The following is a 288,358-nucleotide window of genomic DNA, read 5'->3' as shown; positions in this document are numbered from 1 at the left end:
CAGGGGGCACTTAACCACTGAACCACATCTCTAGCCCTTTTTATTTTTTATTTTGAGTCAGGGTCTCTCTAAGTTATTTAGAACCTGGCTAAATGACTGAGGCTGGCTTTGAACTCATGATTCTCCTACCTCAGCCTCCTGACTGGCCATCCAGCCCAGTTCATTTGCTCCTGTTGAGGCTCAGAAAACAAAATACTAAAGTATGAGCTTTGATGTGCTGAGCTGGAAAAACAGGCTCAAAACTGAGGTCTTTCTGACCCTCCTCCTCCAATCTCTCCTCCATCTTTGATTCTCTTTCTCCCCTGCAATGCTGTCAGAGGTTTTCACTGAAGTTTTATTATCTGACTAAGGAAAGTTCCCTTCCAAAGACCAGAAGAAATGAAATTGTTAACAAATCTTCTTAATCAGGAAGAATTAATCACCTAGAGCCTGCAGGAAATTTGTTCCAGACCATTGTCTTTTCTTTGGGCCAGTTCGTCAACCCTAAAAATCATTTACAACCCCTAAAACTGCCTAAAGCCCCCTATTTCCCTCTCCCCTCTTAAGAGGATATTTAGGCCTCAACCATTTGGCCCTTCCTGAGGTTTATATTTACATGGGTCCATGCCCATGTGTGCGTTAAAAAACATGTATGACTTTTTCCGCCATTAATCTATTGTCAGTTTATTTCAGCAGATCTGAACCTTCAGGAAAGGAAGGGAAATTTCCTTCACCTCTGTATGCCTCAAAGGAAGGGACAGTGTACTCGACATTTCCTCCTCCCTCCTTTCCCAGCACCTACCACAGCAACTGGAACACACACTTCATTCAAAAACTGCTTTAGTAGACAAATGAGTGTATAAATGAATATGTCAGGGAGCAAAAACTGTACCCACATAATGCTCTGTATTTGGGACTTGCAAGTTAAATTGACAAAAGATTAGCAAGAGGAAACAAATAATTTAACTACATATATATGTATATATGTGTTCACAAAGATATGTGAATCAAGGGGACAGAATTTGAAACTACACTATCTTAGTAAGTGATAAGGCAAGGCTAAGAGGCACTTCTGGGAGAACAGGTGACTTCTAGGAAAAAAATCATTGATCCCTTAAAAGAATAGATAGAAGACAGGATAATTATCTTAATCCATTTAGGCTGCTATAACAAAAATATGACAAATAGTAGAAATTCCTTTCTCATAATTCTGGAAGCTAGGAAGTTCAAGATCTAGACATTGGCAAATTCATGTCTGGTGAGGGCCCATTTCTGGGTTCATACATGGTCATCCTTTCATATGATGGCAGTGGTGAGGGATCTTTCTAGGACCTCTTTTATAAGGATGCTAATCCCATTTATGAGGGCCCTGCCCTCTTGACCTAATCACCTGCCAAAAGTCCCATCTCCAAATACCCTCACATTGGGGATTGGGTTTGAGTGACACAAACGTTCAGACTACAGCAATAGTTTTATGACAGTGTCTGTGTGTCCGGGTGATTTCTCATCCAGATGCTGACTCATGCAGATTCTCTCTTCAGAAATAAGAGTCTAACTACCCTGGTCATGAAACTTCCAGGGAGGGAATTTTTGACAGTGAGCTTCTTTGAGGAGGCCCTGCTTTCAGGAAAATAATGGAAGCCCAGAAAAAGCCTCTTCCTGCAGCTGTGGATTCCCAGATATCTTCAGTTCCAAATAACCCTGAGGCCACTGTAACATATTCTGCACACCTTCAAGAGAATAGATGAGTGAGTGAATGAATGAATGAATGAATGAAATCACCAGCGAAGCTTCAGCCCACCCCATCATTAGAAGGCAGGACAAGCAGTGTAGATGTGACAGCGTTCATGGTCTCTCTCCCCACCATGCAGAATTGTTATGTCCTTCTGCAGGAATCCAGAGCCTCCATCCCCAAGAGCAAAGAGATGGGAAAAAGAGTCTGAGCCCAGAGCCTGAAGCAGTGGGGAGAAAAAGGGAGAGAAGGACTGCAGAGGCGACATCTCCCAGAAGCTAGCAAAGACCACCAGAAAGGTTGAAGGCCTGAAGCCCAGAAAGGCTTGAAATATGCCTGTCTACCTGTGTGGGCTACAGATGCTTGTTTTGGGTCTAATGACTTGAGAGGGGAATCAGTATGTGATTTGGGCACTGGCAAAGCAGCAGCACTCAAGAGAGAGGGAGAGTCTCCAAGGAGGTTCACTGGAAAAATTAAGTTATTCTTATTGTGTAGGAGAGGGCAACTGTCTTTTCCTCACACATCCTAGGGTCACCACTGACACCTCTGCAAGAACAGACAGATTACAAGAGAAAAGCAGTTTGTACAAGAAAAAACAGTTTGTTAACTGTTTAATATGAGTTTTACATGACATGGGAACTATAGGAAGTGAAGACCCAAAGAAACAGCCAGAGTGTTTTGTTTGCAGTGCTGGTGATAGACCCCAGAACTTCTCACCCTGCCCAGCCTTATGTTGTTTTTATATATGTGGATGTCATTGCCTGTGCAGGGTCAGGACCCCCAAATGTCTTTTTTTTGTACCAGGAATTGAACTCAGAGGCACTTGACCATTGAGCCCCATTTTGCATTTTACTTAGAGACAGGGTCTCATTGAGTTGCTTAGCAAGCCTCAATTTTGCTGAGGCTGGCTTTGAACTTGCAGTCCTCCTGCCTCAGCCTCCTGAGCCTCTGGGATTACAGGTGTGCAGCGATGACCCCCCAAATGTCTTAATTCACTCTACAATCACAAGTATTGATAGATACAGAGTTTGCATCTCTGGGTATCTAAATAAAGAGTCATGCAGAAGAGTACATGATATGTCACCATAAAGAAAAAGACTTTGGTGACAGCCTGTGAAAGCTGTCTCCTTATTTCCTAATGCACTTTGGTTATTTATGAACACACATGTGATTAAAGGTTTAAGCTGAGTCCTTGTGTAATTAACTCTGTGTGCATGTGTGTCCGTGTAAACGTTTGTAGCATGTGTACACAAGACGTGGGTAAGTAAAGGATCCCAAATGGGAACTCAATCTCAAAAATTTTGGCTCAGAAGTGAGACAGATTGAAACAATCTATAAAAAGGATAAGAGACAGAAAGGAAATGGAGTCAGCAGAGGATAAAGGCCAACATCTTACTGAAGAGGCACAAGTAAATTGAAAATAGATGTGTACCAACCATTCTAACAGTTTGCTATGATGCCATGAGACTGAAAAATTACCATCTCTGTAATATGGTTTAAAACTGTGTTTACCAGCCTTGAATGGGTGTAGATAGAACCCATACACATGTGAATGAAGTGTAGCTCAGATTGAAAAAGAAACTCACAGAAGAACATAGTTTCTAGTTTGCGAGTTTTAATAAACCTAGACTATTATAAAATAGCACCTCACATTATAGAAAAAAGCAAAATTTCAGGGAAATGATTATTAATTTATCATTTCTTATTAATAGGAAGAAGTTAATTCTACTTTCTGGGGAAAATTACAAGAAACTTTTCAGTTTGATTGACTTTGCTAATATAAAAATGAAGATGTAAGGTGTAACGTGTTGAATCTCAGAGACAGGTTTAGAATGCAAGGTTACCAGGAAATGGAAGCGATAGAAGATCTTAGCTGATTTCCCCCTGGGACCTGTTTACTTGAAGGTTTAGGTATTTTGTAAATCTCCTGCATTCCTATAATGACTCACCCTTTTTCAAAGGGCTTTTGCATTTCTGATCCTTGTTGATCCCCATAACAACTTTGCACATTGTCAGAGCATTAAGTGTGAGGAAATGTGAGCTACAGAGAAGGTGTGTGGTTTATTTGAGGTGTCACGGTCAGTGACAGCCCCACAACAAATAATTCCTATTCTGCTTCCTGCAGTCATTAATGCCTCCCAAGAACAATGGAGCTGCCCAACATACTGTGTTATAATGAAGGCACACATGGAACTTTCCTGCTGGAGGATGCCAGACTGCCATCTTGGTTGTGTGTGTTCATTCCAATGAGTTTGTACCCAAGCCAGGATAAATATTTGAATGTGATCTGTGTTTACATATGTAAAGGCCTCCGGTCAGGACCTTTGAGTCCTTGCCCTTGTGTTTGCTATTAAGAATGATACAGCCAGGCTGGGGCAAAACTCAGTGGCAGAGCGCTGGCCTAGCATGCATGAGGGACTGGGTTCCATCCTCAGCACCACATAAAAATAAACAAATAAAATAAAGTGCCCATCTACAACTACAAAAAAAAAGAAAGAAAGAAAGAAGAAGAATACAGCCATTGCTGTAGCATTGGGTGCTTACTACAAATAAGGCATCTCCCTGAGCATGCTATCTGGAACATCTCCCTAAATCCTCATAGCTACTCTAAGGCAGTAAATACTCTTGGCTTCTGCTGTTCTGATAAGGAAACTTAGTCCCAGAGAAATAAAATTAATTGCCATTAATTGCCCAAGACATTGTTATGGTTTGGATATGAGGTGTCCCCCAAAAGCTCCTCTGTTTATGCTGGAGGGAAATGATGAGATTATGGTGATCTATCAGCCCATCTTGATTTGAATGGACTGGCTAGGCAGGTGGGGCATGGAGGGGTGGAGGAGGTGGGTCACTGGGGGTGTCCCTGGAAGGTCTCATCTTCCCTGTGACCCCTTACCCGCTTCTCTCTCTGCTTCCTGACTCCACCATGAGCTGAGCAGCTGTCCTCCACCAGGTTCTTGAGCCATGATGGCCCACCTCGCCTCAGCCTCAAAGCAATGAACCAGCCAAGTTGGACTAAACATCTGAAATTATGACCCAAAATAAACTTTTTCTTCTCTAAATTGTTCCTGTCCAGTATTCTGGTTACCATAATGAAAAGCTAACACAAAAATGCAGCTAATAGAATGAGAAGCCAGGATGTGAACTTGGTGGTCAGACTCCAGAACTCCTACTTCTGATCACTGTGAAAACCTGACTAGGGCAATCTTAGTTTCTCTGGGTTCAGTCTCCTTAATTATTTAGGAAAAAGGGTCTTACTAAGCCTCTTCCATTTCCACATATGTAGAATATAGGAATTGAAGAAGAAATAGAGACAAAGTCCAACTATCATTTGTTGATCAGCATGCAAATGGTGCTCTGAGCCCAACAGACAAAATTGAGGGCCTTCTGATGCCCACTAGCCATCTGTTTTCTCCATTTTAAACTTTTTGAATCCTGTTAGTTTATTTTACTTTACACCTAAGATATATTCTTAGTATGTTACTCACAGATTTTTAAAATCTAAATGTTATGTTAAATCTCCTGGATGAATAATCCTTTAAAAATCATTATCATGGATTGTTTATAAAAATGAAGAATTATCCCCAGCTGGGGAAAGTGGTGGGCACCTTAGGAATCTGAGGCAGGAGGATCACTTGAGTCCAGGAGTCAGAGATATATATAGTTGTTGTTGTTTGTTTGTTTGTTTTGTTTTGTTTTTTCAGGACAGGGGTTGTGGCTCAGTGGTGGAGTGCTTGCCTAGCATGTGTGAGTGTGAGGCACTGGGTTCGATCCTCAGCACCACATAAAAATAAGTAAATAAAATAAAGGTATTGTGTCTATCTACAATTAAAAAAATATTTTTAAAAAAATCACTTAATTGCTTTTTTTGTGGAGGGTGGGATGTTGCTAGGAATTGAAACGAGAGTACTTTACTATTAAACTACATCCCCAGACCTTTTTTTTTTTTTTTTTTTTTAAATTTTGAGACAGGGTCTCACTAAGTTGCTGAGGCTGGCCTTGAACTTGTGATCTTCCTGCCTCAGCTCCTGAGTTGCTAGGATCTTAATTGCTTTTATAAAACTGAGATTTTCATTACGAAGTGCTTGATGAGAAGCACTCCTATACGTCAACTGCTCATTTATACGGCTTTGTGCTTTTTGTTTCATGATCCTAAAAAATACTTCAAAGAGGTAGTGCAATCTGATAATACAACAATGCCTTCTTTCTTCTCAAATTCTTCTTTTGCCTAATTCTGTTGCAGGGTGGAGTGGAGGGGTTCTGGTCTATCTGATGGTTTTTATGAACACATCAACAATTATTTTACTTCAGTGACATATTTTGAGGTGATAGTTCATCAATAGATTAAGGAAACACTGCAGTCTAACACATTGCAGTAAGTAATCAGGACAAGATTAATGGTTACACTTAATGAAAGCCATCTGTTTTTTAAAGCGGCTTGCTTGCTTCATTTCATTTTGGATTCCAATAAGTTGTGAGTGCTTTGAAGCATACATGAGTCAGCTGAGTCAATGGAATTCTTTGAGTGTAATATTCACCTCTTTTAGAATACTGACCAATAGCCACATGGTTTGTAGTTGGAAGAAGGAAAGCAGTCAACTGACAGGCTGTTTGGTGGACTTGATGGCTACCCACAAGTCTGTCTTTTTATTTCCCCCTGGTTTAATGAATTGACGTGTGTTTTCTTGGTGTGCAGCCTCCATCACAGAATGATGGAAGCCAGACTGCTAAATTTGCTGGTCTTATAGTCGTCATATTTTACCCTCTTTCCCCAAAGATTACAAGTCAACAACCATAAAAATTATGTAATTGCCTAAAATTAAGTAGACAGTTTCTCCCATGGTGGCTTTTAACCTAATAATTGGATTAAGATACATGCCAGAAGGAGGGGGGAAAGCATGCATTTCATCCTCAAAGCAAGTGTGTCTCCCTAAAATGTCCAGAACAGCTGGGCACAGTGGCACACGCCTCTAATCCCAGCAAGTCGGGAGTTATGGCAGGAGGATCACAAGTTCAAGATCAGCAAGTTAGTGAGACCCTGTCCAAAAATAAACAATAAAAAGGGTTGAAGGTATAGCTGAGTGGTAAAGCACCCCTGGATTCAATCCCCAGTACAAAAACAAAAAAAGTGCCGTATAACACATTTAAAAACATTAATAGTAACTATCTCTGGACATGAGATTGAGTGATTATTTTCTTTTTAAAATGGTTTATTACCTGCGTTTTTCACTGTGTGTGCTTGTGCATTTGTGCACCCGAGTGTGTGTATGTGTGTGTGTGTGTGTGTTGCTGGAGATTGAACCCAGGGCCTTAAGCATGCCGGGAAAGTGCTCTACCACTGAGTTACATCCACAGCTCCAATATTCCAATACCCGCATTTTCAAGATGTTCTTTATAGTCTCATATAATAATTTCAATAATATATACATAATCTCGATATAGATAGATAGATAGATATACACACACACACATATGTATACATAATAACCTTTTTGTTTTACTTCTTACAGGTGTAATTATATCATTTTCTGACTAATATTTTGATGGCAGGTATAATAGTAAATTAGTTCTAATTTCAGATCATTTATACTTGATGATTTATAACTTTATTCCTCTTCTACAAGAGCATACAAGCTGTATCAAAGAAAGCCATTTTTCTGTACAGTTATACTGGTGCTGAAATTGCATTCATCTCCATCATCAAATGGAAAGATCTCAAAAATTTTGGTTTTCAAATAGAAACTTCTTGGCCATACAGTGGCACATGCCTGCAATCCCAGCTACTCCAGAGGCTGAGACAGGAAGATCCCAAGTCTGAGGCCAGCCTGGGCAATTTAAAGAGATCGCATCTCAAAATTAAAAACAAAAAAGGGCTGGGGTGTGGCTCAGTGGTAGAGCCCTTGCCTAGCAGGTGCCAAGCCCTGGGTTCCATCCCCGGGATTCAAAAGGGGAAAAAAAAAAGGCATTATGGCTGGAGGGTAGCTCAGTGGTAAAGAGTGTACTTAGCATGCAGGAGGCTCTGGGTTCAATCCCCAGCACACACCCATAAAAAGAACCTTCTTAGACAAAGAACAATATACCTGGAGATTCTCACTTTCTAACAATTTTAGCTAACCAGAATATAGCCCAGTATCTCCACCATTAAAAAAGGCCCCTAAAAAACCAACAAAATATCTTGCCCGGAGTAGAATCACTTTTCTTTCAAATACATGGAAGAGAGTCTCAGTGTACAGAGAGACCCTGGGCATGTTTGTTAATTCACCAGTGTCTGAGAAGACATTTTAGGGTGACTATTTTCATCCTCCAGGTTCCTAAGGGCCATTTGAGATCTATTAGCAGCCCTCAGAGTTAAGAACCCCACCTCTCCAGGGGAGCAAGAACCACCATCAGTTCTGCAGGTATTGTTCAGGCGGGTGGTCAGGTGTGAATTGGATGACAGCAAAACACTCAGACCTCCCTCCTAATATAAAGAGCCAGCACCTTTGGGATCTTGGCGTGTAACCAAAGAACAAGGAAAACACAACCTTTCTCACTTATTCTGCATGAAACAAAGATAATTCCAGCCAGCCCGTGATGCACCATAAATGCTACGGAAGTTGACAGGAGTATTTTCCTAACTTCCTGTTGCAATAATCCAAACCCATTGAGTTCATACAACAAGCCATTTATTTGCTCACAGTTCTGCAGTTGAGCTGGAACCAACTGGGCAGTTTTTTCCTACTCTTGTCTCTGGTAACTCATGCAACTGCACTCAGTTGATGGGGCAGCTGGGAGCCAGCTGGCACTGGCTGCCCCAGGATGTCCTCACTCATGTGTCTAAAATAGCTAGAATGACAGGGACAGCTGTGCCTCTCTCTCCCCATGTGGTCTCTCCTCCTCAAAGGGGCTAGCCCAGGCTCATTCACAAGAGAGCAGAAGCAAAACAACAGGACCCCCTCAGGGTTCACACAATGTCAATTCTACTGCATTCTGTTAGTCAAAGCAAGTCAGAAATCAGCCCTCATCCAAGAGGTGGGTGCTAGCCTCTATCTTGATGGAGAGAGTAGCAAAGTGAATTTGCAAGGGAGTCACTGAGGCCTAACTCATTGGGGTCCCACAGTACCTTGGAATCCACTCCTTTGGCTAACAGAGACAGGGACAGCAATACCTCAGGAAAGGGTACACCCTTTGTACCCATTGGTAGTGCACCACATTGGCCATGCAGGGGCCAGAGTCCATGACCTTGCAAAGAAAGGAAGCTGAGCTGGGTGTGGGGGTGCACACTTGCAATCCCAGCTATTCAGAAGGTTGAGGCAGGAGGATCCCAAGTTTGAAGCCAGTCTGGGCAATTTAACAAGAACTTGTCTCAAAATAAAAAATGAAAAGGGCCAGGATACAGCTAAGTTGTAAGCACTACTTGCCTAGTGCCAAAACCTCTACCTTTTTTGCCCATAAGTGGAAATGTGAATGAGGTTGGGGTTCCTGTGATGATGCAGGTGAAAACTGAATCAAAGTATTAATGGGGCTAGGATGTAGCTCAGTGGTAGAGCACTTGCCTGGCATGTGCAAGGTCCTAGGTTCAATCCCCAGCACTGCAAACATAAATAAATAAATTGTTCTTGAATGTTCTCAATGCAAAGAAATGATACATGTGCATTGAAGCTAGAGATAGGTCATTACCATGATCTGATCATGACCTATTGAATATATGTATCAAAATGTCACACTGTACCCCACAGATACGTACAATTACTATGTGTCAAATTATTTTATTTTAAAAAGAAAAAATGGAAGCAAAAACAAACCTTATCCTTAGATTTTTTTCTATTTTCTTTTTACTCTTGCTGTTTTTGTTTTGTTTTGTAATCTTTTTTTCATTACCTTCTTTTGACCTTGGTTCATGGCCCAGGATGCACATATAATTCTAATAAGCTTGGTCTACTGGCTTGCTAACCCATTTAAAAGGAGCTAATCCAAAAGAAGCAAAAGAACTGCTGGTGTTGAATACTCTGACGAAAGCAAAAATGACCATAGAAAACCTAACAGAAAGGAAGAGTCAGAAAAGCCAAAAGGAACAAACAGGACGACTTAATAAGCCAGGTGAGGTGGCAGGAACATGAAACCCCAGCTACTTGAGATGCTGAGTCAGGAGGATTCCCTGAGCCCAAGAATTCAAGGCCAGCCTGGGCAGCATAGCAAGACCCCATCTCAAAATAATTAACAAAACCTAATCTGGGGACATGTAACTGCAGGAACAGAGACCATCCCGTATCAGATCCCAGCTATATTTGTCATGATAACCAAGACCCCCAGGCATTTTTAATCATTTTCAGCTTGAAAACCAGGAACAACTGACGAGAGCAATCTAAACAAAAAGCTCAGCATCATGTTAAAAAAAAAAAAAAAAACTTACCGTCTTTCCTTTTTTTTATTTTTTTTTAGTTGTAGATGGACACAATATATTTATTTATATTTATGTATTTGCTTCACACATGCTAGGCAAGCCCTCTCTACCACTGAGCTACAGCCCCAGGTTGGTTGGTTTGTTTTTTAAGATGGTAGGGGCAGGGCTGGGATTGTGGCTCAGCGGTAGAGCGCTCACCTAGCACATGTGAAGCCCTGAGTTCAATCCTCAGCACCACACACACAAAAAAATAAAATAAAATAAAGGTATTATGTCCAACTACAACTAAAAAAATAAATTTAAAAAAAAAAAAAAAAGATGGTAGGGGCAGACTTTATTCCAGAGGGGTTACTACAATGGAACCTTCTCAGAGTACCTTTTGTATGCTTTATATAAATACATTAAATTTTCCTCCTGTAAATGCCCAAGCTTAGATCATGGTAGGGGATGTCAAAAGCCTAGACTTAGAAATCAGACACACCAGAACTTCACATACCAAGTGTATGACTTTGGCCAAGTTACTTAACCTTTCCAACCCTCAGTTGTGGAGTGTGTATGTGTGTGTGTGTGTGTGTGTGTGTGTGTGAGTACACATGTGTTTCTCATGACTATAGATGGAACCCAAGGGCACTCTACCATTGAGCTACATCCCCAGTCCATTTTTTTTTAATCTCACTTATGTTGCCCAGACTGACAAGCATACAATCCTCCTGCCTCAGCCTTCAGAGTAGCTGGGGTCATAGGCATGCGCCACCATGCCTGCCTCCAGACTTTTTTTCTGTTAAATGGAAATGGTAACAATATAATGAGCATCTATCATTTTGGTCTTGGCAGGAACCATTCCTCTGGGGATTTATACCCTCCCTAAATTACGTGTCGGCTCAGTAAATGGTGGGTTTTTATTAATTATGATTATATTACTAGCTGTCTAGGACATACTTAAGTCCCTGCAACAGAAAGAAATCTACAATATCATGGTAAATACAATGACAGATGTTCCCACAAAAATGTTCTCTATTCTCTTTCACTTAGATCCCAACCTGGAAAAGCTATGAGGGGAGATATTCCTGGAACCAGCTTCAGGGAATGTCCCCGGCATTGTCACGTGGCACATCCAGAGAGCCTGCAGCAAACCGCACCTAATTTTCCTTTCTGGGCATCAAGGTGTACTTTTTGTCCTTTGCTTTCATCAGACATTTCAGTTACCATTTTGCAGCTCTCTCTAACTAGTAGCCCCTGTTGTGAGAGTGATCATATCACACATAATGGTACGTCTGGCTTGGCAGATTATGGGGATAATGTGGGTGATGGTCACAGTTTAGCCAAAGTCTATATAAATTTCAATTACTACCTGCAGCTCTCTGCTGCACATACCTCGGTCCAGAGCTAGACTCCACTGCTTTCCTATGCTAGAAACTCTTCAGGCAGAACCTATAATCTTCCTCTATCGTCCTCATTCCTTGTTTTTATTTTCATTCTTCTCTTTCTACAATTGCAATATTCACAATTCAAATGCTGGCGAGTGAACCCCCATGACATTAACCATCTGGGAGGACGGCTCTTATCTCCTATCACCATGATTGGCTCTTCATCTTCCTGCTCATGCAAAAAATCTCAGAGTTGACAACACACGCACAAAGTGCACACCTGAGTCATTTTTAAGCCATGGACACCTGTGGTTCGGGTATATTTAAAAAGCAGTGATGATTCTACCTCTTTTCAAAAGAGCATTCGCCACTTTTCTGTGTAGGGAAAGCTTTGTTAACTATGAGCCCCCACAAGTACAGTGGACAGAAAATGTCAGGAGGGCATAAATAAGCTCATCAAATAGGTTGCTACTACTTTCCCACAGAGTGTACTTTCTGATAGTCTTGTTCACTGGTGCCTTATTCTATAGTAACTAATTTCTGTAATGGTTCTATTGCCACGGGGAAAAATGTAAAATAAAATATTATTAAAATTGAAATTGGCTAAGGCCTGGATACACCCAGACATAAATTCCTTAAATAACAAAAGTGTTTAAGTTGATTTTTAGGAAAAGCATCCAGAACCCGGTTAAGGACCAATTGAAACAAGGTTTTCAAAAAAGCCAGCTTCACTGGTCAATGGCATTTTGACATGACAAGCTCAAAATCCCCCCACAGTACATGTTAACTCCCCCAAAAAAGAAACCTGTGGCCTATAAAGAAGCATAAAAACTATCTACATCTGTGCACACACACACACACACACACACACACACAATCTCCCCCTTCCTGTCATCCAATCAACAAGCAATACCACCCCCTCCCCAACTCCCTTCCTATAAATCTCCCTGCTACCAATCAGGGAGAGATTTGAGATTTTTGCTCCCATTCCCCATTCCAATCTACCACAAAATAAAATTCTTTTAGCAAAGAAAACGATTATCAGTCTATTGGCTTCTATGCGCCATAGGCAGCAAGCCCTCGCTCCCTATCAAAATGTCTGTAGAAGCTGGGCGCCATGTCCCAAACCTGTTAATCCCAGCGGCTTGGGAAGCTGAGGCAAGAGGATGGAGGTTTCAAAGCCAGCCTCAGCAATTTAGCAAGGCCCTAAGCAACTTAGCAAGGTTCTGTGTCTAAATAAAATTTTTAAAAGGCTGGGAATGTGGCTCAGTGGTTGAGTGCCCCTGGGTTCAATCCCAGTAGCAAAAAAAAAAAAAAGAAAGAAAGTCTGTAGAGAAACCCTTTGTTTAGATGAGCCAGCTGATGTGCCTTGAAGAATTTAGGTGAAACAAAATTCTACAGCTCTACCAACTACAAACTCTCCCGCTCTCCCAGGACTGTACAGGGCAACTGCATGGCTGAGTCTACTTGGCACTTACCAGTGGGTAAGAAAAAATATATTTTCCACCAAGGAGAAATAAAATCAGAACTGCTAGCGGTGAATTTGAACAGTTATCCTACAAAGTCCAAAAAGTGAGTGTGCAAGAATTGAACTACAGTTACTTTTATACTTTTTTTTTTTCAGTACTAGGGATTGAACCCAGGGGCGCTCAACCACTGAGCCACATCCCTAGCTCGATTTTTTATTTTTTTTTTTTAGAGACAGGGTCTCACTGAGTTGCTTAGAGCCTCACCATTGCTTAGTCTGGTTTTGAACTCACGATCCTCCTGCCTCAGCCTCCCAAGCCACTGGGATTACAGGCAATGTGCCCTGGGTTCAACCCCCAGCATAGTGGGGGAGGAGAGGCAGGGATGAAGAAGAATGAAGACAGTTCTGTATTATTAACTGTATTTTTTAAATTAAGTAATCTAATACCCAATCCAAAATCAAATATCCTGATTTTCTTCCCCCAAAAAATGACATTTTCTCGAACCAGGATCCAAACAAGGCCTACACATTCTGTGAAATTGACCTGGGGTATAGCAAGATGATAGAGCTTGTGTCTAGCACGTAAGGCTCTGAGTTCCATTCCCAACACCAAAAACAAAAAAGGGTATAACAACACATGTCAGAAACATAACATTAAGTCTTATTTCATGTGTATGTGAGAAAGAGGAAGAGACAGAGAGAGACCGACTACATCCCCAGCCTTTTTACTATTTTTTATTTTGACTAAGTTACTCAGGCTGGCCTCCAACTTGTGTCTCAGCCTTCTGAGTAGCTGGGATTACAGGCATGCACCACTGTGCCTGGCTTAAGTCTTCTTAATTAATTAATAGTATAGCATAACTACAAGACCTTAATTCTCCTTAAAGACTGATTGTAAAATTTTACGACAGTTTTTATTCTTTTTTTTTTTTTATTAAGCCTTGAGAATAAATTCTTAACTGAATTTATGCTCCTCAAGGAGAGAGGAAAAAGGGAAGGGAGGGCCAGAGGAAGGAGAGTTTTTACTTCTGTTCTCTCCTGCTGTTTTCTGCTTGTAGATTTATATTCTCCAATAGCTTTTATTCATTCCCCCCCATCCCCCCTGGAAACTTGATTTTCCTCCCATGTGTTAGAAGAGATCAAGCAGCACAAACCCAGATTCTCATGGAGAAAATTAAAGAGACTATAACCCATTTAACTAAAACATTAGGAATCATTTGAATAGCCCACATTTCTTTTACTTCCTGAGGAGTTTGTCTCAACACTGCTCTCTCTCCTGTCTGCCCAAACTGCTACCTTAAATCGTGGAGAAGGTCAGAAAAGACAGAAAACAAGTCCTGACCTTTGGGTAAAGATGGCAGATTGAGAGATTGCATTTGCTTCTATTGTCTCCTAAAATATGCTAAAATAACAGCAAAGGGATTTTTAATCCAATAAAAATAGTATTTTATTGGTATAAATTGGCAAAATATAAACACTAGCCTTGAAAATCTATTTCAAAATTAAATTATAAAACTGGGCACAGCGGTGCACACCTGTAATTCCTGTGATTCAGGAAGCTAAAGTGGGAGGATCACAAGTTTGAGGCCAACCTCAACAACTCAGTGAGACCATCAGCAACTTGGTGACACCCTGTCTCCAAACAGAAAATAAAAAATAAAAAGGACTGGGGATGTAGCTCAGTGGTAAGGAGTCCCTGGGTTCCATCCCCAGTGCCAAAAAAAAAAAAAATTAAATTAGGGCTGGGCATGTGGCTCAAGCAGTAGCGCGCTCACCTGGCATGCGAGCGGCCCGGGTTCGATCCTCAGCACCACATACAAACAAAAATGTTGTGTCCGCCGCAAACTGAAAAATAAATATTGAAATTCTCTCTCTCTCTCTTAAAAAAAAATAAATTGTAGGCAAACAGATACAGAAACTCAAAACATCTTTATGGAGCCTGATTTGAAAACCTTTGGCTGAGCTTTATAATGGGCCTTCCCTACAGTCTCAAGGAAGCAAGTGGACACAGTAGCAAAAGCTGGTAGCCTAGGAATCGCCAGATCTGGGCTTCAGTCCCAGCCCCGTCCCTAGCTAGCTACATGACATTAAGCTAATCTCTTCTCCTCTCTAGGCCTCAATTTCACATAGATGTTCTCACATGTCCCTGCCAGTTTTGAGAGTGGTTCTGGCTCCGGTACCAAAAATCTCAGGCAAAATCAAGTGAAATCCTAAACCTGGACCTTACTAAGCTGTAAGGGTTTAGATGAATAAAAATAAATCCATAAGGACAGGACAACTGGAGATGAAACAAAGCACCAACATTCAGAGAGCAGATAGGTGAGTGATGGCTGATTCAGCATCCTGAGAAAATTGAATCCTAATCCAACAGTGAGGAAAGTCAAGAACTGACTGGGTTCAGAGCAGCAGATCTCCAAGAGTCAGGAACTGGTGCATCAGACAGCTCTGGAAGTAGAGATGAAACCGAGCAGGAAGGATATAGGAAAGAAGAAAAAAGAATTGTCTGGAGGTCTGAGGAGTGATGGGGGTCCTCATCCCTTTCCTAATAACCAAGCTACTGCCTCATCCCTGCAAAAGATTTAATTTCTGGGTGGGTTGGGGTTGTGTCTCAGTGGTAGAGCACTCGCCTAGCACATGTAAGGCACTGGGTTAAATCCTCAGCACCACATGAAAATAAATAAATAAAGGTATTATGTCCATCTATGACTAAAAAAATTTTTTTAAAGATTTAATTTCTGAAGGGGAATTAGCGAAGGTCTTGGGACTAGGGGCACCAAAGAATTATTTAAAGCAAAGGAAAACACAGAAACAGAGACTGTTGACCTTCTCCCTCCTCAGCTTGCAGAATGTTAACAACCAGGCCACTTCTTTTAAGCAAGATTTTACAGTCTTTTTTTTTTACAGGATTTGACCAGCCCAAGAACAAAGACCTACTTGGAGGTACAGTGAAGACCCAGTACAGTGAAATGTACCCAACAAGTACAGCTTTGTAGTCACTGATGTTTACCTGGGAGCTGATACCCAGAGATCAATAGATATCCAAGATCAATAGATATCCAAGGAAAGACTCCAATATAAAGGGTAGACACCACAAAGCCAGGCATGGTGGTGCATGCATGTAATTCCAGCTAGTTGGGAGGCTGAGGCAGGAGGATCACAAGTTCAAAGCCAGCCTCAGCAAAAGTGAGATGCTAAGCAACTCAGTGAGACTCTGTCTCTAAATAAAATACAAAATAGGGCTGGGGGTGTGGCTCAGTGGTGGAGTGCCCCTGAGTTCAATCCCTAGTACCCCCAAAAAAATTATTAAGGAAAGAATCACACAGGGCAGAATCTAGGAGAGTTCCAAACCTGGAGTTTGCAGTTGCCATCTCCACTTGGTGTCATGGACCCCATTACTCCTCCCAGCATTGAGGTGTGGCAATTGCCAACCAGAGAAACTCTCCAAACATCAGTATCCAGGGCTTTTATTGTGACTCCACCACGTAAGCATGGCTGACTGCCTACTCGGCTGATTTCAGTCATCAGTCCCTCAAGAGGTCAAACTAACTCTGCATGACCCAAAGCCCCCATTCTAAATCACATTTTTGGTGTGACTCAAAGACCCCAGGCAAACAAAAATACTCTATCAAACATGATATTCCAGGGGCTTAGAGATTACTCCCAGAATCCTAAAGAAAAAAAAAAAAAAAACAGATCTCTTTATGGGCAAGGTTAAATTCTGTACTATACAGGTCACCCCTTGGTTTGGGGCCAAAGTTTTCTTACAACAAAATGATGTATATTTCTTAGTTTCCCCCCAGTTGCATGTTCCTATACAAACCATTTCCATTTTATTACGTTGCCTTCCCTACTAATCTTCTCTAACATCACCCAAAACATTGTGAGTACTTCAGATTTTAATGTTATTTTACATCTTATAGTCATAGGGGCAGTTTCAATTAATGTCCAATAGTAATCTCTCAAATGGGAATTTTCTGGTCCAAAAATCTTAGTGGTTGCTTCCAGTGGTGCTCAGTCTTTTACCATAAGCCCCAGTCTGAAGTCTACATAGGGATATGGTGCAGGGAATCTGTCAATACCAGCCCTCCAGCTTGTAAGAGGACATTAATTAAAGTAATAATGTCTTCTTATCCACCATTTGTAAATTCTACCTCCTGTAACTATGGCAGTACAATTAATTGCAATGTTGTTTCAAATTAACAACCTATATGTGCTTGGGCAAACTTATTGGTTCCCATTTAACATACCAAATCAGTATGAGTGAAGGACGGATTTACCCAATGAGCAGGGCGAGAGGATGGGTAGCCATTTTAAGATTCTTCTTTTGTTTTGCTTCACTTTTGTTTTAAGTTGCCTGTCCCTGGAGATGTGTAAGATGGAAGAAAAACCGCTCACATCTGAGGAACAGATAGGGAGAAAGGATGGATGGACATTTCAGGAGGATAGAAAGGCTATAATGATTTTTTGTTGTTCCAATTTTGTTTCACTCTGTTTCAGTTTTGTTTGACGTTATCTTCTTGGGTTGTATTATAGTTATAGTAGAAATATTCAAGTAAAAGAGAAGGTCTCTCGAGCTAGTCAGACAGAGAAAGAAAGTGTAGAGCAGAAAAAGCCATCAGGGGTAAAGTTACAACAGGAGACTGCTACTAACACCTTTCTATCACCAGAGGACGTAAGTGTCCAACTAACAAGGCCACCTCCATATGCTGGGAGGCCCCCAACCCCTGCAGTTGATAGTTGGGATCCTGAGACAGGATCTCAAATATTAACATGCCCTGTATTTGAGGCAGGAGGGCAGCGAATTCACAATGCTTTAAATTTCAAAACAGTGAAGCAGCTAAAAGAGGCTGTAACAACCTATGGTCCTCAAGCACCCTTCACTGTAAGCATGGTCAAATCCATTAACAACTTGAACATGACACCAGCAGATTGGGCTAATATGTGTAAAGCTGTGCTAAATGGAGGACAATACCTGTTATGGAAGGTTGCCAATGAGGAATTTTGCAAGGAGACGGCTAGGCGAAATGCAGCAGCTGGTTATCCTCAGAGAAATCTAGATATGTTGTTAGGAAAGGGACCTTATGAGGATCAGTAGCAACAAATTGCATATGATCCTGGCGTATACGCACAAATTGCTGCAGATGCGATTAGGGCATGGAAGACTTTACAAGGACATGGAGGTTTACAAGGTCAATTATCTAAGGTAATACAAGGAGCTAATGAATCTTACGCTGAATTAATTAATCCCAGCTACTTGAGAGACTAAGGCAGGAAGAATGCAAATTTGAATCCAACCTCAGCAATTTAACAAGACCATGCCCCAAAATTTAAAAATAAATAAATAAAATAAAGGTCTTAGACTGTAACTGAGTGGTAGAGCACCCCTGGATTCAATCCCTAGTCCTGTAAAATAATAATCATAATGGTCACATAGAACTCTACTATAAGGATGTGCTATAATTTATTTAATGAATCAGTAGAGACTCTGTGTGTGTGTGTGTGTGTGTGTGTTTATTACTAGGAATTGAATCAAAGGCCTCCTACATGCTGGGCAAGGGCTCTACCACTGAGCAACATGCCCAGTCATTTATTTTATTTTATTTCATTTCATTTTGTAACATGCTCTCAGTAAATTACCCAGGTTGACTTAGACTTTCAATTTCTGCCTCAACCTTCAGAGTAGTTAGGATTATAGGTGTGTGCCATCATGTCAGCTTCAGTAGAGACTATTTGAAGTTAGTTGATGAGGGCAATACCATATGGAATCAGATACAAAGTACAAGACTTTGGTTCTATTCTTGGTTTTGCCACTTGCTGAGTGAACTTAAGTTAAAATCTGTGTGAAGTTAAAAAAAAAAAAAAAAAAAAAGTTCTCTGCTTGGTAAACACCTGTAATCCCAGTTGCTCAGGAGGCTAAGGCAGGAAGATTGCAAGTTCAAAGCCAGCCTCAGAAACTTAGTGAGGTCCTTTCTCAAAGTAAAAAATAAAAAGGGTTGGGGATGTGGCTCAGTAGTTAAGAGCCTTTGGGTTCAAACCCTGGTATCCAAAAAAAAAAAAAAAAATCCTCCACTAGGGCACTATCAATAAAATTATAATTTTTCATCAATAATTTAAAAAACCAAGATCTGTTGACTGATTAAATATGAGAGTTAAAGAAAAATATTTTAAGTATGTAAATTTATGGTAGACAAAGATTTTTTTTTTTGAGAAAAGCACAGGATAGGAATTAACATAACATAGTTGCAAAAGTAGAGAGGACCAATATATCCAGATTCCCTTTCCTTCTCGAAAGCCTAACAATACTTCTTTGAGCTCTAGCTGAGTTCTCACCTGATGTATAAAGCCTGCTGTGATTTTTACCTTCTGATTTCCTGTAATACTTACAGTGTCTAACACATGGTTTAGCCCTTAATCATAGAGTCTTTTATCCTTCCCCAATTATTGGTCTTGGCTTCCCAACCAGGCTGTAAATTCCTTGAGTATAGAGACGGACTCCTCAAACATCCCCTCCAATACTTACTTTTGGGGACAATAGTACCAATGTAGTAGTGCAGGATTCATGGTAAGTGTCTATTAAGAACATTTGTTGATCTTCAATTTTGCAATTCAGTAATCTTACCAGTAGACCACTGTAGTTACTGATGCATATTTTGTGTCCCCAAAGACAAATCTCTAGGAATACTTAAACTTACAAATATGTCAAAGATAGCCACTTCAATTTAGACAGTCTCTAAATAATCTAGCATTTGAGGTTTCTTTCCCTTCCATCAGCTAGAAACCTAAGCTCCCCAAAGCCCCTTTTTTCCTATTTTTCACCAAATGACAGCTGCAATGACTTCCAGAGTTCAAGCCAGTACACAAATCATACTACCATGAAAATCTGCAGTTCTGTGTATTTGGCCAGCTCATTACACAATAAAACCTGAGGTCCGAGATTAAATTCTAATTCACAGCAAACAAAAAATTGATTTGACAATATACAACCAACAGTCTGTTTAATACAATGTTTACAAATGGCAAACTTTGCTTCTGCCATAAATATTCTCTTTTTTTTAACATTTCATTATAAAAGCAACAAAAATAATTTTATTTTTCTTCCCTAAAGTGAAAACAGAGAAGCAGTGAATGGCTTTTCTTTTTAGTTGATATTAACTAACTTAGAACTCCTAAATATACCTTACCTGGCTAATGTTTTTAATATAGGCAATTTTCCCAATATAATTCTTTCTTTTGCCCCAGTGCTGGGGATAGAACTCAGGGCCTCACACATGTTAGACAAGCACTCTACCACTGAACAATATCTCCAGGCCCCAACATTATTCTTTATAGGAGGAAAAAGGAAAACAATTTGTCTTTAATTCCATCCTTTCTTCCTTCCTTTTTTTTTCTTCCTTCCTTCTTTCTTTCTTTAAATATTTAGTGCCTACTATGTGCCCTCACTGTACCAGGTATTGCACGAACAATAATGAACATAATGTAGTCTAGAGATAAGACAGATATAAACCAGAGATTGTAAACTGACAGCTTTCAGGTCTACTGTGGCCACACAGATGTTGGGAATTTGTAATGGTTTGAGGGTTTGTTTGCTTTTTAACCCAAGCCAGGGCCTTGCTCATGTTAGGCAAGTGCTGTACCCCAAGCTGCATCTCCAGCACCACGAGGAACTTGTTTAGCCCACACAATGTCTTTTGAATCATTCCCCAGGAGTTTAACATCAGGACATTTCACATAAAAAGTCGGAGTTCTGACTAATATGAAGACATGGAGAGTCCTGTAGCCCTGAGCCTCTTGCTCTCTCAAAAGAACAACTGGCAGATCCCACTGCACACCACCCTGGCCAGAGACATAGAGTCCTTCCCAGTCCTCATGCAACCTCCCTCCCTGAGCGCTGAGTTAGCAACTGCCGTGTTAACAGTCACAGGAATAAGAACTGCACAGTTGCCGACAGCGTGAAGGCCACGAAAGGAAAGCGATTTATTAGAGAATATAAGAGGGAAACCTAATTTAGATTGAGGGTCAAGGATGATCTCTTTGAGGACAGGATATTTTTAACTTGGCTCAATATTGCCACTCACCTCTTTCAAGGTATTTATCCAAATAATAAGCACCATTTATTGAGAGTCTGTTGGTGCCAGGCACCTTATTTAATTCTCACAGAAACTTCTGCATAATCCCTATTTTGCTGATGAAACACCTGAGATGAAATACTTGAAGTTCAAAAAGGTCAGACGATTAACCCAAATATACAGAACCAAACGTGGAAAATCTGAGGTCAAGAAAGAATCCCTGATTGATTCCAAATTACATTGTTTAAAGCACTGAAGAGTGGCTGCAGCTAAGTCCCAGTCCAATTCCAAAGTCAGTTCTCAGCTCTCCCCAAAGTATGATGGCAAGAAGTTCAGTAGGGAGTTGGCTCCCTGGTGGGTCTTTTTTTATTTGGGGGTGGGTGTTTTTTGCAGTTTTGGGGGTTGAACACAGAACCTCATGCATGCTAGTGCTATGGAGCACTAGGCAAGGGCTCCATACTATAGCTATGTCCCTATTCCTCCCTGATTGTTTTTTAAAATGAGATTGGTCCTGTTCTCAGATTATACTTCCTTCCATACACCCACAGAGCAGAGCAGGGTCACTGTTGGAGACCAGATAATTCTCTCTCTCTCTTTTTTTTTTAATATTTTTTAGTAGTTGATGGAACTTTATTTTATTTATCTGTATGTGGTGCTGAGAATCGAACCCAGTGCGTTACACATGCTAGGCAAGTGCGCTACCACTGAGCTACAACCCCAGCCCATCTTTTTTTTTTTTTACAGGGAGCTGGGGTGGTACCCTGGATCGAACTCAGGGGCACTCAACCACTGAGCCATATCCCCAGCCCTATTTTGTATTTTATTTAGAGACAAGGTCTCACTGAGTTGCTCAGCACCTCAACATTGCAAAGGCTGGCTTTGAACTCACGACCCTCCTTCCTCAGCCTCCCAAGCGGCTGGGATTACAGGCATGCACCATTGTGCCCAGCTGGAGACCAGCCAATTCTGCCACTGGATCCCAGTGATTGGGACTAATGATACTTTCAAGGATTCCAACCTGAGCCAGGTTTATCAGGCTGAGTGCCTCATTTGTCAGTCCTTGCCACCTTGGTGGGGACTTCCTGCCCTCACCAATCACCCATTCTATCTGTGTCATTTAACCAGTGTGTAATCATCTCACAGAGCTCTGTCTCATCTGTTAGGTGTTCTCAAACTTCTGGGTCAGAATGGAAGAGTGTGTCCATAATCTGTTATTTCTTTTTTCTTTTGGAGTTGGGGATTGAACCCAGGACTGAGCATACTAAACACATGCTCTACCACTGAACTATAACTCCAGCCCCTATCGCTTTTTATTATGTGAGTTTATTGACTAATCAAATTCCTAATCATAGCAGCTGCTTGAAAATCTCCTCCAACTCGGGCTTGCATTCGCAAAGCCCTGGGTTCTACCCCCAGTTCCAAAAAAGACAAAAAAAAAAAAAAAAGAAAAGAAATCCACCAAAAATAAGATTAATAAATAAATAAAATCTCCTCCAACTCATTCAGGATCCCAATTAAACAGTATCAGGGGGCTGGGGATATAGCTCAGTTGGCAGAGTGCTTACTGCACAAGTACAAGGCCCTGAGTTCAATCCCCAGCACCACAAAAAAAAAAAAAAAATATCAGAATAGTTTTCCAAGATTAATTTTTGTAATAATAAATATTAAAGGATGGCATATTGAGCTGGGTTGTAGGTCAGTGGTACAATGCTTGCCTCACATGCGTGAGGCCCTGAGTTCAATCCTCAGCACCACATAAAATAAATAAATAAATTGTGTTTATCTACAACTAAAAAATATTTTAAAAATAAAAAGGATGGCATATGAGTTGGGCACAGTAGCACAGTCCCAATGACTCAGGAGGCTGAGGTAAGAGGATTGCAAGCTCAAGGCCAGCCTCAGGAACTTAGTGAGACCCTGTTTTGTTTTGTTTTTTTTTAAGGGCTGAAAAAAAATCTTTTTTTTTTTTTTTAAGATAAAAAGGCTGGGGATGTAGCTCAGTGGTAAAGTATCTCTTTGGGTTTAATTCCCAGTACCAAAAAAAAAAAACAAAAAACAAAAGTATGACATGACATTTTATCAATGAAACCAATTTTAAAATGAGATAGATTTATACATGTGTATGTACACACACACATTCTTTTTTTCTGTCTAAGGCAAAAACCTAAGTATTTCAATATTTGAAGAAAGTAGAATCTTAGAATTCATGGCATGATGTATGGCTTAGCTTCCTAGCACTCCTTACCAGCAAGGACTTGTTTTCCTCACTAATAATGACGGAGCAGAAAGGAATGATACCTTCTCTCACCCATCATAATAGATGCATTCAACACTCCTATAACAAAAGATAGGTTAAGGAGAGAAAACCATAACAAATTCATGTAATTAAAGTTTTTATATGCACACAAGCCTTCAGAATGAAGACCCAGGAAAAACTGTTCATTTTTATGCTTAGTTTCAATGAAGGATGGGCAGCCAGGTAGAAATGTGATTGGTCAAAAGAGAATGATCAAGCTGGATGCACGCCTGTAATCCCAGCAATTTGGGAGGCTGAGGCAGGAGGATCACAAGTTCAACTGGGCAACTTAGGAGATCCTGTCTCAAAATAAAACATAAAAAGGGCTGGGGATGTAGCTCAATGGTAAACCAACTCTGGGTCCAATCCCCAGTACTGATTTTTTTTTTTTTAAGAATCCATGCTGAAGACAAGTTCAAGTACACAGAAAAAAAAAAATTAAGAATCTATACCATGAAATAACCACCAAGAGAAAAATTTGGCAATAGGATAAAGATGATAATTTGTACTCAGGAACTGGTTTTAGTGAAATAATTAAATGCAAATTCAAAATACCTATGTTTATAATGTTTGAAGAGATAACATAAAGAATTTATTTTTTAAACAAAAACAGGTTCAATCTGACTGAACTGATTTGATTTACTGATCACCAACATATGCCCAGCATTGTTCTAAACACTTGAGATACTCGAGTGAATGAAACAAAGATTCCTGCTCTTGTGCAGCATAGATTTTAATGGGAATCAGTACAAAATCAGAGCATGTGGCTATTTCACATTATGACCTGCTAACACTAACATTATCTAATGCTATGCATAGTGAGCATAAGTCTTGATTTATAGTCTCAGGCAATTAAGAATTACAACTTTATTTCTCATATCTCTATTTAATTTTTATTTTGAATCTTCATTCCATTAACCTCATAGGCAACATTAACTTTGGACTTTTCAGGACTTTCCAACCCCTCCCCTATCATGTCCAGATGCCAGGGAACTTTCTACTAAAGCATTAAAGAAGTGATTCATTCCTCAGATCACCTAATATTGTTCTTATGACATACCATTTACTTAATAAATACTTTTTAATATAATGTTTTAGGAAAAACACATAATTATTTAATAAGAATGTCTTTTTCTATAACCTGAAAAACTTCTTAAATAATTTGAATACAAAGGTATCTACAATAAGTTTTTAAAACATAAAAGAATGCAAAAGAATTGAGAGGAAACAAAGAAAAAATATTTCTAGGAACTGAGAATAGCATTTTGTTCTAAGCACCTATGTAGCCAAGGTAATAGAGAAAAATTAAGAGTCTATACATAACATTATCAGAAAGAAAAAATACACCATTCTTGCCGGGCACGATGGTGCATGCCTGTAATCCCAGTGCCTCAGGAGGCTGAGGCAGGGGGATCGAGAGTTCAAAGGCAGCCTCAGCAATGGTGAGGTGCTAAGCAACTCAGTGAGACCCTGTCTCTAAATAAAATACAAAAATGGGCTGGGGATGTGGCTCAGTCGTCAAGTACCCCTGAGTTCAATCCCCAGTACCAAAAAAAAAAAAATACACCATTCTTTAATGGAAAAACTTCCTGTCTTTCCTTATCAGTTAAGTCTCTTAGGGACATCAATATTCAAATAATGAGAGAATCGCAGCTTAATAGTGAACAGAATAAAAGGGATACTGAAGTTAAAATGATGTCATGAAGCTGAGATTCACAAAAAATAAAATCTGATGTTTGATTTTTTAAAGCATTTTTGGAAAATGTAGGAAAATTTTGTATGTGGTAGTTTAGTCATTTTATTCCCATTTATAGCCTAATCAGAAATTGGAGCCTTCAAGACCAGATACATATTAAAGATGAATAATACTACACTCATTATGTTATTACTGCTAATAATCCAAGTCAATTGAATTGTTCCTTAAAAGTCTGAGCTAAGGTATGTCAAATCAGAAATAAAACTGAAGTAGTAATAAACCTAAAAAGTAAATTTTGTTAATAGATAAAATAAAATTGAACAAGCAATTTTTGGTCTGGAGATTAGACTCAGTGGTAGAGGGCTTGCCTAGCGTGCACCGAAGCCTGGGTTCTATCCCAAGACTACCAAGGGGGAAAAAAAGCAATGTCAAGGCTCAAAAGTCAGTTACTGAGCCAGCATAAACCTAGTTCAAGAAGCAAACAGCAGGGGCTAGGAGTGCAGCTCAGTGATAGAGTGCATGTTAACCCTGTGCTACAGCCCGAGGGTCAATACCCAGCAGAAGGAAGGGAGGGAGGGAGGGAAAGGAGGGAAGAAGGAAGGAAGGGAAGAAGGAGGGAAGGACAAGGTGAGCAAATAACTGAGGGAATAAATGTTTGAACCAAAATTACCACCATCTGGTCCTGCCTTGCTAACTCCTAAGACTCATTCAAAAAAAGAACAATCATTGGGCAAGGGGGCGCACACCTGTAATCCTAACAGCTCAGGAGGCTGAGGCCGAAGGATTGTGAGTTCAAAGCTGAAAAACTTCTCAAATGATTTGAATTCAAAGGTATCTACAATAAGTTTTTAAAACATAAAAGTGAGGCACTAAGACCCTGTCTCTAAATAAAATACAAAAAAGGTACAAAATAGGGCTGAGGATGTGGCTCAGTGGCCGAGTAACCCCGAGTTCAATTCCCATTACCAAAAAAAAAAAAAAATCAGGATTGTGCTAAAAAAAAAAAAAAAAACTGGTCTCTCATGATCACCTTGTAAGAAAATGCCGAAAATGCCTATGCCTTGAGTGAAATACATTCAAGAATACCTCCCACTTCAATGACAAGAAAAATAATTATTATTACATTGTGTGTGTGCAAATTCACAGAAAGGCCATACAAAAAGAACTGTGGTTAATCAGCCTTAATCATGTTCTAGGTTTCTCTTCAGAAGGCCCATCAATCGCTCAGGGCCACTGGATGGTGAGTGCAGTGCTATTATAAGGAATGGCAGCCTAATGACCTGAAAGAGTTAATATAATGACCCTCCCCCCCCCAAGTTTATTACTAGAGAAATCTTTGAGATATTATTTGGCTCTGGCAAGAAAACACTCATTTGTTCCCAAATATTTTTTTTACTCAAAAAGCCCAGCCAAGACACACTCTTTCTAGCTCCACTACTGCCTCCCCTAAAAACCATATTTTGTAAACCAAAATTTTAAACTATATGACTGGTTTTTCTCATGAGGCAAAGGAAAAGCCACTATGATTAATGCTTTAGCTAAAAGCATAGAATGTAGAATGGGGAGATTATTTATGGTTCTTCTCCTGAGGAGCTAATAGAGTCAGATGTTAGTCTAAAAGGTTGGAAATCCTACGGTGAGATTTTTTTTTTTCCAACTGATAAAAGTGACTTCTGAAAAGCAGCATAAATACTGTCTGCAGTAAGCCATAAGCACTAATAATTTTGCTATAAGTGCTCAGTCAAAGGGAGATGAACATGTTAAATGTTATTAAAAAATGGACAGCATATTATCTTGAAAGCCACAGTGAAATAGTGGCCTAAGTGACAAGCACTGCTTTCAGTGCCATGTTTTAAGATGGACAATGGTTGAGGGATTTACCAGGACCCGGCCATATAGTCAAATCACATACAGTAGCTCAAATATAAGATGGATTGAATTTTCAATTTCTACCTATATTTTCCCCAGGGCTGTTACATTTCTTTTCCCCTAAATTATTCATTCTTCTTAGGTTAATTCTGTTTGAAAGACCTGCTTTGCTAATTATTCAAGATAGGCAAGTGAGCATGAAACTTGATTTCATTATTTTTATAGTGTTAAATTTTAATTGGGCAGAGAAAGGTGTTTTGGTTTGTTTCTTTTGGTGGGAGGGAGGAGGAGTTGGTTTTAATAGAATATTTCCAGTGAAAAGCTTTTTATATTTTTGTTCTTTTTTAAAAAAAAAAAAAGCAGAATCCAGCTATTACAGAAGATGAGGTAGGAGAATCATAAGTTTGAGGCCAGCCTCGGCAACTTAAGGGGACACTGTCTCACAATAAAATTAAAAAGGCTGGGGGTGTAGCTCAGCTCTGAGGCCCTGGGTTCAATCTCTAGTATTGCAAAAAAAAAATAGAATAAAATAAAACAGAAACATCAAAATTTACCCTTAATGATGCTTTTAAATTTTTTAAAGAAATGGATTCGATGAATTATTGGAAACAAATAAATAACAATTTAAAAGTAAAAGATCTGCACTATAGCGCTTTAACAAATATATTGTATCTTTACAATAAAAGCTATTTCCAAAGACTAAAGATGTAGCTCAATGATAGAGCACTTGCCTAGCATGCAGGGTCCTGGGTTCAATACCAGCACCCCAAAACAAAACAAAAACAAAAATGAACAAAAATATATATATATCTATATATATACACACACATACACACACACACACACATATATCCAGGCACATTGGCGCACACCTGTAATCCCAGTGGCTCAGGAGGCTAAGACAGGAGGATAGCAAGTTCAAAGCCAGCCTCAGCAACTTAGGAGGCCCTCAGTGACTTAGTGAGACCCTGTCTCAGGAAAAAAAAGGGGGAGCTAGGGATGTGGCTCAGTGGGCGGTTAAGCCTCCCTGGGTTCAATCCCCAGGACCACAAGAAAAAAGAAAGGGTTTCATGAATCTACATGAATCTGTTTGTTTTTTGTGGTACAGTGACGCTCTACCACTAAGCTACATACCCAGCCCCTTTTGAGGCAGGGTCTCACAAAGGGGCTGATGGCCTCATTAATTTGCTCTCAAACTTGGAATCCTCCTGCCTCAGTCTCCTGAGTTGCTGCCATTATAGGTGTGTGCCACCACACCCAGCTAGCGTTCAATTTCTTAACAGAAAAAAAAAATTGAAGCAAATAAGACATAGATTGATAAATTAGCCCAGCATAGTAATCCCAGCCACTTGGGAGGCTGAGGCAGGAGGATTCCAAGTTGCCAAGTTTTGAGACCAGCATGGACAATTTAGTGAGACTGTCTTTTAAAAAAAAAATAGCCCTGAGACGGTCTTAAAAAAAAAAAAATGTGGGGCTGGGGATGTGGCTCAAGTGATAGCGCGCTTGCCTGGCATGCGTGCGGCCCGGGTTCGATCCTCAGCACCACGTACAAAGATGTTGTGTCCGCCCAAAACTTAAAAATAAATAAATAAATTGATACCTGTCTTTGATTTTTATTTAAAAAAAAGAAAAAAAAAAATGTGGATGGAGATATAGCTCAGAGGTAGAACACCCTTGGGTTCAATCCCCAGTACCACAAAAAAAAAAAAAAAAAAAAGATTGATAGTTGATAGATCAGTCTGCTTCTAACACATGACAGACTAGGTGAGTATTGTTAAATGGAAGAGTAATTTATAAAGGTGTTGTATTAGTTTAATAGGGTTCTAATATCAAAGTATCACAGGTTTGTTGGCTAATGGATAAAAATGAATTGTCTCATAGTTCTGAGGCTACACAACCAAAATCAAGGTGCTGGCACAGTTGGTTCCTTCTGAAGGAGGTGAGGGAAGGATCTGCGACTGGCCTCTCTCCCTGATTTATGGATGAATGTCTTCTTCTGGTGTCTTCACATGGTCTTCCCTCTATGTGTCATCTCTATACCCAAGTTTACACTTGTCGTAAGGACATCAGCCGTATTGGATTAGAGCCTACTCTAATGACCACAGTTTAGCCTCTGTATCCAAATAAGGTCACATTATGATATACTGGGGATTAGGACTTCAACATATGAATGGGGGAGCACTCAATTTAATCCATAAAATGTATAGGCACCACTTAAGGAAACCTAGAGTACAGTGAGTACCCTGGAGCTGATCCTAGCCAGAGGATAAAAGATGAATGGGTAGAACAATATGGAACTTAATCCAATGGAGAGAATGATACCAAAGTCTTGCATTTTGGGTGGTAGTCAAACCTTCACAGGATATATATGAGGAACTGGGGAATTAACTGCCTTGGGCATTCTAAATGGAACTTTAAACCCCAGCTGTCGGAGGCCTGACTACATTAGCAATCAACAGTCTTTGCTTTAAGGTTGTATGCAGAATGTGTGTGAAAATCTTTCATAGAGACTCCCCCAGAACCCTTTCCCATGCCATTCCAGAACACTTAGCCTGCTTGGATGAGAAGTGAACAGAGCTGAGATCTTTTTTTTTTTTTTTTTTTTTTTGGCGTCACCATTGTAAGATTTTCTGTATGACTTCTGCAATGTCGTAGTAGGGTCTCCGTTTTTATATTGCCTAACAGATGTAAAGTTTTAACTTCAATATAAAGGTTACAGCATAAATTCCATATGTCTTTGTAAGTTCTATGACATGGTAAATAAAGTAAAAAACCAGCATCTACACATATGGTATAAAAGTCTCATATCAATTTTCATCAGCAGATGAAGAGTAACATACCAAGCATGTGCAAACATGTAATATTAGAGCTTTCCAGCTTGAAAAAATACTAAGCTTTTTCTCAAACTAACAACGATTGTATTCCTCAGAGGGCTATGAATATGTAGAGTTTGAAGGTTTTATGTCCAACTATTCTTAAAGTTATTTGAGGGCAGAAAAAGGTCACCCGGATTTTTTTTTAAATCATTTTATAGGAAAACAGCTGAACTGATTTACTCTAATATCCACCAGCTACAAAATGGGAAAGAAATCTGCCCCTGTTTAAACCTGAACATCATGGCAATCCTTCAGAAAGAGAGCAAGAACATTTTTGTGTTGGAATGCTTTCTCAGATTTAATCAACTGTCATTTATCAAAGCTGCTGTCACTCTTAAGAATCCCACTTCTCATGACAAATAAAACTGATTAAAAAATAATTTCTTCTGAAGTTTGGATTATCTCAGATGAGAGGGAAAAAAATAGGAACACAAAATATCAAGATTAAGAACCAAAAAGACAATTTCCAATACCTAATTAAAGTTTGAACTATTCTCACACAAATTCATTCCTCACTAAAATATTTATCTTGGCTTTGAGCATTAACTCTCTTAAAGTGTACAAGTCTTTTGTGATTTGTTTTGTTCTGTTTGTGATGCTGGGGATAAACCCCTGGGTTTATTAGGCAAACTCTCTGCCTCTGAGCAACGTCCCCAACCCTTCAAGCCTCTGGTGAGGTTTGTTGTGATGGCATCTTCAAAAATGAGATGGCTCTGAAACATGGTGTATTTGTTCATTCTGTAATGACAATTCTGTAAGCCTCTTGGACAATGCACATTTTTCCACTGGTTATAGGGAAAATCTACAAATTGATATAGATATCCAATATTATGGGCTTCCAGAATAAAATTGAAATAACGTCTGGGGAAACAGTTTAAAATCATTAAAATGGGGCTGGAAGTGTTACTCAGTGATAAAGTATGTGCTGAGCATTCACAAGGCCCTGGGTTAGATCTCCAGCACCGGGAAGAAGGAGGAGGAGGAGGAGGAGAAAATAGGGTTCTTCCTGAGAAAAAGTAGTAAAGACCTCATAAAACAAGTCATCCTTTAACCAAATCTCCATTCAGTAGGTGAACTAGGAAGGAAAAGGAGTCGTCTAACAGTAAGAAGTTCAGAATGACTGCAGTGCTCAAAGATGGAAGGAAGGCAGGAATAGAGTGGGAGGAAAGAATGGGAATACCACGCAGCCCAGAGGGAAGATGGAATTCCGGATGTCTGATGGCCTCGTGCTAAATCACTTAGGCTTTATTCTGAAGGTGACAAAGGCAAGACATATTCATATATTCGAGCTGGGGAGAGGACTTGTACTTTGGAAAGATAGTTCTCACAGTGGGCTGGAGGGTGGATTGTAAAAGAAGAAACTTGAGCCTGGAAGACCCATTGCAAAGCTATAGCAATGATGAGCTCACTACTTTTATTTTCCATTTCCAGCTAAGAGCTTTGGGATTATGAATTTTCACCCTCTGATACAAAGCCCAGACGTCAAATTGTGGTAACTCCTGCTGCTGTTTGATCTTGACCAGAGACATTGGTTTCTTCTAAAACTCGTACAACCACCCCATCTTTACGTGAACAGAATATCCCTTTCACTTTCCTTCACAGTACACCAAAATTTACTCCCTTCGCTATGGTGGATGACTTTCCTACAGTGGAGAAATGGGATTTGTCTCTCTACACCATAGTATACAAATGGAGACAAAGAGGAGATGGGTTTGCATCTGAAGACACAGATCTGGAAAACATCCCTGTGGCATGCAGCCATAAAAGAATCCAATCACCAAGGGGAACATACAAAAAAGGAAGAAAGAGGCTGGAAAAGTGGACAGATTATGGAGCCAGCAAAAGAAATGAAAGATCATTCCAAGATATCCGTCAAGGACAGCCACAGATACAAAGAGTCCCAAAGTTATCCCAAATAGGTCAAAGAGGCAGGTCATTCATATGTAATCCAAAATTCAGCAACCCCACCTTTTTTTTTTTTTTTTTTGGTCACCTTGGGTGAAACCTTCCTTGAAGTTTGAAATTCGCCTGTGGAAATGCAAGTTAGTATAACCTAAAAAGAACATCATTTAAAAATATCTATTGATATTTTAAGCATACATATATTTGAGGTAGTAATTCTATTCATAGGAATTTCTCCAATAAACATGTTAGCACCTTTTCAAAATTATTTTTAAATGATTAATTAAGTACCAGGTTCAGTGGTCCACACGTATAATCCCAGCTACCTGGGAGGCTGAGTCAGGAGAATGACAAGTTTGAGGCCAGTCTCAGTAATCTAGCAAGAACCTATCTGAAAAATTAAAAAAAGAAAAATGATTAGGGATATAGCTTAATGGTAGAGCACTTGCCTGGCATGAATGAGGCCCCAGTCTCAATCCCCAGTGGCCCAAAATAGGGGGATAAATGATTTTGATTGCATAATATTTCATGGTTAGAAGTACCACCATTTACCACCATTTGACCCAGCTATCCCACTCCTCAGTCTATACCCAAAGGACTTAAAATCAGCATACTACAGGGACACAACCACATCAATGTTCATAGCAGCTCAATTCACAACAGCTAAACTGTGGAACCAAACTAGATGCCCTTCAGTAGATGAATGGATAAAGAAAATGTGGGGCTGGGGTTGTGGCTCAGTGGTAAAGCACTTACCTAGCATGTGTGAGGCACTGGGTTTAATTCTCAGCACCACATAAAAATAAATAAATAAAATAAAGTTATTTTTTTAAAAAGTAATATCTTAAAAAAAAGAAAATGTGGTATATATACACAATGGAATATTATTCAGCATTAAAAGAGAATAAGATGGGCTGGGGATGTGGCTCAAGCGGTAGCGCGCTTGCCTGGCATGCGTGCGGCCTGGGTTCGATCCTCAGCACCACATACAAACAAAGATGTTGTGTCCGCCAAAAACTAAAAAATAAATATTAAAAATTCTCTCTCTTTAAAAAAAAGGAGAATAAGATCATGGCATTTGCAGGTAAATGGATGGAGATAGAGAATATAATGCTAAGTGAAGTTAGCCAATACCAAAAAACCAAATGCCAAATGTTTTCTCTGATTTAAGGATGTGGTGGGTGGGAGGTATGGGAGGATTAGATGAACTCTAGATAGGGCAAAGTGGAAAGGGGAGGGAAGGGAAGGGAGGGGATATGGGGGTAGGAAAAACCATGAAATGAGATGGACATCATTACCTAAGTACATGTAAGAAAACAAAAATGGTGTGACTCTACTCTGTGTACAAACAGAGATATGAAAAATTGTATTCTATATGTGTACTATGGATTGTAATGTATTCTGCTGTCATATATAACAAATTAATTTTTTTAAAAAATGAAAAAATAAATAAATACCATCATTTGCTGAGTGTGGTAGTGCACACCTGTAATCCCAGCAGCTCAGGAGACTGAGACAAGAGGATCACAAGTTCAAGGCCAGCCTCAGCAATTTATCAAGCCCCTAAGTGACTCAGTGAGATGCTCTCTCAAAATAAAAAATAAAAAGGGCTGGGATGTAGTTCAGTGGAAAATCACCCCTGAACTAAAATCTCTAAATACAAAAAAAAAAAAAAAAGTACCAAGAAGTACATCATTTATTTAATGGGTACTGTGGATTGAACCCAGGGCCTCATGCATGCTAGGCAAACACTCACCTCTGAACTATATACCCAGCCTTTTTATTTTATTTCATTTTAATACAGGGTCTCTCTAAATTGCCCAAGCTGACCTCAAACTTGAGATCCTCCTGCCTAAGCCTTCCAAGTAACTGAGATTACTTACAGGCATGAGTCACCAAACCTGGCCCAAAATCCATTTAAAATGAAAAGTGAAGGGGCTGGGGTTGTGGCTCAGTGTTAAAGTTCCTGCCTGGCATGTGTGAGGCACTGAGTTCCATCCACAGGCTCACACCTGTAATCCCAGACAGGAGGCTAAGGCAGGAGGATCTCCAGTTTAAAACCAGCCTCAGCAATTCAGTTAGGCCCTAAGCAACTCAGAGAGAAACTGTCTCTAATAAAATACAAAAAGGGGCTGGAGATATGGCTCAGTGGTTAAATGCTCCTGAGTTCAATTCCTGGTAACATAAGAGAGAGAGAGAGAGAGAGAGAGAGAGAGAGAGAAAATGAACCGAATATGTAAACAATGGTAATAATAATAATAATAAAAAACAACTCACTATTAACAAAATTCTTGAAATATCTCTTACAGAAAACTCAAGAAATTGATAGCAATATGGATGTAAACAGTTAGAAACTAAGAGAGGATACTTATTTTTCATCACATGCTCTTTTGTTCTTTTTGAATTTTTTTCAAAGATTTATTTTTTAGATGTAGTTGAATATAATACCTTTATTTTACTTATTTATTTTTATGTGGTGCTGCGGATCTAACCCAGGGCCTTGCACATGCTAGGCAAGCGCTCTACCACTGAGCCATAACCCCAGCCCCCTCTTGAATTTCATACTATATGTTGTAAGATCTGTTCAAAAAAATGTTAGTTTAAAAATGAGCAATTATATAAGTTTTTGTTTGTTTGCCTGGTTTGTGTTTGTTCTTGGTGGTGGTGGTGGTGGTGGTGGTGGTGGGGATTGATTGAACCCAGGGCTTCAGACATGTTAAGCACACCCTCTACCACTGAGCTCCACCCCCAGTCAAGATTTTTTTTTAAGTGAGAAAATGTTTGTAAACAAGATGAAAAAATATTTTTATTTAAAGTGAGTTACTTCCCCATTCTATATACAGGGGAAATCTAGTGTCCCTCTCAATATTTCTAAGGATTCCGAAGGGAGAGAGGATACTATCATTTCTCCTAGCCTAAGAGTCCTCGGCTCTGAATTCCTAGGCTCAGCTCCAAGGTGTGCCCCCTACTCTGCTGCCCGTCACTGTGAACAGTAGCAAGGGCAGCAACAGCCACTGGCTCTAATTAATCCTATTTTCTCCTTTAAAGTCCTCCAGTCCCAGAGTTGGAGGGTTTTTGTTTGGTTGGCTTTTTGGTTTGTTTTGTTGTTGTTGTTTATTTCTTTGGTATTGTAGATTAAACCCAGGGGTGTTTTATCCCCAGTCTTTTTTACTCTTATTTTTAGTTTTGAGACAGAATCTAGACAAGATGCGAAGGCTGACCTCAAATTTGTGATTCTTTTGGCCTCAGCCTCCTAAATCACAGGGATTACAGTGATCGCTCCTGGCTTTTCTCAAAAATCTATTTACAGTCTTGGGTGGTGACACCCACCTGTAATTCCAGTGACTCCAGAAGCAAAGGCAGAAGAATAGCAAGTTCTAAGCCAGCCTCAGAAACTTAGCAAGACCCTGTCGAAGAAGAAGAATGGACATATAGCTCGGTGAATGGAGCCCTGAGCCCTGGGTTCAACACCCCAAACCACCATCCGGCCAAGACACACACACACACACACACACACACACAAACTCTGTTTACTAGTAACAAAAATATAGAAGTCTTATCTCCTTCCAGTTAGTGCACCATCAAAAAATTCAGTACGTGAGTCCAAGCTATCTATGACAACAATAGCGAATAGTCATCCAAGTGGCATGAGCTGCCAGCCACAGCCTCCCAGGCAGCTATGATTTCTGTAAGTAACCTTCTGTCATAGTCATTTGCTTCTCCTTCCCAGATATGTGCTGCTATTGTACCATCTCTGTGGTGGGGCCAAGTCACACATCAAAATCCTTAACCCTTGGACCAATGCAATACGACTGTTGCCAGCAAGCCTGGCTGGCGACCTATGCTGGGTTCACAAAGTCTGACTACGTCAATAACTGAGAAAGCAGCAAGCACACAGAAATGCCTTTTCAAAATCCGGGACAGCTCTCAACCTTAGGGGTCCATTGGGAAGAGCGAGAGAGCACACCTGAGACCCTTTTTATTGAGGAGAAAGACACTTAAGAAAGTTCCACCTAAATGAGGCGAAGGATTGGGTCTCAGGGCGGTGTAGCCCAATCTCATTGGATGATGCCCAGTCTCAAGGCTAAGGGTCACTCCTATGTGGCAGCTCCCGACACAGTACTAAGTTTCCAGAAGCAAATATTTCCTTCCAGAAGCTCTGCGGTTGTCCAGTTGCTTGCCCTATAGTAGAGACCAGCCTCTAGGAGAAGGGTAAGAACATCAGTCAAAACCCACCTACCAAGGAATTCTGTAGCCACAATTCCATGGCACCCTAGTTTCCAGGATCTTCTCTCATTTGTTACTTCTGCAGGGAATTTCTTGGTCTTGATCACTCTCAGAAACCCACACAAAACTTCATACTTTCTGCCTTAAACTTCCCTTCTTGAACTATAGTTTCAAGGACCATCTCAAATTATTTCAGTAAGTTCTCAGACTTTGGAAACTATTTTTTTCTTTTTTTTTTTATTGGTTGTTCAAAACATTATAAAGCTCTTGACATATCATATTTCATACATTAGATTCAAGTTGGTTATGAACTCCCAATTTTACCCCAAATACAGATTGCAGAATCACATAGGTTACACATCCACATTTTTACATAATGCCCTTTTAGTAACTGTTGTATTCTGCTACCTTTCCTATCCTCTACTATCCCCCCTCCCTCCCCTCCCATCTTCTCTCTCTACCCCATCCACTGTAATTCATTTCTCTCCTTGTTTATTTTCCCATTCCCCTCACAACCTCTTATATGTAATTTTGTATAACAATGAGGGTCTCCCTCCATTACCATGCAATTTCCCTTTTCTCTCCCTTTCCATCCCACCTCATGTATCTGTTTAATGTTAATCTTTTCTTCCTGCTCTTCCTCCCTGCTCTGTTCTTAGTTGCTCTCATTATATCAAAGAAGACATTTGGTATTTGTTTTTTAGGGATTGGCTAGCTTCACTAAGCATAATCTGCTCTAGTGCCATCCATTTCCCTGCAAATTCTATGATTTTGTCATTTTTTAGTGCTGCGTAATACTCCATGGTGTATAAATGCCACATTTTTTTTATCCATTCATCTATTGAAGGGCATCTGGGTTGGTTCCACAGTCTAGCAATTGTGAATTGTGCTGCTATGAACATCGATGTAGCAGTATCCCTGTAGTACGCTCTTTTAAGGTCTTCAGGGAATAGTCCAAGAAGGGCAATAGCTGGGTCAAATGGTGGTTCCATTCCCAGCTTTCCCAGGAATCTCCATACTGCTTTCCAGATTGGCCGCACCAGTTTGCAGTCCCACCAGCAATGTACAAGAGTACCCTTTTCCCCACATCCTCTCCAGCACTTGTTGTTGTTTGACTTCATAATGGCTGCCAATCTTACTGGAGTGAGATGGTATCTTAGGGTGGTTTTGATTTGCATTTCTCTGACTGCTAGAGATGGTGAGCATTTTTTCATGTACTTGTTGATTGATTGTATGTCCTCCTCTGAGAAGTGTCTGTTCAGGTCTTTGGCACATTTGTTGATTGGGTTATTTGTTTTCTTATTGTTTAATTTTTTGAGTTCTTTGTATACTCTGGATATTAGGGCTCTATCTGAAGTGTGAGGAGTAAAAATTTGTTCCCATGATGTAGGCTCCCTATTTACCTCTTTTATTTTTTAAAATTTTCTTTTGTAATTGTAGATGGACAGCATACCTTTGTTTTATTTGTTTATTTTTTTATGTGGTGCAAGCACTCTACCCAGTCCTTAAAAATCTCATTTTTAAAGCATCCTTCCTTGTTATTCCTATCCTTCAGACATACTAAATCTAGTTTCTCTGCCCTATTTTTTGGGGGCGGGGTGCAGTACTGGGGATTGAACGCAGGGGCACTCAACCACTGAACCACATCCCCAGCCCTATTTTGTATTTTATTTAGAGACAGGGTCTCACTGAGTTGCTTAGCACCTCACTTTTGCTGAGGCTAACTTTGAACTCTCTATTCTTTTACCCCAGCCTTCTGAGCCACTAGGATTACAGGCATGTGCCACGGCTCCCTGCTGCAACTAAATTTTAATAAATTACCACTTGTCGAGTTTTGAAATGGTATCACAGAATAATCCCAATGATTACCTAAAAAGGCTGCTAACACACTCCTCCATTTTCCAGCTACTTGTCTATAAGACTGGATTTCCTTTGACTACTTTAACCAAAACAACATACTGCAACAAATTGAATGCAAACGCAAATAAAACAATCTAATATTTTCCTTGAGATTAGCTATTAGAGAAATTTGAGAAAATATAAAATAACACTGCTCTTCTAATTCCATTTTTCTTGGGAAAATAGAGTAATTTTCATAAAATGTATGTTATGTGCATTAACATGCATATGTGTATTATTGTCGTTTTAAAATGAAAAATTAATGAGTATATTTTTATAAAGTCTTTTTGTTTGCTTTAAGTACAGATGAATAGAACTCCAAATTAAAAGCACAATAAGGGCTGGGGCTGTAGCTCAGCAGCAGTGTGCTTGCCTAGCACGCATGAGGCACGGGGTTCCATCCTCAGCACTACATAAAAATATACAAATAAAGTAAAGGCATTCTGTCCATCTACAACTACTAAAAATAAAAAATAATTTTTTAAAAAATAAAGCACAATAATTTTTAGCCAGGCATGGTAGTGCATGCCTGTAATTCCAGCAATAGGGGAGGCTAAAGCAGGAAGATCATAAATTGGAGGCCAACCTCATCAACTTAGTGAGGTCCTAAGCAACTTAGTGAGACCCTGTCTCAAACTAAAAAATAAAAAGGGTTGGGGATGTAGCTCAGTGTTCAAGCACCCCTAGGTTTAATCCTTAAAACATCATAAAAAAAAAAAAAAAACTTTTGGTCCTGGAGATCCAAAAGTTTGAGAACTGCTTGTTCTGCTGAACTGAGAAAATCACTTTAGAATGATCTGTTTGGGGTTGTTGTTCGTGTTTGTTTGTTTGTTTCTCTCTCTCTCTCTTTTTTTTTTTTTTTTTTTTTTTTTGAAAAATCAGTGAGTGGCCATTTTTAGTTACATAAATACATAAGGAGCAGGCACCTACTGCTTGGGCAAAAAGCTCAAGGACAAAGTCTGTCCTTCAAACTTAGTATACAGTGGGGAATCACTGGCGATTAATCCACAAGGGGAGCAGAAGGATCTTAGGAATGGAGTCCCCAACACTGGCCCTCCTCTTTGAGATCCAGTGTTCTTTCAACCACTCTGAAGGCTTGAGAATGGTGGGAACAAAGGAGATCAAAGTCTTCAAAGGCTTCAACTCACACTAGACAGAGAAAGAATGCCACTCAGGTGGCCCAGGATCTAGACCGCCACAGAAGAGGAGCAGCTTCTACGATGTGAAACCCCTGATGGCAAAGATCTCTCCACCTGCCTTTCCCAGTGGTCAGGTCCTGGGAAGAACGACTACACATGAAAGTGAACTGTTCTTTGGGAGTCCACACTGGGCCTCTGCAGAGCCCTGGACTAGCAGGGGCCTTCTTCCATGGTAAAGCCAGATCTGGGCTGACTCTTCGCTGGTGATGCCTCGGCGCCATGGTGTGAGGCCTACAGCCCTAAACCAGGGCCCAGAGGAACCGAATAATTCTCCAACTTTTTCTTTACCTAATGTTTGAAAACAGAACTTATCCCCCTTCTTTTTTTTCCTCCTGTGCCAGGGATTACACATTCTAGGTAAACACCAAGCACCATCACTGAGCCACATCCCTGGTCCAGAACTCCTTCCTTTGGACAGAATAAGTTTCTGTTATTCTTGGGAAACTCGGGGGAGGGAGGGGATGGAAAGCTACAAAAGAGAGATTCTGGACTTCATGCAAAATGTGAGGCGCCAATGGATGAACAGGAAGGATGAACTGGGGGTTGTAGCTCAGTGGAAGGCCACTTGCCTAGCACATGCAAGCCCTGGGTTTGATCCCCAGTGCGGAAGGAAGGAAGGAAGGAAGGAAGGAAGGAAGGGAGGGAGGGAGGGAGGGAGGGAGATGTGTCTTTATTTGTGTAGTAAACTGACAAACAGTGACAGTTGTGCAGAATACTGTGTTAGACAGCAGTAAACAAGATAGAATCCCTGGCCTCAAAAAACTTACAGCTGCCAGACAGAAATAAGCAAACAGGGGCTGGGGTGGTGGCTCAGTGGTAGAGCGCTTGCCTAGCATGTCTGAGGCACTGGGTTCTATTCTCAGTATCACATGTAAATAAAAATATAAAGGTCCATTGACAATTTTTTTAAAAAAAGAATGAAAGAAAGAAGCAAACAGACACTTATGGACTATAGTGGTGATTTTGTATCAGCAATAAGGACAGAGAAGTATCCAACCAAATCTACAGAAGATGTAGAAACAGACTCCCAACTACATTAACTAGGACATATACTGTAGCTAGTAAAACAATCCCTACATGTCAGTGATTTAACACAATAAATACTGATATTTTTGTTCAGCCCTAGCAGATTTCTAGGTTCTGTCCTCCAGAAGTGTCCAGGAGACCCAAGCTGCTTCTACCTTGCCTTCACCCCAGCTCATAGCTTCAAAGCAGCAGCATCCAACTGGTATATAGGGCCAGAGTGGGGACGTTGAGAAAGTCACATAGGATACTCAACAACTTGGGCCTGGAAGTAACATACATTATTTTGATTTATATTCTGTTCTCCAGGACTAGCAACATACACTACTTTGATTTATATTCTGTTCTCCAGGACTAGCAACTCCAGATCAGAAGAGATGGGTAATTTAAGTTTTTCTGTGTCCCACAATGAAAATGAAATGATTTGGTAGCCACATAGCATTTTTTTTCTGCCTCACAGAAAAACAATTTTTTTTTCTGTACTGGGGATTGAACCCAGAGATGCTTTACCACTGAGCTACAACCCCAGCCCTTTTATTTTTAATTTTGAGACTAAGTTGCTGAAGGTCTTGCTAAGTTGATGAGGCTGGCCTCAACTTGTGATCCTCCCACCTCCGCCTACAGAGATGCTGGGATGACAGGCATGCACCACCACACTGGGCTCTATAGAAGCAATTTCTAAGTTAAAGGATGAATGGAATTAATGGAAAAGATAGCAATAAAGCAGCAAAGTGTTTCATGTGGGATTTTTTGTTTGTTTGTTTGTTTTGGTACTAGGGATTGAACCCAAAGGAGCTTTACCACCGAGCCACACTCCCAGCCCTTTTTATTTTTATTTTTATGTTTTTTTTTTTTTTTGGTTTGGTTTTTGAGATTAGGTCTTGCTAAATTGCTGAGGACCTCACTAATTTGCTGAGGCTGGCCTCAAACTTGCAATCTTCCTGCTTCAGCCTCCTGAGTCACTGGGATTACAGGTGTGCACCATCGTACCTTGTGAGCATACTAAGCAAGCACTCTACTGCTGAGCTATGTCCCCAAATCAAGAGCATTTTGAATACAGAGCATTGCACACTGAAAGCCCCAGAGGTAAAAGATGTTGGTGGGAAAGGTTTGGAGTAGATGTCAGGGGAAGTGGTAATAAGGTATGAGACTGAAAAAGCCCTGTCATAAACAGTCTGTACATCATGGACTTCATCCTAATAGCAGTGGCGAGCTATTCCAGGATTTCAAACAATGAAATTACATGATCCTATTGCCTCTGAAAGACAATTCTAGCTATAGCGTAGAGAGCCGATTGGGTGGAGGTGAGAGATCAAGAGAAAATAATTTCAATACTCAGGAAGAGAAGCTTGGAACCAGGGATGTTGCAATGGGTATGAAGAAGAGCACAGGAGTTTCAAAAAAGAATTGGAGTCCTAACTGAGCATATTTGAGATTGTTTGAATGAGAAGTAGAGAGATGAGGGGTGAGAGAGAGGGCGGGGACAGTGCCAATCACGGAGACCGAGAATTTTAAAAAGAAAGAGCAATTTTAAGAAGAAATATGATATGCTTGTAGAACAGCCAAGCGAAACCAGAAGGTATTTGAAAAACTGGGCCTAAAGACAGATCTTAACTGGAGATGAAAGATGTGATAGTCATCAATATAGAGATGAAGCTTAAGATTATAACTGTGGATTATTCAGGGAGTGTGTGAAGAGCAAGAATAGAAGCATGATATGCTAAGTGTTTAGCATTCATCTCTCCAGCTACAGGAGGCCTGATTTGTAGCATTTGCCCGTGTCTGTGGTGGGAACACTCCCACCCATTTCAAGCTACCAATGTGTCATCACTGAGCACTGACTTGTGAAGAGATACACCCAGTTGGTCTTGTGAGATACTGAGAGCTGGCTCCAGCACCCAATGAATAGGAGGGAGTCCCACATATGATTATAACATGGTTATTTGAAGGATGGACAAGACAAAATAAATCCTAAAGAAGAAACCATTCTAGAAACCAGAGAAAGAAAGAATGTGAGGGAGGAAATGTCTGTTCACACCCTCCCCTGCCAAGATTAAATAAGATAAAAACCAAAAAGTGTTCATTGGATTTAGCACCCAAGAGGTTATTAGTATCCTTAATGAGATCAATTTCAATGGAGTGGCAAGGACACAAGGTAGATGACAGTGGGCCCAGAAATAAATGTGAAACCATATCTTTGAAACTATAGGTGTAGATCATTCTTGGACACAAGTATAGAAGACTGAATTCTATTTTCCAACAGAAAATCAAATCGGGGGCTGGGGATGTGGTTTAATGATAGAGTGCTTGACTAGCATTTGCAAGGCCCAGGAGTCATCCCTAGCACTTCAAGAAGGAAATGAAAAGAAAGAAAATCAAGCTGGACTGATATTCAGAACCATAATAGCATTATTTATTTTCAGAAGCATAACTGCCCTCCATTCCACTCCCCACATACACATAAATGCCTGGATTTCTGTATTTCTATAGCCTCTCACTACAGACCTCAAATAAAATGGTACCATTTTCCCAGGAGGCATGAGAAAATGTATGGGTGTGTGCTGGATGGTGCTATTCTTGGCTTGGTTAACTACAATTCCCAGAATCCCTTTCCCTGTATGTTCCAAGTTAAATTTGGCCAAGAGGAACTTGAGGAGAATCTGTGAGCCAGAAGTGAAGCAGCAGCCAATATCCTCAAGTGGTCCACTGTCAGCTATGGAGAACAGACTCGAGATACTTCATGAGTCTCAGCTGGTCATCATTCTCTTTCCCTCTACATCCACCCTGTCTTCCCAGACATCAGCCCTACGAGCAACAGGAGGCTGAGGCTAACCACTGGGTGTATGGGTACAGACCCACAGAGACAATAGCTTCCCAAAGACCCGTGACCTCTGCCTTTGGGGGTCCCACTGATGGACCTGAATGGTGCTTGGCCTCTCTGATTTTTCTGCAGCTCTAGATTGTCCACCTCACTCCAGTACCTCAGGAGAGAAGTAAGAGCACAATAAGGGGGCTGGAGTTGTGACTCAGCGATAGAGCACTCGCCTAGCATACTCGAGGCCCTGGGTTCAATCCTCAGCACCACATAAAAATAAATAAATAAAATAAAGGTATTGTGTCCAACTACAACTAAAAAATAAATATTGAAAAAAAATACACAGTTTGGGGACTAGGTAGAATTTGGAAAAACAAAATGGAAATGGTTAGTCAAAGCTAGAAAAGCAGATAACAAATCATTTGTAGAGGTTGGAAAGTGAAAAATTATCACGGGCTGGAAATGATGATTCATATTATACTGCAGTAAACAATTGGCAACACTGTCACCTGTGGTAATAGAGAAGATAGAAAACATACCTAATCAACTTGTGGACTTAGCTACAGTGATTTCCAAGCATAATATTGAAAGCCCCAGTTGGACTCCTAGCTGCACATAATAAAGTACTACCAAACTGTACTTTATCACTTGCTAACTGTAGTTAGAGGGAACTACAGTTAACTAAAAGGAATTAATTCAAGAAATACAACACAGATTCTATAGTTAATAACCATATATTACATGGTGTAATGCATATGTTAATTAGCTCAATTTAGCTATTCCACAATGTATACATATTTCAAAATAACATGTTATACATGATAAATATACAGTCTGGCATCCATATCCATGGTTTCTGCATCTTCATATTCAACCATGTTTGGATCAAAAATATTCAAAAAGCAGCAAGATGCTGTAGCTCCATGGTACAGCACTTGCCTAGCATGTGCTGGGCCTTGGGTTTAATCCACAGCATCACTATAAATAAATAAATAAATAGCAGGGTGTGGTGGTGTGGTGGCACACAACTGTAATCTCAGCTACACAGGAGGCTGAGGAAGGAGGATCACAAGTTTGAAGCTGGCCTAGACAACTTAGCTAGACACTGTCTCAAAATAAAATAAAATAATAAGGACTGGAATGTAGCTCAGTAGTAAAGCACCTCTGGGTTCAATCCCCAGTACAAAAGAAAAAAATTTTTTACGATTGAAAATCAAATGTACCTGTACTAAACATGTATAGACCTTTTTCTTGTCGTTATTCCCTAAACAATTTAGTATAGCAACTATTTACATAGCTTTTACATTATATTAGTAGTAATCTAGAGAAGATTTAAAGTATGTGGTCTAAGCTGGGCAGGGTGGTGTATGCCTGCAGTCCCAGCTGCTTGGGAAGCTGAAACAGAAGGATCAATTGAGCCCAGGGTTTCTGGGTCAGCCTTGGCAATATAGCAAAGCCCCATCTCATAATTTTTTTTAAGTGTATAGGACATACGTGTAGGTTATGCTCAAATACTATACCATTTTACATAAGAAACTTGAGTAGCCATAGATTTTGGTGTCCATGGAGGGACCTAGAACAAATCTTCCCATGAATACCAAGGGACAATTGTATACTTTTTTTTCTGTTTGAGGGATCAAAGAGCGAGCCTTGTACCCACTAAGCAAGCACTCTACTAACTATATCCCCAGTCCTGTATACAAATTTATTTGTAAATTTAAAGAATAATAATTTAGAGGAAATAAAATATAGGACTTGATTATGATGGAAAATTAAACTGTTTCATGTCCTGTTTCAGCCAGCAGAAGGTTCTCAGAGTAAGGAATGGCCTCAGGGTAAAAACCAAATCAAAGTTAGGCTCTAAGACCCTTTGACTAGGACTTCAGAAATATTAAAGGCAGAGCCTAGTATACCTCCTCAGTGAGAAAAAAGAACTTCTAGGAATCATAAGGAAATAGTTCCAAAGAAGATCAATCCCCAAATAACTGTGAATCAGTTTAAAGCATAGGTCTGTCTTGAAAGCAACAGTGAGTGTTGGGCTTGAGATGTTGCTCAGTGTTAGAACATTTGCATCGAATGCTTAAGGCCCTGAGTTCCATCCCCAGTACCACGACATAATAATTATGGGTCTGGGACTGTAGCTCAGTGGCAGAGCACTTGCCTAGCATGTGTGAGACACCAGGTTCCTTAGCACCACATAAAAATAAACAAATAAAATAAAGGCATTCTACAAAAAAAAATTAAGAAATAATAATAATTGTGGATGTGACTTTTGTCTAATGAAGTGGACCATAAATCTCATACATAGATATCTCACAGGTACTATAAGGAACCTATATCAGCTTAGCCTAACAAAGAACAATATTATCAAATTTCAAGTAGACCTCTAGACACCAAGTTTCTGTGGTAGAAAGCAAGCTGAGCAACCTACTCAACTATAAACACAAATGCTTTTTTTAAATTTTTTTATGGAAAAGAGGATAAAGTAGAGTCCAAATCCCTAAGAGTATAGCTAAGAGCCCCAAAGAACAATGTATACAGAACCACCCCAACAGAGCAGAACCAGGCTCTAATTAAAAAACACACCTACAAGGCACAGTGGCGCTGCCTATAATCCCCACAAAGGTATAGGGGGACTGAGGCAGGAGGATCGAAAGTTCAAGGACACCCTCTGCAACTTAACAAGGGCATAAGCAATTTAGCAAGACCCTGTCTCAAAATAAAAAGGACTGGGGATGTAGCTCAGTGGCAAAGTGCCCCTGAGTTTAACTCCTAGTACAGAAAGAAAGAAAGAGAGAAAGAGAGAGAGAGAGAGAGAGAGAGAGAGAGGGAGAGGAAGGAAGGAAGGAAGGAAGGAAGGAAGGAAGGAAGGAAGGAAGGAAGGAAGGAAGGAAGGAAGGAAGGAAGGAAGGGAAAAGAAAAGAATTACCATATGGCCCAGCAATTCCACTTCTGGACAAATACACAAAAGAATTAAAAGCAGGAATCCAAATAGGTATCTGTATACTTATGTTCATAGCAGCATTATTTACAGTAGTAAAAAAGTAGAAACAACCCAAGTGTTCACCAATCGGTAAATGGATAAACAAATGTGATATGAACATACAGTGGAATATTATTCAACAGTAAAAGGGAAAGAAATTTTGACATGATGAGCCTTGAAGACATCATTCTAAGTGAAATAAGCCAGTAACAAAAGGACAAGTACTATTTGATTCCACTCATATGAAGTAGTTATAACAGTCAAATGCAAGGGTAGGAGAATGGGGAGGTATTATCTAATGGGAACAGAATTTTAATTTTGCAAGATGAAAAGTGTTCTGATGATAGGTGGTGATGATGGTTGCACAGCAATGTGAATGTACTTACTGACACTGAATTAAACATTTGAAAATAGCCAAAATGGTAGTTTTTGTGTGATATGTGTTTTTCTACAATATAAAAAAAAAATAGTATAGGGATACACAAGAGCTTTGGCCAATTTATATCTGATGCATATCATAAGAGTCTCACACGAGTCAGAATTGCAATCACCAAGAATACAAATCATAGCCAGGCTCTGTGGCCATGACTGTAATCCCAGCGGCTTGGAAGGCTGAGGCTGGAAGATCGCTAGTTCAAAGCCAGCCTCAGCAATGATGAGGTGCTTAGCAACTCAGTGAGACCCTGTCTCTAAATAAAATACAAAATAGGGCTGGGGATATGACTCAGTAGTTGAGTGCCCCTGGGTTCAATCTCCAATACCAAAAAAAAAAAAAAAATACAAATCATGATAAATTCTGGAGAGGATGATGGGGGGAAATGTACACTCATGACATTGTTGGCAGGACTGCAAATTATTACATCCACTTTGGAAAGCAGTATGGAGATTCTTCAAAAGACTATAACTAGAAAAACCATATAACCTAGGTGTCCCGCTCCTCAGTATTTATCCAAAGGAACTAAAATCACACCATAGTTATCAGGCATATCAATGTTTATAGCAGTACAATTCACAATTGCCAAGTTATGGAACCAGTCCAGGTGCCCATTAACAGATTAACGAATTTTAGAATGTCGTATATATACACAATGAGTTTTACTTAGCCACAAAGAAGAATGAAAGTATGGCACTTGCTGGTAAATGGATGTAACTGGAGAACATTGTGCTCAATGAAATAAGGCAGACCCAGAAAGTCAAGGGTCCAATGTTTTCTCTCTTATGCGGAAGCTAGAGCAAAATAAGGGAGAAAAAGATGGGGAGTCGGATCTCATGAAAATAGAGAGAAGATCAGTAGAGTAGAGTAAGGAGATGTGAAGGAGGAGGAAGGAGAGACAGGAAAAGAGAGGACGTGCAAAATGAATTTGACAAAATTACACTATGTACATGGATAAATATATCACAGTCAATTTCATCTTAATGTAGATCTATAAGGCACCAATTTTAAAAACAGTAAATAAATAGAAGGAAGACAAGTAGAATAGAGAAAGGGGAATAGGAAGAGGGAGAAGAAGAGAGAAAGAGGAAGCACTGGGGACTAAAATGGAGACAATTAAATTCCATGCATGTATGATTACGTATAAATGAACCCCAAGTATAATGCATTAACAAAAGCATTAAAAAAAAAAAAAAGATGAGGAGCTGGGGGTATAGCTTAGTGGTAGAGCATTTGCCTACCGTGCAGCACAGCAGAAAAAAAGATAATGAATATCAAGTCTGATATGATAATTGTCATGAGAGTTTTGAGGGACTTAGAATGTGAATCAGCCTATTTCACATGTGGGAAAATATAATTTGTAGCCACAGTATAGACTGCAAGGTACTGCAAAAAAAAAAAAATGGTAACATATTCTTATTGCTCTATATATGTTCCTTTGCTATGTGATTTTGCAACTTCTTGTAACAGAGATTTAAGTCCTTTTTCTACTCTTTTAATCTGGCTTTGGCCAACAGAATACTTGCACAGGTGATTGGAAAATGAAAATGCATTGAGTCTTGCCTTCTCTTGCTGCTGGGAATGTTGAAATCACCATGTATAAAAACCCAGGATATTACTCAGGAAGCTGATGCAGGAGAATCCAGAGTTCAAAGCCAGCCTGGGCAACATCGCCCACTTCAAAGCTTAGCAAAAAAAAAAAAAAAAGTCATATATCTCATGATTCTCTTGCTATGTGGTTCTTCTGCTTTATTCTGTGGGGCTTACTCATGTAGCTACCTTCAGTTAGTGGTTATGTTGGGGACTGGGTCCTTTCTCCATGTGATCCTTCATCCCAAAACTTCTTTGGGACAGGGCATTCCAAGAGGACAAAATTGGAAGCTGCAAAGCTTCCAAAAGCCTAAATTCTGGAACCGTGCCTCACTTCCACTTTATCCCATTAGTCAAAGCAAGTCTCAAGACCAACCCACATTCCAGTGGGTAGAAAATAGATTCCACTTTTGAATGAAAGAAGCAACAAAGTCACATTGCAAAAGGGTTATGCATTCTGGAACAGCAAGATCTGGGGGACATCAAAACAATTGTAGGGCATTCTATTATTTTTATAGTTCAGACTGATGTTGTCATAATTGATGATACATTTGTTTGTTTATTTATTTTTTATTTATTCTGTCATAATAGGAATCAAGCCCAGGGCTCAAGCATACTAGGCAAGCACTCTACCACTGAGCTAAACCTCCAAACTGTAGTGATATAATTCAAAGCTATTCTCAAATTATAAGACTGTTATAAAAGTCTACAAGTGGGTGGGGGTTGTGGCTCAGAGATAGAGCTCTCGCCTAACATGTATGAGGCACTGGGTTCTATCCTCAGCACCACATAAAAAAAAAATAATAATAATAACAATAAAGGTATTGTGTCCACCTATAAACTGAAAACAAATAAATAAATATTAAAAAAAAAAAGTCTACAGGTGCTGACTTTCCAGGACACATACACACATCAAGAGTAATTTACCTCACCACTGGCCATTCAGTTTCTAGTTTGTTTAACTCAAAATCCTCCTGCCTCAGCCCCGGAGGTAGCTGGGATTACAGACTCAGAGAAATTTTCTTTCCCCCTTTCTAGTTAGCTGTGGCAGTGCTTTCTTCAGTAGTAGCTTGGCAGTTACCTAAGTTTCCTACTCATGTTGGCCACATGCCACCTAGAATATTAAGTCCCCTGAGACAAGCTGTCAAAGGCAACACTCTTGGAACTGCCTGTTGCATTTTTTCCACCCTTGTTGGGAAGAGCATGACTCCCACAGGGCAAAGCAATCTCCTTTGAAAGGAGTTCGGAAAGAAAACTGGGAAGAGCTTGACTCTGACAGTCAACTTCTGGTAAGGTCTGTGGAACTACTTTTAATAATCCAGGTGAGCATCAACTTTAAAGGAGCTTTTTAAAATTTATATTATATATATGTATCATACACACACACACACACACACACACACATACATTTGAGCCAGAACTAAAAGTAAATAAATAAATTTAATCTAAAGAAGATTCCTCAATTTGTTTTTTCAGTGAAAGAAATGCAAACTGCTTCCTTCCCTTGACCCCCATGGTACTAGGGTACCCAGGGCCTCCCATGTGCTAAGCAAACATTATACCTCTGAGCTACATCCCAAGGCCTTTTTTTTTTTTGGGGTACCAGGGATTGAACTCAGGGGCACTCAACCACTGAGCCATATCCCCAGCCATATTTTGTATTTTATGTAGAGACAGAGTCTCACTGAGTTGCTAGCACCTCACTTTTGCTGAGGATAGCTTTGAATTCATGATCCTCCTTGCCTCATCCTCCCAAGACGCTAAAATTACAGGCTTGTGCCACCACCACGCCCAGCTCCCAGTCCTTTTTTTTAACTTTTATTTTGAGACAGGGTCTTGCTAAATTGCTCAGGCTGGTCTTGAACTTACAATTACCCTGCCTCAGTCTCCTAGGCACCTGAGATTACAGGCATGTGCCAGTGCACCTGGCATTTTTTTTTTTACAAGTATTAAAAATACTGGTATCTGGGCTGGGGCTCAGTGGCAGAGTGCTTGCCTCTAATGTGTGAGGCACTGGGTTTGATCCTCAGTACCACATAAAAATAAATAAACAAAATTGTGTCCATGTATAACTAAAATTTTTTTTAAATACTGGTATCTGTCATTGTACACACACACAAAAAAAAGTCAATAAGATGAATCCAGAATAAGAAATGATTAAGAAAACAATTGAAGTAAGTTTTCTGGATTATCCATAACTTCTAAATTTGAATTACTATCCATGTCAAATGATTACCTCTGAGATTTTATGATTACTATATTTGGTACTATTAATTTAGATGATAACATTTCTCCAGAAAGAAATAAAACAAAACATATATTAGGAGAAATTGATGCCAAAATAGTAAGTTTACAAATTTTCTACTCAAAGAAAAACATAAACCAAGCCCACTATGCACACCTGTAATCTCTGCTACTGGGAAGGCTGAGGTAGGATGATCACAAGTTCAAGGCCAGACTGTATAACTTAGCAAGATCCTGTATCAAAAAAAAAAGTGGGGGGACTGGGGTTGTGGCTCAGCGGTAGAGCACTAGCCTAGCATATGCAAGGCCCTGAGTTCAATCCTCAGCACCACATAAAATAAATAAATAAATAAAGGTATTGTGTCCAACTACAACTAAAAAATAAATATTTTTTTAAAAAGCATAAAAAAGGACAGGAATATGGCTCATTGGTAGAGTGCCCCTGGTTTAATCCTCAGCCCTGAGAGGACAAAAAATAAATAAATAAATAACAGAAAACAAATTTCCAGAATAAATTGAGGAGAATTTTAAATTATTTTATTTTTCACTGAGTCAAATATTCTATTTTTGATTAGTGATTTTTAAATTGTTATAATATACAATTATTTCATGAAAGCTATTAAATATTTTCATAGAAGGAATATGCCAGAGTTTCCAATTAATTCATTCCATTTAATTGATAAAAAAATCAGTATATTTAGATGTACATGTGTATTATGTATAGATTATGTGTATTATGTATATAGATCTACATGTGTATTATGAAGCAAATTTATTTGAAACCCTCATACATTTAATAAATAATGAACTTTTGGATGATATGCATATTTTTCTCATTTCTCTTTGTATGTAGGGTATACTTGTTCATCTAAGGTAAAGCTGATTTTCTTTTTTTGTGGTTGTTGTTTAGATTTCTATTCATATAGTCAGACACTAATTTTTAAGCTTTTGGGTGGCATATTTGTCTGATACGTTATTTCTTTCGGGAGGTTCCCAAAAAAACTACTAATTTACAGCGAAGAGGAAGTATGCGCAAGTGAGTAAGAACAAAATACTCAGAAAAGAATCCTTGTGAAAGACGGCACACAAATGAATATTTCTTATTTTAAGTTATTCTTATGTTATCTCCAAAGAGTCACTGCTTAGGTTTTCACTGGCCTAGATGACCTTAATTAGACTTTACGAAGACTATAAAATTAGAAAACTTTCATTTAAAAAAATTAAAAACCCCTGGTTGGTTTCCCAAAGCACATCAAACATTACTTAAGACTTTATTGTTTCAGCTACTTGGATGTATCATATCTACAGCTCAGCCAGGTCTGGAAGAGTTCTGTGACTGACGCCTAATGGAACCAATTTTCACTCTGGCAGAACAAATTCAAGTTCTAATACTAACTTGAATTCGTTTCCTTTGGATGCTAGGAATCAGATCCTTTAAGAGGAAATTGCATCAGCGCCTCTGCCTATTAAGCAATATTCCATTTATTTCATCTAAATAGCTAGCAGGAACAATTGACTAGAGTCAAATCTAAAATAGAAAACAAACAATTTGTTAATTTTGGAATTTACCTTTTTCTTTTTTTAGTCTTCTTTCCTTTGTGGCCTTAATTTTGTATAAACTTTACCCATTTTGGACCAATGATCTTCCCTACACAGGAAGAATAATGCAGTGCATTTACCTACCCACACTAACAATCACAGTCCAGTCGAAGGCCATTACCTGTCGTTCACATTTTTATTACCCTGCATCAGATGAACACTGATGCACTTGGAAAGAAAAATAATAATTTAGGTAGAATTCTAAAAGTTAGTGTGTTTTGTCAATAGCTTCCTTGTTCCTTGTGTTCATTCATCATATCTTGCCTTCCATTGAACTCTTTCCTTCATTTCTGATATTATTAAAGTCAGTCATTATTAAAGTCATCTCAAAAAGAGATACCTTAGCCACTTCTAAGATACTGTCAACCAGGAATCATATTTTCAGCACTTGAAATTCTATTGTACTTTCAAGCTTCTGAAGCAAATACAATGTTCTTGTATATTTTCATGTAAACAGTAATGTGATAGGAAAGATGATGCTTATCTAATGATTTTGGCATTGACCCTTGATAACTGCGACATTCTGAGAAAACCAGTCTCAGAACAAATTAAAGCATGTGTTCTGGAGTCCTACATGTCTTGACATTTGAGAGAGAAAATAACCTCTGGAAAGAAAGGATTAATAGTTATATTCATATAGTTTTAGTAAATTCTCTTTTGGCAATACTTTTTTTTTAACAATCACATAATATGTTACAAGACCATTTAAGGATTCTTGTATTGTTTAGTTCTTTCCCCCAGACACATAAAAATCAGATTTAACTAAAAATCATGAAAAGTCAAAAAATACACCAATAATTGCACAGTTCCTAATTTTCCAACTGCTTCTTCATTAAGCATTACTTAAGTCATTTGAACCACATAGGTTCAGTTATCAGTGTTACAGTGAAGTGAGTGTGGCTCTCTATGTAATGCATGCACTGTTCAGTCATTTTCAATTAATATGAAATTACTTTGCCAAAACATGACTGCAAATGAGAAGGCATTATTTTGAACTATCGGAATAGATATGGCTCACTTTTATATATTTTAATATTTTGATTAAAAAGTGCTATTTAGACAGTTCAACAGATATTTTCCACTTAATCACAAAGAAATAAATTCAGAGCAAACATGGTCAATTTACCAAAGATCCTTCCTTGATAAAGCATACATATGGGGAAGAATAAAGTAGGCCCTCAACAGTTTCCTCAACTTCTGTGAAAACTTAAAACATGGTTCCAGATTGACAGATTGTACATTAAATGCAGATTTTTAAAAGTTAACCCACGATGTGTATGCTATATGTGTGTTCATATGTGAGAAACAAGCAGCCAAAGAGAAGGTGGATGAGGGGGAGCCACAATTGCCTGCTATCTCTCTTAGCAGCTTTATTAATGGGAAATGGAGAGAACTCAGGACTCCTCTCCAGGGACAATTATAATACTAGAAAAAAAAAATCAGCCATCATGTATAATTTACTATAAAACCTCCTCATAGAAACAGAACTATAAACCCTGTTGCATGCACATCTATACACAGATGTAGATTGCACATTCTCTCTTCTAAAATTTTTATCTCAAACCTGCTTTAAATCAAAATTACCTGAACTTCAAACAGGGGTTGAGTGAGAAAGAACCTTCTACAAACTTCATTCAACCCAGCAAATAAATGCTTTAAAAATGAACTAATGAGCAGCCTCTCTCAACTGCACAAACTTGCTCCAACACTGACTGTCTCTCTTTACATTTTGATTTTGAAAGTGCTCCAGCTTTCAAAGAACAAAGAAGTAGGGCCTTCCTTCCCTCCCTTCCCACAATTTGTCCAAGCAAGTTTTTCCTTTTAAAATAAAGTTCTTTTTTCCATCCTTCTTTTGCCTTCCTTACCTTTCCATCTCTATGATCAGAAGCTTGACAAAAATATTTTTCCCCCTACGTAGGAACCTTAATACATGAACATGGGAAAGTGAGTATCATCATTCCGGGATTCAGCCTACCTGTTCACAGAGTTCCCCACCTCTACCCATTACAGCTATCCTCGCTTCTTTGCAGGCTTCTCAGGGCATCCCTGGCAGGGGGCGCGGTAAATGGAGTTTGCCTGGGCGGTGCTGCATGCACCTAGCAACTTCAGTTTTCTCCCAAGAAAAACTGGGAGATTAGAAATGCGTCTGCAATAGTCTCTGCTGCTCTGCCTGAAGTTTTCCAAAACAGTTCCAAAACATGTGCCCCGAACTCAGAAGGAATCTGGATTTAAGAATAACTCAATACACTCGGAACCCCAACATCCCAACGCTCATATTTGCCCTTCAGCCCCAACAAGAAAGCGCGAGATAGGGCTTGAATAGAGCCTATGGCCTCGGCGGGACCCGCGGAGAGGAGGGAGGCCAGTGGAGAACGACACACCGAGAAGCTGGAGGAGCATGGTGTGAGGGATACAGTCTGAGTTGCTCCACGCACGGGGATCGCAGTCGCGCTTCCTGAGTGTCCAGATCCCCAGAGCAATAGTGAGCGCAGATCAGTTTTCCTCTTTACCAGAAAGTGATCTTTTTATTGAAAAGGTAAAGCCTAAAGAAAGTCTTCTTGCGCGTTTGTTTTGGTTTTTCGTCTATTTGCTTCCCAATTAAAAAGTGGCCGCCTGGGCGACAGGTCTGCGGTTTTCACTGTGTAAAACGGATTAGACGGAAAGCCCTCGCCCTTCTCGACTTTCGTTTGCGGTTTGCAACCCCCGGGGCAGATCTGACCCCACGGCACCTGCCCAGGCTAGCTTTCCCGCAGGAGCCTAACCCGCGGATTCAGCTTACCCCAAGCGGGAACCACCCGGTGGGTCGCTCAGACCCGGGCCCGTTGGGGCGGAGCCCAACCGCACACGCAGGGGAGGGGGTAGTTCCCACGGTGAAAGTATTGCGCGCCCAGGGCCAGCAGTCTGGCTCCCTTCCTTTCAGCCCTCGCACCCTTGCTCTCTGCGCCTCTGGATCTTGGGTGTGCGCGAGTCTCCGAGCAGCCTGGGGCCGCACTCTCCTGGATGCGAAGGAAGACCAAAGGAACGGAATTTAAAGCAGAGACAGCACCATAACCTGTATTAGCTTAATCCTTTCCTGCCCAGGTCTCATAGGTTTTCTCCAAGAATCTGAAGATACTTCCAAGAGACGATGAGTTCTCATGTACATACCATTCTGTTCAAGGAAAGCATAAAAGAAAAAAGAAAAACTGCTCTTCGATCTTCCCCACGTTCCCTGGTCTCCTCAAATAAACAAAGCATCCGGGCGAGAGCGCGCTGAAGCTGAGGCGCACTAGAGGCTCTTTCGCTGTTCTGCGGCTGGTCCCGGCCTCTAGAATCCACACTTGTCGGGAGTTTGCGGGGTGTGAGTGCTAGAGGAGATTCCAGAACCCTCCAGTTTCATCCTGAACACTTTTAATCCGAGAGACCCATGAACATATCAACCCTTGGCGACCCTTTCGGACTGACCTTCCGCTTTTAATAAACAAAAGTAAAAGTTTGTTTTTGTGTTTTATAAACGCCAGACGCGGGACTTACGTAACCTCTTATACCCGCAGGTAATTATTCCTGATTGTCCAGAAAGCAGAGCATCCTTCAGGTAGTGGGGCCATGGGATCAGGAATTAGCAAGGATCAGCAGACTCTCCAACCGTTCTGGAGTGTCGTCCCGCTTAGCAAAGGAGACAAGTATCAGGTAGTGCCAGCGCTGCCAGCTTCGGGGCCCCCAAAAACACAAGCGCGGGAAGGGAATGAGGCCGATTCCACCTTAAGAGTCGGGGCGGCGCGGCGGCTGCGGAGTCGCCCCGAACCTGCAGGGGGCGCTGCTGCCCCGCGGTTCCTCCCGCACAGCCCTACGCCGCTGGCCTCCCAGATCCCGGGCCGCAGTTCCCGGAGGGGGTGGGGACGCTGGGGGAGGAAGGGCGCGAGTGCAGCCGTTAGGTAAGGAACCCGAGCCCTCCCGGATTTAGAAGCGACCTCAGCGAGGCGTTTGCTGGAGAGAGCTTTCCACATTCGGCCGCGAGAGGAAATGTGGGGAGGCGCTCTCCCCTGCCCCCACCGCCTGCCTTCCCGCCTCCCTCCACCTCGGTTCCCCGACCCCGACCGTGCTTCCCAGACCCTTTGTTCTAGAGGTTGGGAGGTGCTGGGTGGGGGTTCCCCGGGGAAGAGATCCCCCTGCGCCACTCTTAGAGGAAGGAACTGTCGCCTCATTTCCAACCCCCAGCCCTCCCCAGCGGCGTCCCTTTCTCCCCACCGCCCCTTCTCTCGCGTCTCCTTGCTTCCTTTCTCACTCGGGCGGACACCCTCATCTCCTAAGCTCTCGCTTCTAAGCCTGCACCGCCGGCATTCCCGCCTCCCTGCCCACTTTGGCACATCCGAGGTCTCCGGGATGAGGGTGGGAAAGGGGGTGGAGAAACCACGTAGTCTTCCTGGCGCGGAGAATCCCCCGGGACCCCTTTAGGCCCCAACCCCTGGGACCCGCTGCAGAGGAAGGGCTTTCCCCGCGCCGCCTCGGGTCGGAGGGGCAGCCCCAGAGGGGAGGCCGCCTGGGCCGCGCCCCCACCAGCAACGAGGTGCGACGCGGCCTCTCACCACCCCCCTCCAGCTGGAAAGAAGGGGACACTAGCTCGCGCCCTGGGGAGGCTAATTGCAAACGAACGCGGTCTCCTTCCCCCAAACCCACCCTCATGGGCGCCACCCGCGTCGCCTCTCCGCCGCGCGCGACCCCGAGGGCTCCTGCGATTATATCTTCCTGAGTACAGTTACAATTGTGTTCAGCTTAATTTCTTACTGGGATGAAGGCGTCGCGGAGTGAAGCGAGGGCAAGGGGATTCGCGGGGAAGGGAAGAGCTGGGGCGGGAAAGCGAGCACCGAGGAGGGAGGACGTGGCCCGGGCGGCAACACCTTAAAGGGCCGCTTGGTGTCCCGGGCCCGAGTTCAGGAGGCAGGACTGCTGATCTAGGCCCACGCTCTGGGCACTGCAGCCGCAGACCCCAGCGGAGCCCTCCCTGCCCTCCGCTCCGTAGACGCGCTTCCGCAGAGTGTGATCCACGCACTCCTGCATGCTCACGACAGTGAAGGGGGCTCCGCACCAACGGGGTAACAAAGTCGGTGCCTCCCTCCCCAGGAGTAGGGGGCCGGTCCCGGGGCCATCACTTCCAGCTTCCTGGAGTCCCCTCCGGCCTCTGGCGTGACCCTGGTCCTCACTGACAGTCCAGAACCGCGCTAGCAGTTCTCTCGGCCGCGGGTTCCCGGGGACACACCCTGTCCCCACCCCCCGAGAGCTGGCGGCCAGCTCGGGATGCCAGGCGGCCAGACGGGCGCCTTGCCAAATTCCGCGTTCCTCTCCAGGAGACGGAGAATTGCGTCCCAGGCTCGGGAAAGCCCGTAGTCCGGGCTTGGGACTAGCTTGTAAAGCCCCCCAAGGCGCCAGGGACGCCTCTGCAGGTTGAATTCCTGCTCCGTATCACTTAAATTTTAATTAATCTTTTAAAACACCGCTGTCACGTCGCTTGCAGAAAATTAATCAAACTTGAATCCTTGTTGCTTAGCAAGAATTTCGATCCGAGTCCTTTAAAAAGGACTTGACTTTGCAAAGTCACGTCTTTTACAGTTCCCTCATTCCCCCTTTAGCAAGGGAAATATTGCAAAAGTCAAGACATGTTTGTTTGCTTCTTTCTGTCTTCAAAATGAAACTTTGGTTATTTCTGATCTTTATTTTTCTGTCTTTGAACCAAAAAAAAGAGAGAAAGATAAATTGCCTACCTCTATTAATTCAAAATATAATTACTTTGAGTGATCTTTGTTTAAGAGCCCAGATAAACTAAGATAATCTTAATTTTAATGTGACACGACCCCTATTTTTCCTTGTGAATAATGAGAATAAAGAAGTCATTAATTAATACCAAGATATCTCCATAGAAGATGGTATCTAGTCTCGCTGAGACGCTGAAACATCAGTTGTATTAGCAATTGATACTGTATAATTGAACATGAAGATAGTTGTCTATTTTTAACCTCAAAGTTCAGAGTTTATTTGGTGATTACTGAGCTCCTAATAATTAATTTTAGTTCCTCCTTGCTGAAAAATAATTCTTATGACTCCCAGTTCCCATGCAATACAGAGGCTTCTCATTAAAATCTACCACTAAATGATTGTGAAGCTATATTTGCAGCAACTCTATTCCATTATTTATGACATATTTGCTCTATTTTCGTATCTTCCTGTTACATTCACCATTGCAGTAATTTATCTACTTAAAAATGTGAGACTATAACTATAGTATCTTTACCACAGCTTTGTTTTTCTGTCATCTGTTGATTCCGTTTAATGCATAAAACTTAAGACTCAGTTTTTAAGTTTCTAAGAGTTGAGGTGAGTTCAGTTGGATCAAAAATTTTTGTGCAGTGAAGTTGCCATAGATTAGGCTCCCAACTAACACCCAGCCCATATTATCTCATAATGTCTCACAACTTTCTGTTGTTAAAACAGACTTAAGAAACAAATTTTCTTTTCCCAACAGAAATAGAAGATCATTCTCACAATTTCCTGTGTTAAATTTAAAGATAACACAACTTATATTGTAAGAAAAAAAATCCTCCTCAAGTAATAGGGAACTCTTTTCAATAATGAAACCTAGATTCTAGCTTTAAGGTATCTGATTTTCTTAGCATCAATTTGTTGATGACCCTCACTTTTTAACCAGTGGAAGGGGTTATGAAATTTATCTCATTCATTAAAAAAAGCCTCTCTACATTTTCTTCCAGTAAGATGTCTCCCCGAAATAAGTATGAGATGTTTTGTGCCACACAATTATTCTTAGTACCTACCCTACCGAATCCATGTATTTTACTTGACTGCTATTCCTAACGGGTTGAAAAGTACATCATCTTTCCTCTTATTTCCCCCATACTACAATTAAAACTTTAGGTCAATATATGATGGAGTAATTCTCTCTTGGATTTTATATTTTCCCACTATAATTTAGACTGAAATGGGATTAAAACTGGATCTAGAGTTCTAATCTTGGTTGATGTTTTGGTGTATTCACCGTAATGAGTCCAATTCCCTGGGGTCATGAAGCTCCCAAATGTCAATCAAGCAAACTGATTCAGAAATGCCATTGTTCGACTCCCACGTCACTCGCCTTCCTCTCATTTTATTTAACAATACCGGAGTTCTCTGATCAGTCATTCGGAATATGAGGCATTATCTGGAGAAAATTCACAAAGTGTCTTGATCTTTCTTTGGGAGATACTGTTAAGGGGCTTCCGCAAAGCAGAAAGTGCTTGTTTATATTTCTGTCTTTGGGCTGCACTATGGATCGAAAGAACCAATGAATACTGCCTGAAAGAAAATCATACCGTAAATCCGTCAAAAATTAATTCATCCAGTCGAATGTTACATTTCTATTTTCATGTTGGAAGTGCCCTAGTTTGTCACCAGAGAAGTATCGAGGGTTCTGTGTCCAGTTGGCATGCCCCCACTTTCAATTCCCTCTACTTCACACATTTAATAATACTAATGTGTTTAGTCTACACTAGTTAAGAATTTATTTGGAGACGAAGAAGAGAGAACCTTTGCCCCAGGAGCTTTACCCAAGCCATTCAGAAAAGTCCGGGAGCCTCCTCAACTCGCTTTTCCCAGTTGCAACCCAGGGTTATTCAAGCCTCGGTCCCAGCTCCTGGGACAACTCAAAAAGCAGAAGGCGTCGAACACTCGCTCTGAGCAGCCCAAATTAATAATCATCTCAACTCGTGAAGGCCTTGAGCCTTTATCCTCATTTCCCCGCAGGCTCCCAGGGTGGAGCCCGGCTCCTGCGAGGACTTCCTTGAAGGGAGGCAGGCACGGAAGGACAGATTTCATGGGAAAAGCTATCACTAGCGACTTTAACCTACAGGGCTGGGGGCAAAAAAGCACAAACCAATCCTCTAGGTCTGGGTTCTCACATCAGAACTCATCCAAAATCGCGACAGCAGCTCAGGCGCTGGATGCTCCCGTTTGCAGCACAGTCTCCAAACGCACCGTCCGCGAGTCGTGAGCGTCTTACACGCACACTTAGAGTGACAAGGGAAGGTGACGGCGGTTGGGACAGGGTGGAGCCGCTGTCCAATGGAACAAGCTCAATCACTTTAAAGTAAAGGGTTCAGAACTTCCAAGCTCCTCTTTGGAGGAGAGGCGCAGAGCTTCCCGCGGCCTGCTTCTCGCGGCTACCCGCGGGCTCCCAGCAGCCGCGCCACCTCTGGGGATGTCGGCCGCGGATTCCAGGCTCCACTTCCCCAGAACCTATTCTCCGCCTGGGAGCGGCCGGGCAAGGTTTACGCCGTGGTCAGGCGCAGTTTGGCTCCTGGGGGACGACCTGGCTCCCTCGACACGAACACACTCGCTGTCCGCACGGCCCCGGCCACGCGCTTTTCCCTTTCTCAGCAAGCGGGAAAGGCCTATTTGCCGAGCCGGCAGAGCGCGGGCGGCCCGGCAACGCGGGTCCTCGGCAGAAACCCGAGCTCCCTGCGACCTGCTCTGCCAGAAGGGGCGGGGGAGAGCCCAACAAGCTGCCCCGGAGGCGGGCTGTGTGAATTCCTGAGAAAAACCCCTTTGGAAAACGCCAAACCCTTCTGAACGACGTGGCTCTACCCCTCCCCCCGTCCTGCAGCCTTCCATTCAGTTCCCTCCGCATCACACAGCTCAGCCCTCACCTGTGACCTAGCCAAAGGCCTAGCCTCTCTCTCTGTCTTCCCCACCCCCGCTCTTTAAGCTCCATCCCCTCCCTGACCTTTCTGAGGCCTGAGCTAGGGTAGCCAGGGTGCTGCAGAGGAAATGAAATTGTTCTGGAGATTACAGTGGGGATTTTGGCCAGACGTTTTTCCCCTCCTCTTTTTCTCATGCTTCCATGTTAAGTGCAAACTTGTATCTCCCTTCTCAAGAATGGACAAAATTTCTCGCTTATTTGCAGTTTTGCAAAGTTCTACACACAGATCAGTGAACCTTAAGCGCCCTTGTTCAGACCCACATTGTGAAAGTTTGTCAGGGTCCCTGGGCAGTAAGCGTAATGACAGGTGAATCCAGAAGCTCCCGGGGGAGCCCGACCTAACCCCAAGACTTACAATAGGCCAGGAACCCAAAGGTTCCTCAGACAGCCTCGAGCAACAGGTACCCTACACCAGGGAAGGCCTTCAGGAGCCCAGAGGTTAGGCCCATGATCCTCCTTGACCTGAGGCCCAGAGGCTCCACCTACCTGTCTTCCCCCCAGGAGATTCCTTCTCTCCAGATTACCCCATCAGTCACACAAGAGCAAGAATCTCTGCAGTCTCCCACCTGCCCAGGCACCGCCAGTCCTTGTTTCAGCTTCAGCAGGCCCTCAACCATAGTACAGGTCCACTGGTACTTTCTACCTGCATTTTCTTTTGACTTGATTTAAAATGAAGAGCAGAAAGAAAGAAAAAGGTGATGGAGAAGGAAGAAGAGGAGGAGGAGGAAGATACCAAATAAAAAATGGCCACAGAGGATCAGAGTAAAATGGAACAATTCCTTTCTTACCCAAAGTCCCCTTAAGCCTTTCCCACACTGAAGGAGAGAGATAACTGGTCTCAATAACTATTTTCTCAAGGTAACTTTTTTGAGTGATTTTTTTACTCCTGCACCTGACTGGACCCATCCTGAAGAGAGGAAAGAGCCATGTAGCTTAAGGGAGATAAACAGCTTTATAGGGCATAATAGCCTCCCTGTAGCCACTCATCACTCCACAGAAAGCCTGGGAGATTCAAGCTGCAGGAACCTAAGTGCTCTGTTGCACAACCAATCTCAGCCTTAACCCAGCCATGGTCAGCCCGAATTAGATTTAAAAGAGATGGGGAGGCTTAGGGTTCCTTCTCCTGCCTGGCCCATTCCCTGGTAAAGAGATTCTCATACAGAAATATGGCTGATCCTTAGGACCATGCTGCAAGTGGGAACTAGCCATCATTATGATGGATAGAAGACTAGATGACTGATGGCAGAGAAGGGAGAATATATACATGGAGAGGAGACACAGAGAGAGAGAGAGCTCATGGGGGTATTTGCTTTTGCCCAGCACTACAATCCAACCTGAATCAAACCTTCTGAGTCCATCCTTACCAGGGTAAAATAGAAATCAGCCTCTGGGTTATCACAGAGAATAAGTAGTATGTGTGTGTTGGAGTGGGGGTGGGGGGTGGGGGGCAGCTAGCAAAGAAAGAAGCATATTAAGGTAAGAAAAGATCTCTTGGAAGGAGAAGCCTGAGCAGCAGCCATAGCCCATAAGTCAGTCCAAGGAACTCTTCCTCATTAAAGAAATCCTTTGTATGATGCTGCATTTCTTTCTCAGATTTGTAGCGGCCACACTGAAGGAGGAGGCAGCTGCAGTAGCTGCTGCTGCTGCATCCAGGCATCCAGCAGTGTGTCCCTAGCAGCAGACTTGGTGTCCCCAGTGTGAAGAGCCCAGGCTTTGCCCATTAGGCTGTGACTGAAAACAATTCCCCAGCTCCAAGCAGCCTCCACAGTGACTACCCCAAATCCCTAAGCAGATTCCTGGACTTCAGAAACACAGTTCATAGCTTGAATCTCTAAGAACTGGATTTGGTAGGGGAAAAAGAACAGAAATCCCACCCATTTCTTAAAATCACTAACAAAATCATGTGTGATAGCAGACATTTGTGTCTATTTATATGACAGTTTCATACTTTTGTCCCCAGAATGACACTTCAAAAATCTTTCTCCCCTACATTGCACCAAAGGCTGTTTTTATGTCCCACTACTGTGACTCAACCTTCTGTATACCATATTGTGCATTTTCTCCTGGTTTTTAATGAAAGAAGAATTGTGCAAAAGCCACTGCTTTGTCCCAGTGTTGAAACAAAGACTAATGCATAGGAAATGCATGGCCTCTCCAAAATGTCCTATTCTCTTTTGGGGGGAAAGCTTCTAGAGTCACCAGCTCACAATTGTGGTTGATATTTAATCCTCCTTGGTACAAAGCTCATCTTTCCACTCTGCAGAAGTACCATTGAGATATGACTAACCTTTCAGGTTATATCCCAAATTGGGAGTCCAGGGCTTACATTTGGATTGTCTGGGCCTCTTCTAACCTGAACAAAAAGGATTTGAAGAAAATCACATTTTTTCCCTCACAACAAAGCATTCCTAATCACTTCAGCTTGTTGGTGAATTTTTATTCCCGTGTCCACTTGGGGTATTGAAATCGATCGCTGCAATATTTAATATATTACACTCCTAGGGTCATTGCTCTCCTAAGACCGAATTCTCTCCCTCTTGCCCTCAACTCAGTCTGGCTTCTACCCTCCCACTCCCATCTGTCCAGGCCCTCCATTTATCTGTCCACATAACACCTTTAATTCCCAGCCCAGTCAAGCAACTTCACCTTTATTCTGTTTTCTTCTGGTATGGAAAATTCTGAAAGCTCTAGGCAGCAGTGCACTTAAAAGGGAAAATGAGAAGCTCAGTAGATTGGAGAAAATTAACCTGCCACAAACAACCTCATTAAAGAACTGCCTTCCAAGAGTTAAGAATTAATAGCAAAATGGATGGGGGGGGGGGTCGGGAACCTTGAGTGAAGAGAACTTAAACCCCTTTCCCTGAAAGGTGTATAATTTACAAGCCCAACCTAACATTCAGTTTTATTTCCCTTTCCTAGTGACCTGTCCCATAACCTTGTAATCCACTGTGGGGGCATTTTCTCTTTGGTCCCTTTCTTCTTTTTACATACACATAGGTCTGCAAGTCCAAATACTTTCTGATATTTTTGGTTCAAAAATACACTTAAATTGTTTGGAGCCTTTTAATTTAGAAAGACACTTTAAGAGACTCCTGGAATACCCTTTGGGAATTGTTAGATGATTTGAAGAGTGCCCTTAAAAGAATTGTGTTTGGATAGGAGGGGGTGGGGGAATCATGCAGAAAGAAGCATGAAAAACCAGAGTGAGGACATTTTGTAGATTTAGTGTTCTAATGGTGCTGTGGTTTATTTTGTACATGAAGTTCAAATTTAAGTAAAGCCCATGTATATGGCTTTAAGTTGCTTCTCTAATATTTTATTGGGCAGTGTATTCTACATTGGTGTTTTATATGCATAATCTCATTTCAATGCAGAGCTGCATACTAAATCCTGGAGCAAGCAGATGAGAATGCTGTATGGATATTACACTCAATTTCATTGGCTTCAGTGAGACTTTGCACATTGCGATTTCCATTGTAATGGCTTATCTTTGGCTAGAATTTTACACATTGACATGCTATTCCTTTGGCCAGGATCCTGAATGAGGAAACCGTGTCAATGGGAACAGCCATAATGATTCCATTCACATTATAGCAGGTAACTGGGATCAATGGTCCTAACAGTATTTATAAAAGATTTCCTGCTTTTCTTTTCTTTAATAATGACTTCTGCACTTAAAAAAAAAAGGAGATCACATTTAAAATCAACCTTGGAGTGTACACTAAAGTAATGGTTCAAACAGGAAAAGATAGGGAATTCACAATCAGGATGCTTCCAATTCATCTAGAAATCCTTCTGTTGTGTCAGGATATTATGTGCACCCCTCATGTATACGGGATCAGATCCTATTCAGATAAACCAGCTAGAGGACAAGATTTTTAGAAACCTTAGTAACCCAAGTCTTCAAAATAAATAATATTTCCTTCCAACTTAAGTTCTACAAAATAAGTTTATTTTTCTCCTATTTAATTATAATCTTACAAACACAGAGTAAAATATATATGGCAATAGGAAATGTTGATATTTTGGAGAAAATAGCTATTTCAGAAGTAATTTGTCTGAAGAATATGGCAGGAACATACAACAAATTTCCTAATTCACTTTGAAGTTTAAAGATGCGAAGGATAAAAACAATACAAGGATTAAAGTGTTTTAATTATTTTCTTAAAATGATATGCACTGGACAATTCAAATATTAACTAAGCTCTTCCACTTAAAAGTCTTTATAGGGAGCTAGGATTGTAGCTCAGTGGTACAGCAGTTGTCTCCTATGCTCCAGGTCCTGGGGTCCATCTCCAGCACCTGCAAAAAGCAAACAAAACAGAAACAACAAGAAAATTTCTTTTTTTAGGGAAAAAAAAAAGTACCACCTCCCTTTTTAAAATCAGATAAGAAACACTGGTGGTTGATGCTCACTCTTTTTAATTTTTCAATCATAAATGTTTAAGTCTTTATTGTTAACAGGAAAAAAAGTAAAAATGGGCTTTCTGAAGACCAATTTGCCACATGATGTATAACACTTGAAACAAAATTAAAAGCATCTCTGTACATTTGCATCTGGCAGTGCACTCCATGTTAAAACCATAGCCATGTGTTTATGGAGTGGAGCTCTCCTGGTCTTGAGATACACGTTGTTTTTTATAGTCTAACCAGAATAGCTCCACACATACAGGACAAGAGGCTGAGAAGCCCTGGCCCCTCACCCCAGCAAGGAAGCTCAGAATCACTGGAGGCTCCCAGACTGCCTCTCTCAGCATTAAGTTCCCACTCTTCCCCCCTTTCCAACTCTGGAAATATTGTTATTTCCCAATGTAACTTTCACCTGGGTGCAAAGTTAGGTAGAGGGAGAGAAAGGAGAGAAGATGAGAGAGTGAGAAAAGAGAAAAAAAAAAAAGGGAAGATAAGGGGAAAAGTAAAGAAAGGTAAATAAACATATTCATGGCAATTCCTACTATATCCTGCAGGTCTTAAATTGATGAATGAAATAATAAGACATCTCAAAGCTTACCCATCTATTGGTCTGCATATTTGGACCCAACATAGAGGAAGAAAACTGATTTTTTTTATATTTGCACCAATGACAATCAGGGTATTCATTTGAAGGGAGGAAAAAAGAGAGAAAGAAAGAGTGACTTGAGGGGAATGAAAGTAAAATCTGCCTTTATTCCTGAGACATTCAGGAATCTAGGCTCTTTCAGGTCATTTCAGAGATTCAAAGGCCTTCCTACTGACTAACTTTTAGCCAAAGGATCTCTTATAAATTTGTGTCATATCTAACTTTCATAGGAAAGGGGAAGGGCAGCTGCCTAAACTCCCACACAGGCTCTCTTCCAGAGTGGTTTTCCTTTCTACTGCTCATCACTTATCACAAGTATTGTGTTTTTCCTGGAGCTAACAAACTGATCTTAAAGAAGGCAATCACTAACAATGGAAATAGTATTCCAGCCTTCCGGTGCCCTACATGTGCTTTTCTAATAGCCCAGTCTTCAGGAGAATTCTGACTTTGTTTGTTTGTTGGTTGGTTGGTGGCTTGAGGAAAAGGGCAGGCCACTCATATGGTTTCCCTTCTGCTTCCTTCCCTTCCTTACATACAGCTGGGTTGGGGAGGGCCTTTGCAGACCTGTGAGCAGTTGCTCTTTGCTAGACTGGCAATATTTTAGGGTCTAAGTCGATTGACTACTAAGCCTTTTCCATCCCAAAAGCATCAAACACACACTGATTAGATGAATAACTGGATCTTACTGCAGAGCTTTGAGGCTGCCTGCCACTCTCTCTCTCCAGTGTTTTCTATCTTCTAGTTCTCTAACCTGAAGGAAGACCTAGGCAGCAGGAGCTAAAGAACAAGGTTACTCTAACATCCGAGATTCTTGAGGTGTTTCCTTTATAGATATTATTTTCAGACTCCACAAGCAGGCACATATTCACAGATATATCAGCTCGAATTAACTCCCCTCACCACCTCCTCTTTGGCCTTAAAAGTAGTCCCTTGCAACAAGAGGACAACCACTGCCCTTCCCCCCAGTTAGAACACCAGTCTACCCGCAGCTGAGGGCTGCAAAAGAATAGAGAGCTGGATGTGCTCCTACCCAAACAGTTCAGCTCTAAATGTCATTCTAGGAGACAAGTAGTGGTTACTCTCTCGCCAGTAAAATATTTAAATTGGGCAAACGTTTTCGGAGCACCACTATGGCACTTCTAGGTGCTACTGTTAGGTCCTAGGAAAATAAAGGGGGGTGGTGGCAGACAGCAATCGACGTGTGAAGAGACCCAGAGACCCACATGGAAGCCATTGACAAGGGTTTAACACCACACGTTTTGGGGTCGTGTTTTTCCAAGCAAATCGGAGTGATCTTTAGGGAAAGCCAAATACACTGGATGAAAACATCCTGTTTTGAGAGGCAGGAAGGATAGACACACAGCTATAGCCTGTGAATGCGTTAATCAGTCAGGAAAGGGGCGTGGGAGCTCAAGGCTCGAATTTGGCGAATCCGTGCAATTTGGAGCATTTCAACTTAGTATTGATCCCTAAACTCAATTTTGAAAACAGCCTCCACCGCAGATGTGTGGGCTGTGTTATCCCAGTATTTGCACGCATCGATTGGGCTAAAATAAAATGCATCATACTCTCCGCAAAGAAGGAAGAACCAGGGACAGTCACAAGAGGAATAGCAGAAAGTGCATAGTTAATATGGGTTGTACGCGAATCCGCGAAACAAGTGCTTTAAACCCAGGGGGATTTCACGTAATAGCTAATTTGGTGAGAGTGAGAGTGCTGCAAGCAGAAGGCTATCTTAAAAGGGAAGCTAGCCGAATACAGGTTTTTCTGATTGGTATTAACATTTCCTTGGATTTGCATTAGCTAATGTCCAAACGCTCACACACAGTCCACCTAACCCAGGTTTTCTTCCATCTGTGTAGGCTCAAGAAATTTCTTCTTTCTAGCTGCAGTGCCCGAGCTCGCAGGCTGCGGGAGAGGCGGCGGCTGCTTTTCCCCCAGCGACCAGCCGGGTCCTAAGTCCGGCAAAAGGCCGCGGGGGCCCATCCCCGGGAGGCACTCTCTGCAGGTCTGCAGGACTAAGCCAGTTCTTTTCCTCAAAGTTCATGCAAAGAACCCAGCGCCTGCCTGGTTTTGCCCGTTCCCTTCTGGGTCCCAGCTGGCTGGAAAGAGAACTGGAAGAGATAGGAAAGGAGGATAGGAATATTTTATCTTAGACTCAAGAAATTATTTTTCTTGTTAAACAAAACCAAAAACCTTTCCTCTTATTTCTCCTGTCTTCTGAGTCCCTTTCAGGTTTCTAACAGACTGTGTGTGTGTGTGTGTGTGTGTGTGTCCGTGCGTGAGAGAAGGAAAGAGAAAAAGAGGGAGGGAAGAAGAGAGCGCTTTAAACAAAAGATGTGGAGGCCCAGGCAGGGGCCTGGAGCTCTCCCCGCAGCCTGTTCTACCCGTTAGACCCTCCAGTTCCCTGGTCCGGAAGGCATTTTGGGGGGCAGGGGTCTGCGAACGTAGTGGAACGGGCCTGAGCCCGTGCTCCACGCGGTTGGAGAACCAGACAAAGCCCAAGATCCAATTCCACCGCAGCCCGGCTCAAGCCGGCGTCCGGTGCCCGCCGACTTGCGGTCGAGGCCTGACCCCCTGCGGGCTGTGACCCGGGAGGAGAGCCCGGCCCGCTCCGCCTCCCCGCAGCCTTAGCCGCCAGGGTCGCCACGGCCAGCCGGATTCCCCCCGCCGTACTCAGCCAGCTGCTCTTGGGGACCCGCGAGTTCAGAACACGCTTTCTCATTAATTAAAGCCTGGAAAGCCTTGCCACTTTCTTTCCAGGCTGAGGCAGCATCTCCAAAGGTCCCCGCGGCACTCTCGGCCGGCGCCAGCTTCCGCGCGAGGCTTTGGAGGCCGAGCGGCCCTTTACTGCCCTCTGATTGCGCTGAGGACCAGGTTAGCTCATAAAGCCTTTCACACTCAACAATGGGGATTTTCTCAACAATTAACAAGAAACAACATAATAAAGCCATTTACAAAGACCTTGCTATTTACTATAAATTAGGCACTCTTTAAGAGACCAGTGCGTAATTTCACACACTTTACAACTAGGGCCGCATTTTAAACACCCGGGAAAACAAGCTTGTTGCACTTTGCTGTGACCTATCTGCAGTGCACCTCTGTTTCCCCCTCTCCCAGTAGCAGCTTTGTTTGCCTTGCTGCACTCCAACCTCCCCAACTGAGGGTGGCTTTCCAGGTCACTGTCTCCCGTTTCCCGTTTCCAGGTCATCGTTTCACTTGCAGATAGATGCACAGAGAGAAGTTCCAAGGGACAAGAACCATGTCATCAAGGAAAGCAAGCGATACCCCATCACGTTTCTCTCACTTTAGGAGTTTCTCCCGGACCCAGCTAGTGCTTTAGCGCCCTCACCACACTCCAGGTCTCTGGTCTTGGGCCACTTCCCAGGAAATATTCGCAGCCAGGCTGGCCCATAGGAAGCCCTGTCCCTTTGCCACTCGGGTTCCACACGCTCAGTTTGGAGGCCTGGCTAGCCCTCTGCCCAAAGCAAAGAACTGGGCCTCATTTGCCTCGGAGGGAGAGATGAGGCTGGTTGAGAAGGTGAGAAAGAGCTGGGCGGCCTGTGCGTGTGCGGGGACGGGAGGTGACTTCAGGACACACAAAAGGAGTACAAAGTGAGGAGAGGCGTTCCAGTCCTAGAAGGTAGGCCGCGGGAGGAGGCTCAGGCCCTGCAGCTCTCAGCTCCAGGCCTTGCGGCCGCCTGACCAAAACACTAGGCTAGACAAGTTGGAGTGCAGGTTATTCTGTCCCAGGGAGGAAAATGGTCACATGTTCGGAGGAGAACAAGATCTGGGTGGGTGGGGGTGGGAGTCACAAAGAAATTTGTTAGCCACAGTGCAAAATGGCGGCACTTAAACTATCTTTCTTGTGTCGGTAGCACGGGCCAGAGAGCCCAGGGCTGTCTAGGTCACTGCGGCCCCCAGAACTCGGCTGCCAGGGGTTAGCGAGGGGCAATGGGACCCCGAAATCCCCCTCGAAGCTCTAAGCCCCAAGCCCCTTGCCCGCTCAGTTGTCCCCTGCCTTCCTTTTACAGGCCTCTAGGCCCAAAGCCCGCGCCTGCAGCCCCGACCACTGACCCCTGTTTACAAACACAGCCTGGGGGCGGGGTGGGGCTGGCCAGAGCTCAGGCTGGAGGGGTGGGGGAGGCCGCGCGCTCCAGAGGACGCCACCAGCAGAGAGGAACGAGGAGTTGGTGCGAGAGAGCCGGCCCGGCAGCTGGAAAGGACTGAACGCCTTGTTTTTGAAACTGTCAATTCCCTCAACCCCTATTGTGAGGGTTTCATGCAAAACATCTCAGGCCTTTTAAAGTAGGAGCTTGTGAGGCCGCCACAGTTTGAAAAGGAGCGAGAGAGTAGCGGGGGCCTAGGGCATGGGCAAAGAATGATAGCTGGGCCCCCCTCCTTTCTTTTTCTTTCTTTCTTTTCTTTTTTTCCTTTCTTTCTTTTCTTTTTTTTTAAAGTAAAAGAGGGCCTGCCAAACAGGTAAAATGCAGCCCTCCCCCACCTCCTCGATCTGCCCTAAATCCCCACCCCCCAGGCGAGTTTGCAAAGTGCCCTTTGGCCTAGGGAGCAAACCAAAGCCAAAGCTAGCATTAAAAATAGTTCTTCCTCACAGTGAAGGGGAAAATCCTGGGGATGACTGGGGTGACTGGGAAGACTCGCTAAGGTGGATACCCTGTTCCTCCTTGCCAATATCCTGAGGTTAGTTGATTGGGAGCCTTTAATTTTTTTTTTTTTTCCCTCCCTCCTTCTTCCTAGTTTGGCTCAGGGAAATCCCTCTTCTCCCATCTCTTTCAGCAGGAAATTATTTTCAAGGTGAAGCAAAACTCACCACATTTTCTTTCTTTTGTAGATGCTGATGCTTTATTTATTTTATTTACCATGGAGGATTTTTTTCTTTGAAAGGAAAAAAAAAAAAAAAGCTTTTGAGGAATTAGTTTCTTCTACATCTCTTCCTGCATGCAAACAAAACTATCATTCTTATATCAGCAGAAACTCCCAATCCAAGTCTTGTTGACAAGAACTTTGAGGAATTTGTAGACCATTGAAAGTCACCCAGACTGGAACAAGATAAAAATCCACACACTAGCCCATCATTTTGTGTTATTGCTGTTTAGTGGTGGCTCCTTGTCGTTGATTTTGAAATAAACAACCATTATTGAGATTACTCCACTGTAATCAAGTAAGCCAGTAGAAGGGAACACCCACTCTAAAAAGTAAATAGTTGGGGGGGGGGATCAAGCTGCATTTTCTGTAAAGGCAGATAACCTGACTATGGAAAAAGGTCCAACACATCTCTTAAAAAAATAATTAAATCTTCACTTTACAGTGTTACTGGGAAATTACTTTCATAGGAAACCAAACAAGTTTGTTTCCCCAAAAAGTCAGAGAAAGAGGCTTTTCCTGCATTTTCCTCAAGTCTATGAATGTTGAGCTAATTTAGACACAGGAATCAATGACCCTGGAGCCATATAACTTTTTTAAAAATCTATTCCCTGAAAATATTTAAATGTAAAAATGCAATCTATCAATGGAGGTAATTTTTGTTTTACTCTCAATAAGGCTTAACTTTTGAACAAATAGGACATTTATAGCATGTTAGAAAAATCTAGATATTTCCATTAATCATAAGACAACCCAAATAAAATAAACTGTACTGAGAATAATTCCCATAGCAGGATGGGAAAATAGCTAAGGGGCTAACAGCAATTGAAAGAATACCTTGTATTTGCCATATACTGCAATACTATTTAGTACACTTTCCTGACAGAAGCCCTAACTCAGGTTTTGCTGTGGTTGGCTGGCTTATAGTAATACTGTGGGGTGAAATTTGTGTTGACTATTTAATTTCTTTCCTTTTGATGGTATCACTCTGGAATGCCTCGGCCTCCATACTGCTCATTCTCCAGCTCTTATAAACTGAAACTATTGATTCTCTGAGGGTTAGAGACCAAGTGTCAAAGCTGGAGGCTGATATTTTATGTCAGAAATTCCATAGGGTATATTTGTTTTAATTTGTGCTTATTCCATCTTACAGTCCTCCCACACCCAAGATCTGTAGACTTCAAATATATTCTCAATTTATAATTTAGAGACAATGAGTCCATAGCCAACAAGGAAAGTATTAGTCTAAATGTAGTAGTCACTGTACTTTGAACTTTCTTGACTTAGCAGTAATTAGAGTAGAAATTACAGACTTCCAGTATGTGTGTCACACTTTTTACAGATTCATTTTTCAGGACAACTCACTACCTAAATTCTGTATTGCCTTTCAAAAAGGAAAGAACTCAGACTGAGAGGCCAATTTTTCAGCTTTCTGGGGCTTTAACTGTAACATGGACTGGTCTTTGGAATTATATACAAACGTGAATTTAAGGATAACAACCCTGAATTTTTGCTTTGACTATATCTACCATTCTAATAAAAAGCGATCCAGTGAACCTACATCTGGCAACATTCAAAAAGGAAAGGAAGGGAGACAGTTCAAAGCATCTGTTTACTCCATCCAAATGTATTTGGATGCAGGTATCCTCAGCTTCTGTCCTTTACAAGAGGAAAACCACAGAGCATATACAGCAATTAGGGCTGAGACCATCCAGATTTATCTGAAACATTTATAGACAAAAGGAAAATTTCAAAGGGATAGGAATTATAAGATAAAGGGGGGAAATAGATTAAATTTCCATGAGAAATTGTGACTTAAATTCACACAGTAAACATTTCGTTGGTGTTTTGTTTTGCTTTGTGATTTATGATCTATAGATGCAACTTCTTAGATTCAAGATAGCAAGGATATGAGATACATAATTTGTCATACTAAGTGAGATGGACCAAAAAATTATTAGATGCTACTTTTAAAACAACAACTGATCTCTGTTTTACTTTCTTAAATCTGAAACTTTTAGTACTTGATTTTTTAACAAGTTTGTAAAATTTTCTTGTTATTTAGGGAAAAAAAAAAAACAAAAAAACCCACCAGTGTTAGGCACAAAACCTGACCTGCCTCATCACAAACTATTACAACAAAACACTTCACCCAATAAATGCATTTCTTTTAGGCAAAAACATTACAAGTGAAAATGTCAACAAAACCATTCATTCCTGTTAACCATTCTTCAATCTGGAATAAGTAGAAATGTATGGAACCAGGAATTTTAAACAGTGTTTTTAATTGAAAATAAAGCTAAAGCATGCTTTTCAACAGTGCAAATTTCCATAATTTTGATTTACTGCTTCCATCATCACAACACAGTACACCAGCATGGCCCTTACCAAGGGCTAGACCCTAGCCATTTGCATGTTGAACTACTTTGATTTTAAGTGCAAATATAGATAGTCACCTCTGATTGTCACTTGCAGTAGAAACTCTCCTGCTGTATACACAAGATGGTCTGAAAACAGAAGTTTAGAGATGCAGAAAAAAAGTATAAGGTAATAAAATCCAAGTGCCTGAGTTCTAGTACCAAAAGCCCTGAAATAACTGTTCATTTTCATTTGGGGTATTATAACTCTGACCCCTCTTTCTTTTTCTTGGTTGTATTTACTACTTTGTCACTATGAAGAGTTAGACCATAAAATATCTTGCTATTAAGAGAAATATTTTAATCAGACTGAAAGTTTGAAGAGTCATGTTCAGACCACAAGATAAGCAGGACAAGAGTAAGTCATCTTATTTAAAACATTTGGATGAGAACACAAAAAGGACTTTTCCAATTGCAAGGAGGGGCTGTAAAATTAAAATCACATCTTTTACTCAAAAAAAAAAAATCCCATATTTTACTTATTCTATTTGAGGCAGCTTTTTATCAGTAATCAGGACTCACACCCCAATCTTTCCATTAAAAAAAAATTAAAAAGTTAAGTGCAACTATTCTTGGAGAGGGAATGAGGGGATTAAAAAGAAAAAGAGACCCCACAACCAAGAGCTCCAGAAAATTACATTTTGGGCTCACAGAAACTTCTTGCTACCTCACTGTGTAACCATGTAACCTAACAAACTTTCACTGAATTAACAGTTACACTTTCAGATCTGAAATCTAGTGCATAAACTTAATGGCTCATTGTAATATTTATTATTCAACCTTTTGACATTTATTTGTAGCAGTTGAATTGAGGTACCGGTGCATTATTAGTATTGAAACAGTAAAGTGTTCCAGCTCTACCATAATAACTGAGTTTTACTTGAGTCTTTAGCCTGAAGTAGTCTGTGGTATGTAAACCAACCCTTCTCCCACCCCACCCCCACCCTACTTAAAAAAAAAAAAAAAACCCGCAATGGAAAAAAAGTAATCCGATTTCTGTCTTCAAAATGCGATAAACCAGGACTCCAAAGGGGATGTAACACCATTAATGGACTTGTACAAACCATCCTGTGCAGTTTACAACAAAAGGAAGGTAATATGGTTCAAGAAAATATCTTCCAAAACATTTTTATGAATTAAATTTCCTGAATTTGTGACTAGGTGGAAGAGGTATTGCAGAACCGCCCAGCTGCCATTTCCATATAGGATGGGCCTTGTGAGGAGGTTGGGAATCCTTAGTGGTGTTTAAAGAATACGCTGGCCACAAATCCCCATCTTTCCCAATAATGAGTGATGGTGGACAAGGAAAATTTGCCATGAAATTAAACGGCCTTTTCACTGCTGATGCTACATTGCTGGCTACCTTTTTGCGTCTGTTTATAACTGTAAAGTCATCCAGTGTTCCTTCATGTGTCTCAGTTTTACCTGTAGGACGAGGGCTTCTAGCTGATTTCAAATTTGGTTTGACTGGAGGTGTCTGAAGGACAGGTCGTTTTCCCAGTACTAGTGTTCGGTAATTTTTTCTCACCCTGGCACCAAATTTATATTCCCCATCCTCAGGTTTTGGAGAACCTAAAGTGCATGAAAGGCCCTGACTCTGAGCCAGTGGATTTAAGGAAGGAGTTTCTTTCTCAGGGCATGCAAAACCTTCCTTGGCTGTGGTTAACAAGGCGTCCTCCTCTTTATTTTCAGTCACACTGTAAAACTCACCCTTTGTATCATTGCACTCGCACTTTAGCTTATTTGTAACAGGATCAGGTTCATATTCTTCATTAGCACTACTGTCTTCTACTTTGATTTTAATATTGTGCAGAAATGACAATGTCTTGTCGCCTGTGTCAGTGCACAGATTCTCCACTTTAGTTGCTGCTAGTGCTGCTGCATCCACTTCAGGATCAGTTTGTGAAGAGGGCAAATCCGTAGCAAATTCAGGACAATGAGGGATTTTGGAATCTTTTTCTGAATTTGCTGCTGCTCCTGAAGAATCATTATTTAAGAACCTAGCAGCTATTGTGTTGTTATCTGCACAGTGTGTAGTAGGAGTAGCTTGTAGGCATTTCCTAGCCTCTCCGAGTATTCTTTGTTGTGGAAATGCATTGTTTGTCTTTGGGCTAGGTGAAGAGGCCCCCTCTGCCAGGCAGTTAATTGTCAGGTCAGTTCTCTTTACAGTACTGGAAATTTCAGAGTGTGGGAATGTAATCTCAGATACCCTATCGTTCCTTATCTCTGGGAAACAACTCCCCAGGATGGCCGGGCAGTACACTGGAGACGCTTTGGGGGCCCAACTCTGCAGATTCCACTCCTCTGGCGACTCCGCTTTGACACTACTCTTGAGGTCGGGAAGTCTGCCGGCATCCTCGAAAGCAGCGGGTTTGGTTGCAGCGGCAGCGGAGGCCAGATGGTACAAGAAGTTGGCCTGCGCCTGCACGCTGGGAGGCTTGCAGAAACTGGTGCGCCTGAAACGGATGCTCTGCACTGACACTTGGCTGGAGCCGGAGCTGGAGTCTGACTCCGTGGACGAGTCCTCCTCCTCCGAGCTGACTTCACTGGAATCCGAGGCCCCACTGCCCCCCTCTTCCTCCTCCTCCTCCTCCTCCTCCTCCTCCTCCTCTCCTTCCTCCTCCTCTTCCTCCGAGGACACAGAGTTGCTGGAACTGGACAAACTGGAGCCAAAATCCGAGTCGTTGGCTGCATGGTCCGAATAGGAACTGGACTCGGAGTCGCTGCTACAGCTCTCGGGAAAGCTGCCTAGATGGGGCTGCGGCCGGTGGTGGTGAGGGGGGTGGTGATTCGGCTGCGGCTGCTGGGCCCGGTGGTGGTGGTGGTGGTGATGGTGGTGGTGGTGGTGGTGGTGGTGGTGGGGAGGCGGGCAGAAGCTGTTGACCAGATGAAACCTCTCCAGGCAAGTGGCACCGGCAGCCGCGGCAGCCGCCGCCGCGGCCGCCGCCGCCGCAGCCGCCGCCTTGGCTTTGTAGGATCTGGGCAGCAGCAGCAAGCGCCGAGCGCCAGCGTGGGGCGCGAGCAGGCAGTCCTTGGAGCCCCCGCGCTTGCGCTTGCACCGGTAGGTCAGGTTCACCGGGCCTCCGGCTCCCGCCGCCGCCTTGGGCTGGGGCCCAGCAGCCGACGCCTGGTAGTAGGCGGCGGCGGCGGCGGCGGCAGCGGCGGCGGCGGCGGCAGCAGCAGCAGCGGCCGGATGCTTGCTGCACAGAAGGCTCCGAAAATAAGCAGGGTCCGAGTGAAAGGCGACGTAGTTTCCCTGGAGCGGGGCAGTTTCATAGTTTAGAGGGGGTTTGCAAGGCGAGCGTACGATTTCCGGGTAGTGCGAGCCCGGGTATTTGCTAAAAATCTGAGGTAGATGGGCGGCGGGGCGCGCGGCGGCGGCGCCGGGGCGCTGGGACTGCGCGCTGATTGGCAGGGGCCGCGCGGCTCCGCTCAGGCCCCGCCAAAGTTGGTGCTTGTCCTTCCAAAACCCCGGGCGGGGGCTGGCGGCGGCGGCGCGCTCTGGCGGCGGCGCCTTTGTGACCAGGGCCCGGCCGGCCCTCCTGCGCTTGGTCTTGAGGACACGCTCGGTTTTGCAGGAGGTGTAGAGAGCTTCCACGTCTTCCCGGGAGATGAGCGTGCATTTGGCGGCATGGAAGGCGATGCTGTTGATTGCCTTGAGTTTCCTCAACTCTTCCAGATCGCAGTGGTGCTTTTTCACTTTTAGATGATCCATGCGCTTGTGCACGGTCGTCCTCGGGATGTTTTTCAGCAGATCTGTGAAGACTTGGGAGAGGGCAAACATTTGCTTTCCTTTAATGATGAGGTAGCCGAGCCTCACGCCATCCACCTCTTCAAAACCTGACTTCAGGTCTCCCATCTCGGGCACTAAATGATCCCCACCATTTGCAGTAAATATATACGTGACGCATACATACACATGTATGTATGTTAATCCTCTGCCAGATGCTGCGTGTGTCTCAAGGCATCCTGCTAATAAAATAACAAAGACTGTTATTCCCGGCGAAGGGAGTGCCAAACTGTAGGCAAAATTATTGGGGGTAAAAACCCCATGAAATTACACTGACTTGATTCTTGCTTTTTTTTTTTTTTCTTTTTCGTTTTTTTTTTTTAAAAAGAGGGAAAAAACCATCCGGTTCCTGATCTGCCAGTGTGTTGCTCTGAGTCCTCGATGCAGATCAGTACCTGGGCCCCTCTATTCCTTCTCCATTGGAGCACTATGATAATGGAATGTGAAGGGAGAAAGAGAAAAGAAATGCAGCTGCTATTCCCGCCGCTGCTTTAGCTACAAATAAAATGACAGAGTGAAGTGAGCTCGTCCGGAGACACCTTCATCAATTAATTCCCCTAAAGCCAACGCTGATTGGACACTCCTGACAGGTGATGCAATAAAAATTGATATTCCACCCCTTCCCCCCAAAATCTCCTACTAATTAGCATACCCTTATACTGCCACCTCCCCTCCCAAAGTAAATAATACAGTCGGTATATAAATCTTTCCATTAAACTATCGGAGCTCAGAAACAGCCTGACTCACAGACTTCATCAGAAGCAGTGTGTGTAGGCTTAAAAAAAAAAAGTATATTCCCCTTTAAAGAAATATTGCCTATTTTTGCTTTATTTGCATTTTGCCAATACAGCTATTATCGTTTCAAAGAAAAGCATTTTTTTAAACATTATCAAGTCCAAATAGATATACCCCACCCCCTTTTCCTTTGGAAAATGGAGCTTAAGCGAAAATGTGCAGAATAGCCTGGTATTTCCCTTATGGGAGTGGGAAAGGAGACAGGCTCCGAGCTCCAAAGTTAAACCGCGCGGTGAACCCCCCCCCCCCGCCCCCAGTACAGACTTACGTTTGGAATTTCTCTCGATTTTCCTTATTCCCCCCCCCCCCCAATGCCTTTTTACAACCAGAAACAAAGTTATTTGACCAAGGAAACAGTTCAAGGCTCCAGCTCCGAAACAGTGTAACAATTCAACTGGATTTCGGTTTTCTGCTGGGGGGTGGGGTGGGGAGGAGGTAGTTTCACGTCAGACCCATAACAAAGCATAGATAAGCCAGAAATGTGTACACTTTTCACAATTAACCAGACTGGATTGTAGGCGGGATGTCCAAGAGTCCCCAACACAGCCTTTGCCACGGTCCTGTTCACGACAGATCAGAATTCCAGGGAACAGATTACTTCCTTCTGCAGCAAAGAAAATGTAAAACGCCCAAGGTGCTTCCAGAGGTTTTACGTAACAACAATGAAAAGAAAGTGCTGATGTAAGTTGCAGGCTATTTCATTGGTCTGTGATGCTTTTGGTTGGTAGTTTAGGTGAATCTTCCACAACTCCCATTTTTTCCATGAAAGCCAAGCATCTGCTTCAACAAAATCACTTTGGATGAATATCAATATGGTTTAACCTCTTCTTAGTCAAATTAAGGCATAGTTTGCTGTCGTTTTCAAAGATGTCCAAAATATTGCCAAAAAGAGAGCAAGGTTCTTTCCACTTTTATTACCAGGATCCCAAGGCGGTTTGTTGGCTGCTTTGCAAAATTCGGTAAAATCTTCTTAACTGCTCGATGTTTGCAACTACAGCATAAATGCAACCCAGGCATTTATGTTTCCTTCTTCCTCCAAAAATAGACACATCCGTGTGGTTAAAGAATAAACGGATATTTCTGAGCCTGCAAGAAAAAAAAAATTGCACAATAATTTCTTTCTTCACATTCAAAAGTTCCAGGTTCCCTGCTCTGGTCTGGCTAACAGGAGTAGGTATGGCAAACAAACAAACAACCAAACAAACACAAAAACCAAATCAGGAATCAGACACAAAAAGGCAGTTTGCTTGACAAGATGAAATCTCAGCCATAGTTCCCCACCCCCACCCTTCATCTTCCTTGTAATTTCCTAGGAATTTTGAAGAGAATTGGGAATTTCAAGAAGTACATCCGGAAATTAAGGAAGTCTATTTAAGAGAGTCTGTAACTCAGGAGGCTGGGATTTGAAAAGTCAGCCCTGGACTACTGTTGCACTCAGCACAGATGTAATCGCCGCTCTTCAACTTAATCAATGTGTGTACAAACCGCGATGTCTAGTTCTTGCCTTTGAAATCTAAGGCTAGCATTTCCATCCAAGAAATCAGAGCTACAGCAAATTACATTTTTGTCCCTTGAATGAGGGAAGGATCATTGAATGGATCTCGTGATATTTCAGGCTTTAAACGTAACCGAGAGGCAGCAATGAACAATGCCTCGTCACAGCTAATACCATCCACCGAGTTGGCTTTCTTTTGCATCTGGATCTATCACACCGCGTTTTTCTCTTTCACTTTCACAGGAGGCAAAATGCACAAGGTTTAAACAGAAAGCGAAGTTTCCAGGAATATCATATGCTGGTGTTTGTTTTTTAAAATAGAATGACCAGAGTCTATTGCCAGGGACAATCATGTCGTTTTAAAATTCCTCCTGATGCACTTATATACTGCCAGCCCTCTCCCTCCCACCCACCCCCGCCCATTCTCCCCCTCCCCCAGCTTTAAGATTTAGACCAGAGTCAAACAGCTAAGAAATAGTAAACTCAAAAAGGCCTTTGAGAAGACATTACAAAAGGTTGGCTAGAGCGTCATTTTTTTAGGGGGAGGGCAGGTAGTTTTAGTTGTTCTTGATTCTTGTTTAGATTCACACACACACACACACACACACACACACTCACACACTCCTATTGCTCCTGCACATAGTAACGTGGTGATTTAGTAACCATTTCAAATTTACCTTCTTCTTTCCCTTCCTCTCTTTTCACCTTTAAATTACTGGCAATATATGTGGCTTTCAAAACTAGTAGAATATTAAATATTTTCTTAAACTGTAGGTATTAATTTGTTGTGGCAATTAGAGAAAAATAAAGACTAAGCAATTTGGGAAATGTGTCTATATATACTATTTATGCAGTGTCTCTGTATGTGCACTCAGACACTTTTACACTTATACATTTTTAATACTCCTATTACACATCTTTTTTTCTTGTCTAATACATTCTTTTGTTCCTTTAACTTCCCATCATTTGTGTGTGTTTGTGTGTGTGTGTGTGTGTGTGTGAAGGTTCTAGCACTGGTGCTCCTGCATGTGTGTACACACACACACACACACACACACAGGAGAATGTGACAGACAGCTTTCTTGTGGCCATCAGCACACGTTGCATATCCGGGGTCTTCTCCAGGCATATTGGGGGTCGATCCCGATAAAAAGATCTAGCAGAGGCCCCTGAGCGCTCACACATGAAAGGCAGGGGACTTTAAGATGGATTTGCATGCACACCGGGGATTTCGATCAATAGCTACCAACATTTATGGCTTAGATTATTAATGCGAAAGCTGGCCAAAAGAATGGGGATGAAAAATTAAAGGTGTCTGTTATCAATTATGCTTAAAGTTATGCAATAATTTACTTACTTTGCTTGGGTGTGCAGATCCAGATGTATAAAGTACTATTCTTCAAAAGCCAGGGGGTTTCTTTGATAAATTTGTTGACCATGTCAGCTCTACAATCAAAGATGAACCCAATTCAGATGATGGACTGTATTCAAATTCTTTTTAAAGAAAGAATATATCAACTTCTAAGTTTCTATAATGCATGTGTATATGTGGATGAATATGCTCAAATTAACATTTATGTGTGTGTGTGTGTGTGTGTGTATCTCCATCTCTGTAAGTCCAGGAAATTATTGTGAATTTAGGCATATATGTGATATGCCCAAATTAACATTTATGTATATATATCCATCTCTGTAAATCCAGGGAATTGTTGTGAATTTAGGCATGTATGTGATATGCATTGAGTTTGTTAATATGATCCTTTACTCAGTAAGGAATTCATAATCTACATGTTATTCTAAAAAGTATTTTAGTTTTAAAACAAAGCTGCTTACTCAAGGAAAACCCTCTGTAGCAAATACAGATTGAAATATATTCTTAATGTCCACTTACTTCTGCATTTATTGTAAAAAATCAGCACTTTCAGTTTTTAAAGTGATGGACTATGAAGATCTGAACATATTTGTCTTTACTTATCCCATATGAATGTGCTAAATTTACCTTCAGATGCTCTATTTTGATTTATTTTCACTGTATTTTATGTTTAAATACCATAGCAATTCAGTCTGACCTCTTTCCTCTGGAGCGAAGTAATGCACACGGCATTTACAGTCTTTTAAATGGTTAGCTGGGAAATGCAATAGCAATTTGCAGGAGTAGTTTACTAATGGGGAAAGTTCTTTTGAAAACCTGAAGGAAAACCTAAGAGTACTTTTGCATTTCTACACTACAACTGTCATATAATTAAAGTATTGAAGAGCATTAAAATAATCCTTTTCCTTCCAAGCTCTCTCACCCATACATACATAATTTAAATGAGGATCACCCCCCCACCCCCACCACCTAACTCTTCACCATATACATTTGTTTTAGTGATTGCTGGGCATATTTTGTTCACAGTGAATTCAGACAGAAAAGAATAAGGAACATCTCAAAGGCCTCAACAATGTAAATATACTGGTTAGAAGAATAAAAGAAATCTCTTATACTAGTAACTAAAAGTATGTATAATATTTACAATATGAAGTCTAAAATAATAATAAAGTCTCATATGGCTGAATTAGTGGAATATACAGGAGAATAAAATCTCAACAGTTTCTTGGTTAAACTTATCTAATATCACACCTATACTTTTGGAAGAGGAAAATGGGAATGGACAAAGATGAAATGGCTAAAATGAAGAATAACTTAAATTATAATTTGATATATTTTCCTTATTTTTTTTTTGTCTCATTCAAACATATCAGGGGCAAGTCTTCCAAAGGGGGCCATCCTTCTGTTCTTAGCCATTTAAAAATCCTGTTCTTAACAGAAGTTTGGGACACAGAGTATATGCCATGTTGTCTACTGACCCATAATCAAAATGCAGTGACCTTCTACCCTTTTTTTGCCCCCTGACCCATCTTGAATTCAATGCAGCCTTTATAAATTTGCAAATCCTTGGAGGTAAAGGGGTTTTGTGAGGCTTTGTTCTGAAAAAGCCCTAAGAGTATGCTTTCTAAATGAGACAAAGGTAAAGCAGGAAACCCTAGTGGATGAGATTTTACACAGGTAAGCAATAGGCAACTCTTCAGATAACACATATTGCAAGTTAAAAAGCAGTTATAAACAGGAGACAAGGAGGTTATGGATTGCATCAAATTAGAGTGTGGTACAAATTACTTTCATGATGTAAGAAATGGTTAGGCCACAATCTTCCTGCTCTTCTCATCTCAAGGGCTGTGGGGGACCCTAGTGACCAAGGAAGGAATGGGGGTAGGGGGAAGCTGTGGAGACACAGAAGAGGGAGGAAGGGAAGAAAGGAAAGAAAGAAAGGAGTGAGACCTGATATGATCTGCAGGCACATTCCCTTATCTTTCCTGCTATCAGCCAGTTTAAAGGACACCATAATTATGATGGTGATAAAACAATGCCTGCTTATGTGTGCTGAATAAATAAAGAATGTTTACAGCTCAAGAATCTTTTAATTCCAATTAAATACTATCAAAGAAAAACCACTTTTCTTACTGCAACCGCCTTTCCCCCCAATTATCTTGTTTGTTGCAATATTTTCCTATGAGACACAAGGACCTTTCACAATTGAACCTGAATGTAAGGGGAAAAATCAGAGAAAGTAGAGTTCGACCTTTATATATTAAATAATACACAAATCTCAAGAACAATAATTTATTTGGGTTGCCCCAGTTTGTGTTTATTTTACACGAAGGCCACATGTGTAGAGACTGAAGTGATGACACTAAGTGTTGAGGCCTACCTATGGGCTGCTGGAGCCATGCTGAGCTCCTGAGCACCCGGGAGGGGAGAAAAGAAAGACAAGACAGGAGCTGCCTGAGGTCCCTGGAAAGGGAATCCTCTGGTTCTGTTCCCCTGGCTTCAGCCCAAATCCTTCTAGGAGCCCTGGAGCCAATCACTGTCTTCCACTGCTGCAGCTACTGGGAACACACAAAAAGCGGGAGATCAAAAAATCACAAGTTCGAATTTATGGATATACAAGTATCATTTCATATTCATGACATCAGCAAATCACATCATAATCAGATTTAAACAAGGTTTGGGCTGCAGTGCCTGGCAGGCAGGACACTAAACACTACCTACTAACCAGAAAAATTTATTTTCTCTTTTGGAATTATACAGTGAAAATTAAGTCTTTTAATATTGAAAGATTACTTTTCACTTCAAAGACCAATTTTTACAATAATAAATTTCAAAAAAGTCTCTTTTTAAGTTATTTCACAACATTTAAATTCAAACTTCTATTTCCTTTCTTTCTCAGTTGTAGTAGTGTTTTGTTTTTTAAAGACATATGGTACAGCAAGCCTTATGGAAAAATATACTCATTCTGCTAAATGCCTATACAAACCTGCCTTTTACTCCATGTGTCTAATGTATAGCTAACTATAAACTGAAAAAACAAAAACAAAACAACTACAAAAACAACAACAAAAAACAAAAAAGCAACCCAACAACAAACTTTCCTCAAAGAAACATCTAATATTTCTTGGTAAATACTATTTGGTAATGTGGTGCAAATATCAATGGTAAAAAATTTCAGGGGATTTTAAAGTTTTCCGGAGAGTTGCAGGCCCCTTTCCTTTTGAAAGTTTAGAGCTCCAATACCCTCAATTCTACTGGCAGAATTAGGATGGACTTAGAGGGTCCTAAACGTGACCGATTCACTAAGGCGGGGGGCTACAGCTTGCAGCAACGTGCTCGGCAACTTAATCCTACGCTAAAAGAGGGCAGAGAGCGAAAAAGAATGGAATACAAACTGTCTCGACATTCGACATTCGTAGTTACTTTCAAGGTGGATTGTGTATTTTAAGGCTGATGGGAGCATCTGGTTTTTGGAGCAAAAAGAAGAGAAGGTAAGTGTTTGTCCTTGTATGCACCAGTTCTAGAGAAACAATGAAAGAACAAAGGGAACCACTTCCCCATCTGAACATTTTCTGTATCTCCCTCCCTTTCTTGCCAAAAAGCTTGTGAGGGGATTGCTTTACTCTACCTTAAGTCGTAGTTGTTGCTAGGCTTGTTGAACTAAGAATAAAAGTTCAGAGGCAGTGTAAATATAGATTAAATAATAATAATAATAATAAAGGCTTGCTATGGCGAATCTCCACAGGGCCAGGCTCAGCAACTTGCAGCAGAAGTTGCTAAATGCATGAAGGCAAAGCCCAAGAAATAACCTATGCACACTAGATTTCGAACTCAGCCACTTAAATAGCCTTTATTGCTGTTTAAAGGGGTTCCTGTGCACAAAATGTATAGGTATTAAGGAAGCTGTGTACAATTTAGGTCCAAAAATGGCTCTATTGGTCAGGAAGAGAATATTTTAAAGGGAAAGAGGATTCAACTGTTGACGCTACGGTTTTCTAATGGAAGAAATGGCAGCGGTGGCTGGGAAGAGAGGGATTCGTATTTGAATGTATTTGCTTTGGGGTACCCTGGCTATCGGCAAGCTTGCCTTTGTGGGTCTGTGTGGCTGAATAAGTGACCAAGTGACCTCGGCATTATATAAATGGATAGGCGTGTGTGGGGGTGGTGAGCCCCCAAAGCCGTAGAACACGTGAAACACGATTTTTTTTTACTGCCCCTCAAGCGGCGACCAAGCCCTCGTCCATCCACCCCACCTTAAAATCCGTATATTACCTGCCCTGTTACAGTGACACATGTTTATGTTTATAGTCCTGGTTTGTAGTAGTGTCAAGAGCCGCAGCAAGAGGAGGGGGAGGAGAAATGAGAGGGAGGAGTAAATGCAACCACCCCCACTTGTTGTTAAAGCAAATTTATTGCATTATTGCAAGCTCTGTACTGGGGGCTGGGATGAGAGTTGAGAGGAAGGGTAGAGTTGGGATGTGTGTTGGTGGTGGAGGGGGTGGGGAGGGGTTAGGAGATCCGCGATGGAGCTCTTCCCTCCAGCAGATCGGGAAAAGCAGCTTGGTCAAAAGGGGAGCATGCTGCCGCGGTCGAAAACAAAAAGGTTTCTCCTGCTTGCTGCGTTCACGTGGGGGGCTCTGCACGAGGGGCTCCAGGGCCCTGACCTCTGACCCTGGCTCCTCCGCGCTCTCCCGGTGCCGCGCGGCCACTTTTTACCCAGGATGCCTCGCGCGGGCCGCGCTCGTGCCGAGCTCGAGTCTTTCCTAATCCTCCATTCCCCGAGTTCCCTCCCCTCCCCCCAGTCGCCAGCCTCGCGGGAGGATTCTCCGGCAGGGAACCCCCGCCCCACCCCCACCCCCACCCCCTGGCCCGGCGGAGCCGACCGCAGCCAGGCCGGGAGGGGCGGGTAGTGCACAGCCGGGCCTCCCCGGCTGGGGCTGCGGGGGCGGAGGGGACTTCACGGAGGGAGAGGGGGCGGGCCGCCCTGCGCTCCGAGGCCTGGACCTGTTGACTGCTATTGGTCTGTCCAGACCCGCGCCCCTGCCGGCCGCAGCCCCAACCCTTCCACGGAGTCGTGGGGAGGAAATAGGGCTGGCTGTTCTCTCCGCCTCCCTCCAACTTTCTTTTTTTTCTTGGATGGGGGTGTGTGTGATGAGACAGCCTAGTAAAGTCCACCGCTGCCCCATCCTTTCTTGGAAAGTATCGTCATGCGCGGGCCCCCAGCCTCCCAGCCCCCGCTATTTAAAACCTCCTCCCTCTGTGGACCCGCTCCCCTGCCCGGAGCCGGCGGGCCCTGGGCGCCCCCGTGCGCCTCCCCCGCCTGGCCTGGCGACGTCCCCAGCGAATTGTGTTGCTTTTCTGCCCTGGAAGCTCCCTCGTTCACCTTCCACTTTTTTCCCCGTCCCAGGAGGCGTAAGATAAAACCTCTGATTGCTGCGTGCTGCCGGACACATCCTCTGCCCTCTCCTCAGAAGGCATGCGATGGAGAGTTTAACAGTATTTAAAGGAGGAAATAAAAGAGGAGGGAGTGCTTTTGCAGGTTTTAGACAACATAACATGGCGTTTAATTTTAACGCGAGAGATGTGTTTAAGGTTAAAGGTTTTCTTGGATTTGTTGTTATTTCCTTTTAGGTTTGGGATTTCCTGAGGAAAATTTTTTCCGGAGGGAAATAGCAAGTCAGCATTACTGGAAGTGAGACTTCTCAACCACTTTTGAAAATCAAGGGGGAAATTGTAAAAATACGTTAAAAAATAGCGGGAAAAAGGCCGCAGCGAGAAAAGGAGCTGCATAAGAAAGCGCCTTGAGGTCGCAGTCGGAAAAGGAGGGCCGGGCGAAGGGGAAGCGGCGAGGGGGCGGCTGAGAAGCGAGCACTAGGCCGGGCCACGGGCCCGGGACCGGCGGAGGAATGAAGGCGCCGCAGGCCGGGCGAGCGGGAAAACCCGGAAGGGAGGGTAAATGGGAGGGGGCAGGCGCGCGGCCGGTTCGGCGGAGGAAGCGGGACCGGCTCCCGTCTCCCCGGCCGCCCCCATTGTTCGGCCCTAGCGTGGCAGTTCGGCTAGCGCGTCTTTGCCGTGGGAGGGGTCATGCGGCCCAACCCGACCCCCACCCGCGCCTCCCAGAACTCCCAAAGACTCGGGCCCGGCGGGCGCTGCAAGTTTTACGATCCCACTCGGCCAGTGAGGGGTTCCCAACTCTAGACCTCGTAGAAACGCTTTACAACGTGCTGCTAAATTGAGGGAAGCTGGGCAAGCTGCAACTCACGTTAGAAGGGAAAGCAGCCTAGATATGTCTATAAATTGATCATTAGATAAGCGACGAATGTGAACGATTTTTTTTCAGCATTTGGGAAATTAGAGCTTATCATATAAATATTTGAAAGATCTTTAAATGTAAGGGTTGCAAAATGAGTGTCAGAGTTCAGAGGAGTTAGGAAAAGCACGTTTTGCTATCCCTATTTGTGATTACTCAGCTCTTTGTTGTATCCAATTTTAAAAACGAGGGCTTAATTTCTTACCGTGAAATACATTTTCAAAATAACATTGAATTTCAAAAGGAAAAAAGTCCAGTGTGCCTTTAAAATGCGTATGGAAACAAATAATTGCAACCGAATCTATGAAACTACTTGTTTTCCTTTGTCAGGCATGTGGGAAAAATATTTCTGGCAAACGTCACGGTTTTTAAAAATGAAGATTTCCAACAAGTGCTCTCGAGTCTTGTAGGCAAGACCAAAGTCATCGTGCGTGAAAGGTCCTGAAAAAATAATTTCAGTTCTCTGGCCCAAACCGTACTAGGACAAGAGAGTAATTTCGACTTAGATTTATAATAGACGTTCTGGAAATTCCTTCTAAAATACTCATTACAAGCTTGTATTATGCTACGGTGTTTCCCAGGGTGGATTTTAAAAAACCAATTAGAATTGATCTCTAATAGAATATTATATTTACATGTCATCATGAAAACATCATTTGACAAGTTTTGAATTACAAGAAAGAAGTCAATAGATGATGTTCATAAATAACATGTTTGAAAAGACCCCTTAAAAGTCAGTTAAAGGTAGTGATGGTTGTGATTTTACATTTGAAATGTTATAGAAGTTGTTTGAATTTTAACACTTTCATTTTGCAGATCTTTTTTCTAAACTTGCAGTTTTTCCTGGAAATCATTCAGTTATTTTGAGGTTCAGAGAGAAATTGTTATGTAAGAAGTCATTTGAAATTAGCTAAGGAAAGGTTCAAACAGTAAAAAAAAAAAAAGGGGGGGGGTTAAAAATTAAGTATTTTCTGTTCTTTCTGTTCTACACTCATCCATCCCCCGCCTAGTCCCCCCTTACCCTTTATATTCAATTTACATTTTTGTATAAGCCTTTGAATATTTAGAATAGCTATACAAGTTTACCCCACCCCCCCACATCCCCTCGTAGTTGATAGTAAAAGGTGAATCTTTTTTCATCTTTTTCTGTTTCGGGTATTTGTTCCATTTAAAGTAAAAAAAAAGTTACAAGTCAGGATGTACTTGTGAGAAAAACAACAAATGGGCAGAAAAAAGGGCATGATGGGGGGTGGGGACAGAGAGGGACATGTAGCATTCCTGGTCAGTCTTTGTGATACCTTCTTTAATATCCTGTCATATTTTACACTTTTGCTTACACCAAAGATTATTGCTTTTTTAATTGGGCTAAAGTGCTACCATATAGAAATTACCGACATTCTGGCTCTCAATCGCTACGGTAAAGTAAGACTGACAAAAAGTGATCAGAGGCTTGTGTGTTGATTTCGCCAGGAATGCTAAGCTTCATAAGATTCACCCTATGGGGTCATGTTGGTAGTTGGCACTAGTACTGTACAATTTCAAGAGATAAATATACATTGTAGATTTTTTAAATCTAAAATATATTGGACAAATAGTTTGTTAATTGAAGGAATAAAAAATGAATTTGTCAAACTCATTCTTTCTAGGACACAATGAACTTAATTAACATATTCTTGGACTTGTTTCTGGATTTGGTAAGCAGTGGCCCCTTTTGAAGAGGAAAACATTTAAATCTTAAAAAGTGACTTCCTTTGGTCCAAATAGTATTTAGCAATTCAGTTTAATTTCTTCTTCTTCCTTTCTCTTTTTTTTTTCTTTTCATTTTTGGAAATGTTTAATTTATTTTAAGGTTCTTTTCCATTTCAAAAACTGATTTTCCTCTTTCAAGTCCAGAATGGTAATCTTATTGTATTCTATAAACAGACACCTAAATATGTCATTTTAATTACACTTTAATTATAATAGGGATGCAAATCTTCAGTGTCAATAAAAAGTGGACCATGGACTTTATAGTCCTACTCTTACATTATATTGACAATATTCTAAAAAGTCAAAGTGTATCACATTTAAGTATTATTGCATCATAGAAAAAAACATTTCAAGTATTAAATGGCGTTTATGTAACACCTAGAAGAGCTAAAAGTATTTTCAAGATATTGTTTTTTATTGGTAATTATATGGTATTGTACCCCAAAAATGTAAGTATACCAATTAATATCAATTTTATACCAAAAGGAATAGCTAGTTCCCAAGCCAAACATAAAATTGACTAAGCCAGACCTTTTAAAGTAAATATTATACCTTGATTCCTAAAAATATTTTTAAATTTAGATTACATACAATTTAGGTTTGAAAATTAATTAAACTGCAAAAATTAAGTATATCTAACAATAATATTAAATATGATTGATTCTAAGAATCTTTTATAATACAATGGTGACTTTTATATAAAAAGGTGGTAGCATTTTAGGGCTAGTCAAATGTAGAGAATTCTAAAATATCTGGTAAATAAAAACTCTTCAGGCATATTAATTTCAATTATTGAAAATCTTTAAAGAAGCCAATTTAACTGAAAATTTCTGTTGGTTATTACTTAGAAATTTTAGTTCAATTATACATGTAAAATAAAGACTTGCTTTACTCTATTCCGAAGGATAAAGCCCAAGGCTGCAATTAGCTTTTAAACATCAATATTGTACATTAAACAAATGTTAATTGTGATCCTACTATGTACAAGATACTTGTTAAGCACTATCACAAGTTAAAAAAAAATCACCTAGTAAGACTAACATGCTTCATTAAATGGAATCTTGCAAAAACCATTAGTAGAATCTCAACTGAAAACATAATTGAAATGAATGCTCTTGAATGAAATCTCAAATGCATGATACTTATAGGGGCCACGTGTAGGTTTGTACGTATAAAGATACAAAACTCATGGTAAGGTAAATAACAGAATTAGTTTCAGAAATACTATAGTATTTTAATCAAACTAGCATAAATATATATGGCTTATGATAAAAGTTTTCACATAAAAGATAGGAACTCTTGGGTACCAAATGAGCAAAACAAAATTTTATTCAAATATATAAAATTTTATATTAAAGAGGATATATCTGAAAGTGTACAGATAATAAGAAATTGCCTTTTTGAGTTTTCCAACTAATTTATTTAGATACAAGATTATAGTTTCCAATAAAGTTTAGTAATACATGACTTCTATTTTTTTTTAATTTAGCATCAGAGCTAATATAGAATTTTAAACACTTTGTGAAAGTCAATAATCTAAGCTAAGAAAAGGGTATATAGTCTTAGCATTATAAAACTACATCTCAGGTTCTATACCTCATAGACATATATGAGTCTTTAATGTTGGGTCTAATAGACATAATATGCATAAATAAAAGGCAAATAAAACTTCAATTTGAAAAGGAGATAAATATGAGAAATGCTAACCTCTGAATAAATGTGGTTTTAAATATTTCTTTCACAGTTTCTACTTAGGTAAATGATTATGGAAAAGCAAATTCAAAAATTTGGTGCCTAGGGTACAGACTAAAGAAAATTATAAGAAGATATATTACCCACAGAGTGAAAATACATTTTCCCATTATAGTAGGGTTAGAGGTTACATCATAAAATACTTTGGTTGAGTTTTTTGTGGTTTGCCTCAGATGATTAGTTTAGAGAAATAGATGAGCCAGTACTCTTAGTGGCTGTTATGTGGAGAAGAATAATAGACACAATAGGCTTTTGTTTAATTCTACAGGTACTAGATATACTTGGATATTTTGGGAATTAGATTTAAAGGGTAATATTATTTTAAGACTGAAATTGTCCTTTTCTATGAAGTTTTTCTATAAATCCCATGGTAATTTATTACTTTTTCAGAAGTATGTATGTGTAAAAGTTTACTTGAACTTTAATAATTCTGACCATTTAATTGTAAATCTTATACATTCTGAGACATGAGAATTAGTATATTCAGCCAAGTGCCATATACATATATGAATATATTTTATGTATCTCATAAAGGAAAAATACAACTTTCTCATTGGTATATTTCCTGCATCTAAAACTGTCCCTGGCACACAGTAAATGTTCAATAAATATTTACTGAATGAATAAATAATTCTCTGTATATTTGAATGTTTTATTCTGTCTTCCTTTTCAGTTACTATTTTATAGAAATATATTAAGTATTGTTCTTCAGATATATAACATAAAAGTTCAATGTCTAGTATCTGAGTTAAAATGAAAATGACTTATTTATACTCATTATATTTTTATCATTTTCAAAACTCAACATGTTCAAATCAGTTTTATGTAATTTGAATTATATTTTGTTAACATTTATGCACATCTTTAGTCAGGTTACTATTTGAGATATTGATATTTATATACAGACCTGCTATAAAACATTATATTTCCCCTATTTTTAAAAATTTCAAAAAACTCTAATGAATGACAAATTTTGTTTTTTTTTGTTTTTGATTTGAAAGAGCAAGTGTTTAACCTACATTTCTTTTATTATGTATTACAGAAAAGGTGAGGTATTTATCCTTTACATACAAATTAATTCCATCCCAAGAATTAAGCTCCAATGCATTAAAAATAAAATGAATGTATTTTTAAATAATTTAGTGCAATAAGGCTTGATTGCAGTGTTGGAAAGGGAAATTTCACATTGATTTTAACTCAAAATTACTTTGCATTGGAGTTGGAGCAGGAATTGTATATTAAACTGGTATCCTTTGTATAGGGTAAAGATTAAATATATTGTAAAGATACATAAACCAGTACACTTTTTTTTGAAGAACATTTTAGAATCATAAATTGTAAATACTTTTTGAGAACATAATTATCACAGGCCCATGAATTCATTGTTTCCATATTCCTCCTAAAACCTTACATTTAATATATATATGTACACATATATGTAATCCCGTAGTCGCCTTTTCTAAATATATTAATAAGTTAAATATTTGTGTCTTTTTCTTTACCCCTATCCCTGTGTATCTCTTTAGTATATAATTTTCTCTCTATGGTAAGCTTTGGTAGATTTCTAGTACTATGGATATCTCACTTGTTTTTTAAACATTTGAATATACTTGCAAATACATGCTTGCATTAGATTGTATCTCTTATCTTTCTTAAAGAGATTCCCAGCAATTAATTTGAAGTAGAAAAAAATAGCTGTTTTCTTTTCTTTTCTTTCTTTTCTTTCTTTCTTTCTTTCTTTCTTTCCTTTCTTTCTCTTTCTTTCTTTCTTTTTTTAATGAGAATGTTTGTCATGCTTTTAAAGCTTAAACCATTATATTATTTTCTGGTGACTGACTAGGAGAACTTACTTCCTCCGTCCTTTAGCATTGTATAAGTGCATTTTCCAGATCATCACATTATATTGCTAATTCCTGAGAAACCATTTTGTACCTGCAAGTTATTAACCACGAATTTGCCTTGTAACTGTCATCTAAACAATCTGTCTGTAATTCCTATTTCATGCTAAACTTTTATAATAGACGTTTTTTTGCTTAAAATCAAAAGTGGGTTTACGCGGATCTCAAAGGAAAAAAAGGTGACAGGAAGATTTTACAGCATAAAAATTGCACAGAATCCAGCTAATTAATCTATGCAGATAGGCCTAATCCATTTTCTGTTTGTGAGAAGGGAGCTCCCATCTTTCTGCCACTTAAATTACCTCACATTTCCAAGAGTAAATTTGGAGAAGAGTCTGATCAATCAAAACTGGACTCTATCTTATGGTGTTAATTATCTTTTGGTGACAGACTAGGAGAACTTGGGTTCCTTCATCTAGTATTGTATAACTGTATTTTTCAGATGACAGTAATTCCTGATAACCATTTGTATTCCTATACAGCAAACTCAAGAGTGGTCTTGGTTCCCTCTAGGAATATAACCCAAACATATGTATTTGACCTGTGATGCTCTTTATCTGTCACTGGGGCCAATGTGGTGTGTAAATGAGGGGCATATCTGGTAACACTTCCACTGGGTGAACTTTGGGAAGAATCCAGGATGTGAATTTAATGGGTGGAGAGGCTGCGGCAGTACTAAGTTAGCGCGGCCAACTGCAGGAAGCCATGCTTCATTACACCCTTCACGGAAGCTGGCATATTCTCCCAACCATTGTTACCACCAGCCAGTTCTCCAGGAAAAGGCCGTCAGGTAGGTTCCCAGCGAAGGGAAATGCCCCCAGGAGTTCCCCCGAGGTACTCTAACAAAACCCCCTGCCGGCCCTCAGCATCCGCCTCCCGTCGGCGTCTCCTCCCTGCACAGCGTCTCTCCCCGACGCACACACGCAGCCCGCGAGACTGGTGCTGCAGAGGGCGGCCTCAACGTCCCCGCCCCCGCGTGCGCGTCCCCGCGCCCTCCCGTTGACTCGTTCCGGCCTCGGCGCGCCGCTTGCTCCTCGCGCCCCCACCCCAGGCACACCTCGGCTGCGGCGGCCAGAAGCGTGCGGGAGGGGTACAGGCCCGAGAGGGGCGGGTCCCGGCGGCCAGACGCGGCGGCGCGCACGCAGGCCTCGCCTCTCCCGGCCGCCTCCCTCACGCCGGCCGCGGGGCGGGCGCGCACGCCGAGTGACGCTTGGAGGAGGAAGCGCAGCCCTTTTCCCCTCCCTCGCTGCCCCAGGCCCAGCGGGAGCCCCCCCAGTGCGCCTGTGCGGAGGCCTACTTGATTATGTGTGCCCTCTTCGGGCGCCAGCGTTAGCGGCCGGGTGGAGGTGGGGAGGGAAGACGCCGAAGAGGAGGAGGCGGAGGAGGCGGAGGAGGCGGAGGAGGCGGTGGAGGGGAGGTGGGGGGAGTCAGCAAGGACATGGCTCCTGACTCCTGTGCGGAACGTGAGTGACTGAGCGGCAAAGCCCGAGTGAGCGAGCGGCCGAGCGGCCGGCGGGCGGGCGGGCGGGTGGGGGAGCCGGGGAGAACGTGGGGAGCGGAGGGCAGTGCGGGGGGAAGCACTCATTGGCTTGCTTGTGTTTTTTAATGGTCCCCCCCAACTCCCTCTTAGATGGTCTCTAGCGACCGGCCCGTGTCACTGGAGGACGAGGTCTCCCATAGTATGAAGGAGATGATTGGAGGCTGTTGCGTTTGCTCAGACGAGAGAGGCTGGGCCGAGAACCCTCTGGTTTATTGCGACGGGCACGGCTGCAGCGTCGCGGTGCATCAAGGTAAACACCCAACCGCCCGCCGGGTCGAACCGGCCTGCTCCCAACCGTCACCGCTTCCCCCACCTTGGCAGCAACTGCCAGACCTCCCGCCCCTCCCCCGCCCCGCCTCCGCTCCCGCCCCCGCCCCGTGCCGCAGCAGCGGCCGCCGGAGTGCCTAGCAGGGTCCGCGGCGAGGCGCAGGGGGTGTGGGCTGTGCATGTGGGAGAAAGTGCGTGTGGCCCAGACTGTCATGTGATTCTGCTCTCACTCTCAAGTGTCATTTGGTCGCTGCCTGAGCCCGGAGTCGGGGTTTGCAGACTCTCGGGCGGCGAGGGTGCAGAGGGTGCAGGGCTGCGATCCAAGCCCTGGGTGGGTTGGGCGGGAACTTGCACCCCTAGGTGGGGTGGCTTGGGGTGTGAGTTTGGGAGCTTGGAGACCCCTCCCCCCCTCACCGCCTGCTCCTGTCTGCCGCAGTGTGTCTAGAGACTTCCTGTGGCTTGCAGACCGACTCTGGAAGGCGGCTGGCTGCGCTGGGCAGGTGGGGGAAGGCAGGGGTGACCTTGCCTCTTTGGATCGGGGATCGAAGGTGGTCTCTGCTGTACCCCAAGCTTTCTGGCAGCTCACGCCTCCTGGTAGCTTCCTGCGGAGAAGACAGCGCAAGGCCAGTGATGTCGCTGCCAGGAGTGTCTGGGGCTGAGATGCATTTGGGCTAGTTTGGTGGGGAGGCTAGTTAGTGGCTGCATTTGGCCACTGCTTAACCTGCGTAAATGAAGAGGAGGTGGTGGTGCTGCCAAGTGGCTTGGGGAACGTCTTAGTTTATTTCTGGCTATTTACACTTGGATATATAAAAAAGCCAATAAGATTTTTCTGGTTTTCTGAAGTTTTTTGACCTTTTTCTGTTCCAAGTGGTAAGGAATTGAGGCTGAGATAATCTGACTTTTTGGTGGCTTACTGTTTATTTGCCATCTCACCCCCCCACCCCTTTTCCCATTTATGAAACTGGCTTTGAGTGCTGCAGATGTTGTCTAATAGCATATTGGTAAGGACATTACCAAAGGGGGGAGAGGAAAATCTTAAGGTGTCAAAGTGCATTATTTGAAGAATGGATTATCACAATTGGGAAGAGGGATGCAGTGGTAATGATTTTGAGATAGTAAATTAACCTGAGAATGTGGTTATTGCCAGTTTCTTTTAAAGAAGGGCAGCGTTGCATACCTTCCCCCCTCCTTTCTTAAAAGGAGTGAAAAAATTGTGGAAAGCTAGATAAGGTTTTAGGATTGATATATAATATTTCTATTACAGGGTTCACTGGCATTGTGGGGGAATTATAAATCAGATGAAAAATTATCAAATTAAGTATTTTAATATGAAAATATTAAAATGTTTTAATATAAAAAGTTAAAGATTAAAAAATTTTTCTTTCTAGAGCTACTTCCAAATAAAACTGTGTGTTTCAGACACTGATGCTGTGTTTCTTGGCCAATAGACTTTTTTTTTTTTTTTTTTTTAACATTCATATATATATTGAAAAAGGCTTAGAATTTTAGCCTTTGGAGTTTAAAAGTTTGCTGAAGTGGTGTGGGTAGTGTATTCCTGTAATCCCAACAGTTTGGGAAACTGAGGCAGGAAGATCACAAGTTCAAGGACAACATCAGCAATTTAGGAAACCTATCTAGAAAAAAAAAAAATAGCAGGCTCAATGCTGCACACCTGTAATCCCAGAGGCTGGGGAGGCTGAGGTAGAGGATTGCCAATTCAAGGCCAGCCTCAGCAACTTAGTCAGACCCTGAATCTAAGTTGAAAAATATGTATGAAGGCCTGGGGATGAGGCTCAGTTTTGAAGTGCCCCTGGGTTCAATCCCTGACACTCAAAATAATAAATGAATGAATGAATGGGCTGGGGGTGTAGTTCAGAGGTAGAGTGCCCTTGGGATCAGTCCCCAGTACCAAATAAAGGTGGTGCTGATTTTACATTCCTTTATTGCTTCCCAGTATTTAAAATATTTTCGAGTTTCTAGTGAGCAAACTCAAGAATGTCAATTGAATGTGTATTAGATTTCCAGAAAGTTTTCAGTTTTGAGCTAATTGATATTAAAAACTAACTTTCAACCAATGAGGCTGTGAATTAGATATATAATATGTACTTGGAATACTTGTTACAGTGTTCACAATATAAAATATTTAGAGATAAATATAGCAATTTTATTTTCTTGTAATAGCTTTACCAAGAGATAATTCACATGCCATACAATTTACCCATTCAGTGGTTTTTCACTATATTCACAGAGTTGTGCAGCCATTACTACTATCAGTTTTAGATCCTTTTCCTTGCCCTAACAAGAAACCTTGGACCTGTTAACAGTCACCATTTACCCCCAACTCCCAGAGCCCTAGGCTGTTTATGGATTTGCCTATTTGAGACATTGAATATAAATGGAAGCATTTTACTGCTATTCTCTCACTGTTGCTCTTTTTTTAGTTTTTATTTGGAGACAGGTTCTTGCCAAGTTGCTGAGGCTGGCTTTGAACTTGAAATCTTCCTGTCTCAGCTTCCGGAGTCACTGGGATTTAAAGGCATGCTCCACCCTGCCTGGTGGCATTTTACTGCTAACATTATATTTCATTTTTTTTTTCAATATCTGTTCATTTTGAAAGATTATTTGGAAATATTTTCACTAAATCTAAAACACTTTCTCCTTAAACTATAGGGCATAGGAATGAATTAATGTATTTCTGAGTTATTTTATGCAAAAAAATCTTACAGTGTATTAAATTTTACATAATTGCTTGTTATAGTATGATTTAAAAAAAATTATAGCTAGGCACAGTGGTGTACCTTTGTAATCCCTGCCACTTGGGAGGATGAGGCAGGAAGATCACAAGCTCAAAGCCAGCCTCAGCAAAAATGAGGTGCTAAGCAATTCAGTGAGACCTGTTTCTAAATAAAATACAAAATAGGGCTAGGGATGTGGCTCTGTGGTTGAGATCCCCTTAGTTCAATCCTCAGTACCCCAAAGGAAAAAAAAATTTTTTTGTGTGCCTGTGGGGAATGAAGCCTGGACCTTCAACATGCTAGGCAACTGCTTCATTGTTTCACTACCTTCCTGGCCCTTTATAAAAACCATTTTGAGCCAGGTGCAGTGGCGCATGTCTGTAATCCCAGGGGCTCGAGGCTGTGGCAGGAGGATCATGAGTTCAAAGCCAGCCTCAGTAATTTGTTGAGGCCCTAAGTAACTCAGCAAGACCTGTCTCTAAATAAAATATAAAAAAGGGCTGGGGATGTGGCTCAGTGATTAAGTGCTTCTGGGTTCCATACGCAGTACCAAAACAAAACAAAGCAATTTTGAGACAGAGTCTTGCTAAGTTGCCCAGGCTGTCCTCAAACTTGCCATCCTCTTGCCTTAGCCTCAAAAGTAGCAGGGATAGTTAGGCATGGTGGCGCATGCCTATAATCTCCATGGTTTTGGAGGCTGAGGCAGGTGAATGGCAAGTTCAAAGCCAGTCTCACAAAAGCAAAGTGCTAAGCAACTCTGTGAGACCCTGTCTCTAAGTAAAATACAAAATAGGGCTTGGGATGTTACTCAGGGGTCGAGTGTCTCTGAGTTCAATCCCTGGTACCTGCCAAAATACAAAAAAAAAAAAAAAAAAAAAAAAAAGAGAGAAGTTGGGATTAGAGTGTGCTACTATGACCATATGAGGTATAGCATTTTTGTTATACAAATTTAGTTTTTAGTTAAACAGCTATATACGTATGGTAAATAAGATGTAAGTATTGTAATTCTCTGTAAAGCCATTAATGAATAGTTTGAAGGTAGTTGGTTTAATAGAGCTTTGAAAAGGTTATTTGATTTTTCAAGTTTGAATGTTTCAAAACATTTTGTTTCCCAACAGCTTGCTATGGCATTGTTCAAGTACCCACTGGACCATGGTTTTGCAGGAAATGTGAATCTCAAGAGAGAGCAGCCAGAGTGGTAAGGACTGTTATCAGAAACATTAAAATACTTAGGAGCTTAGGATACCACACTTTTGTTGCAGTTTGAAGATTATCAGTCTTTTGTTCAAATATTATAACTTAACAGAACTTGGACCAAATATTGATTTGGAGTTTTATTTATTTGTAGTTGTAGATGGACAGAATGCTTTTCTTTATTTTTATATGATACTAAGGATCGAACCCAGTGCCTCACACATGCTAGGCAAGTGCTCTGCCACTGAGCTACAGCCTCAGCCCCTTGACTTGGAGTTTTAAACAGATTTTGTAAAATCTGAAAAACAAATCGAACTAAATAAGTGTATGTTGATGGATACTTTGAAAAAAATAAAGATATAAATAGTCATATTCAGCCTATTTTAACTATGGAATCAAGAAACCTGAAGTGGTTTGAAGGAAACATTGGTAATCATGGAATATGAGTGTCAGTAGAAGCATGACCAAGTTATATTGATATTTTTTCTGACGGGGGAGGAAAATGCCGAAATTTATCCACTACCCTAATTCTTGTATGTGAATTAATAGATTTTTAAACTCTCGTATTTTCATACATTCATTCCTTTTGACAGAACAACATAAGGGCCTTTCTTCTTTTCTTGCCTGGCTACCTTCTTTCTGAACACTTTGTAAACCTCCATAAGAATGAGTAAGGTTTGTTTATTCTTGGTGGCCAATCTTCATTAGTCATAAAAAAGTTTGCAGTGTGATAGTTCCTTTCATTACTGATTACAGAATTTGATAGAAGGTAGAAAACAAACATTTTCACTTCTCTTCTTTATGCAAATAGCAAAAGTTAAAGTTACTATTTTTGCCAGCATCATTTTGGGTCAGTAGAATTATGGCCTAGAAGCCAGATTGTGAGCCTCAGCAGTATTTTCGTAGTTGATATTCTTTGGTTGTGTATGAGAATGCATTACAGCAGAATTATAGCTATTGTATAGTGTTAAAATAATGGGATTTTTAGCAAATGGAGGATTTAATCAACCATAATAATTTTAGGTATGTATAGGTTTACTCTTTAATTTTTTGTTTTTTTTGTAGCATGTTATGGTTTGGAGTAGATAGGTCCCCAAGCAAAATAATTTCATGCTTTATCAGTAAATACTGATAAGTGAGATTTTTCTAGGGGGTGTCACAGTAGATTAAAGGCCAGAAAAGATTCGAAAATAGGTGATGCAGAAGGCCCTGGGTTCGATCTCCAACACCAAGAAAAAAAAAAAAAAAAAGAGAAAGGTAGGCATCAGAAGAGAGGACAAAGTGATACATACCTAGGACTGTGGTAGAGTTTCTTAAATACCACTTGTTTGTTTTTATTCCTTTATTCTCTATGAATGTGATCAAGGTGTCAAGGTAAATAAGGTAGTTACTGAAAAAGGAATATTGAGAGGTACATTGCGGGGTATGTTTTATTTCAACTTCATTTGATGAGATGTAAGGGCTATTAAAGGTTTCAAAGAAGAGGAACAATCTCTAAATTCTTTTTTTTTTAGATTTTTTAAATTGTTGATTATCTTATTTATCTATTTATTTATACGTGGTGCTGAGAATCGAACCCAGTGCATCACACATGCCAGGCAAGTGTGCTACCGCTGGGCCACAGCCCCAGCCCCTCCTCTAAATTCTTTAGTGTACAACTATAAAAGTTAGGGTCCTTTGTAAGATTCAGAATCTCATTCTAAGACTATAGAAGCAAAGAAAGGGCATTTTATTTGAAGGATACAGGAACGAAAACTCTAACATGGCAATATGTCCATGAACCATAAAGGGAATTGAATTAGTCTTAATTATATTTCAATTTTCATCTGTTTGCTTGCTTCCTTCTTTTTTTTTTAATAATTTTTTTTCAGTTTTCGGTGGACACAACATCTTTATTTTTATGTAGTGCTGAGGATTGAACCCAGCGCCCCGTGCATGCCAGGCGAGCGCGTTACCGCTTGAGCCACATCCCCAGCCCCCCCATTTTTTTAATATTTCATTTTTTAGTTGTAGTTGGACACAATATCTTTATTTACTTATTTATTTTTATGTGGTGTTGAGGATCAAACCCAGGGCTTTGCACGTGGTATGCGAGCAATGTACCACTGAACTATAACCCCAGCCCTGCTTCTTTCTCTTTCTTTGAAGATTTCTCAGTTATTTACTCCCAAGAATCAGTAGTTAACTATTTGAGTGATTATTATGTGCTAGATACTGTGCTGAAATGTTTTATATCAATTAGCTCATATGATCATCATATCAAATCTCTTGAGGGTTTTTTTTGTGGGGGCAGGTATTGGTAGTGAGGATTGAACCCAGGGTCACTTAACCACTGAGCCACATTCCCAGCTCTTTTTAATATTTTATTTAGAGAGAGGATCTTGCTGAGTTTCTTAAGGCCTTGCTAAGTTGCTGAGGCTGTCTTTGAACTTGTGTTCCTCCTGTCTCAGCCTCCCAAGCCACTGGGATTACAGGCATGTGCTACTGTGCTTGGCACCTCCTGATATTTTCTGTTTCATGTTTCAAGAGACGAAATGTCAGTCCCAATTTCATGTTCTTTTAGGGAAAAGAATGGTTTGGGTGGAGTGAGGTACTTAGCTCTGGACCTTTTAGCCCTGATCTGAGAGTAGGGTCAAGTTGGACAGAAACAGTAAAGAGATCTCTGAGAAATGAACTGGCTGTTCATTCTGGAACAGTAATGATCCAGAAAGATAAAGCAGCCTTTTCAAAAGAGTAGATTAGTAGTATAGAGGATGGATTTGAAAGGCGAGATTAGAAACCGAAAGAGGAGGATTTGAGGTAATGACCATAAAGATTGCAGTAGAGCTGGGCAAGCAGCTTGAGAGGATTGCAAATTCAAGGTTAGCTTCAGCAACTTAGTGAGACCCTATCTCAAAATGAAAAATAAAAAGGGCTATGGATGTAGCTCAGTGGTAAAGCTCTCCTGGGTTCAATTCTGAGTCTCTCCCCCCTCCCCCCCCAAAAAAAGATGTAGGAATAGAAAGATTGAGAATAGAAATATAGAAATAGAGGGAGAATTTTGAAACATGAAATGACAGAAATACAGGAACCAAAAACTCTAACATGGAAATATGTCCATGAACCAGAAAGGGAATTGAATTAGTCTTAATTTTATTTCAACTTTCATCTGTGTGCTTGCTTCCTTCTTTTTTTTGAACTCAGGGGTGCTTTACCACTAATTATATTCCCAGCCCCCCCCCCCCTTTTTTTTTCTCCTTTCTTTTGAGACAGGCTCCCACTAAGTTAATCAGGCTGACCTTGAACTTGTAATAAAACACTAAAAGGGAACAGTTAAAGGTGATTTGAAGATATCAAGGCTAGCTGGGCATAGTGGCACATGCCTATAATCCCATGGTTTGGGAGCCTGAGGCAGGAGCAGGATCATCATGGGTTCAAAGCCAGCCTCACCAATGGAGAGGTGCTAAGCAACTCAGTGAGACCCTGTCTCTAAATAAAATACAGAATAGGGCTGGGGATGTGGCTCAGTGGTTGAGTGCCCCTGAGTTCAATACCCAGTAATCCCTTGTCCCTCAAAAAAGATATCAAGGCTGATCACTCTGAAATGGTGATACCATTAATAGGAGTTAGGACTGAGAGAGTAGCTTAGTGGTAGAGTGTGTTTATTATGTGGTATATCCTGGATTCAGTCCTCTCCACCAAAGAATACATACATACATAAATAAACAAATAAACATAAACAAACAAAACCAGACAGCATCCAGAGTAATAGTAATAGAGAAAAATGAGCAAATAGAAGAGAGCAAATGAAGCATTAAGGACAAATCTGTTTGGGGCATGTTAGTTTATATACTGCTATGATTTTTTTTTCCCAGTACTAGGGATTGAATAGAGGATCTGGTGCATGCTAGTCAAGTGTTCTACTACTGAGCTACATCTCGATCCCTTTTAAAAAATTTGTTTTTGAGACAGGGTCTTCCTAAATTGCTCAGGCTGACCTTGAAAGTTGCAATTCTCCTGCTTCAGCCTCCTGAGAAGCAGGAATTACAGGCATATGCCTGCATGTCCAGAACTGTTAGGATGTTTTATTGGAAATTTAGAATAAAGTTAATGGAGTGAAGTTAGAGTTGGAATTGTGTAGAGGGAATTGGGAACCAAATGACATTTTTGGTAAAAATGAAGACAGAACTATGGTGAAAAATCCACATTTGGGAGAGCAAGAGAACAGACAATTTGGTTTTCAGGAAATAGTAATTGATAGTAACAGAGTTACCATACAGAGGATTAAGAAGTTCTTGAGACGGCAATTATAGTTCTCTGGTTTGGGCAGAAGTCTTATAATAGTGCATTGGAGAGAGTAGAGGTTGGAGGATTAGATTGGTTGTTTATAAAGAAAGAGGCAAAAAGGTTGGAGGATTAGATTGAAAGTAGTTAGGTGGGACTGAGGGAAAATTTGGCCGTGTCCCCGTGCCCGTGTCCCCCCAACTGGGAATTGAACCCAGGGGCACTTTACCAATGAGCTACATCCCCAGCCCTTTTTAATTTTCATTTTGAGATAGGATCTCACTAAGTATTCCAGGCTGGCCTTGAGCTTGTGATTCTCATGCCTCAGCTTCCTGAGTAGCTCCATCTAAGTTTTATTTTTTTGTGGTACAGGGATACTTTACCAATAGACTTCAGCTCTAGTCTTTTAAAAAAATTTTAATATTTTGTTTTGAGATAGAGTATCACTAAGTAGCCAGTCCTCAAATTTATGATTCTCTCCTCTCATCCTTTCTAGCTGAGATTGTAGCTGTGTACTACCCTGCGGAGCTCCATCTGTGTTAATACTTACATACATGTGAACTCCATATGTATAGTACTTTTCCATTCCAGGAATGGTATCATACTATATATGTATTCAAACTGACATATTATACATACATGTGAACTCCATACGTATAGTATTTTTCCCTTTCAGGAGTAGTATCGTACTATATTATATGTATTCTCAACTTGTGATGATATAGCTACATATTTGACCTAGTTGTTATTGTTGTGGTGGTTGTTTTTTTTTTTTTTTTTTTTGGTATTGTGCTTGCTCTACCACTGAGCTCCCCAAACCCCGTTTTCCTTGATTTTGAAGTGCTTTTTTTTTTTTTTGAGGTTTTTGTTATGTATTTTCCTTCAGAGTCTATGAGAAAGTCTTTTTACTCCCCATCCTCCTGCCTCTATGTATTTTTTTTCCCCCCCTGAGGATTGAACTCAGAGATGTTTTACCACTAAGCTATATTTCCAGCTCCGCCTTTTTTCCTCCTTTCTTTTGAGACAGGCTCTCACTAAGTTAATCAGGCTGACCTTGAACTTGTGATATTCATGCCTTAGCCTCTGAGTCCCTGGGATTGGAGGCATGTACCAACTTATTCAACTTCTGTTACTTTTTCTTTTCTTTTTTTCCTTTTTTTTTTTTTTTAATGTTTAAGGATTTCATTATTTTGCTCTTGTATGCTACTTTGAATTTTAGCTGTTTTCTTATAACTAAGATTTTATTATAGTTTGTTTTTGATATCTGTTTATGCTAATAGAGGGGGGGGGTACCAGGGATTGAATTCAGGGGCACTCAACCACTGAGCCACATCCCCAGCCCTTTTTTGTACTTTATTTAGAGACAGGGTCTCACTGAGTTGCTTGATACCTTTCTTTTGCTGAGGCTGGCTTTGAACCCACAATCCTCCTGCCTCAGCCTACTGAGTCTCTGGGATTATGGTGTGTGCCACTCCGTGGCTAGATGGTCTTTTGATAGTCTGTTATAGTTGAGACTTGACTTTCTTTTTCATTCTTTTTTTTTTTTTTTTGTATTAGGGATTGAAACCAGGGGCGCTTAAGCATTGAACCACGTCTCTAGCACTTTTTATTTTTTTTTAATTTTGAGACAAGGAGTTGCTAAGATGGGTTGGGACCTTGCTAAGTTGCTGATACTAGCTTTGAACTTGCAATTCTCCTGCTTCAGTCTCCTGAGCTGCTGGGATTACAGGCGCATGCCACCATGCCTGGCTTTTTTTTTTTTTTTTTCATTCTGAGAATTCAGTGTCCTTTTTCCACTTTGGTATATTTTCAGACTTTATCACTTTCTCCTAAACTGTTTGTTTATATGTATGTTTGGAATTTTCATTGTGTTTTTCATGTCTTTTAAGTTTTCTTTTTTTCTATTTTTATATCTGTATTAGGGGTGACTCTTTAGCTCTGTCTTCAAATGTATGCTTACTGCTAACCCCAGGAGTAATTTTTTTCATAGTAAACTATGGGAGGACACCTGCCCATAGTAAACCACATGTAGAACTTCTATTTTTCCTCTTTCAAGTCTTTGAGAAAATATATCTCTTTTTAGAATATCTTGCTATTTGCTAAAGTTTTATGTTCCTTTTATTTGAACATTTAAAACATTTATTTTAAGAATGCAGGTTCAGTGGTGCACGCCTGTAATTCCATCTACTTGGGAAACTGAGACAGTTACAGTAGCAAGTTTAGGGCCAGTGTGGATAACTTTAGCAAGACCCTGTCTCAGAAATAAAAAGGGCTGGAGGTGAGTAAAGTGACCCTGGGTTCAATCCCTAGTACCAAAGAACAAAGCAAAAACTTATTTTTAAACTGCTCAGAGCTAGGAATGGTGGTGCATGCCTGTAATCCCAATGACTTGGGAGGCTGAGGAAGGAGGATTGCAAGTTCAAAGCTAGCCTCAGCAGTTTAGCCAGGCCCTAAGCACTTAGTGAGATCCTGTCTCAAAATAAAAAAAAAATATAAAATCGGCTAGGGATGTGGCTCAGTGGTAAAACACCCCTGATTTCAATTCTTGGTTCCAACGAAATAAAAAACACTGCTCAGAGATTTTGAAATTCTTTGTTAACTGTGGAGATAGATGTCTTCATATGCTTTGTTATTTTTGACTGCAATCTAATATTCAGTAGGAGTTGTCTTCCTTGAAATTCCTGTTCCTTTATTGTGAGTTGTAAAGGTGCCACTGGGAAATTTTTTGCATTTCTTCCCTGTATTTTGTGAACTATATTTGGGTATGTCAGGGTGATCTGGCTTCAACTTCTTTCACCCTGTTGATGCTAGTGTTGAGAACTGTGTTTGAACACTAATAACAAAGACCATAGTATAATTACTTCTGCAAATTAGGGGCTTATTCTTTTCCTTAAAGGAGTTCAAAAAGACATAGTTTTTATGACAGCTCTGTGTGGACACCAGGGATTGGGTGTCTTCCATTATACCATTTATCTTCCTATTATACCATCTTCAGTACATAGTTTTTATTTTTAGGCCATAATAGCATTGCGGTTGGATCTGTAGTTGTTATGATAGCACAAAGAAGTTGTAGGCAGAAAAGTGGTGGGGAGGGTAAGGTGTTAATATGATTTCCCTCTCAACTGAGTTGTAGTCTTAAGTCCTCCTAGATATCTTATCCAACAACTTAGAGTTGATTTTCCTGGCTCTTAATTGTTTTTTTTTTTTAGAGAGAAAGAGAGATAGAGGAGAGATAGAGAGAGAAATTTTTTAATATTTATTTTTTAGTTTTCGGCGGACACAACATCTTTGTTTGTATGTGGTGTTGAGGATTGAACCCGGGCCGCACGCATGCCAGGCCAGCGCGCTACCACTTGAGCCACATCCCCAGCCCCCTGGCTCTTAATTGTTAGGGAAGTTGCAAAGTATGGTCTTGAAGTTGAGCCCACTGAAGAATTCAGTAAAATCAGAGTTCTGTTATGGTATGTAAGAAGGGAGAAGTGGGGTTTGGATTGACAAGCAGTGTCTTGTTTGCCTCATGGGGTTCATTACTTTAGACTTTTTTTTTTTTTTCTATTTTGGAATTGGGTATTGAATTACTGAGCTACATTCCTAGTCCTTTTAAAATTTTATTTTTATTATTATTTTTGTTCTGGGGATTGAACCTAGGGGCACTTAACCATTAGCTACATTGAGCTACCCTTTTTATTTTTTGAAGCAGATTCTCACTAAGTTGCTTAGGCCAGCCTCAAACTTGAGATCCTCTTGCCCCAATCCTTGGAATCATTGAGATTATAGGCATGTGCTATATGCCCAGCCTAAAATTTCATTTTCTTTATGCTTTTTTGTCTAAGCCTAAATCTTTCCTCTTTAAATCTTCCCATTTGGTTAACCTATCAGGTAGTGTATAGATTTTTTCCTTCCTTCTTCTTTTTTTTTTTTTTTAAATATTTATTCTTAAGTTTTAGGTGGACACAGTATCTTTATTTTACATTTATGTGGTGCTGAGGATCGAACCCAGTGCCTCATGCATGCTAGGCGAGCACTCTTACCACTGAGCCACCACCCCAGCCCCCTTCCTTTCTTCTCTATTGTCTTTCCTTTACCTCTTTTTTCCCTCTCCTTGGTCCTCTGCTTTCGGGTATGTGTGTGTGTGTGTGTGTGTGTGTGTGTGTGTGTGTGTGTGTCTGTCTGTGGCTGGGGATGTAATCTAGGGTCTGCCACTGAGCTACACATACAACTCCCATCCTTGGTCCTGTTCTTTTCTTTCTCCTTCTCTTTCCTCCTTCCTTCTCCCTTTCTCCCTTCATCTTTTCTCCTGCTCTCCTCTTGCTTTTTCCCCCTCCGCTTCCTTTTTTTTCCCTCTTCATTTCCTTTCTTTCCTATGCCTTTGTTACTACTCTTTTCCCTGTCTTCTCTCTCCTTTTTTTTCCCCCCACCTTTCCTTTGTTTTCTTCTTCTTTTCAAACCAGAGACCTTCTAGGTTTCATCTACCTGATTTCACCTGGGCTGACTGCTCTTTAGGACCATCTTATAGGTACAAGTCTGGAATTTTCCTTCACCACGGTTTCAGAATGTTTTCTTCCTGCTTTTGTTGGATTCCCTTTTTTTCTGATCTCCATTTCTTTATATTTAATGGTTCTTGTTTAGGTTGGCATATCTCTAAGAGCTTCATAGGAAAAGGTGCATAAAAAATAAGTTGTCGGGTTTTTCCCCGCCAGTACTGGGGATTGAAGCCAGAGGTACTTTCTACTGAGCTCTGTTCCCAGCCGTTTTTATTTTGTTTTGAGACAGGATCTCACTAAGTTGCCTGGGCTGGCCTTGAATTTAATGATCCTCCTGCCTTAGTCTCTGAAGTAGTGGACATTTGAGGTGTGCATCACCATATGTAACTTTTTGTTCTTTGGATGCAGTATCCTTTCTGAGAATATTAATCAGGGTTTTGTTTTGTTTTAGTTGTCTGATATTTTCTTGTGCTCCTGTGAAACTTTTCCTTTGTATTTTTTGTTCCGATCTTTCTTGTTAGAGACTGCTTAAAAAAAAAAGGTGACTCTTAGCCATTGATTCAAATTTAAGACAGGCTCCTAAAGAATTGATTGGAAACTGATTGACTGCATTATAGGTAACCAGCTGGGTTTTCAGTTTATTCAAAGAGCTCTCCATTTATTTGTTTGAGGTCGGCAAACTTGATTACCAGTATTCTTTGAACTATTTGAGTGCCGGAATTTGAGTATGTAGAATTAGATTTTCATTTAATTCTTCTTTTTAAACCTGATACTTTTTACCTGAGCTAATCCTAATGTACCCAAGTCTTAATTTCTTCTGGTATACCTTCTCCAGAATATTAAGGACTATATTTTTCTAGCATAGGGGAGAAATAGATACTTAGTAGTGTAGTAGAGAAGGCGATTGTTTGATTGCTTTTCAAATTATGTCCATTCTCTCCTGGTTTTAGCCTCATCTGAAACCCCTCTCCTGTGCATTTTCCTTTTCTTATTGCCTGGTACTGAAGGTTCTTCTAATTTTTGGTGCTGTATGGTGTAAGATATATTTCTTTTGGGCTTGTCTTCCTGCTGCATATTTTTATACTCTGTGAAATCTTTGTTTTCTTTCTTCTTTTTTCTTTGGTGCTGGAGATTTGAGTCCAAGGCCTAGCATGCATTCTTACCACTGAGCTACACCCTGTGGCCCTATGAAGTCACTTACTACATATTTTTCTCCTTTTTAGATTCTAAAGTTTTATAGCTATTGTCTTCCTCTAGGTTCTTTTTGTATTTGTGGCTTTATAGACCTTTATCTCATTATTGTCATTTGGTATTTTTAGGTAGATGGAGAGGGTGTAGTTTTTAAGTAGAATTAACTACCTGTGTTTCTGATATGGTCTTTTCCCATTTTTTTCCTTTTTTAATTTTTAAATTTTTTTTGGTAGTGGGGATTGTACTTGGTACAGTGGTACCAGCTTTACCACTGAGATATATCATCAGTATTTTAGTTTTTGAGACAGGGTTTTGCTAAGTTGCTGAGGCTGGCCTTCATCTTGTGATCCTCCTGCTTCAGCCTCTGGAGTCACTGGGATTATAGGCATGGTTCACCATGCCTGGCTTCCCATTTCTTCTAGGGTCTCCCCCCACCCCCCCACCCTCAAGTCAATTACTAGTTATGTCTTCTATCTTCAGTCTGTCTTTTTTCTTTACTTGATTTTTCTCATTCAAATTATAAATGTTTTTGAATTTTCCTATGGGTTCCACTTTTTACATGTTCGCCCTTTTGTCTTTTCCCCTTTTTTCTCAAACTTCCTGAAGGAATAGAATCATAGTTTTTAGTTCCATTTCTTCAACAGCCTGCTGTGTTCTAGTCTCTTAGTTATGTTTGATGATTAAAAGATACCAGTTGTCATTATGATAGCATAAGAAATTTGCATTTGCTATAACACTCATCATGGACACTGTCCATTTTGTCTTTCAGTGACCCTTAAATAAAGATCTATGTGCAAGAATTTCTTTAAATGACTTAACTTCAGGAAGATTATCTCCTTTGAGGATCTGGTATATCTCTTCCTTTTTGTTAGATACATGAAAAATTCTATTTTTCTTTTTGTTCTGGTTACTAGGCAGCTGAGAACCAAATCTGGTCTTAAGTTACATCAGCTGTATTAGTCACATTATTAGTATATTTGTTTTCTCTTCCTTCTTCCATTGGGTTTAGGACTTCACTTCTTATCTCTGTTTCTCTGCGTGTTGATTTCATTCTCTCATACTACAGACTCTCTACTACATGAGGCTGGAACCATGACTGCTGGCAGCTCTTGGCTCTCATCTTCCCAGCCCCTTCTACCACGAGAAGGGGTTTTCTTGAAGAATCCTGAGAAGGACTCTGACCTGTCTTGGATCATGTACCCACCATCCCTCTGGCTGGAGTGGGGAGGGTACTATGAATGGCAACCCTCACTAGAACTACATAGTTGGAGTCAGGGGTAAGAGCAGTTTCCCTAATGTAGGGGGGTGGGTACTGTTCACAAAAGAAGGGTGATGCTTATGAAGCAGATGAACAATAGATGTCCTTTATACTGGTTTTTAATATTAATTTTATTTGTAAGTACAGAAAATACCATACATTTTGATTCGACCATTACACTGTTACATTTGCCTCTTTACCACTCTTAAATTTTGTGACTAATGTCAAATGCTCCCCCCCCCCCTTTTTTAAAAAAAAGTTTTGATTCTACTTGGGCTGGGGATATGGCTCAAGCGGTAGCACACTCGCCTGACATGCGCTGGGTTCGATCCTCAGCACCACGTAAAAATAAAGATGTTGTGTCCACTGAAAACTAAAAAAATAAATATTAAAAAATTTTCTCTCCTTCAAAAAAAAAAAAAGTTTTGATTCTATTTAACCTATATTCAGCATTTAAAATTATTGTGCCAAAGATTATAACTGGGTGTCATGGCACATGCCAATAATCCCAGCTACTTGGGAGACTGAGGCCAGAGGATCACAAGTTTCTGTCAAACCTGAGCAATATAGTTGAGGCCCTGTTTCAAAACAAAAAAACAAAAACCACAATAAACAAAACCCCTCAAGATCCATGCTGTCTTTCTTGAAACACTATTTTCATGACTTCTGGGTAGCTATTTTCTTTTATAGCCTCTGAATTTTTTTTGGCATTACTTTTCTTACTTTAAAATTTAAGTTACATGATTGCTTTTCTGGCTTATTTGATAACCTCACCCTTGGTGAATTTATGCACGCATGTGGGTGCCTCTGGATACCAGTATCATCACCTGAACAATTTTTTTCCTGACTTCAGGTCTTATTTCTAATTGCCTCCAGGACTTTCTACTTAAGTAGAAATCCTATCCTAGGTATCTTTAGTTTCTCTATCTCTATATTCTTGCATCGTAATCTGAGACCTAATTTTTTAAAGTTATTGTAGTACTTTAATCATTTTCTTTTTCTTTTTTTTTCAAATTCTTTTTTTTTTTTTTTATTTGAGAGAGAATTTTTTTAATATTTATTTTTTAGTTTTCGGCAGACACAACATCTTTGTATGTGGTGCTGAGGATCGAACCCAGGCCGCATGCATGCCAGGCGAGCGCGCTACCGCTTGAGCCACATCCCCAGCCCCTCATTTTATTTTTCTAAGGTGATACGATGATCTGGTTCAAAAAAATGTAAAAAGATGGTACGGTAAATATTCTCTTTCCCAAGAGCTGGGAGTATAGCTTAGTGGTAGAGTGCATGCTTAGTAAATATGAGGTGCTGGGTTCAGTCCTCAGCACAAAATAATCAAACCAAAACAACAATAACAAAGATAAAAATTCTTCCTCCTGAATTTCCCACATTCACTCATTTTTATTTCCGACTCCCTAGTTTTAGTTTTTTATTTTTATAGTGCCTTTATGTGTGTGTAAGAATGTACATACCTTATTTTTCTACAAATATAGTACACGTACTGGCCTTCCTTGCCTTCTTTTTTTTTGGGGCAGGGGGTGTTGGGTACCAGGGATTGGAATTGGGCACTCGACCACTGAGCCACATCTGCAACCCTATTTTGTATTTTATTTAGAGACAGGGTCTCACTGAGTTGCTTTCACCTCAGTCATTGCTGATCTGGCTTTGAACTTGCGATCCTGTCTCGGCCTCCCTAGCAGCTGGAATTACAGGCATGCTCCAGAATGCTGGGCTCTCTCCTTCCCTTCTTTTTAGTACATCCCTTTCTGTCTCAAGATTATCTCCTACAATTAAAAATGTTGCTATTTTTTGTCCTTAAAAGTATCTAGTGGTCCCCCCCCACCCCCATTTGTTTTAGTTGTTGGTCCACCTACCCCATTTTGAATCCAGAGCCTCAGGCATTCTAGCTCTCTACCACTGAGCTATATTACCAGTCCTTTTTTCCTTTTCTTCCCCTTCAGTACTGGGGATTGAACCAAAGGATGTTCTATCACTAATGTACTTCTCCAGCCCTTTTTAGTTTTTATTTTGAGACAGAGTCTTGCTAGGTTGTCTGGGCTTGCCTCAAACTTGCAATCTTCAAGTTTGAGCCTTCTGAGTAGATGGGATTACAGGCATGTGCTATTTCCTTTTGCTTCCTGTGTGTGTGTATTTTTTTTTTTTTAATATGTATTTTTTTAGTTGTAGTTGGACACAGTACCTTTATTTTATTTATGTATTTTTATGTGGTGCTGAGGATTGAACCCAGGGCCTCACACATGCTAGGCAAGCACTCTACTACTGAGCCACAACCCCAGCCCCTCCTATGTTTTTTTTAAACTACTAGTGCAGGGAAAACATTCTTCTGTTCTAATGTATTTTTACTGAAAAATTTGCTCTGAAATCAGTAGTACTGCAGGTATACTCGTTTTTTAGTAATTGTGGTAAAGGAAAATATTTTAGAAAAAGAATCCATGATCCACAATCTCACCCAGAGACACTCAAGTAGTATAGCAGTAGTGTTAAGACTATGGACTTTGGAGTCAGATCAACTAGATTTAAGACTGAACCAGTTGGGCTGGGGCTGTAGCTCAGTGACAGAGCACTTGCCTTGCATGTGTGAGGCACTGGGTTAGATCTTCAGCACCACATAAAAAATAAACAAATAAAATAAAGCATGCTGTCCATCTACAACTACAAGGAAAAAAAAAAAAAGCGACCAATTGCTTATCTATGCCTCAGTTTTCTTATCTGCAAAGTAGTATAGTTCTCTGGTTGTGGGCCAGGTACTTTTTTGAGGAGTAGGCAATTTCACCCTCTCAGTAGGGCAATGAGATACAGATGTTATGCTTAACTGTTTTTTTTTTTTTTTTGGGGGGGGGTAAGAGATGAGTAAATGTTAGTAATATAGAAATCTAATAATTTGTTGAATTATATGAAAAATTAATGAGCCACGATTTGAACTCTGGGTACTCCAGAGTTGGTGCTCTTAAGTGATATGCTTTAGTACAGATTATAGTTTAGAGAAATAACTTAATTTGTGTGTGTGTGTGTGGCTTAGTTCCAGCTTTATTATTTTCTTTTAAAGATGGGATGGGAAATTTAGATGAGCTGTGTCTCTGTCATGAATTTTTTTTTTTTTTTTTGGTGTTAGGGTTTCACTGAGAGGCATTTTACCACTAGGCTACATTCTCAGCCCTTTTGAATTTTTAAAATGAGACTGGTCTCATTAGCTGCTGTGGCTGGCCTTGGACTTGGGAATCAACTTGCCTAAGCCTCCGAGTTGCTGGGAATGTTGGTGTGTGCCACTAGGCCCAGCTACTCTTCACATTTTTGGAGCATGTTCCAGAAAGAGTTATTGAGTCAATTTAGTGGAGAGCACACCAGGTTTTTTTTTTGGTACTGGGGATTGAACCCGGGGCACTTAAGCACTGAGCCACATCTCCACCCCTTTTTTATTTTTTATTTTCGATAGGGTCTCACTCATTGCTTATGTTTTAGCTAAATTGATGATTCTGGCCTGGATCTTGAAGTCCTGCTACCTCAGCCTCCTGAATTGTGATTGCATGGCATGGGCCATGTACCTGTTTTTAGCACTTTAAATATTCACTCCATCTCTCTCCTCCCTTGGTTGTTTTTTTTTTTTTTTTTTTTTAATATAACTTTATTTTTATTTTTTTTAAAGAGAAAATTTTTTTAATATTTATTTTTTAGTTTTCAGTGGACACAACATCTTTATTTTTATGTGGTGCTGAGGATCAAACCCAGTGCCCTGCGCATGCCAGGCGAGCGCACTGCCGCTTGAACCACATCCCCAGCCCCATAACTTTATTTTTGTATTATTTATTTATGTGATGCCGAGGATAGAACCCAATGCCTCACCTGTTCTAGGCAAGTGCTCTACCATTGCGCTTAAGCCCCAACCCTTCCTTGCATGGTTTTTTATGAGAAGTCCACTTTTTTATCCTTGTTCTCCTATAGGTATGATGATCTTCTCTGACTTCTTTTAAGATTTTACCTTTGTTTTTTTGCAGTTTAAATGTATAGGATTTTTGGTAATTTTCTTTGAGATTTGCTGTGACTTGCTGTTTGTTATCAGTTATAGTAAATTTTCAGCCATTATTATTTTTTCTTTTAAATTTTTTTTTGTAGTTGTAGATGAAGAGATGAAGAGTATTTCTTTATTTTGTTTATTTTTATGTGGTGCTATGGATCAAACCTAGTGCCTCATGCATGCTAGGCAGGTATTCTGCCACTGAGCTACAGCCCCAACCCCTCAGCCATTGTTATTAAAACATTTTGTTTCTCTTTTTATTTTCCTTTAGTTGTTAGAAGAATATCTGTGTTTTTTTTCTTTTTCTTTTTTCTTTTCATCATTTACTCTCTCTGCCTTGTTTTAGAAGTTTTATTGATATAAAATTCAGGAGTATTCTACCAGAGCCCTTTTTATTTATTTTAAGATAGGCTCTACCTAAATTGCGTAGGCTGGTCTTGAACTTTCAGTCCTCCTGCTTCAACCCTAGTAGCTGGAATTAAAGGTATTTGCCCATTGACTTGGTATTATGTATTGAAATCAGGAAGTATGAATCCTTCAAATTTTTTGTTTCAAGGTTTGACTCTTTGTGGTCCCTTAAGGATTTGAATAAACTTTAGTATGAATTTTTAAAAATTTCTTAATAAAATATTGGGATTTTGATAGGATTGCATTGATTATTTAGGTCACTTTAGGTAGTGTTGACATTTTAGCAACATTAAGTCCTCTATCCTGAGACATGGGGTGGGATGTCTTTACATTCTTTTCTTTTTTTTTTATATTTTTTTAAGTTGTAGATAGGTACAATATCTTTATTTTATTTATATTTTTGTGGTGCTAAGGATCAAACCTAGTGCTTCTTGCATGCAAGGCAGGCACTCTACCACTGAGCTACAAACCCAGCCCAACATTCTTCTTTTTATTCAACAGCTTTTATAGTTTTTAATGTACAAGTCATTTGCCTAGTTTGAATAGTTTATTAATTTATTTTTGATGTTTTAAATGGAATTTTCATTTTAAATTTTTTCATTGTAATTGATTTTTAATAAATCCTTTTGAGTTTTAATTTTTCCTTCATCTTTGAAGGACTTTTTTTTTTGCCGGATATAGGATTCTTGGTTTGATAGTTCTCACTCCTTTCCTTCCTCCAAGATGGGATCTCCCTGTATTACCTGGGCTTTTCTTGAACTTCTAGAGTCAAGCAATCCTACCTCAGCCTCTGGAGTACCTGGGACAGTTTGTTCTTTAGAATTTTGCAGTGTGCCCGCTGTATTCTGACTTCCAAAATTTCTGATATGCTTCAGTACTCTTTGGGAGGTGAACAGTCATTTCTCTCATTGCTTTTAAGATTCTCTTTTATTTTTGAAAATCTTATTTAGTTGTAGATGGACACAGTACCTTTATTTTATTTATTTATTTTTATGTGGTGCTGAGGATTGAACCCAGTGCCTAACACATGCTAAGCAAGCACTCTACCATTGATCTACAAATTCCACCCCTTCTTTTATTTTTGTTTATTCAGCATTATTGATTGATTGGGATAGGGGTTTTGCTATGTTGCTTCAGCTTCCTTGAAATGCCTGCAAGTAATCTTCATGCCTCATCTTGCCCAGTAATGGACTATAGGAGCGTGTTGTTATGCTCTTGGCTTTTCTTTCTCTTTTTTGGGGATGGGCTGGGGGGTACCCATAGGTACTTAACTCTGAGCCACATCCCTAGTTCTTTAGTTTTTATTTTGAGAAAGGGTTTCATTAAGTTGCTGAGGCTGGCTTTGAACTTGGAATGCTGCTGCCTCAACCTACCAGAATTTTAGATGTGTGCCTTCACACCTGGCTTTTGTCTTTTGAAATTTTAGTATATGTGCCTCAGTGTGGGTCTTTATGAGTTCATTTAGCTTCTTGGACGTTTATGTTCATTTCTTTTATAAAATATGGGAAGTTTTCAATGAGATATCCTTCTTGTCTCTTTCTTTCTTTCTTATGGGATTTAAACAATGCAAATGTTGACCTATTTGGTTCCATAGATTCCTTAGGCATGTTCATTTTTCTTCAGTCTTTTTTTTTTTTTTTTTGTACAAGGGATTGAACTAATGGGAGGCTTACCCACTGAGCCACATCCCCAGCCCTTTTTTGTATTTTATTTAGAGACAGGGTCTCACTGAGTTGCTTAATGCCTCCCTTTTGCTGAGACTGATCTCGCGATCCTCCTGCCTCAGCCTCCTAAGCCACTGGGATTACAGGTATATGCCACTGTTCTTCAGTCTTTTTCTTTCTATTCTGCAGACTTGATAATTTCTATGTCCTATCTTCAAGTTTGCCGATTTTCTGCATGCTCTGATCTGCTTTGAACTCCTTTAGGGAAATTTTTATTTTAGTTTTTATGCTTTTCAGCTTGGGAATTTCTTTTTGGTTAATTTTATTTTTTCTAACTATTAATGTTTTCAATTGGTTCATACACTGTTTTCTTCACCTTTTTTTATTTATTTGTTTTAGGTTTTTGAGCATTTAAAAAATGCTTGTTTTAAAGTCTTTGTGTAGTAGATATGCCAGTTCTGAGGCTGGCTTTTTCAGGGACATTTTCATTTCATACATGTATTTATTTTGAATAGTTCATAACTTCTTGATTCTCTGACTTGTTATTTGTGTGTGGTGTGTGTGTGTGTGTGTGTGTGTGGGGGTGGTAGTGGTGGTAGTGGTGGTCTGAGAATTGAATGCAGGGCCTCACGTGTGCTAGGCAAGTGCTGTACAGCTAAGCTACATCCCAGCCCCAGATTTATTAGTTTTGATGAAGCAATTTGTAAGTTTTTCCTTTTATTATGGGTCATGCTTTTGCTGTCAAGTTTGATAAACTGTTATCTAATGCTAGATCCTGAAGATTTTTCTTCTGTTTCTTTAGAATTTTGTTGTTTTCTGTTTTAAATTTAAATATGTGATATATTTTGGATAAATTTTTGTGTAAGGCATTAGACTGAGATCAAGGTCATGGTTTTTGCTTTGGGTGTCCAAATTCTCCAATGCCATTTTTTTTTTTTTTTTTTTTGGTATCAGGGATTGAACTCAGGGGCGCTTAACCTACTGAGCCATATCCCCAGCTCTGTTTTATTTTTTATTTTGATACATGGTCTTGTTAAATTGCTTAGGGCCCCGTTAAATTGCTGAGGCTGGCTTTAAACTTGGAATCCTCCTGCCTAAGCCTCCTGAGCTGCTGGGATTACAGGCATGTGCCACCACGCCTGGCTCCAGTGCCATCTTTTGAAAAGTGTTTCTGGTCCTCCATTGAATAATTGTACCTTTGTCCAAAATCAGTTAGACTTAGTTTATTTCAGTTTGTTTTTGAGTTTTCTGTTCGGTTCCATTGAGTTGTTCATCAGTCCCTCTGGATGCTACATCTGTAGTCCTTTTTATTTTTTATTTTGAGACAAGATCTTGCCAGGTTTCTGAGGCTGGGCTCAAACATGTGACCTTCTGTCTCAGCATCCTGAGTAGCTGAGTTATACGTATAAGCCACTGTGCCCAGCTCCACCCTGTCTTTATTATTGTAGCGTGGAAACTCTTGAAATCAGATTGATAACAGCTGATTTTATTTTCAAAATTGTTTTATCTGTAAAGTTGCTTTGTTGTTTTAAACATGCATGTGTACATATACACACTTTAGAATAATTTCATATAAATGTATCTAGAAACATTGATGGTGTGTTGACTGGAATACCATTAAATTTAAATATCAGTTTGGAGAGAATTGACATCTTTAACATGTTGGGTCTTTTTTTTAGTTGTTGATGGACCTTTATTTATTTATATGTGGTGCTGAGAATTGAACCCAGTGCCTCACACATGCTAGGCAAGCACTCTACCATTGAGCCACAACCCCAGCCAAACATGTTGAGTCTTTAATCCATGGACATGTTAAAGTCATTCAGATATTCTTTGATTTCTTATATCAGTGTTGTATAGCTTTTAATTATATCAGTTATAAACATGTTTTGTAGATTATATCTAAGTATTTAATGTTGGAGGGAGCAATTGTGAATAATAATATATATTTTATTTTGGAGTTCCTTGATAGTATGTGAAAATATATTTGACTTAAATATTTATCTTATAGTTTTGCTAAATTAAGGGTTTTATTGTAGTTTCCTTGGGATTTACTGTACAGATAATGATGTCATTTGTATGTAGGATTATTTTTATATTGGTTCCAATTTGTGTGCCTTTTATTCTTGTCTGACTTGTGGCTAGAAATTCGAGCTCTGTGCTCATTAAAAGTGTTGAGAGTGAATAAAGAAATGTTTTTGACTTTAGAGGGAAGCATTCACTCAGTGGTGATAAGTAGTTAGTACTATAGTAACGGCACGCTTATTAATTTATTTTTTTCTTCTGGGGATTGAACCCAGGGGTACTTAACCAATAAACCACATCCCCAGCTCTTTTTTTTTTTTTTTTTTTTAATTTGTTTTAGTTAGACACAGTACCTTTACTTTATTTGTCTTTATGTGGTGCTGAGGATTGAACCCAGGGCCTCACACGTAGTAGACAAGCGCTCTACCACTGAGCCACAACCCCAGCCCATTCCAGCTCTCTTGATTGATTTATTTTTTTATTTTCAGAAAGGTTCTAAGTTGCTTTGGGCCTTGCTGAATTGCCGAGGCTGGCCTCAGACTTGTAATCCTCCTGCCTCAGCTTCCCAAGTTGCAGGAATTATAGGCATGCACCACTGTGCCCAGCTTTAACTGTGCTTTTTTGGTAGAAGCTCTGTATGAAGTTGAGGAAGTGTACACCTATACTTTATTGCTAATTTTCTTAGCTTTTTAAAATCATGAATGGGCATTGAATTTGATCAACTACTTTGTATGCAGTAGCTGACAGTTGTCTTTTTCTTTACTTACCTAATATGGTAGATATGTTAATTGATATTTGAATATTTAACCAACTCAGGAATAAGCTCCACTTGGTTATGGCATATAATTCTTTTTTTTATGTTGTAGGATTCTGTGTAATTTTGTTAAGGATTTTACTATATAGTATTCCCTTTATATTTTCTTTGTCTGGTTATATTATTAGGGTAATATTAGCTTCACATAATGAATTGGAAAGTTCTCCTTCCTTTTTCATTTTTAGAGGAGAGTTGGTTAGAGTTTAGAGAGCCAGAATTGGTTTTAATTCTTTCAACATTTGGCATTGTTTTCCAGTTAAACATCTGGGCCTTCAGATTTCTATTTTGGGAGTTTTAAATTTATATATTTTTCACGTGTGATGCTGGGAATTGAACCCAAGGCCTCATGCATAGTAGGCAAGCAGGTGTCCTACTTTGTTAGGCTTTAACATTGTTTTTTGGTTTGTGCCCATTGATGCATCCTGGTTGCTAATTTCTTCCATTGCAAGAGTAGGGCGTCCTAGGAAAAAGAAATACTCAGGAAACTCACTGCCGCATTATACCTTGGGTCTTTCACTTCAGTTTTGGAAATATATTTATTTTTAGTGTTCGTGGTTTTTGATTGTACTTAGTGAGGAAAAAGAGGGAGCAGTATGTCTATTCCATCTTCCCAGAAGTGGAACTCTGTCCTTTGATTTTTGTGTGTGTGATGATGATGATTGAACCCAGGGTCTTGTTCATGTGAGGCAAGCACTCTACCAACTGAACTATACTCCAGCGCGTCCTTTGATTTCATTGAATTTCCTCTGTTGTGTTTTACTTCTATTTAATTGATTTCTGCTCTGATCTTTATTATCTCTCTTATACACACACTCTTTCTCTCTCAGATTCTTCTAAGTCTCCCACCCCCACTTTTTTGTTTGTTTGTTTATTTTTTGCGGTACTGGGGATTAAACCCTGGTCCTTGAACATACTAGGCAAGTGCTCTACCACTGAGTCTACATCCCCAACTCTTTATTTTGACACAGGGTCTTAGTAAAGTTCCTGAGGTTGGCCTCAAACTTCTGCCTCAGCCTCCCAAGTATCTGGGATTACAGGCATGTACTTCTATGCTATTTCTTTTTAAATATAGGCTCTTAATGCTATAAATTTTCTTCTTAATTATTACGTTAAGTGCCTTAAATTATGTTCATTTTTCTCTCTTTAGTTTTTGACCCATTGTGGTTTTTTTTTTTTGTTGTTATTTTTTGTAGCAATGAGGATTGAACCCGGAACCTCTTGCATGCTAGGCAAGTTTTCTACCACTATGTTCTGACCAGTGGTTTACTTTAAAATATATTTAGAGTCCAAGTGTTGAGACTTTTCATGATTATTTTCCTGCTGTTGATTTCCAAAGTAATTTCACTGTGGTCAGAAAATCAGTATGACTTAACACCTTAAAATTTTTTTTAAAGAAGGTGGATTTTAAAATTAATTAATTAATTGATTGATTTTAATTCTGTGGGTTGAATCTAAGCCTTCACACTGCTAGGCAAATGTGTTCTTCCACTGAATTATATCCCTTTTTCCTGTATGAGTTAAACAATTAATTCATTATTTTTATGACAGGATCCTCTTGTTTTTTTTTGTAATAATTTTATTTAAAAATTTACTTTATATGATATTAATGTAACTGTTTCAACTTTCTTTTTTTCTTTTTCAATACTTTTTTAGTTGTAGATAGACACAATACCTTTATTTTATTTATTTATTTTTACATGGTGCTGAAGTTCGAACCCAGTGCCTCAAACGTGCTAGGCATGTTCTCTACCACGGAGCTATATCCCCAGCCCTCTTTTTTTTCTTTTAAATTAGTTTTTAGTTGTTGAGACTTTTCATGATTATTTTATTTTTTATTTATTTGTATGTGGTGCTGAGAATCGAACCCAGTGCCTCACACATGCTAGGTAAGCGCTCTTCCACTGAGCTTCAACCCCAGCCCTATTTCAACTTTATTTTGATGTTGTAACATGTAGTAACATGACTCTTTTCTTAGGCTGCTTTGAGGAGTTTTTATTTTTGTTTTTGTCAGTTTTATCATGATATATACTACTTTTCTTTTTTCTAGTGGTGGTGTTTATTGAAAGAGTGCCTTGTTACATATGTTTTTAATTTTCACAAAATATCAAAAAGTATTGTTAACTTCTGTAGGTTTTTTTTGCATTATTTTGTTTGTGGTTCTAATGACAAGTATATTTGGCCTCTTGAAGTTATTGCAATGTTAAGTTCTATTTACTTTTTAATTTTTTTGTACCAGGGATTGTACTCAGGGGCACTCTACCACTAAGCCACATTCCCAGACTTCTTTTGTATTTTATTTAGAGACAGGGTCTCACTGAGTTGCTTGCCGGCTTTGAACTTGCTATCCTCTTGTTTCAGCCTGTCTCAGGTGTGTGCCACCGCACCTGGCAAGTTTTATTTACTTTTTAAAGTATTTTCCCATTTCATTTAAATTAGTAACTATTACTTGCTTTCATGTATCATAGATCTCATAGTATCTTAGAGATCTGTAATCTGTATCTCTAGAATTTAAAATTTTTAAAATCTCTAATTTTTATTTTGTTTCTTCTTTCTGATCATGTGATATTTAGTTATAACTGTTTTAAAGGACTTGTCTGCTAATTCTGTCATTTGAGGATGGGTTAAATTGGTTTTAGTTTCACTATGGGAATGAATTTGCAACTTCTTATAAGTCTTATAAATTTTGGTTGATGGTTTGATCCCTGTGCATTATACCTTTTTCTTTGTTTTTGTATGCCTAAAAATATTTAGCATTTGTTCTGTGACACCATTAAGTTGCTAGAAAAGAGTGTGCTTCTTGAATCTTGCTTAGTTTTCTTTGAATGGACTGGAGCTATGTGTAGGTTTTTTTTTTCCCCCCTTTCTTCTGAAGCATTTCCTTTGTATTCTGATATGATATGAATTACTAGGTTTCCATCCTGGCTTTTGGGAATAAGTATGGTTCACCTCATTCTGTTAAGTTCTGGTCATTTTTTTCTCTAATTCTTTTGATGGTTCTCTTCCTGGCCTTGGGTAGGTCCCTCACATGCAAGTGATGATTTGTTACTCAACCAAAAATTATAGGGTGAGCCTTTGTAGATCTCTTCATTTCTCTTTCTCTCTCCAGCTCTCTACTCAGTGCTGGTCTCCCTTGTGAGCTCTAGCCACCTTGACTTCCTTGGACTCCCAGCTTCGTTTCCTCAACTTGGGGAGACCACAGGCTCTGCCTGAGTTCCTTCTCCCTGTTCCTCGACCTGGAAAGTCTCTCAGTAAGCTGGGCACCTGTATGACTTATGTCATTTGTTTCTTGTTTCTCAAGGATCACACTGTCTTACATTACTTGTCTGATTTCTTCAGTGTTATTGTTTTGTTCATTGTTTTAGGTTTTTATTATTTCATACAAGAAAGCTAAATCTAATCCCCTTTACTCCATTTTGACTCGAAGAATGATATCCTTTTGGTGATGATTTGCATTTTCATAATGACTTGTGATATTATTGAGCATGTTTTAACTTGTGTATTGACCATTCCAGTGTTCTCTTGAGTTTGTTCAGACCTTTAAGTCCTTCCCTTTCCTTTTCCCTTTCCCTTCCCCTCCTTTTCCTGCCTATTTTGAGTTTCAGAAGATCTTTATATGTCCTAGATACTGGTCTTTTGTTAGATAAATGTTTTGTAAATACTTTGCCCAGGTCTGTATTTACTTATTTATTTTAATTGTGCCTTTTGATGAGCAGAAATACTTAAATCTGATGAAGTCTAATTTATCAGTGTTTTCTTTTATAGTTATTGCTTACTGTGAGCTAAGACTTTTGCCTAACCCCGAAGTCATGAAGGTAATTTCCTTTATTTCCTCTAAAAGCTTTTGTTTTTGCTCATTTATATTTAGGTTTGTGATGCATCTCAAATTATTTCTTGTGCGCTTCATTTTTTTTTTGTTTGTTTGTATATGGCTATTCAATTGTTTTCATACCATTTGTTGAAAAGAATTTTTTTTCCTCACTGGATTGCTTTGGTGGAATACATGGCTGGCTGCATAAGTAGAATCTCTATAATGGGTGTAATTATAGAATCTCTATAATCACAGATACTCAGGAGGCTGAAGCAGGAGGATTGCAAGTTCAAGGTCAGCCTCAAAAATTCAGTGAGACCTTGTCTCAAAACTAAAAAATTAAAATTGCTGGGATTTTGCTCAGAGGTAGATCATCCAGGGTTCAATCCCCAGTAACCACCTCCCTCCCCATTTACACACACACACACACACACAAAAAAAAAAAAAAAAAGATAGGCTGGGATTGTGGCTCAGTGATAGAGCACTTGCCTAGCATGTGTGAGGCACTGGGTTTGATTCTCAGCACTACATACCAATAAATAAATAAAATAAAAAAAATTCATCAACAACGAATAAAAATGTTAAAAAACAAAGAGTGGGCCATCTTTCAGGATCTTTATTCTGTACCATTGATCTGTGCCTCTAGTCTTATTATCATCACATGATTTGTAACTTTATAATATATCTTGAAGTTAGAATCCAAGACCAGCCTTTCCCCCACTTTTCAATATTGTTTGCATATTCTACATCTTTTACATTTCTATATAGATATCAGCTTTTCCAGTGTTCCCAAAAAGGCCAATGGGATCTATCAAGGAAAACTATGAGGAAAATTGACATAACAATCTTTGAATCTTCTTATACACTACCATACTACATCACTCCATTTATTTAGGCCTTTTTTGTTTTTTTCTGATCAGTATTTTGTAGTTTTATTTGGTCTCGATCTTAAAATTTATTTCTCAGTATTTTCTTCTCTGACACGATTTAAAATTTTTTTTGCTGCAATTTTTATTTATTTAAAATAAGTAAATGCAATAAAATTATTCCTCAGTATTTTCTTCTCTGACATGATTAAAAAATTTTGCTGCAGTTTTTAAAAAAAATTTTAATTTATTTTTTAGTTTTAGGTGGACACAATGTCTTTATTTTTATGTGGTATTGAGGATAGAACCCAGTGCCCCATGCATGCCAGGTGAGCGCGCTACCGCTTGAGCCACATCCCCAGACTAGTTTTTTTTAATATTTATTTTTTAGTTGTAGTTGGACACAATACTTTTATGTCACTCATTTATTTTTTTTATATGGTGCTGAGAATCGAACCTAGGGTCTTGTGCTCTACCGCTGAGCCACAACCCCAGCCCTGCAATTTTTATATATTTTAAATAAGTAAATACAATAGCTTTTGATGCTATCGTAAAGTGGTATTATAAAATTCAATTTCTGCTGGGTACAGTGACACACAGCCTGTAATCCCAGCTGCTCAGGAGGCTGAGGCAGGAGGAACACAAGTTCAAAGCCAGCTTCAGCAATAGCGAGGTGATAAGCAACCCGGTGAGACCCTGTCTCTAAATAAAATTCAAAATAGGACTGGGGATGTGGCTCAGTAGTTGAGTGCCCTTGAGTTCAATCCCTGGTACCAAAAAAAAAAAAAAAAGATTCTAATTCTTAGCATATATATTAGGATATAGAATCGATTTTTGTATATTGACTTGTGTCTTATGACCTTGCTTATGCTTAAGTAGATTACTTAAGATTTTTCTAGTGGGTGATCTCATGTCATAAATCAGTTTTGTGCTAGGGATGTCGTTCATTGGTAGAGTTCTTGCCTAACGTGTGAGGCTCTTGGGTTGCAGCCCAGCACAAATAACAACACCCACAGTTTTTACCTTTTCCAGTTGTGTTTCTTTTATTATCTTCCATTATGGATTGTAGTTAATCTTGTTTCCATTATTTAAGGAGAGCATTTTGTGTTACAGTGTCACTGTAGACTTTTTTAAAAATATATTTTATTGGTTGTTGATGGACTTTATTTATTTATATGTGGTGCTGAGAATTGAACCCAGTGCCTCACACGTGCTAGGCAAGTACTCTACCACTGAGCCACAACCCCAGCCCCATAGCTGTAGACTTTATTAATAACTTTTATCAGATTATTTCAAATATAGGTTTTATTATTCAGGAATGGCAAAGCCAACAGATCAGGAACACAACTGCTATTGAAAATACAGTTTGATCCAGATGCAGTGGTGCACGGCTGAAATCCCAGCAATTCAGAAGAATGAGGCAGGAGGCCAGCTTCAACAACTTGGCAAGGCTCTAAGCAATTTAGTGAGAACCCTGTCTCAAGATAAAAAGGGCTGGGGATGTAGTTCAGTTGTAAAGTGCCCCCTGGGCTCAATCCCTAGTAGCAACAAAACCACACACACATACACACACACACACACACTCTCTCTCTCTCTCTCTCTCTCTCTCTCTTTCTCTCTCTCTCACTTATATTTATAGGTCTGAAGAGGAGGAAGCATGTCATACCATAGTAGGGCCACATGGAGAAACACTGGGCTGGGTCAGGAGGCAGAGGGAACAAAGGGAAACCATAGGGAAATAATGGGTGAAGAAAGGTAAGTATGTTAGAATTGTCAAGTTTGAATAATTTCTAGGGCTCTGGGGCATAGGGACTTTTGTGGTTTTGAGTCCTTGGCCTTGGGATGCTAGAGGAAGGGGATCTTGTGACCTAAAGTGTAAGATCATTAGTGGTATGTATGGGCTCTGGATTCCTTGGTTTGCACATAAAAGATATAGACCTGGCAGGTTGTTTTCCTGTCTAGAAATTAGTTAACCCTGGGAGGAGTGGTCTCTCTGGAGTTCGCAGAGCCTCAAGATGTCAAAGCATCAAAAATGCAGAATGTAAAATAAAATCATAATACATAAGTTGAATAAGATTCAATGATTATATAATAAGATTATCTTATCAGATAAGTTTTAAGTTCTCTTAAGATTTGTCTTAGTTCTCTGAGAGTTTATAACATAAATGGATGTTTAGTTTTCTCATGCTTTTTCCATACTGATTGAGATGATATATTTTAAAAAATTACTATAGTGAATTTTCATTGTTTCATTTTCCAGTGTTATAGTAACCTGTGTTCATGGGATAGACTGCCTCTTCATGGTGTATTACCTGTTTTAAAAAAATTATTTCTAGATTCAAATTGTTAATATTCAATATTTTTGCATCTATGTACATGTAATTTTTTTTTGTCAGGTGTTGATAGTATTCCTAGTCCTAGGTATTAGTATTATTCTTGCTGAACTTAGAAAATGATTTGGAAAACATTTTTTCCTCTATTTTCTGAAAGTGTTTGAAGGAATTTACCTTCAGTGAAAAACATCTGAGCCTAGTGTTTTCTTTTTCTCCCCCTCCCCCTCCCCTCCCCTCCCCTCCCCTCCCCTCCCCTCCCCTCCCCTCCCCTCCCCTCTCCTCCCCTCCCCTCCCCTCCCCTCCCCTCTCCTCCTCTTCCCTCCCCTCCCCTCTCCTCCCCTCCTCTTCTCTCCTCTCCCTCTACCCTCCCCTCCCCGTCCCCCTTTCCTCCCACCCCCCTCCCCCTTCCCAGATTTTCTGTTTCATCTTGTCAATTTTGAGAAGTTGGGATTTTCCAGGAACTTTTGCATTTTATTGGATTGGGGATATAGTTTATTGGTAAAATGCTTGACTAGTATGCACGAGGCCCTGGGTTCCATGCCCAGCACTGCCAAAGAAGGAGAAGTTTTCTATTTCATCCAAATTGTATTCTCCCTTTAATATCTTTGGGTTCTGAAGTGATAATTCTCTTATATTTTGTTACTGATGATTTGTGCATTTCCCTTTTTAAAAAAAGATTAAGTTTGCAATTTCAACTTTGATGTTCCCCTTCCTTCCTTCCTTATGTGTGTGTTTATTGCATTGCTAGGGAATGAACCCAGGTTCACTTTACCATTGAGTCCCAGCCCTTTTAATATATATATATATATATATATTTTGAGATAGAGTCTTGGTGAATTGCTGAAGCCGGCCTGAAACTTGTTATTATCCTGTCTCAGTCTCTGAGTCTTTGGGATTGTAGGCATGTGCTACCAAGCGTGGCTATCTTGCTTTTTTTCTAATATGGCCAGGGAACATAGTCTGATTTCAGTGGTTTTAAATTCATTGTATTTGTTTTGTGGCCAAGAATGTGGTCTTTCATGTTGAATGTACCAGTGTTTACCTGAAAAGAATATGTGGTTTATAGCTTTGATCAGATTATCTGTGTCTTTATTGATTTTTTTTCTTTCTTCCTCTCTCTCTCTCTCTCTCTCCTTTTTTTTGGAGGGGTCTAGTTTGGTCAGTTACAAAGATAGAGATGTTAAATATCATACTGTTGGGATGGGGTTGTGGCTCAGAGGTAGAACGTTCACCTTACCATGCATGAGGCACTGGGTTCAAACCTCAGCACCACATAGAAATAAAATAAAGAGGGCTGGGGATGTGGCTCAAGCGGTAGTGCACTCACCTGGCATGCGTGTGGCCCGGGTTCGATCCTCAGCACCACATACAAAAAAGATGTTGTGTCCGCTGAAAACTAAAAAATAAATATTAAAATTGTCTCTCTCTCTTAAAAAACAAGATATTGTGTCCGCCTATAACTAAAAAATAAATATTAAAAAAAAATCAAATTGTGGGGAATTGTTTTACCCCCCCCCCCCCCCATTTCCTCCACCTTTTTTATTGGAACAAGGGATTGAACTCAGGCACTCGGCCACTAAGCCACATCCCCAGCCCTGTTTTATATTTTTTTAAATTAGAGAAAGGATGTGACTAAGTTACCTCGTGTCTTGCTTTTGCTGAGGTTGGCTTTGAATTTGTAAGCCTCCTGCCTCAGCCTCCTAAGCCGCTGGGATTATAGGCTTGCGTCACTGGGCCTGGCTGTTTATCCCTTTACTTTGGATAATTTTTACTTCATGTATTTTGAAAATTTGTTATTAGGCACACACATTTATTTATTTTTTGCAGCACTGGGGATTGAACCCAGTGGTACTCTATTATTGAGCCACATCCCCAGCAATTTTAATTTTTAGACACAGGGTCTCACTGTGTTGCCCAGGGTGGCCTTGAACTTGTGATCCTCCTGCCTCAGTCTCCTGAATAACTGTGATTATAGATATGTGCTGCTGTATTCAACTTACCTTTATGATTATTACATCATCATCTTGACGCTTATTATCATGAAATGCTCCTGTTTGTCTTTACTATATAATCCATCATCTGCTGTTTCCATTTTTATCCATTTTAATTTTAACCTGTTTATGTTTTTAAATTGTGTGTCTCAGCTGGGTATAGTGACGTGTGCACATAATCTCAGTTACTAGGGAAGATCAGCCAGGAGGATCACTTGAGCTAGGAGTTCGAGAGCGGCCTAGGTAACAAAATAAGATGCCATCTCAAAAACAACAACAAAAAAAGGGTGTCTTTTATAAATACCATGCAGCTTGGTTTTAATTTTTCATATTTGTGTTAACATACTCTTTTATTCAGTCCCTTATTTTTTAGTCTATTAACATTTAATGTAATTATTTGGTTGGGTTGAAGTCTACCATTTCATTAAATTTTGCATCTCATCTTTTTTAATGCTTTGGATTTACTTATAAATAACTTTTAAATATACTCAGAATTATTTTAAAAATCAAATAACAACATACTATAGAGCTATATAGTATGTATTATAGAGTATGTACATATGTACTCTATAGTATGTATATTATTATACTTGAGAGCTGAACCATTTTAAATATATAATTCATTGGTTTTTAGTGAACTGTTGACAGAATTGTGACACCATCAATAGAATCAAGTTTAGAACATTTTTATCATTTCCAAAAGAAGCTCTGGTTCATTAGCAATCCCACCCCATTACCCTGTTTCTCCTGCTCCTTGCAACCACAGTGTACTTTCTGTCTCTTGATTTGCTTCTTCTGGACATTTCTTTCTTTCTTTTTTTTTTTTTGGCAGTGGAGGGTGGGAGGTAGGGTGTACCAGGGACTGAATTCAGGGATGCCTAAATTCTGAGCCACATCTCCAGCACTTTTTATTTTTTAAGACAGGGTCTTGCTAAGTTACTTTAGGTCCTCACTAAGTTGCTGAGGCTGTCTTTGGACTTGGAATCCTTCTGCCCCAGCCTCTCCTGAGTTACTGGGATTACAGGCATGCTTCACTGTATGTGCCTACATTTATTAGAACTTTATTCCTTTTTATTGTCCAAAAATATTTCATTGTATGGACCTAGATTTTATCTGCATTTGGGCTGTATACATTACGCTGTTATGAGGAGTAAGAAGTTCTGTTGCACAATAGGGTGACTATAGATAACAATAATGTTGGGATGGGTAAATAGCTCAGTGGTAAAGGATTAGGTTAGTATGTGCAAAGTCCTTGTTTCCATCCCCAGCACCACAGAAAACAAAGACACCACCATTAATAACAAAAAATGTACATTTCAAAAATCTGGAAGAAAGAAGTTTGAGTGTTACCATCAAGAAATGATAAATGAGGAGATAGATGTTTCATCTAGTTTCAACAAGTTTATCACCATATCATCTGGTACCCTATAAATATGTAAGCTTTTTATGGTTTTTTTCTTCTAGTTGTATTTGGACACAATGCCTTTATTTCATTTACTTATTTTCATGTGGTACTGAGGATCGAACCCAGGGACCCTGCATGTGTTAGGCCAGCGCTGCACCTCTGAGCGACAACCCTAGCCCCAAGCTTTTTATGTTTTTAATGTATAAGTTAAAAAATAAATTCATTTTAAATTTAAAAAGCACTGTTATGCACATTCATGTACCAATTCAATTCCCTTGGGTGGAGGATTTTTTAGCCATGTGCTAATTTTTAATCTTTTGAGAAACTGCTAAAGAGGTGTGCCATTTTACATTACTACATGTAATACATGGAAGTTTCAATTTCTCTTTATTTTTGCCAAGGTATGTTATTATTTGATATTTGGTTTTACCTATCCTAGTGAGCATAAAGTAGCACCTCATTGGGGTGTTGATTCATATTTCCTTAATGATTAACAATGTTATGATTCTTTTCATGTGCTTGTTGGTCATTTTTATTTTTTCTTTAAATAATTTTTCAGATTCTTTGCCCGATTTTTAGTTGGTTGTATATCTTTTTTTTTTTAGTGGTTAGCTTTTTATATATTCTAATACAGTGTCTTTATCAGATAGGTGACTTGTAAATATTTTTTCCTCTCTGGAGGCTATCTTTTTCATGATGATATTGTTTGCAGCACTAAAGTTTTGAGTTTGGTAAATTCCAATTTACCAATTTTTTCTTTTGTTGTCTCTGCTATTTGTGTTGTGGCCAAAAAACCATTATTAAACCAAGTCCTGAGGTTTTTATTATTCTTTCTTTTCCTTTTCCATCCCTCCTCCTTTTTATTTTTGGTACTGGAGATTTATCCCAGGGGCGCTTTACCCCACTGAGCTACATCCCCAGCCTTTTTTTTTTTTTTTTAGACAAAATCTTACTAAGTTGCCTAATTAGGGCATTGGTGAGCTGCTGAGGCTGGTCTTGAACTTGTGATTCTCCTGTCTCAGCCTCCCAAGCCATTGGGATTGGCATGCACCACAATGCCTGGTCCCAGCAGCATTTTATCACTGAACTGCTTCCTCAGGCCTTTTTATTTTTTATTTTGAGACACGATTTTGCTAAATTGCTAAGGCTGGCCTTGCCTCAGCTTCCTGCATCACTGGGATTACAGAGGCGCACTACTGAACCTGGGCTGGGGATTGACCTCAGAGTCACTCAACCACTGAGCCACATCCTCAGCCCTATTTTGTATTTTCTTTAGAGACAGGGTCTTGCTGAATTGCTTAGTGCCTCACCATTGCTGAGGATGGCTTTGAACTCATGATCCTCCTGTCTCAGCCTCCTGAGCCACTGGGATTACAGGTGTGCGCCACTCTGCCCAGCCTTTTTTTTTTTTTTTTTTTTTGAGTTGGGTCTTGGGTTCTATATTGCTCAGATGGCTCTTAAACTCCTGGACTCAACTGATCCTCATACCTAAGTCTCTGAGTATCTGGGATTACAGGCATATACCATCATGTCCAACCTAAAGTTTTACTATGTTTTTCCCCAAGAATTTTATAGTTTTAGCTCTAACATTTAGAACCATGATCCATCTTTAATTAATTTTTGTGTATGATATCACGTAGGGATCCAACTTAATTCTTTTGCCCATATCTCTAGTAATTTCAACGTATTTCCTTTTTTCATCCTATTTGTAGAGTGTATCACTTATTTAAAAATTTTTTAAAATATTTTTTTAATTGTAGATGGACACAAAACATTAATTTATTTTTTAATGTGGTGCTGAGGATCGAACCCAGTGCCTCACACATGACAGACAAGTGCTCTACCACTGAGCCACAACCCCATCCCCTTATTTAAATATTTTAATGCTGTGTAAATTGTATATGTTGTGCAACTGCTAGATTTTTCGATTTACTTCTGTCCTTTGTCATTTAAACTCTTGCCATATGTGTTAGATCTACATATATTTTAATCCCCAGAAGATAATATTACTTGGTTTGCTTTCAGTTATCATATATAATCTTAGGAACTTAAAAGCTAAGTCTTTTTTTATCTTTACCCATGTGTTTACCATTTGTGGTGCTCTTTGCTTTCTGAGGATTTGAGTTTTCTATATCATTTTCCTTAATTCTGAAGAATTTCCTGTTCATTTTTACAATGCATGCTTGCTACTGATGAGTTCTGCTTGTGTTCTTGTAGCTGAAAATATCTTATTTAACTATCTTTGAACGATGTTTTACATGGATATATATATATATATATGCACCACATAAAAATAAATAAACAAAATAAAGGTATTTGTGTCGAACTACAACTGAAAAATAAATGTAAAAAAAAAAGAGAAAGAGAAATTGGGGGCTGGGTTTGGTGGCACATCCCTGTGATCCCAGCAGTTTTTGGAGGCTGAGGCAGGAAGATCTCAAGTTCAAATCAGTTTGAGCAAATTAGCAAGGCCCTGTAATTTCATTAACTAGACGGGGTTGGGAGTGAGGCTGAAAAAGGATTATAAATTCAAGACCAGCCTCAGCAATTTAGCAAGACAGTATCTCAAAATAAGTAATAAATAGGAGGACTGGGAATATAGTTTAGTGGTAAAGTGCCCAAACCAGGAAAAATAAAATAAAAAGAAAAATTGACCATTTTTCTAATCACTGTGTCCTTGTTTATGATGTATCATCCTTTTTTTCTTTTTCACTGTTTAGACTTTTGCCCTCTGTATGTGCTTTTCCGCAAGCAGTTTGGCTCCTTGCGGAAAAGCACATACAGAAGGCAAAAAAAAAAAAAAAAAAAAAAAGCTTGCTTCAATCTGTGAATTTATCTTTCTTGGGATTGAGAGAAAATTTGGTCATTATTTATTGAAAACACTTTCCTGCCTCATTTCATTTCCTTCTTCCTCTCCTCTTACCACTCTTCTTTCCCAGGCCTTCAGTTATATATATTAGACCCTTTGGTACCATCTACTAGGTCCCTGAAATCCTGTTTGTTTGTTTTTACATTAGATATTCTCTGTTGATATAGCTTCAATATCATTATATCTATTCTTTGTCTTTTTTAGTTCTTAAGTCTAAATTCAGTGAATTTTTCACTTTACATATTTGCTTCTTTCAGTTTTAGTTTTTTTTTTTTTTTTTTTTTTTTTTTTGCATTCAGTTCATTTTTTTGGTGCTGGGAATTGAATCTACCATCTTAATTAAGCATGCTCTCTACCATTGTTTTATCCCCAGTCTGTATACACTTCTTCTTCTTAATAGTTTTTCTCCTTCATTGAGATTTCCTATTTTATTTGTAGGTACATTTTTATTAACCTCATATAGAACTTTGCTGTAATATTTATTTTAAAACCCTTTTCTGCTAATTCTAATGTCTGGTTCTTCTTGGGATTCTTTTTTTGGGGGGGTGGTACTTGGATTGAAGCTAGGGTGCTCGAGCTATACCCCATCCCTTTTTATTTTGATACTGACTCTATCAGGCTGTCCATCAATTTGGGATTCTCCTGCCTTAGTCTGCTGAGTGGCTGGGATTGTAGATGTGTGCCATCACTCCCATCATAAAAATTTTAGGGTTATAAATGACCATATAAAATATTTGTACACATATTTTTTGTGTCTTAAAGTATATAAATGATGTAAAAAACAGCATATAATATTTGATAAATGTAATTTATTATTTCCTTTGTAGGAATGAAGTAATTGAGTCAACATTTTTTATGATTCATATTACTAAATTGCTTTATAAAAGAACTGTATTATAGTGTCATCAACAGTGGAAGATAGTTTGTTGTCTTGTGCCCTATTTTCCATTTGGGATTGAGCCCAGGGCCTCATTCCTGTGAACACTAAGCTACATCTGTACCCTAGGAATTATCTTTTACCAAAAGCTTTACTTTATTTGGTTGGGATTCATCTTTTTTTAATTATAAAAGTTTTTTTTTTTTTTTTTTTTTTTTAAAGGGCTTGGGATTGAGTCCAGAGCCTCATGTTTGCTAAGCAAGCACTCTGTACTGAGCCACATCCCCATCCTCCCAGAATCTCTTTGTGAATTGTCTATTCTATTGCTTTGGGTTTTTTAAGATAGAACATTTTGATTTCTTAGGTGTGACTATTATTTTTGCTTAAAAAAAAAATTTGTTGTTGTTGGACACAATACCTTTATTGTATTTATTTTTACATGGTGTTGAGGATTGAACCCAGGGCCTCGCAAGTGCTAGGTGAGCGCTCTACTGCTGAGCCACAACCTCAGTCTCTATTTTTGCTTTTAATTACTGTATTGAAATTGTTATTTTGGAAGCTGGGCATGGTGGCGCACGCCTGTAATCCCAGCAGGTTGGGAGGCTGAGGCAGGAGGATTATGAGTTCAAAGCCAGCCTCAGCAATGGTGAGGCACTAAGCAACTCAGTGAGAAGGGTCTCTTAAAAAGAAAGAAAAAAAAATACAAAATAGGGCTGGGGATATGGCTCAGTGGTTGAATGCCCCTGAGTTCAATACCTGCCTCCCCCATTGTTATTCAGACATTTTGAGTTTACATTAAAGATCAGAAAGGCTTTAGGGTTTTTTTTAAGTTAATTTTTTAAAAATTTACATATGACAGTGGAATGTATTATAATTATTATACATGTAGAGCATAATTTTTCATCTCTGGTTGTACACAAAGTGGTTTTAGGGTATTATGTGAATTCTTTCTTCCCTGTTTGCCCAACCGTTCCTTTTTTAAAACACCTTTATTTATTTATTTATTTTTTATTTACTTTTTTTTTTATGAGGTGCTGAGGACTGAACCCAGTACCTTACACATAGTAGGCAAGTTCTCTACCACTGAGCTACAAGCTACAACCTCAGCCCCTGCCCAACAGTTCTTATACCTAATCATTGAAAGGATAATCTATACCTAATCATTGAAAGGATAATCTATCAGGACTGGGGCCTGGGTTCATTCCCCAGTACTACAAAAAGAAAAAGAAACCAGGGAAAAGACAATGTAAGTCTAGATATATAGTCCTGATATTAGATTTAATTACACTTACATTAGAAATTCTTTGTTTTCCAGATAAGTCATTACTAATAGTGCTTCCTTTCTGTGAAGGAAAGGTTGTTGTATAGCTTATTTCTATAGTTACAGAGTCTATTCTTTCTTTCTTTTGCAATCTTAGCATTTGAATCCAGGGCCTCATGTATGAAAGGCAAATGCTTTACCACTGAGTTATATCCCCATATCTCCCCCTCACCAATCTCTTGAAATATTTTAGTTTGTAGATGGACACAATACCTTTATTTTATTTATTTATTTTTATATGGTGCTGAGGTGCTGAGGATCAAACCCAGTGCCTCACACGTTAGGCAAGTGCTCTACCACCAAGCTACAACCCCAGCTCCCCCATCTCTTTTTAAAACTTTTATTTTGAGAAGTGGTCTTGCTAAATTACCCAGGTTGGCTTTGAACTGAGTGTCCTTCTGACTCCCACATATCTGGGATTACAGGAATAAGTTACTGTGCCAAGTTTGTTTTATAGTTTAGAACTATGTTTTGTATTCTGTGGTGCTAGGGATTGAATTTAGAGCTTTAATCATAGTTTGCAAGTGTTCTACTGAGCTACATTCCCAGATAGAACCAAATTATTGCTTTTTATCAAGTGTGCTATTTTTTTTTTTTTGTAGTTGTAGATGGACCGAATGACTTTACTTTATTTGTTTATTTTTATGTGGTGCTGAGGATCGAACCTAGTTCCTCACACATGCTAGACAAGCGTTCTGCAGCTGAGTTAGAGCCCCAGCCCAAGTGTGCTTGTTTTTGTTTTCTTCTTCCTCTGTCTTGTATTTTGGTTATTGTGTCTGATGACTGTGGTAGATGTTAGGGCTATAAGTCATGAAATGGAGCTTATGATTTATCAATGGAAATAAACTTAATTGTATACATAACTTATTTTTTTTTAAAAAAGAGATCCCTTTTTTTATTTTTTAAAAATAGGCCTTTATTTTGTTCATTTATTTATATGCAGTGCTGAGAATCGAACCCAGTGCCTCATACATGCTATGTAAGCGCTCTACCACTGAGCCACAACTCCAGCTCCTGCATACATAACTTAGCAATTATTATTGCTAATAATTGTTTTTTTTGGAGTTCATTGTGTTGTTGTGGAAAGTTCATACTGTACATTGGTGGAGGTGGTTAAGAGTAAATATTGGAGGCTGGGATATAGCTTAGAGGTACAGCACTTGGATAGCATGCTCTAGGCCCTGGGTTTCATCCCCTGTATCTTAGTAGATTAATATACATCAATATGCTAAGAAGGAGGGTATAGGTACTTTATGATACCTAACCTAATATGGTGATTTCGAGGTACTGTCTCTGATGAAGTATCTTGAAGCAAGGACCTGAGGGAAGAATAGAGGTTAGCCAGTTCTTACTGTGCGTTAGTGGGATTGGTTAAGAGTGCACGGGAGATGTAGCTCAGAGGTAAAGTGCTTGTGTAGCATGCTTGAGGCCCTGGGTTCCATAGCCATTACTTAAAAACAACAAACAAACAAACAAACAAAAATTGAACAAACCAAAAAACATAAGTCATTGAAGTGGTCCTGATGAGAGAGGTAGGTTGGCTTGCAGAAAGGTAATTGTAGAGGTGAAGAGAGTCAGGTCTCACCAGCATTTAGGAGGAGTAAGGGTAAAATGTGGTGACTAAATGTAAGGTTAGAAAGTGGGGTATGGCCAAGCCTGGGGCTTTGCTGCACCCCTGTAATCTCAGCTACTTAGGATGCAGAATCTGGAGGATCATAAGTTCAAGGCCAACTTCAGCAATCAATCTAGAGCTTATCCCAGAATTAAAGAAAAAAAGAAAAAGGGCTGGGGATGTAGCTCAGTGGTAGAGTACCTCAAGGTTCAGCCCTCCCTACCTTAAAAAAAAAAAAAGATTATTAGGTAATAAAAAAGGAGGTGCTAAAGAGTTAAGTTGATAATTAGAGTAAAATACTGGAAGACAATGACTTAGCATTTTGATGTTTTTATTTACTATTTCTTACTCTTATTTTTCCTTGGTAATTTATTGTGTACTGTGTTGTATGCTATGAAACTTCTTTTGGGAATAAGATGAGATGAGATATAAATAATAGTCAGTGTGAGCTCTAGGAATATATTCTCCATAGTAGAGCAATGTATTCAAACTTACTCTGTTATATTCTTTTTAAATCTGACCTCTTGACGATCTTAAAAAGAAATGGTGGAGTGGAAGAATGTGATCCACAATAATTTTTTTTGGGGGGGGCATAGAATCTGGGGCGCTTTACCACTGAGCCACATACCCATCCCTTTTTATTTTTTATATATTTTTTTTGGTACCAGGGGTTGAAGTCAAGGGCACTCGGCCACTGAGCCACATCCCAACCCCTATTTTGTGTTTTTTTTTTTTTTTTTTAATTTAGAGACAGGATCTCACTGAGTTGCCTAGCGCTGCGCCATTGCTGAGGCTGGCGTTGAACTCATGATCCTCCTGCCTCAGCCTCCTGAGCTGCTGGGATTGTAGGCATGTACCACCGAACCCGGCTTTATTTTTTATTATGAGACAGCGTCTTGCCAAGTTGCTGAGGCTGGCCTTGAATTTGTGATCTTCCTGCCTTAGCCTCCAGGGATTACAGGCATATGCCACTGTGCCTGGCCCGTGTAATAAGAGTAACTAGAATAACGTAGTTTTAGAGAGGAGGTCATTGCGTAGGTGAGATCATGCCTTGCCACTTTAAATCAACATTCTAAATTCTTTTGGTTTGATCTTCTTTTTGTGGGGTGGTTGTGTGCTGGCAATTACAATGGATTTTATCTCTTTATTGTAGGAGAAACGAGACCTACTAGACTACAGTAATATTAACTGATCTTAGAAAGTAAATAGATATAGATAAATGCCAAAACCTTGCCCTAGTTTTTATGTCGAGAGTATCTTTTTTGTTTGTTGTATTGTTTTTAAGAGGGGCCTTGCTATGTTGCCCAGGCTGGTCTCAGGCTCCTGACTCAACTGATCCTCTTTCCTTAGCATCCCGAGTAGCTGAGACTGTAGGTACATACCACTGTGTCTGGCCTTTTTTGTTTTTATAAATGTAAAATCTTAAAAACTGTGGCAGGATGTTTAAAAATAATACCATATTTTAAAAGAAGTTCTTAAACAAGGTGTGTTGGCGCATGCCTGTAATCTCAATGGTTTGGGAGGGTTACTGAGGTAAGAGGATAACAAATTCAAATCCAGCGGTAGTAACTTAGGCTCTAAACAACTTAGTAATACCCTTTATCAAAATTGGGAAAAAAAAAAAAAAAGATTGGCTGGGGATGTAGCTCACTGTAGAGTGCCCCTAGGTTCAGTCCCTAGTATCCAGAGAAGGGGGGAAGTTGTTAATTTGGTGCTCTGAGGAAAATCACATGTCATTAAGAACAGTTATTTTGTTAGGAATGTTCTGGAATATACTTGGCAACTAATACAAAAACTGTTCTTCCATGTTTTCTATAGTTTTGAAGTTGTAGGGAAGATGTACTTTTGGTAATCTGAAATAAAATAATATCTTCCTTTCTTTCTTTTTTTTTTAGAGATGTGAACTATGTCCCCATAAGGATGGAGCTTTAAAAAGAACAGATAATGGGGGTAAGTACAGAGATTTAAAAAAAATTTTTTTTTTTTTTTGGTTGTTGTAGATGGAGAGCATGACTTTTATTTTATTTTGCTTATTTTTGTATGTGGTGCTAAGAATCGAATCCAGTGCCTCACATGTGCCAGGAAAGCTCTCTGCCACTGAGCCCCAGCCCCAGCCCAGTACAGAGAATTTTGGGGGGGAAAATACAATTTTTTAAAAATATTGAAAACTATAGTGGTAGTACTATTATTTTATCAGTGTTTACTACTCAAATATTTTTCATAGTAGTGGATATAATTCAGTAATTTTTTGTAGTGACAGTTTTTTTTGTGTGAACAAACTTAAGCATTGACTATTTCATGTTGAGTGATCAACATACTTCATCAAAATCTTGATTCTTTTTTTTTAAATAGTTTTTTAGTTGTCATTGGACTTTCTTTTATTTATTTATTGTGTGACTTGAATTTGGTGCCTTATACATGCTAGGCAAGCGCTCTACCACTGAGCCACAAACCTTGATTCTTTTTTTTTTTTTTTTTTAATTTTTTAGTTTTATTTTTTAGTTGTTGATAGACCTTTATTTATATGTAGTACTGAGAATTGAACCCAGTGCCTGACATATGCCAGGCAAGTATGCTACTTCTGAGCCCCAGCCCCCGCCCCTCTTGATTCTTTTTTTAAAATGGAATTATATTTGAAACTTTTGAACAATAATTTTTTGGGGCACTTGGAATTGAACTCAGGGGCACTCCACACAGAGCCATATCCCCAACCATATTTTGTATTTTATTTAGACACAGGCTCTCACTGAGTTTCTTAGTGCCTCGCTGTTGCTGAGGTTGGCTTTGAACTCACAATCCTCCTGAGACAGGTGAACAATAATAAATTTTTTATTTCTCTCTACACAGATAATGTTAGTAGTAAATGTTAATTTTAATACCCTAAAGATTTTTGTTGCTTGAATATAAAGAAATTCTGATTTCTGTCTCCTATATTATAGGATGAGCATTCCTAATCTGAAATGGATGAGCATTCCTAATCTGAAATGCTTCAAAGTATGACACGTATGAGTATCAAATTTGGATTTTGGAATATTTCAAATATTCAAATAGAAATGTTCAATTGGTAAAGCCTATGCAAATATTTCAAAATTGAAAATCTCAAATATGAAACACTTCTGGTCCCAAGCAAGCATATTAGAAAGACACTGAACCTATACTCATTTTTAAATTTCCATTTGAAGTTATCATAAGAATCAAGATTTCTATCTCAGTACCATTTTAAAATATGTAAACATGAATATATTAAGTCATGAGATACCATGAAAGTTAACTGATAGGAAACTCATTCCATGATAGTTTTCTGCCTCTTTTGAGATTGTTTTTTCCCCTTCATTATTTTGTCAAGAATTATGCTGATTTATTTTTGAAAGTTAACCTATTTTCTCAGAATAAACTCTTATTATTGTGGGATCCAGTTTAATGGTTCATTTAGGATCTTGGCATCTACTTGTTTATTTATGTATTTCTTCTTTTGTGATAACTGGGATTGAACCCAAGCTTTGCTTTTGAGCCATATTTTGGGCCATTCTCAATTTATTTTGGGACAAGGTCTTGCTGGATACTCAGGATGTGACTTCATACTTTTTTTTCCGGGTACTAGGGATTGAACTCAGGGGCACTTGACATTGAGCCACCTCCCCATCCCTTTTTTGTATTTTATTTAGAGACTCACTGAGTTCCTTAGCCCCCTCACTTTTGCTGAAGCTGGCTTTGAATTTGTGATTCTCCTGCCTCAGCCTCCCGAGTTGCTAGGATTACAGGCATGTGTCACTGTGCCTGGCTGGCTTCAAACTTTTTTTTTTAAAAATAATTTATTTTTTAGTTGTAGATGGACGCAATATCATTATTTTTATGTGGTGCTGAGGATCAAACCCAGGGCCCCGCACGTGCTAGGCCAGTACTCTTTAGCTGAGCCACAACCCTAGCCCTGGCCTCATACTTTTTCATTGCTCCTGCCTTAGCCTCCCAAGTAGCTGGGATTATAGGCCTGTTCCACTGTGCCTGGTTGGCATTGAAGAAATTAATCTGTGGCTTTCTTTCCTTATTATAGTTGTATCAGATTTTGACATTAATGTCATGCTGGTCTCATAACAAGTGGGGAGGTATTCTTTTTGTTTTTCTGGAAGCGTTTGTGTAAGATTGACATTATTATGTGTTTGGTAGGATTCACTTGTAAATTTGGGTCTAGAATTTTCTGAAGGTTATGATTGTGGATAACTTTTTTTTTTTTTTAAGCTGGTTAAAGAATTCTTTAAAATTTCTAATTTTTATTGAGGTTCATTGTAGTTAGTTGATTGTAGTATGTTTTTTTTTGCAGTTCATTATTTCTTTATTTCATGGAGCTGGGAATTGAAACTAGGGATGCTCTACCATGGAATTACATTCCCATTCCTTTTACTTTTTTTTTTTTTGTTTAATACCAGGCATTGAACCCAGGGGCACTTACCCACTGAGCCACATCCCCAGCACTCCCTCCCCCCACGTTTTTGAGACAGAGTCTTGCCAAGTTGTTTAGTGTCTCACTAAATTGCCAAGGCTGGGTTCTAACATGTAATGCTTCTGCCTCAGCTTCCTGAGTGGATCCCACCTGGTTACAAACATGTTTTGTTTTCTCTTTTTTTTTTTTTTTTAATTAATTTTTAAAAAAGTTCTTTGGTATTTGGGTTTGAACCCATGGATGTTTTGCTATTGAGCTACATTCCCTGTTCTTTTTAGTTTTTATTTTGAGATAGACTTTACTAAGTTGCTGAGTCTGTCCTCAAATTTGTGATCCTTCTGCCTCAGTTTCCTGAGTCATTGGGACTATAGGAATGTAACACCCACCATGCGTGGCTGCAAACATGTTTTCTATAAATGACATCCGAATGTTCACAGGAAGAAACAAACAAAAAACCAAAAAAAACCCCCCAAAAACCAAAAACCAAACCAAACAAAACCCAAAATGCCAATAGTTTTTAGTTTTTCTTGCATCTTTGTTTGGTTGCCACCCCCCACCCACGCCAAACAACTGTTTATAGTGCTGGGGATAATACCCCATGCTTTGTGCAGGGTGATTCTTGCCAAATCTCTAGTCCTTGGTTTTATTTTTTAAAAAATTTTTACATTCACCTCCTTTTTTTTTTTTTAGCCTTTTAAAACTATTTCATTAAAAATGAAGGTAGAGGGCTGGGGATGTAGCTGGGCGGTGCCGCGCTCACCTGGCATGCTCAGGGCGCTGGGTTCGATCCTCGGTACCACTTAGGGTGAGGGTATTGTGTCCACCGAAGACCGAAGGATAAATATTGGAAAAGGGATTCTCTTTCTGTCTCTCTTCTCTCTCTCCCTCCCTGTCTCTCTCTCTTTTTCTCTCACTCTGTCCCTCCCTCCCTCCTTCCCTCCCCCCACCCCCCTCTCTCTCTCTCTCAAAAAAAAGGTAGAAACCCAGGCTTATACAAGGTTTAGGAACATCAATATCACTCTGTTGACTTCTTGGAATGTTTTCAGGGCAGTTATATCCATGAAAACCTGGGGGTATAGCTCAGTGGTACAACATTGCCTAAGCATAAGCAAGATCACGTGTGGTCCCTAGAACAGAAAAAAAAAAGTATGGAGCCGTCATCACTTATAGTAACAAGGCTTTCTTCTGGAATATCTCCTAAATGACCTGCCTAAGGTTGCTTTGCAGTTTTGTTGTTTTTTTGTAGTGCTTAAGGATCAAACCGAGGGCTTTCTTCATGCCAGGCAAGTGCTCTGTCATTTAACCACATCCCTAACCAACTTAAAAAAAAAAAAATAGTATGTGAATCTGTACTTTATTATCATTGACATGTTATTAATATACTATGTGTAACTGTATGTGCTATACTTTTATACTACTGGTAGCATAGTCAGTTTCTTTAGAATTGCCACAAATGTGAATATTGCATTTTATTAGGACATTATGATCACTGTAATTTCATTGGACAGTATTAATTTTTCACCTGGATTATAATGTTGTGGGACCATGGTCATATATCTGCTTTGTGGTTGACAAAAATGTTATATTGCAGTGTGAGTATTATAAGTTTAAAATACTTTGTTTTTTTTTTTTTTTTTTTTGGTTGGGTATTGAACTCAGGGGTGCTTAACTGTTGAGCATCAGCTGAGTCGGGATGGCACCTGGCGTTTTGCCAGAAGCATCTTCGCAGGTGTGGCGCATGCCCTCGTTGTCTGTGTGGCAGGTGGATGAGGAAGAAGAGATGAAAGGGGGCTCCCTCAGGCTAGCAACCATGGGCGTGGAGGTTCCGGGGTACTGTGCCCACCAGGGACATGGAAGCGGGGGTCCACAGGCAGCGGAGCAAGGAGCAAACCAATCCGAGGAGGCAAGATAGAGGGACCAACAGCTCCACCTATGGAGACAACATATGCTTGGAGGCCCCCAACCCCCATAGTTGATAGATGGGATCCTGAGACAGGACCTCAAAGATTAGCATGCCCTATATTTGAGCAGGCAGGAGGGCAGCGAATTCACCATGCTTTGGATTTCAAAACAGTGAAGCAGCTAAAAGAGGCTGTAACAACCTATGGTCCTCAAGCACCCTTCACTGTAAGCATGGTCGAATCCATTACCAATTTGAACATGACGCCAGCAGATTGGGCTAGTATGTGTAAAGCTGTGCTAAATGGAGGACAATACCTGTTATGGAAGGTTGCCAATGAGGAATTTTGCACGGAGACGGCTAGGCGAAATGCAGCAGCCGGCTATCCTCAGAGAAATCTAGATATGTTGTTAGGAAAGGGACCTTGTGAGGGTCAGCAGCAACAAATTGCATATGATCCTGCCATACACTCACAAATTGCTGCAGATGTGGTTAGGGCATGGAAGAGTTTACAAAGACATGGAGATTTACAAGGTCAATTATCTAAGGTAATACAAGGAGCTAATGAACCTTATGCTGAATTTGTATAATAATCTAGGCTTATTCAAACAGCTACCAGAGTTTTTGGGGATACAGAATAAGCAATGCCATTAATTAAATAGCTAGCCTATGAACAAGCAAACAGATGGTGCAAGGAGCCCATTAGACCATGGAAACATGGAGATTTAAACACATATATTAAATTATGTAGAGACATTAATAGCAAGGGCAAGTCTTGGCAGCTGCAGTACAACAGCTTTAGATGCCAGGCCAAAAACATGCTACAATTGTGAACAAACAGGACATTTTAAAAGGAATTGCCCCATAGGAGGAGAGTTTAACAAAACTAGGTATCAAAGGGGTAGAATACCGGGTATTTGCCCATGATACCGTAGAGGGAGACATTGGGCTAATGAATGCCATTCTCAAACCACCATAGATGGTACTCCATTATCAAAAAATGGACAAGGACCAGGTGTTTACCCACGATATGGTGGAGAAAGGCATTGGGCTCCATTGCCAAAAAACGGACAGGGCAGCCCAATGCTCTGGGGCCCACGACCACAAATATACTGGGTACTGGAGGAACCCAGGAACACCATCAGGGTAGTGCCCAGGACGCATTATCCATTAGATCCCTCACTTGACAAACCAGAGGGAGCACAGGATTGGACATCTGCGCCTCTGCCAGAGCAATACTAACTCCAGAGATGGGAGTTCATATCATTCCCACAGGGGTAAAAGGGCCTCTTCCCCAAGGAACAGTAGGCTTATTATTGGTACGCAGTTCTTCTATTCTAAAAGGACTTATGATAAGTCCTGGGGTAATTGATCCTGATTATGAAGGTGAAATAAAAATTACAGCCAGTTCTCCAAAGGGAATATCAGTAATTTCACCAGGAGATAGAATAGCACAGTTATTAATAATACCCAGCCTACATGATAAATTTTCCAGTCGTACTGTAGAAAGAGGTTCCAGGGGATTAGGCTCCACAGGTGTAGATTGGGCTATGCTTTCTTTAAATTTAAATTCTCGCCCCATGCTAAAACTAAATATTCAAGGACATGAATTTAATGGACTACTGGATACAGGTGCATACCTTAGCATCATCTCTCGTCAAGAATGGCCAAAACATTGGCCGTTACAACAAGCCACTCAAACACTTCGAGGCCTAGGAGTGGCGACTAGTCCCCATAGAAGTGCAATGGTATTAGATTGGAAGGATCATGAAGGATGTATGGAAACTATACAGCCATATGTATTGGATCATCTTCCTATAAATTTATGGGGATGAGATGTCCTAGATCAATTAGGACTAACATTAACAAGTAACATCAATTCAAATGAGCCCACTATTATGGATAGACAAGGTTTTAGGAAAGGAAAAGGATTGGAAGAAAACGGACAAAGTATAGTGGCACCAATACAAATAGATCAAGAAATAGATAGACATGGATTGGGTTTTCAGGAGGGGTCATTGAGACAATCAAAATTACTTGGAAATCAGAAAGACCAGTATGGGTTCCTCAGTGGCCCCCGACTAAAGAAAAGATACAAGCAGCCCATGACCTGGTCAAACAACAATTAGCGGAGAGACATATACAACCTTCTGTATCTCCCCATAATACTCCCATTTTTGTTATTAAAAAGAAATCTGGTAAATGGAGATTATTGCAAGATTTAAGAGCTATTAATAATGAGATGGTTATTATGGGACCTGCTCAATCGGGGATTCCCCAATTGTCTGCTTTGCCAAAAACCTGGTATGTTTTAGTTATAGATATTAAAGATTGTGTTTTTTTTTCAATTCCAATTCATCCTGAGGATAGTCCACGTTTTGCATTTACTATCCCTGCACTGAATCATGAAGGTCCTGATCAGAGATATGAATGGAAAGTATTCCCTCAAGGGATGGCTAACAGCCCAACTATGTGTCAAATTTATGTTAACAAAGTAATCCAGCCACTTAGAAATCAAAATCCTGAGCTACAAATATTTCACTATATGGACGATGTATTATTAGCACACAAAGATAAAAACACATTGCTAGAATGTTATGCCACACTTACAAACTTATTAAAAAATTATAATCTAGAGATAGCAATAGATAAAGTACAATTAAATTTTCCAATTAATTATTTAGGAGTTCTATTATCCTCAACCATGGTCTGTCCACCAAAAATTCAAATACGAGTAGATCAACTCAAATCACTTAACGACTTTCAAAAGTTATTAGGAGACAATTGGATAAGGCCTTATCTAGGCATACCAACAGGAGAGTTGGGACCTTTATTTGATATCCTAAAAGGTCCATCAGATCCAAATTCACCCCGCCTATTAACGCCTGCAGCAAGAAAGACATTAAAAATCATTGAAACATATATGGAAAATATGCATTTGGATAGAATTGATATAAGTTTGCCTGTATTATTTATTGTACTACCAACAAAAAATATTCCTACAGGAGTATTTTGGCAAGAAGGTCCATTATTATGGATACATTTATCTTATTTTCGTAACAGTATTCTTACTAGGTATCCTGAGGCTGTAGGACAATTAATACTCAAAGGAATAAAAGCAGCAGAGGGAGTGTTTGGAATTTCTCCCAATAGAATTATTACTCCATATACTATGGATCAAATTGATGAGTTAGCTAATGAGTTAAATACTTGGGCAATAATCATGTGCAAATCTAATGTTTCATTTGATAACTACTTACCATCTAATCCTTTGTTGTCTTTTTGGTCTTCGCATCCTGTAGTTTTTCCAAAAATGACAAGAAAAACACGTATCATGAATTCTCCAAATATATTCACTGATGGGTCAAATAATGGTACAGCAGCAGTCGTTACCCCTGATCAAACTTTTACATTTTTAGCACCCAAACAATCAGCTCAAAAGGTAGAGCTTAATGCAGTATTACAAGCTTTTGTGATGTTTAAAGATTCTGTATTCAATTTATTTTCCGATAGTCAGTATATAGTTAATGCTATAGTATCCCTTGAAGATGCTGGTAGGATTTCCCCTTTGTCTACTGTTTTCTCTTTGTTTTCCACTATACAAAGTTTAATCTGGGACAGAAAAGATCCATTCTTTATAGGACATATCAGGGCACATACAGGATTGCCTGGAGCCCTTAGTTTGGGCAGTAATTTAGCAGATAAAACTAACATGACATACATATTTTCTCTACACTTGAAGAAGCTACAAATTTTCATAAAAGGTTCCATGTCAATGCTAATACTTCACAAAAGCGTTTTAAAATAACTAAGAAACAAGCTAGACAAATAATAAAACAATGTCAAAATTGTGTGACCTTTTTACCACAAGTTAATCTTGGAGTTAATCCTAGAGGACTGATACCTAACCATATTTGGCAGATGGACGTCACACACTTGCCAGAATTTGGAAAATTAAATATTTGCATGTTACAGTTGATACTTCTTCTGGATTTTTAATGGGCTCCTTTCATGCAGGAGGAAAAATCTAAAGATATTATAGCTCATTGCTTACAAAATTTTGCCACTGTGGGCGTTCCAAAACAGTTAAAAACAGATAATGCCCCTGGTTATACTTCTACCTCTTTTAAACAATTTTGCTCATTATTTGGCATTACTCATGTAACAGGAATCCCATACAATCCACAGGGACAAGGCATAGTTGAAAGAGCTCATCAAACTATTAAAATGTACTTATTAAAGCAAAAAGAGGGAATTGGGAAGGGGTATATATCCCCCAAAGATAAACTTAAAATAACCCTTTTTACTCTAAACTTTTAAAATTTGGATTCATCAGGGCTTAGTGCTGCGGAAAGGCGTATGTGTCCAAAAAATGTACATAAGCCCAAGGTACTTTGGAAGGATATTCTAACAGGACAATGGAAAGGTCCTGACCCAGTGATTGTCTGGAGTCGGGTGTCTGTTTGTGTGTTTCCACAGGGAGAACAGCAGCCAATTTGGATTCCAGAGAGATTAACTAAAGCGATTTCTACAGATCAAAAAGAAAATGATTTGGCTCAAATGCATAACAGCTGATATCCATAACTCCAGTTTGGCTATCCTTACATCTGCAACAGTGGTTCTTCCACACCTGGAGGCTAATGAAACCAGGATGCTTTTTTCAATATCTATTTTATTATTGCCCTGTCCCACATCATGAAGTTCTATTTTTTTTTTTTTTTTTTTTGAGCTCCTACATACCTAGGTTAATGTTTTGCTGATCAGTTCTATTTTTTGACTATGGAGTTTTTAAACATTGTAATGGAGATTTCACCTGTAAAATGTTACAAGGCCTTTACTATTATGTTATCTGTTGTATGTATATTATGTGTGCACACTTGTGTTTTGTGTTGTATGTTTGTATGTGCATATGTCCCCTCACTAAGATAATGCAAAAGAAAACCGAGACAAAATGAAACAAAAATGAAACAAAAATTCTTTATATCAGCCTTTCTATCCTCCTGAAATGTCCATCCGTCCTTTCTCCCTATCTGTTCCTCAGATGCAAATAGTTTTTCCTCAGATGTGAGTGTTTTTTTTTTCTGTCTCACCCATCTCCAGGGACAGGCAACTTAAAACAAAGCGAAACAAAATGAAAGAAGAATCTTAAAATGGCTATCCATCCTCTCGCCCTGCCCTCAGGGGCGAGCAATTTACCTTATCACTTTCCATCTGTGTTCCCATATGGGCCACCAAATTCCGCAGTCTGGCTGGGCACAATTCCCGAGTCACTTGTCAAGCAGGACGGAACTTTATTTTTAGCATGGAAGCTGCACCACGCGAGCTCTCCAGGAATTCCCTGAGAGCTCAACGGCTACCACCGGCACATCTGGCCAGCTTTCAACCCCTAGATCATTTTCAATTTTCCCCGCTCTCAAGGCAGACTTCCGGGTTGCATGGGGGGAGCCAAAAGAGTCCTTCAATGAGCAGATTCCTTGTCTTAAAGGGCAGGGACACAGCCCAATGAGCATCACCGCAGAGGAGTCAATCAGCTGAAAGTTTGCTGGGGCTGCCAGTGGGGGCAGCGTCACTGAGCCGTGCCAGCTGAGCAGGTGGTACCCGGCCCCTCTATCTTGCCGCCTCAGAGTGGTTTGCTCTGCCGCCTATGGACCCCCGCTTCCATGTCCCTGGTGGGCACAGTACCCCGGAACCTCCACGCCCATGGCTGCTAGCCTGAGGGATCCCCCTTCCATCTCCTCTCCTTCCTCGTCCACCTTCGACATGGATGATGAGGGCGTGCGCGGCACCTGTGAAGATGCTTCTGGCAAAATGTCCCAACTCGGCTGCGGCTCTCAACACTTAACTGCTGAGCTACAGCCCTAGCCTTTTTTAATTTTTTTTTTTTTTAAATTTTAAGACATGGTTTTGCTAAGTTGCTTAGGGTCGTTGCTAGTTGCTTATAGTGGCCTTGGACTTGGCGCTTCTCTTGCCTCAGCTTCCCCAGTTGCTGGGATTATAGTCATATACCGCCATACCCAGCTTAAAAATATATGTCATACCCTTATACTACTGGACATTATAGCTTACTCTCATGTCATTGTGGCTTAATAGGAGCTGTGGCTCCTCTGAGAGTATGGTATCATATGTTGTTAGCCTGGTAGGAGCTCAGAATGCAAATTTCTACTGAATACATACTGAATACATTGTTTTATACACCTTTGTTAAGTTGAAAACTTGATGTTGCACATTTGTAAGTTGGGGACTCTGTTTTGAATGAGTATCCTTTGTCATAAGTAGCTTCTCAAGGTTTTTTTCCTTTGTGTGTGTGTGTGTGAAAGGGAGACAGAGAGAGAGAGAGGGAGGCACACTGGGAATTGAACCCAGTGGTGCTCTATTACTGAGCCACATCCCCAACCCCTTCTGTTATTTAAAAATCTTAAGACAGTCTCCCTAAATTTCTGATTCTGGCCTTTAACTTGAGATCCTCCTGTCTTAGCCTCCAGAGAAACTAGGATTATAGGCATGTACCCTCATACCTGATTTCTCTTGACTTCTTCTTCTTCTTCCTTTTTTTTTTTTTGGTGGTGCTGGGATTGAACTGATGTCCCTGTACATGCAACTACCAACTGAGCTATATCCCCAGCCCCCTTGACTTTTAATATTATTTGTTATGTGTTAGTGTGGTTGCCTTTTTGATCTTTTTCTTGGTGTTTTTCAAGTCTCTTGAATATATAGATTCATGTGTTTTTTTAAGTTTTGGAAAATTTGGGCTATTATTACTTTTTTTGGGGGGGGGTTTAGGATCTAACTCAGGAATGCTTTCCCACTGAACTATATCACCAATCCTTTTATTTTTTTATTTTGAGACAGAGTCTCACCAAGTTCCTGAGATGTTCTCAAACTTGTGATACTCCTGTATCAGCCTCTCAAGTCATTAGAATTACAGATGTGTGCTCCTATGCCAGGCTTGTGCTATTATTTCTTTATTCTCTCCACCCATTTTTTTTTTTGCTTCTCTACTCATGGGAATCTCATTATACATATTTTCATAGGAATGATCCTACAGGTTACTTAGGCATTGTCCTTAGAATGGATACTTTAGATTGATTTATCTTCCAAATTTGCTGATTTTTATCCTTGCTTTTTTTTTGTTTGTTTTAGTGTATTTTTCATTTCAGTTATTACGAATTTTAGCTCTAGAACTTTTGTTTTTTTTCCTTCCTCCCCTTCGCTCCTCTTTCTAATCAAAACCAGGGCCTCTTGTATGCTAGGCAAGTGCTCTACTACTGAGGTGTGACACAGCCCCAGCCCTGTTTGGTTGTTCTTTCTTTTGGTACTAGGAATTGAACCCAGGGGTAGTATGGTACTCTATCACTAAGTTACATAAGTAGCACTTTTTTTTTGAGACAGGGTGTCATTAAGTTGCTCATGCTAACCTCAAACTAAAGGTCCTCCTGCCTCAGTCAGGATCCTAAGTAGCTGGAATTTCACACTAAAGCCACTGGATCTGGCTAACTTCTATTTTTTTAAAATTGATATTTAGCCCTTCGAGCAGATATAAGATAATTATTATTTTTTTTTTAGAGAGAGAGAGAGAATTTTTTTTTTTAATATTTATTTTTTAGTTTTCAGCGGACACAACATCTTTGTTTGTATGTGGTGCTAAGGATCGAACCCGGGCCGCATGCATGCCAGTGAGTGTGCTACCGCTTGAGCCACATCCTCAGCCCATAAGATAATTATTTTAAAGTCTTTGCCTAGTGAATCCAGTGGTGTGTTTCTGGGGGGGATAGTTTCTCTTAATATTGTCTGCAAATAAGCTATACTTTTTCTTTGCATGTACATGTTCTTTGCATGTTCTTGTTTTAAGGTGTGGATAAGTTTGGCTGGAGGTATAGCTCAGATGTAAAATGTTTGCCTAATATGTGCAAGGCCGTTGATTTGATCCTCATACCAACAAACAAATAATTTGATAACTCCGGATGTCAAATTCTTCCCTTAGGGTATTGTTTTGTTGTTTATTGTATGCTAAAGCCATTTTTTTTTTTAAAAATGACTGCTAAATATTTTTGTAAAGTATGTATCTTTGTCATATGTACTAATTTAAGCCTCTTTATTTTTGTTTTGTCTTCATTTAAGTGTTTTGACAAAGATTTCCTTGAAAAATCAGGTGCTGAATAGTAAGGAAAACAACAAGAAAAAAAAGAAACACCCTGGCTCACTTTCGCAGCTCTGCTGTGTGCTGGGCTTTTCTTCAGTGTTTGAGTCTCTTTACAACTCTGTCGTAGCCTTCACTCCTGCTTGTCCTATATCCCAATTCCAGCTATAGATGAAAGTGAAGGATCTTCTGAGGATGAGTCTTGACTTGGACATGCCTGTGGCTCTCTGTATCTCCCAGCATACCCAAGTGTTTTTGAAAGGCACCAATTTCCCAGAGAAGATTTCTTTTTTGTTTTTCCTTGAAGGCTTTTGATACTTTAAATGTAACTGTAAACATTCACTCCAGAATTTTTTGGGTTTTCTTTGCCTTTCACTGATTTTTGAGGACCACTTTTCTGTCCTGAGTTTTGAGAAAGAAGAGTGACACGCACATTGCCCCAGTCCTTTGGTAGTCTCCAGACATTTTGAAACAGGGATAGACAGAATTCTCTTTTTTTTTGGTGGGGGGGGGAGGCGGGTGGGTGATACTGGGGATAGAACCCAGGGCTTTGAGCATGCTAGGCTTGCACTCTCTCATTAAGCTATATCCCTAGGCCTTTTTATTTTTTTCTGAGGTAGCTTCTTCTTAAGTTGCCCAGGATGACCTCAAATTTGTGATCTTCTTGCCTCAGCCTCTGGAATAGCTAGGAGTATAGGTTTGTACCACTGTCCCTAGTACAGTTCTTTTTTTTTTTTTTTTTTCTGTACTGGGGATTGAACTCAGGGGCACTTAAGTACTGAATCACATCCCCAGCCCCTCTTTTGTAAATTATTTAGAGACAGGATTTCACTGAGTTGTGTAGGCCTTTCTAAATTGCTGAGGCTGGCTTTGAACTTGTAATCCTCCTGCCTCAACCTTCCTAGCTCCTGGGATTATAGGTGTGTGCCACGGCACCCATGTCAACAATTTTTTTTTAATATATATTTTTTTAGTTTAGATGGATACAATACCTTTATCTTATTTACTTATCTTTATGTGGTGGTTAGGATCAAACCCAGGATCTCACACATGCTAGGCAAGTGCTGTACCATTAAACTCCAACCCTAGCCCTCAACACAATTCTTTATACATAAAAGTTAGGTCCTTCTGAAACTAGTGACCAGGGTTCCACACTGGGAAACTCTGGCTACTCTCTTCTTCCAGATATCCTTCCAACCTAAGGCTTGCAAAGGTCAAGGGAAAGTAAAGATGCCAAAGATTTCCTGTCATTTTTAAGATGCCTTTTTCTTAAATTCTAAAAGTTGTCCTTTTTCTTGGTTACTGAAAACGTTTTACTGTTTTCCAGGGTTCTGACGAAATAGTTTCTGAGAATTTTTGCTTGATTTTACCTTGGAGTTGTATGCTCCACCATGCTGTAGTAAATCTGGATTTCATGTATTCTTATAAATCTTTTTGAGCTTTGTTCTGAGGTACAGTTAAGATCTGTGGGAACAGTTTGATATTTTGGGCCTGCTGCTATGATTTATCAGGTGGGTTTGCAATAGTGTTTGATCTAAGGGTAGTTATACCCTACTATTGAGGCAAGACCTTCCTGAATATTCTGTCTAGTGCTTTATGAATTATGAGTTTTTCCAGTCTGGTTATGGGAATGCAAACTATTTCTGGCTGCTTGGGCTTGATGGCCATTGTTCTATCTAATTCTTTTGGAATGGCTTTTTTCCGACCTCAGATAATTTCTTTATATATGTACACATACTGATCGATACTATGATGAATATTTAAATGGTTCCTCTTCATGTCTTTAGGGTTCTCTTTCTGAGAAGTTCTCATTTTCAGTAATCTGATCTGCTAGTTTTAGCTGTCTTGATTTCACCAGCGTTAGCTTCATCTATCTAGACTCTCAGAGTTTCCTGTGCCGTGAACCTAGAAAGCTCTGAAGATAGTAAGCTGGGGCAAACTTAGAGCTTACCTCATTTATTTATTGCCTTTCAGTCTTGATCGCCATTATCTGATATTCAGTGTCATGCATATCATTGTCTCAGGTATTTTGTCCATTTTTTTTGGATTGGGAGCATGTGAATTGTCTTATACAGAGAAGGCTAAATTTGGTCTTTGTTAAGCTACCTTAGAGCTGTTAATGTTGATTTTTTCTTCTTATGGTTTCATTTCTTCTTTTCTCCCTTCCTTTTGATTAGTCTTTAGTACTGTTTTTAATTAAATTAACAGTACAACTAATTACTATTGCTTTTGAATTAAAGTAATTGCATTAAATTGTCCTTTTGGCCCTCTTTCTCTTTATTGTGGGTCATGTTGCCTCCCTTCCCGAAACCAGGGACTGAACCAGAGCGTGGTGAATGTGAGGCAAGTGCTGTATTATTAGAGCTACACGCCCTAACTCTCTTTTTCTATACACATTTATTTATTTGCCTGTAAAGTGCACATTTACATACATATGACAGTAGAGTATATTATACATTACATGGAATATAACTTTTTTAATTAGGATTCCATTCTTGTGGTGTACATGATGTGGAGTTACTCTGGTTGTGTATTCATGTATGAGCATAGGAAAGTTAAATTTATTCTACTGTCTTTCCTATTCCCATCTTTCTCCCTTCCCTTCATTCCCCTTTGTCTAATCCAGATAACTTCTGTCCTCCCTCATATCATACCTCTGATATGATATTCACATATCAGAGAGAACATTCACATATCAGAGAGAACATGATATTCACATATCAGAGAGAACAGAGGAATATCATACCTCTGATATGATATTCACATATCAGAGAGAACATTCATTCAGCCTTTGATTTTTAGGGATTGGCTTATTTGATTTAGCACAATATTCTCCCGTTCCATCCATTAACTGGCAAATACCATAACTTTATTCTTCTTTATGGCTGAGTAATATATAAATACTTCAGTTTATATATTACATATATGTTATATATTACATACATAATTTATTACAGTTTATATATTACATTTTTTTATACCAATAACTTCAGTTACTGTGTGCATACTTTACATAAGGTGTAGATTAAAACTGTATATATATCATTTACAATGTTCCTTCCTTGATCTTTTTTATAATTTTTTTTTTAAATAGGAGCTTGTTAAGTTGCTGAGGCTGGCGTCCAATTAGTGATACTCCTGCCTCAGCATCTCGAGTTGCTGGAGCTATAGATGTGAGCCTGTTTTTTGGGGAGGGGAAGGGGGGGCGGACAGTATCGGGGATTGAACTCAGGGGTACTTGACCACTGAGCCACATCCCCAGCTCTTATTTAGATACAGGGTCTCTCTGAATTGCTTTGCTTGAGGCTGCTTTGAATTTGTAATCCTTCTGCCTCAGCCTCTGGAGCTGCTGGTATTACAGGCTCCTCTGCGACATGAGCTTTTTAAAAATAGTTTTAAAATGTTAAATCTACAAACATCAAATACCCTACCAAGGGCTGGTGATATAGTTCATTTGGTAGAGTGCACAAGGTCCTGGGTTCAATCCCTAGCAACCCCCCTCCCCCAAACACAAAGACCCTACCAGACAGTGTTTTATTTTCATTTATGTGTGTATATATATGTGTATGTGTGTATGTATTTTATGGTACTGGAGATTAAACCCAGGTATGCTCTACACCAAGCTACATATATCCCCACCCTTTTTAAACATTAATTTTTAATTTTTAAAAAATTTTTGAGTTTCCCTAAATTACTTAGGTGTGTGTTAGGCTGCATTTTTCATGTCTTCTGTTCCCTTTCTTTTGTATTTTTCATACTTGTATCTTGTTAACATCCTAGATATTTTTATTTGACCTATTTTTCTTGCCCACTAATTCTGTTTTCATCCATATTCAAACCATTGTTAATCTCCCATCTATTGATTTAAAATTTCTGTTTTTACTTCTAGAATTTTTATTTTATTGTTTTAAAAAAATATTTATAGTTCTACACGGACTCAATATCTTTATTTTGTTTATTTACTTTTACGTGGTGCTGAGGATTGCACCCAGTACCTGACATGTGCAAGGCAAGCACTCTGCTGCTAAGCTACAACCCGAGCCCCTAGAATTTTTTATGTGTAGTTTTCTGTTCACTGCAGCCATTTTTAATTTTGTCTTCTGTATAATTTGATCATAATACTTATTGGGCTGGTGTTGTGGCTCAGAGGTAGAGTGCTCGCCTAGCATGTGTGAGGCACTGGGTTTGATCCTCAGCAACACCTAAAAATAGAATATTGTGTCCACCTATAACTAAAAAATAAATATTTAAAAAGAATGAAGATACTTATTTTAAAATCTTTATCTGATAACTCCAAAGTACATATCTTTTGATTTTCTTGTTTCTGCTGGTTTTCATTCATATTGTTTCATCTCTCATCTTTTGTTCTTTTTATTATTTTGGAATTCCAATTAACACGTTGTAGAAATTATTTGTAGGGAAATACTAAATACTCAAGGAAGATATATAGGGCTGGGGATGTGGCTCAAGCGGTAGCACGCTCGCCTGGTGTGCGTGCGGCCCGGGTTCGATCCTCAGCACCACATGCAAACAAAGATGTTGTATCCGCCGAAAACTAAAAAATAAATATTAAAAAAAAAAATCTCTCTCTCTCAAAAAAAAAAAAGGAAGATATATAATTACTTCATTTCACAGGTTAGGGGTACTTGTTCAGGGTTACCTTAGTTACATGTTAAGAGTTTGATATGATAAATGCCCAGGTGTAGTCTCTTTAAGGACCCATGTATTTTTAGTTTATTCCTTCTCCTGGCTTGTGTCACATTTGAAAGTAGGGAGAGGTTTACTTCTTCCCTTTCTGTGTTGGTTGCCTGCACCTACCTTTCTGTAATTTCATTCTTTTCGAGTTTTATAATATACTTAACTGTGACATCAGTTCTTAATATCTTCAGTAACATTTAAAAAATTAAATGTTAAATTTAATATCAGTCGTTCACATCTCAAGTGAAAATTTAAAATAGTAAAATGAATGTTAATATTCAAATTGTTGATGTTAACATGAAAATAAAAATTTAATGTTAACATTTAAGGTTAATATTAAAATATTAATTTTTTTTGTGGGGGGTATAGTGCTGGGCATGAATGAATGGATGTACCACTGAGCTATATCCCTACCCAGCAAAGTATGAAAAGTTGTTTTATAAAACTTTTTTATAAGGTATTTTTCAGAAGTAGTGTTGATCTGAATTAGTTTGCCCTTAGAAGAATTATCAGTGCTAGCATCTGAACTTATAAATGTTTTCCTTTATTTATGTTACTATGCATAATTACTGTAGAAATGGTTAAGAATACTTGGTCAGTAGTGGTTTGACTATTCTCATGCAGAACTAAATAATGAGAATTTGTTAATGCTATGCATTTCCTTAGTCATTTTTAAGAAATTTTTTTAAGAGAGGTAGTCATTTTATTTTTGATAAAACTTTTAAACAAATAAACTTTTGTTTATTTTTTTTTTTTTTTTAGGTTGGGCTCATGTGGTTTGTGCCCTGTATATTCCAGAGGTACAATTTGCCAATGTTTCTACAATGGAACCAATCGTTTTACAGTCTGTTCCCCATGATCGCTACAATAAGGTACAGTGGATTTCATTTTATTAATATATGAATATATATTTTTGTTCTAAAACTAGACAAAAAGAAATTTTTAAAATTTTAAACTTAAAGGTTTATTTATTTATTTATTTACTCATTTATTTATTTATTTATTATTTTTTAGTTGTTAATGGACCTTTATTTTGTTTATTTATATGTGGTGCTGAGAATTGAACCCAGTGCCTCACACATGCTAGGCAGGCAGGCACTCTGCCACTGAGCCACAACCCTAGTCCCTAGTACAGAAGTTTAAAACATGAAAATTTTTTCTCCATACTAGTATGTAAAAATTTTTATTTAGTGTTTTCTAAGATAATTTGAAAAATACTTGTTTTTCCTTTGAATTTTGCAATAATTTTGAGCTTATATGTAAGTTGTAGGAATAGTACAGAAGGTGTTCCCCCTTAAGCCATTTGAGAGTAATTTACCAATATAATATCCTTTCACTCCCAAATACTGTAAAGTGTATTTCCTATAAAGAAGGGTATTTATTCTAAGGTCTGGGAATATGACTTAGTGGTAGAGCACCTGCCTAGGAGGTCCCAGGCCCTGGTTAAAAAAAGAGAGTGTTCTTCTATATAACTGCAATATAATCATGAAGATCAGGAAATTAACAGCAATGTATTATTGCTGTCTGATATTGACCTCATTCACATTTCCATGGTTTCCCCCAGAAATATTCTTTATAGCAAAAAGATTGCAATTTACATTTTTTTTTGGTGTCTTTTACTCTCAAATAGTAATTCTTATCTTTCCCTTACTTTAATAACGTTGATACTTTTAAATGTATAGTTTATAGTTGTTTTGTAAAATGTCCTGTTTGATGTTTCTTCATGGTTAAATACAAATTATATGTTTTTGACAGGAATATTGCAGAAGTGATTCGTGTTTCTGTTGCATCCTATCAGGGTGGAACATGATTTCAGTTTTTCCCATTACTGGTGCTGTTACTTTGATCACTTGGTTATGGTTTCCTTCACTATCAGGTTGATGTTTTCCCCCTTTATAAATCAATAAGCATTTTGGGGGAAGTAATTTGTATGTAAATATCTTGTTTCTATGCCTTCTATCTTTTATTCACCAATTTTAGCATACCTTGGTATTTTTTGCTTAATTTATGCTAGTGATTAATAATAAGTGGTGGTTTCCCAATTCTGTAATTTCATTTACATTTGTCAGTTAGCATTTCATTATAAGGAAAAACTTTCTTCTCATTGATTATAAGTATAGACATATGTGTTGATATTTTATTTTAATGGCTTATATTCTATTACTGTCAATTTATGTTGATCTTCATATTATCTCAGATTTGGCCAGTGGGACCTCTTTAAACTGGCTTCTAGGTCCTGACATGTTCCTATTATTCTGTGAGCATTCCCTTGTGCTACAATATATTCCAGGCACAACTTGTATCATTCTTGTTCTAGCTCTGGAATTACTATTTCTCCAAGGAGTTTTTATGGCTTTTTAGGTAAGAATGATATTTAGAAACCAAAGTGGGCACTAGGTGTGCTTATTGTTCTTGGGATATTGCTAGTCTCAGGCTCTCTCATTTGTTATAATTAGGAAGTATATGCCTGTACATACATACAGAGATATAACTTTTCACAATTGACATATTATTTCTGTGTTTGTTGAAAAGTGCGAGGTCATAGTCACAATTCTGATGCAGTATATGAACATATATACATACACATCTGTATGTGTTTTTGTATCCATTTCTATATAATGAGATCTACGAACATAGTGATTTGTCTAAATCCAATCCGACAGCATAGGGTTCATACTATTTTTTTTTTCATATTAGGCTCATCTCAGACAGAAACTTGACTTTTATTATCCTAAATAATTTATTTGATTAGACTCTCCTGTATTAATAAATATTCTGTTGCTGCTATTTCTTGATATAGGTGCCTTTCTCATCTCATTTTCAGGTTCCACACCCTGTTCCAGTTTGTTGCTGCTTTTCTTCAGGCTTTTTCACTTTTTTTTTTTTTTTGGTACTGGGATTGAACCCAGGGCCCCCTCAATCACTGAGTTGCACACCCCCCAATCTCCAGACCTCACCTCCCCGCTTTTAAAAAAATTTTTTTTTTGAGACAGGGTCTTGCTAAGTTGCTTAGGGCCTCACTGAGTTGCTGAGGTTGGTTTTAAACTTGTGATCCTTCTGCCTCAGCTTCCCCAGTTGCTGGGATTACAGGTGTGTGGCACTGTGCCTGGCCTTTTTCTTTTTTTTTTTTTTTTGTGGTGCTGGGATTAAACCCATGGCCTTCTGCATGGGAGGCAAGCAAGCATTCAACCAACTGAGCTAAATCCCCAGCCCATGCCTGGCCTTCTTCACTCTTTTAGTGATATAACAGCTTCCATTCTATGACTGCCTTCTCCCCCTTGTGGTGTTGATCTCTTCACCTTGCTCTGACATCACACTTACCTCTACCTCTGCTTCTCTCGTAGGAGCAAACCCTATTCAGGCTGTGACACTTGTATTAGACTGCCCCTTTCTCTGCAGCATGAAGACTTTCCTTTCTTGGCTGTACCTCATGGTTTAAGAATCAAATATTCAAGAAAGAATGGAAGGTTGGGTTATGGCTCAGTGAAAGCCATAACTGACTTACCACGTGTGAGGCACTGGATTCAATCCTTAGCACCACATAAAATAAATGTGTCCATCTACAATTAAAAAAAAATGGAAAGGAAGGGTGAAAGGAAGAATGAATTATCCATATTTAAATCTTTTTATCAGTCTAGAATTAATTTTAGAATATGGTAAGGTGTGTAACCTTTTCTCTGCCACCTGGTTAGTCATGTTTTTCAATCTGTTTTTTTAATAGTGATTTGAAATGCTGTTTGAATCATTGCTGAATTCTTGAGTATATTGCTGTATTTTTTTTTTTTTCTGTTCTGTGGATGTGTCTATTCATGTCCTGAAATCACATTATTTTAAATTTATTATGTCTTTATGTATTTTGGTACCTGGTACAACAAACATTGTCATTTACTTTTTCAGATGAACATTAGGACTAACAAAAATGCAGTTTCAATTACATTAGAGTTACATTGAAATACTCTTTTAGGGATTAAAATATTTTTATAATATGAATCTTCCCTTTAGAAACATGGATTTAGCAGGGCACGTTGGTGCACTCCTGTAGTCCCAGCGACTGGGGAGGCTGAGGCAGAAGGATTGTAAGTTTAAGGCCAGCCTCGGCACCTTAGCAAGGCCCTAACCGACTCAGCAAGACTGGAGTCTTAGCTCAGAGTTTAGTTCCCATTACAAGGGAAAACAAACAAGCAAGTCAGCAACCAAATAAATAAATAAATAAAATAAAAGAGCTGTAGAAATATGGATTTGATTTTTCTTCTTGCTTCTTTCTTTCCTTTTATTATACTTTTCTTATACTTGATTGCTCTTTGTATTTGTAGATATAAATTTTTTGCTGTAGATAGTTGGTATTGTTATAGTTCATTAGAATATGCTACCTTATGAGTCAGGTGCAATGTGCACTCTTGTAATCCCTGTCTACTTGGGAGGCTGAAGCAGTTAAGATCCCAAGATTGAGGCCAGCCTGGGCAACTTAGAGATAGACTGTTTGACGAAAACAACAAAAACAAACAAAAACATTTCACCTTAATAGTAGCTGGGTATGTTGGTACACACCTCTACTCTTAGCTACTCATGATGCTGAGGTGGGAGAATCTCAAATTCAAACTGAGCCTGGGCAACTAACACAGAGCTAGACTCTGTCTTAAGATAAAATGAAAAGGGCTAGAAATGTAACTCAGTGGTAGGGTGCTTGGGTAGCACGCGTGATGCCTTGAGTTCAATAATCTCTAGCACTGTGCACCCAAAAACAATTAGTAATGTTCTGTTCATATACATTTTATTTGCCTAATATGGGGCATGCTGTTCTGAAATGATAAGAATAGTTGAGAAACGAATTTTTGAGTTTTGGAAGATATCAATCCATTTTTGATGGTAGTGAGGGATAATTTTGGATGTATTCATTTATTTGTTTAAATATGCTAGGCAAGGACTTAACCACTGAGCTATATCCTCAGTCCTGTTAAATTTTCTACATGTCATTCCATCTGTAATATTACTTTTTTTTTTTTAAGCAGAGGATTGAACTTGGGGGCACTCGACCACTGAGCCACATCCCCAGCCCTAATTTGTATTTTATTTAGAGACAGGGTCTTACTGAGTTGCTTAGCATCTCACTTTTGCTGAAGCTGGCTTTGAACCCGTGATTCTCCTGCTTCAGCCTCCTGAGCCGTTGGATTACAGGTGTGCACCACCATGCCCGACCTGTAATATTCATTTTTTGTACCATTTTTTTAATCAGATTTTCTCTCTCTCTCTCTCTCTCTCTCTCTCTCTCTCTCTCTCTCTCTCTCTCTCTCTCTTTCTCTCTCTTTTGGCAATACTGGGGATTGAACGCAAGGCCCCATACATACTAGGGAAAGCACTTTAACACTGAGCTATTTATACCCTTGGCCCTTTTTATTTTATTTGATACAGAGTCTCACTAAGCTGGTTAGGCTGGCCTGTAATTTTTGATCCTGTTGCCTCAGCATTCTGAATTGCTGGGATTCTGAGTTTCTCTACACTGCCTTTGATTTTAATGATAAAATGATTTAGTGTTCTCTGCATACTTACTGAGAATTTCCTGTTTATTTGCAATAAACTAAAAGGGTATTAATTCATGAGATTTTTGAGGGGGACAATTCTTTTTAAATATTTTTTTAGTTGTAGTTGGACCCAATACCTTTATTTTTATGTGGTGCTGAGGATGGAACCTAGTGCCTCGCCTGTGCTAGGTGAGTGCTCTACTGCTGAGCCACAACCCCAGCCCCAAAGGGCACAGTTCTTTAAATACATGGTTATGGTAATTTGATCTCATGAGAAACAGATCCAGAGATATGTATTTGTTGAACTACTACTTATTTTTTCATTGTATTGTTACACAGTGTTCTTTAACATTGGAATAAGAGTACCAATTATTAGTTTATGTCAGCTTGGAATCCATTTGCACAAAATCGAGTAAATTATGATATGTGTGAGTTTGATTTTAATACTACATATAGCAAAGTGTATCAAGTTGCCAGGGAGACATACTTTGAAGGCATGTCAGATTTTTTTAAACTAGTGATTTTAAACCGTTTTTGAATCTTCAAGAGTCTAGCAAAATATAAGGAAGTTTTCCCCAGAATAATATACATTCCAAACACATAAATAAAACTCTCTGGGGGAGTATAGAAATACCCCTGATATGGCCTCAAACTCTCATTTCTCAATAATGAGAATTTTAGGTTCTCCAGATAATATTTAAATAAACTTAATAAAAAATGTAGCATATAAAACATTTTTAATGTTTTAGGGCTAGGGTTGTAGCTCAGAGGTAGTGCACTTGCCTAGCATGTGTGAGGCACTGGATTCAATCCTCAGCACCACATAAAAATAAAATAAAGATATTGTGTCTACCTAAAACTAAAAAATAAATTTAAAAAAGATACTATTTAAAAATTTGTAATATTTTAGTATATTCTTTTTGATCTGCAATAAGAAAAAAGGTATAATTATGCCAGATATATAGATGTTATCTTTGAGTCTTTGCTTAATTTTAAGTTAGTAAAACTCCATCTAAGCCAGGTGCAGTGGTGCATGCCTGTAATTTCAGTGGCTTGGGAGGCTGAGGCAGGAGGATTGCAAGTTCAAAGCCAGCTTCAGCAAAAGCGAGGTGCTAACTCAGTGAGATTCTGTCTCTAAATAAGGTATAAAATAGGGCTGTGGATGTGGCTCAGTGGTCCTGTGCCCCTGAGTTCAATCCCCAGTAACTACCCCCAGGAAAAAAAAAATGGAAAAAAAAAAAACCCACTTAAGTCTATCTAATGTTTGTGCTGTAATTTGCTTAACCATTCCCATATTACTGAACACGGGGGTTGCATCTAGCTGTTTTTCACACATTAAATGAAAACACGAAAACTATCTTGTTTTACTGAAACTTCCTGCCACCCCGTGTTTTGTGTTATTCTCTGGCTAGAAATAGAATTATTGGGTCAAAGGCTGTTTCTAAAGTACTCATAATATTGCCTCATTTTCTCCCAGATTCATACAGCTGTTTATAACATATGAAAATGGACATTTTTACCATACTATTGCCTATACTGAATTATTATTTTAATATTTATTAATAATTAATATTTATTAATTTGATAATTGAAAAATAATACACAACTTGTGTGTGTGTGTGTTTTATTAGGGATGGAATCCAGGGCCTCATGCATACTAGGCAGGTACTCTACCACTTAGCTACATCTGCAGTCCTCACTTATTTTATTTGTTTGCTTGTGAGGTTATCTGAGTAGTATTTGTTACGTATTGTCTGTATTTATTTCTTAAACTGTAAGCTTGATCTAAATTTTTGCCCATCTATATCAGAGGTACTTTTCTACTTTGCCTTTCAATTTTAGTGACTTAGAATACTGAGTATTCATCTATACACATTTATACTTTATAGGTTTTGTGTGTGTGTGTGTGAGAGAGAGAGAGAGAAAGACAGTGAGAGTGAGAGATGGTGTGTCAGACATACTGAGTGATAGAAAAGAAATTGAATTTTTTAAAAAATGTAATTCTTGTTAACTAGGAATATATATTATGTGCCATATTATAGTGTTGTTATTCGTATTTTTCTGCACTTGAATGGTGATATAATTCTCTGTGAAACAACCGATCTGTATACGTAGGTGAAGAGTAGGTATGTATACAGGACTAAGAAAATTATATATATCACATTTGCATCGCCGATCACTGAAGTTCCAGGAAATCAACACAGGATGTTAACTGCAATCCTTGTTCTGGCTCATACTCCAGAGTTAACATCTAATATCTTCTGCACAGTGTGAGACACATAAAGCTTTCACCTTACAACTTCTGCAGTTTTCAGAATCACATGGAAGATGAAAGTGACTTTGTTCATTGTCAACAGCTATCTTTTAAGGAGAAAAGTGCAGTTACCATAATGGTTACATCTGTACCACTAAAAACCTAAAAGCTGAGATGTTAACCATGTAAAAGATTGTCATAAGTTAATGTCTTTTGTGCCATAATATACACATGGGTCCTTGATCTATTCTTTTTTTGATGAAGAAAACAGTGAGGATCACTTATTTGAATGTGTTGACAGTTTTTCTCACAGCTCTTGGAATACCTCTGACAACACATTACAGCAGAGTTGGTCTCTACCTTGAATCCCATCCTGCAGCATGGAGGTGCCTTCACAGTCATCTTCTGTACTGCTGGATTAGGCATTGTGTTCTGTCAAAATCTTTTTTTTTCAGACAAATTAATATAGAGTATAAGTAAAAATTATTAATTTGCTAGCAAGGAAAATAGCAAGGTGACAGTAGAATGTGCAGGGTTATGGAGTGTATGGAAATGAAAGGATTATGTAGTTGGGAGATAGGTTGACTGATGTTAAGTAATATTTTAAAAATAAGAAAACATGAAGTTTTGTTTCAGAGAGTCACATGAATATGTCTATTTGTATATGTTTGTGATTACAGTGGGTAGTGGCATGACCTGAGATGCCAGATAGACAACAAGGCATCTAAAAGCAAATATTAAGGATACATTTATTTGCATCTGAAATTGGGACATTTCCCAACAGTGATGTCCAGTATGCTCAGGTAATAAAAAACCATGAGGGTGCCATATAGAAACTAGATGCAGAGTACATTTAGCAACATGTACTTACTTTGATCAGGCTGCTACTGCTGGTGATATTTCTCTGGCTACAAAGTTGTGCTATAGTTTGTCAGTCTTTTCTTACCTCCATTATTGGTCAGTTTTATTTTTCCTTGAAAGCATTACCTAGTCTGGAACGGTAACCACCCACATTTCTAGAAGACACACCATATAATATCTTCACAGGGATATGTCAAAAACTTTTTTTTTCTTTTGGTACCAGAGATTGAACTCAGAGGCATTTGACCACTGAACTACATCCTCAGCCCTATTTTTGTACTTTATTTGGAGACAGAGTCTCACTGAGTTGCTTAGCACCTCTCCATTGCTGAGGCTGGCTTTGAACTTTCGATTCTCCTGTCTCAGCCTCCCGAGCCACTGGAATTACAGACAAAAAACAAAAACAAAAACAACAAAAAAAAAAAACAACTTTTTTTTTTTCCTTTTTAAATGAAATTGGGTGTTGAGTCCAGGGGCACTCTGCTACTGAGGTACAGTCTTCAGCCCTTTTTATTTTTTTGAGACAGGGTCTCACTAAGTGGTCTTGAACTTGAGATCCTCTGCCTTGTTCTCTAGAGTAGCTGGGATTATAGGCATGTACCACTGTGTCCAGCTGGGCATCTTTTCATTAGTCAGTCATACTAGTTTTTAGGTCCTGCTTGCCCTATTCTACTATGACCTCATTTTAACTTAAATTTGTAATGCTCTTCTCTCCAAATAAGGTCGCTATTTAAGCTACTTTACATATCTTTCTCAGGGGTCACAATTCATGATGATCTGTCTTCTGGCTATCCTCAAATTCATGTTCTACCAACATGCAAAATATATTCCATTTCATCCCAACATTCCCCAAAATTGTAATCCATTTTGGCAGCAACCCTAAGTCCCAAATCTTAAAATAATAAACTCAAAAAAATCTCGAATCTCTTCTTCTGAATCATCTAAATTGGGTATGAATAAGACTTTGGTCTATCAGATTTCTTTCTATCTGTGAACCTTGAAACGTAGAAAACAACAGGCACAGGATAGACATTCTTAAATAGATAAATTGGCAGCGTAAAAGGGGTCGAACCCAGTGCCTCACATGTGCAAGGCAGGCACTCTACCACTGAGCCACAGCTCCAGCCCAGTCTGAATCATTTTGATGTGACTCTGTTCTAGAACATTGTTTCTTATATTAAAAAGGAAATCAAAGGATAATTTTTGTCTTTAAATAGTGAAAACTTTCAGGCTACGAATTTGCCATGGTATAGGCAACTTAATGTCTCATGCTTGACATTTTATTTAGATGATGTTTTGTTATTTGGGAACATTTTCTCAATAATCCTATTCACGTGTTTTCTTGATCAAGTCGCTATTTGGTCAAAGAATTATCACATCATTTCCTCCCTCTTTGCTTCATGTGTCTTAGGGCTCTGATGTAAGACACATATATGATTGTAATTTTTTAAAAAAATATTTATTTTTTAGTTGTAGATGGACATAATATTTTATTTATTTATTTTTATGTGGTGCTGAGGATCAAACCCAGGGCCTCCCATGTGCTAGGCGAGTGGTCTACTGCTGAGCCACAACCCCAGCCCCTATGATTGTAATTGTTATATCTTAATTTGATGGATTGGTCATTGGCCATTTTATTATGATAAACACTATATTTAATAGCATTTTTATTTGAAAGTTCCTTTTGTGTGATAAGAGTGATAGGCACCCAGCTGTCTTGTGCTTGCTGTTTTTTATGGTATATCATTTTCATCCTTTTGTACCTGTTTGTACATTTGCATCTAAAGCATGCCTTCTGAAGATAGTAGTAAGATTTTTTTTTTTTGTACCAGTGATTGAACTCAGGGGCATTCTACCACTGAACCCCTACTACCCCAGTCCTATTTTATATTTTATTTTAGAGATAGGGTCTTGCTGAGTTGCTAAGCACCTCACCATTGCTGAGGTTGGCTTTGAATTTATGATCCTCCTATCTCAGCCTCCTGAGCCGCTGGGATTATAGACCTTCAGTTTGCCACTGCACCCGGCTGACAGCAGTAATTTTTGTAATCCAGAGATTTTGTTTGAAAATGTCTTTTTATTTTTGTAAGGTGTCTTTGCTAGATATGGGGTTGTTGGTGAGAGGTTTTTTTTTTTTAATCTTGAAACATTTTGAATATGTTATTCTGTTTTCTAAAATCTATTGTTTCTTTTTTTCCTTAAACTTATTTAATTAGGTATATATGACAGTAGAATGCATTTTGATTTGTTGTACACAATGACAGCACAAATTTCATTTCTCTGATTATACACGGTGTAGTGTCACACTTTGTGTGCAGTCATATATATATCTAGCATAATGTCCGTTGTATTCCACCATTTTTCCCACCCCCATATCCCCCTCCTTTCTCTCCCCTTTGCCCACAGTTTCTCCATTTTTCCCATCCACCCACCATTATGGATCAACATGCATCTATTAGAGAGAACATTGGGCCTTTATTTTTTGGGATAGACTTACTTCGCTTAGCATGATATTCTCCAGTTCCATTCATTTACCTGCAAATGCCATAATTTTATTCTCTTTTAATGCTGAGTAATATTCCATTGTGTATATATCACAGTTTCTTTATTCATTCATCTATTAAAGGACTTCTAGGTTGGTTCCACAGTTTAGCTATTGTGAATTGAATTTCTATAAACATTGATATGACTGCATTACTGTAGTATGCTGATTTTAAGTCCTTTGGGTAGAGACTGAGGAGTGGGATAGCTGGGTCAAATGGTGGTTCCATTCCAAGTTTTCTAAGGAATCTCCATACTGCTTTCCAGATTGGTTGCACCAATTTGCAGTCCCACTGGCAATGTATGAGTGTGCCTTTTCCCTCATATCCTTGGCAACACTTATTGTTTGTATTCTTGAAAACTACCTTTCTGACTGGCATGAGTTGAAATCTTAGAGTAGTTTTGATTTGTATTTCTAATTACTAGAGATGTTGAACTTCTTTTTAAATATTTGTGGATTGATTGTATATCTTCTTCTGAGAAGTGTCTGTTCAGCTCCTTAGCTCATTTATTGATTGGGTTTTTGGTTTATTTTTTATTTTTTATTGTTGGTTGTTCAAAACATTACATAGTTCTTGATATATCATATTTCACACTTTGATTCAAGTGGGTTATGAACTCCCATTTTTACCCCTTATACAAATTGCAGAATCACATCAGTTACACATCCATTGATTTACATATTGCCATACTAGTGTCTGTTGTATTCTGCTGCCTTTCCTATCCTCTACTATCCCCCTTCCCCTCCTTTCCCCTCTTCTCTCTCTACCCCCTCTACTGTCATTCATTTCTCCCCCTTGTATTATTTTCCCCTTTCTCTTCACTTCCTCTTGTATGAAATTTTGTATAACCCTGAGGGTCTCCTTCCATTTCCATGCAATTTCCCTTCTCTCTCCCTTTCCCTCCCACCTCTCATCCCAGTTTAATGTTAATCTTCTTCTCATGCTCTTCGTCCCTACTCTGTTCTTAGTTACACTCCTTATATCAAAGAAGACATTTGGCATTTGTTTTTTAGGGACTGGCTAGCTTCACTTAGCATAATCTGCTCTAATGCCATCCATTTCCCTGCAAATTCTATGATTTTGTCATTTTTTAATGGGTTTTTAGTTTTTTGGTGTTAAGTTTTTTGAGTTCTTTTTATATCCTGGAGATTAGTGCTGTGTCTGACATGCATGTGGCAAAAATTTGCTCACAAAATGTAGTCTCTCTCTTCACCTCATTGATTGATTGTTTTGCCGAGAAGAAGTTTTTTTTGAGTCCATCCCATTTATTAATTCTTGATTTTATTTCTTGTGCTCTAGGAGTCTTGTTAAGGAGGTCAGTGCCTAATCCAATGTAATGAATATTTGGGCTTACTTTTTCCTTTATTAGGTGCTGGGTCTCTGGTCTAATTACTAGGTCCTTGATGCACTTTGAGTTGAGTTTTGTGTATGGTGAGAAATAGGGGCTTAATTTCATTTTGTAGCATATGGATTTCCAGTTCTCCCAGCATCATTTGTTGAAGAGGCTATCTTTCTTCCAATGTATGTTTTTGGTGCCTTTGTCTAATATGAGATAACTGTATTTATGTGGGTTTGCCTCTGTGTCTTCTATTCTATACTATTGGTCTACATACCTATTTTGGTGTTAATACCATTCCATTTTTGTTACTATAGCTTTGTAGTATAGTTTAAGGTCTCCTATAGCGATGCCACCTGCTTCACTCTTCTTGCTAATGATTGCTTCAGCTATTCTGGGTCTCTTATTTTTCAAATGAATTTCATGATTGCCTTTTCTATTTCTATAAGGAATAATGTTGGCATTTTAATTGGAATCTCATTGAACCTGTATAATAGCACTTTTGTGTAGTATGGCCATTTTGACAATGTTAATTAATTTTGCCTATCCAACAATGTGGGAAATCTTTTCCATCTTCTAAGGTCTTCTCCAGTTTCTTTATTTAGTGTTCTGTAGTTTTCATTGTAGAGGTCTTTCACCTCTTTTGTTGATTCCCAAACGATTCATTCATTCATTCATTCATGGCTATTATGAATGGGGTAGTTTTCCTGATTTCTCTTTCAGAGGATTCATCACTGATGTATAGAAATGCATTTGATTTATGGGTATTGATTTTATTTCCTGCTACTTTGCTGAATTCATTTATTAATTCTTTAAGTTTTCTGGTGGAGTTTTTTGGATCCTCTAAGTATAGAATAATGTTGTCAGCAAGTAATGATAGTTTGAGTTTTCTTTTCCTATTCATATCCCTTTAATTTCTTTCCACTGTTGGAGTGCTCTGGCTAGAGTTTCAAGGACTATGTTGAATGTAATGGTGATAGAGGTTATCCCTGTCTTGTTCCGGTTTTTAGTGGGAATGCTTCCAATTTTTCTCTATAGAATGACGTGGACCTTGGGTTTAGCATAGATAGCTTTTACAATGTTGAGATATGTTCCTACTATCCCTAGTTTTTCTAGTGTTTTGAACATGAAAGGGTGCTGTATTTTGTCAAATGCTTTCTCTACATCAATTGATATAATCGTATGATTCTTTAAGTCTATTGATGTGATGAATTATATTCATTGATTTCCATATGTTGAACCAACCCTGCATCCCTGGAATGAACCCGACTTGCTCATGGTGCACTATTTTTAAAATATGTTTTTGTATGCGATTTGCCAGAATTTTATTGAGAATTTTTGCATCAATGTTTATCAGGGATATTGGTCTGAAATTTTGTTTCCTTGTTGTGTCTCTGCCTGGTTTTGGTAACAGGATATTACTAGCTTTGTAGAATGAGTTTGGAAGGCTTCCCTCCTTTTCTAGTTCATGAAATAATTTGAGGAGTACTGGTGTTAATTTGGTTGGTAGGCATTTGATGGTATCTTCTGTTTCCTTGCTTGAAATTGATCTGTTTAAATTGTGCATGTTCTCTTGACTCAGTTTGGCTCGATCATATGCCTCTAGAAATTTGTTGGTTTTCTATTTTACTGGAGTATAAATTTTCAAAATTATTTCTAATTTCTTCTATATTTCAATAGTGTCTGTCATGATATTTCCTTTTCACGAATTTTAGTAATTTGAGTTTTCTCGTTCTTTTCGTTAGGGTGGCTAAGGGTTTGTCAATTTTATTCGTTTTCTCAAAGAACCAGATTTTTGTTTTGTCAATTTATTTAATTGCTTCATTTCAATTTCATTGATTTCTACCCTGATTTAAATTATTCCTGTCTTATACTACTTTTGGTGTGTGTTTGTTCTCCCTTTTCTAAGGGCTTTGGGCTGTAATGTCAGGTCATTTATTTGTTGACTTTTTTCTTCTTTTAACAAATGAACTCCATGCAGTGAACTTTCCTCTTAGCACTGCCTTCATCGTGTCCCATAGATTTTGGTAGGTTGTATTGGAGTTCTCATTTACCTCTAAGAAAAAAAATTTTTTTTTTAAATCTCCTTCCTGATGTCTTCTGTTATCCAAGTGTTGTTCAATAGCATATTGTTTAAGCTACTCCAGGTGTTCAAATTAGCTTCTATTTTTTATTTTATCATTGATTTCTAATTTCATTCCATTTTGGTCAGATAAAATTCATGGTAGAATCTCTAGTTTTCTTCGTATTTGTTAAGACTTTTTTTGTGGCATAACATATGGTCTATTTTGGAGAAGGATCCATGTGCTGCTGAGAAGAAAGTGTATTTGCTCGTTGATGGATGGAATATTTTATAAATGTTGGTTAAGTCCAAATTATTGATTGTATTATTGAGTTTCTATAGTTTGTTTATTTTTTGTTTGGAAGATGTATCCAGTGGTGAGAGAGGTGTATTAAAATCACCCAGGGGGGTTGGGGTTGTGTCTCAGTGGTAGAGCGCTTGCCTAGCATGTGTGAGTCCCTGGGTTCGATCCCCAGCACCACATACAACTAAATAAACAAAAGAAAAGCATTGTGTCCATCTACAACTAAAAATATTAAAAAAAAAAAAAAATCACCCAGGGCTGGGGATGTGGTTCAAGTGGTAGTGCGCTCGCCTGGCATGCGCGGGACGCTGGGTTTGATCCTCAGCACCACGTAAAAATAAAATACAGATGTTGTGTCTACCGAAAAACTAAAAAATAAATATTAAAAAATTCTCTCTCTCTCTGTCTCTCTTTAAACAAAAAAAATCACCCAGTATTATTGTGCTGTAGTCTGTTTGGTTCTTGTGTTTGAGAAGGGTTTGTTTGACATACATAGATGCCCCATTGTTTTGGGCATAGATACTTATGATTGTTATGTCTTGCTGATGTATGAATTCTTTAAGCAGTATGAAATGTCCTTCTTTATCCCTTTTCACTAGCTTTGGTTTGAAGTCCATTTTATCTGATATGAGGATGGAAACCCCTGTTGTTTACATGGTCCATGTGAGTGGTATGCGTTTTCCCACCCTTTCACCTTCAGTCTGTGTTTGTCTTTTCCTGTGAGATCTCTTGAAGATAGCATATTGTTGGGTCTTTTAAAAAAAATCCAATCTGTCAGTCTATGTCTTTTAATTGATGAGGTTAGGCCATTCACATTCAGGGTTATTATTGAAATATGATTTGTATTCCCAGACATTTTGGTTTATTTTTGGATTTTATCTTGACTTGGTTTCTACTTTGATTGGCCTTTCCTTTAGTGTAGTTTCTTCCTTTGCTGATTTTCACTTCATTCTCCTGAAATATTTTGCTGAGGATGCTCTTTAGTGCAGGCTTTTTTGCTCTCAATTCTTTTAACTTTTGTTTATTATGAAAGATTTTTCTTTTACCATCAAATCTGAAGCTTAATTTTGCTGGATATGATTCTTGGTTGGCATCCATTTTCTTTCAGAGCCTGGTATGTGTTCTTCCAGGATCTCCTGGCTTTGAGGGTCTGGGTTGAAAAATCTGCTGAGATACAAATTGGTCTCCCCCTATATGTGATCTCATTCTTCTCTCTATGACCTTTAAGAGTCTATCGTTTTTCTGTGTGCTAGGCATTTTGATTATAATGTGCCTTGGTTGTAATTTTGTACATTTGGTGTCCTTAGCGTCTTGTATTTGATTTTCCAATTCATTCTTCATGTTTGGGAAACTTTCTGATGTTATTTCATTGAAGAGATTGTGCATTCCTTTGAATTTGAATCTCTGTGCCTTCCTGTGTCCCAGTAGATCTTAGATTTGGTCTTTTGATGCTATCCCACAATTCTTGAATGTTCTTTTTATGGTTTCTTACCATCTTCACTGTGTGGTCAACTTTATTTTCAAGATTGTATACTTTGCCTTCATTTTCTTATGTTCTGTTTTCCAAGTGATCTAGTCTGTTGGTGATGCTTTCTATTGAGTGTTTTATTTGGTTTATTTTCTTCATTTGAAGGATTTCTGATTGTCTTTTTTTTTTTTTTCTCCCCAGAATCTCTCTTTTTCTTCAAGTAATCTTTTGCTGCTTGTATTTGCTCTCTTAGCTCTTCGTTGGAGTGATCAATTTTTGCCTGTATTTGCTCACGTGGTTCATTCTTTAATTTGTAGATTATTTTAATTATGTGCATTCTGAACTCCTTTGACATTTCATGAACTGCGCTGTCCATGGATTCTATTATTGTAGTATCTTAAGTTTGTTTGGGGACACTTTCCTCCCTTGTTTTTTTGTGTTGTCTGTATCTTACTTGTAGTGTAGATCTGAGGCATTACAGTTTCTACCCTATAATCTTGTAGTGTTCCTGCAGATTGCCTGTATCTTACCTTGGTGTTGAGCTTCCAGTCCCTGTCCCCTGTCCCAAGATAAATGCTACTGCAACTGAACGTGTGGTGGTGGCAATATCAGAGTTTACTCAGGATAGCAGTTGGGGGTGTCCCAAGATGGCTGCAACCACTTTCAGAGATGGGGCTGAAAAGGTGGGCTTGCCTGTTCAGAGATGCAGCTGTCTCCAGACCATATATGTTTTCCCAAGGTGGAGGCTAATGCTTGGGGAGGGCTGTGGAGTTGGCTGCTGTGTCCCAAGATGAAGGTGGGCCAAATCTGGGCTGCAGTGTATCTCAGTTGTTGCTAATGGGACTTCTGGTATTAATTTTATTGCTTTCTTTGATTGTGACAAGTCATGCTTTTCTCTTGCTGTTTTCAAGTTTTTTTCTTTATTTTTAATTTTCACTATTTTGAATATGGATCTTTTGTGTGTATATTTTGTTTTGAGGTAGGGGAGCTTTTTTGATGCGTGGATTATTATTTTTAACCTACGTTTGGCATTTTCTACCAATATTTTTTCTCTCCTTTTTTTTTTCCAGATGTTGAACCCAGGAGTGCTTTTTTATATTTTGCGTTTTTATATATTGAACCCAGCTCTTTTTTTTTTTTATTTGAGACAGAGTCTCACTAAGTTGCTTTAGGCCTGCCTCAAGTTGTTGTATTTTTTTATACCCTTATTTTACTTATTTACTTTTATGTGGTGCTGAGGATTGAACCCAGTGCCTCACATATGTCAGGTAAGCATTTACTACTGAATTACAACTGCAACTCCAGTCATTATTTCTTAAAATACATGTTCTGTTTCCCCTTTCTTCTCTTGGTTATTTTTATGTTGGTGTACCTAATGGTATACAACATATCTCTGAAACTGTTGTGTTGTTGTTCCTCCTCCTCCTCCTCCTCCTCCTCCTCCTCCTCCTCCTCCTCCTCCTCCTCCTTTCTTCTTTTCTCTTCTTCTCATTACAAGGTATTGAAGCCTGGGGCACTTTACCACTGAGCTACATCCCCAGTCCTTTTTATTTTTTATTTTGAGGCAGGATCTTACTAAGTTATCCAGACTGGCCTCAAACTTTCATTCTTTTTTCCTTAACCTTCCAAGTGGTTTGTATTATAGGTATGCCATTGTTCCAGCTCTGCAGCTGTTCTTTAGAGGTATAATTTTTAAAATATTTTACTTAGATTGCATAACCTGTATTGGTCTATTTTTAAGTTTATGTGTTTATTTTGTCTACCAGCTCAAATCTTTTGAGCCTCTTCAGTAAAATTTACACTTTGAAGTTCCATTTGATTGACAGATACATTTCACTAGCATCTGGGTACCCTCAGTGACAGTTTCTGTTGCCCCCCCCCCCTTGTATATGGGTCACATTTTTCTATTTTTTTTTTGTATGTCTTATAATTTTTAGTTGAAAACAAATTTTGGATAATACATTGTAGCCATTCTGGATAATGATTTTTCTTTCTCCTTGTGGGTCATTGTTTGTTCATTTGTTGCCTGACTTCATTGAACAAATTCTCTAAAATCTTATTTTCTCTCATATGGCTCTACTCAAATGTATACCCCACTTATTTTTTAGTTTAACTCTGTAGGTTTACCATGACATGACAAACCTAATGGCTTGGTTGTACTTAAGCCTTCCCTAGTTATATCTCCAGTCCTTTTTAAATATTTTTTTATTTTGAGAGATGGTCTTGCCAGGTTACCATTGTTGGCTTTGTACTTGCAGTCCTCCTGCCTTAGCCTGGGATTATAGATGTGTGCCATGGTGCATAGCCTTTAACTCTTCTTAACCAGCTAGGTTAGAAGGATCTGTGGCAGACTTAAAAGCAGTTCCCAAGCCACATACAAATCTCAATGATAGGCTTTTGGGAGGGAGGATGAGTATGGTAGTCCTTCCCTTTTTTAGTTTCTCTCTGCCAGCATGGATCCTCCGCTACACCAGCAAGTTGGGACAAAGATAATAGAGTTCCAGGATTCTTGACTTGTAAAACTGGGAGTCAGTGCATGGGAGCTGCCAAGGCTGAATAGGATATGAAGCACTGGTAGCTTGATCCTCCTTCTGATGAAACTGTAATCTCATATTAGAAACATCCCTTATCTTCTTGACCATCCTACCAGAGTGGAATTTCTCTAACTGGGGGGAAGAAGTGGGAAATAGGTCATGATGGGAACAGGTCATGGCCCCCAAACCATAGACTTTTACTGTTCTATTTTTTTAGATTTAGTACATTTTCTTGAAAAAAAATTTCTTATTTTATATATCCTGGAATAGTTACAGACACTTTAAATGGCTTTCACCTGTGAAGTTGTTTACTGCTGTGTGGAAAAGATTCCTAGAGCCCCTTACTCTGCCATTCTGGATGTTCTGTCTGTCCTCAGCCTTTTTTTTTTTTTTAATTTTTTAAGTTGTTGATGGACCTTTATTTTATTTATTTGTTTGTGATGCTAAGAATGCCTCATGCATGCTAGGCAAGCACTCTACCACTGAGCCACAACCCCAGCCCCCCCCCCCCTTTTTTAAAGAAATAAGAATATATTATGGTTTTATTGAATTCAAATGACATTGTCTGTTCACTTTCAGTCTTTGGTTTTCTTTCTTTCCTTTTCCCTCCCTCCCTCTCTTCCTTCCTCCCTGCCTCCCTCCTTCCCTGCTCCCTCCCTCCTTCCCTCCTTCTCTTCCTTTTTCTTTCTCTTCCCTTGTAATTGTTTGATACTTCCTTCTTATATTTTGAATAATTAGTAATGCTTTTATTCAGTGTGTTTAGGTTGATGATGTTATAATTTGGGATTTTACTTTTTAGAAGTATAAAATGATGTGCAATTCAGGTCAGACTGAAACTGTAATTTTTCAAAAAAGGAGTTGAAACCATTTACCCAAGTAGATTCTAGGATTTTTTTTTTGTTGTTGTTAAATAACTCTGTCCTTGTAAATTTTGTTGCATGGTGTTATTTGGCACCACAAAATAGCATGAATGAAGTTCACTAGTTTATACCTTTTTACTCTTTAGAAATTTGATTCTGAAATTCCCACTCCCCATCTACCTACCTACCTACCTACCTGCCTACTTACCTACTTCCTCCGTCCCTCCCTCCTCAGGGTTTGAACCCAGGGGCACTTAACCTATAAAGCCACATTTCCAATCCTTTTTTTTTATTTTGAGACAGGTCCTCAGTAAGTTGCTGAGGCTAGCTTTCAACTTGTGATCTGCCTGCCTTAGCCACCTGAGCCACTTGGATTACAAACATGCACCAGCTGGCCTTGCCTCACTTTATTTTGCTACATTTATCACCTGATTACATGTGGTTAGGCATTAATTTTTTGTGAAGTCAACTTCCAGTGAGTTTATAATTTTATTCGTTATATACTGATACTCATAAATATTGTTTGTGTTATTCAGCCTTGTATAACATGACCAGCCATACTTTATTTTTTGGTGGTACTAGGTATTGAACCCAGAAATGCTTTGCCACTGAACTATATCCCCAGCCCTTTTTATTTTTCATTTTGAGACATGGTGATTCTGTGTTGCCCAGGCTAGCCTTGAACTTGCAGTCTTCTGCCTGACTTCACAAGTCACTGGGATTACAAGTGTGCACCACCACACCCACCACACTCAGCTTCATCCATGATCTTGAGCTGTGAAAAAATATTACTGTTAGCTATTTTTACACGAGAAATAGACCAGATGGCAATCAGAGTTAACTTATACCTCTTGGGACATCTCTCTCGCGCTCTCTCTCTCTCTCTCTCTCTCTGTCTGTCGCTCGCTCTCGCGCTCGCTCTCGCTCGCTCTCTCTCTCTCTCTCTCTCTCTCTCTGTCTCGAGATTGAACCCAGGATTGTTCTACTTTGAGCAACATCCCCAGTCCTTTCTGTTTTGAAAATTTCTTTTGAAACAGAATCTTGCTGTGTTGTTCAGGCTGGCCTCAAACATGCAATTCTCCTGAGTAGCTGGGATTAGAAGCCACTGTACCTGATTGACACAATTCCTCACAAGTAAATCTTTGGGGGCATTTCTGATTTACTAAGTCTAAAGTATCTTCCTCCCACTATAACATATTATATTGCTGGTTCTAAAGACCGTGGGAATCTTTATGGAGAGTTGGAATGTAATCTTGCTCATCTATATGGGACAGTTCTTACTCCCATAGGTCCCAGTCTCTGTGTCAAATCCCTTGTAAATATGCTTATTTCCAACAGAGAGGAAAGGTAAACTTTTTGTTGTTGTTGTACTCTTGTTACAGGAATCACTTGTTTTATATTGATGAGGAGGTATTGTGAAAATAGGGTGCAGTAGACTGTGCTAGTCCTGTCCTTGGTGCTTGTGAAGAGTCTTCCTGTTTATTTATTTATTTATTTTTATGCGGTGGTAATATTCAAATCCAATGCATGTCACATGTGCTAGGCAAGGGCTCAACCACTGAGCCCCAACCCCAGCCCCTTGGCAGGGTTTTTGAGGCTATTGAAGACAGTCCTATAGTGATTTTTTTTAGTAGGACTATTAGTATGTCATTGTTTGTTTTCCTATTTCTATTGTTTATAAAAATTACTGTCCAAAAAAATATTCATGTTTAGAAGTAAAGTGGGTTAGATAGTAAAACCTTACCTTCATTTCTGAAGACAGGCACAGTAAAGCATGAATGAATTTGGCTAGTTCAGGTTAGTGTGCATGCCTATAATAATTCTACCAGTCCAGGAGTCTGGGGCAGGAGGATCGAAAATTTGAGGTCAGCCTGGGCAAGGTAGCAAGACTTGCCTCAAAAAAAACAGGGCTGGGGTTGTAACTCAGTGGTATAGTGCTTGCCTAGCATGTGTGAGGTACTGAGTTTGATCCTCAGCGCTACCTAAAAGTAAATAAATAAAGGTATTAGGTCCATCTACAACTTAAAAAAAATTAAAAAACAAAATATGACTTTGGTTTTATTTTTGTTTTCGTTCCTCTGCCTTCAGACATGCTACATTTGTGATGAACAAGGAAGAGAAAGCAAAGCAGCCACTGGTGCTTGCATGACATGTAATAAACATGGATGTCGGCAAGCTTTTCATGTAACCTGGTGAGTACATTTCCATCATTGTGTAGAAAAGCAATTGGTAAATGACTTGTATTAAAGTTATAAGTTAAAAACTTAGGTATCCAAGTATTAGTTACAGTAAGTTTTATTGGAATAGTTTTTATGTTTATTTACTTATTTGTAGTAAAGATAATTCTAACAAGTGACTAATATTTACTAATGAGGATTTGCAGTAAGTGGACCTGGGTTCTAATGTACACTAAGCTCCCATTTCATCTTGTTTAAAATATTGGTATTGGTCACATACCCTTTGATTTGTAATTAGGATGAAATGAGCTGATACAGGTAGACTTGGCACAGTGTCTGAAATATTAGGATTCATTGTGCTTGTTCACCTTCTTTGTCTCAAGGGAAATTAATATGGTCACCATCATTTTTGAGGTTATGTGGGCTGCCTCTCACACATTTATATCACCAAATTTCAAGGACACAAATTATTAAAAACCTGATATTTTACATAATAGTTAAAAAATGTTTGGGAATAATCCACATACTTATTAATTTTAATAATCCATTTATGCCTGATGGTTAATGTAGGCACATGCTCATTTCTTGAGCTTTTAAGTATTTAAGTACATTCTAGGCTGTTTGAGGGGGGAAAAGATTTTTATGAATTATCTTGATTACTATGCCTAATTTTTCAAAGATGAAATTCCCTTTTTGGGTATGAAAACTATTTTAATACTGTGATTTTGGAGTATTAAAATTGTGAAAGTTCAAATTGACAGAATTGTCATTGTAAACTAGCATTGTGTGTGTGTGTGTGTGTGTGTGTGTGTGTGGCGAGGTTGGGGGGGGGGTGTGCCCACACACAAACACATCTTCGCACCAAGAATTGAACACAGAGCCTAGTGTGTGCCAAGCAAGAATTCTACAACTGAGACACCCCAGAGCCCTGTATTTTGTATTTAAAAATATATATATAAACATACAAGTTTCAGTTTCATTTCTTCTACTGTTTTTGGCTGAAGAACACAACTTAAGTTTATCTTGTCTACGTGCTATGTCACTGTTCCCTTCAAGAGTTGTGAACTTAGTCCTGGGTGAATGAATTTTTCCTCTTAAGCATATTCAATTTGCATCCATGGGCTAGATATATCATTTCATCCTTTTAGAGAGGCAAGGGCTTTATTTGAACTTCTGATGTAGATTGAAAAAGTAAACTGAATTGTTAATTATGAAGTAGGATGTAATTTATCCTAAAGTTTTTTCTTTTTAAAGATGTGGCGTCACAGTGTTGTCCAGGTTGATCTCGAAATTCTGGGCTCTCCTGACCTTTCTGTTTCATTCAGCCTCCTGAGTAGCTGGGGCTACAGGCACACTGTATTGTGCCTGCCTGTGTCTCTGTCTTTGTCTGTATGTCTCTTCTGTCTGTCTCTATTTATTCATTCTTTTTTTTTTTTTTTTTGGTGCTGGGGATTGAACAAAGGGCCTAGCACTTGGTAGGCAAGCACTCTATCACTGAACTACATCGCAGCCCCTGTCCCTGTCTCTTTAAGTAACGTAATGTCTATTTGGTAGCATTAAATATGTATACATCTTCATCCTTGATAGAGATGAAGAACACATTTTTTCGTTTATTCATTCTTTCATTTAGGTATTTACTTAGTTTTTGTAGCACTGGAAATTAAACCCAAGGGTGCTCTACCACTGAGCTAGATTCCCAGACCTTTTTATTTTTTGAGAGAAAGGGTCTCATTAAGTTGCCCAGGCTGGCCTCAAATTTGGGATCCTTTTTTCTCAGCCTCCAAGTAGTAAAGAGCTTATTTTAAATCATAACTATACATACCCTTTAAAAAATGATCAGTTGCAGGTTGGAATGAGATGTACTTTGCCACAAATAGAATAAAGCCTTTTATCTTAGAAGATATATTCCTTACATATTCCTTACAAGCATCTTAAGAGTAAATTTTGTTCATTTCTTTATGCTGTATTGTTTTTTAATCCATGCACCTGGACTTTATTTTCAGTGCTCAATTTGCTGGACTTCTATGTGAAGAAGAAGGTAATGGTGCAGATAACGTCCAGTATTGTGGCTACTGTAAATACCATTTTAGTAAGCTGGTAAGAATTAGTTTTGAATTTAATATTAAAATACTAGTAATTAGTTTTGACAATAGAGTGACACCATTATTTAAAAAAAAGTGTAAGAAATTTCTTTTACCTCAATTTTTGCTTATGATTAATTTGTTTAGCATGTTCTTTATTGGAAATGAAAAGATTTAATTTAAAAAAAATCTTGCTCTGCTTGTGTTCTTTTGTAAAGTTGAATAGTCTAGAATATTCTAGTTTAGAATATATATAAGTACTTGATAGCAAATTTTGCTGTACATTTAGTAGAAAAATTATTTTGTATAGAACTCCTATATTATTTTCAGTTAACTTTTGGCGTGTCATTATCCTTTTGTGATTTCTTTTCACTTGTTTCTCGTTTTTCTGTTTCATTATTGTTACTCATGTCATTTTAAATTTATTTTCATTTTTATTTACTAGGAAATAGTAAAATTGAAGTAAGGCTTTTTGACCTTAAGAAATATATTTAAGCCCAACTTTGGGAATGTTTTAAAATTTAATCAGTCTTTGCTGTTAAACATTAGCATGGATGATTGAGTTAGTAGTAATATATGATTAATCATTTCATATTTATGTTCATGTTCCTTTGAAGGATCAGTATTTCTTTAATGTCCCAAGTGTTTCTTTCTCAACCCTTATACATTCATACACTGAAGTTTTAAGGCACCTTTGTTTTTCTTTTAGTGTTTATTATTACCTTTTTCTCAAGAATGAGGCTTGCTCCTTCTTTCCTTTGTTCTTCTTTCCTTTCATATTAATAACATTAATAGAGGCTCCTGTTTTATGAAATGAGCAATTCATATCTCCAGTTTTCTGTATTTCATCCATATGAAATACAGTCATTAAGTCATCACATAATGATGATGGACTACATATAAGATGGCAATCCCATAAGTTTATATTGGAGCTGAAAAAATTGTATTTGTTTAGTAATGTTACCTTAGCTTTCATGTCTAGATACGCTTAGATTCACAAATACTTAGCATTAGTATTCAGTGTAGTATTATGTTGTACAGGTTTATAGTCTAGAAACCATTGGCTATACCATATAACCTAGGTGTATAGGAAACTGTACCATCTAGGTTTGTGTAAGAGTACTCTGTCTGATATTTGTACAATGAGAAAATCACTTAATAGCATATTCCCTAGAATGTATCCAGTTTTTCAGTGACACATGACTGTACTTAAAAGTTTTATCTCTATCATTTGATGTGAAGGCTTTGATTTAATGACTAACAAAAAATAACCAACTGTTCAAGAGAAATTTTGAGATTGAAAAATTGAAAATTTTGCTTCTGGGTATTAAGCCATACTGGAATCTTCATTTTCTAAATGAGATGTGGTACAGATAAAAATATACAAATAATGAAATGGATTTTGAAGTTTGTAAAATAGAATTTTCTCATTGCTAGTTATTGACAGAATGTTATCCCATTTGCTAGTTGGGAAAGAAGTCTGTTTAATAATTTAATAAGATCATATAAATTATTTGCATAGATTTTATCTTTTATGGTCATTTTTATCTAGTTTAAACTAATTATAGTCTCAACAATTTTTAAACACCCCAAGTAAGTCTTGCCTTTGTACTTTATTATGCAGCTGTGTAAATATTTTAATTTTATTTAAATGTATAATGCTTTTAGTAATGCTTTGAAAAATGCATGGGTCTAATACTGACATTTCCTTAATGAACTGTAAAGATAAGTTTCTAGAAAACCGTATTCCATTTTAATACTGGAAGTATAAGATTAAAAAGCTTCTTGCTTTACTAGTGGCATAAAGTAACTCTTCAAATATTTACTTTTCTATTCTTCTAGTCTTGGCATCCTTCTTTAACAATGGCATTTTCTCTTTTGATTGAAATATATATTTTTAAGACAGACATTGAAAATAGGTAATCTATTTTCACACAACTTAATAAAATATACAAAAATATGGCATTAATATTAAATTGGGGGTTAGTTTTTTTCTTTGTAACAATGGATGATGTTTAAACTGGATTATATAAATTGAAATAGTGACTTTTTAAAAACTTTACCAACATTTAAAATATTTTACACTTGAGTTAGTTTAAATCTAACAAAAATTACTTAAAATTTTTATATACATATACACATATGTATATATATTTTCTTTTTTAGAAAAAGAGCAAACGGGGATCAAATAGGTCATATGATCAAAGTTTAAGTGATTCTTCTTCTCACTCTCAGGATAAACATCATGAGAAAGAGAAAAAAGTAAGTGGATTTGTTGTTGCTAAATATGTAGCACATCAATTTAATAAAAAAAATTTTTTTGTTTATTTAGATAAGATTCTGATACCTAAATTGAAACATTGAAATACTGAAAAATTTTGACGAATGAAAGAGTATTAAAACCAAAGAGTAGGCTTAAAATAATGCCATATTTGTGAATATGGTTTTACCCATTGTAACTGAAAATTTAAAGTGCAACTTGATTGAAAGCATGAGAGTGATTTCTTGCATGTGTTAACTGTGGTCTTGTGAAATCTTTAGGTGACTTCAGCAATAATACTTTGTTGCTATATATCATTAACTGATTACTTCACATGTAAGTAATTATCTCATCAGCTTTTTTACTTTATAATAGAACAGATCTGAAGTCTTGTATATTCTTGGCTGGTTTTTCTTTTTTTAGTCGTGCTAATGGTTTATTATTTTTTTCTAATGGCCAAATGTTACACCATTTGTTTGAGAATATTTTGTCTTTTAATTGAAACGCTAAAATCTTGCCTAAATACTAATCTGTCTTCTTCTGACTTGTTTTCTGCATATATTTTACTTAAGTTAAAGGATATAGTTAATTTTTAGATAAGATTATTGAATATTGTAGAATTGTTCATACTTGATTTATAATTCTTTTAGGAACATATTGCCAGTGTACTACTTATGAATTGTTTGAATGGAAGTGAGGCTAGAAAGTGCATCTTTAATAGAAAAGAGTATTCTTATATAGTTGGTATAAATTAGTTTTTGAAAATATTTCGGCATATCACAACATTTTCACATTTTTAAATAATTTGGATTTGGGGAATGCTAATGTATAATTATTTAAATACATTTTGGTTCAAGTTTTGTTTGTGCCTTTATTGAGGTAAACATTTAAAAATTTTCAGTATTCAATTTTAGGATTAGATTTCCTGTTAGGAGTAAAATAATAAATATAACTTTAAGTTTAGGACAGTTATTATGTATGTATGTATGTGTATATGTATGTATATATAAATACATATATTTGATTTTAGGCAGCAAGTACACATTTATCTTGACTTTGTTATGGAGCTGTTTTTGTGATAACATTGCAATAGTGGGGATCTATCTTGTGTCTGTCCTTTGAATTGCCAATAAAAAATGGCAGGGTTGGTTTAATTAGTAATTTTAGTAAGAGACACCACGAGTTTTTAAGATCATGATTTGCAGATTCTTAGGTAGGACTCATTATAAAGTGTGAAGAAGGAAATTTCATCTTTAATGATCTCATTAAGTTGTCTAGGCTGGCCTTGAACTTGAGTTCAGTTTGTTTCAGCTTCCTCCATTGCTGGGACTACAGGCTTGGGCCACCAGTACTCACTGCCCAATACATTTACTATTACTGGTATACTATAAAAGATACCATAATTCAGGAACAACCAGATGGCAAAGATACATAAGACAATTTGTGGGGGAAGTATGTAGAGCTTTCATGTTCTGTCATAATGTGTAACCCTCTTAGTGCCTCCAAATATTCACCAGCCTGGAAGCTCTCTAAGCCCCATTGCTTTTTAAGTTTTTAAAATGAAGGTCTCATGCTATCACCGTTATTGATTAAGTCATTGGTCATTGGATTCAATCTCCAATATCTCTCCTCTTCCCAGGGGCCCAGGGGTAGGACTCAAATTTCCAATACATGGTTGGATTTTCTGGTGATCATCCAACCAATAAGAATTATTAGCATAAAAAAGAGTCATTAGCATGAACTCAAATGTGGTTGAAAGGAGGCACATAATAATGAATAACAAACGTATTTCTCTTATCCCTATCATTCAGGGATTAGAGGGTTTTTAGAAGCTCTGTACCAGGAATTGCTTAGGGCAGAGATCAAATAAATACTTCCTGTTATATATGTCACAACTGCAAAATAGAATTTTATTTTTCTTAAGTAGCAAAGTGGTATATAAAATTAACAGTTTCTTTGACTGTAGTAGAAATCACTAGAAATATATTTTAGTGATCTTTAATAAGGAAGTCATCTCTGGTGTTCCATACTTGTTAAAATCTTTTAAAAGAACCAACCTCACTTGTAAACCACTTCAATTTGAAGCTATTAAAAAACACTCTTTAAGAATGATTAAGCTCCCTTGGGTTGTGGCTCAGTGGTAGAGTGCTTGCCTAGCATGCGTGAGGCACTAGGTTTGATCCCTGGCACCACATAAAAATAAAGACAAATAAAATAAAGGTATTGTGTCCATTTACAACTTAAAAAAATTTTTTTAAAAGAATGATTAAGCTCCCATCATTATGTAAAACTATAGTGCACCAATAAAAACATGGGAAAAAAGCAATGTTTGAAAATTTAAAAAATGATTAAGCTCTTTTTTCATGGGAAGGCTAAAGGACTATTTAGTCAATAACTTACAGTAACTCATGGTAGTTAGAAGAAAATGGAGTTATTCTGACTTAAATTTCCTGTTCTTATGTTTAAAGAACCTCTGCCACAGAACTAGGTGTGGGAAGGATTCAGAAATGTAAAGAATAGTTTATTTCTAAAGGATAAGTATCATTATTGGGAAATGAGCGTTTATTTATTTCATTGATATAGCAGTTCATTTCATCTTCAGACTAATCTTTCTATTCCCCATTGCCAGTTAATCCATGTTGTGTCAGAAGAGTAGTATTAGTTTATAGAAAAAGTCACCATTAGTGATGGTATTATAGATGCTCCTCTACTCACGGTGGGGCTACATTCCAGCAAGCTTGTTATAAGTTGAAAAGAAAAGTCAAGAGTACATTTAATGCACCTAATCTGGTGAACATCACAGTTTAGCGATACACAGTATATAGTATATTGTAGAGTTTATGCTTGTGGTTGTATAGTTGGCTGGGAGCTGCTACTTGCTGACTTTGCCCAGGATTGCCAGATAGAATTGTATCTCATATTGCTAGCCAAGAAAAGCTCAAAATTCAGAATTCACAGTATGTTTTTCTTACTGAATGAGTATTGCTTTTATGAAATGAGTATTGTGAAAAGATTTTGTACCAGTTTAAAAATCACAGGTTGGACCATCTTAATTTGGGGACTGTCTATTTGTAGAAATGCACTCAGTTCCAAATATATATGCCAGAAATCCATCTGTGCCCTTCTACAGTGAGATGGGATTTATCTCCTACCCTTATTTGTCCTTAATTTCAGTTTGTTGTTAACAACTGGCAACAGATATAGACACCTTTGCCATCATAAACTCTGTTATGGTGAAGGTTTGTGGCTTTTTGATTAGTGTTTTGTGCACCTGGGAGATTGATTGGATGTCTCTTTTAAGGTTGCTAATCTCTTTGGAGAGAATTAGACTAATTTCTTCTGTAACCCAGGAAATAAGACTCAATCAATGCATTTTCATTATTTCATTCATTTCATTACTCTATGTCCTTTTAAAAGTTTTCAGCTTTGAGAGTCACCTGGCACCTGTTTCTTATTTTGTGTTCTTACCCTTTTGAAATCTTGTACTCAAGTTGAAGCTTTCAACTTCTGCATATGTAGAGAGGTAAGAAAGGGCAGAACTTAAAACACTTTAGAATGTCTGGGCTGTGTTTGGAAAGGCCAAAATGAGATGAGATGACTACTTAGCTAAGAAGGGCCTGATTCATGAAGAGGTTTTTTTTTTTATTATTATTATTATTTTTTTTATAAGCAGTTTCATTTGGCAAAATCATCATTCATGGAAACCTGCAGCTCAAAAGCACAGGGAGGTCTGTGCGTCCTCAAAGTGTGTGCTACAGTTTACTGCACAGCTTCTAGTAAGCCTGCTGGTATGGGCTCCTCTCAAAAGATGCAGGATAGGGCTGGGGATGTGGCTCAAGTGGTAATGCGCTTGCCTGGCATGCGCGGGGCGCTGGGTTCAATCCTCAGCACCACAAAAACATAAAATAAAGATGTTGTGTCCACTGAAAACTGAAAAATAAATACTAACCCCCCCCTTTTCTCTCTCTTCTCTCTCTCTCTCTTTAAGGAAAAAAAAGATGCAGGATAGCCGATATAAGACTAAATAGACTATCAAAGTAAGCCACTAGTAGCCTCCAAAATTTTGCGTTTATTTAAAGGTATTTTGCTTCCTTTTTAATGGTGCGAGTCTCGAGAAAACAGTTTTTCTTTGCCAGAGGAATTTGGCATTGTGAATTCTTCCCATAGACTTTACTTGTTGATTAGGTCTTTGAATTTTATTGTGTGAGTTTCTTATCAGCCAACACTGCTGGTATAGGTGTGATTATATCACAGATCTGATTTTCCGAGAAATAGTGATGGTTTTGGAAATCAAAGGATGAGGCATTTTCACTAAATCCTTGACATACCTATTTGCCTCAGGTGGCAAGGGAGTTTAGGTTCTTCTGTGGGAATACTTGAGACATATTGGAGACTTTGCCACTTGGTGTGATCTGATATTGACCCTTGTATGGCAGAGGCATTAGAATGTCCAAAGACAACCTACCTACCAAGTTCCTTCAGTCTGTGCAATGGATTTAATCATGCATTTGGTACTGTAAGAGCAATAACTAATCATGGTGGTAATTCACCATAAGTGTCCAGTTTCTCTTAGCCTTTTTTATTTGTTCCTATTGGTTCTGCAGGGCTTCTGTGTTGAGATACTGACTCTCTTACTACCTCTGCTACCTTTACATCCTTTTCCAAAGTTGTGGCTTTCCTTTGTTCTCCTGGAATTCTGTATTGCTTCTGTTAGACCACCCAGGAAAGGGATATGGTTTGATGAATGATTTATATATCCCACTAGTACTTCTGTATGTGATGCTCTTCTCATTAGGTGATAAAGATGTGCATTTGACACAATAGTAGTCAAAACTTTTCCTGTAAAGAACCACATAGTAAATATTTTGGGCTCTGTAGGCCGTATAAAGTCTTTTTCACATATTCTTTGCATTTCTTTGGTAAAGAATCCTTTATTTTTTGGTACCAGGGATTGAACCCAGGGGTAGTTAACAACTGAGCCATATCCCCTGCCTTTTTTTATTTTTAAATGGCGTCTCACTAAGTTGCTAAGGCTGCCTTTGAACTTGCCTCAACTTTCCAAGCTGTTGGGATTATAGGCCTGCATCACCATGTCTCGCCTTTAAATGTATTTTCTGATATCTAGTCTATAATCATCTCTTCAGTTTCTTCTCATCACCATATGATGAAATTCTATTCATTTCCTGGTTGGCCATAAAATATCTCACATTTTGATACTCATTACCATTAGATTTCCCTCAAATCTTATAGTTGCCTTGCATGACCCTTATCCTTCTTCCAGAAAGCAATGTCTTTAACAGCATCACATTCTCATCAACAAACTGTCCAACTGTGAAAGAGGTATAACATTTACTCTTCTTGTGAGATATTTAGTTGGGACACAGGAGAATTCTGGGTCAGAGATGAAGGATAATTAATTACTTAAAAAAAAAAAAAAAAGAAGTAGCCAGAGTATCAGTATGTTTACACCATTCTCGAAGGCCTAATTCATAGAGCAACAACAGAAAAAGGGCCAGATGACATTTGCTCATGCTTAAAGGAAATGAACTCTGGGCTTAGGGCATTTGAATTTTTCAAATGGTGAAACATGGCTGCTTTTGTTGCACCCGTGGTAGACACAGTATCTTCTGAGCCTATTCACTATATAAATAACCTTGAAAAGACAGTTTAGAATTATGGACAGTAATTGCTTCACTTGAAAGACACACAGAAATGATTTGTTATGTAGAGTTGTCTCCGAACCCAGTATAATTCAAACTACAGTTGGTTTTATACCGTGTTTACTTTTTATTCACTGCTAAGTTCAAAATAGGCATTTTTGATTGACAGTTTTCCTCCAAGATATAAATCAGGGACTTAAATTTCTTCTCTTTTGTGACTCTGCCTTCTTTAAAATATTGCTTTCATGGCTACTGTGCTCATTTGTATTAAATAAATCAGTGTGGCCACTAAATAGCTGGGGCTATGAAGAACTGGACCTAGAAGTTGCATACAATGGCCACATGTAACTGCACAGAAAGCTTGAAAATGTCTGTTTATATTCCAAATAAGAAGAAATTAGATTGGTGAGTAACTGTTTCTTTCTACCTCATTTAGCTCATTGTTTTTGTAAACCATATATAATTATATATGGGCAGACCATTTATAAAATTAAAGTTATAAAACAAAAAAACCCTCTCAAGATACCACCATCAGAAATAGCCATCATTACTGCTAAGTAAACATTCCAGATTTTCTGTGCATAGATAGTTAAAACTATAGTTAGATAAAAGTCATTTTTGTCAAAATGAGCTAAATGGAAGTAAAACAGGTATTATTGAACTTCAAATAAAATTTCCTTACAGAAAACATAATTCCTTAAAGATATCTTTAAGTTTAATAGTAGAAATTACAAAACAAATGAGACATTGAAGATGTAAGACTATCTTTTTTAATTTGGTTGCTTTTATGCCCCACATCCCCTTTAGTTGTAAATGGACACAATGTCTTTTTATGTATTTATTTTTATGTGGTGCTGAGGATTGAACCCAGTGCCTCATGCATGGGAGGCAAGTGCTTTACCAGTGAGCTATAGCCTCAGCCCTGTTTTTAACTCTTAATGGAATTCTCAAATCAGAGGGGCTTGGATTGGCTAAAACAATTGCAAGTTTATTATTTTGTCTAAGTTTAGAGATTAAGATTTTCTAAAGATTGGTTAATGTTTATTTTTTTTTATTTTTATTTTTTTGGTACTGGGGATTGAACCCAAGGGTGCTACACCCCCAAGCCCTTTTAACTGTTCTGTTATTAAATTGCTCAGTACTTCATTAAATTGCCAAGTTTGGACTTAAACTAGTGATCTTCCTGCCTCAGCCTCCTCAGTCACTGGAGTTGCTGGTATTAGCCTCCATGCCTAGCCCAAGATAGGTTAATTTAATGATAGCCAGTTCAGCAGTGACAGGGCATTGTTGACTTTTTTGGTGATTCTTTTGGCTTTTTCAGTCCTCACTGCAGATTACTGAAGTTTTTCAAAGGTTATGGCCTAACACTTGAATATCTAAAGCCAGGGAGACAGGACCTTTTTAAGAGTGAGATGAATATTTCCAACTGTCTCCATGAATAAAATTTTTCTTCTGTTTTATTGTGCTGACTTAAACATATCTCAGCCCTAAAGCAGTCAAAGACTAAATATATCCGATCTATTTTACTGGCCATGTTCACTTCAGGGCTGGGAAGTGAGGCTACATTTATTAGAACATTAGGGGAAAGATCATGATTTTTGTGAGAGCCAGAGACTGTCAACAAGGGAGGGTTCTGCATGTTAGTTACTGTTTGGTGTTAAACTATTATGTTTTGTTTTCATTAAATGCTTTAAATTCTATATTGAGCTCCTGCTATGAAAGGCCGCCCGTGTCCATTTCACTTTTCCCTGCTGTCCAGTCTGTATGTTTTTAAAGATATTTATGTTAAATTTTTCCCATAAAAAAATTCTGTGACATTCTTTTTTAACCATAATCCTCTGAGTATGGTGGGCATTCTGTGTTTAGATTTATTTGCTAGGTGTTTACTTCCAGTCCTTATGCCACAGCTCCTCCAATAAGTTCTTTCTTTCATATCTTACGTTGGCTGAATTTTGCTTTTAAGTAACATTTTGAAAGAAGTTGTTAGGACCTGTATTCTCTTGAGTTTTTCCATAACAGGAGTCTTCTTGCTTAGTTTTTGGGCTGTATCTTGGCTATATATAGGATCAGTAGGTCACAATTCCCAAGACTATGGGCCTGGAATATTGCTTTTGCTTTGGAAATGATTACAGATACACCTGCCTATCCCTTTCCCTGTTGCCTTCTTCTATCAGTTTGGGTGTTAAATATAAAAGAATTTTTAGAATTATTTTTCAATTTGTACAGTTCTATGTTTGATTATACCTTCTATTCCTCTTTATTGGATTCTACTTCAGGGACAAAATTTATCTTTATGTTTGATTATCTTTGTTTTCTGTAGCTGTTTACTAGGTTTTTTGTTTGTTTGTTTTGTTTAATAGGGGATTGAACTAGAGTCTCATGCAGGTTAGACAAGTGCTCTGCCACTGAGGTACATTTCTAGCACTCCCACCCCCACCCCTTGTCTTTTTTTTTTTTTTTTTTTTTGGCAGTGCTGGGGATTGAGCCCAAGGCATTGTGCATGCAAGGCAATTGCTGTAGTACTGAGATAACACTCCACCCCCATGGCCCATTATTATTTTTGAGACAGGGTCAACTATGTTACTCAGCCTGGCCTTCAACTTGGGATCTTGCCTCAGTCTCCTTAGTAGCTGGGGTTGAAAGCATGTGTCACAATACCTAGCTTGTTTTGTTTTCTTTATATTTTCATTATTGTGATTATTTCAAGTCTTTTAGTAGAGTTTTTTTTTTTTTTTTTTAGTTTCAACAATGTGTTGTCTTTTCCTTGCCATTTCTCTTGTATTTAGTAATTCTATAATGTTTTATTCATTACTTTGGTTCTGTAATCCTTTTTTATTTTTTTATCATCTCATTTTTGAATATTTTGAGGTTTTTTTGGGGGGCTGGGGTTTCTGGGGAGTGAACTCAGGGGCACTCAACCACTGAGCCACATTCCCAGCCCTATTTTGTATTTAAGAGGCAGGGTCTCACTGAGTTGCTTAGCACCTCACTTTTGCTGAAGCTGGCTTTGAACTCGAAATACTCCTGCCTTAGCCTCTTGAGCCTTTGGGATTACAGGTGTGCTCCATCAAGCCCTGCTCATTCTTGAGTTTTTTGTTTGAATTCATTTTACAAGTAAGTTTTAATTACTGTGGGGCAGTTTTGGGAAATATCTTTATTAAAGATGATTTAAATTTGCTTCTAGGTTGTAATTTTGGGGATATATATAACTTATGTATACATACATCTATATATGTGTATTTTTTAAAGTTTGGATTTTATTTTTCGCTACAGTACTTGGGATTTAACCCAGAGCCTTGTGCATCCTAGGCAAGAGCTCTACTACTGAGCCACATCTTCTACCTGATTTTTACTATTCTATGTTTTTTGTATTACGTTTTGACTACACTCTGTTTGCCATGCAGCTTTGTTTCATCTTGCTCTTTTTGGACATTTGCTTCACTTCACTAAAATTTTGGTGATTTTTTTTTTTGCGGGGAGTGGGGGGGATTTTCACTGTTTTTGAGACCAGATTTGAGAGTGAAGTGTTTTGCAATTTTTCTGCAGGTAGAGAATGGGATACAATATAAAAGCTCACCTTTGGGCAATGTACAGTTGTTTTTTAGAATTCCAGACAAATTCTCCTTTCTAGTAACAACACAATTCATAATAATAAATTATGGAATCAACACAGGTGCCTGTCAATAAATGAATTGGATTCCAAGTGGTTATCTCTAATTAATATGGAGGAACACCCTTGCACTCATTAGCAGCTTCAATCCTTGATTCTTTACTTTGAAAGAGTCAGCACCTCTTACTTATCCTCCCCTTAACCTCAGGTTTTACTGTTTCTCTCCTGAAGCTAATACAGTACTAACTACTCTTTTTAGTCAGAAAAAGTTAAATAGGTAGGAAAACAAAGGTGAGATTTTCTTTCCAGTTTTGGGAGTCTGGTTATTTTCTTAAAAAATTGGGAGATTAGAGACAGGATTAAGAACTGAATCATATGGTTAAGCCAAGGCAGTTTCCAATGTTTTCTAAAAATTGTTTATATCACTCTTTGTGACACTTTTTGGGTAATACATTATTATCTCCCTTGCTTCCAGTTTTTGATTGCATGTTGGTTGATTTGGTTGGCTCTTTTTACAGGTTTTTTGTTCATCAAAATAAATAAATAAATAAATAAACAAACAAATATATATATATATATATATATATATATATATATATATATGTTTTGGGTAATGTTGGAAGAATTTGCGATGTGATTCAAAGTCTTATGTTAAATAAGACTCATGTTTTACAAGAGATTGGTCTGCTGTGTTTTAAAGGACATTTCATATTTTTCAATGAAGGCACACTTTCCTTACTCAGTTTCAACATAAAGAATTGAGGTGTTTTAAAATAGCTCACATGTATTTTTCTTTTCTTATTTTGTGGCCAAGTATTAATTTTAATATTGGGCTTGCCGATGAACTCTTATTGTCAAGTAGTGATAATGAAATTATTTTCTCTGTGTTAGGAAACCTCTGCTAATTTAAGCTAGTGTGTGTGTGTGTGTGTGTGTGTGTTTTCCCCCTAAATCAAGTACTCTTCAGCACAATAGTGCTTTCTTTCTAGGAATCACTGCCCCAAGCTTTTCTGTTAGTGGTTTACTGACTAAATGTATATTGTTTAAAACTCTGAGACATCTAATTCTTAGCCAGGAATTTACAAGTATTTACTACTTTTTTTTTTTTTTTGGCACTACTGGGGATTGAACACAGGGGTGCTCTACCACTGAGCTACATCCCCAGCCCTTGTTATTTATTTATTTTTTTAAATTTTGAGACTGGGTCTTGATAAGTTGCTTAGGTTGACCTTGAAGTTAGTAATTCTCCCAATTTTTGGGAGGATTTGGTCAGCCTTCCAAATTGTTGGGATTACAGATGTAAACCACCATGCCTGGCTTTAGGAATGCTTCTGGAACCATATATATAACCATATAAAAAAAAGTGTGTGTGTGTATGTATGTGTGTGTGTATGTATGTGTGTGTGTGTGTATATATATATATATATATATATATATATATATATATATATATATACACACACATACTTTTTTTCCCCCCTTTTTCTTTTTAAACCTGTTTTGTTTGAACCCTGGAAACAGAGAGAGATGTAAATGCTGCTGTGTTTATTTCTTTATTTGAAACCATTTAGTAATCTTAACTGTTGCTGCAGTTGCCTCTTTTCAATCCTTCTTGCATTCCCATACTGTTTGGATTTTCTGCTCTAAAACTTCTCATTCTGGGTACTCTATTTTTTTAAAAAATATTTTTTAATTGTTGATCTTTATTCATCCATCCATTCATTCATTCATTCATTCATTTATATGTGGTGCTGAGAATCGAACCCAGTGCCTCACACATGCCAGGCACGAGCACTACCGATGAGCCATAGCCCCAGCCCTCCCCACCTTTTTCTTTAAAAATTCAAAAATGTTTAAGTTTTCTGAGCTGGGGAGAAATATAGGCAACAGAATCCACCTTGTATTTATTGAAACCATACCTTTCTGTTCTATGAAGATATAAATATAAATTTCTTAGATATTTTAAAGATTATGACAACATGTATTTCTGAATCACAAATTTCTACAGTACTGATTTAAAAGAATTATTATAGATATAGATTCTGTTTGGAGTGACATTGGCTATCTTAACCTATGTGTTTACATAAAAATAATCCATGCTGTTTTTTTTTTTTTTTTGTCTTTTTTAGTACTTGGGATTGACCCCAGGGATGCTTGACCACTGAGCTATATCCCTATTCCTTTTTATTTTTTGTTTTGAGACAGAGTCTTGATGAGTGGCTGAGATTGGACTCAAATTTGTGATACTCCTGTTTCATCCTCCTAAGTAGCTGAGATTATAACATGCTTATTTTTCAAACACACCTCTTCTGTACATTGACAGTTTTTTCTTTCATTTCCCCCATAGTATCTATATGTTGCTGTATTTAAATCTGTATTTAACAGATTGTATTTAAACCATTGTTTATCTCTTAGAGGTGAAATGACATTCAGAGGGTTTGAATTCATTAATGGTTTCTAATTGTTGTTTTAAAAATTGTCCTTCATGTATTTATATTCTGTTAATAATGTATGTAAGTGCTCATTTCCCTTTAATTTAGGCAACATTGAATCTTATTAAAAACAAAACCCAAGCTGGGCACTATGGCTTGTGCCTATAATCCCAGGGGCTGGGGAGACTGAGACAGGAGGATCAAAAGTTCAAAGCCAGCCTCAGCAATTTAGTGAGGCCCTTAAGCAACTTAGTGAGGCCCTAAGCAACTTAGTGAGACCCTGTTTCTACTAAAATATAAAAATGGGCTGGATATGTGGCTCAGTGATTAAGTGCCCCTGGGTTTAATTCCCAGTACCAAAAACAAAACAAAACAAACAAACAAAAAAAACCCCATTTCTTGATGTATTATGTAAATCCAAACTTTTGTATTATTCCATGATTTGCTCTATATGACTTTTCTGTCTCTATATGTGACATTTTTGTATATTTGGCAGGTGTGTACCTTGCCTTTTACTCTCATGTTCTTTGGAGATTATTAGAATTTGTTTGCCTTTTGGTTACTTAGGATCATTTACTATTAAATTATTCTATCTTTTATACCCTGGAAAAATAAAGCCCAATATGGGAAGAACATAGATAGAAAACTCCTTTATTATGTGTTTTAAAGGGAGAACAATTTTGAGGACAGCCTGGGCAACTCTGTGAGAGCCTGTCTCAAAAAATAAAAAGGCCTGAGAATGTAGCTAGTGGTATTTAATTCCAGTATTACATAACAAAATAAAAAAGCCAATATTGTTTTTTTTTAAATTTGTACTTTCTTAGCTTGTATGACTCAGTCTTGTATTCTAGTCTTGTTTTAAGTATTTACTGTTGCTACTACTCCATAACTACTCCATAACTTTTCTTTTTCACATTTATTATTATTTAAAAAAAATCAGGCCTTTATGAAAGGAGGGAGCGGGGTTAGACCTCTCTATAGTTTTACTTGTAGTTGGTTCATCTGGAAAAACTCATAACATGCATGGAATTAGATTTCATTTCTTGTTCCCTCTTTTTCCCTCTTGTTCTCCCTTTCCTTCCCCTTTCTCCTTCCTCTACTTTACTAGACTTCCTTTAGCTCATCTATTTATTTGTATTTGATTGGTTCTTTTTACATATATATATATATATATATATTTACAAATATATATAAAAATATATAAAATTTGTACCAGAAATTGAACTCAGGAACGCTTAACCATTGAGTTGTATCCCCAGCCTTTTTTATTTTTGAGACAGGGTTCTGCTAAGTTGCTTAGACCATTGCTAAGTTGCTGGCTTTGAACTTGGCAGTCCTCCTGCCTCAGCCTCCCGAGCCGCTGGGATTATAGGTGTGCACTTCCATGCCCAGCCGTAATATGATTTTTTATAAAGAATACATTCCACATTGCCTCCACTTTCCCATCCCTTCACTTTGCCTCTCAATCTCTTCCTTCTACGATATGATCTTCATTTATTTTATCCTATCTTTCCCTCCCATGAGAGAAAACATTCAACCTTTGAATTTGTGAGTTGGCTTATTCACTTAGTATGATATTCCCCATTCCCATCTATTTACCAGGAAATGCTATAATTTCATTTTTTTCTTTATAACTGAGTAGAGCTCCCTTATATGTGTCATACCACTATTTGTTAATTTATTCATTTATTGACAGGCACCTGAGTTGATTTCATAATTATTATTGTGAATTGTGCTGCTGTAAGCATTGAGGTGGCTATATTGCTATAGTATTCTGATTTTTTATGTTTTGGGAAACTACCAAGGAGTTGGATAGCTGGGTCATACCCACCCTACAACTTTTAGTGGTTTATCAGACAGGGCTCAACAGGGACAGTTTATCTTTCTTCCATGTGGTATCTAGCTGGATTTATTCATGAAGCTACATTAAGTTGGTAGCTGGCTTAGGTGTTCATTGTTGGTTTTATTCACATGTCTGGGACTAGGTGCTGCTGCCTGGAGGCCAGTGTCCCTCATTTCTCCCAAATATTCCTTCTCATTCTTTATTTGGCCTCTATTATCAGGGGAGTGTGGAATGGTTCTTTATGTGGTGGTTAGGATCTAAAATAGCAAAGGTAGAAGCCATGCAAATCTTTGGTTTCCTGAATTTGTACATCGTATCCTGCTGAATCAAAGCAGGTCTTGTAACTAACTCAGGTTAATGCAGTGGGAAAGAGAATGTTTTATGATTGGAGGAACAATATCCTATTGCAAAGAATGGGAAGCATGATTCCCTGGGAGCCATCTGCCACAATAATATAACTTGAGGATAGAAAAGTTTCCTCCACAAAACATAAAAAGTATTATAGTGTTAATTTGTATTTTCTGTTGCAACAACATTAACATTGTGGTCAGAAAATATCTTATGCACTTCAGAAGTAAAAGTGAAGGAGTAGTTGGGGGTGTGATAAAACATATATCCTTAATTTTCATTCATTTTGTTCTGGTATATAATCTCTTTTAGGGCAGAGACAGATAAATTAATTTTTCATGCCTGGAATAGATTAAGTCCTTTGAATGGTTAAATTTAAACATTATAAGAAGTAAATAAATTCAACTAAGTCTTTAGTAGCAAATTTGCTGGGTGCAGTGGCACACACCTGTAATCCCTGCAACTCACAAGATAGAGGCAGGATGATTGTAAGTTTAAAGCCAGCCTTAGCAATTTAGTGAGGCCCTAAGCAACTTAAGCCCTGTCTCAAAATACAAAAGGGCTAGGGATGGAGCTCAGTGACAGAGTACCCCTGTGTACAAAAAATAGATAAATATCAATACTGTTTTTTATATTAATTCAGTTTTTAAAATATTTATTTTCTAGTTGTAGTTGGGCACAATATCTTTATTTTATTTATTTATTGTTATGTGGTACTGAGGATCGAACCCAGGGCTTCGCATATGCTAAGTGAGTGCTCTACCTCTGAGCCACAACCCCAGCCCATTAATTCATTTTTAATGGGGCTGGGGATCAAACCCATTGCCTCATCCATGTTAGTCAAATGCTTTGACACTGAGCTCAACCCCAGATCTCCATACTGTTTTTTTTAAACCTGTCTGATTACAACAACTAAGAACATTTAGGTTAAAATTCTTGACATGAAACAAAGTTGGGCTCCTAATATGTAGTTGATTTCTCATTTAATTAACTTTCTTTTTTATATTCAATTAATTAGTGTAAGTACTTTGAAGCACACCTAACTTTTGTTGTTGTTGTTGTTAGAGATAACTAATTCATAATTTTGTGAGTAAAGTATTTCTTGCCTAAGTTTCTATGCCCTGATCTCCAGTTTTTGGGATATGGAATTATATGGAAGTGGAGAATGTGGTACTTTTCAATGTGAAGGGCTATACAAACTTGAAAGTGCTGTTTATAAAAAGTATTTGTGTGTGTGTTTTTTTTTAAAGAAAATGTATACATTTTGCTAAATATAAATGTAGCATTTGTTTAGTAGTATTGTTTTAGATTGATCAAGAATAAGGTGGATAATTCATTTAAAAATAAATTAGTTTTACTTATTTATATCCAAAATTAGATGATTTTTTTGGTTATTCTTTGTCAGAAGTTAGTTTTTGATAACGTTTTAAATTACTATATGGTTTAAAAGAATCTCTGCATTGCATATGTATGAGTTATGATTTAAATTTAAATTACTTCTGTTTATATTTAGAAATATAAAGAAAAAGACAAACACAAACAAAAACACAAGAAGCAACCGGAGCCATCACCTGCATTGGTTCCATCCTTGACTGTTACTACAGAAAAAGTAAGTTTGAAGTATCTGATTATGTCCTGACTTTTAGCCCAAGAAGTGTTTTAACTCTCAATGTCCTGATTCCTAATTTTTCCCACCCACATCTTAGTCCTTTGTGCCACTTTCTGTTTATTCTATACTGTCTCCAAAGACCAATGAGGATAATAAGTGGGAGGCTCCATTGAGATTAAGAATTTGAGTGTGGGGTAGGCTTAATGTACCTGTGATTTTGTTGTCTGGCTTCACCACTTACTGATGGAACCCTTAGGTTAATTTTTCTCTCTGTAACTCAAATTTTATTAGCTGTAAAATAGGGGAAATAATTAATGTAATTGAATAAGATAATACATCTAAAGCAATTAGAATGGTACCTGGTTCATAGTAAGTATTTCTTAGCAAATATTAAGTATTATTAAGGTTATTATGTGGTTAATATGAAAATGAATATAGGCAGGGACAGGTGGCCGACAAAGAGTAAGCAAGTGAGAAAATGCAGTAGGAAATGAGGACAGAGTGACGGGTTATATATACTAGTGTAAGGGCTTTTGTCTTTTAGTTTGGGTGAAAAGCAAGCAATTGGAGAGTTCTGAACTGAGATGTAACATGGTCTGACTTGAATTTTGAAAGAACTTATGGCTGTATTTTCATGAATAGAGAGTCAAGAATAGTAGGGAGGACATTAGGAGATTGTTGGCAGTAATTTAGTGGAGATGGTGGTAATAGTGGAAGAGGTGATGAGAAGTGATCAGATTCTGAATACAGCGAAAGGTAGAACCCATGTGACTTTTTACAGATAAGTTACAAGATCAGAGAGGATCCATATGTGATTCCAGAGGTTTTGATCCCTGATAAATAAAAGCAATGGAGTTGTTAATGAAGATAAGAAAGACTATGAGTGTAATAGGTTGTGGGAAAGGTGATGAATTCAGTTTTGTTGTATATTTGGGTTTTCCATTGCTGTCTGAACATACTACTGCAAATTTAGCAGTTTAAACAACATTAACTTATGTCACAGTTTTGTAAGTCAGAAAGGCTGGGCTCAAGCTGGTTCATTTACTTCATTTAAAGGTCATCAAAGTGTTTGATGGCCTGTGTTCTTATCTGAAAGAATCTGCTTCTGAAGTTCATTCAGGTTATTGATAGAATTTGTTTCCTTGTGATTGTAGAATCAAGGTGCCCATTTCTGTGTTGGATATCAGCTAGGAGCCCAACCTACGCTTGTAGGGCTTCTATGAGGTCTTTGCTTTCCTTACTACACAATCCCCTCTACCTCCCCTTCATCTTGGAGCCAGTCATGACATGCTGAATTTTTTCACATTTGGAATCTCTCTGACTTTCCTTCTGTTGCATCTCTTTTGCTTTTAGTCAGAGAATTCTCTCTTTTTAAAGGGCCCATGTGGTAAAATTGAGCCTACCCTGAAAAAATACAGAGTAATTTTCCCTTTCTTAAGATTCATGAGCTTAGAAACTTAAAGTTTCTTTTGCCATATAACATAAAAATATTCACAGGTTCCAGGGTTTAGGATGTGGATATAGTGGTGGGCTATTCTGCATACATTTGATATATTAGGGTTGAGGTATCCGTTAGACATCTAAATAGAGATACTGACTAACCAGCTGTATGTATACTTGCCAGTCAGGAAAGGGGACCAGACTTTGGATATAACTTTGGGAATTTTATGCATATGAAGTTACTTAAAGCCATGAGACTAGATCACATCACCAAGGCCTAGGTTAAAAGGTCTGGAAGAAATGCAATAAGCAAACTAAAATAATAGGCCAGAGTTTGGAAGAAAAACAATAGGATGCAGTATGCTGGAAACCAAGTTAAAGGGAATGTGTGTCATAAAGACTGGCTATAGATTTTTTCAAGTGGAGGTTATTAGTGACTGTTGATAAACAGTTGTAGTGTGGTGGAAGCAAAAGCCTGAATGGAGTGGATGTAGGAGAGAATGGGAGGGTCAGACAGTATAAATTATTGTTTTCAGGAGCTTTGCCAAAAAGAGGAATGGTGATAACTGGTCAGGGAACTGGGGGTAAAAAAAGGATATTTAAAAAAAAAAAAAGTAAATTTTTTTTTTTGAAATTCTCTTCTGATAAATAATAATTTTTTTGTGTGTGTGAGATATAAGAAGCAATGTTATCAATTGTAAGAATGAGATGAGCATTATAGATTTGAGCAGACAAAACACAGATAATTTACTATAATAATGGCAAAGAAAATTTACTAGGGGAATTTAGTCTAATTGTTTGGTTTACCATTTGAGGATCATGGTCAAGAATTTTAAATGAAGCAATTTTGCAGAGTTTTTAATTTTTCTCATTTCTGGTCTGCCTATATATAGCTGTGGGCACAAAGTAGAATTTAGTCAGGTTGTTGTTTTATTATGTGAATATACTGAATGAGTTGAGTGTGAGTGCAAGGAGAGTTATACTGATGGGTCATGATATTTAAAGTTAATAGATAGGGAAATGAGGATAATAGAAGATAAGAGATAATAAATAATGAAATTAAAGGGTTGTTGGAATAGAGTAAATTGGAAATAGGTGGTAGTCAAGAGAGTAGGTTGTGCTAATGGAGATTATATAATGATAACAATTATTAGTGAAAACAGAATCTAGGTGATGACGAATATGAGAGCAGAGAATAAGATGACTGGAGGAGAGTCTGTCAAGGAGCCGAGAGTTTGGAGACTGTCTAAGAAGTAAGATGGGAGTAGTGTAGGGGAGTCATAGTAATATAGTTCTAAAGTGGTGGTTGGAAAAGTTTTTGTCAAGGACTGGATACTAAGTATTTTAGGTTTTGCAGAACATACTGTCTCTGTCTAGTACTCAACTCTATGCTGTTATACCACAGAAATAATAATAGGCAATTTGTAAATAAGTGGATCTGGCAGTATTCCAGTAAAACTTTATTTATGGACACTGAAATTTAAATTTCATATATCATGAAATGGCCCTATTGATTTTTTTCAACCTTAAAAATATAAAAATCATTCTTAGCTGTTGAGCTGTGTGTACAAAAACAGGTGAATGATCAAAGGGCTTGTACTTTGCCAAATTCTGCCCTAACAGTGAGGCCTACTGTGTGATAAGGTCTGGTGACATGAGATTTTATACCTGGAGGGTTTTAGAGAAAGAGGCTTACAGTTCGCATCACATAACAAGGAAACCTACCTATTCTCCCTATCCAGTGATAAGAGCTATGGGAACAAAGTAGTCATCATTTATTGAGATAGCCACAGTGGACAGGGTGGTCCCAAGTATTTGTTGAAGCAAGAATCTGAAGGGGATGTTTAGAGAAAAGATTGAGTTACGTAGCACCTTATCCAGATGACACTGTGTTCCAGAGAGCACAATGGAAAGTTTCAGCTGTCAAGAAGGATGTGGAAGATATGGGTGTAAGAGGGTATGTTTAGAGCTGATAGGGAATTGACCTGGATGGTGTCTTTTGGTTTAGTGACATGAACAGGGGTAAAACCATAATTGTTAACGCTGGTAGACTTAAGGCAGGTGTGGTCTTGAATACTTTTAAGGGTTAGCATGGTATGGTAATTTGGGCTTCATGACCCTGATGGATGATGTAAGACTTGAGCCATAGCTTCTTTTCAGGGGAAAGATGTCATTTTAGTGTAGATTTACCACATTTATCTTTTATTGATATAGATCAGGGAATGTAAGTGTGAGTTTTATTCTTTGAGTTTCAGGGCTACTTCAAGACTCTATTTAATGTTTGTAAAATACATTTTAATAAAAAAGTCACAGGGAACTTTAATTCACTAGTGTGATTTTTAAATGCCTGTATTGGTAGCTAATTTTTTTGTTATTTCTTCTTTCTTTTTTTCTGGTACTGGGGATTGAACCCACTGTTTCTGCATGGTGAGCAAGTGCTCTACCACTGAGCTATACCTCCAGCTCTGTCTTTTTAATTTTTTGGTATTGGAGGTTGAACATAGGGGTGCTTTACCACTGAGCTTCAACCCAGCTGTTCTGTTCTTTTTTTTTTTTTTTTTTTGAGATAGGGTCTCTTTGAGTTGTTCTGGCTGGACTTGAGTTTGCAGTCCTCCTGCTTCAGCCTTCCAAGTACCTGAGATTACAGGAATGAATTACCATATCCAGCTTGTTAGCCAGTTTTGATTACACATTTTAAAATTTTGTTCTATCTTCTGTACTTTTTTTTTTTTAATTCCATTTCATGAAGTCTGAAGTAGGAGGATTACAAGTTTGAGACCAGTCTCAAAAACTTAGCAAGACCCTGTTTAAAAAAAAAAAAAAGTTTAGGAATATAGCTCAATGGTAGAGCATCCCTGGGTTTAATCTCCAGTGCCAGGAAAAAAAAAAATCACATTTTACTTCTTTATTCTTGAAGTTTGCATCAAGTTTTAATTGTATTTTATATATACAACTTTTAACCCTTTTGGACTCTAAACATTTTTAAGGTTAGAAATTAGCAACAAGAGCTGGGCACAGTGATGCAGGCCTGTAATCCCAGTAGCTAGGGAGACCGAGGCAGAAGGATCACAAATTCAAAGCCAGCCTCAGCAATTTGGTGAAATTGAAACCCTGTCTCTAAATTGTGTGTGTGTGTGTGTGTGTGTGTGTGTGTGTGTATATGTATGTGTATATATATATATGTATGTGTATATATATATGTATGTGTATATATATATGTATGTGTATATATATATGTATGTGTGTGTATATATATATATATATATATATATATATATATATATGGCTACGGATGTGGCTCAGTGGTTAAGTGCCCCTGAGTTCAATCCCCTATAGAAAGAAATTAGCAACAAGCAAACAAATTCAGTGTGATGTCATATTAAATGTAGCATTACTGTGATCTTTTAAATACTATAACTATAATACACTAGCATAATATTTTCAAACAAGCCATTTATAACCATGGTAGTGAATGACTAGTGATACATGAATAAATAAATATTGTTAAGAACAAATTGGGATTTTTTTTTTTATTAATCACTAAGATTATTATCAGAACGAGCATAAAGGTATAAGAATACATAGCTTTTTGTGACTGACTTTGGGGTATTTATGTTTGTGGGTTTTGTTTATTGGTACTAAGTTCTTACATAAAAAAGGATTTGATGGAACACATGGGATTTGATGTCTGTAGGAACTTGTTTTAAAGAGTTCTTTAATATGATAAGAACAGGGCTGGGGTAGAGCACTTGCCTTGCATGTGAGACACTGGGTTTAATTCCCAGCACTGCATATAAATAAATGAATAAAGGTTCATCAGCAACTAAAAAAAATGTTAAAAACAGGTAGAGATGGCTTGTATCGTTGACTGTGGTTGCCTCTGCTTATATTCCCTATTTATAGTCTTTGTAGACTTTTTGAACCAATTTTCTCCATAGTACAGTAGGATATTGCCAAGGAAGATAAGGGGAGAAATTCTTTGCTCTTGACCTAATGAATAGATTTGCTTAGTGTTAGTTATTTTTCTAAAAAATATCTTAGATGCATATAAACCACAGTTCACAGTGAGGTTGTGCATGTCTGTAATCCTATTACTCAGGAGGCTGAGGCAGGAAAATCTCAAAATAAAAAGGCTGGGGATGTAATTTAGATAGAGCATCTGTGATTCAGTCCCCACTACTTGAAGAAAAAACAAGGTGGTCTTTATTCAGTATTTTACTTTTCATCATTATTATAGCTTAGTTGTTTTTACCATCTTTGTAAATAACTCACAATTTTAAGTCTTAAAATTTGGATAACTTTTAAATGTATTTTTTTTCTCAGCATTTTTTTTGTACACCAGATACTTATCAGTTTTCTTCAGTCTCTTCTTACAGTTCTTTGGGAGAGAATAAAGAAGGACCTAAATTTTAAGTATACCTTTAAAATTATTTGTTAACTTTCATATATTCATATATATATATTTTAATTTAAAGACAAGTGCTTTTCTCTTTATTATTAAAAATGGTCTTATAAATAGAGTGGCAAGGTTCATAAGTTAAGAAAATTTAGGGTTTTAGTTTATGATTATAATAAATTTAATTATATACATTGAAGTCCAAGTAACCATAAATGTCCTTTTCATATTGTTTTTGTAAGACTTTTTAAAAAATAGTTTTTAGTTGTCAGTGGATCTATATTTTATTTATTTGTATGTGGTGCTTAGAATTGAATCCATTGCCTCACACATGCTAGGCAAGCACTCTACCACTAAGCCACAACCTCAACCTCAAGACTTTTAGAGTATAGAACAAAACTATTTTTTGTAAAATAATTTCTTTGTGATGTGTAAGTTTTTACGTGTTTGTTCCTTTTTGTTTTTTTCCAGGGATGGGAATTGAATTAGGGCCTTGCACATGCTAGGCAAGTGCTCTATGACTACACTACATTTCCAGTCCTTTTAATTTTATTTTGAGGCAAGGTTTCACTAAGGTGCCCTGTCTGGCAGTGAATTTGGGATTCTTTTGCTTCAGCAAAAATAATTGGTGGGATTACAGCATGAACCTCCTTACTTGGCCATTTAAAATATTTTTAAAAGATCAAAGAAATATTTAGAACTTTTAAGTTATAATGAAATCCAAATGTCAATTTTAATCACTTCATTATTTATTTATTTACTTGCTTACCTGTTTATTTAAAGAATTTTTATTTATTTATTTTTTAGTTGTAATATCTTTATTTTTATGTGGTGCTGATGATCGAACCCAGGGCGTCACATGTGCTAGGCAAGCGCTTTACCGCTGAGCCACAACCTCAGCCCCACTTCATTATTTATTGAAACATCTGTAGATACATACTGGGAGTTGAACCCAGGAGTACTTTGCCTCTGAACTACAACCCCAGTCCTTTTATTTTTTATTTTGACACAGGGTCTCCCTGTGTCAAAAATAAAAAATAAGTTGGGGTGAGGCTGGCCTCCCAACTTGCCAGTTTCCTGCTTCATCCTCTCAAGTTGCTGGGCTTACACGCATGTACCAACTTGCCTGGGTATCACTCTGCATTTTTAACAAAAGTTGTTATCACTTTGTTCTTTCCCTGTATTATTCAGCAAGATAATTGTATTCGAAATCTAAACTTTAAATTTTTAGAATTTTTAAATTTGTAAATTTTTTTTAATTTTGACTGTGAATCTGACAATAAAGGTATTCAAAAATTTAATTCAGAAATTTAATGTATCAAATACTTTGAATCTTTTGTTAACCATTATTGAGATATAATTGATTTGTAATAAGTTACATATATTTAAAGTAGAAAATTTGGTAAATTTTGATATAAACTATCTCCACAATCATAGACAAAAGTTTCCTTATGATTCCTTTTAATTTCTTCCTCCCTGTCTTCCTGTTCCCACTCCTGCTCCATCACCGACTGGTCCACTATCACTAAATTAGTTTTAATTTTTCTAAAAGATTAACAATTGGAAACATACACAGTGTGAACAGTTTTATTTTGGACTAGCTTATTTAACTTAGCATAATTATTTTGAGATTTATCTATGTTGTGTGTGTTAATAGTTCATTCATTTCTATTGCTGACTACTATTCTGTTATATGGCTATACCATAGTTTATCTGTTGTATAATTGATGGACATTCAGGTTGTTTCCAGTTTAGAGTTATTAAAAATAAAGCTGCTGTGAACATTGTTACAGTCATTCACACACACACACACACACACAAACTTTCATTTCTTTTGCATATTATTACAAGGATTGGAATACCTGGGTATTCGTAATTTTTTATGTTTTCCTCTAGATGTTTTATATTTTTAAGTTTTATGTTTAGTTCTATGGTTTATTGTGAACTAACCGGTTTAGATTAGGTAGAGTTCATCCTTCAACATTGTCGTCTCCTCTCCCCGGAATTTGTTTGTTTTTTTGTAGTTTGTTTTTGTGGCACTAGCAATTTAACCGGGGGCCTCAAAGCATGTTACGAAACATTCTGTGACTGAGGTACATCCTCTGTCAGTTCTTTGCATTTTTAGAATTTTAAAATAAGATTGTCAGTTTGTAGAAACTAGACTGCTGACATTTTGATTGAAACTGCTTTCAATCTATAGAATATTCTTGAGAGAATTAATATCTTAATATTGAGTCTTCTGATGCCATTATATCACTGTATTTATTTAAGTCTTTAATCTCAGAAATGAGTGTACAAGTCTTGTACTTTTGTTTTTTATTTTTGGCTTTATTGCTAAACATTTTGTTAATTGATGCCATTGTAAGTAGAATTTTTTAAAATGTCAATTTCTGATTGTTTGCTAGTATATAGTAATCTAGTTGATTTCTTCTTGTTGATCTTATCTCCTGCAACTTTGCCAAAACTCTTCTATTCTAGGAGGTTATTGATTCCATAGGATTTTCTTAATAGATGATCATGTTATCTGTGAATATGATGATTTTACTTGGTTCTTTCCAATCTAGATGCCTTTATTTTGTTTCTTAGATCTACCAGAAACCCCAGTGTAATGTTGAACAGAAATAGTGAGAGTGAATTTTTTTTTTTTAACATTAGGGGGAAATATTCAACTTTTAAGTGTTACATATTATGTTGAAGAAGTTTTAGTTTGCTGAAAGTTGTTTTTGGTCCTGGGGATTGAGTCCAGGGTTACTTAACTACTGAACCACATCCCCAGCCCCCACCCCCCCACCCCCCCCGCCCCCGCTTTTTCTATTTTGAGATAGAGCTTCCCTGAAAGTTTTTTCCTTTCATTTTTAAAATTTGCTCTAATTAGTTATACATGGCAGTAGAGTGCATTTTGACAGGTTGTATAAAAATGGAGCATAACTTCTCATTTCTCTGGCTGCGCATGTTGCAGAGTCACACTAGTAGTGTAATCATACATGTATATAGGGTAATAATGTCTGTCTCATTTCACCATCCTTCCCATCCCCACACCCGCCCCCTCTGCACAATCCAAAGTCCCTTCACCCACCCCAATCTCCTTATGGGTCAGCATCCACTTCTCAGAGAAAACACTTGGCCTTTGGGTGTTTGGTTTGGCTTATTTCGCTTAGCATGATATTCTCCACGTCTATTTCTTTACCTTCAGATGCCATAATTTTGTTCTTCTTTAAGGCGTTAATGTTCAATTGTGTATTTGTACCACATTTTCTTTATTCACCCATCTGTTGAAGGGCATCTAGGTTCATTCCGTAGTTTAGTTATTGTGAATTGCACTGCTGTTAACATTGATGTGTCCGTGTCACTGTAGTATGCTGATTTTAAATCCTTTGGGTATATACCAAGGAGTGGGATATCTGGGTCAAATGTTGGTTTCATTCCAAAGTTTTTGAGGAATCTCCATATTGCTTTCCATAGTGGTTGCACCAGTTTGCAGTCCCATCAGCAAGTGTATGAGTGTACATTTCCCCCCACATCCTTGCTAACACTTCTTCCTCCTCCTCCTCCCCCCTCCCTCCTCCTCCTCCCCCCTCCTTCCTCCTCCTCCTTCCTTCTCCTTCCTCCTTCTCCCTCCTTTTTCTCCTCCTTCCTCCTCCTCCTTCCTCCTTCTTTCTTTCCCTCTTTTGGTACCAGGGATTGAACTCAGGGGGACTCAACCACTGAGCCACACCCCCAGTCCTGTTTTGTATCTTATTTAGAGACAGGGTCTCAACGAGTTGTTTAGGGCCTCGCCATTGCTGAGACTGGCTTTGAACTTGCAGGCCTCCTATCTCAGCCTCCCAAGCTGCTGGGATACAGGCATGTGCCACTGTGCCTGGCCTTGCTTGTATTCTTCTTCATTTGTATACAACTGTCAACTAATGTATGTATATAATATTTGTTGCCAATGGACCTTTTTTAAAATTCTATTTATATGGGGCGCTGAGAATCCAACCCAATGCCTCACACATACTAGGCAAGTACTCTACCACTGAGCCACAATCCTCCAACCCCTTGCTTGTATTCTTCTTCTTCTTTTTTTTTAAATGTTTATTTTTTAGTTGTAGTTGGACACAATACCTTTATTTTATTTTTATGTGGTTCTGAGGATGAAACCCAGGACCTCTCTCTTGGGCTAGGCGAGCGTTCTACCACTGAGCCACAACTCCAATCTTTGTTTGTGGTCTTGATAATTGCCATTCTGACTGGAGTGAGATGAAATCTTAACAGTAGTTTTTTATTTGCATTTGTCTAATTGCTAGAGATGATGAGCATTTTTTCATGTTTGTTGAACAATTCTGTTTCTTCTTCTGTGAGGTGTCTGTTCAGTTCCTTAGTCCATTTAGTGATTGGGTCATTTTGTGTGTGTGTGTGTGTGTGAAGTTTTATGAGTTCTCTATATATCCGGGAGGTTAGTGCTCTGAGATGTGTGTCGTAAAGATTTTATCCTATTCTGTAGGCTCTTATCAGCTGTGGATGTTGAATTTTGTCAAATATTTTTTCTGTATTTTAAAATTAGATATATTGAAATGATTACATGGAGTTTTCAGTATGTTAATATAATGCATTATATTGGATGATTTTCTAATGTTAAAAACAACCTTGGATTCTTGAGATGATTGTTACTTGGTGTTGATGTTGTATTATCATTTTTTACTTATCATTAAATTCTTTTTTTTTTAATTTTAAGGAACTATTAACATCTGTGTTTAAGAGGGATATTGGCTTATGCATTTCTTACAATTTTTTGTTTGGTTTCAGAGTCAAAGTAATGCTGACCTTCTTAGAATGAATGAGTTTTAAGTATTTCACCCTTTCTTTTCTAGAAGAGTTGGTATAGATAGGTTTGTTATTATTTCTGTCTCTAGGCCTGACTTCTGAACACTTCTAAAGCAGTTGAGGCTAGGAGTTCTCTTTTTTTAAAAAAATTCATTAAAAAAATATTTTTAGTTGTAGATGGATACAATACCTTTATTTTTATTTATTTTTATGTGGTGCTGAGGATAGAACCCAGTCCCTTTCACGTGCTAGGCAGGTGCTGTGCTTAGCCCAAGCTAATTTATTTATTTCATAAATTTATTTATTCTTATACCCTGGGATTGAACCCAGGGGTGCTTAGCTGCTGAACCACATCCCTCACTAAATGGCTGAGGCTGGCCTTGAACTTGTGGTCTTCCTAACATAGCCTCCCGATATGTTGGGATAGGCATGTACCCCACTACCTAGCTTCCACGCCAACAAATTTGATAACCTAGATGAAGTGCACCACTTCCTTAAAAGACAGTCTTCCAAAATTCAAACAAAAAGAAATACATTACTGAATAGGCTTATGTCTATTTTTTTAAATATTAATATTTATTATTGTTAATAAAAATTAACTAGCAGTAATAAATATTTTTTTTGGAATTTTTTTAATATTTATTTTTTAGTTATTGGCAGACACAACATCTTTGTTTGTTTGTGGTGTTGAGGATCAAACCTGGGCCGCACGCATGCCAGGCGAGCGTGCTACCGCTTGAGCCACATCCCCAGCACGGTAATAACAAACATTCTCATACTCAGGCACTGGTTACAAATGAAAAGGACATAGATGGGTATATTCTCAATCTGTGAAGAAAATGTTCCTGAGTTTCGGCCTAGTTCTCCAGAATCGCAGAATCCTCGCCAGGTAGTCTGGCCTCTGCATGGAAGCTTCTTAGGCTGCATTTTAAGTGGAGAAATCTTTCCTATTTTCTGTAGGTCAACACCTCCAGGATTTGGCGCATTCTGTATTGCACATTTACTGAAGTCAATTTGTAAAGAATGGTCAACTGTGAGATCTGTCGGACAGGCAGGGTGGACTTTTTTAGCATCACCTCCAAGAGTTTTCACTGCTTCCCTCATAGCAGCAAAATCCACCATTGCTGGTATTCCAGTAAAATCTCAAAGAAGAACACGGGCAGGGAAAAAGGGCACTTCAACAATGCTTTGTTTGGTTTTCCAGTCTAAAATGTTCATAACATCTTCCTTTTTCATTAAAAAGTCATTACAATTTTGTACAGCAGCTTCCAACAGGACCCGTATTTAGTAAGGCAGAACATCATACTTGGTGCCTCCAAGTTTAGGTACATTGAAGAACTTCTTACTTGAATTGCCATTTAATGTTTCAATAAGGTACTCAAAGGCATATCCTGCACTTGGGGCGTCCATCGCCAGAGACCATATTATCCCTGCGGGGAGGGGCCGGCTGGGGGAAGGAGGGAGAGGCTGGGCCGGGAAGAGGGGGATGAAGACAGGCGGACTGGCAAGGAAGGAAGGAAGGAAGCAGTCTCCCAATAGGCTTATGTGTATTAAAGAAATTGTATCAATCACTGATAATCTTTGAAAACAGAAACTACCATGCCCAGATGGGTTTACTGGTGGATTCTACCAAACATTGCAGAAATTATACCAATTCTCAGGGCTGGGGTTGTGGCTTAGTGGTAGAGCGCTTTCGCCTAGGACATGTGAGGCACTGGGCTCAATCCTTAGCATCACATAAAAATAAATAAACAAAATATAGTTATTGTGTCCATCTACAACTAAAGATATGTGTGTGTGTATATGTATGAGTGTATGTATATAATATATACATGTTTTTTTTTTAAAGAAAGCATATCAGTTCTCTCCAGTCTCTTCCAGAAGACAAAATCAGAAGGAATACTTCGTAACTCATTCTGTTATGCTTAATATCAAATATGCATCACCTAATATCAGAGCTACATGAAAGCATTAAAGAACACTACAATTCAGTCTCTTTCCTGAATAAAAATGGGAAAGTCCTCAACAAAATATTAGCAAATCAAATCCAACATGTAGAAAAAGAATTATATGTCATGACCAAGTGGGATTTATCCCTGGTACTAAAGTTGGTTCAACATTTGAAACTCAGTATAATATATCACATCAACAAGCTAAAGAAAAATCAAGTGCTCATGTCAACAGATGTGAAAAAGGTATTTGAGAAAATCAAACTCATTCATGATTAAAAACTCCTAGCAAACTAGAAATAGAGAATTTCCTCAACTTTAGATAAAGAACATGTACAAAATTACACAGCTAACATCATACTTAATGGGTGAGAAACTCAAATCTTTCTCACTACAATGAGGAAGAAAAGCAAGAATATCTGCTCTTACATCCTAGTATGGATGCCCGCACAAAAACCTGCATATGGATGCTTATAGCAGCATTTTTCATAACTACAAAATCAAAAAAGTTGATACAACTAATTTCAGCGGGCAAATGGATAAGCTTTTGTGTTCAAGGCTTATGCTAAAAAGAAATGAGCCAGCAAGTCTGGAAAAAAATGCGTTTAAGAAACTTAACTATGAATTACCAAGTGAAAGGAACCAATCTTAAAAGGCTGCGTGCTATCTGATTCCAATTAAATGACAGTGTGGTAAAGGGAAGAGTAACCAGTGAAGAGATTGGTGGTTGCCAAGGGTTATTTGGATAGAGGGACACACAGATAGAGCACAGAAGATTTTTAGGGTAGTGAAACCACTCTTTAAGATAATAAAATGGTGTATACTAGATTGAACACATTAGAGTGAACCCAAAAGTAAACTATGAACTTTGGGTGAGAATGATGGGTCGGTAGATTTATCAGTTTTAACAAATTTTACCACTCTGGTTGGAGATCATATAAGAATGGGGATAGAAAGATATGTCAGAACTTTGTGCTCAATTTTACTATGAATCTAAAAGTTCTAAATATAAGATTTAATTTTGTATTGCTTATATTAGAAAAAGGCCAGATAAATTTTATCACCTTCTACCTTAAAGTTTTAGAAAAACAGTAGAAAGTGGGGAAAAAAAATCACACTATTAATTAATACAGAACATAAAAATGCAGAAAAATCAATCAATGAATCCAAAAGTTTTATCATTTTAGAAGATAAACAGAATTCATAAACCTTTAGCCATATTGATCAGGGGAAAGAAAGGGTGAGGAGAAGGTAAAAATTACTGAAGCACGCTCAAGAAGTAAAAGTTGGGGATATAGCTCAGTGAATGCCTACCACTGGGAGAGAAAGATAAATTTTTTAAATAGATGTAGATAACCTAAATAGTCCTATATCAAAGAAACTGAACTGTGGTTAAGATCCCTCTCACCATGTGTGGTGGTGCACATTTGTAATCCCTGTGACTTGGGAGGCCAAGGTAGGAGGATCACAAGTTTGAGGCCAGCCTCAGCAATTTAATGAGGCCTTAAGCAATTTAGTGAGACCTTGTCTCAAAAGAAAAAATAAAAAGTTCTGGGAATGTGACTCAGTGGTTAAGCACCCCTGGGTTCATTCACCCCATTGCCAATATTTTGGTGGCATGGAATTGTTCATAGTATTCCTTTTTAATCCTTTTGTTATTTGTTAAATCTCTTTATGTTGTTTTATTATCATTTTAATTCTGTTGTTAAGTGCAAGGAATATATGACTTACATGTTTTCAGATTTGTTAAGATGTGTTTTCAGTTCAGTTATATCATTAACTGCTTTTTTACTTGTTGGATCTGTCCATTTTGGATAGAAGAGTGTTAAAGTTTTCAACTACAGTAGAGATTCATTTATTTCTCCTTGCAATTCTATCAGTTTTTACCTCACATATTTTGATGTTTTATTATTAGTCATATACACTGGAATTATTGACACCTTTTTCATTATATAATATCCCTCTCTATCCCTGTTAAATTTCTTTACTCTGGTTTATTCATATTTAATATTAAGTACTCCTGTTTTGGGGATGGGGGAATTAATGTTAGCATAGTACATTTTCCTCCATCTATTTTCTTCAGAGTGTGTATGCCTACATTTAAAGTAGGTTTCTTGACACTAGTATGGCAATATGTAAATCAATGGATGTGTAACTGATGTGATTCTGCAATCTGTATACGGGGTAAAAATGGGAGTTCATAACCCACTTGAATCAAAGTGTGAAATATGATATATCAAGAACTATGTAATGTTTTGAACAACCAACAATAAAAATTAAAAAAAAAATAAAGTAGGTTTCTTAAAGAGAGAATATACAAAATAGGAGAAAATCTCTGCTAGCTTCTCTTCTATCCTTAATATTCAGAATATATACAAAGAACTCCAAAAAAAAAAAAAAAGAAAGAGAGAAAAGAAAGAACGAACAAGCGAGTGAGCAATATCCTAATAACCCAGTTGGGCAAATGCACTAAACAGACGTTTTTCAAAAGAAGAAATACAAATGACTTAACAAATACATGAAAAAATATTCAACTTCTCTCTTATAAGGGAAATGTGGATGAAATATATGCACACTGAAATTTTATTGTACGCCAGTCACTATAGTAGTTATCAAGAATACAAACAATAATAAATGCTGACAAGGATGTAGAGAAGAAAAAAGGAGCATTTTTATATTGTTGGTGGGATTATAAATTAGTACAATCACTATGGAAATCAGTATAGATGTTCTTCAGAAGTCTAGGAATGGAATTACCTTAAGACCCAGCTATATCACTTAGTGGCACGCCCCTACAATACCAGCAACCTTAAGAGGCCAAGGCAGGAGGATTGTAAGTGTGAGACCAGCCTCAGTAATTTAGTGAGATTCTGTCTTAAAATTAAAAAAAAAAAAAAAATAATAATTTTTTTTTTTTCCCTAAATGGGCCTGAGATGAACTTCAGTGGCAAAGCACCTCTGGGTGCACCCGTACATGTGCATGTGTGCATATGTGCACCAACACACACACACAAACACAATCATCATGCTGTAGCAATACATGCATACCCATGATTTTTTTAAATAGCAGCACAGTTCACAATATAGCCAAATTATAGAACCAGCCCTGGTATCCATTAGTCAATGAATGTATAAAGAATGTGGCATATAGACACAGTAAAATTTTATTTGGTCATAAAGAAAAATGAAATTATGTCATTTTCAGAAAAATGGATGGAACTAGAGAATATTATTATTTGGCAGAATAAGCCAAACCTCAGAAAGTCAGTGGTCGTATATTTTCTGTGCGTATGCAGAGGATAGGACAAAGGGAAGCAAAGTTGGAGGTGGTAGAGAAATCTTATGAAAATCAAAGGGAAATTAGTATGGTAGAGGAACCAGGACCAGAGGGAAGGAGGAAGAAAGGAAGAAGGGAAATACTCTGGAATGTTATTGACCAAATTATATTGTCAGATAATTGTTTGTATGAATATGTAACAACAAATCCTATATAATTAGTTCTTGGATTTTTATGGGGTCATCTTTGTTTTCTTTTGGAGTATTTAGAGAATTGATGTTTAAGGTGATTCTTGATATAGTTGGGTCAATTGTGATCATAGTTTTTTAGTCTTTTCTATTTGTTGCCTTGTTTTTGTTCACCATATTTTTTTCTGCCTTTTGTGATTTTAATCAAGCATTTTAAATGATTTTATTTTTTCCTCATTTTTTTTAGGAAATCAGTTATGCTTAAAATTTTTTAAAAAACCTTTTCAAGTAGTTCTAGAGTTTGCAGTACAACTAATCTAGTCCACAGTAGTGTAAGTACTAGTCTGAGTATTTTATAAACAAATGTTCCCAATAGTCTGCCTTCAGTTCCTAGTATTATTGCTGCCTTTCATTTCACACATACATAAACTACATGTGCATGTATATAACTAATCATGTACATTGTTCCTATTATTATTTTGAACAACTCTTACTCGTTAATAAAAGTCACCAGGGACAGTGGTACATGTCTATAAACCCAGCTACGCACAAGGATGATGCAAGAGGATCACAAATTTAAGGCCAGCCTGGACAATGTATTGAGCCCATGTTTTGAAATAAAAAATTCAGAAGGCTAGGGATATTATTCAGTGATTAAGTGCCCCTGGATTCAATCTTCAGGATACACACCCCCAATCAATTAAAAAATAATATAGAACTGAGAGTACAGCTTACTGGTAGAGGGCCCCCCACCCTAGCAAAAGTTGTTGATTTATTTTCACTTGTTTATTTTCTGATGCTCTTCCTTTTTTAATGTAGGTCCAAGTTCCTGACATATTGTCCTTTGTCTTTTTTGAAAAATAAATATTTTTTAGTTGTTAATGGACTTTATTTTATTTATTTACATGTGGTGCTGAGAATTGAACCCAGTGCCTCACACATGCTAGGCAAGAACGCTTCACTGAGCTACAACCTCAGCCTGTATTCCCTGTCTTAAGAACTTTTTAAACAACCCCCCCCCCCCTTCTTTGTGGTGCTGGGGATTGAACCCAAGGCTTTGTGCATGTGAGGCAAGTACTCTACCAACTGAGCTATATCCCCAGCCCTTTAAATGTCTCTTGAAGAATAATTTACTAGGGTATAGAATTCTAGGTTTTTAGTGTTTTTTTCCCTCAACATACTTTAAATATTTCATTCTATTCTCTTCTTGCTTCCATGGTTTCTGAGCAGAAGTTACATGTAGTTCTCATCCTTGTTCCTCTATAGGCAAGGTGTCCATGTCCGTCCCCCACCTCTCTTTTTTTTTTTTTAAGAGAGAAAATATTTTAATATTTATTTTTTTTTAGTTTTCGGCGGACACAACATCTTTGTTTGTATGTGGTGCTGAGGATCAAACCCGGGCCCATCCCCCCTCTCTCACATACACTTCTTTAAACAGTTTTTTTTTTTCCCCTGTATGTGTTTGTTTTCTTCAGTTTGAATTTATACCAAGTGTAGAGGTGCTTTGTTTTATTTTTGTATTTATCTACTTGGTGCCCTCCGAGCTTCTTTGATCCATGGTTCAGTTTTTGCCATTAGTTTGGGAGAGATTTCTTTCTTTCTTTTTTAATATTGGGATTGAACCCAGGGACACTTTACCTCTGCACTATATCCCCAGTTCTTTTCTAATTTTCACTTAAGACAGGGCCTCACTAAGTTGCTGAGACGGGCCTTTAACCTGTAAGACCATGCCTGGCCTATTCTCTTCCTCTTCCTCTTTTCTCTTCTCAGTCTTTTTTCTCTTTGCTCTTCAGTTTTGGAGGGTTCTATTGTCATATCCTCAAACTCAAAAATTTTTTTCCTTAGCTCTGTTCAGTCTCCTATTGATCTCAGCTTTTACATCTAAAAAAGCTTTTATTTTGAGCTGGACATGGTGGTACATACCTGTAATCCTAGTGACTCAGGAGACTGAGACAGGAGTATCACAAGTTGGAGGCCAGCCTCAGCAACTTAGCCAGGCTCTGTCTTAAAAGAAAAATAAAAAGAGCTGGAGATGTAGCGCAGTGGTCAAGTGCCTGTGGGTTCACCCTGGTACCAAAAGCCCCCAAATTAAAAAATAAACAAACAAAAGTCTTGTGTTCGAGGTTTTTTTTGTACCAAGGATTGAACTCAGGGGCACTTGACCGCTGAACCACATCCCCAGCACTATTTTATATTTTATTTAGAGACAGGGTCTCACTGAGTTGCTTAGTGCCTCTCTGAGGCTGGCTTCGAACTCCTGATCTTCCTGTCTTCTTCCCAAGCTGCTAAGGATTTGTGCCACCCTTGCCTGGCTGTGAGTTTGTTTTTAAAAGGTGTTTTGGCTTGCTATGGAATGCTGGTTGACAGTTTGTGTCTTTTACTACTCTTTTATTTCTAGGTGCTTTGTTTCCATGGAGATCGTTTTGGTTGGTTTATTTTTGGAGGTACTGGAGATCAAAACTAGGTGCTTTTTTCTACTGAGCTACAATCCCAGCCCTTTTATTTTTTCTTTACATTGAGATTAAAGTCTCACTAAGTTACAAGGTGACCTTGAACTTGGTGATCCTCCTGCATCAGCCTTCCTAGTAGCTGGGATTACAAGTGTGTATCACCACACCCAGCTGATATCATCTTTGTTGTTGTTTTGTAGTGCTTATGACATTCCAAAAATGATAAATGTAGAGAAGACCCTCTGGCAGAGCCCAAGCAAGGCAACTGAGGATGTCCCCACCTTGGATTCTTGTGTTTTTACTTGAGAGGATTCTAGGCAAGATGAGATTCAGTAAAAGAATAGCAAAATTAATTAGGAGGAAAGGGAACAGGAAAAAAGGAAAGGGTCAAAGTGGGTTCTCTGGACAAGAAGAGTGACTGTGGCCCTCACCAAGTCAGGGATTTTTAAGGATTTCCAGGTCCTATTGTTTTTGCCTTAATTTCTCATACTCCCTTAACCTGCTTATTACCTTTTGACTAGCCCTAAGCAAAGTTTTGTGAGAGATGGTTGTGACATAATTTCAGTTAGAAGGGAGGATCCTGGTTGCCTGTTTGGGTATGACAGGATCTTGAAACAGTTTTCTTAAAGGACATAATTAATTTTGTCAGGGATGGTTTTGACATACCAGGTCCCCATCCTCTAGGCCCTTGCCTGTCCCATTAGGCTCCCTGTCATTTTCAGTCACTCTTTATTGTCCTTTTCCTGTTCCCGAATTCATGGCTGACTAGCTACCTAACAGTAAGCGGTTTGATAATGATTGGGTTTGGGTAGTTTCATGTGATTGGGGTTAGTTAAGCTTCATAAATCTGTGGGCTTAATGTTTTCGTCAGCTATGTAATTTTTTCTGGTATTATTTCTCCCTTCCCATTTTTCTTTGGGTATTCAACATAATGTAGATTAGGATGCTTAAAGTTGTTCCACAAATTGCTGTTTTGTGTGTGTGTGTGTGTGTGTGTGAGTGTGAGTATGTTGTTGTAGTTTATTTAAAATGTCTTCATTCTTTCAGTGTTAGATAATTTATGTGCTGTATTTTCAGGCTTGGCCTAGTTAAAAACTTGTGGATATGCTTGAATAGTACATAATTTAAAATTTTAAGCACCAAATTCTGTTTACTAATGTTTAAAGGCACATCTTTGTCATTTCTCTTCCTTCTGCCTCCTTTTTCAACGTAGATAACAGAGCCTTATAGAATAATCTGAGACACCCATACTTTAAAAAAAAATCACATCTTTGATTACCTCTTACAGAATTATTACTTGATTCTAAATGTAATGTAAAATTTTTGTTTGAAGTAGGAAATATATTTTTGTTTCTCATTAGTGCTATTGAGTAAGTATATTGGGGTTGTATCTTCTTAGAGAATTAATAATTGTACTTAGCCACTAAAAAATTATATGCATTCTAAATCACTCATTGCAAATCACAGTATAGACCTATATATTTACACACTAAGTTGGAGACTCAATAAAACCAAATAATCCAGTTTTATCTTTAATGAGAAAGAACGAAAAGACTATTTTCTTCCTTTTTTGTGTGTGTGGGGATAGGGTAGTGGGGATTGAACCCAAGGGCATTTAATAACTGAGCCATATTCTCAGTCCTTTCTTTGAATATTTAGAGACGTGGTCTCACTGAGTTGCTTAGGGCCTTGCTAAGTTGCTGAGGCTGGCTTTGAGCTCACAGTTCTCCTGCCTCAGTCTCACGAGCTGCTGGGATTACAGGCATGCGCCACTGCGCCCCTGCACCCGGCAAGACTATTTTCTTTAGCTGAGTACTGTTATTTTTCTATCACTATGATAAACTAACTTAAACAATTAACTTGTAAGCAGGAAAGGTTTATTTTGGCTTACAGTTTCAGAGGTTCAGTCTGTTCCTTGGCCCCATTGTGGCACATTACATCGTGGCAAAGCTAATAACCGAAAAGGTCTGTTTTCCTCATGGTAGCAGAAAAGAAAAGAGAGAGAGGGGAAAGGAACTACTATCCCAACATTCCCTTGAAGATCATGCCCCCATTGACCTAATTTCCTTTCATTAGGCCCCATTTCCTAAAGGTTCTACCACTTCCTGAAGGTTGTACCACCTCTTGGTCACACCACAAGCTGGCAGTTAATTAAGCCTTTAGACACATGCTTCTTTGAGGGACAAGCCAGTCTAAACTATAAGCAAGTACCAAATGAAGTAGTTTGCATTTTGTGGTCCATATTGTATTTTTATGCGCTAAGATCATCCTCAATAGTGAGTCACTCTGTGAGAAACATTTAGGATGAGAATCTGAGAAACCAATGGCTTTGTGAATTTAATCTCAGGCTTGCTCATTGTCTCATTCAGCCCTTTTCATTTCCCTCTTGTTTTTTTTTTTTTTTAATTTTTAAATCTTGATTTTGAGTTGATTGCTTGTAGTGGAATTCCCTAGTATTATAATTATCTTAACACATTATTGAAAAAGTACTTGTAAATTAACTTTCAATATGGAGTTAAGGTGATGATTCCTCTGAAACCTGTGTATCTTTGGAGGGGCAAATCATTATGTGAATTTTTTTCCCCTTAATATTCTTGACTAACTTCCTCTCCCCCCATATTAGGAAGTCTGATATTTTTGGAAACTTAAAAGGTATGGACTCTTGTTTTTAAAATAAAATGTTCAGTTGGGTGCAGGGGTACACACCTTTAATCCCAGCTACTTGGAGGCTGAGGCAAGAAGATGGCAAATTCAAGGTTATCCTGGACAACTTAGCCAGACCTTGTCTCAAAATTAAAAAAAAAAAAAGACTAGGCCAAAGTTCAATGGTGGAGTGCCGCTGGGTTCAGTACTGTTAATTAAACAACAATGACAACAACAAAAGTGTTCAGTTATGGCTTTAATGTGATATTTGTTTCTGAATTTTGATTGTTTCTTTCACTGCTTTCTTTATAGTACCTTTTCTTCCAAATGTAATATTTTTATTGAATTTATGAACATAGTCATACTTCAGGGTGGAAGCAGTGATATTCTGTTTAATAAATGGGTAAATTTCCCAACCCTAATCAGGTTGTTTTGTGGAAGTGAATAGTATATTTGCATTCATAGTACTCCACCACATTTTCTCTTTAGCCTTTATTTGATACTTGAACATAATACATGAGTGAAGAATACCACTGTTTTTTCTTAGATGACTTTTAAACTTCACTAGGTTATACAAGGATCAGATGTGAGAGGAATGGAGAACCTTATGATCAACTCAAGTAATTCGAAAAAAAAATATTTGAAAAACGAGGTGGGGTAGTTTCCAAATTGACCTGTCTAGCATGGAAAAGGTTCATGTCTCTAAAGTAAGCTATGAAGTTTCATCAGCTTAATGTGATTGTTTGTTAAATGGCCATACTTACTTTGAAACCTTTGTTCTTGTTTGTGGATTATATTTTGTTAGAACAGTGACTGTTTTGTTTTTATGAGCTAATGTTTTGAAACTTGATTTTATGATCACTTTCTCATTTTTAAAATTTCTTCTGTGGGAAGTTCACATTTGTGTATTTTTAGGACATCCCCCCCATTTTTAGAGATTTAAAATGAAAAATATTAACCAGTTACAGTGGCCCACTCTTATAATCCCAGAGACTCAGGAGGCTGAGGCAGGAGAATTATAAGTTCCAGGACAGCTTCAGCATTTTAGTGAGACCCCATCTGAAAATAAGAAAGAAAAGACTAAGAATGTAGTTCATTGTTAAAGCACACTTCGTTTCAATCCTCAGTACCCCCAAAATATATAAGTGAATAAATAAAAATGAAACATATTATATATGTACATATATATGTGTATATATAAATATACACATATGTGTACACACACATACACATACGAATGATCAGTTCTGTTCAAGGCACTTAGTGAACTTAAATGCACTGGGTGCTTTAGATACTTGTGTGAATGTAACTATGACTTAGTCTTTTAATTTCCATTTTTTGTACATACCTTGTATTTAAAATGATCATTGAAAACTAGTGGTTCAGTGGAATCTTTATCTTGTTTTTTCCTCAATCATGTGTCTTGATCAAAGTGTGGGGTAGTTGAGAATCACTTTTTAATAAAAATATTAACTCTGTAACTATAATTTTTTCCTCCAACTAATAATTGGGAAGAAATGATTTCTGTTTCAAAGACTTAAGTCATTTTTCTTTTTTTAAAAGGAGACTTCATCTGAATGCTTTGAAAAGTTATACTTTAAACTATGCAAGAGCCATATAATGGATATAGTCCCCTAATAGATTTGTAGTACCTTAGTTCTAAATATTGCCTTCATGCTTTGCACACTAAAGCTTATTATGATTTTGTGTCTAGGAGATAATATGTTGTGAAAAGTGTTGTTACTTGAGAAGTGATACCTTTGATGTTGCTTGGGAAGTGATACCTTTGATGTCACTTAATAAATATGATTAATATGTACCTTTATTAATTGCTCCAATCTGGCTCTCAGATAGCAAAGCATTATGTATAGTTTTTTGTTTTTAATAATAGGTCTAGGGATACAGCTCAGTGGTACTGTGCTTGTTTAGTATGTGTGAAGCCCTGGCTTTCAGCCTCAGGTCTACCACTGGGGGAAAAAAAAAGGTATACTATACTGAATTGTTTTTACATGATTTTCTTAAACAGAGGGAGTTATTTGTACTACTGAAAGTTTCATAAGTTTATCTTACAAGTTGAGTAATTATTATTAATTTTCCATATATTGTTTTCTGTAGCTAAATGTAATCAGTTCTTTTTTTTTTTTTTTTCCTTTTACTTCCTTTAATGAAAATGTTAGACTTACACAAGCACTAGCAACAACTCTATATCTGGATCATTGAAGCGCTTGGAAGATACTACGGCACGATTTACAAATGCAAATTTCCAGGAAGTCTCTGCACACACCTCTAGTGGAAAAGATGTTTCAGAGGCTAGAGGGTCAGAGGGCAAGGGGAAGAAATCTTCAGCTCACAGCTCAGGTCAAAGGGGAAGGAAACCTGGTGGTGGAAGAAATCCAGGAACAACTGTGTCAGCAGCTAGCCCATTTCCACAAGGTATTAATCATGATATTTTAGTTAAAACACTTGTTCTGATTATGGTGAATAGTACTTTTATTTTGTAAAAGAATTTATTTTTTACTTACAATTAATGAATTGTTCTGGAATATTATCTAATTAGATGATACAGTAAGATTACTTTGAAGTCTAGTATTTTCTGTTAAAATATTTCTGGAACTTTTGGTATCTTTTTATGTTATAATTTGTGCTTAAAAAGTTAAAATGTAGTTTTTATGTTTAGTTGTAGAATAAAGGTTAAGACTGGGGAAAGAAACAATAAAAACAGGAGTTTTTCTTTTTACCCTTTTTAACAGTCTTTTCTATAAATTGTTTTTACTTAACCTTTCCTAATTAAACACTAGAATCATAATTAAACATTAGAACAATTGTTAGAGGATTGAACAATTTTTAGGGAATCTAAGTAGGTCTCAGTACATGGTAACTGTTGATCAATAGTGCATTTATTGTGAGGCTTGAAGTTTGAAGTAGAATTTTACTCATCTTTATATCTTCTGTGGTTAGGCTGTTTTAGGATATTCAGTTAAATTTGAATTTTATATAAACTATTAGTATGTTAGAAATACTGTTTGTTTTTTAACCAAATGTCAGAATTAAATGGGTATGCTGTTTTAGAGAGAAAAAAGTAAGTCAGCCAAATTAATTAATTTTGGTGATACTGGAGATTGAACCCAGGGTGATTTTTGTGTTACCGGAGATTAAACCCAGGGCTGCTCTTACTACTGAGCTACATCCCCAGTCCCCTTTTGAAACTTTTTGAAAGTTCCGTATCATTAGATTAATTATAGTACAGAGTTTTGCAAATTTGACTACGCTGGCCTTGAACTTGGATCCTCTTGCCTCAGTCTCAGGCATGTATTACTAGGCCTGGCTACAGCTAAAATTTATAAAGCATAACCCTGATTGGTTTTTATAATTTTAATATGAACATAAAATTTGGACAATTAGAAACATTAATAATGTTGGAGGAAAATATACCATACATGTCCCCAAAGGACTTTTTTCACCTAGAAGTAAATTACCCTTTGAAACTTCTGCTAATAATAAACTTATAAAGAAAATCTAGCAGAACATTATTTGAATATGTAGATTACTTAGTTTGCTGACCTCTCAGTAAGTATATTAAGTAAGTATACTTAAAAAGTATATTCATATATTTATACAAGTAGTAATTTGGGACTTGAAGATTTTCAGGTCCCAGTTTTTTTTTGTGTGTGTGTGTTTAAGTATACAATCAAATGCCAGATTTATTATTTTATTTGAGTAAAATTTAACATTTGTTGTCATTAGTGTACCACCTTGAAAAAATAGTGAAACCTTAAATAACCTTATATGTAATAACTTCATTCACATTTTGAAGGTGATACTATCCGAATTCAGTCAGTATTTCTGCAGTTGATACTTTATTTCCAGCTGTTAAATCACATTTTTAAGTTTTTTATTTTCAGTAGTGAAAATGGAACTCACGGCCTGGTGCATATTAGGCATGTGCCCTATACCCCCAACCCTGTTTTTATTTTTAAATTTTGACATAGGGTCTTGTAAGTTATAGAGGCTGGCCATGAACTTGTGATCCTCTGCCTAAGCCTTCCAAGTAGCTACGATTACAGGGTTGTGCCAATAAACCAAGTTACATTTAAAAATTTTTATAATCCATGAAGCATTAATCTGTTTGGAAGATAAATCACCCATTCTTGGGGAACTTCATAATATTTGAAGAATCTTTTCAGTATTAAAACATGGTTGAGAATGTCTTATGTGTTATATCTAAGATAATCTGTAAAAGTTTTAAATAAGAGGTAAGGTATTTAAGATAATTAGTTGATTTCTTCATAGTAGGTAGTATATGAATTTCAGAAAATATACATTTAAAGTATTACATATACTATTAAAGTATGCAGTGAGCTTTTAATACTATCTATAAAAACAACAACAACAACAAAGTTTTAGAAGAAAGATTGTTACAGATCAGAATGTATAAGAACTTCTTTATACAAGGCCCTGGGTTGATCCCTAGCACCACTAAAACAAAAACAATTTCTTTATAACTGCTACTTACCTGGGAAATTGCAGTAATTCTTAAGTGACTGGTGTAATGTGAATGGCCTCTTACTATGTTTTTCTGAACAAATGACTGAAAATGTTCATATAAGTACAAATAATTTTCTAAATTAATACAACAGATGTATTCTTAAAATACTGAAGTTTTAGAACTATTAATACTTTTAAAAAATATTTATTTCTTAGTTGTACACAATACCTTTATTTTGTTTATTTTTATGTGGGTGCTGAGGATCGAACCCAGGGCCTTGCACGTGCTAGGTGAGCGCTCTACCGCTGAGCCACAACCCCAGCTCCCTATTAATACTTTTTAAACAGCCATTTCAGAGGATGTTAAACTTTAAAAAATGAAAACCTTGAGACTTAATTTGAAAAGAAATTTTTGTGTGTAAAGGAAAAAAATCTTTGTAAACATTTAGGTTTGATTTGTGTGAGATTAATTATGAATATAGTCTACAATAAAATTTAATACTTAGCTTAAAATTTCCTTTCCTTTCTACTTGAATAAAATACTTAAAAAAGTTTTTATTTTGAAACACTCTAGTTGAAATACAATATAGTCTAGTTTTATGAAATAAAATAATACATGTAGTCACAACTGAGTCTAAACATTTGCCTACTTCATTTGGCAAGCATGGAAGCGGTTTCATAAAATGATTTGGTGAACCAAACCTTTATTTCCTTACAGGCTATATTAATTTTCCACCAGGTAATAAGAACCTTGAGGTTCTTATATCACAAAATGCCATGGTGAGCTGTTCTTTGGATAGTGAGGAAAGAATAAGAATGGTGAAAGAAGTTCATAAAAACTGTCTTTCCCATTATTTTTCCTTCCCTAAAAGGAATAGGAGAATATTAGTGGTGGACTTTTCTTTATGTGGTTTCACAGAAAGTGGACCAAGAGAATTTAAGATGTAAATTAGACTACTTGTTACCATTATTTTATCATATCCATGTTTTCTTTGGGTAGATTCAGCTGAATAATAGCAATCACTGATCTGTCTTAAAGTAAACTTAGAAATTATAACCCAAGAAATATTTTGGGTGTTTATTGTATTTTGGGGAACATTGATAATCATATCTTAAGTATTTGAAAAATTAGATTTGCCAGGCATTGCAAGGTCAGATTGTGGCCTTGTTGGGTCTTGCTTGACTGTCAGAAGGTGACTTTGCTTCTTCTTTAGTCCTTTATCAAGCCTACCCAAGGTGTTGTGGGTAGGGTGGAGTGGTGGTGGTGGGGGTAGGGATGGTGGTGGTTGTGGGGTGCGGGGGGACGACTGAGGAATGCTGTGGTAAAAGGTAGGTTAAATAAAACATATCTTATATATTAGTAATTGTATAAATGATAGCTTGCAATTTAAAAGTGAATATTTAACACTATCTATAAAATGACAAGTGTTTTTAATGAAGATAATTTTAGGTAATCCTTTTCAAATCTTGCTTTGTTATAATACTGATGTCCTTAATTTTATAGTTAAGTTTTTAAAAAGTCCTCTCTTCTTTTTGATTATTGTTTCACATCTACTATTCATGGGAACTTTTGCATCCAATTTTTTTTCTTTTCCTCCCCCATTTTTTATTTTTACTACAGGCAGTTTTTCAGGAACTCCAGGCAGTGTAAAATCATCTTCTGGAAGTTCAGTGCAGTCTCCCCAAGATTTCTTGAGCTTTACAGACTCAGATCTGCGTAATGACAGTTATACTCACTCCCAACAGTCATCATCAACCAAAGATGTACATAAAGGAGAGTCTGGAAGCCAGGAAGGGGGGGTAAATAGTTTTAGTTCCTTAATTGGTCACCCTGCGACCTCAGCTATTGCACAGCCTAAAAGCTTTGAAAATTCACCTGGAGATTTGGGTAGTTCCAGCCTTCCTACAGCAGGATATAAGCGGGCTCAAACTTCTGGCATAGAAGAAGAAACTATAAAGGAAAAGAAAAGAAAAGGAAATAAACAAAGTAAGCATGGGCCTGGTAGACCCAAAGGAAACAAAAATCAAGAGAATGTTTCTCATCTCTCAGTTTCTTCTGCTTCACCAACATCATCTGTAGCCTCAGCTGCAGGAAGCGTAACAAGCTCTAGTCTCCAGAAATCTCCTACATTGCTCAGGAATGGAAGTTTACAGAGTCTTAGTGTTGGCTCATCTCCAGTTGGTTCAGGTAGGGATTTGCCCATCATTGTTCTCTCTCACCTCAACCCACTTCTGTACACCAAAAAGTTTTAAACAGTTATTACGATAATATTTTGAACTACTAAGTGACATTTCTTAATTTTTTATTTCTTAAGAAAGTAAAAATATCTTACAATCTTAGAAACACAATTTGGTATTTAAATGTTTGGTACTAATCTGATGTTACTTATCTAAATGTAGGCTGAACAGTTTATCTGGTCATTCATTACTTAAGAAACACCTAGAATCCATTTCTTATGTGTTTTTGGTTTACTTTTCTAGTATTTTAAAAACCAACCCAGAATTCATATTTAGAATGTGAAATTTTTGGCATTTTTTTCCCTTCTTCTTTTGTTGAGACAATAAATGGGGATTTATTGAAACAAAAGTATACTGCCTAAGAGAGGGGCAGGAGGCTTACCCACTAAGTCTTAGGGGAGGGTCTAGTATTTTGAACTCACTTTGTCTAAACTTCACTTTTTGCCTTTACTGTCTCAATAATTTTTCCACACAAATATTGTGAATTATTTTATCTAGAATATTTTTAGCAATCACATTTTCAGGATTATTAAAATAATTTAATTTTTTGTTTTCAAGTATGTTTAAAGTATGTTTAGTGATTTTACCATTATTTTTATTATAGTACCCACGAGTTTATGTTGTTCATATCATTGGGATGCTTCTGTTACTTTTAGTTTGTGTATGAATATTTTCAGTTTTTAAAAGATTATTGAAAATGCATGTTTTTAAGACAGATGCTTAACAGTTCTAATATTAACTGACATGTTAGTGTTATCTTTTTATATTGGATCTTGAATATGAGGTAAATGGTTTTCAAGAAATATTGATTATAAACTTTTATCTTTTCTGGTTTTATATTTCTTGTTGAAATAATAGGACTTTAGCTAAGATTAACTATTGTTGGTTATGTTTGTTCTATTTGCTGATGGGGAATAGAGATAGGTATAGAGAAACCAATGGATGGTCATTATATTTCACATTATATATTTTATAAACGCACAATTTTGAATTTCTTTTAGTGGTGGAAATGCAAACCTTATTAACAAACATAAGAATGGCCATTCAAAAAAGAAAGGAGTATTATAGGTAAAGACGAGATGTGAGGAATAGTAAATGCAACCAACTATCATCTGTGATGTATCCCATTTTGTTAAAAGTTTATATTTACTATCATTTAACAACTTTTTGTATAAAGTGTTGTTATTGTGTGTATTTTGTAGCTGATAAATATGAGACTTTGAAAGGTAGATAAGTTGCCCAGGATTATACAGCCAGGGATTTATTTTTATTTCTAATAAATAGCTTTGGTACCTGTAGGCCAGAACACAGCCCAGCCTGCGCATGCGTGCCCTCTTCCCCCACTGTAAGACCAGAACTAAATTTAAATAAATCTACTTAAGAAAAAATAGGGTTCATACTCTTTTTAGCAAAAGGCATAGATTGAGTACCGTATTGAGAAAATTAAGCCTAAATTTGCTTTAGTGGAGAATGATCTTCAGTAATTTCCTATAGTTTTGAAGCATAGTCTGAATTTTCAGTCTGAAAATTGCTGAATTTTTTTTTGGTTTTTGTTTGTTTGTTTTTGATTCTTGCAGTACTGGGACTGGAACCTAAGGGCACATACTAGGCAAGTGCTGTACCACTGAGCTATATCCCCCAACCCTGAAAATTCCTGAATTTTAGCACATATTTTCAGATTAGTGTAATTAAATATTAACTTACATCCCTAAAAAGATCTTAGTTGTTACAAATTTAGGGGAGATTTGGGGCATGGCAAACTGTGTTTCTTAAGGGATGGTTACTTTCAGAGGATCAGTGTTTGTGGTACATCTGTGGCATTAAAAAATGGGATTTGTAATTCCTTTACCTTATTATTAGATCATGGTAATTTATGGTTGCATTCCCAGAGATACCTTATTTCACAGAAGTAAATAACAAATTGAGCTTGCCAAGAAAGTTGGAAGTTATGTTAAAAATCACTCTGAAGATTGTATGTTTTGTAAAAGCTATAATTATGGAATACTACCGCTCACTTAAAGCTATTTGATATAATATATTCTTTAGATCTTTTTTTTAAAAAGATTTTTAAGTTATCAATGGACCTTTATATTTTTTAAAATTTATTTATATGCAATGCTAAGAATCAAACCCAGTGCCTCACACATGCTAGGCAAGTGCTGTCTCTACCACTGAGCCACAACCCCAGCCCTATTCTTTAGTTCTATACACGTTATTAGAGTATCAGATAAAACTCAGTGTAAAAAGTATTCTTATCTAGAAGAAACTTAGCAAACTGTCAGTATACTTAGGAATTATGCCTTCTTGACTACAAGTTAAGAATTACTGACTACTAATAGTATGTGCCACACACTGTTAAGCATTTAAGAAAACATTTAGTCTTATTACTCATTATATAGAATTTTTATTACTCATTATATAGAAAAAGAAACTCGGCAGATATTATAGCTCTAAGTGGTGGAGGTATGTGTATTCACTGAATTGTGAAATTTGACAGATGTTTGCTGTTGAGGGTTAAAGCCACACTAGCATAATGTCAGTCATACTTTAAGCAGAGAGAATCCATGAGTAAATTTGAACCAGTAATTTAACTTTCAGCAACAATATTTCCTTCTGATATGAAAAAGTTAACTTTTCCATTGGAGTAATTTAAATTGAGAAGGCATTTAGTAATTGTAAGAATAGGGATCTTTCTCCCATATAAATAAGTATAAAGGAGGAAATGTCTACTGTGCACTGCATTATCAAAAATTGTTTTCATGCCAGACACAGTGGCACATATCTATAATCCCAGCAACTAGGGAGTCTGAGGCAGGAGGATCATAAGCTCAAAGCCAGCCTCAGCAATTTAGTGAGACTCTGTCTCAAAATAAGAAATTAAAAGGGCTGGGAATGTGGCTCAGTGGTTAAGCGCCTCTGGGTTCAATCCCCAGAATCCTGCCACCCCCAAAATTGTTTTTATGATACTCCTTCTATAAGAATGATTTGCTTTAATGTCAAGTAAGTTGATAATTTAGTAATGGTAGAGACGACCCTTGTAAGCACATGTTGGCATGATGTTATAACATAACATCCACTCTAATACTTGTTCTGTTATGTTTGTCATGTTCATTGCTCTATCCCTACTGCCAACATAGTGCTTTGAAGATAATAAATACTAAACATGTCTTAAAAAAAAAAAAAAAGAATACTACTAGTACTAAGCACTGAATGCATATCATATGGGTAATGGTATCCCATGTGATTTTTGTTCTTGATCTTGCAAGTGTCTATCGTTAGGCTGCAAGTTAAACTATTTTATTTTTAAGGCTTTTGGTATAGCATCATAGTCTATGAGGATAAGAAGTATTATTAAGTTTGAAAAAAAAAAAACACAAAGAGATTGAATTTTCCTTCAGAATAGTACGAAATGAAGTTCAGCAATATTACCAGAAGAGGAAGTAAATGTATGTTTAGGGTATAAGCCTAATAGGAATAAGAAGCTTGAGTTTTTAGCATAGTTGGAGGTAATATTGGTTAAATAGGGTAGGATGGTTTCATGGAGAGTTGAATTCCACAGGCTGAATAAATAATCACCCAACAGTGGTCTTTCTCCTACGAGAAGCATTCTGGGCTTAATTTTGGTAACTTACCAAAACTTTTGCCTCATTTAGCTTATAGTAATGGTAATAGCCTATGTTTGAGCACTTAAATGTTTCTAAAGAACGCTTACTTTTAGGTACCATAGTTCAATAGTTCATTCCAGGTAGGACAGCTGCTATTAGTATTACTATTTCTCCTATTTTATCATACTGGGACATAAAACAGAAGTAGAATCAGGTTCTAATAATGTGATTATCTCTTGGAATTGTTAAAAGCATGACTTTTAACAACAATCAGAATCCCATCATAACGGGTTCTAATTGTAGTAGAGTGTAGATATTTATTCTAGAAGTTCTAGATAAAATTAGAATAGAAACTCCTTGATCAAATAAGAAGTTTATAGGGATTTTATCTGATTAAAGGGTTTGGATTGTAACATTTTCATTAGAATTTAAGTACACCCTGATAAATGGCCTATTGTTTTACAATGACTTGTACAAAATGATTATTAGTATTTTGTTTTGAGAGACTGCTATAGGTTGTTCACGTTTTGGCTTCTAGATTATATTAAGATTTTGATTAAATTTCTTCCTACAGATATTTTTTTGGTACCCGAACAATTAGGTACCCAGTCTTTTGAAAATCAGTACTGTAGCATTTGGAAGAGTTAACATGCTGAACTTATCCTTTTCCTCTTTCCAGTTTATCTTCACTATATTATAAGAATTTATGATTTACTAAAGTGAAAGTTCTGCAACATTTTTTTTTCTAAACAAAAATCAGGATGTTATTTTCTCTGAGAAACATCTCATTCTTCAAATGACAAGAGGTCAACATATTTAGTATTAACTTCTTTTCTTGCAGTGTACTGTTTCTTTTCAAAGAATGTAATTCACCATTTTTAAAACTCTTAAGACTTAAGTTGTTAAATATAGATAGCACTGCCTGCCATATTGTTCCTAAGATAAGCTATTTGGAAATGTATTTCAGGGGTGAGACTCTTTAGTGGTGATAAATGCTACTAAAGGAGATTTTGGAAATATGCTCTCTTGATTGAGATCAATTTTATAGAACAAGTTGTTATAACTTTTACTGAAATTAAAGGTTAGAGAGTTTTAGTATGAGCCCTTAGAACTGTCAGTTTCCTTACTAAACATACTTCTATATCATTTCTATTTAGGTTGGTAAAATAAAACTGAAAAGTATTTCCCTGGTAAAGTAGTTCCATTAGTGGTATTGATTCTGTAAGCAAATAAGGGAATTATAAAGATACAGATATTAGTTCAATAAACTCTCTTAATGAAGACAAGGATTATGGGCAGTTTGTGAACATAAATGTATCTTACTGACTCAAGTTCACAATTTTACAAACCTTGATTATCTAGGGTCATAAATGAAAATTATATAGCACATTATGTACTGCTGAGTCTAGGATATAACTTGGAATTTGTTCTTTTGGAAAATTCCCTGATTTTATTTTGGTCTTTGACGATTGGAGTATTTGTTAGTGCTATACCACGGTTGCCTTTCTGTAAAAGTGCTAAATTGACCAGGCCAGGCATGGTGGCACATGCCTGTAAACTCAGCAACTCAGGAGGCTGAGGCAGAAGGATTCAAATTTGAGGCCAGCCTGGCCAACTTAATGAGAACCCTGTCTCAAAAAATAAAAAGGGCTGGGAATGTGGCTCCAAGATTAAGTGCCCCTGGGTTCAATCTCTGGTACCAAAATAACAACAACAATTATAGAAGTGCTAGATCAAAGGCCAGATTAGCCATATTTCAGGGTTTTTTCCTATCACTAAAATACTTCTGCTATTACGAATGTCCTTTGATTATTTTTCATCACCATTCCAAACAGCTGCTATTTTTTCTATAATGGACAATGTCAAACATCTCAGCAGCTACCTACCCTTTTAAATCTTACTAGTATTATATTTTTTAATGAGGCATTAAGATGGAGAATTCCCCACGATGTCTCATTTTTGAGTGTCAACTGGGAAGGAGTTAAGCCAGAGCCTAAATTGTTTCTAGATGATTGTTCTGAACTGGACTAAATGTTTGAATTTTTAAAACTGCATTTCACATAATTTTTTTTCAAATATTACAGTGATTACAGGTGTGTGCTGGCTTGTTTTTACCTTGCTTTGTCTTTCTTTCTACCTCAAGTTACTCAGGGTGGACATGGTTAGACTAGATTTATGAGGAACATATGTTGGCAGATGTGTGAGTGATGGCTCTGGGAACCTCTCTTGTACATACAGTTCCTAAGGGGCATCTTTTGGTTAAGTGATATCCAGGGAATTCCCAGCTATCCCTTTAATATAACTTTTTGCCAGGTGTTAATTTTAAGGGACTATCAGTTCTTCCTAGCAAACCAGATCTTTTGAGTTACTCACTATCTTGATCTTGGTTTTATCATTTATTTTTCCCTTAGCATGCCATATTGAAATTTATTTTCCATATTCTGAGCAGCTCTTACTTTTAAGCATTGTTTTATTGTTTCAGGTCACTCTGCTTGTTTTCCTCATTTGGGTGGAATAAAAGAGTAAGAGTAATATCTCATTTATTCACTATTTTTGTCAAAAATAAAAGGTATAAGGAAGTGAACTAAGTGTAATTTAATGAGTTTTATACTGTTGTATAAGTCATTATGGCTTTGTTTATGTATAAACTAATTATAATTCTTAAATTGTAATTTCCAGTCAGCTACAGTATTAAACTGTTTTTGATAAATTGTTGCCATCTAATGAATTATCTAAAGTGCATTAGCGTATCTTGTTGCTAACTATTCTCTCATTAATGAAGTCATTTGTTATCAGATACTTTTTATACAGTTTTGTTTATAAGCCTTTTTGCCTTTTCCTTACCTTTGTTACATACAATAAATTTGTGAAAATTCCATTATGTTTGGTTCTCTTCCTCTCATATCCTGTTAGCTTAAATTTTTGTTCCTGCAGTTTGGTTTGACCCACTTAGCTAGACTTTAAGGTGGATTCCCCACGTTTTTCTGGTCTGTTTCTTATTCTCCCTTTGAGTCACTGGCAACTTCTTTGCTGATTTCTTTCTCCTCCCTCCCAACAGAAATTTCCATGCAGTATCGGCATGATGGAGCTTGTCCAACAACTAGTAAGTTGTCCAACTGGGTTGGTAACCCTGGCTTTTTGACTCTTACTTTAGTGCTTTTTCTAGTATATTTGTCTACCTTTGAACCTCTGAGTTTTATTTTTCAAAATATAGTTTTTAATAGATTTGTTTCTTCTACAAAGATAACAGCTTTGTCTTATGTTCAATATTGTATTACAGTCAAATTGTGGGCAAACTTAAGTTATTGTTGGCCTTTTAATAAAATACTTCCATTGTAGAATTGTGACTTCTGCCCTTTCATAAAATATTTTCAGTATTTTGGTTTCCATTAGTCTTAATACTAATAAAAATTTTCAGTATTTGTGCATTGGCTTAGATTCTGCACATGTTGTGACTTCTTATACTGAAGGTTGGGAAATGAGAATGTTTGATAGGGTTAGATTTTTCATTGTAATAAATACTGTTGTACGTGTCCTGTAGATTTACCTGTATAGAATTACAACTTATAGAGATGCATTTTTATCAAGACATTGACATATTTTAAAAAATGATTTAAAGATTGTATATATTTATATATAAAGATATATATTTATTACACTAAGGAAATTGTTACCATAAAGGCAATAAATCTAGCATCTCAGTTTAGCATGTAATATATTGGCAAATGGAATACAGTATTTAGAAATCTTTGTTATATAAAAACTGAGTGATGCTTGAAGTTGTAATAGTTCAAGCAAATAATACATGAGAGACTTAATGAAATTTTATTATTCTGATGTAGTCTGTGCCTATGTATTTCTTTTGTGTATTTGAAAATGATCTTAACCTGAAGTCCTTTTTTCCTCACTTAAAAGCTTTCTCAGAGTTGCTGAATGCAATACACAATGGTAAGTTTTATTAGACTCTTCTCTGGTGGTTGATTTATCCCTATAAAGGTTGCCTTTTGTAGATAATTCCAATTGAAAGCTAGCATGTTCTATTGATTATATGAAACCCAGGGATGTGTGGTGAGTCAGTTGTTCAACACCTCAGTGAAAACTTTGTAGATTGCCTATAGGAGGATGATAGGTCAATGTAGCTCATCAGTTTGGCTTTTATTGTCTTTCTGTGTGGCAGAATGATAATAGTGTTAAGTTTCTGAAAGTCTTTTTACGTATGCAAATAGTTTTTCTAGTTCTTTTGAGTTATCTCTTGCCAGGGCAGTTAGTAATTAATATCTACATTAGGAATTTGCTACATCACACCCCCATTGAATGTGAATTCTGTTTTTTGGAATTTTGATTTATTAATGAATTGTATACTTTTATTATGTACTCTTATTTTTTACTTAGTGTGTAGGTTGGAGACAGCCTTTTAAATTGTATCTAGTTTGACTCAGGTTTTATGGTGGAGTTGCATGTTTTCCTGGGATGAATTCTGAATCAGCATATAAGGCAAATACTGTCACTTCTCATTTTTGTGCAATTTAAAAAATTTTTTAAAATTGTACATAACACAATCTTTATTTTATGTATGTATGTATGTATGTATGTATGTATGTATGTATGTATGTATGTAGTACTGAGGATCAAACCCAGTGCCTCACACATGCAAGGCAAGCGCTCTACCACTGAGCCACAGCCAGAGCCCCACATTTTTGTGAATTATAATGAGGATCAATCTTGTAAAAATGTGGTAGGATTTCTTTAGCTTCCCCAAGCACCTTCCTTTATCCTTTAAGCTTCAAAAATACTCCTTTTTTGAATCTAGTGTCTCCCTTTGTTGATTTTATTTCTTTTTCTTTTTTCTTTTTTGTTAAAAAACACATTTAATTGCACTATTAACTTGAATCTAAGTTGCTTTTTCTTCAAGTACAGTATTTAAAGTTATTTTAAGAATTCCTCCTTTATACAATGAATTTAAGAAATAACCACTTTCTTATTAACTATGAGAAATATTTCTTCAGACTTTAATTTCTCTCTCAAAGATTTTAGTAAAATTTGATTTAATAAAAAGTCTAGAGAAGGGTAAAACAAACTAAAAGGATTTTATTTCTTCAAGATTGTATATGACTCCAGTAATTTTTCAGGTACATTTTCTGTGACTTCATGAAATATTGCATATTTTGCTAATGTAGTTTAATTTGTGGCCAATTGGCATTGTGTTTGGGTTAACAGTAAACAAGAAACCGAAGGCAAAATGAGCATCCATAGATGCTGTTTCATTGCTTTAAGGGTGTGGGCAAAGTGGAAAATTTGTAAGTGATCATTTTGTTAATACATTTATTTATAATTTTTGCTGCCCTATATAGCCTGTAACTTACAGGCTTAGATAATGAATAACAAGGAGCTTCTGAGGAAAAAGGGATTGAACATATTCTTGAGAACAAACATGTTAACATTTTGGGGTAGAGAAGTATAAAAGCTGAAGAAATTTAACATCTTTTTTAGTTGTATAGATACATTTAGTCTTGTTCTTTAATTGATAAAATATTAGAGGCCCTGATATAGTTAGAGTTTAAAGGAAAATAAACATCATAGGGAACAATTGTGAATGAACTGACATACATCCTTTGATGTTATCTTTCACTGACAAAAGTACTAGATTGTATTAATTCAGCAGGACAGTTGACAAGCACTTGATAATACTATTTCAGACACAATCTTCTAAAACTCAAAATTTTAAAGATTTACTGATATTATTTTTATAATATTAATTTATTTAACCTATTTATTAATGTAGTAATGTGATGTTTTAGTATCTGTATATGTTATATAATGTTTAAGTCAGATTAAACATATCTGGCTCCCCAAACATCATTTTTTTTTTAATGGTACAAACTTTTCAAAATCTTTTCTTCTAGCTTTTTGATATGTATAATACATTGTTGTTTTCTATAGTCACCTTACTCTTCAGTAGTACAGCAGAACTTCTTGCTCCTATCTGCCTATAATTTCGTACTTGATCTTAATGTTTATGTAATGTTAAAAATTTTAAAGTTGTTGTACAGCAGATATCTAGAATCTTTCTATTTTGCAATATTGAAATGATATACCTATCAAACATTTCCTCATTTCCTCCTTTCCCAGTTTCAATATAATGTTGACTGGAATTGGTGAGAGTACATATCCTTGTATTTTCCTTTCTTCTACAGAGGAAGCTTTCAGTTTCTAATCATAAATATGTTGGCTGTGGGTTTTTCCTAGGTGCCCTTTATTAGACTGAGGAAATTTTATTACTGACTCAATCTTTTTTATTTGTTTTGGGTTCATTCTGAGTTTCTATCTTTTCATGTTTATTAGAATTTGCCCATTTCATCTGTAATGCCTTAATTACTTTGCATATGGGTATTCATAGTATTCTTATAATCCTTTTTATTTTTGGTAAGAATAGTACTAATAACCTTCTTTTATTCTGGATTTTAGTAATTTGAGTCTTTTTCATTTTTCTGAAGATTTGTCAATTTTGATGTAAGAACCAACTTGTGATTTTGTTTTATCATTTCCTAATTTTATTAATCTCTGCTCTAATGTTTATTATTTCCCCTTCTCTGTTTACATTGGTTTAGTTTGCTTTTTCTGGTTTCTTAAGGAGAAAAGTTAGGTTGTTGATTGAGATCAGTGTTCTTTCTAAAAGTAGGGTTTTTTTTTGTTTTTTTTTTTGTTTGTTTGTTTTTAATGCCGGGTGAGGTGGCACATGCCTATAATCCCAGTGGAATGGGAGGCTGAGGCAGGAGGATGGAAAGTTCAAAGCCAGATTCAGCAACTTATTGAGATCCTGTCTCCAAATTAATAAAGGGTTGGGAATATGGCTAACCCCTGGGCTCAATCCCTGGTACCAAAAAATAAAACTAAATGAAAATAGGTCTTTTATGATGCCTGTGCCTATTCCTTAATTGTTTTTTCCCCTAGTGTTTTCTCCTCTTTCTTATCCCATTCACATTCCATTGGAAAACATATTCCCTGCTACTCCCTGCTGCTATCCCACCCCCAGAACTGTGAACCCAGTCAAGTGTTCTACCACTTTCTTTCTTTTTTTTTTTTTTGGAGACACTTTAGCTATGTTGCCAAGGTTGGCCTCAAACTAGAAGTCTTCCTGCCTCAATCTCCTAAAAGAGCTGGGAGTACAAGTAAACTACTGTACCTGGCTCAGAAAATATATGTCCTTCAGCTTCAGCTGTCATCTGTATTCATTAGCTCTCCAAATCTGTGCCTCCTAAGTAGACTTTCTCCTAAAATTCTAGACTCAAATTTCCAAAATACTAATAATCCTTAGTTCTTATTTTCTTCTCTAATTTGTTGTGTTCTTGTATTTCTCATCTCTCTATGGTACTCAGCCACTGAAACCAGACATACACTAGAAAGTTAATCTAAACTCTCTCATTATTTTCTTGATCATTTCTTTAAAAACATTTTTCCTATTATTTATCAGTTTACTTTTTTCTCCTCTTTTCACTGCCTCTGCTTGGTAAAGTAGAACATGATTTGTCATCTGAACTTTTTTCAGCAACTTCTTGAACTTCACACCATTAACTAATCCCTTCTCTAGATGCTTGGCAAATTGATGTTCTATCTAAAATGCAAACCAGAGTGGGCACTGTAGCAAATAACTCTTTTAATTCCAGCTACTCAACTCAAGAGGCTGAGGCAGGAGGATTCTAACTTTGAGTCCAGCATGGGCAACCTATCTCAAAATAAAAAGGATGGGAATGTATCTCAGGGGAAGAGCAGTTGCTTAACATGCATGAGATCTTGGGTTCAATCCCCACTACTGCAAAAAAAAAAAAAAAAAAAAAAAGCAAGCAAACAAAATACTTTAAAAATGCAAACCACACCATTTCACACTGTCTTAAAGGATTTTCTAGTACTTAAAGGATAAAATTCAAAGTCTTTAGTATGGCATATGAAGTTTTTCATAATCTGGCTCTTACCTGATTTTCCAGTCTTATCTCTTTTATCCAACTAGTATCAGTGTAAGCTACTTATAGTTTTTTTTTTTTTTTTTTTAATATACTATTCTCTGCAATATGTGTGGTTTAGATTTTGGTTGTATTTATATCAAATAGCATTTAGTAAAAGTAGCACAGTTTTATCTAAGTTTTTCTTTTCATTCATGTTTCTAGAATTAACATTCTTTTAAATATTTTTGTAATGGTGTTCTATTATTTTCTTCAGTCTATCTCCGTTATTCTTCCTGACAATTATTTGTTTCTGTAATTTATATCTTGGTTATATTTATCTTAAATTGTGAACTTAAAAACTGTTTTATTAGACAGTTAAGATTCTGGTTGGTTTTTATCATTTACTCTCTAGCATTTGATGTATTGTGTTTTATATAGAACTTTATAAAATTAAATTTTATTTGCTGGAACTTGTTCTGAAAAAAATAGTCACAGACATTGCATTTCAAGCAAACATCTTGATTTGATGGTTCTAAGATCCTCTCTGAGAAAAATTAATCAATACAAAGAAAAATACTTAGATACTTCCTGATCAAATGAGACACAGTGGGATAAATTTTAGATGTTGAGAGAAGTTTAAGGAACTTAAAAGTTAAATAAATAATGTTAAAGTTATTGAGCCAGCAAAATAAAAAGAAAGCAGATGGACTGGAAATATATAGCACAAAGGTAGAGCTGTTGCCTGGCATGCACAAGGCCCTGGGTTCCATCTGCAGCATAACACACAAACACACCACAACAAAACATATTTTTAAAAAGTAGAATCGTTTGAGATATATAATGCAAAAATCTTTTAGGAACTTTGTTAACTTATTCGAAGGCAGTTTGGAAAGGCAAATAGTCACTTAAATATATTTGAAAAAAAAACAATATGAGGGGTGAAGCAGTATTTGATTTTGTGGTGGTGCCTTAGAAATTAGACAGTTTTGACGAAGAGAGTACAGATTTCATGGTACTAATAAGCTATAAATTTAACTTCTCTGTTTCATTTAGATACATTTAAATACTTGTAATGATTATGAAATAAGTAATATGTATAGAAATATTACAGTTTTTAATTTTGTTCTTTTGGTAGTGGGGATTGGACTCAGAGCTGCTTTACCACTGAGCCACACCCCCATATGCTTTACACTTATACAATAAATCATCATATCCCAGGATATTACAAGTGCTAAGTTTTCCCCTCCCTCCAGGCCCCTGTACTGGAGATTGAACCAGGGCAGACTTATTAGGAAAGCATTCTGCCCCGAGCGAAAACCCAGCCCTCTAAGGTTGTTCAAATGTCCATGAATTGTGAATCATTCAATAAGAGTTAATTAGTGGGGAAATGGAATCTAGACCTTGAGTATGTTAAAAGGTTGCAAAGAACACTGGTAGAAGGTTTGGAATGAAACCTGGAAGAGTTACCTGAAAGAAAGTTAAAACTTTGAATTGCTCTCTTTAATCACAATCTAAAATGAATAGAGATATGTTGATTAATAGAAGTTCTAAGATATAAGATAGAGCTATATGAGTTCGAGGGTGACAGAACACATAATGGAATGGTATTAAGCTACGGGCAGGGTCATGATTAAGCCTGTGTAGCAAAGAATTCAGCCAATACTATACAATCTTGCTACTGAGTAGTAGAAGACATATATTATAGATAAGACTCCCGTTTCCACATTATTCTGTCACTATGGATTCCTGGAAAATAGGCTTCAAAGACTGTTTATGTTAATATCTTACTGTGTTTATCACTTCAGTTGTTGACTTAACCACTGAGGAGAAGATTATATTTCAATATGCACATTAACTGCTATAAAGAAAAATGAATTTGTGAGTGTCTCATTAAACTTCAAAGGAGGCCTTATTCAGTAAAGAAAGTAATATAAAGGGAAAGGAATTATATGAGAGATTCTTTTAAATTAATTATGTGGTAATGCATTAACAATCCCTTATATTTAGAATGCTGCTAATGACTTGAAATTCACATTGTGGTTTTTTTTTTTTTTACTTTAACCTTATTGGACACCCCCCACCCCAATAATTTCTGAAGTTTCTCAGTATCTTTCATGGTAGTTTTTAGAAACTGTGATTAAAGAAAAAAAAAATCAGAAATTAAAGTGTGTCTTTTCTTCAGACAGAGATGACAGTTCTCCACTAACAAAGCAGGAACTTAAATTCATAGGTATGTACCAATCTGAAGCATGGTTTTAAATGTAATAATGTAAACTAATCTTAGGGTATCTTAGTAATCTTCCTAGATTAAGCAGTGCTAGGGATCTGTAGATAGAAAGATGAAGCCTGGAAAGGATTTACCCATAATTTTGGATGGTAGGTGGGATGAACTGTGTTATCATGTTCTTATTGTTACGCTTGTTTGGATTTGTTATATAACTTTAAGACGTAATAGATGGGTTTTAGAATTAATAAAATTGTTATTCATAAGAGTCTAGGTGCCTAGGTCTTTAATTATTAAGGGTGCTTTCTACATAATGTCATAAGAAGGAAAGAATATGAGATCTTATTGTTTTATTTGTATAATTCTCTAATTCTTTAATGTGTTTTTCAGAAAATTTTGGATTAGTTGAGAATGAGCATGTATATTCTGAACTAGAGAATGGAATTCACTACTCCTATGCAGCTAATATATGCATCTGTTCCATCTCTTTCCCTAAAATTGTTAGTTTTCATATACAGACAACACTAATCTTGCAGGCTTTGAAAACTTGCAATATGCAACTTTCCTTCTCAAGACTGGCTTACTGTGTTTTTCATCTTTCTTTTTTTTTTAAAAGCAGAAGAGATTTTCTTTAAAAAATATATTTTTAGTTGTAGGTGGACACAATATCTTTGTTTTATTTATTTATTTTTTGTGTTGCTGAGGTTTGAACCTAGTGCCTCACATGTGCTAAGCAAGCACTGTACCACTCCAGCCTGTGTTGTTTTTTTTTTAATTTGAGAAGTATATATTAAATTCTTTCTACATGTAAGATCATTAGTCACTTTATGGAAATAAGGATATACCACAGATGAACCCTGCCTGTAGGAAATACACAATCTAAAGGAAGAGCCAGGCACACACCTTTATTCCCAGCGGCTCAGGAGACTGACACAAGAGAATTGTAAATTCAAGGCCAGCCTCAGTGATTTCACAAGGCCCGAAGCAACTTAGTCTAAAACTAAAACATAAAAAGGACTGGGGATGTAGCTCAGTGGTAAAGTGCCCCTGGGTTATATCCCCAGTACCAAAAGTAATAATTTCTTAAAATGGAAGATAAATATGTTTTTTAATAGCAATTTCAGGGGATGTAATTAAAGCATCTTTAATGATCTCTATATTACAAAAGAAGTTCGGAGTGAGGGAAAATTACTTTCTACTGAAGGAATGAGATGTCTAAAGAATTTTATCATTTGCTAGGCTCAGTGGCACACACTTATAATCCCAGCAACTAGACTCAGGAGGCTGAGGCAGGAGGATTGAAAGTTCAAGATCAGCTTCAACAATTTAGCAAGCAACTTAGATCCTGTCTCAAAATAAAAAAAATTAAAGGGGCTGGGCTGGAAATGTGGTCACGCACCCCCTGGGTTCAATCCCTGGCACCAATAAAAGAAAGAGAGGGAGAGGAAGGGGGAGAGGAAGGGGGAGTAGGAGGGGGAGGGGGAGAGAGATTGATTTAACTTGATTCCTAAAGAATGTGTAGAATTTAGCTATTAGAGATAGGGTGACAGCTGGACTCCCCAGTCTCAGGTATATAATTAGTACAAGCCAGTGGCACTGACCTGAGAATACACAGGCTGTAAAGTGACAGTGATAATTATATTTGATATGAAATATTTGAGAAATCACAGCTTTGGCTACTAGGTCAAGAAGTTAGAAGTATTTGAGTTGATAAATAAGACAGTACAACCTGTTCTTTGGGAAGATTCATTTGTTTGCTAAGGATGGCCTTCAATTAGTAATCCTTTGGCCTCAGTCTACCGAGTCTCTGGGTTTACAGGTGTGTGCATCCATGCCCTTTTTAAAAAGAAAAGAAACAAGTGTAATAAAAGATACAAAAGGAGAATAGTAATTTGAAACAAAGTATTAAAAAGAAACAGTAGAAACCTTAGTATTAAAAACTTTAGCAGTGGAAGCAGAAAACACAATAAATGAAATAATAACAATGAATATAGGTAGCCAAGGAACAAAGTAATCAAGGGGCAAATTAGATGAAGGAAATCCTAGAAAGAAGAAAAGGACAAAAGATGCATGTATACATTAAATAAAGACTTTGTAATAATATAGAAGACAAAAATAGAATCCAGATAATAGAATCCCCAGGAGGGGAAAAAATAAAAGTGGAGAGGAGGAAATATTCAAAGAAATAATGGAAGTAAAGTTAAATAAAAAGTCTTAGATTGAAACCGTCCATACAGTGCCAATGGAAAGAGTGGAAAATTTTTCATCTAGACATTGAAGGAATATGTATTTAATTTAAATTAAATTTAGTTTTTTTTTTTTTTTTTTTGGTACCAGGGATTGAATCCAGGGGCACTGAACCACTGAGCCACATCCTTAGCCCTTTGTGTTTTTTACTTCAAGACAAGGTTTCACTAAGTTGCTTCAGGCCTCACTAACTTGCTGAGGCTGGCTTTGAACTTGTGATCTTCCTACCTCAGCCTCCTGAGTCACTGGGATTATAGTTGTGCACCACTGTATCTGGAAGAAAAATTTTAAAGTGTTTAAAGATGGAGAATTCTAAACGATCTAATAGTTTTGAAAGTTTCCTTGGGAAGAAAAAGTCTAAAAGGATTAATAGACCAAAAAAAAAAAAAAAAAGACGTTTGTCACAGGGAAGTGTACATAATAAAGGTTACAGAAGTATTTGTCATAGCAAAGAATTGAAAGTACTAGTAATGCGAAGAGTACACTCATTTTTTGTAGCATTTCCTGGATTTGATAATCAAGTGATATTTAGGAAGTTTGTCTAGCAACTTGGAAATGTATCTGTGATACATTTCTAGGACACTTAGCTGTCAGAATAACAAATAACTGAGACAATAAATTTATAAAGAGAAAAGGATTGTTTTGGCTCAGTTTTGAAGGTTTCAGTCTCCGGTTGGTTGGCTTCTTGCTTTTGGTCCTGTGGCAAGGCAGCAGCATATCATGGCAGGACATGGGGCAGAGTATGCCACTCATTTTGTTGCCAGGAATCCAAAGAGAGAAGAGAAAGAATTGGGGTCCCATTTTCCCCAATTAGGTCACTGGACGTAACGACCTAACAACCAGTGACCTAACGACCTCCTATTAAGTCCTACCTCTTAAGCATTTTAAGCATCTCCCTGAGGAGCAAGCCTTTAATACCTGGGTCTTTGGGGGACATTTAAGATGCAAACTATAGGAGAGAGGAGAAGAGGAGATATGGGGGATTGTAGTAGATTGTAGTAGACCAGTTTATGCTATGTACAGGTAAAAAATATATTACAGTGAGGCCTACTGTTATACATAATTATAATTCACCAGTGAAAAGAAAGTCGGGGGGGTGGGGGAATCCAAACTATAGCAGGCACTACACCCAGATCTAATAAGATTGTTTTTCACTTTAGTTGGCACTTTCTCCCTTCCTAAATCTTTCTTTCACTTCCCTAAACTTAAGCAACAGCAAAAGGAATCATTGCATTTCTTGATGTTTCATGTTTGAATTTAATGATTATTGTTTATTTCGGTATGTCTCATCTCTTAATTCAGGTATTCTTTCATTAATGTGACTACCCATACTTTTATACTTACCTGTGTTTGTAAAGAAAAAAAATCACACAGATTTATATTGTTATAGATTCATGATAACCTCAGTTGACATTTCAATTACTTTGTAATGTTAATATACTTTAGTAAACGTTTACTTTCTGCCATCACTTATTTGTACCGGGATTGAACTCGGGGGCATTCAACCATAGAGCCACATCCCCAGCCCTATTTTGTATTTTATTTAGAGACAGGGTCTCATTGAGTTGCTTATGGCCTTGCTGTTACTGAGGCTGATCCTTCTGACTCAGCCTCCCGAGCCACTGGGATTAAAGGCATATGCCACCCTGCCTGGCTCACTGATGTATTTTGAATTCCACCTACTTTTCCTTCCCCATCCCTAATATATTAGATCTGTCTTTTCCTCCTACTACCAGACAATTTCGTCTTCTTATAACCCAATTCTGCAAATGAGATTAATATTATACATATCTTTACTTTCACTGAGTCATGTTTATAGTCAAAGGCTCTACCACTGAGCCACAACACCAGCCCCTCAAATGCTAGTCTTTAAGTGCGCTTTAAATTTCGTCTTTTTCTGCCTTCTTGCAGACTTTGTCATTTTAGTTTCTTGATTCTCTCTTTTCCCTATCTGCTTCTAATCATACTTTACTCTCTCTTTCATCTTGAAAACAACAGCACCAAAGAAATGACAAACAACAAGCAAGCAAGCAAACAAGCAAACAAATAACCCCAACCCCAAATTCTTTTGATCCTGCATTCCTATTGTCTGCCTTGAAACTTCTGCCACTGATCCTTTGAGATCCCTTCTTTGTTTGTGTGACATGTCTGTGTGTGACTTTTTTCTTCTTGGGACTTCTTGTGCTTCCTGATTTCTTTCTTCAATTCTGGACACAATCTTCACCATCATACTTTACAAATCACTGATTCCACCCGCCCCCCCCCCCTTTTTTTTTTGGTACTTGGGATTGACTTCAGGGGCACTCAGCCACCGAGCCACATCCCCAGCCCTGTTTTTTACTGAGTTGCTTATTGCCTCACTTTTGCTGAGGCTGGCTTTGAACTCATGATTCTCCTGCCTCAGCCTCCTGAGTCACTGGGATTACAGGCGTGCACCACCACGCCCGGTACTTTATCTCATTTTTTCCAGTCTATTGTATGGAATTTTTGTTAGACACAATTGGAGTTTATTTCTGCCCTTTATGTTTTTTAAGCTCTCTTTTATATTTTCCATTTCTCTATCTGTTCTGGATTGGGTTATTTTCTATTTTTAATTAATTTGGTAATCGTGTCTTTAGCTCTGTTTCCCACTGTCCCCCATCCCCATGGGGAATGAACTCAGAGATGCTCTACCACTGAGATATATCCCCAGTCCTTTTTATTTTGAGACAGGGTCCCACCAACTTGCCCAGGCTGTCATCTTGATCCACTTTGCCCCATCTTCCTGAGTAGCTGGGATTACAGGCATGTGCCCTGCTTTTAGTTCTGTTTAATTAATTGTTTCACCTGATTGTTGAGGAAAAAAATTTGTTTTTCAATTTTAGAAATTCTTTGGGGTCCCCTTGCAAATGGGCCTAGTTTGGTTTTCTTTTCTTTCTTTTTTGTTTTTTTTTTTTTAAGTATGTAGTTCTTTTCCACATCTAAAAATATTTTTGTTTTTAAACAATCTCAAGTGTATAGAAATATTGAAAGTATAAATGCGACAACTACTATTTAGTCTTTTTGAATGGTTATGTTAATATTTTTGAAGATGACCAATTAAATTTTGGATTTTTAAAATTAGATTCATGTTTTAAAAATTTAGATTATGTTTTTGAGGCAGAATATCATAGAAATGATCTTTTTATTGCATGTTAACAGATGGCACACAATCAGGTTTTTCCAATGTAAAGGTTTTCTTTTTTTCCCTTTATAAGTAGTAATTATTTTGTGGAATAAACTGTGGGACTATGTAAAAATACCATTGCTCATCTTTCAGTGTGAACTTACAGATTAGCATATTTATAATGTAGCCCTCATGATTTATTATGAAACTGAAACTGAAATTGTTCACAGTTTTTGCCAATAGGAGCACTTGAACAAATTCCATGTCCTTTTGACACATTCCTGTTATTCTTTGAATGATTCTTTGCTTTCTTGCATGCAAATTTATTAGTTTCCTATTGCTTCCATTAAAAAAAAATTACCACATATGTAGCAGCTCAAGAACACACATATTTATTAGCTTTCATTTATTTTATAAGTAGATTGGGTTAGAGCGGGCTGATTTTTCTGTTTAGAGTTTCACATAGCTGAAATCAAGGTGTTGGCCAGGGGGCTCCAGAAAGAAGCCTCTTCCAAGTTCATGCTAGTTCTTGGCAGATTCTTCCCTGCAGGGTAGGACTGAGGTTTTGATTTTCTTACTGGTTTTTAGCAAGAAGGCTACCCTTCTACATTTTAGAGCTAGTTGAAGGCCAGGTAGATTCTTCTCACACAATCTTTCTGATTTCCCAATCTGCTGCATTTCTCTTTTCTTTTGCCATATCTTTCAGTGACACTTCTGCTCTCCTTTTTGGTTCTTCTTCTTTAAAAAAAAAAAAATTTTTTTTTTTAGTTGTAATTGTCAATATCTTTATTTTATTTATTTATTTTTATGTGGTGCTGAGGATCGAACCCAACCCTCACACGTGCTAGGTGAGCACTCCACCCCTGAGCCACAACCTCAGCCCTCCTTTTGGTTCTTAAAGACTCATATTGCATCTTATTTCATGGTCAGCCGGCTGGTTTTCTTATTTTAATCTGCAAAATTTCTTCCAGCCATACCTACACTAATGTTTGATTAAATAACCAGGGAATGGGAAATTTGTAGGGGAAGTCTTTAGAATTCTGCCTACCACAGCAAGGTATTCCTGGTTCCTTTCTCATTTTCATTCCTCATTTTAGGTTCTTAATCATTTAAAATTTTTTACCATTTGATTTTTATTTGCCACCTCTATTTTCTTTTCTTCTTCTTTTTTTTTTTTTAGAGAGACAGAGAGAATTTTTTAATATTTATTTTTTTTTCGGTGGATACAACATCTTTGTTTGTATGTGGTGCCGAGGATCGAACTCGGGCCGCATGCATGCCAGGCGAGCATGCTACGGCTTGAGCCACATCCCCAGCCCACCACCTCTATTTTCTAAGGTTCTTAAAGGGGGGGGTCTATTTTTGTCTGCTTATATGTCATTATGGGGATTGTTCCATGTTTTCTAATGTAGGATCGTGATTCACTTTTTAGTGTGGCTGAGCATATATCCTTTTATAGAGGTGTGGTGCTTGCTTTCCCATCTGACCCTTTCTCACATTCATTTCATTTTTTGTTTACTAAACCAGGCACATTCTTCTCAATTCACATCTTGTACCTAAGGGCAGATTTTCACCAAAGTATCCGAAGTATAGATCAAATTTGACAAACTTCTTTATTTTCTCCCTATGCTATGGTTTTTGGTGTGGGATTTTGTGTGTGTGTGTGTGTGTGTGTGTGTGTGTGTGTGTGTGAGAGAGAGAGAGAGAGAGAGAGAGAACCTACTCTTCCATTGAAAGTATGGCCCTTTGAAAGTCTCAGCTATATAAATAGGGTCTCATCAGTTTCCATCTTCCATCCATTAGAAGATCAAGGTCTCATCTCTTTTTCCTTGTGGGCACTGAAACGAAAGCTCATATTTTACTGAGACAGGATGACTCCTATAGGGTAGTCAGCAGACTTTAAGTTGCCTTTTCATTTTTTTAAAAATTTTTTTTCTTTTTGAGAGAGAGAATATCTTTTTAATATTTATTTTTTTTTCGGCGGATACAACATCTTTGTATGTGGTGCTGAGGATCGAACCCGGGCCGCATGCATGCCAGGCGAGCGCACTACCGCTTGAGCCACATCCCCTGCCCATCCTTTTCATTTTTGACCCTTAAGAGTTTCTTTTCCTTTCTTGTGGGATCAGGTATTCATTTTAGGTAACTTTAATTGGGGTTTTTAGGTTCTCTTTCTGCCTATTGTCAGATACAGGAATTCTCCCATTGATAACTAACTTCTGCAGCTGCAACTCCAGTCAAGTCAGGAATAGCTTTCATGTCATCGAATGAATATTTTTCAGGTTTTCATCTTATCTGATCTCTTAGTAGATTTGTTAGGACATTCCAATTAGAAACACCTTCTTTTAAAAGTGTGTGTGTGTTTTTTTTTTTAATTACTATTTTGCTTTTAAAACATGCTTCTCTAGCTTGGTGGTCCTTTAAGACTCTTTCTTCATTAATTCTCATCAAATTTTAGCTATTTAAAATTTCTGGTCTAAAATATTTAATACCTACTAAATAATCTTACCTGATTCTATTTTCAGGTCATTGTCTGCAGTGCAGTCACAGTGACCTTATAAAATTGTTATTCTGGTCATGCCACTCTTCTGGTTACTCTGAAATGAGCCAGGAACAGTAGGCTGAGGCGGGAGGATAGCAAGTTGGAGGTCAGCCTGGGCAACCCTGTCTCAAAGTGAAATGAAAAGGACTTGGTATGTATCTCAGTGGTAGATTACCCTTGGGTTCAATTCCCAGTGTTGCAAAATGAAACAAAACAGAGTCTTTTCTTTCCATTAGGGTAAAATTAAGAAGTCCTTTATGGCCAGGTGTGGTGGTATATGCCTGTAATTCTAGCTATTTGAAACACTAAGGCAGGAGGGTGACAAATTCAGGACAGCCTCACTGACTTAGTGAGATCTTATCTCAAAATAAAAAAAGGTTTGGGAATGTAGTTCAGTGCTAAGGTAACTCTGTGTTTAATTTTGGGCGCACGAGCGCGCAAGAGAGCAAGCCTTGTGGTTCTAAGGCTCTACCTAAGCCGGCCCCAACCTCCATCATTGAGCATTGATTTCTTTGCTTAATGTACCATACTGTCGCTGTCAGCTAGGATTCATGGTGTATAAGCCACAGATGTGAATCCTGTCCAATTTAAGCAAAAGATTTATTGGATATACATGGTTATTTTAGAGAAAAGAAAACCCTCATCCCCTTGTTCCATATCTCTGGAAGGAAAGAAATAAGGGTAGTTTCAGTGGTTAGATAAACAAATATTAATCCAGAGGCTCCTGATTTTACTACCATGATATTATTAGACTAACTTGGGTCTGACAGTTTTCTACACTTTTGAGTTTAGGATTTAAATTTTCATGAGACAATTTGACTGCGTCAGCTTGGATCCCACGTTCATCCAGGGCCAATAATGTATGAAATGTGGGAGGGGTATTTCCTATATAGAAAAATAGGATGATATCGGGAAGAATTTTGGACAGGAAAACAACAGAAATTATCTTTAAGTACTTTCTTTTAGTTTATTTGGCACTTCATAAAGATTCACTCTGTATTGCTTATCTCAATTAAGGTATCTCTTAGTCATAGGACATTACACTTTTTCCTCATACTACAAATATTTGTATAATTATTCATTTAATGTCTATCTCACCCGTACTTTATAAGCATCATGAATACAAAGATAGCATCTGTTTTCTTTTTCATAGTATCTTCAACATTTATTATTGTGTCCGGGCATAGGAGCAACATAGGTTTTATAAAATGTTATATAACAAAATTTGGTTTTGGTACTGGGGATTGAACTGAGTGGTGCCTTACCACTGATTTATGTCCTCAGTCAGGCATTGTGGTACACACCTGTAATCCCAGCTGCTCGGGAGGCTGAGGCAGATGGATCGTGAGTTCAAAGCCAGCCTCAGCAAAATCGAGGTACTAAACAGTACAGTGAGACCCTGTCTCTAAATAAAATATAGAATAGGGCTGGGGATGTGGCTCAGTGGCCAAAGTATCCCTGAATTCAATACCTAATAAACCCCTCCCCCAAGAAATAAATAAAATATTTTAAAAATTTTGAGACAGTCTTAAATTGCTGAGGCTGGCCATGAACCTGCGATCCTCCTGCCTCAATCTAGGATTACAAGCATGCACTACCACGTGCAACCATGAAACAAAGGTAACTATGCAATGTCCTATTGAGTTAGTCAATAAAATGTTATTAAAAATAGGAAAGTATGATAGTAGTTAGTCATCCCTTATCTAGGCTTTCACTTTCTATGTTTTTTGTTATCCACTGTGAACAGTGGTCTGAAGTTATTAATTGGAAACTTTCCAGAAATAAACTATTCCTAAATTTAAAATCTCACACCCTCTCACTCTGCCCTACCCAGAATTATAATCATCCCTTTGTCCAGCATGTCCATGCTGTGTATACTACACCTGTGAGTCACTTATTAGCTATATTAGTTATCAGATTGACTTTTATGGTAGTGCAGTGCTTGTGTTCAAATAACCCTTATTTTAATCAGTAATGGATCCAAAGCACCAAGAGTAGCTATACAGAGGAGGCAACCAGGGTACAAAATCTGGTACTATTTGATAATGCTCTTCAGGGAACAGGAAAAAAAAAAGTATCTATAGGCTTGGTACTGTCTGTGGTTCTAGATGTCAATGGGGGATCTTGAAAGATATCCCTGCTGGTAAAAGGGAGACTGCTGTGTGTTAAGTGTATAAAGGATTAAAATTCTATATTTAATGTGCAGGCAGAATAAAACTACAAACTACACATTAAGATGTTTGAAAATATATGAAAACATATCAAAATTTTAATAATATTTGTGGTTCTTTTCTACCTTTTTATTACTATTAATTATAGTAATTTATTACCATTAATTTATTTATTTGTATGCAGTGCTGAGAATTGAACCCAGCGCAGTGCCTCACACATTCTAGGCAAGTGCGCTACCACTGAGCCCCAGCCCCAGCCCATCTACTTTTCTGTGTATTTCAGATTTTTAGTGAGTGTGCTAACTTTTATAGTTAATATCAAAAGAAACAATATATAAAAAGTAAAATAGTTAATGCTTGCCTAAATAGATTTACAAATACTGTATTCCATCAAGATAGCCAAGAGTCTCAGGAAACAAAGCTCTAACATAATTTTGTTTTACCCTTTCTGAGTTTGAATGCCTTAGTTATGTATGGAGACATACTTCATAATCTAGAAAGGGGGAGTTAAAGATAAAGAATATTGCATTTATCTATTAGATGCCAAAGGGAAAGGCTGTTAAGGCAATATTAGTAGGTATTATTTCTCCTTTATGATTAATATTATGGTTATTATTAAATGCTTACTATATGGTATGACAAGCTAATTTTAGTATGTAATACTAATGTGTAAATATAATGTGTATGTACATATTACATGCTAATATATGCAAAGCTAATTGTACTAATACTGAAATCATTGGTATCATCCCTGCTTTGTTAACTATTTCTTAAGATGATACTGTTTATTACTTTGGTTCTTTTGCTGAACAAGCAACTCAATATGGTACTGATTTGACCTAGGCAGTTCAAAACTGGCAAGCAGAAACTCAAGTTGGTGAACACTAATATTTCTGTCACTAGGCAGATATGTCTATCTTAGATATCAATCTATCAATTTTGTGTAATTGGTTTTCAAGTGCTCATTAAAACTTGAATGTTCTCTTGGCTTCTGCCCTTACTATCCTTTTTTTTTTTTTAATAAGAGACAACGTAATGCTTTGATTTATGTATGTATTAGTGGTTATTTAAAAATTTTTTTTTAATATTTATTTTTTAAGTGTAGATGGACACAACACAATGCCTTTATTTTTGTGTGGTATTGAGGATCGAACCCGGGTCCCGCCCGTGCTAGGTGAGCTCTCTACCACTGAGCCACAATCCCAGCCCCATTAGTGGGTTTTATACTGCAAGTTGCCACCTATTAATGGCTAATGCAATAATTTTTAATAGGCTGTGATTTACATTTTTAATATTTATATTTTGGTGCTGGGAATTGAACCCAGGTCCTCATGCCTGCTAGGTAGTCTACCACTGAGCTTTAAAGCACCCACCCCCTTAATTTATTCATTTTAATTTGGGACAGGGTCTTGCTAAGTTACTGAGGCTGGTCTTGAACTTGGAGTTTTCTTGTCTCAACTTCCCTAGTAGCTAGGATTACAGGCATGTACCACCGCCCTGGGCCATCCTACTCTGAAGATCACCATCTGATCCCATGTTTCCAAATTTTATGAACATTTTTGATCGACATTTTAACTGGACTTCTCAGAAGCATTTGATACAGTTAATACCCTCCCTTTCTTTATGCTGTTTTGCGTGGCTTCAGTGACACCACAGTCATTCTTTTCTCCTTCTCTTATAGATCACATCTTGCTTTACAAATTCCTCCTCCATGAACTGTCCTTAAAGTATTAGAAGTCCTTAAGACTTAAGCTGGCTTTTTGTTTGGGGGTGAGGGTACAGAGTCTTCTGTGTAACCAAGATTGGTCTTGACCTTATGAACTCAAGTGATTCTTTTGGGTTGACCACCTGAATAGCTTGGATTACAAGTGTGTACCACCAGCTAGACTGACTGTTAACAACACTTTCATTCCTTATGCTCCAGTTTTCACCACCTCAGTAAATTATACTTTTAATTAGTATGCAGAAAGCTATCATTCATTCATTAATGTTTTTCTCTATCCTTACCTACCAAATGTAATTTATCTTTAAGTTTAGGTAATTCTAACTTTTGGATGTACTTCAGATCCTCCCTGTTAGTTCAGAGGGGCGTAGTTTTTCATCTAATTTATGAAATAGTCTTCTAAAACCTGTTTCTTTTCCATTTATCTCCCTTCCAATCCAGTTGCAACATAGTGGTCAGAGGGATTATCTTTTTTAACAGTAAGTCATGCTTTTTGCCTCTGGTGTCTCCCTGTTGATCATAGCTTAAATTCTAAACATCTTTACACGGCTTACCAGGCCTGTGAGATCTGCTTCATTCACCCTCCAAGTTTTCCTTCTACTACTCTCAACTATCCTTTAGCTGTTACATACTTTTTCATCACTGAATATTTCAGGGTCTTTTGAACAGCTTTATTTGTTTGCTTTACTTTGTCTGTTAACCAGACACCTACCCAACTTTTAGTTCTCGGCTTATGCAGTGTATCATTTCAGACAAGTCTTTCTTTTTTAAAAAAAATTTATTCTGATTTGTTATACATGACAGCAGATTGCATTTCAATTCATAGTACACATATAGAACACAATTTTTCATAAAGTAGAGTCACACCATTCATGTCTTCATACATGTACTTAGGGTAATGATGTCCATCTCATTCCCCTGTCTTTCCTACTCCCCGCCCCTCCCTTTCCCTCTCTTTCCCTTGCCCTATCTAAAGTTCCTCTATTCCTTCCATGCTCCCCCCACCCCATCTCCATTATGGATCAGCATCCACATATCAGAGAAAACATTCGTCATTTGGTTTTTTGGGATTGAGTTACTTCACTTAGCATGATATTCTCCAACTATCCATTTACCTGCAGAAGCCATGATTTTATTCTCTTTTAAAGCTGAGTAATATTCCATTGTGTATATATACCACAGTTTCTTTATCCACTCATCTATTAAAGAGCATCTAGGTTGGTTCCACAGTTTAGCTATTGTGAATTGAGCTACTATAAACATTGATGTGGCTGTGTCACTATAGTATGCTATTTTTAAGTCCTTTAGGTATAGGCTGAGGAGTGGGATAACTGGGTCAAATGGTGGTTCCAAGGAATCTGCATATTGCTTTCCGTAGTTTTCATTGTAGAGGTCTTTCACCTCTTTCGTTGATTCCCAAGTATTTTGTATGTTTTTTGAGGCTGTTGCACCAATTTGCAGTCCCACTAGCAAAGTATGAGTGTGCCTTTTCCTCCACATCTCGCCAACACTTATTATTGTTGTTCGTATTCTTTTTTTTAAAGAGAGAGAGAGAGAGAATTTTTTAATATTTTAGTTTTTTTGGCAGACGCAACATCTTTGTTTGTATGCGGTGCTGAGGATCGAACCAGGGCCGCACGCATGCCAGGCGAGCGCGCTACTGCTTGAGCCACATCCCCAGACCCTATTGTTTGTATTCTTAATAGCTGCCATTCTGGTAGGAGTTAGATGAAATCTTAGAGTAGTTTTGATTTGCATTTCTCTAATTGCTGTAGATGTTGAACATTTTTTCAATTATTTGTTGATTAATTGTATATCACCTTCTGAGAATTGTCTGTTCAATTCCTTGGCCCATTTATTGATTAGGTTATTTGTGTTGTTTTGGTGTTAAGGTTTTTTAGAGATTAGTGCTCTATCTGATGTGTGGTAAAAATTTGCTCCCATTCTGTAGACTCTCTATTCACCTCATTGACTGTTTCTTTTGCTGAGAAGAAGCTTTTTAGTTTGAATCCATCCCTTTTATTGATTCTTGATTTTATTTCTTGTGCTTTAGGAGTTTTATTAAGGAAGTCGGGGCCTAATCCGACATGATGAAGATTTGGGCCTATTTTTTCTTCTTTTAGGGTCTGGTTTAATTCCTAGTTCCTTGATTCACTTTGAGTTGAGTTTTGTGCATAGTGACAGATACGGGCTTAATTTCATTTTGTTGCATGTGAATCTGCAGTTTTCCCAGTACCGTTTGTTAAAGAGGCTATCTTTTCTCCAATACACAATTTTGGTGCCTTTGTCTAATATGAGATAACTGTATTTATGTGGGTTTGTCTCTGTGTTCTCTATTCTGTACCACTGGTTTGCAAACCTATTTTGGTGCCAATACACCATGCTGTTTTTATTACTGTTTATCTGTAGTAGAGTTTAAAGTCGGTATTGTGATGCCACCTGCTTCACTCCTCTTGCTTTAGCTATTCAGGGTCTCTCATTTTTTCCAGGTGAGTTTCATAACTGCTTTTTCTATTTCTGTGAGGAATATCATTGGGATTTTGATTGGAATTGCATTAAATCTTTTTAGTGCTTTTGGTAGTATGGTCATGTTGACAATATTAATTCTGCCTATCCAGGAACAAGAGAGATCTTTTCCATCTTCTAAGGTCTTCTTTAATTACTTTCTTTAGGGTTCTGTAGTTTTCATTGTAGAGGTCTTTCACCTCTTTTGTTGATTCCCAAGTATTTTATATATTTTTTGAGGCTGTTGTAAATGGGATAGTTTTCCTAGTTTCTCTTTCTGAGGATTTGTCACTGATGTATAGAAATGCCTTTGATTTATGGGTGTTGATATTATATCCTGCTACTTTGCTAAATTCATTTATTAGTTTTAGAAATTTTCTGGTGAAATTTTTTGGATCTTCTAGGTATAGAATCATGTTGGCAAATAGTGATAGTTTGAGTTCTTTTCCTATCCGTATCCCTTTAATTTCTTTTGTCTCAGATCTTTCTTGATTTCTAATTTTTCACTCTCATATTACCTTTTTCTCTTTCATCGTAGTATGTGTTGGCATTTATATTCATATATTTGTTTTAATGGTCACCTTCCTGGTAAATTGTAAATTCCTTGAGAACTTACCTTGCCTTGGCTGTTCCCTGCTTATTCCCTGCTCCTTGCAAATTGCCTGTTTCCTAGTAGCTTCTCAACATTTGTTTGCTAGACAGATGGAAAGATAGAGGATGGATGAATAGATAAATGAATATGAATCGGTCTGTTCCTGCCATCCTCTGTATCATTCTGTATCTTTGTTTCTATTTCTCTGTCCTGAACAGATACCTTTCAGAGTGTTTTCCTAGAGCTTGAGCATTTCTAGAATTCAGTTCAGTTTAAGTGAATGAATGTCTCCTTGGTTTGGTTAAAATTGTATATAACTTGTAAAATATGGAAACAGAATGAAATAAAATAGAAAGCAGATACAGAACAACTTAATAGGACTATTTTCCTGTGAAGAAAAATCTAGAGGTTTTATTTCGCTATTCATACCAATCATACCTGAGGGATGAGGGAGTTGAGGGCTATCACCAATCATTATTTTCCAAAAAATTTGATTTTAGAATTTTAAGCTCTTCTGCCTTGAATGAAAAGAAAAATTTTGATGTGCTCTATTTTGTATTAGAAACCTGAGTGTGACATATAGTTTCAGAATGTCATCATTGGATTGTCATTTGGCTTTGCAATTTTGCATTTAATCACATATTAGTACAATATCAAAACAGAATTAAAGTTTTAAGATCGAAAGTCTTCAGTCACCACAGCTCTGTTTCTGAATATTATAGTTACCTGATATATTACTGCATGTGGTGATAGCCATTACTGCTTTCAAAGTGTAGTAGGAAACATTAGAGGCCTTGATAATTACAACATTTCACTTGTTTGACTTTTTATTTTAGTTAGAATTTAGTTTTCGGTGGACACAACATCCTTGTTTTTGTATGTGGTGCTGGGGATCGAACCCGGGCGGCATGCATGCCAGGCGAGCGCGCTACCGCTTGAACCACATCCCAGCCCCTTTTAGTTAGAATTTAAAATACTAAATAGCTGTGGCTACCATTTGGTTGAAACTTACTGTGGGATAGGCATTGCTAGATAGTAAATAGATATTCTCAAAGTCAGGTAGCTATGATTTTTGTTATATAAATGACAGTATTATGGAGGCTCAAAAAAAGATAAATGATTTTAAGATCACATAGTTGGAAAAGTCCGTATTTGAATCCAATTTTGTCTCAGTCAAAAGGTTGTTCTATTTTGATGCCAGCATGCTATTTACTGCTAACTTTTGTATTTTAGTTTTAAAAGTTGGAGGTATGCCTGTAATCCCAGCAGCTTGAAAAGTAAGGCAGGAGGATCACAAGTTCAAAGCCAGCCCCAACAACTTAGCAAGGCTCTAAGCAACTCAGAGAGACCCTGTCCCTAAATAAACTATAAAAAAGGGCTGGGCTTGTGACTCAGTGGTTAATCCTCCATTGGGTTCAAACTCCAGCACCAAAACAAGAAAAACTCTACTGTCATATACATCTAAAAGGAACAACCAGAGATATGAAAATTGTGATCTATATGTTTAATATGAATTGTAATGCATCCCATTGTCATATATAAATTTCAAAAAATAAATAAAAATAACAAATTAAAGATTTTTAAAAAATCTGGAGGAAAAAAAATGTTGGAGAATCTATGTATAGTAGGCCTTTCAACCAGGTTCAGTACATACCTATAATCCCAGAGACTTGGAAGGTTTAGGTCTAATGAGTTCAAGGCCTGCCTTGGTGCCTTAGTGAAACTCTGTCTCATTGAAAAAATAAAAAGGGTTGGGAATGTATTCAGTGGTAGACTACCCCCGGGTTTCATCCCCAGTGATACAAAAAGGTGAGCTTTTCACCATCAAATTAATAATGTAATCAGCATTTTATCTTTTAAGACACTTTGAGAATTGTTCAGTAGTTCCGTAGTTGTCAACCTGAGTCTTCCTCTGAACTTAGTCTTATATTTCCTTTGTACTTTTAGGGTGCTCACTAGCATTTCTCTTCTGAATATTAGTAGCTTATGAATACTGATCGCCTCTGCTTTGAGATTCTTTAAGTTCTTTGAAGGCAGAATTTTTTTCTTGCTGTCTTTAGTGCTTTTTAAAAAAAATAATACAGAGTCAATGAATATTGATTGAATGAACCATTGACGTAATCAACTTTTAAAAATACGTATCTTTTTCTTGTGTATGTGCCTGTCCTTTGCAGTGTAAGGTTGTAAATATTCATATCATTGATGTGCTTTTTCTTTTTTTTTCTTTTCTTTTTTTTTTTTAGTTTTAGGGATTGAACCCAGGGATTCCTTGCCACTGAGTACATCCCCAGTCCTTTTTACTTACTTAGTAAAGAGATAGGGTCTCAGTAAGCTGCTTAGGCTGGCCTCATACTTGCAATTCTGCCTCCGCCTCTCTAGTCATTAAGATTATAGAGCTTGTGGTGTCTTCTGTCTTGCACAACCAAATTGAGCACTTGCCTAGCATGTGTGAGGCTCTGGGTTCGATCCTCAGCACCACATAAAAATAAATAAAAAAGGTATAAAAAACATATAGTTACATCTTTTTTTTTTTTTTTAAGTGTCCTCTTACCAAGATTTATTGCCACATTTAGTGACTTCTTTTTCTGGCCTTAAATCATCAGTGTTTTTGATTGATCTTTTCCTTCAGCTTTTTTTTTTTATTATTAATACCTTTTTTTTTTTTTAAATGTGTTGCTGAGGATCGAACCTAGGCCCCGCCCGTCCTAGGCAAGGGCTCTATTGCTGAGCCACAATCTCAGCCTCAGCCCCGACTTTTTTTTTAACTTGATACCTAAGATGTCAGTCTTCTAAGTTTGTCCTTTGTGGTTTTGTTTTTCTTTGTCTACCTTTTAAATGGTAATTCCCTAAGATCCTGTCTTTGGTCTGCTTCTCTTAATCATACTGAGAACTTTCCCTGGGTGATAGATATCATTTTTGTTGCTTGTCTTTGACCATTGTCCATATTAAGAATGGTAAATCAAATACTTACAGAGGCTGGGTGGTATTATATATACATGGGTAAAAAGGTGAGTGACACAGTAAGGGATAATAGGAATTCTGGTGGATTAAGTTATCTATGTCTTATCTGAAGATCCAGCCAGATTGTTGACAGCTCTTCAGTTTTTCCAGGGAAGCTAGAAATCTAGACTTTTTAATTTGAAATTTCCATATTTCTACATATGAGCAGGTAGTTAAAATTTTTAGCTTTAGTGAACACCAACAGAAAGTCTTTTTGAATTTGCAAGTTTACTTTAATTTACTATCCCTCTGTGTGTGTCTAGAACTGATTTTTCTGCCAAGCCTCAGGCTCATCCCATTGTATTGTAGTGTATACAGGAGTCCTGTGTTCCACAGGTATCTCAAAGAATGTGATCATCTGGAACTTCAAAGGTGTATTAGGAAAGAGCTGAGCGTGGTGGCACATGCCTGTAATCGCAGTGGCTCGGGAGGTTGAGGCAGGAAGATTTCGAATTCAAAGCCAACCTCATCAGTGGCTAGGCACTAAGCAATTCAGTGAGACCCTGTCTCTAAATAAAATACAATGTAAGATGGGGATGTGGCTCAATGGTCAAGTACTTGTCCCTGAGTTCAATTCCCCTGTACCAAAAATGAAAACCTTAAAAAAAAAATAAAAAATGTATTATGACATGGTTTCATTTTACAGAATCAGGCAGGTATGAATTTGAATCCTGATTCTCCCTCTTATTAGATCACCAAGGAAGTAACTTTATTTCTTTAAACTTCTGTTTGCTCATGTAAACTGGAAGCGATGTTTAGCTCCTTGAACTAGCCCTTTTTATTTTTATTTTGAGATAGGGTCTGACAAGTTGCCCAGGCTGACCTCAAACTTGAGATGCTCCTGCCTCAGCCTCCTGAGTAGTTAGGATTACAGGTGTGTGCCACCATGCCAGGCAATATTTATGTTCAAAGTAAATTGATCTGTTAATATAATTTAGTAATTGTTGTCTTCTAGGGCTAGAGTTTCTAAAAACAATTTATAGGGGGTGGGTGGGGAGCCACTACAGCCCATTAAGATCATTCTTTTCTGTTTTCTTTCTCTTATTTAAGTGTCAAGTTCTCTTGATCTTCCCTCCCTCCTGTGAGCCCATGTTTATATTTATAGCAAGGTTTCTCAACCTCCAAACACGACACTCTGGGCCCGATTATTCTTTGTTGTGGAACTATCTTGTGCAGCATTCTTAGCCTCTACCCAATGGATATGAGTAATATTCTACAGTTTTTGACGACCAAAAATGTTCCAGACATTGTCAAATACCGCATGGGGCACATGAGAACTACTTGTTTATAGATGTGTTCCTATCTCTTATTTTCAAAGAGCCTTTCTTCTCCATGTTTTTTGTTATTAGCATAAATGGGCAACTTCCCCCATTTAAAAAAAAAAAAAACACTTGCTTTCCCCCAGTATTTGATCTTAGAATTATTTTCTCTTCTCATTTTCTTTTCTAGAATAAGAAGCCTTCATGTCCTTATTTCTGCTTTTCTTTCTGGCTTTTACCCCTCATGGAGCAACTGAAAGTGTTTTTCACCAAGTCTTTTATCATGTTTTATCTCCCGAAGTGAATGATACCACTTCCTAGCTGTCCAGGTCATCCTCATACCTTAATTCTTCCTTTTCTTTCTTCCCACTCCCATGCACACACCCATACAGTCAACCATAAGGTCTGTTCTATCTCCTCAATGTTTCTCACATCCATTTCTATTCTTTATTCTCTCAGCTGTGTCACAGAAAGTCATCGGGCCTCATCAGTCTTTGTTGTTCTCTGAAATTCAAGTCAAGTTCCATTCTGCTTTTTCCCCCCTACATTATAGCTTTCTAGAACAAGTTCTCTTCCCATTTTAGACTTTCTAAATCATTATTTCTGGTTTTGAGCTTATGCGTTTTGAAAGACTTACCAAGTGATTGTTATACAGCTATTGATTGCTTTATTTTCCTGTTTCAGAAACCTTTCATTGCTCTTAGAAACCTTCTACAAACTTTAATGTTTTTTATAAAAGCCTTCCCAATGTGGTTCCTGTCTTTTGTCAAAAGTGTTTTGCCCAATGAAAAATTATTTAGGTTCTTTTAGACAAGTATTTTATAAAATATCAGTATTTTTTAACACCAACAATACAATTTTTAATTGGGAGAGAGATCAGGAAGAAATGTAAGTATTCTCATTCATTAATTAATCTTGTGTGTCTGTGGCAAATTTGACTGCAAGTTGTTGAATAAGATTTCTTTTCTTGCAGGTATTTATAACAGCAATGATGTAGCAGTATCCTTTCCAAATGTAGTATCTGGCTCAGGATCTAGCACTCCTGTCTCCAGCTCTCATTTACCTCAGCAGTCCTCTGGTCATTTGCAACAAGTGGGAGCTCTCTCCCCCTCAGCTGCATCATCTGTAACCCCTGCTGTTGTTACAACTCAGGTACATATTATAATGTTGTGAAGTCAGGTTCAGATGGGTCTGCCATTTTTTAAAGTAAGGGTAGTTGGAGGAGAGGCAAATTAAATAGAGCTTTAATGTATGAAATATCTGAATTGTATTAAACTTGTTAATAGGAAATTTTTCATGATCTTCATGAGAGAGGACAAATGATTATATGGGTACTAAATGATTCTTTTCTCTTTCTTTGTTTCTGACTTTGTCCTGATGTAAAATTATACTTTCAGGGGAGCTTTGAATTCTTTTCTTTAAAAACATAATGGTGACAAAGTATGAGCTAATTTTGGACTTTTGTGGGGTTTTAAAATAATGTTTAAAATCACAAAATAATATATGACTATCTGTTGTCTAAACATTTAAAAACTAGTATGAATGTTAACCTTGTGCAGTGTGCATACCTGTAATCCCAACAATTTGGGAGGCCAAGGCAGTAAGATCACAACTTTGAGGCTAGTCTGGGCAACTTATTGACACCCTGTCTCAAAATAAAAAAATAAAAGGGGCTGGGATGTAGCTCCATGGTAGAACACCCTTGAGTACAATCCCCAGTACTGAAGAAAGAGGAAAGAAGGAAGAAGGGAAGGATTATAATCTTAAATTGTATCAATAGGACAGTAAATGGGGAAAACTGTAGGCATACTTTTCCAAAGGTAATAATTTAAGATCCCTGAAGTACGTATTGAAACCTAGGAGGCTTTACTGTTGAACTGCAGCCCCAACCCTTTTTATTTTTTTAGTTTAAGATAAGGTCTTGCTAAATTTACCAAGGCTGGCTTCAGATTTGCAATCCTTCTGCTCAGCCTCCTGAGTAGCTGGGCATATAGGTGTGCGCAACTGCAATAAATCTTTTTTAAAATTTATTTGGAATTCTTTATATTTTTATTTGTTATTTTCTAAAATTCAAGTCGTAAGTCTTAACATTTCAACAATATTGTAATAGTATAATTGTAAATATCTAATTACAAACAGCTAGTTAAGTAGTTGTATGTAAGTTGCCGTAAATTTGAGCTTTTAGTATATGTGCATAATTTCCATTGTATGGAGCTTTATAATATGTACGTAGTGTGTGTGTGTGTGTGTATGTGTGTGTATTTGTATGTAATGTGTGTATATGTGTGTATGTGTGTGTGTATATATTATTTTTCAGTATTTTTGTAAGCTGTATATCAAAGCTCAGCATTAGGTTATCTTTAAAGCATGTGAGTGAATGATGCAGTGTGAATAATCGCCATTGTAATTAAGCCAAGTGTCAGAATGAACAGCAGACGGTCAGCATAGAAAATCGGTGGCATGATTATTAGTATCATCTTTGAAGATGAAAGTTAACTATTTGGTGAACCTATTATCCTGAGTAAGGAAAGTTTGATTACTTTAGGAGGGTCTTTCTTTAATTCATTTCACTAGAGAAGTGAGGTAGGCATAAGGGTTTGGGGTTAGAGAGGGTGAAAGGATAAATGAAACAATGGCTTTCATAAATAGTTTTTCTCTTTTAATTAAGTGTAACCTTGGACCAAGTCTCACATGAACATATTCAATGTGCATTTTTGTTTCTGTCTTTATACAAAAGTCTGTTTTAATTATTCTGGTTAATTCCAGGCTGAATTATGCAAAAATCTCATTCATTATGTTTGTGGGTTTAGGGGCTAGCATTAGGAAGAGGTGGATGGGGGGATGTAGGGAGGTAAAGAGAAATTTGTAGCTAGAGGGAAAATTCCATTTAACATGTGACTCACTGAAAAACAAATCATAGTTGCGAATAATTTAGGATTCAGTCCAATTAAAATCTTTACTTTTTATCCCCTTTTCATGTTTCATTAAGATGGGTTTCTTATATCATCCAGTTTGATTCAAATGCTGCATACTGACAACTGCATCTATGTTTCTGCCTAGCAGTAAATGCTTTCTGCCTTGAAGCTGAAGCTTATTTAGTTTGGCTTATCTGGTGCTGCTGTAGCAACCATCAGTCTCCAGGCAACTGAGGCATGTTGACCTCTCCGTTGAACTGAGTGCAGAACTACTTCCATTTAGCTTCCTGAGACAATTGTGCTGATGTTGAATGTGAAAATTTCTAGGCAGTGTGCAAGGGAAAGTAAGATAGCCCTCAATATTTAGGTAGAAGTAACAGGACTCTTAAAATTGGTAATTGAATTTTTTCCCTGAAATGACGAAGTTCATTTCTGTTTAACTCTTATAGAGGCCTTGTTTGTCTTCAAACCATACAATTCATTGTATTTAAATAAACACGTCTTAGTGTTTTATTTAGGTGTGCTTTATAGGTAGATGATTTAAAATGAAGAGAGCAATGTGATAAGATGAAACTATCAAAACTATCAATACAAATGTAATTCTAAGAGTGTTATCACAATCATCAAGAATCACCATACTAGGGAGAAAATGATTTTAAAAATATGAGCAGAGAATATAAGTTTTAAATTTGATTAATGTTATGCTAATCATCTTACCACCCTGCCCCCCAGTAAATTTAAAGTAGTAAGTTTTAGTGAGTGGATTGGTGCCAGTGACGATAAAAATCCAGGGATCATTCTTTTTCTTTTTTGACTTTGTTTTTATAAAAGTAAATAGTCCTCTTGTTTGACTTATTTACTCTCTTAAGAATTCTCATAAGAGGAGGTAAATCAAGAACGGCTAATAAAAATTAAAAACCAAAAATAACTTGATAAACTGAAATTAACTTGATTTTGGATTTTTAAAAAATATTTTTAAATTTTAGATTGGCACAATGTCTTTATTTTATATTTATGTGATGCTGAGGATTGAACCCAGTGCCTCATGCATGCTAGGCGAGCACTCTACCACTGAGCCACAACCCCAGCTCCTTGATTTTGGATTTTAATGGGTGGTGGGGAGGGAGACAACTTGTAAAATCCTGGGGAGGGAGGAAAGTCTGATGATTAGCAATCCAAGTTCCAAAAAAAAAATATTTAGAAAAACTGTTGGATAAATCAATTTAAAATCTTAAGTGTTAATTTTGTGTTACTTAATATGTTGTACTTGTTTTTAGCATAATTGTTTTTCACAAATACTTGGTAGAGTACCTGCATTACTGTACACTAGGATATATCAGTAATGTAGTTGAAATTGTAGTCTGTTAACAATATTGGAAGATAGAACTCCTGTCCGTGATTGTTAATGATGTGTTCTTCCCTTGTTGGATCACAAGTAGAGAAATAAATTAGTTTCTGTAAGAATACCAATAATTTTTCATTTTCCCTTTCAAATTCCACCTTTTCCTAGTTCTGCATTCATTCTCTCTTTGGGAGAATACAAGTGTTTTTTTTTTTTTTTTTTTTAAGAGAGAGAGAGAGAATTTTTTTTTTAATATTTATTTTTTAGTTTTCGGCAGACACAACATCTTTGTTTGTATATGGTGCTGAGGATCGAACCCCGGCTGCACGCATGCCAGGCGAGCTCCCTACCGCTTGAGCCACACCCCCAGCCCAGAATACAAGTTCTTTTGTTTGAAGAATGACATCTTTAATAGAAGAATTTAAGATTGAATGTAATGAAAAATAATTACATTGTATCATATATTACATTCCAATTTTTGCTTTTGGATGTAGTCTCCATGTATATAATGGTTGTTTCTTGTCCTACTTAAGAATGATATAGGTTTAAAAATCATTTAAAGTTAAAAAAATTTAAACAGTGTTTGTTTTTTTATATGATATTTACTAAATACAGACATTTCCGTATTTTAAATACAGATATTACTTTTTTATTTATAAAAGCAGCTTAGATTTCTGTGACACTTTCATCATTTTGTTTTCAGTACTGTAGCACATGCCTCTGTGTGTGTGTGTGTGTGTGTGTGTGTATGCACATGTTGGATGTATTATCTTACATGTAGCCTTGGATTTGTTCTGTGATAGTATCTGATAATGACACTTTCATTCTATTTGAGAAAACGAATGTTGCCTAGGCAGATTCAACTAATTGAGGGGGAAAGAGAGTGGCATGTCTGTGTTTTAATTGATTAGAATGAACATTTTATATTTTTGAGTAATTTCATAATGAATTAAAATTTTAAGGAATTTTCCTTTCTAAGCAAAATAAGTTTTTATAACTTTTTAATATATCAATATGTTGGATGATGAACAGATTAAGTAACAGTGCAAGTTTGCATTTCTGAGTGGTGAAAGTAAGCCTGGAATCAAGATAGCTCTAATTTACCTCTTTTAATGAACATTTTATATTATAAAAATGAATTTTCCAATTATGTGCCTCTTATGCTAAGAGGTAACTCTTTGGAAAATTTTACCATGTCCTATTTGTGTGATGGAATGCAAAAATAGCTAAAAAATTTGAGTCAGAAGACCTGGGTTCTAGGAGATTTAGCATTCACGAATGTGATCTTGGGTAGGTCTTTTAATTTGTGTGATCCTCAGGTTTTTTCTTGTATAATACTTTGTTCCTCACCTTTCTGCTATATAATTTTGTTTTTAAGTTTAAATGCAGGCCATAAAGGACATTACTAGGTATTAATTTCAACTGTTACAAAAATAGCAGGATTACCAGTATAAAGAGGAATTGTACAGAAATAATTCCTTTATTAAAAATAGTATGAAAATTTTTTTTGTTAAAACCTATAATTTCATAATGTAACTATGTTGGGTTCATCTGTGGATGAAGATCTTTTCCAGATCAAAAATTACTTCAATAGCTGTCTTTCTCCTAGGAATTTAATTTTCCTGATACATGGACAAGATATTAACCAATTTTGAAGCCTGCTTAAAATTGGTTGGTTATTGTTACAGTCCTGTTGTCCAATCATGAGTATTGAGTGATGATTTAACTACACTTTAATCCCTCCTACTACTTTTTGGGAACTCAATTGTGGGACATTTCAGCATTAGCCTAAACAATAGTTTTGAATACATTAAGCTCTTCACAATTAGGGAGCAGTTTGGGGCATTGAATAATGTGAAGTGATGCAATTGAACCTGACAGCTTCAACAGTCGGCCTACTCACGGGACCTGAAAGTTGTTCACACTTGGTTTCATCTCTCATCACACGCTGGGTATTAAAGCCTTACTGGTGGTAGCTGACACAGAAATGGGCTCTGTTACCAGAATGTGTTTCATAGTATAAAGTTTGAATTGAGCTGGAGCATAGATGAAACTTTCCATTGGTTCTCTAATTCTGTGTAATGTTCATTCATATTTTTCCTGGAGATCTTTCTGGTCAAACATTGTGTTTGAAAATTCAGGAAATACATAAACTATATTTAAAAACATTTACTTTGTAGTATTGCTATATTATTATAGAACAGATTATAATATTACTGTATAATGAGACGTTTATACAGTCTACACTGTTATACCATGTTACTGAAAAATGGGTTTTAATTTTGGGAATTTGGTACAGTATCGAGATATGATTAGTAAATTATACTCTCTAATGTAATTAGTAGAAAAATAGAAACCATAATTACTTACAAAAATAATATTTAAATGAGTTAAAATATAAATGCTTTCTATGTTCCAGGCATTCTTCTAAGACGTGTTATATAGTCAGTTCATTTTAGAGCTTGTTTGAATCATTTGACTTTAATGTTTATTGACAGGTTAATTGTGTAGTTTTGAAAATGCGTGCTATAACCTTTCATTGTATGAAATTCCAAATGTGCTTCTAGCTGATATATTATAATACTTTCCAAAGTTGAAGTTTCCCATAGGTACTGTCCCTTCATATCTAATTTTTCTGGTTCATTTTTCCTAATTCTGCCTTTATCAACATAGGACAGGGAGAAATCTACGACAAACAATACCTACTTATAAGTCTTCACATAATTGAGCAAACATTGCTCTTTTCTCCAATCTGTATACAACTAACTCATTTATGATGAAACAAGTATCTAAGAGTTACTACTTTACAGCAAGAGCTCTTTATACACATCTCTGTGGACATAAGCAGACATTTGAAATATAAGAGGTAACTGATTGACAGGAGAAATTTCTACCTGAAATATAATTCTTATAATGTATGTTAGTCTACTTAGGAAATGCTAAATTTATTTGTTTTGAGTTTGAATACTGACTTCATAGAGACATGCATTTTTCCTAAACATTTAATAAGTTATTCTAAATTTGTTAAGGGTGTTTTAGGCACCTACACATATTTTGTTTAAAAATGATCTATATTTACCTCAATAATCATTCAGTTTAGTTTTCATCTACTGGTCTTTAGGTCCATCTTATAAAATAATTATTCTTTTAATGAGGTTTTTACTAGAGTGTTAGAATAAGATTTCAGGTTAAAGCAGAAGTTTATCATAGCAGTACTAACTTATTTTAAAATAAGTGAATAGAAAAGTTGTAAGAACAACACTGTGTGTGTGTGTGTGTGTGTGTGTGTGTGTGTATTAAAGCTAACCTTTACTTAGCTTCTCCTAGTGTTAATTATATGCTTGGAGTACCAATAGGTCCAAGGATAATATCTATCTACCATAGATATTTTTCCTTACCTGGGCAGGATAAAATTAAAATGTCATAAGGCAGGTACTTCCTTTCAAAAAGAATTTCTCATTGCGTGGGCTCTCTCTTATCCAGTTAGGAGGTCCACAGAACAGGGTAGAGGAGAGTGTGGCTGCAGAGTCACTAATCAAGACCTCTGGAAACCAAGCAGGAAGTAGGTCTGATTTTATTGCGTAGTTACCATGTACATATACTCAGGCAGTAGCTAAGCAGATTATAGGCAGTCACCAGTGCAGTTTCTGCTAACTATCCTTGCAGCGGCCAATCGAGGAGTGGGCCATGGAGCAAGCACAGGGACTGTAACACATGGCTTCACGCCCAGGGCTGTGCCTACAGGGTAAGTGGCCTGTGGCTTACACACCTAGCGCTCACATACCTAGCATGAGGGGAGTAGCCTGCCACTCCAGACGCCCTCAACGTATGCCATGTGTGCCGTACTCCATGCACTTGTCCCCACATCTGATCTTTATAGCAGATCTTCTGAAGCAGACCGATGGTACATTAGTAATTTACTTTCAGTGCACTTTTAAAAAGCCATGCCCAAAAGTATGTTGTAGAGAAGTATTTCCTTTATTCCTTGTTCCAGATTTCTTTTACAGAAAAGCTTTCAGTGTCCTTTGCTTCATAACCCTTGCTTCCCTAGGTTAATGTGAACTTCTTTCCATTCCCCTGAATCTTAATGTTTTCACTTTTTAGTGACAACAGAGATTCTTTAAGTTTACAGAATGCCAGATGCTGTGTGTATACTTTAATAAGTTGTTTTTCTTTACTCTCCCATGTATCCATTTTCTCTACTATGAGTTGTAAGATATTTTCATTAAGGTATGGGGCTGGAGGCACCAACAGAAAGAGTCATCAAAGTTTCCCAGCCCTAAATGTGCCACACATTGTTTTCAAAGTACTGTTATAGACATTAGTGGAGTCCTTTGCCTACCTTAAAATATTTATAACTTGAGCTTTCTGGCAGAAATTAATATAGACTGATTTAGATGTTTTAATATACCAAAACAAACTCTGGTAAAATTAATAATGTTTTTTTCTTTTACGAAAGATTCTTGTTTAGAAAAACATATATCAGTTACTTTTCAGTCATCTGATTGTTTTGGAAATTGGTAATTTAGGGTAGTATTCTCAGTTTATTACACTATTATTAATATCTTTTGCCAGCCGTCTTTTAAAAATAGACTTTTATATCCTAAAGATAGTTTACATTATTCTCTTTCTGTGATTGTCATTATGCAAATAGATTATGTTGCACTGCTTTCTGTTTTGATCTTAGTGGGCCTAATGGATGATAGGGAAACTAAAGATAATTTGGAATTTAGAATGAGAAAGTGCCACCCTGTGAAATTTGGAAGTTACTAAGGGTAGATATGAATCCTTTGGCAGAAGAAATCCTTCCTAGGAAAGAGTATATCTTTTTTTTTTTTTTAAATATTCTTTTAGTTGTAGATGGACACAATACCTCTATTTTATTTATTTGTTTTTATGTGGTGCTGAGGATGGAACCCAGTACCTCACAGTGCTCTGTCACTGAGCCACATCCCCAGCCCAAGAGTAGATCTTATTAAGAGACCAAGGCCTCTCATAGGACTGACCATTGGGACTAAAAAGGTATTCTACTTGGTAAATTATTTGTTGTAATTTAGCCAATAGATGACTGCATAAAAGGAGAGTCAGAACCCTAAGAATGTTTCCTTGCTTACAGGAGGTGTATGTTCTTTGAGGAACATCCCACCAGTACTGTAATATGCTCTTGTTCTTCCTCATATTCCTCTCTCTTCTCATGCTGTCAGCTGCCAACAGACTGTCTCAGGAAACTACTTTTTTTCCCTCTTCCTGATTAATTTTATATTTCTAATCTGTTATATGCTTAGTTGATTCTTTTATGAGAATTTTGTCTAAAATAAGTAAATTTGCCCTGTGCAAGGCATTGTAAGTATTAGGTATCTGAGACTTTAATAACCCATGAGACTGGTAACATCTGGCTTTTCTGATGGTTTGTTTGTATTTGTCTTGTTCTCAGTTATTTTATGAATAGCTGAAATTACCAGATAGTTGATTTTTGGAGAGAAAAAAGTCTTACAGTATCCCAATTTATAAATTGTGCATTTTATGTATCCTGTAATACTAAATGCATGGTAAATATCCAGTATGATCTTTAGGTTGAGGGTTTTTATTTATCTTTTATGAGGACTTTATAATATGAACATATTGACTCTGTATGCATATAGTTAATAAGAGGGAAAAATTAAATCCAAAAATGACAGGTTGAATTTACACATTAAAGTGTAAGCTATAAAATGTACCCTTTGAAATAGTGGAAAGCAGGACAGGGATCTGCATCATGAACTAATTCTGGAATTGTTAAGTACATTTTTTATGCTTACTAGGTTGGCTAAAGGCCAAGATTTAGTGTCAGATATGAGTCAATCCAGAAATAGTTTATTCTCTGTAGCATTTCCTTGTTACAACTATTATGTTCTCATAGTCTCTTGTGTGCTATTAATACTTGTCAGAATGTTTCACATCTTTTGTTCTGCTCTTATTTAGCTTCTTTGTTAGAAGTGTTTTAGTTCATTCAAGTTATTTTCAAGAGTTTTATTCTGAAATAACTTTGTAATGATTTCATTTTATAAAAGCCTAAGTTTGACTTCATTCATGGAAACAATAAGATATTTACTTAAAATTTGTGGTTCTGTTAAGTCTGAGAATAATAGTATTTTGTGTACAAGAATTTGCTTCCAAAATGCCATATTTTAAGTTTATAATATTCTTGGAAAGTGGGAAAGAGTATACACATCAAAGAAAGCATTTTTATTACATTGGATTACGCAATACTTTGGCCAGCCTCCTCAGCTTCATCTGTTTAAGGGTTCATTTTCGCTTGTTTGGCGCAAGTCCCAGTAGAGGCCTTCAGAATTGTGGTTAGCAACATGAATGAATTACAAACTTTGGACGAGCTCTTCAGTTAGTAGAGCTGGCTTCCTGCCAAAAAGACAGTGCCTTATAAGGGGTCAGGGCAAAGCTGTGATTCGTTGAGCCCTGCATTGTATAGAAAACATACTTGTGATGCCTGTTTGCTTTCTTTTAAAATAAAAACAAAACAAAACAGAAAAAGCAGCAGGCTTCCAAGTCTACCAAAATAGGAAGTAACAAAACAGTGTGCAGGTTTTACTAATGACAGAGTTAAGCAATGAAAATATGGCTCCTTGCTAAAATACTAGAAGTGGAAGTTGGACCCTTTGACCTTCTTAGCCAGCTTGTGATGTAAGTGGCTGAAGCATTTGTTAGGCATCTGTTGTCTCCCTACCTTATTTTATAAATGGTTTAATAAGATTAAATAATCAGTTGATTTCCCACATGTTTACCATACCACTGGGTTTTAGTGTTGACTAGGACATGTTGGAATGGTGAAACTGGAATGAAATTTCCTTTTCAGAAACTCAAAAACTTCTGCTCATATTCTGAAGTTGGAGAGAATAGTTACTAGAACTAGAAGGAGGAAAAACATTAAGATATTTTCAGATATAACTTATTTATCAATGTACTTCTTTTCATTTAGGCCAATACCCTATCTGGATCTTCTTCTCTTAGTCAGGCACCATCTCATATGTATGGCAATAGATTAAATCCAAATCCATCAATGGCAGCTCTCATAGCTCAGTCTGAAAGCAATCAAACAGGTAAGGCTTCAACAATTAAATTCTAAATTCTAATAATCTCTCCCACCCTCATTGGTTCATTTTCTTTGAAGAAGTTTGCAGGTGTGGTTAATAGAGGATTGATTGTTGTTGTTTTACCCAAAGAATCACAGTTGGAAGCAAATAGTATGCTGTGCTGCAAAAGTGATTTTTTTTTTTTTTAACTGTCTGAAATGTAAATGTTTAAGCAGAGCCATCAGCAGGCAGGAATGCAACAATGTCTCCTGTGACTTTTGTGATTGATGTGTTCAGTCCTCAGTTCTATGCAATGAAAGTAACATAACACTAGGCTTTTCTGTGAATAGCCTAAACCTTTATTTGCATAATTCATGAAATTGCATTACACAAACTTGTTTAAAAAAAAAAATCCTGTTAGAGAATTTCTGCAGTGTTTAGTAATCCTGTGAATTTTTACCAGTTGACGTTTTGTAGCTTTTGCCTCTTGTCCTGTTTTAATGAGCCACTGGATTTGCTTTGTTTCATTCCATCCTTAAGGATTTGTTGACATGTCCAAGTAGTCATGCCTGTTTGGGGGAAGGGAATAGGTTTAGCAGTTCACCAAGAATGGATCAGTCATGTCTTTACCCTTCAAGGGTCAGAGGTTACCTGACTCAGAATAAGGGGAGGACAACCTTGAAAGAGGCCAGTTAGGGTTATTTTATAAGGGGCTAACTGCAGGGAAAATGTGTTACCCTTCAAGCAGAGATACTCTGTTGTTACCTATGGAGTATTTAGAAGACTTAAAAATTATTTTCTTTTAAATATAGAATTCTGGATTTCTGCTTGTTTGTGTCAGTTTGTAAATTTCGTGTTATGTAATTTCATTCTTGGTATAAGGATTCATGTAACTTTAGCTTGGTAAAAGGTATGACTTGTCTTGGGATGCAAAGTGTTAAAAAATACAAAGCATAAAGATTTGCTGTGATAAGCATACAGATTATCTGTCCACAGCTGTGATTCATTACTTTAACCGTAGAAATTAAAAGTGGCTGAGGGGAGGGTTCTGCAAATTCAAACCACACTTCTGTGCTGTAAAACTGAAAGGAATGAAAGAACAGAACATAATCCATGGCCTTCTACACCCACAAAAACGTGTAGGGACAACGCTTTACACGCCACAGTTCAGCAGTTCTAAACTAGTAATATGCTAGATCTTTTCCTTTCATAGTACTGGAAAGGTAGTGGTAAAGGTTTAATGTGTGTTTTAGGAAAAATCAGGGCAAGAGCTTAAAACCTCTTATCTAGTGAAAGAGTCACTTTATCAGCTCTGAAATATTTACACTGCAGATCAAGATCTTGGAGACAATAGCCGAAGCCTAGTTGGCAGAGGAAGCTCACCCAGAGGAAGTCTCTCACCACGGTAAGCACTATTTACCTCTATTTACACTACCATGCATCTCTGCAAAGGAAACATTCCACATTCTGGAAACTTGTTATCTTCTATTAGTAGAGTGAGCATTTGTGAAGCCCTAAAAGCATTCTGTAGATAGGAAGCTTGTCTAGACAGTCAAGAAAAATGATTCTAAATTAAATTTGAATGTTAATTAAAACACATGATTAAGATTTCTGCACTAAAAGGAATATCTTAGGTTTCCAATTAGTTAGAACTCTATTGTTTTTATTACCTCTATATTTAGCTGCTGGTACTCCTCAGGCATTGATTTGGGTGACATAAAATAGTCCTAAGATCTCTCAAAGCTGCAAACTCAAGTCTTAAAACTTTGGGTTCCAGTTTTAACTCTGTAGTGGGCAGTACATTTATCCTTAGTTTGTAATTCCTTTTTTTGGGGGGGGCAAACAGAGTTCTTGTGGTAGGTTTCAGAAGTCCTTCTTATTCTTAAATTGTTTGAGGCAAAATATAGAAGATGTATTAAATGCTTTGAGAAATTCTCCTAGACACATGACAGCATTCAGGTACCATTTATTATTAATATGCAACTTATCAATAAATGTAACTTACAGAACTGTGTTTTTTTTCTGTTCTAAAATGAGAGAATGATAGTATGCAGCAGTGTATGTCAGTCTATAGAAGAGAATGGAACTTTAGTGTCATGCATGTCTTCACTTTATTTTACTTTTTCAGCTTCTGCACCTTCTTCTAGTTTGTTTTTTTATTTTACAAACTCTGCTTCAAACATTAGATTGAATGAAAATGGAGAACAGGAGGAGAAAAGCTCAGGCCAGGCCAGGGTCTTTTCTTCATGTCTGGGAGTAATTCTATTTAAAATTGAAATTTTGTTCAATCTCTAGTAAAAAATTTTATAAAGTGACAAATGATGAGTATTAATGTTGCCAATATAGTTGGGTAATGTGTAAAGGAACATCTTTATCAGTATAGACATTAGTCAAACAACCCTGTTTCCTAATGGTACATCTAGTAGTGCTTTTCCCTCATCCTGATTGAACTCTGCAGAAAATTAAATATTCTTTCTTTAGAAACCAGAAATATGAAATATACAATGAAAAAAATTACCTCACTGATTTATAAGTATTTCTATACTTTTCAAAGAAGAAAGTTAGTGGATTTTTGCTCATATGTTTTAGTGGAGGAAATATTCTTTATCCCCCTTTTAAACTTAAAATTTCACACAAGTTACCCAGAATTATTCAGAATCCCTTAGTGTTCCTTACTTTGGTGTTTTTAATCTTCATTTTTTATGGAACGTAACATAATAAATGGTACTAATTTACTTTTAGCATGTATTTCCAACTTTGTATTACTTTTTGGGCTGTGGTTGTGACTCAGTAGAGCACTTGCCTAGCACATGTGAGGTACTGCATTCAATCCGCAGCACCACATAAGTAAATAAATAAAGATATTGTGTCCATCTACAGCTAAAAATATTAAAAAAAAAAAAAAGCCTGAGCCACGTGATCCCAGCTATTTAGTAGGCTGAGGTAGGAGGATCGTGAGTTTGAGGCCAGCTTGGGCAATTTTAGGAGACCCTCTGTCTTAAAATTTAGAAAAAGTTCCCAGTGGGTGGTGGCTAGGAATGTAATTCCTTGGTTTAGTCCGCAGTATAGTGATGAGGTGTGTGTGTGGGTGTGTGTGTGAATCATCCTGAAATGTAAAACCTAGACTATCATTATCCTGGCATAATGTGGTATTTGGAGAGGGATGGCCAACTGTATTTAGCACATGATGTTTGCATGTGAAATAGAAAGCTTTATTTGTTGAACTTCTTATTTTAAGATATTTTTGTAGAGAAGCATATTAAAACTATGGCAAGAACCTTAGTGAAATGTTAGAAGACCTGAATTAATGTGACTAATGGACAAGTAGTATGTCTTCGGACAAGTTGTCAAAGCCCCATTTTGTTTCCTTATTTGAGAATGGAGCCAAAACCCCAGGTTTTTATTTCTCACCAGGTTGATGTGAAAATCAAGAGTTAATTATATAGAAACACATTGAAAACTTTAAGACTCTTTACTGATGTATTGTGGTAGAATGAAGTTTGGCCACATTTTAATTCAAAACATAATGTGGACAAGAGAACATTGCATGTTTATCTTAATACAAATAGTATTTGTCTTAGATTAAGTGATTATCATTTGAAGTAGAGATTTAAAAGACTTTTAAAATATTTGTACAATGGAATTAATTGTTTAGGGCTGGCCAAGCACAGTGGCAACATGCCTGTAATCCCAGTGACTCTGGAGGCTGAGGCAGGAGAACTTCAAGTTTGAGACCAGCCTCAGCAATTTAGTGAGGTCCTAAGCGACTTAGTGAGTTCGTACGTACGTATGTGTGTATATATATATATATTTACATATATATTTATATATTTACATACATATATATATTTACATATATATATGTACGTACGTCCGTATGTTTTTTTGTGTGTGTATGGCGTAATGTTCCTTCGTACTGAAAATTCTTCAAAATAAGTGACTTTGAATTTATATCAGAATTGCTGAAATTTCCTTTTCACTGATTTATTTTTTTAAGTTGTTGATGAACCTTTATTTTATTCATTTTATTTCTATGCGGTGCTGAGAATCAAATCCAGTGCCTTACACATGTGAGGCAAGCGCTCTACCGCTGAGCCACAACCCTGGCCCTTTTTCTGATTTTATAACAAAAAATTTTTTAGCTGTAGGTGAACACAATACCTTTATTTTATTTTTATGTAGTGCTAAGGATCGAGCCCAGTGCCTCACGCTAGGGGAGCACTCTGCCACTGAGCCACAACCCTAGCCCTTCTTTTCACTGATTTTTGAGATTTTATTAGTTATAAATTTATTAGTTATTGAGATTTTATTAGTTATAAATTTAAATATTTATAATTGTATGGCCTTACTCTTTTATCATGTATATTAAGGCAGAATGGTGGAACTCTTTACTCTTTACAGTTTTTCTTATCTTTTCCTTGTTTGTATTCTAAGCGATGAAAAGTTCTTTTACAGTTTTTTTCAGAGATTATTGGTGGTATGTTTGTATTTTTTAGTTACCTAGTATGGTGAGCTATTTCCTTGATTTCATAATTTGAGGAGGAAAAATAATAATTACTCAATTTTAGGGTAGATTATGGTTTTATAAATGCAGGAATCTGATACTCTGGCACAGGTAACCTTGTAACAGACAAACTTGTACAGAGAAAGGGGGTCAACATAAGGTAAGAAACTTAATGTACTCATCTTAAAAGCATTGCCCTTCTTTTTAACTTGAGATTTAATGTTTTCAACAGATCCCCTGTAAGCAACTTACAGATTCGCTATGACCAACCAGGAAACAGCAGTTTGGAAAATCTTCCTCCAGTAGCAGCCAGTATAGAACAGCTTTTGGAGAGGCAGTGGAGTGAAGGACAACAGTTTTTATTAGAACAGGGGACTCCTAGTGACAGTAAGTACTGATTTTCTTGTCTCTAAATAAAGATGAATGGATGGATGAACGGATAGACAAATGGATCCGGAAGCCACTTTTTTTAGTCCAAAATAATAATGAAATTAGTCAGAAAGTATAATGTATTAGTTTAATAGAGATTCGACTGCTTTAACTTGAATCCTGCCTTCATCTGCTATTAACAAATTTAGAATTTGGAGTAAGAGCATACCTATATCTTAGGGTTGTTTTGAAGACATGAAAAATGCAAAGAACACTACCTGCCATGCATGAGAACTTTCTTTTATCTGGTTACTATTTATAATTATTATAACATTAATGCTTTATTTCTCCATCACATTTTGTCCTTACCAGTTTACAAAAATAAATGAGCTCTATCTTCTCTAAGCTTAGTTGTTGGACAAAAGTTTTCTCACTTCTGGATAATTTCTTAAAAAAAAAAAAAAAAAACCCTGAATATAGTAAAAAAAAAAAAAAAAGGCCCTCTACCTTCTTAATTTAACAATGTAAAAGAATCATAATTACCAAATTTTGTGTGTATATGTAAATATATACACAATTAGGATATATTATATATAGAGTTTACATTATGTTTATCATATATTTATTAAATTATTGAAACAAAACTTTTATTGCTAGTGAGCCAGGGACCATAAATTGGCATTTTTATGAATGATCTCTGACCAAAAAACGCTAAGTGTAAGGAAATTCATGCCAGGATAATCCTTTAAACCCGATAGCTGGAGGACAGGTTTAGCTTAGTCTTATTGCATCTGATTTGGGCACACTAAGGGTTTCTTTGTGGCATCTTGAAGAGGAGGGATAAAAGTTAAATCCTTGGGAAATGACCACATGTGTCCTTACCAGTAGAGTTGTGTCCTTTGAAGGACCTGAGGTCATGTTAAACAAACACAACTCTTAAATACATGGAGTTTTTAAAGTGTCCATCACCATAGCCTAACAGCAAGGCTCTGTGTTGTCAGTTGGGATGTCTGAGGCTTGGATGAAATTAACAATGTATCTGAGATGATGGGGCAGAAAGAAAGCCAGTTTCCAGAAGATGCACCTTTGTCTGGGAGGACAGAGGTGGCAGGGGTGCACATACAGCGCTCCCTGCTGGGGGATGTTTGTAGCAACATGCTGAGAGCAGCTGGGTATTGGAGGCTTCCTGCCAGGCATCTGGTGGTGTGCTTAGTAATCCCCCCACTCCAGCCCCCTACTCCCCGCCCCCGTACCCCCACCTCCCTCTGCCACACACCCTCCTCCATGCTGGGAATTGAACCTAGGGCCTTGTGTAGCTAAGCAAGGATTCTAACACTGAGTTATTGCCCCCAGCCTAGCATGCTTAGCTTAAATTGAGCAACGAGTAAAAGGTTCCTATTGTGAATAGGACTTCAATGAAATGTTATGGCAGGCACTTTGAAGTTTTAATTAAGCTTTTTATTTTGAGGAAAATAAACTTATCATTTTTTTCTTTGAGACTGGAAATAACCTGAACCCAAGGAGTTTTTGGTATGTGGCAACAGTGTTTCTAGATGGCACATCTAGGAACAATCTCCTTATGTACATACAGATAAAAATGACATTTATTATCTGTATAAACTTAAAATTAAGCCTTGTTTAGAAATATTGTACAGGACTTTTATATTTTTAACTTATTTTAAAGTTATCGACACTGTGTCCGTGAAAGACTTATTCCTGGGTATGAACGTGTCTCCATTAAAAACCATCCAAATGTTTGCTAGTTTTAGGAATGCTGAAGTCATTACATCAACTTCAAGTTGAAAATCGAAGATTAGAGGAACAGATTAAAAACTTAACTGCCAAAAAGGAACGTCTTCAGTTATTGAACGCACAACTTTCAGTGCCTTTTCCGACAATAACAACAAATCCTAGTCCATCTCATCAGATACATGCGTTTTCAGCACAGACTGGTGAGTATGAAAACATTTATTTTGTATATGAGGAAAATGGGATAGACTTCTAATGTCAGTTGTATAATAAATAGGTGATAATTGCTCACTAGTTCATATGAAGATGTAGAGAAGGAATGATGGGATATTTTTGAAGGGCATAGAGAATCCTATTAAGTGATTGACTTGATTTGCTCTCCCTATTTTTTTTCCCTCCGCAATACTGAAAATTGAACCCTGGGGCATTCAACCACTGAGCTTATACCCGTAGGCCTTTTTATTTATTTTGAGATAGGTCTTACTGAGGTTGGCCTTGAACTTGTGATCCTTCTGCCTCAGCTGCCTGAGTTTCTTGGATTATAGGCATGTGCCACCATCTCTGATGACTGGCTACTTTGACTTCTCAATACATAGTTTGATGATATTTGTTTAAATGTGTAATGATCTCATTAGTGATTTAAAGCTATGGTGTTCAGTAGAGATACAGTTTTGGTTTTTTGATTTTTTCATTCAAACTGATTTTAGAAATAGTAAGATTTAATAATATTCAAGTATTATTAGTATGGACTTCAGCATAAGCTTTTACATAAACCTATAGTCTTACACATAGTATGATTTAGCAGGGTAAATAAATGTAATGTTTTGTTTTGTTTTGTCTTTTATTATTCTAGCTCCTACTACTGATTCCTTGAACAGCAGTAAGAGTCCTCATATAGGAAACAGCTTTTTACCTGATAATTCTCTTCCTGTATTAAATCAGGTAATTTTTGTGTGGTTATAATAATTTGTATGTTTTACTTATAAGCAGTAGTCTATAACATTAAATGGCTTAAAATTATTTTAAACAGCTTTACTGTGCTCTTTACAACTTAATTTTTATTTTTCTTCCATTAGGACTTAACCTCCAGTGGACAAAGCACCAGCAGTTCATCGGCTCTTTCTACTCCTCCTCCTGCTGGGCAGAGTCCAGCTCAACAAGGCTCAGGAGTTAGTGGAGTTCAGCAGGTCAATGGTGTGACAGTAGGGACACTAGCTAGTGGGATGCAGACTGTGACATCCACCATTCCTGCTGTGTCTGCAGTGGGTGGAATAATTGGCGCTTTGCCAGGGAGCCAACTGGCAATTAATGGCATCGTAGGAGCTTTAAATGGGGTCATTCAGACCCCTGTGACAATATCCCAGAACCCTACCCCCCTGACCCACACAACTGTACCACCTAATGCAACACATCCTATGCCAGCTACACTGACTAACAGGTAAGAAACTTAAATATTTTTTGGGTTTTTAGTACAAGATAGTACTAGTGTTATCCATGCTTTAGGTTGGGACTTGTAATGTGTTTCTTGTAGATGTACTGTCAGTCAGTCTACCAGAAATTTAAAACCAAGTATATAATATGTAGAATATATTTCTTTTTGAAACTTATGTAATTCCAATTAAAATTAAATCAGTGTCCATAACAAAGTATTGTCTGTTGAAAATTTCAGTTTTGATCTGTGATGTCTGTTTTTAAATGATAATTTTCCTCATTCCCCTGTATATTGTATTCATGCGTATCATAAGCTCTGAAGAAGAGTAATAGTATAGTGGTTATCACTACTGATACTGGTTTCTTAACTTTCTATTCAAAGTGTTGAATTTGACAAAATAAAATATTTTAATATAAGATTAAGGGCAGATATTTATCTTGCATTTCCAGGAAGCAAGTTTCACTATTTCCATTGTATTAGAGTTTCACTTGAATATTTGTTCAAAATAAGGGTAATAAAGCCATGTTTTTATTAAACATATTTTGAGAGAGTAATTTTGAATGATTTGCAGTGGGTACTAGTAAGCTATTTCTTTTGGCTTTTTTTTTTTATTCCCCCCTCCTTTTCCCCCAACTGATGCTTAATTTTATTGGCCACTGGGACCATTAAAAAAAAAGGATATATTAAGGTCTGGGGATGTGGCTCAGTGGTAGAGTGCTTGCCTAGCATGTACAATTTGATCTCCAGCACTGCCCCCCCTCAAAAGGCTAGGTTTAAATAATGACAGATTCTGTCTTTGTTTTAAGTATGTATTACTTAGTGTGGGTTAATCTATATTTGAATAATCAAAGATGTTACATGTGCTTTGTTATAAACACATGTAAATTTCTGTTCCATAAAACAAATTTGTGCCTGTTTGGTTCATAATAAAAATAGAAACAAACACTTCTTGGCAATGTGAATTCTTGTTTAGCTGTATATAGAAAGAGAAGAAATAATTTGTACATAATTATTTTTTAAAAAATGTTATGGTTAAAAATTTGTTAACTTTTCAATCAAATACTTAATAAGTTATCTTTCATTTTACATTTTAAAAAAGACTTTAGAAGTGTGTAGCAAGTAAGAATTTTAATCATTTTTCAGTGCCTCAGGACTAGGATTACTTTCTGACCAGCAAAGACAAATACTAATTCATCAACAGCAATTTCAGCAGTTGTTAAATTCTCAACAGCTCACACCAGTAAGTTCTTTTGATAACATTTGATTTTTATTAGAGCAAGTGTTCTAAACTGTAATAGGAGTTACAATAATTTAAGGTAGGTATTGATTATTCTCTTGTGAAATAACATTATCGAAAGCATAATCCAAAAAATTTGCCCACCATTTGGTATAATTGGTGTACCTGGGGTGATATTACATTCAGCCATTAATCTACAAATATTAGAACATGTATCATAGGCCAGGCTCAGTGGCACACACCCAACAACTCAGAAAGCTGAGGCAGGAGGATCACAGGTTCAAGGGCAAAGTCAGCATCTTAGTGAGATCCTATCTCAAAACTTTAAAATTAAGATTGAAAAGGGCTGGGAATGTAGCTGAGTGGCAAGGCCCCTCTGGGTTCAGTCTCTATTAATAGTCACTGTTATAGGCTGTTGTGATATAATGGTGCATTAAGACATGGGAATAAGAAAGATAGTAAAATGAATCGGGCATAACTTTCCTATGTTCACATATGAATACATGACCAGCATATGTATCATGTACAACTAAAATAATGGGAAGTGTTACACTCCATGTATGTATAATATGTCAAAATGCACCCTGCAGTCATGTATATCTGAAAAGAACAATTTTTTAATATATTTTTTTTAGTTGTAGTTGAACACAATACCTTTATTTTATTTATTTATTTTTATGTGGTGCTGAGGACCGAACCCAGAGCCTTGCACATGCTAGGTGAACACTCTACTGCTGAGCCACAACCCCAGCCCCTGAAAATAAAGAAATTTTAAAAAGAATTAAAAAAAAAATTTAAAAAATTTAAAAAAATTTTTAAAAGTCTGTTTTCATGGAGCTTCATTTTGATAAGGGAGAGAGACAGTAAATATGTGCTTTTTCATAGTGACAGATACTGAGAAGAAAAAAGCAGAATGAGGGGATAGAGAATAATGAGATGGGGTCTTGTTATTTTATTTACTTATGTAGGGCCTCACTCATGCTAGGCAAGCTACAACTCTGGCCCCACTAAGGACCTTTTTAGATAGGATGCTGCAGCTTCTATGGGGAGGGGGTGTTAATGATTTTTGAGCAAAGACCTGCATAAAAGTTGAAGAGAATGCCTTTTTTACTTTGGGGAAAGAGAAGGTGTGTTCAAGGCAGAAGCAGTTGTAAAGACCTGGCATGTGTTAGGTTCTGGAAGACTAGAAGGCAGGCCGCAAGAGAACAGTTGAGAGGTAAGGGAGGTACTGTCTAGAAATCACATGTTGCCTTGTTTGGCTGTGGCAGGAAGTTCATATTTTGTTTGAAGTATAATAGAAAGACACTGGTCGTATGTTTTGTTTTATTTTGTTTGAGGGAGTGGGTTACTGGAGATTGAACCCAGGGCCTTGAACGTGCTATGCTAGTCAGTTCCTAGCCCTTTTAAAAATTTATTTCGAGACAGGATCTTGATAAGTTGCCCATGCTGACACCAAAATAGCAGGCCTTCTGCCTCCCAAGCAGCCAAGATTACAAGCATGTGCCGCCATCATGCCTGGCCTTTGTACTTTGGGAATGTTCATGTATACATAAAGTGGAGAGTAGAGTATACTGAAACCCCACGTACCCATCGTTCTGTCACTTGGCTTTAATAATTATCCTAGTTTTGTCATCTTTTTAGGTACCGGGGATTGAACTCAGGGGCACCACTGCCACTGAGCCATGTCCCTAGCCCTGTTTTGGCCCTTATTAGAGACAGGGTCTCACTGAGTTGCTTAGCGCCTTGCTGTTGCTGAGGCTGGCTTTGAACTAGTGATACTCCTGCCTCAGCCTCCTGAGCCACTGGGATTACAGGCATAAGCCACCGCACAGGGCCCCCAGTTTTGTCTATCTTGTTTTGTCTAACTCCAGTTTTTTGAGGGTTATTTTAAAAATCAACGAGAGGGTTTTGAACCCAATAATGATGTGATATTTATTTACATAGTACTGAAGATTGAATCCAGGGGCACTTTACCACTGAGCCATATCTCCAGTCCTTTTTATTTTTTATTTTGAAACAAGATCTCACTAAGTTGCTTAGGATCTTGCTAAATTGCTGAATCTGGCCTCAAACTTGCAATCCTCTTGTCTCAGCCTCCAACTTACTGGGCTTACAAGCATGAGCCACCACTGCACCCAGCACTCAAAAGACTTTTTTAACTGAAAAAAATTAGAGAAAATAGGCAGCAAAAGAAAAAAAGACATAGCATAAGGGTCTGTTTTTGTTAATTTTGAATATTACAGTTGTATATGTTGAAAGGAAATTTCCTGGTGTAGGAGAGGAAGGGTTCTAGCAGAGCAGCAGGGTTGTTAAGGAAGAGGAGATAAAGCAGCTCACTGGAATGCCAGGGCAGAAAGCGCTGCCATTAGTCATTTATGATAAGAAGCTGAGGAAATTAATGCTTTTAATGTTTCTGATTTTTTTTTTTTTTCTCTGTTGTGCTGGGGATCAAACCCAGGGCCTCACACACATGCAAACAGGCCCTTTACCACTGAGCTACACTCCCAGCCCATTATGTTTCTGGGCTTTTGTGATTCTGATGATTGATCCCTGGAGTGCTGTATCACTGAGCTACACCCCCAACCCTTTTATTTTCTTTTAATTTTTGAGACAGGGTCTCATTAAGTTGCCCAGGCTGGCCTCAAGCTTATGATCCATCTATCTCAGCCTTGAGTTGGTGGGATTACAGGTGTGCACCACTGCACCTGGCTGCTGATTTTCTTAACTAGAAGTAAAGTTTCTGGACCAGTGAATGAGATAGATAGGGGTATATCTTATAGAGGAAAGAAAAAGCTGAGAAATATGTATCTTGGAGAAGGGTGAAAGACTTGACAAAGTCATACATGGAGCTGTGAGGCTCAAGTGCAAGGGCAGTACTGGCTCTCTCTGTTCATCATTATAAAGTCAGATCCAACTGACAAGCTGTATGATTTTTCTCCAGCCCCATTTCTGTAGCACACTTCATTTAGTTGTGCTATTTGGAGAATGCATTAATTAATTAATTAATATGGGGTGCCAGCCATGCAGACTTTGTCTGTAGTTTCTTTTGAAAATACGTACTCTTCTAGGACTAGGGTTGTTGCTCAGTGGTAGAGCTCTTGCCTAGCAAGAGGCCCTGGGATCCATTCTCAGCACCACATATAAATAAATGAATAAAATAAAGATCCATCAACATCTAAAAAAATATTTAAAAAAGAAAATATGTACTCTCTTGCTTTAGTAAAAATATGTATGGCAAAGACTTGTTTTGACCGAATCAAAACTGACATTGTTTTACATTGTGTAAAAATAGTTTTTTTATATCTAAGGTCTGGGGTTGTGGCACAGTGGTAGAGCACTTGCCTAGTATGCACGAGGCTTGCCTAGTTCGTGGGTTCGATCCTCAGCACCACCTAAAATTAAATAAATAAATAAAATAAAGGTAGTCTGTCCATCTACAACTAAAAAAAAATGTTTTAAATAGATTACATCTAAATTGTTTATACTGAAGCTGGGCATAGTGGCTCAGGAGCCTGAGACAGGAGGATCATGAGTTCAAAACTAGCTTCAACTACTGAGTGAGATCCTGTCTCAAAATTTAAAAGGGGGGCAGCACCTGGGAAATGTAGCTCAATGATAAAAGTGCCTTTTTTGTTAAATCTTCAGAACCACCCCCCCAACCCCTTGGGAAAAAAAAAACAAAATCCACATTTATACTAAAATGTGATGTTATTTTCTTACCTCTTGTCTTATCTTAGTAGGAAATACTAAAACTCAGTTTATTTGGGCCTCTTTCTGTTAAGTTTTTAAATAATAATAGCGTGTTTAGACTTCTCATTTCTAAACCATGGTTAATGAAATTTCAGTACAAATTATTGGCTCAGACCATAAAGACAGAGGGGTTTAAATGCTCTCTTTTTCTTCATTAGCCAAGTTGACAGGTAAAGCTTGTTCCTTTGTGGGCAGACTTTATGTAGGTAAAATTTTTGTTACAGGCACATGCAACTCCAATTTAAAAGTAACTCTTGCTTGACCCACTTCTCGAACCAGGACAGCACTGTTTCTTATCTCCTCCCAGGAGACATTCACTTTGTGAAGCCTAATGATCAGTCCTCGTTCTTCGTTTTACCTGATCTGGCAATAGCATTGGACAGAGTTGATCACTTTTCTTGCTCTTCGAAACATGTTCTTCCCACGATTTCCATGATTCCTCATTATCTTGCTTTTCTTCCTACCTAACCAGTTCTTCCTTTTTTGCCTGATTTCTTGGGGTTCCCCTCTTCTCTTTAGCGTCTCACTTTCAGTACCCTAGAATTCAGTGAGCGCCTCCAGTCACATTATGTTTACTAAATTATGTTTACTGTGTAATCTTCATCCCAGGCCTGTCTTTGGAATTTCATATTTCTGGATCCAACTGCTTTACTCAGTATCTCCACTTGCAAATCCTTTACTTTTGGGGGAGGCGCTAGGAATTGAATTTAGGGTTACTGAACCACTGACCCCGATAGGGTCTCTAAATAAAAGTTGCTTAGCACCTTGCCATTGCTGAGGCTGGTTTTGAACTTGAGATCCTTCTGTCTCAGCCTCCTTAGCAGCTGGGATTATAGGCATGTGCCACTGCACCTCGCTTCAACTTGCAAATCTTAAAAGATATTTTAAACATATTGTGTCATGAACTGAATTGCTGATCTTCTTCCACAAATCTGCTCCACCCAGTTTTCTCCACCTCAGATGAGCATCCTTCTAGTTGCTCAAACCCAGAACCCTCTAGTCTGTTCTTTCTGTGATACACCCCACATTGACTCTATCAAGAAATCTAAAGTCAGATTATGTCACTCTGCTCAAAACCTTCCACCGGCTTCCCATTTTGAGAGTCTTCATGATGTGGAACTGTGAGCCCTGCATTCTTCTCCCACATCCTATGTACTTACTCCAGCCTCACTGAACTCCTTGCTGGTCCTGGATATGCTGCTCTGTGGGCCACTGGCACTTGGCTGATCCACCTGCCTAGAGGTCCCCTCCTTACTCCATGTCCACTCATCTCTTTGTCCAGATGTTAACTTCTCAATGAGATCTGCCTTAACCAGTCTATTTAAAATTGCAAAGGGACCACCCTACCCCAGCAGGCTCTCTCACATACAATAATCACATTGGAACATTTTTGTCTTATTTGTCTCTCTCTGATCTCTCAGGGTAGGCAGCCAGGGACCCTGTCTCCCTAAAAAACAGTGCCCGCTTCATAGTAAATACTCAGGAAATGTCTGTTGAGTAGACTATATGTTTGCTATAAAGCAATAGTTCATAACTTCATTAAGAGAGACCCTTTGTGAGGCATGAAACTTTTAAAAGTTGTTTTAAGTCTGGTAAGGGAAGGGTTTGGTTCACATGATGCACCCCTCTTCTTTGTGTGTATCTGGGGGAGAGGGATACTGGGGATTGAATCCAGGTGCACTTTACCACTGACCTACTTCCCTTCTCTTCATCTTCTCTTCCTCTCCTCTTCTCTCCCTCACTTCTCCTCTCCTCTGTTCTTTCCCTCTTCTCTCTTCTCCTCTCTCCTCATGGACAGCATGCCTTTATTTTATTTGCTTATTTTTGTATATGGTGCTGAAGATTGAACCCAGTGCCTCACAGATGCTTAGGCAAGTGCTCTACCACTGAGCTACAACCCCAGCGCCCAGTCCTTTCTTTTAATTTTTTATTTTGAGGCAGGTTTGCACAAAATTGCTGAGGTTAGCCTTGAACTTGAGCTCCTCCTGCCTCTGCCTCCTCAGTCATTAGAAATACAGGCGTGTATCACTGTGCCCAGCCACATGATACGTTCTGAATCAGAGATAACTGTGACTCATCTAAGTTGCTCTTTTCCTTGATCATCATGGGCAACCTAATTTGAACGGAGGTCTTCTATATTTGCCCTGTTTTGAAAATAAGCTGGTGATATTGACATTTTATAGTAGATGGGGATTATTCAATGCAGCTTGTTTTCTAAGTCAGATTCTTGATTTCCTTAATAGTGTGAAGTGACACATCACTTAAATATCTAATGTTAAAGTAAAGAGAGAAATATAAAAGGCTGATGCTGCTGACTTCTGTGACTAGGAACTTATTTTATCCCATGGTTTGGCCTTAGGAACAGCACCAGGCCTTTCTGTATCAGCTGATGCAGCACCAGCAGCACCACCCACCGGAACTTCAGCAGCTGCAGATCCCTGGCCCTGCGCAGATACCCATCAACAACCTTCTTGCAGGTACTCAGGCGCCCCCACTTCACTCGGCTACCACCAACCCCTTCCTCACCATCCATGGAGACAATGCAAGTCAGAAAGTCACAGTAAGTGTGTGTTCTGTGTTACAGCTGATGAAGTAATAAGAACTGTATTGATTAATCACAGAAGATTGTTCTCTAGTCTCTTAAAAAAACATATTATTCCTCTGATAAACCAATTATTTCAGCAGCTGGATATTATAAACACAAAGGATCTAATCCAATTTATATACCTCTTGAGTATCTTGACTTTAATCTGCATATAGGTTTGCATCTGTTGTATAATTTTCAAAATGAAAATATGTTTTAGTTAGCAAGTTGTATGGGACAGTCCAATCCAGCGAAAATAGCTGTTTTCCTAGTGACTTTGCTTATTGATTTTGCTAATTATATAGAACAGTCTGTATATTTTAGGACTATTTCTATTTTGATACAAAGTATTTTTTAAAATTGAATTATAACTAATATATAAATTTTAGAACAGGTAATAAAAGTATTCTTCCGTATTTTTTAAAAAGTAAATCACAGTCACATTTTAATGGAATTTAAATATTTTATTACATGTAAGTGATAGCATCTTACCCTTTCAATGTAAAAGTTAAGATAAATTAACAATGGATGCAGGAACAGTATGCTGTACATACAATGGCACACAATTTAAGGCTGTTTCTTTCTATTAATTCTCCCCTTCAATCAGGTCTACTTTACTGGAGTATAAATGTGTCCCCTAAAGTCCAGTTGAGGGCAGAACCCTGTTAGATGAAGGATATTGGGATATAGAATGGAGACTGGACATCAGGAAAAGGAAGAAGGGGAAGAATGAGGTGGGAGACTTGGCAAATAAAAGTGTTAAAAGTCACAATGTTTGCTATTTCCCATTACTTTTGAAAATTTCTGTCTACTGTGTTTTTAGTCTTCAGAAACTTTAGTTTTTATTTAGTAATGAGAACTGGTTGAAAATACAGGATAATTGTTTTTCATTAACTCTTTAATGGTTTTTGTTTGTCTTCTTGTTTTGCCAACTTCCTGATTGTGAATACTGTTATCACAAACCTTGTTACTTCTCCACTGTTTTGCTAACATGGGAAATATCAGTGATTCTGTATTAATTTAGAAATTTTTGTACTCTTTTTTCTACTCTTTTGTTCACTAGTTTTTCTTCTTGTGTTAAAAAGTGAATAAATTGCAAACTAAGGTTTCCTGAGTTATATAGTATGAGATGTATTTTTTGGTAGGAGAACCACAGTAATAAATATAAAAATAAACAGATTACCTATCAATTAGCTAATAGGGGTGAGCAGGGCTAGGAAGTGAGACTCACCACTTCCCTGCCAGGTGGCAGGCATCCTTGTCAGATACATGGCATTATGTGATTTCACCCTTTAACAGGTAGTGACTGCACTTGTTTATAACAGCAAAAGGAGATTCAAAGAGGTTAAAGTTCAAAGGACAAATAGCAAATGTGGGACCAGAGCCTGTGACTTTCGTAGCCCATAAAAAAAACTCATTATAAAGTTGATTTGGGTGGATGAATTCTGCATTCTTGCCTTGGGAGTTCTATCCCACAGGTGGGCACACTGCCTCTTTTATTTTGGAATACTACTGAATTTACTGTTTTGAAAGTAGTTACTATTAAATTCATGGCTTTACATTATACTGAAAAGTAGCCATGCCAACTTGCAGAAGAAAAGGCATAACTGTATACCACATTTTATCTGTTACGATTTCAGTTAAAGAGGATAATACCGCAAGTGTTGTTCAAAATTTATTCAACTAATGCATCTGATATTTTTGTTTGTTTTAACTGCAGAGACTTAGTGATAAAACTGGGCCTGTAGCTCAAGAGAAAAGTTGACATTTGAGAAGCATCTAAAAGTTGCTTATCCTGCTGCTCTGGCACTTCATCTGGCTGCTGTTGCAGTCCTTGCTACAGCTATGAAGAAACGCAACAAGAAACCGCACAACCAAGGATTGCCACAGGACTTCTTGTAAGGCTTTGATTAATTTTCTTGTTGCTTTGTTGCACTGAAATGGAATTCCCACATCCCTACCCCCACCCAAAAGTTTTTGAACTTTCAAAGAAAATTTAATAACTTTTGTCAATGAAATAATTTACATGCAATGAGTTTATCAACCCATGAAAAGTTTAATGTAGTTGGTGCACAACTAGTTTTGTTATAAATTAGAGATACAAATAGCAAAACTAAACATTTGTTCCATATACAAGCTACTTGGTCTTGTACAAGTTGGGATATGAAATATGATCTCTTATTTGGGCTCCATTGTGCTTGCTCTCTGTAAGTCAGATCTTAAATTTCAAAGAACTGTCAACTTTCTTTTCCTGTAGTTTTTATTCATTAAATATTGCAGTTATATAGGTCATCTACTGCAAACTTTGTTTAAAAAGTTGCCTTTCTAATGAGATTTGGCCAGTTTTGGTAATCAAGTTAGGATGGTAATGTCTACTTCTGCTAAAGGTAATTTTCATTTGCTGAATGCTTTTTCTTAATGTTTTTAAAGAGACCTTGAGTTCTAAGGCTGCTGGGGAAACTAGATCAATTCAAAGCAAAAGACTTCTTTCAGAAAGAGGCTACTCTGGAAACTGCTGGTAGGGTCTGGCCTTAACCAAGTGCCTATTAGCACCTTCCGGGGTGGAAGCGGCTCTAGACAGCAGGTCTCCAGCCAGCCAGCCCTGTGAGTAGAAGAACAGCACTTTCACCAGCAGCCTTCCCCATGCTTCTGCCTTTATTGAAAACTTTCTATGCCACTGTAGATAGCTCAGGCAAAACTATTACCTGGGTATTTATCCACTAATGAGTCACAAGAAAATGAGTGGATTTTATAAGAGTATATGTTTGTTTTATTTAAATAGCTTCCCATTACTGACCACACACACACACACACACACACACACACACTCTCTCTCACACTCACACTCACACTCACACTCTCACACACCACTACAGTTCCCAAAGCAGGTGAAACCTGTATTATATCCTTTCCACTTCAGGTAGCCATGCTCTTGATGTGACAGTACGGCAGAGTAATAAATTAACAATTGGGGACATAATCATTGATCTGTTCTTAAATGTGTGAATTATTAGTGGAAAAGACCCAGCTGTAATTAGACCTCCACTGTGTACTTAGCTGGAAGAACATGTTAATTCTGCAATATGTCTCTTGGTTAAACATTGCACAGTTCTTACCTCATTTCTGTAAATAAGGTTTTGTGAATCTGTTTTGTATTGTGAAAAATTCATAAGATAACATTGATATTTTGATTTGTAATATTTCTAATTGGTAGATTTAATTGAAAAGTAAAATTAATTTATTTTTATATGTTCAGGGGAATTTTAAAGAAAGCCAAGCCTTTTGTAGATAATTAAAAAAATCAGTGTGGTTTATTTTACTTATTTAACCCACTGGTTGTTATTCTGTAACGATTTGTATAAATGGTAAATTTTGAATGTGTTGTTATTTTACCTAGATGTAAAATTCCACATGTATTAAAATGTACAAAGTTTTTGTTAATAAAATTTAATAATGTTCATAACCCTGTGCCATTCTTGTTTGGTAGGGGCAACAGCATGTAGTGCATTCCAGCAGGCCTGGGTGGGCTTTTTATTGGGAGTATCTGTAGAATGTCACCTCAGAGTTATCTAAACTCTTCATGAGTGGATTTTGTACAGTGTGAGAACTGTGTGCAGAGCAAGGCAACCACATACTCAGAGACTTCAGAAAATCATGAGAGAGGAGAATGCACTCATTCTCTTTAATGCCTTAAAGAGGGAAATCATCTCAGTGGAGATAGAAGGAAAATCATTTCCAGATGAGATCATTCATTATAGCCCATTAATAAAGTAGCATTCATACTTGGTAAAGATTAAATTTGTCTGGTTTAAATAGTCAGCTATGGGGCTGGGGTTGTAGCTCAGCCGTAGAACGCTCGCCTCCCACGTGCGAGACCCTGGGTTCGATCCTCAGCACCATATAAAAAAATAAATAAGTGAAATAAAGGTGTTGTGTCCAACTGCAACTAAAAAATAAAAAATTTAAATAAATAAATAGTCAGCTATAACTAGGGGCATTCTCTGAAAGAGAAATACAAATTTAGTTGATGGTTCTTGGGTTAGGTCTTGGAAGCATCAGAATTGCCTATGGCATTTTTCAAAACATAAATGCTCAGATTTTATCCCAGTTTTAAGTGAATCAAAATATACTGATCTGGGGGCTGGGGATGTGGCTTGAGTGGTAGTGTGTGGCATGCGGTAGGCACTGGGTTCGATCCTCAGCACCACATAAAAAGATAAAATGAAGATGTTGTGTCCACCTAAAACTAAAAAATAAGTTAAAAAAAAAAAAACCCCAAAATATACTGACTTGTTTCTGGTAATTAAGGGTTCAGTGAATAAGAAAAACTGGTTCTAGGTTCCTGGAGAGAGGGATTTTGTGTGTGTGTGTGTGTGTGTGTTTCCTCCTTCCTGCTGCTGCTTCCTCTTTGGTAGGAACCCTTCCCAGGGGCAGTTAACCACTGAGCCCTTTTTATTTTTTGAGATTGGGCCTAGCTATGTTGTTCAGGGCCTCGCTAAATTGCTGAGGCTGGCTTTGAACTTGCAGTCCTCCTGCCTTACCCTCCCAAGTCTCTGGGATTACAGATGTGCGCCACTGTGCACAGCCCTGGAGAGTTTTTAAATACACAGATGAAAATTATTTGATTCTAGTCTGCTAGAATGACAAGTGGTTCATCCATTATTTATTTCTTTAATTTGCAAACTCTCCAAACAATTGACAATAAATGAAATATTACTTGGATGTGCAGTTTCTAACTTAATCTTAAAAGAATATCCTTGCTGGGGATGTAGCTCAGTGGGAGAGCACTTGGGGAGCATGTGTGAGCCCAGAGTT

The 288,358-nt window shown here is 37.7% G+C and overlaps 2 protein-coding genes and 1 pseudogene across 17 annotated transcripts; 1 reads left to right on the top strand and 2 right to left on the bottom strand.

Moving 5' to 3' along the window:
* Positions 1-64,379: 64,379 nt before the first annotated feature.
* Skida1 (SKI/DACH domain containing 1) lies at positions 64,380-78,699 on the bottom strand. Of its 2 annotated transcripts, none has more exons than XM_046423074.2 (2): positions 74,148-77,514; positions 64,380-64,667 (listed from the first exon to the last, which is right to left on the bottom strand). In XM_046423074.2, the coding sequence occupies exons 1-2, from the start codon at positions 76,579-76,581 to the stop codon at positions 64,612-64,614; spliced, it is 2,490 nt and encodes an 829-aa protein (XP_046279030.1). In that variant the 5' UTR covers positions 76,582-77,514; the 3' UTR covers positions 64,380-64,611. The 2 variants fall into 2 exon arrangements, with proteins under 2 accessions (XP_046279030.1, XP_046279029.1); XM_046423073.2 differs by lacking the exon at positions 64,380-64,667 and adding an exon at positions 77,576-78,699 and having other exon boundaries at positions 73,673-76,694.
* A 14,381-nt stretch (positions 78,700-93,080) lies between these two features.
* Positions 93,081-287,006, top strand: Mllt10 (MLLT10 histone lysine methyltransferase DOT1L cofactor). 15 transcript variants are annotated; one of them, XR_009224754.1, is made up of 25 exons: positions 93,082-93,229; positions 93,514-93,673; positions 97,544-97,623; positions 136,734-136,788; positions 154,774-154,883; positions 175,841-175,944; positions 177,933-178,026; positions 180,177-180,272; positions 195,677-195,772; positions 219,096-219,351; positions 223,025-223,591; positions 230,305-230,349; positions 231,162-231,194; positions 237,369-237,416; positions 257,568-257,746; positions 267,825-267,945; positions 269,251-269,323; positions 272,655-272,809; positions 274,555-274,743; positions 275,394-275,482; positions 275,617-275,978; positions 277,116-277,212; positions 283,319-283,519; positions 284,151-284,277; positions 285,264-287,006. XR_009224754.1 is itself a non-coding variant. In XM_058572290.1 (24 exons), the coding sequence occupies exons 2-24, from the start codon at positions 93,514-93,516 to the stop codon at positions 285,306-285,308; spliced, it is 2,826 nt and encodes a 941-aa protein (XP_058428273.1). In that variant the 5' UTR covers positions 93,082-93,229; the 3' UTR covers positions 285,309-287,006. The 15 variants fall into 15 exon arrangements, 14 of the variants coding, with proteins under 14 accessions (XP_058428271.1, XP_058428273.1, XP_058428266.1 ...); XM_058572290.1 differs by lacking the exon at positions 284,151-284,277 and having other exon boundaries at positions 223,454-223,591; XM_058572283.1 differs by lacking the exon at positions 284,151-284,277.
* Positions 202,994-207,848, bottom strand: LOC124078298 (iron-responsive element-binding protein 2-like; annotated as a pseudogene).
* Positions 287,007-288,358: the final 1,352 nt, after the last annotated feature.

This window comes from Marmota monax, unplaced genomic scaffold (genome assembly GCF_021218885.2).
Source record: "Marmota monax isolate L192 unplaced genomic scaffold, Marmota_monax_Labrador192_F-V1.1 WCK01_AAM20220418_F8-fsc00098, whole genome shotgun sequence".
NCBI lineage: Eukaryota > Metazoa > Chordata > Mammalia > Rodentia > Sciuridae > Marmota > Marmota monax.
The sequence above is the reverse complement of the archived record's forward strand: the minus strand, read 5'-3'. Positions and strand labels throughout refer to the sequence as shown.

Bases quoted from the DNA above. Each gene is read 5' to 3' on its own strand.
- Skida1 (XM_046423073.2), bottom strand. From the start codon at position 76,581: ATGGGAGACCTGAAGTCAGGTTTTGAAGAGGTGGATGGCGTGAGGCTC.
- Mllt10 (XM_058572283.1), top strand. From the start codon at position 93,514: ATGGTCTCTAGCGACCGGCCCGTGTCACTGGAGGACGAGGTCTCCCAT. The intron at 136,789-154,773 runs GTAAGTACAGAG...TTTTTTTTTTAG, and splicing joins AAAAAGAACAGATAATGGGG to GTTGGGCTCATGTGGTTTGT. The intron at 269,324-272,654 runs GTAAGCACTATT...TGTTTTCAACAG, and splicing joins AGAGGAAGTCTCTCACCACG to ATCCCCTGTAAGCAACTTAC.